Below are 288,358 nucleotides of genomic sequence, written 5' to 3'. Positions count from 1 at the left end.
CGCAAGAACTCCTGGACAGAGGAAATAAGAAAATGACTGTCATGTAAGAGTAGCCTGTAATTATGATTTCATGACCCAAAGTTAAACAGGTGAGAGTGGCTTGTACCTATGATAACATCCTTACTGCCCCCATGCCTGTGGAAGAACAAACGTACAGCTAACATATAGGAAATATCCTGGTATGGAAAGCAACCTAAGTGCAAAGGCATAAAGTATAAAGTACTACATGCATCAACCTTCTCCTACAAGAGCACGCAACTCTGGAACGCACTGCCACGCGGCAGTGGGATACAAATGCAAATAAATAAATAAATAAATAAACCTTTTCGAAAAATGCTATAACAAAAAAAACACAACTGTGAACTACCTTCCCACAGTCACATTGGAGCCGACTCTGTGGGTGCTGTGGGTGCTTGAGCACCCCCGATATTGAGAAAAACTCATGTATATGTCCAGGGAGGGGTCATTTTCATTGGACTTAGCACCCCCAATAATTTTGAAAAGTTGGCTCCTAGCCCACAGACAAACGCCACCCGAGATTATAAAGAAACAAACATCAAACAGGCTGGCCAAGTAATGTATATATAGTGGGACACAGACATACAGGAGTCCCAGAAAGAGAAATAAATTACTAAAACTGGGACCTGCACCCAGTTCTGTAGCCCACCTTTTGATGCTGCTTTTAACTCCTAACCCTTATTCACTCTGTTCAGGACCCTTATTTTAAACCTGCTCACTTTAAAATCTCCTTATCTCTTGTTTGTTCTGTCTGTCCTAATGAGATTGTAAGATCTGAGGAGCAGGGACTGTCTCTTCATATTCAAGTGTACAGCGCTGCGTTTTTTCTAGTAGCGCTTTAGAAATGATAAACAGTAGTAGTAGCAGCTTCAGAGACTGTAGTGCTGACTATTAGGCTACAGCAACCAGCTACTCAACATTAAAAACATAAAAAGCAAAGAAAATGACCCCCCTAAAGAACATAGGCGACTCCTGAGAAAGATCAGCCCCAAACGGCCCGAAGACGGCGAAAAAGAAAGTCCCGACGCACCCCCCAGCGGCGCACAATATTTACAGGAGCCGGAAGAGGAGATCCCCGACGCTGGCATACAGCGCGTCTCAGCTTCTCGGACATGACGGTAACGCGCGTGCGCGTGCACGCGCGTACCCGATTCGCGCCAAAATCTCTTTTTTTTTTTTTAAGCCCTGCTCCGCCGAACAAACCGCTAAGGGAAGAACACAAACGGCAGTGCTAAATAAAATACAGCTCAACTCAAAGAGGGCTGAAAACAAAATGCTGCCGCTTACCTCTTTTTTTTTTTTTTTTTTTTTACACAGCTGACTCACAGCATTCCCATGCAAAACAGAGCTGTCTGCTCATTCAGTCAGTGGGGACAAGTTGTCTTTCATTTTTTTTTTACACCTAAACTCCTCCAAATTACTGCTGCCCTCTTTTTTTTTTTTTTAACCAGCTAGATAATATAGACACCTAAAACAGCCACCAGAGCTGCCTGCTCGTTAAAGTAATGGGAAAACTCAGCTGAAGAGTAATAGAACAACACATAGCTGTCTGCTCGTTAGAAGCCGGGGGATGTAGCTTATCAGATTTAATTTTCTATAGTGGCTGCCTCTCCCAAAGACATACACCTTTCTAAACAAAGGGTAGTCCTTCCCAGCTATGTATGGGAGATGGGGAGGAAGGGGGGAGGGACCCGGAGACATCCGAGTTTGACACCCCCAGAGGCTGTAAAAGAAAGGAAAAGAAGTCCCTACCTGACCAGCGTCTAACAGAGAATTCCTAGGCACAGAAGAAGAGGTAGCAATGCTGTTCTTATTGTAAACCTCTAAAAGAGAAAGAGAGAGACTAATGGGCTCGCTTCCTACCTGCTGGGAGACTGAGAAAATACTGAGGCTAAGGTCACATGGCCAGGGCTCCTATTGGCTCTCTAGAGTCAGAGTTCTTCTCAGTCTCCACCTGCTGGTAGGCGAGCACAACCCATCAGTCCAATCCTGGTCCGGTCCGGAGGGACGCTAAGGAAAAAGTGTTTACCCTTCAGGGACTCACTAGTACCCTTCCTTTGATTTAGTCCATGTACAAATCTTTATATTGATTCAAGAAAAATTCACAGAGCACACACTCAGAGGGCGAAAAATATCAAAGGACAATTATGAATTGTAAATATTAAACTCAAATCACACAGCTTCACACCTGCTGTGTATTGCACTGGATACAGGACACGCTCTACCCTGCAATAGCAGTTCATTCGTTTTAAAGTGGAGAAAAACGGCTTCAGTTATGGCCACCCAGCCAGCCAGAATTTCACTGTCTTATAAGGCACGGCGCACCATCATTTCGCAAAAAAAAAAAAAAACTCCACTGTTGTCAATAAATGACAGACTTTTAATTCATGTTTACACTGAATATTGTAGAACGTCTCATGTATCCACGATTCACAGGATTAAATATCTAATATCCTTTACACTTTAATGACGCGTGACTGTTGCCAGTAACTTAACTTAGATCCACGTTCTGCAAATGGCACTAAGCTTCTTAGGACTGAAATGTCCATAGGAAGGAGAATATTGCTGAAAACCTGGGAAAAACCACCAGGCCTGTGTTTCTTACCCATCACCTTACGTACTTCCTGTCCTCACCTTTACACCAATGGCTTTGAAGAGTGCTGGATGTCTGAGCGGGAGCTCAACCATTTCTTTTATCTGAGCAAGCTGTTTCCGGCAGCCACCGATGTCATCATACCCCACCTCGTTAAGAGACTCCTCCTCATCCTGTGAGAGGAAAAAGACAGCAGCATCAGTATGAAAGCAGAGCCAGTACCAGTCTAAACTCTTAACCATTACAGAGAGGAATATCAAATGCATTTAGACCAGCACAAGTCTAGAAATGGTAACTCAAGTAACACAAAGCCAAGGAAATAAAAGTATCCATGCTTCTTAAAGGAAAGCAAACACACTTAACTAGCTTTTAGGTGCATTCGCTTCAGCAGATACCCAGTTTTGCCAACCTTTACTCACTTATTTGACTAATGCTTCTCAACCCTCTCATGGAGGCACACCTAATCAGTCAGGTTTTCAGGATTACCATAATGAATATGCATGAGTGGTGAAGGCAGGGCAGCAGCAGATTTGCAGGGCACCAGAGGCAGGAGGCAGCTCGAAACCTTGGGGTTATCTTTGACTTCTCTCTCCTTCTCTGCTCATATCCAGCAGATCGCCAAGACCTGACCTGTCCTTTCTTTCTTTCTTTACAACATCCGTAAAATCCGCCCCTTTCTTTCCGAGCACTCTACCAAAACCCTCATCCACACCCTGGTCACCTCTCGTTTAGACTACTGCAATCTGCTCCTTGCTGGCCTCCCACTTAGTCACCTCTCCCCTCTCCAATCGGTTCAAAACTCTGCTGCCCGTCTAGTCTTCCACCAGGGTCACTTTACTCATACTACCCCTCTCCTCAAGTCACTTCACTGGCTCCCTATCCATTTTTGCATTCTGTTCAAACTTCTTCTACTAACCTATAAATGTACTCACTCTGCTGCTCCCCAGTATCTCTCCACACTCATCCTTCCCTACACCCCTTCCTGTGCACTCCGCTCTATGGATAAATCCTTATCTGTTCCCTTCTCCACTACTGCCAATTCCAGACTTCGCACCTTCTGTCTCGCTGCACCCTACACCTGGAATAAACTTCCTGAGCCCCTACGTCATGCCCCATCCTTGGCCACCTTTAAATCTAGACTGAAAGCCCACCTATTTAACATTGCTTTTGACTCGTAACCATTTGCCTCCACCTACCCTCCTCTCCTCCTTCCTGAACACATTAATTGATTTGATTACTTTATTTTTTGTCTATTTAGATTGTAAGCTCTTTGAGCAGGGACTGTCTTTCTTCTATGTTTGTGCAGCGCTGCGTATGCCTTGTAGCGCTATAGAAATGCTAAATAGTAGTAGTAGTAGAATCTGAAGACCTCCAGACTCAAGCCACCTGCAATGCTCAACTGGGGACCAGTTAAATAACTGGATCAGGAGCAAACCACTCAGAACCAGGTGCTGAAAAGTGTGTCCATCCACCTGCTGGAGATAGAAAATATCAAGGAGCTGGACTGGAAGCCAGAGATGTGTTTTAGCTCAGTTCTATCTCTCTACCAACTGGTTGGCAGACAAAACTATCCCACAGCTTCTGGAATAGTGAAAATCAGACAATTACAATTTCTGAAATATTTGGGGGGAAGGGTACATATGTATATTCATATACACACCCAAAATATTTAAGAGTATGGAGGCAATTTTTTCAACTGTAAACTTTGGTGCAAAGTTGCAGGTTAATGAATCCCTGAAGCATGAGCCCTCAATAGCCGAGCAAGTCAGCATAGATGCATGTACAAGGCGCTTTGAAATTGTTCTTCCTTATGTTCGATTCTGTAAGGAATGGAAAGGTGACTTACTTTGGGGGGGGAGGAAGGGGGGTCTGCAAGGTACACCATATGTGTGCCTATAGGTCATGCAAGAGATGAAACAATGAAACTACCTCTCAGCCCCAAGTAATGGGAAAGTGCACTTGGGCCATCTCTTATGTGCTGCCTGAAAATGCTTAAGTCTCTCCCATTTCCAATGCCTGCCACTTAGACTTTGCCAATGAGAATGAGAAGGGGGGGGGGGGGGGAAGAAAAAGGCCATCTCTGAAGACCCCAGTGCAAAGGTCACTGCCTGTGATACACATTCCTATCTTGCTTTATTTTAGGACCTGCTTTTAATTGTGCTTTTGCACACACTCCATGCCTCATTAATCAGGACAGCAGCAGTGTTTGCCCACTCACCTCTCGTTTGATGGGTTCACCTTCACAATGGATCACTGTGTCTGGAGCCACAATGCAGTACGGGCTTGGGTCTGTCTCCACCACTTTAAATTCTACTGCACGCATTCCTCCACGAACCAAGAATATGTCCCCTAGGAGAGCCCACAAGGAAGAAAAAAAAAAAGGGGGGGGTGCAAGATTGTCAGTTTCATGACCCTGGATTCATCTGGAGTCCTAAGACAGAATGCAAGATACATTTTATGTATAATGATTGTGCTTATGCTCAAGACATCTGAGGCTGTGAAGACCAGAGCTGAGAATTGTTGGCCTACAGCTAAACACAGCTTGTTGTCAGTGAGATGACTACAGAGAAGAAACTAGTGTCAAATATGCAGGTCTTAATACAAGGACAAGAAGAGAAAAATATCTAAACCCGCTCCAGAAAGCAAAGGAAACACACTACAGAATCTGGTAAAGTAAATTCTGATTCAGAGAATTGCTCCAACACACAATGCAGTAAACTCTCAAAACCCTCTATCAAAAAAAAACAAAAACAAATTAGAAGCTTGGATGGCCTTTAGAAAAGCAGAGGGACCAAGCACATTATAAACATTTTATGTCAAGCTCCTTAGAAATCCTTGTTCACAATCCACCTTCTGGGACTACAGGTAACACCGAAGCTACAGGACAGCAATTACTGACCATAGTCCTACAGAAAACTGCTTCATTCTGAGTAGGCCATTAGGAGATCGTGAGCTCCAAGAACTGCAGCGTTTTATCTGCTCACCCTTCTTGTCCAGCCGCTGTATGATGGGAAAGAAGGAGAAGCACAGATCCTAAACCCTTTAAGACAACTCAGGCCCCCAGGATGATTTACACTATACTGGACTTGTGTTCTACCCCACCACCCTCCTCATCCAGGATCACAGAAGCTTGCTGGACCAGTGTGAGCAAGGTGTTGTTGAGCCCCAAAGACAAAATAGCACCCTTGAAACCTAAACCTGAATGTCACACAGAGGAGAAATGGGCTTGTTGCTGTGTGATTTAACCCAATGTAGGAGTCTGCTCCAGAGGAAATGCCCATGGCAGAATTAGCCCCTCTGACTGGCACCAGGTTTATGGAGATCTTTTACAAGAGCATTCCAATGCAGGTTTACTCCCTCTTAGCAGGAATTATGTAATTTCCAGAGAAGAGTTTCAGATGAAGGTTCATGGTTCAATTTTACTTTACATATTCAAAACAAAAAAAAAAAGGAGCAAGAAAAAGAAGACAATACAGGTGCAAGAGGAAACTACAATAGGCAAAATTACCACTACTCCACCTCCTGCCACAAAAGGAAGACTCGGTAAGTGAAAGCCCTAATGTAATACTAGACTAAAAGCTCTCTCAAAGGAATGTTTTAAAAAGTGGACTTTGCATTTCATTAATGAAGATTCAATGTACAAAGGTAATGAATTCCATAGTGTGGAGCCGTGACAAAATAGAACGTGATGTCAAAACAAATCTTGCAATGTGAAGGAATAGTAAATTGTTAAGAATGTAATAATATATTGAAGAAGCCAGCCACTGTCATCCTAGAGATGCCACACAAGGTCTGGACTCCTTTTTCTTATTACTGGCAAGTTTAAGCAAGATTTGCTGCATAAAGAATACTTGGGAGCTCACGCTGCATGGTTTCTGAGAGCAAAGCTTACAGCTTGCAGGTCTGTCTCCATCTGCTGGCTAAGGAGCATAACCCATGCATTTTGGACTGGTCTGGTGAACAAGTGGAATATCTGGAGAACCAGTTAATTTTTTTATTTGGATTTTGCTCACACCTTTTTCAGTAGTAGCTCAAGGCGAGTTACATTCAGGTACTCTGGATATTTCTCTGTCCCAGGAGGGCTCATGATCTAAGTTTGTACCTGAGGCAATGGAGGGTTAAGTGACTTTGCCCAAGATCACAAGGAGCAGCAGTGGGATTTGAACCGGCCACCTCTGGATTGCAAGACTGGTGCTCTAACCTCTAGGCCACTCCTCCACCCCAAAGAATCTTGTTACTCTTTGGGGTTCTACATGGAATGTTGCTACACTTTCATGGAATCTTGTTATTCTTTAGAATTCTAGAATCTTTATTTCTTTATTTGGATTTTGCTCACACCTTTTTCAGTAGTGGCTCAAGGTGAGTTACATTCAGGTACACTGGGTATTTATTTCTCTGTCCCAGGAGGGCTCACAATTTAAGTTTGTACCAAGATCACAAGGAGCAGCAGTGGGAGTTGATGAGTAATTTAAGATTTCTAAATTTTCCCAGATCCCCCTTGACATCACAGTTGATACAGTACAAAAATAACTGCAGGCGTTTTGGGGATTTCATTTGAAAAGTGGTGACAGCTCAATATTTGTCAATGCCATAGGATGAGTCTTCTTTAAAGAAAAGGGATTTAACCGGGTTTTTGAGTCACTGCTGGAGGCTGTTACTCAAAAGCAATACCCCAGAAGTGACACTTGCTCTTGAGCCAGACAGTAATACTATCCTATGTTTTGTTTTATTTTTTTTTAACCTATGGATAAGTTATGGGGTCTGTGATTCCTGCTTTCCTGATTCACCTAGTCTTCAACACAATTTGCCAGTCAGATTTTCAGGATACCCACAGTGAATATGAATGAAAAATCTGCATACGGTAGAGATAGGACATGTAAGTTTATTTCATGCACATTATTCACTATGGGTATCCTGAAAATCTGACTGGCAAAGTCTGTCACGAGGACATGGTTGAAAATCCTTGATCTAGGGCCAAACAAAAAGATTAAGGACCAGATGATCAAAAGCAAACGAAGGTGCTGGAGGCCATTAGCCCCGGACTAGCGCCATATGCATGCGCCCCATTATCAGAGCCGGCGAGCACATGTAATAACGTGCTCACCAGCTCTAAAAGCTAATACCATGCAAATGCATTCTAAACAGGGACATTTGTATTCCTCCCCAATGCAGGGCAGGCAGTGCGCCAAACAACAGCGCTGCTACTGCTGTAAACCCTATGCCATATTGGAGCTGGTGTTAGGGTTTACAAGGCATTGGGGAGAAACAGGGAGCCCTGTCCAGTATGCATCTGCATGGTAGCAGAGCTTCCCTCCCCCCCCCCCCCCCCCACCAAAAAAAAAAAAAAAAAAAAACAGAAGAGAGGTCTAGGGCCACCCCACCTGATGGTCTAGCGGCCCTGAATCCCCTCCGAGTACATTCAGATGACGGAGGAGGAAGTAGCACTCCCTCCCTTCCAGCGCCGCCTCCAAAATGCCCAGGCAAGCATGTCCCAGGATGCATTGGGCAGGGACCCACCATTTTGAAGGCAGCACTGGAATGTACCAGGAGTGGGGTGCTGGGGCTGCTAGACCTCTCTTCTTCGGGGGGGGGGGGGGGGGGGGGGGGGGGAGGTCTACTACACCTCCAGCCTTCACCAGTATATGTTTGACAGGTCCAGGGTTTGGGGGGGGGGGGGGGGGGTTTTACAGTCCCGGCACAATCGTCCTGCAGAAGTACCCCTATGATCAGAGCAAATGAATTTACATGCTATTTATTTTATTAACATATCACCTATAACTAGGTCATTTCCATACAAATTTAAATCAACCAGAATACAAAAAACATTACTCAGCATCGAACAGCATTCCTGTGCTTTGATCGTAGGGGTGTTATTGACCTGTGCTGTTCCAGCACTAATTTTAGAGCGCTGTTTGGAACAGTGGGAGGTTTTTGATCTGGGCCTCAGTGACTTCTTGACTTTGAGACCAAGGCTTTCTGTTCTGTGTGCTGACTTTAATCAAATTTCCTTACAATTGTGTCCTAAATCTTTTACACAACCTGCTACCATCAGGATTATTTCCCCTCTACATACCTCTCCTGTCAGCTCATACCACACACAGGACCTGTCACTTAAGGGAGTGATGTAGTGACAACTGTGCCATGATTCATAAATGTGTTTTTAAATAAATAGGGGGCACATATTTATTAGGATTTACCGCCTTTTTGAAGGAATTCACTCATTTGCAAAACAGCACTCATTTGCTTGTTTTCCCATGTAAAAATAAGCTACACAACTGTGCACAGATGCTATGTTTACACACATTTTACATGAAAAGTTTCACAAATGTCAAATATTTTGCAAAACGTTAATATACAGGGGAGTGTAGTTAATTTTTTTCTATAATGAAGTACACGATTTTATGTGAACTTTATAACTGAATATTTTTTCTTATGATATGGTGTTTGAATAGTGTTTATGCAAGAAAGGAAAGCAAAAAAATGGTCCATTTCCAAAAAGAAATACAAGAGTTTGCCTATTGGTATCTAACATGGAAAATGCTACTGGGCTCAAAAATATTTCAAAGAAACTAAAGCAAATTACAGGGAAAAAATTTCAACTATCCTTCTTAGCCCACAAAATTGAGAAGGATTATTGAAATAGTCCCCCCCCCCCCCCCCCCCCCCCTGTAATTTGCTTTAGTTTATTTGAAATATTTGTTCTATATTACCACCTTACCAAGTGTAAATGCTGTTTAAAATTGCTTAAATGATAAAAAAAAAAAAAAAATTTTAATCCCTCAAGTTTCCTCTCCCTCCCTTTTAATCCAATACAAGAGTGCAGTACCTTTCCTGATTGGTCTGTAAGCTTCCAGGAAGTAGGGCTTGAGGTACACCTCAAACAGATTGCCAGTGATCCCTTCAACTGTGTCATCCAGTGGTAGTACATGAATCCGTTTCCCATACTTCACATCTGGGCAAGGCTGGATACTACAATAAAGACACAGTAGGCATTAGGTAAAGGTAAAATTATGTATAATCATACCTGATAATTTTCTTTCCATTAATCATAGCTGATCAATCCATAGACTGGTGGGTTGTGTCCATCTACCAGCAGGTGGAGATAGAGAGCAAACTTTTGCCTCCCTATATGTGGTCATGTGCTGCCGGAAACTCCTCAGTATGTCGATATCAAAGCTCCATCCGCAGGACTCAGCACTTAGAGAATTACACCCACGAAGGGACACTCTGCCCAGCTCACCACCGCCGAAACGGGGGAGGGGAATTAACCCAGCTCATCCCCACACAAGTGGGGGAGGGGAATCCGTCCAGCTCATCCCCGTGGAGCAGGGGAGGGACACCACACCCGCCGATGCGGGGGGATCTGGCTTATCCTGCAACCGCAACCGCGGGAGGAGCTGACTGACCCTAACACCGCCGAAGCGGGAGGGGTACAAAGCTGCCCTACAGCCGCACGAAGCGGGAGGGAGTGCCGGCAGAATTTATGTCTCAATCCAGCCCCGTAAAACGGGGGGGAGAGGAATGCAGCAGCTCACTGTAACACAAACTCGTCTCAACTCTTGAAGAATCCAAGTGAAAAAACTTGAACACGAAGTCTTTCTGAAGTAACTGAAGACTAAACTTGAACCTGAAATGCAACCAGAATAAAAACAGTACAGATATCTGGGAGGAGCTATGGATTGATCAGCTATGATTAATGGAAAGAAAATTATCAGGTATGATTATACATAATTTTACCTTCCATATCATCAAGCTGATCAATCCATAGACTGGTGGGATGTACCGAAGCAGTACTCACCCAGGGCGGGACATTGAAATCCCTGACCTCAACACTGAAGCTCCAAACAGGGCCTCCGCCCGTGCGGCCACCGTCAAACGGTAATGCTTGGAGAATGTATGAGCCGAAGCCCAAGTTGCCGCCTTGCATATCTCTTCCAAGGAGACGGATCCGGCCTCTGCCATCGAGGCCGCCTGAGCTCTTGTGGAGTGAGCCTTCAGCTGGATAGGCGGCACCTTCCTTGCGGCCACATAAGCCGCTGCAATGGCTTCCTTGACCCATCTTGCCACTGTAGGCTTAGCAGCCTGCAGACCCTTACGAGGACCTGCAAACAGGACAAACAGATGATCCGATTTCCGGAAATCATTGGTCACTTCCAAGTATCTGATGATGACTCGCCTCACATCCAGATATTTAAGAGCAGAGTACTCCTCTGGGTAGTCCTCCCTACGAAAGGAAGGGAGACAGAGCTGCTGATTCACATGGAAGCGAGAAACAATCTTGGGCAGAAAGGAAGGCACTGTGCGAATAGTCACTCCTGCCTCAGTGAACTGCAGAAAAGGCTCTCGACATGAGAGCGCCTGGAGCTCGGAAACTCTTCTGGCTGAAGTGATAGCCACCAAAAAGACTGCTTTCCACGTCAGGTCTTTCAGAGATGCCCTTAACAAGGGTTCAAAAGGCGGCTTCTGCAATGCTCTTAGCACCAGGTTGAGATTCCACGCAGGCACCACTGAGTGCAGAGGAGGGCGCCGGTGATTAACTCCCTTGAGAAAGCGCACCACATCTGGCTGCGAAGCCAGGGAAGCACCCTTCAGGCGGCCCCTGAAGCAAGCCAGAGCCGCTACCTGGACTTTAAGGGAACTGAGCGACAGGCCTTTCTCCAGACCTTCTTGCAGGAACGCCAACACTGAAGAAATTGGAGCAGTGAAGGGGGAAAGTGAGCCTGCTTCACACCACGCTGCAAAGATACGCCAAACCCTGACGTAAGCAGTAGAAGTAGAGCGCTTCCTCGCTCTTAGCATAGTGGCGATGACCTTGTCTGAGAAGCCCTTCTTCCTCAGACGATGCCGCTCAATAGCCAGGCCGTAAGACCAAAGGGGGAGGGATCCTCCATCACCACGGGACCCTGATGTAACAGGCCCTGCTCCACTGACAGCCGCAGAGGATCGTCGACTGAGAGCCTGATCAAGTCCGCATACCAGGGACGTCTGGGCCAATCCGGACCCACCCAGGATTACCCTGCCGGGATGCTTTGCCACCCGGTCTAGCACCCTGCCCAACATGGGCCAGGGCGGGAACACATAGAGGAGCTCTTGTGTCGGCCACTGTTGGAGAAGAGCATCTACTCCCAGGGATCGAGGGTCCCGTCCTCTGCTGAAAAAGCGCGGCACTTGGCAATTGGCCGATGACGCCATCAGATCTAGGCTCGGCTGGCCCCAGCGCTTCGTGATGTCCAAGAACGCCTGAGCAGATAGCTGCCACTCTCCGGGCTCCAAGGTATGGCGACTGAGAAAGTCCGCCTTGACATTCATGACTCCGGCAATGTGGGCCGCTGAAAGCTGCTCCAGGTTCGCTTCCGCCCACTGGCAAAGATTCATAGCCTCCTTGGCTAGAGGGGCGCTCTTGGTACCTCCCTGGCGGTTGACATAGGCCACAGCCGTGGCATTGTCTGACAGGACCCGTACAGGCTTCAACACCAGTACCGGGATGAACTCCAAAAGCGCCAACCGAATGGCTCTGAGTTCCAGGAGGTTGATAGACCACTTTGCCTCTGCAGGAGACCAGAGCCCCTGCGCTGTCCTTCCCAAGCAGTGGGCTCCCTAGCCCGACAAAGAGGCGTCCGTCGTGACGACAATCCACTCTGGGGTCACCAGAGGCATTCCTGCAGACAACTTGTCTGTCTGCATCCACCAGCTCAGCGCCTTGCGCACTGCTGGGTCCAAGGGAAGGTGCACAGCATAATCCTCCGACATCGGAGTCCAGCGCTGCAGCAAAGAGTGTTGAAGTGATCTCATATGAGCCCTGGCCCAGGGCACTACTTCCATCGTGGCCATCATAGAGCCCAACAGCTGCACATAGTCCCAAGCCCGAAGAGGAGAGGCTACTAGGAACTGGTCCACCTGAGCCTGAAGTTTGACAATCCGATTGTCTGGCAGGAACACTCTGCCCACTTGGGTGTCGAATCGAACTCCCAGGTACTCCAGGGACTGAGTCGGGGCGCAGCTGGCTCTTCTCCCAGTTGATGATCCATCCCAGGGAGCTCAAAAGAGCAACTACCCGGTTCACAGCTTTGCCGCACTCTACATAAGAGAGGGCTCGGATCAACCAGTCGTCCAGATAAGGATGGACTTGTACCCCTTCCTTTCGAAGGAAGGCCGCGATGACCACCATTACTTTGGAAAAGGTCCGCGGAGCAGTAGCCAACCCGAATGGGAGGGCTCTGAACTGGAAGTGTCGTCCCAGGACTGCAAAACGCAGAAAGCGTTGATGAGGAGGCCAGATGGGAGTATGCAGGTACGCTTCCTTGATGTCCAAGGATGCCAGGAACTCTCCTGCCTTCACTGCCGCTATAACAGAGCGGAGAGTCTCCATGCGAAAGTGCCGCACTTTCAAGGCCCGATTGACCCCTTTGAGGTAGAGGATAGGCCGGACAGAACCTCCTTTCTTTGGTACCACAAAGTAAATGGAGTAACGTCCCATGCCAAGCTGACTTTCTGGCACCGGAACGACCGCGCCCAGGCGGATCAGATTGTCCAAGGTCTGCTGCACTGCCACAGCTTTGACCGGAGACTTGCAGGGAGAGAGTACGAACCCGTCTTTTAAGGGTCGGCAGAACTCTAGCTTGTAGCCGTCTCTGATGACTTCCAGCACCCACGCGTCCGAAGTTATTGTGGTCCACTCGCCCAGAAACGAGGACAGCCGTCCTCCAATCTGCACTGGGGCGTGGACCAAGGCCCCGTCATTGGGTACGAGACCCTGGGGGAGGACCGGAGGGAGCACCTCCTGGACGGCGGTCTCTGCGAAAGGAATGCTGCTTGGGGGAGAAATTCCTCTTGAAGGAAGAAGGGGCAGAGGAGCCCGACTTGCCCGGGCGGTACCGACGGGCTTCCTGCAACCGTCCTCTGAAGGTACCGGGACGAGTACTAGCCCGAGCCCTGACCTCTGGTAATTTCTTGCCCTTAGACGTGCCGAGATCGGTCACGATTTTGTCCAGCTCGACCCCAAAGAGCAGCTTGCCTTTAATAGGCAATCTAGCCAGGCGGGATTTAGAGGCGTGGTCAGCAGACCAATGTTTCAGCCAAAGCCACCGCCGCGCAGAGATTGTCTGAGCCATGCCTTTAGCTGAGGCCCTCAAGACATCATACAGCAAGTCTGCCAAATAGGCTAAGCCCGATTCCAGGGCCGGCCAATCAGCCCTCAAGGAATGATCCGAGGGGGAAGCCCGCTGCACCATAGTCAGGCACGCCCTGGCCACATAGGAGCCGCAAACTGAGGCCTGCAAACTGAAAGCAGCCGCCTCAAAGGACGACCTTAAGGCCGCCTCCAATCTTCTGTCTTGGGCGTCCTTCAGGGCCGTGCCACCTTCCACCGGCAAAGCCGTTTTCTTAGTCACCGCAGTGATTAAAGAATCCACGGTAGGCCACAGATAGGCCTCACGTTCACTCACAGCCAAAGGATAGAGGCGGGACATAGCCCTAGCCACTTTAAGGCTCGCTTCCGGGACATCCCATTGAGCCGAAATTAAGGTGTGCATGGCATCATGCACGTGGAAGGTTCTAGGCGGGCGCTTCGTCCCCAGCATAATGGCAGAGCCAACAGGGGCTGAGGGAGAGACGTCCTCCGGAGAGGAAATCTTCAAAGTGTCCATGGCCTGTATCAACAGGTTGGGCAAATCCTCTGGGCTAAAAAGCCGCGCTGCAGAGGGGTCATCCGCTCCATCCGAGCGGGGATCCGTCTCCTCCAAGGAATCCGTAAAGGACCGTTGGGAGACCTCAGACACGCTGCCCTCATCTACATCGGAGGAGACAAAGTCCTCCAAGGCCTGAATCAACCCGAGGGCGTTTACCTCTGGGAACCTCAACCTCTTTACCAGACGAGGGAGCAGGGGCAGCGTTTTGCATGAGGAAGGCCTGATGCAGCAGCAAAACAAACTCGGGGGAGAAACCCCCCAGACTGTGCACTTCCGCAGCCTGGGCCACAGCCCTAGACGCACCCTCAACCGGCGCTCGCAAGAGCGGGGGAGAGACATGCTGCGCATCCAAAATGGCGTCCGGCGCGACACTCCGCGAAGGAGCCGCGCGGGAAGAACGGCGCTTAACTTTAGCCGCTTTTGTGCCGTCGCCCAAATTAAGGGCGTTCATGGCATTAATGTCTCCAACCTCAAGGGCGGCCCACGAAGAAGCCGTCCGAGCCGCGTGGCCGGCCAAGATGGCGGAGGCGAGGAGCGGGGGATGGGCGTTTATGGCGGGAAAAACCGCCACGCCGGAGGAAGGACCGGGACATTCATCGGTCACGAAACTGTCACCCAACAAGGGCGAATCAGGCTTTAATACCCCCCGCATCCCCTCTAGAAGCGCTCAAGCGATCAGGGGAGCGACCCTTTGCGCCCTCGCCCTCCGACGCCATATGCCACGAGGAGAAGAATCGGGGAACCCCCTGCCCGCTATAAAAAGGTAAAAATTACCTGCTTGCCGCTCCGAGCTGTAACGACCTGGTGTCCCAGTGAGTAGCTGCAATGAACGTTTAAATAAACGTCGAAATAAACGCCTTTAAGGACGTTTAAATTTTTTTTTTTTTTTTTTTTTTTTTTTTTTTTTTTTTAACGGAGCCAGCGGGAGGGGGGAGAAAAGGAGGGACCTGGCACCACCAGGTTTGCACTTGCTCAAAAGAGCCCTCAACCCCAGGCCTCAACAAAACCTAAGGATTAGGCTTGGAGGCCTAGCCAGAGCTGCTGCTGTGTGTGACCACCACCTGCTGAGATAGAGAACATACTGAGGAGTTTCCGGCAGCACATGACCACATATAGGGAGGCAAAAGTTTGCTCTCTATCTCCACCTGCTGGTAGATGGACACAACCCACCAGTCTATGGATTGATCAGCTTGATGATATGGAAGAGTACAGTACCCTCAACACTGGAAACTTCCTTCCCAAAGGAGAGTTTTTACATGTCACCACTATAGGCTCTTCCAGAAACACTGTGTGAGACCCATTCAAATTTCTCACTGTAATTGAGTGGTGAAGGAACAGAGCAGAGTAAGTTCACTTGAAAGGTTCATATGAACCTATTTTCCCTCAGTCCAAACACATCAACATGGCAGTTGGCTGTACTACTACTTATTTCTAACACGCTACTAGACGTACGCAGCGCTGTACACTTGAACATGAAGAGACAGTCCCTGCTCGACAGAGCTTACAATCTAATGAGCTAATACAGCCAGAACTGAAGCATTTAGAAATAAGCTAGCTGCGTAAATTCTCAAATCCATTGTTTATCGCTGCCTTTCCCAGGCTATCACAATGTTAAAAATCAAACCAGTTAGCTAATGAGTTAGACTTATCAGATTTGGCATACCCCATTTACAAGAAAGCTCTATTTATACAGAAGCCACTATCACCCCAGCACTAAGCAGCATCCCTGGGAGCAGACAAATTACTTCACACAGAAAGAGCTCTGAAGTGCTGCACATATGACCAGCCAGATCCAATGACTCCCTCTTGCTAAAAAGGGCAGAAAAATACCCAGGGATCGGATTAACTCAAAAACAAGGATTTAGCAAATGAATTTCTGGGATAAGCAGCATAAAATGTATTGAGCTTTTTTTGGGATCTTGCCAGGTATTTATGACATGGATTGGCCACTGTTGGAAACAGGATGCTGGGCTTGATGGACCTTTGGTCTGTCCCAGTGTGGCAATACTTATGTACTGTACTTAAACATATGTGAAACACTGAAGCTCCACCACAACCACAGCAATATATAAATAAGGGGATCAGATCCATTTATTCCACGAATGAATGCCACACAACTAGCGGGGGACAGGGGTGGGAAACTACAGGCCAGAAAGCCTCATGTCAGTGGTAGGAAAAATAATGGAGTTGTTGCTGAAGGAAACCATGAACTTTCTAGAAACTAATGGGCTGCAGAATCTGAGGCAACATGGTTTTAACAAAGGAAAATCCTGACTGATTGGTTTGACTGGGTGACCAAAGAACTGGATCAAGTACATAAGCTAGATGTAATCTTGGATTTCAGCAGAGACTGATACGGTACCTGAGGGCCGAACTGGATTGGAAACTGGTTGACCGATAGGTGACAGAGGGTGGTGGTAAATGGCATCCGCTTGGAGGAAAGGAAGGCGAGTAGTATAGTGCCTCAGGGGTCAGTACTGGGGCCAACTCAGTTTAATATATGTTAGAGACATTGCTGAAGGATTAGAAGGAAAAGTTTGCCTTTTTGTGGAAGACACAAAGACAGCCAATAGAGTGAATACCCTGGAGTAGAAATCATGAGAAGAAACCTCCAAAAAAAACTAGAAGAATGGTCAAAGGTCTGGCAGGTGAAATTTAATAAACTTATCCACAACAGGATAGAAAACCAAAAAATAAAATAAACAAAAAAATGTTTAAATTATATATACTTAGTATGATCCATTATATTTTCACACAAGAGAATGCCACTAGTGGGAAACAAACTAAATGTCATACAAATCATTATTTTTTTTTATAAAATACAAAAGCACTGACACCCATTAATATTCTCACACATCCATATATACCCCCTCATTGGAAGCTAGATTACCCCCACTTGAATGTTTGTTGCAGCTATGCAGTTATTGTTTTCTTTCACCCTATAGTTCTCACCACAAGGGCACAAAATCCAACAACAACAAAAAAAAAGTCCAGACATATATGTAATCGTTTTCTCAATGAACTACAGATGACAAACTGGTAAATCCTGTTGCTCCTAGAACTATTTAGTAATCCTTTTAAATGACGAGCGCTATTGGCATCACAAAGTGGCTAAACCATCAAACCTGCACGGTCCATCCAGTCTGCCCAACAAGATAAACTCATATGTGCTACTTTGTATCTGCCATTTTCAGGGCACAGACAGTAGAAGTCTGCCCAGCACTAGCCCCGCCCCCCACCACTGGCTCTGCCACCCAATCTCCGCTAAGCTTCCGAGGATCCATTCCTTCTGAACAGGATTCCTTTATGTTTATCCCATGCATTTTTGAATTCAGTTACCGTTTTCATCTCCACCACCTCCCGCGGGAGGGCATTCCAAGTATCCACCACTCTCTCCGTGAAAAAAATACTTCCTGACTTTTTTCTTGAGTCTGCCCCCCTTCAATCTCATTTCATGTCCTCTAGTTCTAACGCCTTCCCATCTACGGAAAAGGTTCGTTGCGGATTAATACCTTTCAAATATTTGAATGTCTGTATCATAATCACCCCCGATTTCTCCTTTCCTCCAGGTTATACATGTTCAGGTCAGCAAGTCTTTCCTCATACGTCTTGTAACACAAATCCCATACCATTCTTGTAGCTTGTCTTTGCACCGCTTCAATTCTTTTTACATCCTTAGCAAGCTACGGCCTCCAAAACTGAACACAATACTCCAGGCGGGGCCTCACCAATGACTTATACAGGGGCATCAACACCTCCTTTCTTCTGCTGGTCACACCTCTCTCTATAAGGAGTTCGCTCGGAGGAGGGAAAGGTGAGTAGTGGAGTGCCTCAGGGATCAGTGCTGGGGCCGATTCTATTCAATATATTTGTGAGTGACATTGCCGAAGGCTTACAAGGTAAAGTTTGCCTTTTTGCGGATGACACCAAGATTTGCAACAGAGTGGACACCCCGGAGGGAGTGGAAAACATGAAAAAAGATCTGCGGAAGCTAGAAGAATGGTCTAAGGTTTGGCAATTAAAATTCAATGCGAAGAAATGCAAAGTGATGCACTTAGGGAGTAGAAATCCACGGGAGACATATGTGTTAGGCGGTGAGAGTCTGATAGGTACAGACGGGGAGAGGGATCTTGGGGTGATAGTATATGAGGACCTGAAGGCGACAAAACAGTGTGACAAGGCGGTGGCCATAGCTAGAAGATTGCTAGGCTGTATAGAGAGAGGTGTGACCAGCAAAAGAAAAGAGGTTTAATACCCCTGTATAAGACTGGTGAGGCCCCACCTGGAGTATTGTGTTCAACTTTGGAGGCCGTTGTTAAAAAAATGGAAGCAGTGCAAAGAAAAGCTACAAGAATGGTATGGGATTTGCGTTGCAAGACGTATGAGAGACTTGTTGACCTGAACATGTATACCCTGGAGGAAAGAAGAAACAGGGGTGATATGATACAGACGTTCAAATATTTGAAAGGTACTAATCCGCAAACGAACCTTTTCCGGTGATGGGAAGGCGGTAGAACTAGAGGACATGAAATGAGATTGAAGGGGGGCAGACTCAAGAAAAATGTCAGGAAGTATTTTTTCACAGAGAGAGAGAGTGGTGGATGCTTGGAATGCCCTCCCACGGGAGGTGGGGGAGAGGAAAACGGTAATGGAATTCAAACATGCGTGGGATAAACATAAAGGAATCCTGTTCAGAAGGAAGGGATCCCCAGAAGCTTAGCCGGTGGTGGGAGGCAGGGCTGGTGGTTGGGAGGTGGGGATAGTGCTGGGCAGACTTATACAGTCTGTGCCAGAGCCGGTGGTGGGAGGCTGGGCAGACTTATACAGTCTGTGCCCTGAGAAAGACAGGTACAAATCAAGGCAAGGTATACACAAAAAATGGCACATTTGAGTTTATCTTGTTGGGCAGACTGGATGGACTGTGCAGGTCTTTTTCTGCCGTCATCATCTACTACGTTACTATACAGCCTAGCAACCTTCTAGCTACGGCCACCGCCTTGTCACACTGTTTCGTCGCCTTCAGATCCTCAGATACTATCACCCCAAGATACCTCTCCCTGTCTGTACATATCAGACTCTCACCGCCTAACACATACGTCTCCCGTGGATTTCTACTCCTTAAGTGCATCACTTTGCATTTCTTCGCATTGAATTTAACTGCCAAACCTTAGACCCTTCTTGTAGCTTCTGCAGATCCTTTTTCATGTTTTCCACTCCCTCCTGGGTGTCCACTCTGTTACAAATCTTAGTATCATCCGCAAAAAGGCAAATTTTACCTTGTAACCCTTCGGCAATGTCACTCACAAATATATTGAATAGAATCAGCCCCAGCACTAATTCCTGAGGCACTCCACTACTCACCTTTCCCTCATCCAAGCAAATTCCATCACCACCCTCTGGCGTCTGTTCGTCAACCAGTTCCTAATCCAGTTCACCACGTCGGGTCCTATCTTCAGCCTGTCAAGTTTATTCAAGAGCCTACTGTGGGGAACCGTGTCAAAAGCTTGCTGAAATCGGGTGAATGAATGTTGGATCCAAGATGGCGGCGCCCTGTTAAGACGCTGTGCCTCGCGTTCCTCTGAAAACAAAATGCCTAAACGTAGAGGAAGAGTAGCGGTTAGAGCCTCCCCGCTTCCTTCCCCATTACCTGGTCCTATCGATCGTTTTTTGCGACCACAGGGAGTTGGTCAAAACGGCGGAATGCCTCCAGTAGGGAACGCCGGCGAAAGGGAGAATTCGGCTTCCCCTGGTTTTGACATCACTTTGAGCCCCGCCGCACGCACTCCTCCTCCCCAACCGATTGGCGCCAGTTCCTTCCTTTCAGAATCGACAGGGTCGCCCCAAGTGGGATTCACGGGCCCAGAAGAGCGTCGGCAGGAGGTTCTTGTTACAGCAGAGGAAGGAACGGAGGGCATTTTGCCCATAGAATCGCCACGGAATGAGGGTCGAGAAACTGAGGGAATGGGCGAGATTCGTGGGCATTCTTCTGAAAGGTATGAACTTCCAACAGCATTAGTGGTCAAACCAAGAGAAGTAACACTGGATGCATTATGGGACTTGGTTTCAACCCTGGGACAAACTTTTATAGCACAGATTAATGAAGTTAAACCGAGAGTAAATTCTTTGGAAAATGATTTACAAAAAAAAGAGGAAGAAATCAAGGCTATGAATGACAAAATTGAAAATATTGATCAAAGAATTGTGAACTGTGAAACAATGCAACCAATAATGATAAAAGATTTGACAAGCCTCAGGCAGAGAATGGAGATATTTGATAATTACACTAAAAATCACAACCTGAGATTTGTTAACTTTCCAAGAGTGTTAAATGTTGCTCCTCTTGAGATGTTGAAACGTTACCTACGTGATGTTTTGAATATACCTGACCAGAATCTGCCACCATTCTCACAAGCATATTATATACCAGGGAAGGACTTAAATCCAATAACTGAAAATCCAATAGATGTTTCTCTCATGCTTGAGACTTCTGATGCTGAGCTTGTTTGTTTGTTTTGTTACATTTGTACCCCGCGCTTTCCCACTCATGGCAGGCTCAATGCGGCTTACATGGGGCAATGGAGGGTTAAGTGACTTGCCCAGAGTCACAAGGAGCTGCCTGTGCCTGAAGTGGGAATCGAACTCAGTTCCTCAGGACCAAAGTCCACCGCCCTAACCACTAGGCCAATCCTCCACTCCTGGCAACTGCAGCCACTTTAGTGGTTACGGTTGCATTATTACCGGACAAAAATTGGATATTCCGTTTGTTTTTCCGGAACAAAGATAAACCATTTTTAGGTTTTAAGATATTGCTTTTTCCCGACGTCTCTAAAGAGACAAGACGACGGAGGAAACAATTTTTGATCCTTAAGCCTGAAGTTTTGCACTTGGGAGGTACCTTTTTTTTAAGATACCCCTGCAAGTGCATAATAAGACTTGGGGAAAAGAAATATATATTTACAGAACCTGCCCATGTGTCGGCGCTTATAGCCTCAGTGAAAAATGGAAAAGCGTCATAGATAAACAAGAAACTAACTTCACTTAACAGAGTTGTTCAATCCTGAATATTTTTCCTTTATATATTATTCTCCATATTTTCTGAATTCTTGGATCTCATTTTATGGACTTGAGTGTTAATTTTTCCTAAATGAATGTATTTCAATTCCTTTTTGTTTTATAAGTAATCTCCTAAGTAACAAACACTTTTCCATGCAAGATGTTTCTTGTATATTTCTAAATGAACAATTAATAAAAAAATAAAAAAAAAAAAGCTTGCTGAAATCTAAGTAGATTACGTCTATAGCACGTCCATGATTCAATTCTCCGGTCACCCAAAGAATTCAACTAGATTCGTTTGGCACGATTTACTTTTGGTAAAACCAAGTTGTGATCTTGCAACTTATTGGCTTCCAGGAAATTCACTATCCTTTTCCTTCACGCTCGCTCAAATCCAGCGTCCTTATTTTCCATCTCTTATGAACCTCAACATGAATCTCAGAAGTGTTTTCTTGCTTAAACAAGCATCATTCAATGCAAAGCATTGCCTTACCATAATTCAATGCAAAGCGCTGCCTTACCATAATTCAATGCAAAGCGTTGCCTTACCATAATTCAATTTAGAGGAGTGTGGTAGCCGTGTTAATCCACTCTTAAGGTTATCAATAGAAATCAAACAAAATAAAACATGGAAAAGAAAATAAGATGATACCTTTTTTATTGGACATAACTTAATACATTTCTTGATTAGCATTCGAAGGTTGCCCTTCTTCGTCAGATCGGAAATAAGCAAATGTGCTAGCTGACAGTGTATATAAGTGAAAACATTCAAGCATTACTATGACAGTCTGACAGGGTGGGAGGATGGGGGTGGGTCGGAGGTATGCATGGGGACATCAAAGCATATCACTGATATTCTAACAGGATGATATGCTTTGATGTCCCCATGCATACCTCCTACCCACCCACATCCTCCCACCCTGTCAGACTGTCATAGTAATGCTTGAATGTTTTCACTTATATACACTGTCAGCTAGCACATTTGCTTATTTCCGATCTGACGAAGAAGGGCAACCTTCGAAAGCTAATCAAGAAATGTATTAAGTTATGTCCAATAAAAAAAAGGTATCTTATTTTCTTTTCCATAATTCAATGCAAAGCATTGCCTTTCCATAATTCAATGCAAAGCGTTGCCTTGACTCTGGCTGAGTTTCGCTTCTAGCTTTATCAAAAGGAAAACTGAATATTCCTTGTATACAGCATACTTTTTTTACATTTGTAAAGCAGTTCTGGTGACTACAGACTCCGCATTGGAAACCAGTCCAGGATGCATTGAGCCTCATGCTGTATACAAAGAATAGTGTCAGCAGCAGATGAATCCAGATAACTTGTGGGATGTAGCAAAGCAGTCCTTAAGAAAGGTGGGAATCAAACTCTCGCAGAGAACCCCAATACTCCGAAAATGAATCAGACTAAGCGGAGACAGCCAAACAGGAAAGATTGGAGAAGGCATGCAAGAAAGACCAGGTTCCCTCCCGACATATGTCCTCCAGGGAGAACAGATGTGCCTCCACCCAGGAAGTTGCAAGGAAGTCAGAAAGAAAATGCCCATAAGCTGGCCAGAGCATGTGGACCTGATAGCCTCCTAGGCCCAGCCAGTACCCATGGGAGTGGAATCCGCAATACAGTGTTGAAAGCACGAACAAGGGGACAGACCAACGGAACTCAGTAGCCATTTCTAGAAAGTGTTGGAGTACACTGTGATCATCAAGTAAAATCGGGAAGAAAAAAAGATGGCCCAAGACAAAAGGTAGAAACCACCGTAGCAGGACAGAAGAGGACTGTGTGCACCTGCACTCCATCAGGAGAAAGCCAGAGAGTCAACAGGACAAAGCCTGGAGTTCCGAAAGCCTGCTTGGGCTGACCCTTGGGTCTCTAATGAAAAGTAGGCCACCCCGACCAATAGCCCAAGGTATCCAGAACACGAGGACAAACTGGATCCAATCGTAAGAATGGTTAGACCTATCCTGAGAAAGACATGGAGATGATCACCCAGAAATCTCACCAACCCCTCTAAGTCCTTACTAAACCACCACCTGCCCTGAACCAGGAGCTTAACTCTCAGCGGTGGAAGCAGCGGCACAGCCACAATGACAGGCTGTGACCACCAACGCATCTGTTTAGTTGATGCAAAAAACAAGTCGTATAAGGAACCCACCAAACATGCCAGTGCCAGCTCCACAGCCGGCAAATCAGAAGGAGGCTGACCGTCAGACTGATAAAATGAATCTGAAATACTTGGCATCCAAGGCACGTCCTAGCCACATACAATCTTAAGTTGAAACAGAAGACTGCACTGAATCCACCAGTGAAGGCAGAGGCTGGCGTGGCGTCTCCAAGAAAGAGATGAAACAGCAGAGAATGGACCACAGAAGCAGTTGGAGGACTGACCTGAAATCCCATCATAGGGAGAAGTATGAAGCCAAGAGCGTTTGTTTTGTTGTTTTTGTTTTTTTTTTTTTTTTGCATAAAGGCATCTTGACTTCAGTGAAGAGGAACCCTGTAAAAATAGATTTGCCCAGTCTTGAGCACTTGGCTGCATGAAACCTACGATGGGACAGAGGAGCTAAAAGGATCTTCAGGCCTGCCTGCCCTCTGGCAACTCATGGAACTTGTAGTTCCTGAGGTCTTTAACCAATGATTCCAGATCTTCTCCAGAAAAAGAGCTAAACGTAACTGTAAGTCATATCAGCTGTTCAAAGCCTAAGCCATCCTGCTGACAGTGGCAAGGGCAAGAATTGGCTGATGTGACTGAGCACTAGAACTGGCTGGCAGGCTGCGCGCATTGAAGTAACTAGAATGGCTGAAAGCCGGAGCTAGATGTAGCAAAAAAATAATGGTAATACCACTGTGCCTCATTGATGGAACGCTGCAGTGGGACTTGAACCAGTAACTACTGGATCTCTGTACCCCCACTCATCTCGTGGCAGAAACCAATAAGGTATTCTTCTACGAGGAAGAAGCTCCGCAACTTCGCTAGTTATCCAATACCAAAATAAAGAAAAAAGGTGCAAAGGAACAAAAAAATTAGAGACACTATGGCTTACAGCCAGTGGAGCCGCTGATACAGTGGTGGCTGGAGCTGGCCTGCAATAGATTAACCACTACCAGGGAACAATACTGAAAAGCAGAGCTGCCGTGGAAACGCAACACAGCTAAACCTCAGCACCGTAGCATAATGGTAGTTGTCTAATATGGAAAAGAAGTAAAATACACCCCATTTGACACAGAAGAGAGCTTCTAATATTAAGCGCCGGTCAGTCTAGAACCAGAGCTGGGGAGGGGGGGGTGCAGCTGGCATGCAAGAACTGGACTAGTGACAGCAGCTCAAAAGAGCCGCTGGGAAAAGGCAAGATAAACAGACGCCCCGTAGCAGAGGGGCTTCAGAAAAAAGCTCTGAGAACATGGAGCCCAGCTCCAAACTAGATGATAATCCAAACCTTAGAAGGAAAAAGGCCTACCAAAAAGACACCCCTGGACCAAAGATCAAAGAGACCTGTTAAAGTCCCCAAAAGGAAATGTCCAGATAGTAGTGTTTTTTTGGAACAGTAACTGAGGGAACTCAAAAGGCAAAGAAAATTATGGTCCATTAAAAAGCACATGAAGGGCCCCTGTAGAAAAATCGGAAGGCAGAGAGCAAACAGAAGATTCTCCCTGTGGTGAAGAACCAGCACTATCCAGAGCCTGACCCAATTTTTTTTTTGTCTCTGGGAGGAGAAAAAATGTTTAAAAAAGCAGGAGAGAAGGGAGCAGCTGCCCCTCTCCCCCTGGCACCCCTGTACCATATGATATGGGGAGAGAATTGAAGCAATTCAGAGAAAGCCATCGCCTGCAGAGCAACTCACAGCATGTCCAAAATGGCTGCTGAAACCCCAGCAATCCCAAGAGAAAAAAACGAACCCATGCTGCACTCAAGCGGAAAACGAGCAAGGTCTCCCTGATGCTGGAAAGCCTGTACAAACATCCGATGCTGAACTCTGTTGTCCCCCTGCAGGAGCAGCACTGAAGCATTTCTGTATGCAGTCCTGCCAGAAGGCAAGCCAAATGGCGGCCACAAAACACAGCACGCGAGAAAAGCAGCAGCACTCACCCTAGGAAGCCTACAGGTGTCCTTGCCTGCTGCCTCCATGTCACTGCTGGGCAAGAAGCCACCCTCTCTAACAGCCCCAATATTGGGAGCACCAGTATCCCTCCTAGAGCCAGTACTGGATTGAACCAGCAAGCCCAATGTCTCAGCTTAACAGATTTTTTTTCCCTCCCACAAAATCGGATTCCCAGTAGTGAGGAACGAGAATGGAGGACAGCAGAAGGGAGGGGAGGGACCTGGTGTGACCAGGTGTGCCCACTAAAGGTGACACCACTCAGCCAAACACCCCATGTCTCTACTGAACTGAGATACTCAGACCAGGAGCTCATGAGAGACCATCCATCTGCCTGCTGGACACAGAGAATACTGACTGGCCAAGGTGCATTCCATCCTATAAGACAGCTCAGTTCAGCACCATCTACCTCCACCTGCTGGTAGATGAACACAACCCAAAAGTTTCTGGATTCATCTGCTGCTGATGCTAAGGAATTGAGGTTGCAGGGGGGCCAACTCAGGAATAAGGTCAGGAGTCTTTCATGAGTTACTTTGTTAAATGCCATTTGAAAATCCAGACACACAATATTGACCGGCTCACCTCTATCCACACATTTGTTCATTCCATCAAAGAAATGCAGTAGATTTCTCTTCACTAAATCCATGTTGGTTTTGTCTCATTAATCCATGTTTATGTATATGTTCTGTAAAATAGTCTCTACCATTTTGCACGGCACCAATGTCAGGCTTACCAGTCTGTAATTTCCCGGATCACTTCTGGAAGTCGATGTTACTTAGGCCACCTTCCAATCTTCTGGTATCATACTTGATTTTAAAGATAAATTACATACTACAAACAATAGTTCTGCAAGTTCATTTTTCAATTCTATCAATACTCTGGGATGTATACCATCCAGTCTTGGTGATTTGCTACTCTTCAATTTGTCAAACTGTCCCATTACAACTTCTAGGTTTATAGAGATTTGATTCAGTTTCTCTAAGCCATCAGCATGGAATACCATTTCTGGCATCAGTATCTCTCCCATATCTTCCTCGGTGAAGACCAAAGCAAAGAATTCATTTAATCTCTCCACTATGGCTTTGTCTTCCCCGAGTGCCCCTTGGTCATCTAGTGATTCAACCAATTCTTTTGTTGGCATCTTGCTTTTAAATATATACGTAAAAATGTTTTTACTATGCATTTTTGCTTCCAACGCAATCTTCTTTTCAAAGTCTCTTTGCTTTCCTTATCAGTGCTTTGCATTTGACTTGCCATTCTTTATGCTGTTTCTATTATTTTCAGTTGGATCCTTCTTCCATATTCTGAAGGATTTTCTTTTAGCTCTAATAGCTTCCTTCACCTCACTTTTTAACCATGCCGTCTGTCGTTTGGTCTTCCTTCTTCCTTTTTTAATAGACTGAATATATTTGGCCTAGGCTTCCAGGATGGTATTTTTGAACAGTATCCACAGCAGATGTAAATTTTTGACCTTCACAGCTGCTCCTCTAAGTTTTTTTTTTTTTTTTTACCGTTCATCATAGTCTCCTTTTTGAAAGTTAAATGCTAATTTATTGGATTTCCTGTGTGTACTTACTCCAGACCTTATATCAAATCTGATCGTGTTATGATCACTTATCAAGAGGCCCCAGCACCAGATCATTTGCTCCACCAAGGACTAGGTCTAGAATTTTTCCTCCTCTTGTTGGCTCCTGAACCAGTTGCTCCATAAAGCACCAGGGCGGCAGGGGCCGGGACAAGACCGCCCCCCCCCCCACCCGAGGTCGCGTCACGCCCCGCCCCCCCCACCCGCTGACGGGCCCTCCGAACTAACCTGAAGCGCCTTCACGTTCGCATCGCAGCATCAGCAGGGCAGACCTCTCCTTCCTTCCGTGCCCCGCCCTCGCGGACGTTACATCAGGCGAGGGCGGGACACGGAAGGAAGGAGTGGCCTGGCCTGCTGCAATGCGAACGTGAAGGCGCTTCAGGTTAGTTCCGGGAGCTATGGAGGGCGGGCCGGACTGCGGCGGCGCCGCCCCACACCCCCCCCGGCCCCCCCCCCCCCCCCCGGAGGCCCGGGGACTTTTGTCCCCAGTCCCCCCCTCTCAGCGGCCCTGTAAAGCACTCCTTGATTCCATCAAGGAATTTCATCTCTAGCATGCACACTGATGTTACATTTATCCAGTCAATATTGGAGTAATTGAAATCACCCATTATTATCGTGTTCCCCAGTTTGTTAGCCTCCCTTAGTAGGCTGTGAACCATTGAAACCACATCAAATCCTACTGCCACTCCATGTGATCTTGTGCAAGTCACTTAATGCTCCATAACTTCAGGTACAGACTGAAAAGGAGTGAGCTAAATATACCTTCCTCCTCCCTCACTAGATCCCTCCCTAATCATGGCCTCTACTACTACTACTACTTGACATTTCTAAAGCGCTACTAGGGTTACGCAGCGCTGTACCTCTCAAATATAACATCTCCCCCCATCCTAAGCCAAATCTTCCCACCATCCCAAACAATACCAATCTTTATGCCATAATAAATCTCAGCTACTACCTAAAAAAAATCCCAGTCCTGCACTATTCAATACCCCTACTCCTGCATGCGCATGCCTAAATAGCTGAGTTTTCACAGCTTTCTGAACTACCAATTTCCTTTAGGAACTCATTTTAATAAGTAGGCACAGCTCAAAAAAAAAAAAAAAAGCTCCAATTTTCCTATAAAATCTGGGCATCCCTAGAAAAGCCAACAGGCCTTAGACTGCTTAACGAGGGACCCTGTCCTGCAATTATTTTGCTGCAAATTCATTTCAATTTAGAAAATGTGGGCATTAGGCAAAGCTTTTATACAAGCCAGGGAATGCATCTGATTTTTTCTTTTTAATTTTCTTCCTCTCTTTTACTTTTCTCCATCATCCCAACCCACAATCCCTCTTCCATTCAAGGACCCTTACTCCACTCCCTCCCCCAGCTTCCCTTTGACCTCAGCAAAAGGACCCCACTGCCAGCAGCTGTAACTCCCTGGTCTGGGCTCTACCAGCATAATTTTCAGCTTTTTCAGTCCACAGTATTACATTATGTATGTTTGTTCCTCACTGCACCAACCTAAAAGCAGGATTCAGCACAAATGCCAGGAGCACCTCAATCATTCAGAGGCCTACTGTTTAACATCACTCAGAGAGACTTTGGTCAAATAAAGACAAATAAAACCCCTTCACTGGACTTTTTCTTAAGCCTCTGGACATGAAAGGATTTCAGTTAGTCAGTCATCATCAGCTGTTTCAGTGGATGACAATTCCAGTCTTGAGTTCTACATCTATAACTTAATAGCTTCATGAAGCAATACATAAAGGTGATGAAAAAAAAACCCCCACACACTTACATTATTCTCTACACAAAATTCAGCTGGGCTACTGTATATAATTAGGTCTGCCTCTCCCGTTTGGTCAGCGGAAGCCAGGGGCTCTCTCTAGTAAATAATTTGCGTGTTCCCACCAATTACTCTGACCTCATACTCCCCCAGACTGCTCTTACACAGTCCAGGAATTAACGAACTCCATAATCAGAAGGACTCGCTGAGATATAAGGAGATAGTTTATTTCAATCTTACCAATAGCAGTACAGGCAAATCAGGCAGTCATATGATGGAGCAGCATTACATGACACGTCTGTCACCCACCTTCTCTTGTAGCCTTCCTTCTGTTGTCTGATCCAATACCCTTCTAACTCCCATTTTTATACTATTATCACCCTGTTCATTTCAATGGACCCCAGCTTTGTCACCAGGGTTCTTGGACCTTATCAGTTGATCAAAATGACTTCACATACTATCAAGCTCTAAGTATAAACAAGATATGCTCAGAGCGCATCTTATTAGATGACTTTGCATGTTCCTCAAACTTTCCCTAGCCCCCTCCTTTGGATGTTCTCACCCGGGGTGCAGCTGACCCAGTACTATCTCTACACAACCATAGCAACTCTTGCTCATGACGTCTTGTAGGTGCCAGTCTCCTCATTATCTACAGAGTAGATTCCCTCCACTCTCTGTCAGCTCTCTGAGCACTTACTTTAGCATTTGCTACAGTAAAATGTAACTGTCAAAGGTGATCTCTGATTTTTAGAAGCTAGCTCTCTTTTGTATCAGATGATTTTGATTTTAAGAAGCCTAGCTCTTATTATGAGCTATTGGCCTGTATTTTACTGAGAGCAAGGGCTAGCATATCTCTTCACTACACAACACTGAATGCAGTGTGGGAAAGTGCAACCACAGTTCCCAGGGCACTTGTTAGCGACATCCTCATTTAAAACAAATTTATACACCCCCATGCAAGCACAACTAAGCTAAACTCAACATGGTAGCATTAATAAAGCCACAAACCTTATCACATCACCCAAGCGAACTCGGAGGTTGTTGCGAACAACTCTATTCATGCGAATCTTTTCATCTGAACAAGTGTCATCAGACAGGACGATGCAAACTGCTTCTCTCCTCTTCTTCCCTTTCAGCAGCACTGTGTCCCCTCGGAACAGTTGCAATTCATCCATTTTGGCCTAGAAAAATATATAAAAGCCAGTCAATTTACAATAAAGAGTTCCAAGAGAAAACCAAAATGAACTTTAGCCAAGCACAATGGAAGGTAAACTTCTGCTAACTAGCTCACCTGGGACAAGGAAACCACGCTGTTGTCCTCGTTGATAGCTTCATCGACAATTAACCGATTCGGCCGATTCTTCTGCTTCAAAATTGCAGTAGATAAATCATCACCCTTAGAGCTGTTAAAAGAAAACAGAGGTTAAAAATAAATATCCTGTATGGTTGCACTTTCAAACACATTTTTAAAAATTAGTGTACACAAATACTTAGCACTTGCTGAGGCTTTCACTCTGGAAACCTTAGCACCTTTGGCTTTACTCCTCCCCCACCCCCCAAGCTGGTACAACCAGACAACACAGATCCCTCACTTGTCTAGGGCTGTAGAAGCCGCACTACTCATGTCAGCAAAAGTGTATTGTAGTTTGAAACCATGCTGCATCTCAGAACATGTTTCCTCCATGGCCCAGATGAATCTCACAAGAGAGGACTTGCTTTTAAATTGTGTGAGATACTGGCGTGGAGGAATGGCCTAGTGGTTAGACCACTGGTCTCGACATCCAGAGGTGCCCAGTTCAAAAACCAGTGCTGCTCCTTGTGATCTTGGGTAAGTCACTTAACTCTCAATTGGCTCAGGTACAAAATTAGATTGTGAGCCCTCCAGGGACAAAGGGAAGGGAAATGGGGCTTGATATTATGCAGTCAAGCATGATCTTATATGGACCCTTTAATATATGTCCACAAAATCCTGTATGGCGTAGTCCCAGGATACATGACAGACCTTATAGACTTACCAATAAGAAACAAAGTCAGATCGTCAAGATCCTACCTAAACCTACACTACCCAAATTGCAAAGGACTGAAATACAAAACAACTTGCGCAGCCGGCTTCTCCTACATAAGCACACAACTATGGAATGGGCTCCCAAAAGCTGTGAAAACAATCCACGCCCACTTGAACTTCAGGAAATCACTAAAAACCAACCTCTTCAAAAAGGCCTACCCCAACGACCCCACGTAACCCTCTCCACCTACCAACACAGCATGACTATGATCGAACTGGACATCACACAATCTTCATCCATTCCGACTCTCCACTTATACCTCATAAGATCACTATACAACTGGGCAAACGCCTTTAACAGTACTATGTAAGCCACATTGAGCCTACAAATAGGTGGGAAAATGTGGGGTACAAATGCAATAAATAAATAAAATAAATAAAATATACCGCCTTTCTGTGGTATTTTGCAACTACATTCAAAGCGGTTTACATATATACAGGTACTTATTTTGTATCTGGGCAATGGAGGGTTAAGTGACTTGCTGACAGTCACAAGGAGCTGCAGTGGGAATCGAACCCAGTTCCCCAGGATCAAAGTCTGCTGCACTAACCACTAGGCTACTCAGAGAAATGCCCAGTGTACCTGAATGTAGCTCACCTTGAGCTACTGCCCTGATCGTGAGAATAGATAGGGATGGGCTGGAGTGTAAATTTTAAGGGGCTTCGACGTTAGCTTCAGAACTTAGTACAAGAACAGTACTGGGAAGACTTCTACGGTCTGTGTCCTGAGAAAGGCAGGGACAAATCAAATTCGGGTATACATATAAAGTATCACATACCATGTAAATGAGTTTATCTTGTTGGGCAGACTGGATGGACCGTACAGGTCTTTGTCTATTGTCATTTACTATGTTACTGAAAAAGATGCGAGCAAAATCCAAATAAATAAAATTGCACAACATGGTGAGATATTGAACAACATGGCAAGATCACACCAATGTCCCATGCGCTAACAAGACAAGCTCTGTGGATCAGTGCAACTGCTCACAAGTTTCAAACTTGTGCTAATTCAACCCCTGAATGTGTCAACAGAAACAAAATCAATACAGGGTTCCATTACTGCAGTACATCCCAGTGACAGAGCTTTGGGCTACCATGCAGAAGCGCTGGCTTCAAACCCTATTCCCTCTCCCTGAGCTGGCTGGTACTGGGGATGCTATGAATAAGTTTCAGCCATCACTCACTGACCCCTAACAGCCAGGATCATGGACCATAACCATATGCACGACCCCTAACCAAGATCACAGCTGGCCTAAAGAGATAGAGAAGTATACTAAAAACAAAGGTAAAACCCCTGTACTGTAAGACATGCTTACCCAAGTTCAGTCCTCAAGGGCTGCAAGCAGACCAGGTTTTCAAGATATCCCTCGTAAATATTTGAAATCTAGGACCAATTGTGATTCATCTTATGTTATAAATGCCATTCAATGTCCTTGTGGACTATGGCATATAAGTCAAAGACTGTTTAAAAAATTAAATATTAATTGGCCTAACACCTGCGCATTAATTAAGTTACAGAAAATTGAAGCTCCTCTAGTGGAACACTGGGTTTCATCATGGCATGAGATATGCAATTTGAGGTTTGTAGCATTGATACAGTTTGATTTGCAGGATGTGGGCAATATCATGCAGAAGATGTTCCAAAGGGAATAAAAATTGATATTTGAGTGGAAAACAGAGTTCTTTAAATCTGAAGTGAGTGGTTAGGAAAGTAGTTGCGTGACAATCAACCAGTGTTTAAAAAGTTGGGAATTCAGTAATGCGCATGCACCAGCATTTTGAAGTGCAGTGCCAACATTGCTCCTGTTGCCAGATAGAGGCTTTGTGGTCGAAAATAAGGTTCAGAAATTTAAGGTATGTGATTGTTAAATAAACTTAGGTAGGGATTAGAGGGGATACAAGATATTTAGCCCTCCTTTTAATATTAATTTGTACATTGCAGTTAGACCCCTGAAGACGCCTAAAGTGAAACACAGAACTGTGTTGAGTTTGACAAAGTTAAGAAGCAGGGTGAATAACCATCAGGTGATTAAGGAGTGGGAAATTTTCAGAGGGAGACGAACAGTTTATAAATCTGGAGGACTGATACTCAGATCGTCTGTACGTGATTTGAGGACATACCTCCTTTGAGACACGAGTACAATCACTGAAAGTTTGCAAAAAATACAAGAGAAGAGCATTGAAGAAGGTTTTTTAAGATCATCAGTTTCACGTGTGACATTTTATATTGAAACCTGTAAATCATATGCGATGTAGTTTGTGGGATATCTTTTTTTGTAAACGGGATGCAACAGATCAGTGTTTCCCAAGTCCAGTCCTGGAGTACCCTTTGCCAGTCAGTTTTCAGGATATCCAAAATGAATATGCATGAACTTGATCTGCATACACTGCCTCCATTATATGCAAATTTCTTTCATGCATATTTCTTTCATGTATATTCATTGCGGATTTTACTCTTAGGTGCTGTTTTCACACAAAGATCCTACTACTCCTGGAATTATTTGACAGGACTCACTACCTGTTTTTATCGTACAGGTAAAACTTCCAGTTACAATCCATGTTCAATACTGCAAAAACATGAAGCCAGGCTAGACAACACAGAAGTTGTAAAGTACATGGAATAAAAATTAATTTGTATAACCCACCTAGCAAAACATCGCTCAAGGTGGCTCACAGACATCCAAACAAATAATTCTAACACATTCAACAGAAACAAAAGCCTAAAACAACCCTAAAACTACCAACGCTCCATTCTTATATATGGATCAAAGTTTATATAAAGTTCCAAAAACATTTGAAACCAGACTGCAGAGGTATTTCATGTAATGAATTGCATCTAACACTGATCCCCTCAACTGACCTCACTGTCACCCCCCCCAAAAAAAAATTTGCCACAAATAACCCACAAATAGGTTTGACCCATTTGAATTTCTAGGGGTATACCAGATCAGCATCCTTCTCAAATATCCTGGCTCCCCACTATGCATAACCTTAAATATCAAAGAACAAATCTTAAAATTTTACTCAATGCAAAATAAGGAACCAGTAACGCCAGTAACTCGGGGAGATCTAGCAACTTACATTGACGTTTTGAATCACTTGAAGCATCTGCAGATTTGTCCAAGGCTATCCAAAGGTACAATACATTAGAACCATCAAATCCAACAGCACTGATCTAAAGATTTTTATAGCAAAACAAACTTACATGGGTACCTATGAATCTAACAGTGGCAACATGGTTCAACAGATTCTTAAGAACTAGGTCATACTTAGTAAAAATGTCCACCCAACTCTCACCCTCTTGGATCTCTGATGGCAGGGTGCCACAAGGCTCCCCAATATCATGTTTAATATCATGTTGGCCCCACTAGGCAAGAAACTGGAAAATATGGGATTTAACCCATTTATATATGCCAATGAAGTGACCATTTACATACCGTTTAACAATCACCACAGAGATAGCGGATAAGGCTAAATCAGGATTGGACCTAATGAAAGATTTGGCCATGACTTTCAAACTTAAAATAAACAGAAAAAAACTAAATTCATAGTACTATCCAGCCAACGTAACACCACGAATGACCAAAATTTCACATGTGACCAAATGACATACCCAATCGAATCACAACTAAAAATATTAGGTATCATTATCGACAAACATATCTTGAAAATCAAGTCTCAGCAGTCACATCAAAGAGCTTTAGAACCCTATGGAAACTAAGAAGGATCAGAGACTACTTCCCAAAACAATCCTTCCACATAATAGTACAATTGATACTATCCCAACTAGAATACTGCACTGCAGCATATGTAGGATGCACAGAAAACATACTAAAATCGCTGCAAACACAGCAGCAAGACTGATATTCAAAAAAAAATATCAAAATATGAAAGTGCAACCCCCCAGCTTGCAAAGCTTCACTGGCTCCCAGTTAGAGCCAGACTGTTTTTCAAAACAAGTACTCATTTTCAAGATTCTGTTTGGCATGGCTCCTGACTACATGCTAGACTTGACTGTACTATCGCCAAGAAACGCAAGTCCAGAGACCAGAAATTATTCATTACTCCTATCTGCCCAACTGCAGAAACATAACCTACAAATCCATCTACATGGCTGGATTCAGCTATCTGCCTTCCAAACGGCAGAACTCGATTCCCAAGACAATAAGAGGCATCACCGAGTATCTTCAGTTTAGGAAAGGCCATATATAAAAAAAAAAAACCTTACCTCTTCAAGAAATGCTGTGGTTAACCACATACGATACAAATGTCTGACACAATGTACGATTGTAATGTAATGCAAAACACAACAGAACCTACCATCTATTAACAGAAAATTAAAAGCCACATTGAACCGAAACCTCTCTCTGATAATTACATATTAAAAATAAAAAGCACTCATATCTAAAGTGTTTGAAAGCAATCAAATTCAAGAATCGTATCGATTTTCTCAACTACCACAATTACCTTAAAAAAAAAAAAAAAAAACCACCACCAATGAGTGCTGCTTTAAAGCTATAAAATAGCAACCGGGAGGTGGTAGAGAAGAAATCGGTAAAGGAGTTCAAAAATGTGTGGGACAAAACACAAAGAAATAAGAACATAATCACCATACTGGGTCACGCCAATTATCCATCTAGCCTAGTATCCTGCTTCCAACAGTGGCTAATTCAGATATCAAGTACCTGGAAGAAACCCAATCAGTAGCAACATTCCATACCACCAATCCGGCAAACAGTTGATTCCCTGATGTCCATCTCAATAACAGGCTATGGACTTTCATCCAGGAACTTGTCCAAACTTTTTTTTAAACCCAGATAGCTAACCACTGTTACCACATCCTCTGGCAATGAGTAAAAAAACAAATATTTCTGACTATGTTTTAAAACAATTCCCATGTAATTTTGAGTATCCCCTGGTTTTTGTACTTTTTGAAAGAGTGAAAAATTGATTCACTTTTTACACATTCTACACCACTCAGAACTTTATAGACCTCAATCATGTCCCACCTCAGCTATCTCTTTTCCAAGCTGAAGAGCCCTAATCTCTTTAGCCTTTCCTGATATGAGAGGAGTTCCATCCCCTTTATCATTTTGGTCGCTCTTTTTTGAACCTTTTCTAATTCCTATATCTTTTTTGAGATGCGGCAACCAGACGTGAACAATACTCAAGGTGAGGCACCACACAGAGGCATATTCTTAGTCTTATTTTGCATTCCTTTCCTAACAATTTCTAGCATCCTGTGTGGTTTTTTGGCCACCACCGCACACTGGGCAGATTTCAGCATATTGTCTACAATGATACCTACATCTTTTTTTGAGTGCTGACTCCTAAGGGACAGCATCAAGCAGCTAGGATTTGGATTATTCTTCCCAATGTGTATCATTTTGCATTTGTCCACATTAAATTTCAACTGTCATTTGAATGCCCAGTCTTCCTGCAATTTTTCACAATCCACATGTGTTTTGACAACTTTCAATAGTTTTGTCATCTACAAATTTGCCTCACTCGTCATTCTGATTTCCAAATAGTTTATAAATGTTTAATAGCACCTGTCACAATACAGATCCCTGCGACACTCCACTATTAACCCTCCTCCATTGACAAAATGGGCCATTAACCCTACCCTCACTTTTCCATCCAATAACCAATTCCTAATCCACAGGACATTGCCTCCTATCCCATGACTTTTAGTTTTCTCAAGAGTCATGTGCTGACCTGAACCATAATACTGTTAAGTGTTTTATATTATTTCATTCTTCATTTCTCAACTTTCTGGCTATAGGTTTAGCTATCTGACCCAGACTTTATTGCTTAATCAATTTGCCCTGTGAATCTCCACTCATCTCTCCCTACATTCCTCCCCGGGAACTCCGTTCACTGAGTAAATCTCTCTTATCTGCACCCTTCTCCTCCACTGCTAACTCCAGACTCCGTTCCTTTTATCTTGCTGCACCATATGCCTGGAATAGACTTCCTGAGCCGGTATGTCAAGCTCCATCTCTGTCTTCAAATCTAAGCTAAAATCCCACCTTTTTGATACTGCTTTTAACTCCTAACCCTTATTCACTTGTTCAGAACCCTTATTTTATCATCCTCACTTTAATATTCCCTTATCTCTTGTTTGTCCTGTTTGTCTGTCCTAATTAGATTGTAAGCTCTGTCGAGCAGGGACTGTCTCTTCATGTTCAAGTGTACAGCGCAGTGTAAATCTAGTAGCGCTTTAGAAATGATAAGTAGTAGTAGTAGTGAATCTGTATTGTGGTGTATTTCTGTGTTCTAACCCAGACCCACCCCCCCAAAAAAAACCTCTTTCCTTTTCAGCCTAGCTCTGATAGTAGAGAGGATAGGCTTTTCACACTTACTTATCCTTCACCCAGGCCAAATATATTCCGTGTATTAAAAAATGAGGGAGGAAGACCAAACAACAGTCGGCATGGTTAAAAAGTGAGGTGAAGGAACCTATTAGAGCAAAAAGAAAACCTTTCAGAAAATGGAAGCAGGAACTGACTAAAAAATAAACAGAATAATGAATGTCAAGTCAAATGCAAAGCGCTGATAAGGATTGCATTGGAGGCAAAAACACATAGTAAAAAACCTTTTAAGCATATTAAAAATCGAAAAGCCAGCAAAAGAATTGGCTGGACTGCTAGATGGCCGAGGGGTAAAAGGGGAAATCAGGGAAGACAAAGCCATAGTGCAGAGATTAAATTAATTCTTTGCTTTGGTCTTCACTGAGGAAGATTTGGGAGAGATACCAGTGCCAGAAATGGTATTCAAAGCTGACGAGTTGGAGAAACTGAATGAAATCTCTATAAACCAAGAGGATATAATGGAGCAATCTGACAAACTGAAGAGTAGCAAATCTCCTGGACCAGATGGTATTCATTCCAGATTACTGATAGAATTGAAAAATTAATTGGTGGAACTATTGTTAGTAATATGTAATTTATCTTTAAAATCGAGCATGGTACCAGAAGATTAGAGGTTGGCCCATGTAACTGATATTTAAAAAAGGTTCCAGAGGGGATCCGGGAAATTATAGACCGGTGATTCTGAAGTCAGTGCTGGACGAAATGGTAGAGACTATTATAAAGAACAAAATTAGAGCATATTCAAAAGCATGGACTTTACGAGACAAAGTCAACATGGATTTAGTGAAGGGAAATCTTGCCTCACCAATCTATTACATTTCTTTGAAGAGGTGAACAAACATGACTAAAGGTGAGCCGGTTGAGATTGTGTATCTGGATTTTCAAAAGGCGTGACAAAGTACCTTATGAAAGGCTCCAGAAGAAATTGGAGAGTCATTGGATAGGAGGTAGTACATAAGTACATACGTATTGCCATACTGGGAAAGACCAAAGGTCCATCAAGCCCAGACCCTGTTTCCAACAGTGGCCAATCCAGATCACAAATACCTGGCAAGATTCCAAAAAAGTACAAAACATTTTATACTGCTTATCCCTGAAATAGTGGATTTTCCCCAAGTCCATTTAATAATGTGGTCTATGGACTTTTCCTTTAGGAAGCCATCCAAACCTTTTTTTAAACTCCGATAACTGCCTTTACCACATTCTCTGGCAATGAATTCCAGAGTTTAATTACACGTTGAGTGAAGCAAAATTTTCTCCGATTTGTTTTAAATTTACTACATTGTAGCTTCATCGCATGCCCCCTAGTCCTAGTATTTTTGGAAAGCGTAAACAGAGGTTTCACATCTACCCGTTCAACTCCACTCATTATTTTATAGACCTCTATCATATCTCCCCTCAGCCGCCTTTTCTCCAAGCTGAAGAGTCCCAGCCGCTTTAGCCTTTCCTCATAGGGAAGTTGTTCCATCCCCTTTATCATTTTCGTCACCCTTCTTTGCACCTTTTCTAATTCCACTATATCTTTTTTGAAATACAGCAACCAGAATATTCGAGGTGCAGTCACACCATGGAGCGATACAAAGGCATTATAACATCCTCATTTTTGTTTTCCATTCCTTTCCTAATAATACCCAACATTCTATTTGCTTTCTTAGCCGCAGCAAAACACTGAGCAGAAGGTTTCAATGTATCATCAACGACGACACCTAGATCCCTTTCTTGGTCCGTGACTCCTAACGTGGAACCTTGCATGACGTAGCTATAATTAGGGTTCCTCTTTTCCACATGCATCACTTTGCAACGTCATCTGCCATTTAGACACCCAGTCTCGTAAGTTCCTCTTGTAAATCCTCCAGCAATTTAACGACTTTGAATAACATTGTGTCATCAGCAAATTTAATTACCTCACTAGTTACTCCCATCTCTAGGTGGTTTATAAATATATTAAAGAGCAGCTGTCCCAGGACAGACTCCTGGGGAACCCCACTAACTACCCTTCTCCATTGAGAATACTGACCATTTAACCCTACTCTCGGTTTTCTATCTTTTAACCAGTTTTTAATCCACAATAGAACACTATGTCTTACCCCATGACTCTCCAATTTCCTCCGGAGTCTTTCATGAGGTACTTTGTCAAATGCCTTCTGAAAATCCAGATACACAATCTCAACCGGCTCACCTTTATCCACATGTTTGTTCACCCCTTCAAAGAAATGTAGTACATTGGTGAGGCAAGATTTCCTTTCACTAAATCCATGTTGACTGTCTCATTAATCCTATTATGGATCAAAAACTGGTTAAAGGATATAAAATAGTAGGGTTAAATGGTTAGTATTCTCAATGGAGTCTGTGCTGGGAACATTGCTTTTTAGCATATTTATAAATGATCAAGAGATGGGAGTAACTAGTGAGGTAATTATATCTGATGACACAAAGCTATTCAAAGTGGTTAAATCGAGAGAGGATTGTGAAAAATTACAAGAGGACCTTACGAGACTGGGAATCTAATTGGCAGATGTTTAAGGTGAGCAAGTGCAAAGTGATGATTGTGGGAAAGAGGAACCCGAACTAAAATCTACTACAGAATCTTTGATTAAAGATAAGATAACCCATCGAAAAAAATAAGAACAATCTGAGAATTACAATAGACGCTTGAATTTACGTATTTTAAATTTTCCGATAATTTCAGAAATAAGTGCTACAGAATTATTCAAGAAATGTTTGATTGATATCCTGAAATACTCTCCTAATTTTATTCCTCCATTAAATAAAATATACTACTTACCTACTATACCTCAGAAAAGAGGACAGCATGAAAAGGAATCAAAAGCACAATTTCTAACTCAACCATGAAAACCAGGTTTTCAAGATCTTACAGCATTTCTGGAACAGTCAACTATTGAGGCAACAAATCGTCAGACTATTGGTTTCCCTGGTTTTTGAACAGGACAAACTATCTTGAAATTACACTTTAAAAATTCATTAAAAACTTTTCATGGGGATAGAATTTGGATACACCCCGATGTAGTCAAAGCTACACAACAGAGAAGAGCCGCCTTTTTGTCATTAAGAAAAGGAACAAAAGCTTTGGGAGCGAGATTTCTACTTACATACCCATGTAAATGTGTAATACGTTATATGGATAACAAATATGTTTTTTTTTTTACCTGAACAACTTAGAGAACTTTTCTTGACTTAAAAAAAACTGACCAAATAGACAGACTATAAAGAAGATCTAATTAATCAATATATAGGAATAAACGTGGAATCACCAGGCCTTTTGCTTGTTTAATTTACCTACAATATTCTCCTTTATAATGTTCGTCCCCCAAGCAACGTAATATTGGTCTAAGAAAGAGCTGAAATGTTTGCTTAATTTAAAAATTTTTTCCTTTATTCCTTTTTTTTCATTGTTGGTCTCTGAATTTCTGTATACAAGATTTAAGCTTGTAAATGATTATAAAAATTTATAAATATATAAATAAATAAAAGGAATCACTGACCAAGAAAGGGATCTCGGCATCGTTGTTGATGATATGGTCAGTGTGCTGTGGCAGCTAAGAAAGTAAGCTGCATCTCAAAAAAGATATAGTGGAATTAGAAAAGGTGCAGAGAAGGGTGACGAAAATGATAAAGGGGATGGGACGACTTCCCTATGAGGAAAGGCTGAAGCGTCTAGGTCTCTTCAGCTTGGAGAAGAGACTGCTGAGGGGAGATATGATAGAGGTCTATAAAATAATCAGTGGAGTAGAACAGGTAGACGTGAATCGTTTACTCTTTCAAAAAATACTAGGACTAGGGGGAATGCGATGAAGCTACAAAGTAGTAAGTTTAATACGAATCGGAGAAACCTTTTCTTCACTGAACGTGTAATTAAACTCTGGAATTTGTTGCCAGAGAATGTGGTAAAGGCGGTTAGCTTAGCAGGGTTTTAAAAGGGTCTGGACGGCTTCCTAAAGGAAAAGTCCATAGATCATAATTAAATTGACTTGAGGAAAATCCACTGCTTATTTCTGGGATAAGCAGCATAAAATGTATTGAGTTTTCTGGGATCTTGCCAGGTATTTGTAACCTGGATTGGCCACTGTTGGAAACAGGATGCTGGGCTTGATGGACCTTTGGTCTGTCCCAGTGTGGCAATACTTATGTAAGAAATAATTTATACAGTTTACAGGCTTAAAAACCACTGTTTGTCAGTCGGCCTTTATGCAGCATTCCAACTGACCCATCCAATCTGCTTACCAGAGACTCTTCCTCTCTGGTCCTCTACCTGCTTTGTTAGAAGATCCAAAAGCAAAGAGTAGCTTTGGTACTGGCCAATTAAACAAAGAAATCTAACTGTTCAAATATATAAGTCAAATGCCCATGTTTTGGTGAAAGTCTGAAACTTACAAAAGCTGCTTACAATGTGTTCTTTTAAGAAGGTTTTGCCAGCATTTTAGGTATGTTTTGAAATTTGCTCCTGACAAGGTTGCTCTTTGCTTTTATTTATTGCATTTGTATCCCACATTTTCCCACCTATTTGCAGGCTCAATGTGGCTTACAGAGTTTTGTTATGACACAGTCATTACAGGATATCAGATACAATTCGTAATGTACAAAGATTAAGAAAGTAGTTTTGTAAGGTTATGGTTTCCTCTACACTGCAGCCAGATTTTTGCCTCTTATTTATAGCTGACTTGGGTATGGGACTGGTATGATTTTCTTACACCTGCTCTTTCTCCCACCTGACCACTAACCCAGCCCCCCCCCCCCCCAATCATATATATTGCTCCTAAACCAATAACAAAATAGTCAACCACCACTGTAAAATTGTTGTTCTCATCTAAACCATCATTGTTCCTATCAATTTCAACCCTAATATTCTATCCAAAAATAATCTCCTTGAACCCTTAAAAATCTTGCAGCATTGGGATAGGAAAGCCTCCAAATGTTGTGTGGAGTGGCGGCCTAGTGGTTAGGGTGGTGGACTTTGGTCCTGGGGAACTGAGGAACTGAGTTACCGACCCATCTCCCTCCTTCCTTTTCTCTCCAAATTACTTGAGCGTGCTGTTCACCGCCGCTGCCTTGATTTTCTCTCCTCACATGCTATTCTTGACCCATTACAATCTGGTTTTCGCCCTCTCCACTCAACCGAAACTGCGCTTACTAAAGTCTCCAATTACCTATTACTGGCTAAATCCAGAGGTCAATATTCCATCCTCATTCTTCTTGATCTTTCCGCTGCTTTTGACACTGTCGATCACAGCATACTTCTTGATACCCTGTCCTCACTTGGATTCCAGGGCTCTGTCCTTTCCTGGTTCTCTTCCTACCTCTCCCTCCGCACCTTTAGTGTTCACTCTGGTGGATCCTCTTCTACTTCTATCCCTCTGCCTGTCGGCGTACCTCAGGGTTCTGTTCTTGGTCCCCTCCTCTTTTCTATCTACACTTCTTCCCTTGGTTCATTAATCTCATCCCATGGCTTTTCCTACCATCTCTATGCTGATGACTCCCAAATCTACCTTTCTACCCCTGATATCTCACCTTGCATCCAAACCAAAGTTTCAGCGTGCTTGTCTGACATTGCTGCCTGGATGTCTCAACGCCACCTGAAATTAAATATGACCAAAACCGAGCTTCTCATTTTCCCCCCCAAACCCACCTCCCCGCTCCCCCCGTTTTCTATTTCTGTTGATGGCTCTCTCATTCTCCCTGTCTCCTCAGCTCAAAACCTTGGGGTCATCTTTGACTCTTCTCTCTCCTTCTCTGCTCATATCCAGCAGACCGCCAAGACCTGTCGTTTCTTTCTTTACAACATCCGTAAAATCCGCCCCTTTCTTTCCGAGCACTCTACCAAAACCCTCATCCACACCCTTGTCACCTCTCGTTTAGACTACTGCAATCTGCTTCTTGCTGGCCTCCCACTTAGTCACCTCTCCCCTCTCCAGTCGGTTCAAAACTCTGCTGCCCGTCTCATCTTCCGCCAGGGTCGCTTTACTCATACTACCCCTCTCCTCAAGACCCTTCACTGGCTCCCTATCCGTTTTCGCATCCTGTTCAAACTTCTTCTACTAACCTATAAATGTATTCACTCTGCTGCTCCCCAGTATCTCTCCACACTCGTCCTTCCCTACACCCCTTCCCATGCACTCCGCTCCATGGATAAATCCTTCTTATCTGTTCCCTTCTCCACTATTGCCAACCCCAGACTTCGCGCCTTCTGTCTCGCTGCACCCTACGCCTGGAATAAACTTCCTGAGCCCCTACGTCTTGCCCCATCCTTGGCCACCTTTAAATCTAGACTGAAAGCCCACCTCTTTAACATTGCCTTTGACTCGTAACCACTTGTAACCACTCGCCTCCACCTACCCTCCTCTCTTCCTTCCCGTTCACATTAATTGATTTGATTTGCTTATTTTTTATTTTTTGTCTATTAGATTGTAAGCTCTTTGAGCAGGGACTGTCTTTCTTCTATGTTTGTGCAGCGCTGCGTACGCCTTGTAGCGCTATAGAAATGCTAAATAGTAGTAGTAGATTCCCGGCACAGGCAGCTCCTTGTGACTCTGGGCAAGTCACTTAACCCTCCATTGCCTGCCGCACTGAGCCGGCCATGAGTGGGAAAGCGCGGGGTACAAATGTAACAAAAATAAAAAAATTAAAATAGGTAGCTTTAAACTTATTAGTTCTGCTTCCTTCCTTTCAATCACTGCTCAAATAAACAACTTGGTTTTTTTTAAACAAATTTAAAGACATGAAGGATATGGTATCAGCATAATTTTTATAAATGTAAACAAATTTTTAACTGTGTAATCACTTTTCAGATCTTAAGTAAACATTTCTTTCAAAAACTCTTATACTGATCTATACAGGCACTAATCTCAGGGCATCTTTACAGCTTCACTACAGTCTCAAAACAAAATCCAACATGGTCATCGTTTCATGGCTTGCCACTGCATCAGGGGACAACCATAGAAGCTTAACCACTACATATCACTTCTGATCAAATTCAGCTTGGTAATCTACACCAAAGGGGGACGACTCACTGGTTACATCCAGCTCATGGTAGCTATAGAATGGGAGAAGCAGAAGCCTCCAACGTACACCTTTCTCCCCTTCAGTAGCCAACTACCCAGGTAGGGCCACATATATGGACCCAAGAGTTTATGCATCCCTACACATTCTAAATAAATGAGCATGCATGATTCCAAACCCAGTAACCCAACCCCTTTTCCACATTCAACATCACAATCCTGTTTTTATCAATACCCTTTCTCCTCCAAGCATGTTCCAATTCTGGCATGATACTAATTTGTACCATCTCTGCTCTTTGGAGAATGGTGGATCCTGGAATAACCTAATATTTTCTCTTAATCTCCTTCTATCATCACCACAAAATATTTCAAGGAAATAATGGTAGGTAAATTGAATGGCAGCAGTAGAATGCCTAGATTAAGCACATAGGAGACCTAGATGGAAACCAGTGCATTTTGTTTGTATATGCTGTTAATTCTTCCTAGCATTGTTCTTCTCTTTGCAAGCAGTAACTTGCTCAGATCCTGTAAATGGGTATGTCATACATTCTATAAATAGAATAGGAAAGCCAGAGAAACATATTCAATGTGCCTTAAAGTCTTTATTTTCTGTCACATTTCTATCTTTCACTGGTGATTTTTATCTGAAAAAATAATTGCACCTTTTATTTTTTACTGACCTTGATAAATATGTTTCAGCTGAAAGTTTATGTTGTAGAGAGAAAAAAAAAAAGTCCCGTTTCATGGCTGGGCTTCCTGCCAGGCTCAAGGCTTTCTGCAACATCATCCAGGGAAAATGAAAGCAAAACAAAGCCTGGAGCTATTAGATTACAGTTTTTTTTTAAAGGCTTTGTTCATCAGGCTTCAGTTCTCAGTAGGCCTCAGAACTTACTAACTAGGGCTCATCATTCTCACCAAATTAGCACACAGATAGACTACTTTTTACTATATAATGCTTAAGAAAATTTCTGCTTCGGTTTAATATTAATGGCAATTGTACAAATTTTTATTGGATTTCAAAAACAAGTCTCTGAACTCCGTTTACCTTGACCAAATATATACATTAAAAAAAATGTGGGTATAAAAATAAGATGCAGAAGATTGTAGATAAGACCATAGGGTGCATCTTCAATGGTTCAGACAGAAGATTCAAAGAAAACAGATAAAAGTCTCTGAAACCACATTGGGAAATTTGGGATATGTTTTTTGTTCAATTCATTTCTTTATATTTTATTTGTTACATTTGTATCCCACATTTTCCCACCTATTTGTAGGCTCAATGTGGCTTACATAGTACCAGAGAGGCCTTTGCAGGCTCCTGTGTGAAAAAAAACACAGGGTGATGATGTGGTAAGATCAAGTTCATGTGGCACAGCCACATTAGGGAACCGGAGAACAGAAGAGTTGTGTTATGTCCATTACGTGCTTTAGTTTGGTTGTGTTGCAAAGATTAGGCATTTAAATTGGATCACCAAACTGACTTTATACCAGGCTTGTCCAACCTACCCCCCCCCCCCCCCCAGGGACAGAATCAGGCCAACCACATGCTTTTTTTCTGGCCCTCAGAAGCCTGGCAATTCTTGTGATGCTTCCCTGCCTGAACTCAGCTCTCTGTAAAAGCTTAAGCCCTTGTGGTTTCAACTCTCAAAAGAGACTGGGTGAAGGCTTTTGTGGGTGGGGGGGGGGGGTACATGAGAGCGAAACTGGATGAAGGCTGTGGGGCATGTGTGAAGGCTGGGGAGGGGACACTGTACCATCGTATTTTACCACTGTTTGAGAAAATGCATAGCAAATACATCACTAACAGGCTCATTTTCAAAGCACTTAGCCTCCCAAAGTTCCATAGAAACCTATGGAACTTAGCCTCCCAAAGTGCTTTGAAAATATGCCTCTAAGTGTTTTTGGCCCTCCAAATGTTATCAAATATAAAATGTGGTCCTCAATTGAAAAAGATAGAACAAGCAATGAAAACAATTAAGAAAAACAAATTCAAGTTAAAAATAAACAATTCTCTGAATACACCCCAAGAAGAAACATGTAAAACTCAGGACATCTTAGTAGGCAGTACCCTCAGGGAAATTAAAAAAAAAAAAAAGGAGAATATTTTTAAAACTATATAAAAGCAATATGCGTGTCTCTTGTAAGACCAAACATACCATGCTGACTCAGACCAAAGTCTATATACCATCTTCAACAGTGGCAAATCCCACTTGCTCACTCTCATATGCAGTGGTTGTTCCTGCCTAACAGAGGTAGAAGAACCTTACTACCAGGAAGGAACCTGAGTTAATCTGTCTTTACACTGAATTATGTCAAGAGCCCTAACCACATCATCTGGCAACAAACTTCACCGCTTACCTGTACGAGTTCAAAGATACTTTTACCAAACTTTATAAAAGTGTGTGTTTCTACTAGCTTGAAGTTGCATTCAAATTAGGAGCTATTCCATGAAGAGGTTCCCCATTTGTCCCACACCAATCAAGCTACCATAATGTCCACCTGTCATCTTTTCGCCAGACTAAAGAGCCCTATTTTCTATTCTTTTCCAAGTAATTCTCAATATTTTTTACCACCAGTGCAAACTGAGCTGAAGAGTTCAACTCAGCACCGTGTACAAATGATTATTTTTTTTTCCTCTGTGCATCTTTCATCTGCCATTTAAATGCCCTGCTCTCCACTTTGGCAAAACACTCCTACAACGCTGCTTTTAACTACTCTTCTCAGTGTACTAAACCTTTTACTCGAACCCCCCCATATAAGAATTATCCAAAGAACTGTGCTTGCTTGTTAGTCCTCTGGGGTCCGTGGAGTAAGAGTGGATAATTGCACCTGATGTTATTGTCAGCGAGGTTATTTTTTTTTTTATCGGTTAACTTCTTTGCCCCTGACTTCCACACATCTAGTAATAACCACAAAACCAGTAGTGCCCCCAATTTGATTGACTTCACCTTTTTTTTTTTTTGTCATTTTAGATTGTAAGCTCCTTTGAGCAGGGACCGTCCTTCTTTGTTAGATTGTACAGCGCTGCGTAACCCTAGTAGCGCTCTAGAAATGTTAAATAGTAGTAAATAGTTTAGTGATCATACGGTGGCCTGGTGTTGGGATTCTCCCTCCCTCCATCTCTCGGCCAGGCAGGCCAGGGCCTGCACTGACACAGCAGGAATTACTGAACCCAAGGCTTAGGCCCGGCAACCTCTAGCGGCCCCCACTTGCCCCACCTTAAAGGGCCAGGGAACTGCTGCGGCTCCAGGTCCCCAAAGTGGGAAAGGAGGAGCCCTAAGCTTCTTTTTTTTTTAACCACCTTCCCTCTCGGGGGACCAGGGCCGCGGCCTACCGGCGAAACCCAGCCCTGGGCCTAGGCGCCTCTCTTCCAGCGACGGCTGCCGGGGGGGTTTACCGGGAGAAGAGCGGAACTAAAGGAAAAAGGAAACCGGACCCAAGGCCGCAGCGAACCCCCAATTCTGCCCCCCCCCCCAACACTTACTCTGTGCCCGAAGCCATGTCGGCCCGTCAGTCAGAAGCACCGCGTAGCCAGACAGCTCCAACCCGTTCCTCCTCCCCCTCGGCGGCGGTGCCGTCACCAGCAAGGCCTCGCTCGCTCGCACGCTCTCCTCACCGACACAGTCTGTCACGGAAGGCCCCGCGCGCGCACGCTGGCTGCCTCGCTCACTGCCGACTCACTCACACACCGAGGCGCGACGCCGCAACCACAAGCGCACCGCCCCCCAGCGTCATCGGAAGCAGAGACGGCGCTGACCAATCAGAACAAAACAAAAGAAAGGAACGTGCCCGGACGGCCTCAGCCGGTGACCGCCGCTAATTGGTCCAAAACTCTCTGGGGGAGGTGGGAGATAAGGGAGAGGATCAGCCAGGCCAGCCAATGCGAGCGTGGAAGAAACTTCAACAGTCACGTCGCCTAGTAACTCCGCTTTGGTTGGTTAGAGAGCTCGGGTTTGGGGATGAGGGTGGTTTGGGGAGGATGATCGTGACGTCACGTAGAGTTCATTAAAGGGAAGTGGAACTAGGGGCGTGGGCTATGCAAATCACGTAGGCGGGCAGAGTGGGAGGGCTGGGAATCCCGGAGATAGTTGCACTTGGCTGCAGTCTATTGGTTTAAAGCGTTGGCACATCATTCTCCTCTAGGTTTGCATGAGTTTAAACTTCGTTCTACTACTACTACTACTACTTAGCATTTCTATAGCGCTGCCAGGGTTACTCTCGCGTTGCAATTGCACAGATCCCAAAGCTGGAGATTTGTCATTGCTGTGCTGGAGAACGAAGGTCCAGTAAGTGAGGTTTTTCTCGCGGGGTCCCAACTATCTCTAAAAAAAAAACAAAACAAAACACAGCTCTGGCAGATGTACAGTCATAGGAGCCAACTTTTCAAAATTATTGGAGGTGCTAAACCTAATGGAAATAACTGCTCAGAGTACATACAAGGAAGTTTCTCAATATTGGGGGTGCTCAAGCACCCACAGAACTGGCTCCTGTGTGTACAGTTCCAAACAATTACATGTTCTAATCAATAAATACAAAATAACATTCCTTGTTCTACCTTTGTCGGTCATTTAATTTTCCTTATCATGTTGGTCCCAGTCTGTGGTTTTTGCTTTCCTCTGTCTTCTCTTAACTCTCTTGCCAAGGTCTCATGGTGCATTTGGCTTTTTTTTTTTTAATTTGTACCCTGCGCTTTCCCACTCATGGCAGGCTCAATGCGGCTTAGGTACTTATTTGTACGTGGGGCAATGGAGGGTTGTGACTTGCCCAGAGTCACAACATAGTAACATAGTAGATGATGACAGAAAAAGACCTGCATGGTCCATCCAGTCTGCCCAAGAAATGTGCCACTTTTTTGTGTATACCTTACCTTGATTTGTACCTGTCTTTTTCAGGGCACAGACCGTACAAGTCTGCCCAGCACTATCCCCGCCTCCCAACCACCAGCCCCGCCTCCCACTACCAGCTCTGTTATCCAATCTCGCCTAAGCTCCTGAGGATCCATTTCTTCTGAACAGGATTCCTTTATGTTTATCCCACGCATGTTTGAATTCCGTTCCCATTTTCTTTTCTTTTTTTTTTTTTAATTTGTAAAATTTTTTATTAACATATCGGAATAACAACATCTGGAGACAAATACTTGTTGAAAATTTCAAAAACAGCAACATTCAAGCAATATCACATCCAAATCCCCCCCCCCCCCCCTTCCATTACCATTTTCATCTCACAAGGAGCTGCCTGTGCCTGCAGTGGGAATTGAACCCAGTTCCCCAGGACCAAAGTCCACCACTCTAACCGCTAAGCCACTCCTCCACTAGCCATCTACCCTCTATGTTGCTACCACCCTGTTTAGTATTTCCTGTGTCCCTGCTCCTATTCTCCCACCATGCTAAGTATCCCTGTTCTCTGTGTCTATATTCTTGCTCTAACAAGTATCACCCTTCTGTGTCCCCATTCCCCCCTCGTCATCATCCCTTTTGTGTCCCTATCCCCCACCCCCAGTCCAGCATCATCGATCTATCTCTATCCTTTCCCTTATCCAGCATCTCTCCTTCTCCCCCCTTCGTTATGCTTTCCTCCCAAGGAAGTTAGGAAATGGCCTTCTCTCTCTTCTGTCCCCCACTCCTTTCCTCACAGATCCCATCATCATTTCATTCTCACTCTCCCCCCCCCCCCCCCCCCCCGCCCATGTTTCCCTCCCTTTTGCTGCAGGCCCCACATCCTCTAGCTTTCCCCATCTGGTGGTATGGCATCTCTCATTCCCCCTTCCCCACCTCCTCACTTCAGCATCTGTGATTCCACCTCCCCGGCCTGATTTAGCAACACCTCTCTTGCTTTGCTCCTAGTTCAGCAGTTGTCACTTACTCGCTACCTCCCACATGCCAGGGGTCTTTTAAGCTTGCCTTCCATCCTGGCCAGCTGCAGCATTGAAAGCAGGCTGTCTGTAGGTGCTCCACGCGGCCTTCCTTCTGCCAGTCCCACCTCCTCTGATTCTACTACTTCTTTCCAGAAGAGGCAGGACTAGCAAAGGGAAGGCCCCGCATAACATCCACGGATAGCCTGCCAGGGCCACCGAGAGGGGAGGCAGGGGGGACAAAATTCCACGGGCCTGGGCCTCCAAGGGGGGCCTGGCACCGGGGTCAGGCCAGCAGCGCTGCAGTCCCCAGTCTCACCTGCCTGCCCTCTGCTCTGTCCACCACCGAGCCTCCTGCATTAAAATCGGCAGCGCCTCAGCTGAGCTCCGTTTGGAAAGGCAGATCGCCTCCCTTCCCTTTGGGCCCTCCCTGTGTCCTGCCCTCACAGAAACCGGAAATTACATCAGACAAGGGCGGGACCCAGTGAGGGAAGGCCCGAAGGGAGGTGATCTGTCTTTACAAATGGAGCTCAGCCGAGGGCAGGCAGGTGAGACTGAGGACTGCAGGGGGGGCCTTGCCCTGGGCCCGGCTTAGTCTCTCGGCGGCCCTGTAGCTTGCTTTCAAAACTGTAGCCAGCCAGGATGGAAGACAAGCTTAAAGGACACCGGGGTGTGGGAGAGGGCGAGTGAGTGACAACTGCTGAACCAGGAGGGAAACAGGAGAGCGGAGAGGAGCCAGTGCTGGAGAACAAAATACTTTAGTGTGTGAGCTGGAGAAGAGAGTCAAATGCATGTGACTTGCCATGTTCCGTGGAATCTTTGCGGAGATTGGGTGGTGGTGCTGGTAATTGAGAAACAAAACGGGAGCTGGGCAGACTTCTACGGTCTACGCCCTGATCGTGACTGAATAGATAGGGATGGGCTGGAGTGTAAATTTTAAGGGGCTTCGACATTAGCTTCAGAACTTAGTACAAGAACAGTGCTGGGCAGACTTCTGCGGTCTGTACCCTGAGAATGGCAAGGACAAATCAAACTCAGGTATAAAGTATCACATATCATGTAAAATTAGTTTATCTTGTTGCGTAGACTGGATGGACCAAACAGGTCTTTATCTGCTGCCATTTACTATGTTACCATGTTACTCTTTTGGATTCTACATAGAATGTTGGTACTAATTGGGATTCCGGAATCTTGTAACTCTTTATGATTCCAGAATCTTCAGAACTTTTAATAAAAGAACAGTTCTGGGCAGACTTCTACGGTCTATGCCCTGATCGTGACTGAATAGATAGGGATGGGCTGGTGTGTAAATTTTAAGGGGCTTCGACGTTAGCTTCAGAACTTAGTACAAGAACAGTGCTGGTCAGACTTCTACGGTCTGTGCCCTGAGAATGGCAAGGACAAATCAAGCTCGGATATACATATAAAGTATCACATACCATGTAAATGAGTTTATCTTGTTGGGCAGACTGGATGGACTGTACAGGTCTTTATCTTCCGTCATTTACTACGTCACTATGTCTGTAATTGCACGTCAGGCTTTAATCACTACTCCTTCCCTGTGTCTCAGCAGCCTTTGTGGATCTTTCAGGGACAGGGAAGATTAATATCAGAAATGTGTTACTGCACAAAGGCACCCTTTATTGCTGGGGGACTAGAAGCCATGATGTAAGGGTACAAGGAGGTATGATACTGTACACACAGAAGCAACAGAAGCAGCAGAATGGGGTGGGCTTTAGGGGGCTATGCACCCCCCACCCCAGTGTTTTGCCTAAATAGTATTAGTAATTAGAGAGCTCAGAGACAGTGTCGGTAATTAGTTTATTTGGCCCTTCCAATCAAAAAGGTGATTCACTGTCCCCTGACCTGGATTTTTATTTTACAGAAGTGATTGTGGAAGCCTGGAGTGCCCTCCCAGAAATGGTGAATAAAAGACACAACAATGCCATTCAGAAAGAAGTACCATATATCCAGAGGATCCCAAAACAGCAGAAGATGGAACAGCATTGGAAGGACTTTTTCTACCAGAGAAGTCAGGGTTCAAATCTTGTCAGTGCCACTCTTTGTGATATTGGGCAAGTCACTGTATTTCCCATTTATTTATTTATTTATGGCATTCATACCAATGTATGGGTATAGGTATCACATAGATAACACAATGTATGGGTACAAAGTATCACAAAGGTAATACAATGTATGGGTAAACAGTATCACAAAGATAATGCAGTTGTATAAGGAAGGACAAGAGGAAGAGATGTTGGGGGGAGGGTTGAGGCATGTTTAATGTTAGTGGTGTGGATTAGGGTCGCAAATTAAGTTGGGTCATTTGGATAGGCTAGAACCCAATGAGATTGTAAGCTACAGTTTGGGTAGCTTGCCAGGTGCCCTTGACCTGGATTGGCTGCTGTCGGGGACAGGATGCTGGGCTCGATGGACCTTTGGTATTTTCCCAGTATGGCATTACTTATGCACTTATGTAGGCTCCTTGGAGCAGGGACATAGTGTAGCTGAGAGTGCTGTGTAAGTCCAGTAGCAATATACAACTGATATTATTATTATGTGGGTAAGTAACCTGCTCAGAACAGCAACTACAAACAGGGCTGTGGAGTCGGTACATCAAACCTTTTAACACTGACTCCTCTATTTTTCTACTGTCCAATTCCAACTCCAGCTCCTACTGATTACTAGGCTTTACATTTTTTGTTCTGGATTTAAAGTACTGGTAGATATGGCTGATAAATAGATATAGATTAAGTATACAATTATAAATTTACCACATTATAATGTTGCAAGGTTTTTTTTTTTAGTCGGTTTATTTTTATTTTCAAATCTTTTTTTATTGAAATTGAATTACGTTACAAAAGAAACAGTACAATTCTGAAACCCCCAATGCCCGCCATCCCTCTGCCTCCGCCATGAAATGCCTAGCCACCTGTCTGGGACTAACCCTGCAGCCACTTAGAAGGTCTATCCCCAGCACAGCTCAGGTCCACCTGCAGCCGGGCATGTGCTCTACACTAGCACCATTCTTCCACCGACTAGGTCCCAACCGCCTCTGGGTGAGTCTCCCGCTCTCAAGTTATCCCCGGTGATGTCTATGTTACTGAGGCCACACTCCCAGTGGTCCCACAGTTTCTATAAAGCACTTACAGACCCAACATGTAAACCACCAGGATTCTTAGTCAGTCCAGACAAGCAGAGTCAATAAAATACAAAATTTATTGTCATAACAAAATATTGAACAGAACTATAAAAACAGATGGAAAATAACTGGCAAATAACAGGTAACTGAATAAGGATCCATTATAAAACTAAACATTTTATCACTACCTGGATAGTGCCTGGGAAGTACAGGAAATATAGCTGCTCACAAGTTATAGAATATAACTGCTCACAGAGTCTCAGTAAAGGGGTCTTTCTCCCTCTACTACTACTATCATTTCTATAGCACTACTAGACGTTTGCAGCGCTGTACACTTGAACATGAAGAGACAGTCCCTGCTCGACAGAGCTTACAATCTAATTAGGACAGACAAACAAGAGATAAGGGAATATTAAGGTGAGGATGATAAAATAAGGGTTCTGAACAAGTGAATAAGGGTTAGGAGTTAAAAGCAGCATCAAAAAGGTGGGCTTTTAGCTTAGATTTGAAGACGGCCAGAGATGGAGCTTGACGTACCGGCTCAGGAAGTTCCAGGCATATGGTGCAGCAAGATAAAAGGAACGGAGTCTAGAGTTAGCGGTGGAGGAAAGGGTGCAGATAAGAGAGATTTACCTAGTGAACGGAGTTCCCGGGGAGGCATGTAGGGAGAGATGAGAGTGGAGAGGTACTGAGGAGCTGCAGAGTGAATGCACTTATAGGTCAATAAGAGGAGTTTGAACTGTATGCGGAAACGGATAGGAAGCCAGTGAAGTGACTTGAGGAGAGGGCTAATATGAGCATAGCGACCCTGGCGGAATATTAGTTGTGCAGAAGAATTTTGAACAGATTGAAGAGGAGAGAGATGGCTAAGTGAGAGACCTGTGAGAAGCAAGTTGCAATAGTCTAAGCGAGAGGTGATAAGAGCGTGGATGAGGGTTCTGGTAGTGTGCTCAGAAAGGAAAGGGCGAATTTTGCTGATATTATAGAGAAAGAAACGACAGGTTTTAGCAGTCTGTTGAATATGTGCAGAGAAGGAGAGGGAGGAGTCGAAGATGACCCCAAGGTTACGAGCTGATGAGACAGGAAGGATGAGAGTGTTATCCACAAAAATAGAGAATGGGGGAGGAGGAGAGGTTGGTTTAGAGGGAAAGATAAGAAGCTCAGTCTTGGTCATGTTTAGTTTCAGATGGTGCTGAGACATCCAGGCAGCAATGTCAGTCAGGCAGGCTGATACTTTGGCCTGGGTTTCAGCTGAGATTTCTGGTGTGGAGAGGTAGATCTGGGAGTCATCAGTATAAAGATGATACTGAAAACCGTGGGATGAGATCAGAGTACCAAGGGAAGAAGTATAGATGGAGAACAGAAGAGGTCCCAGGACAGATCCCTGAGGTACACCAACTGACAGTGGGATAAAAGTAGAAGAGGATCCACTAGAGTATACACTAAAGGTACACTGGGAGAGATAAGAAGAAAACCAGGAAAGAACAGAGCCCTGAAATCCAAGTGAGGACAGCGTATCAAGGAGTAGGCTGTGATCAACAGTGCCAAAAGCAGCAGATAGATCGAGAAGGATGAGGATAGAATAGAGACCTTTGGATCTGGCTAGGAACAGATCATTGGAGACTTTAGCAAGCGTTGTTTCAGTTGAATGAAGGGGGCGAAAGCCAGATTGAAGTGGATCAAGAATAGCTTGAGATGAAAGAAAGTCAAGGCAACGGTGGTGAACAGCACGTTCAAGTATCTTGGATAGGAAAGGGAGAAGGTAGATGGGGCGATAGTTGGAAGGACAGGTAGGGTCCAATGAAGGTTTTTTAAGGAGTGGTGTGACTACGGCATGTTTGAAGGCATCAGGAACAGTCGCAGTGGACAGTGAAAGATTGAGGATATGACAGATAAACGGGATGACAGTAGGCGAGATAGTGTTAAGTAGATGGGTGGGCATAGGATCAGAGGAACAGGTAGTTAGTTTTTTGAGGAGGAAAGAAGATGTGCAGTTTCCTCTTCAGTGATTTCAGAAAAGGAAGAAAAGGAAGCAGGGGTTGGAGGGTTGAGAGAATGGACTAAGGGAAGGAGAGGTGGAGATGACCTGGTTGAGAATTCAAGTTTAATCTTGTGAACCTTATCATGAAAGAACTCAGCCAGAGTCTGGGGAGAAAGTGAAGGGGGGGGGGTTGGAGGTGAAGGCACTCTGAGGAGAGAGTTCAATGTGGCAAAGAGATGACGAGGGTTTGAGCCAAGATAATTAGTCAACTGGATGCAATAGTCCTGTTTGGCAAGTAAAAGAGCAGACTGGAAGGAGGTCAGCAAGAGTTTGAAGGTGTTCGGCAGAGCGGGCACAGGAATGTAGGTAGTGGATTCTACAGGTCAGCCAAGGTTGGAGTTTGGTACGTTTTACAGAACAGGGAATGAGAGGAGCGAGAGTATCCAGAGCAGAGGAGAGACTGGACCGGGACAAGCTGGCTCCCCTGGCCGCCTTTAACCAGCCCATGGACACCTTGCCGGGCTACCTGGCTGCCATACCAGTGGTCACCCCTCACCTGCAGGCTTACCAGCACCTCTTCGCTTGCCCGAGCCCCCGCACCTCCCGGAAGATCGAAGCTGAAGCTCCTTGGACGACTGTGAGGCCCCCCACGGCCTCTCAGCCAACCACAGCGCGTTTAGTTGACACTAGTGACAGCTAAACACGCTGTGATTGGCTGAGAGACCTGGAGGAGGGGCATAATCAAGCAGCAGCTGAGCAAGCCGCAGCTCGGGCAACTCACGGCGCTCCTCCTGCCCTGTAGTGGGGTTGGGGATGGGCACGAGGGGGCTCCGGTATCTCTCACTGTCCAGAGGAAAGACAGGTGCGCGCGGTGGTGGTGAGAGGACCATCCCAATGACGAACAAAAAGAGACTGCAGAAGAACCCGTGCCCGGGACGCGCATGCTCACACATCCTCTCTCCCTCCACACGCACACAAGGAGAGAAGAAGTGGCAAGAAACACTCAGCGAGTCAGGGACACGCTCTGCACCTGCTCTCCTCTGCCACAACCACCACTGCCGCTAACACCCCTTGTAATGAAGGACATCCATAAAAGACGTCCTTGGCATGCGCAGAGCAGCCAGCATAACGCTTGGCTGCTCTGCACATGTCCAGCTGGCTGACTGGCTTGGAAGGAAATCCCATGCAAATGAGCTAGCAGCGGCCAGCTCATTTGCGTGTGATTTCCTTGATGCATTCCTGTTGCTTACCGATTCGCTAAGGGAATCAGTAAGGGAAGGGCTTTAACGATTTTTTAGTGCATCTTGGCGTTGGTCTGGAAAAATGTTCGCTATCTGGCAACTCTGGAGAGCATCTAAGAGTACTATATCTTCTGGAATTCAGAATTACCAGCCCTTAACAAAGCTCTGCAACCAAAAGTAATAGGTTTTCCCTTCTAGAGGGCTGTCTCCCATCTCAGCCAGCACCATCAAACATTTTTTAGCACAAGGCAAATTCTCCCCACCAAGTGAATTCCCAACTATGCTACCAGTCCCCTCCCTTAAACTTGTGCTGAGCATTTTTTCTAATTCCCTTATTCTGATCTAGTTCTCTCCGTTTATTGTGTGCATCATTTATCCTACAAGCTTTATTTCCTTCATTGAATTAATCCCTTCAAAATGTGTAGAAGTGCTCCCACCAGCCTGCCTATCTGTTCCAAACCATGCTAGCGGTTCCTGGTGCGGCATTTGAATGGGCTCCGTCAGCATTGCTGCATGGCTTAACAAGAGAGGCCCTAGGTGAGCTAAACAACAATATCTAAAAAGATTTTTTTTTAAACGTTAAAAAAAAAAGGGTAAAAAAAATTATTTACTAAACTGAAGGTGAAAGACAAGTGTCAGCAATCCCGCCAAAAACTTTAACCAAAACAAAGGGTGTTAGTGGTAAATGTTAAAAGAAGTAGGAGCATACAAATGACATCACAATGTACATCTGAAAAAATAATGCATGGGCTTCTTGCGCATACCTCTTTCCATGTAGGAAAAAAGGATGCAAAAATACGTTAAAAGGCTAAAACAGCCATACTGTATGTAAAGAAAAAATTTAAAGGTGTAAAAAAATAAAGCAAACAGACTGTGCGCTAAGTTCTGTAAAAAAAAAAAAAAATATATATATCTAATATAATAAAACGCACCGTGAACGTTCTAATGAGGACAACGTTCTGAAGCCATCTGACGTGAGTCCCTGGCTGTAGGGTTCGTGGCGTTCGTGGTGTGAAGCCACCCAGCCGTCTCTGCCCCGCCCTCGCGTCTAAACAAACAAATCCGGAAGCGAAGCGTCAGGGAAGGAGGCGGCGCTCCCGACGTCTAGCCTTCCCTTCGCTGTGTTCCGCCTTCAAAAAAAGGCGGAACACAGCGAAGGGAAAGCTAGACGTCGGGAGCGCCGCCTCCTTCCCTGACGCTTCGCTGCCGGAAACGCCACGGAGGTAAAGTTAAAAAGAATAAAAAAAACAAAAAAGGGATGCATGGATGCGAAGGGGGGGGGGGGAGAAGAGGGCGGGCCAGGCTGGGACATGGGAGAGAGAGGAGCATGGATGCGAGGGGGGGCCATGGAAGGGAGAGAGGGGACTTGCTGGAAAAGGATGAATGGAGGCAGCAGGGGACAGAGGAGCATGGATTGGGAGGGCAGGGCTCAGGGAAAGAGGGAAATTGCTGAAAAGGGATGAATGGAGGGGGCAAGGGACAGAGGAGCATGGATGGGCATGGATTGGGAGGGCAGGACTCAGGGAGAGAGGGAAATTGCTGGATAGGGATGAATAGAGGGGACAGATGGGCATGGATGGATATGGATTGCAGGGCAGGCCTCAGGCAGAGAGGGCAATTGCTGGATAGGGATGAATGGAGGGGCCAGGTGACAGAGGAGCATGGATGGGCATGGATTGGAAGGGCAGGACTCAGGGAGAGGGGAATTGCTGGATAGGGATGAATGGAGGGGACAGATGGGCATGGATGGATATGGATTGCAGGGCAGGCCTCAGGCAGAGAGGGGAAATGCTGGATAGGGATGAATGGAGGGGGCAGTGCCCATGGAGAGAGGGGAATTGCTGGAAATGGATGAATGGAGGGGCAGAGGACAGAGGAGCATGGATGGGCATGGATTGGGAGGGCAGGACTTAGGGAGAGAGGGAAATTGCTGGATAGGGATGAATAGAGGGGACAGATGGGCATGGATGGATATGGATTGCAGGGCAGGCCTAAGGGAGAGAGGACAATTGCTGGATAGGGATGAATGGAGGGGCCAGGTGACAGAGGAGCATGGATGGGCATGGATTGGAAGGGCAGGACTCAGGGAGAGGGGAATTGCTGGATAGGGATGAATGGAGGGGACAGATGGGCATGGATGGATATGGATTGCAGGGCAGGCCTCAGGCAGAGAGGGGAAATGCAGGATAGGGATGAATGGAGGGGGCAGGTGACAGAGAAACATGGATGGCCATGGATTGGGAGGGCAGGGCTCAGGGAGAGACTCACTCTCTCTCTCACACACTCACACTTTCACTCTGACTCTCAAACAGTCACTCTCACATACACTCTCCCAAACATACACACTCCGAGGAAAACCTTGCTAGCGCCAGTTTCATTTGTGTCAGAAACGGGCCTTTTTTACTAGTATATATATATATATATATACAAAAAAGTCTGTGCCGAACGTAAACATAATTGATGGGCGTATGTAAATAAGTGCACACATCACAAAAGTACAAGAAAACAAAAATTACAGTAATAACAATGCGCATAGCTTAATGCAGATAGTAACTCAAATGCATTTGCAAACTAAAAACAATGTCTTGTGCAAAGTGGCACGTAGGCGCAGCGCACGTACGTTGGATTTCAGGAGAGAGAGGTAGGTGCTGACTGACTCTGAAGGTTTTACAAGTCAAAATAAAAAAATAAATATTTTGTTTCATGCACATCTCTTTTGTTTAAAGATAACTAAATGGGCTATAAGCCCCTAATGCTTTTGGTCTTTCCTATATTGTTTGTGATGACTTATACTCTGTGATCTCAACTTTTTGGATACAGGAATTTGTCCATTATTAACCCTCAGGACATTTCAAGTCCATTTTTGATATTAATTTTGGCCATTTAATAGTGTGGAGTTTTTGGGGGGGCTAGATGATGTTGCGCCGGGCCTACTACGCCTTATATAGTCCGATCATCTTGGGCTGGCTGGGTGGTGTTACTGAACCCCCCTTTTTTCTCCACTTTATATGAATGTAAGCCCCACCCAGCCCTGTCCCTAACCCCACCCCCTTTAGCCTCCCCAAACAGTTGGGCCACCGACTGCCTATGCATATACTTTGCACAATCTTTATGAGCACGCAGTTTATTACATCACATTCTCACAAAGTTCCTGTCTCTGAGGATATTTAACTATATCTGCATTGACTTGTGAGCCTAAACATGCCAGACTTGTTGAGAAGCCCTGGTTAAAATGGCTCTCTGAGTTGTCAGCTTGTGCTTGCAGTTCCTGGGACTGGAGGGTAAGCCAGGGGCGTAGCCAGACACCCAATTTTGGGTGGGCCTGGGCCCAAGATGGATGGGCAGAAATCTGCCCCATTCCACAGGTGATTTGGTCTCTCCTGCATGCACACTGCTCATGTTGTTCCCACAGCCTTCCCATTGATGCAACTTCCTGTTTCCGCATAGGCGGCACTACGTCAGAGGGAAGGCTGTGTGACCGGTGTAAGCAGTATGTATCAGTCACTGCTTGCTGCAGGCGAAGATCTGCTATTTACAAGGTATGCAGGAGGAACAGTTGTTGGGAGTTTTCAGCTGGTGTGACTTGGGAATCCCTGCCAGCCACATCATAAGTGTGCTGCTACTGGGTGGGCCTGGGCCCACCTAGGCCCACCCTTGGCTACGCCACTGGAGTAAGCTCCTGTAGGCTTAGGAGAGGGCTGTCAACTGCAAGCTCTGACCATCTCCACTGGGTCTCATTGGTTCACGACATTCACACAACCAAACTTTAGTTTTCAGCTTTGGTTTCAGCCAAAACCAGGTGATCAGTTTGGCTGAAACTGAACCATTTTGGTCAGCCTGTATTGGCATGCATGATAAGGAAGGGGAAATTTGGACTCAGCTGTTAATTTCCTGTCCTTGATTCCTGCCAGACCAGTCCAGAATCCACCCACAGCAGCCAAAGGTTATTGTTTTGTTGTTTAACCTCATTATTTAAGTGAACAAGTAAAACATTACAAACATGAAATGCACCTTCTACAAAATACAGAACAGCAAAGAAAATATGCAAGCCTGAGGAAGATAAATTTTCCATTATACACATGGAAATGCACATTTTTCAAGAAGTATAAACAGAAAAGACTATATTGAAGCTCTGACAGGGCAAAAACATTAGTATAGTTAAAAATTAGAATCATTTCACATAATATAGATTACATTGCCCACTTAACTGGCTACACTGCTCCCTGTTTTTCCAATATTTAGCCCAAACAATATCAAACATCAGCTTTCCCCCTTGGAGAACATGATAATGCCTCACCACCATTTGTGCAAACCAGAAGGTCAAAGAAGGAGACCCCTTCCAAAAAGACTCTATCGTGTAGCAACCAGTTCCAATCAGATGGCCAGCCAGATCTCGATCACCCCTTACCAAGCTGTATCGCCTTACTATCCCAAGAGACAAAGAAGGGGTGACAAAGTAAGTCATCTTCCCATGAACCTGCTACCAAAAAATAACCATGAATGGACAACCACATATGGAAAACTTATTGTCCCCACAGCCCGACCAACATCCGAGTCACTTCAGCATAGAGTATAAAACATAGGGAATGATGCCTAATTATAAGGTCCAACCTTTGACAACACTTGGAAACTGAGTGAGCTGAGGGCCAGATTACCTCCCAATCAGAATCATTCAGTGATTCATGAAGGCCCACGTTCCATTGGCGTGTTTGATAGCCTCTTCGGTGAATGTTTGCTTTTCTATATTTTATATGGGTGTTCCTTTTCCTTAATGAATTTTTGTTACACTGCTTTTGGTTTATGCTTTAAAAAAAGCAATTTTAGGAGAGGAAGTGACGTCACGCAGCCGAATGGACGCTTGATCCTCTAGCTCCGCGATCCCTCGCCGTTTACACAGCAACAACTGCGCTAAACCTCGACAAATCGGTCGAAAAAACGCCATCGGTGTGCCGGTGGATACTCCGCCATAACTATGAGTAAAAAAATCGCTGCCCTCCCGCGAGACAATGAGCGCCTTTCGACGAGGCAGGTGGCACGGGGCCTAACACAGCCAGCCTCTCCTAAACCACGAGGCTCACAGATGGCTGAATCTGAAGCTGCCGGTTCCCGCAATGGCGCCGGTGAATCTGCCCTGATACCGGCTGACCTGACAAAATGCCTGGAGGTAATTCGCGCCGAAATCCGCGCATCTAAGGAAGAAATCCTGGAGCATGTAGATGCACTGAACGCGGACTTGAAGGAGCTGGGGAGCAGGGTGGAGCTGCTGGAGGAGAAAGCAGATGAACAGGAGGGGAAAAACGTAGAGGTGGACAGGAGACTAAAGATGCTGGACGAGAGGGCGGAGGAGCTACAATACCAGATGGACGACCTTGAGAATAGAGGGCGCAGGCAGAATTTACGATTCAGGGGAGTCCCGGAAAGTGAGGACATGGAAGATGTCCAGAAGGTGGTGAGAACCATATGCGTGCAGCTGATGGGAGAGAGCTTCGACGCTGCAGCCATGGGCATTGACAGAGCCCATAGAGCGCTGGGTAAAAGCAGAGACAACAGGCCACGAGACATAGTGGTCCGATTCACTTCATTTGTCAGCAAAGACCAAATATGGCAGAGGGCGCGCCAAAACCCTTCCCTGGAATTTAATGGAGCATGAGTGGCGATTTACCAGGATTTATCTATATTTACCCTCACCCAGAGGAGAGCCATGAAACCGGTTATAGAGATCCTGGTGAAGGAAAAAATAGTCTACAGATAGGGTTTCCCATTCGCTCTTTGCTTTGCGTTAAAAGGAGAAAATGTCCGCTGCAGAAAGGTTGATGCTGCATGGAAGGCCCTGCGCGAAGCGGGACTGACCCCGACAGATACAGTGCCTGTGGGTATGGCGTCATCTACCAAGAATCGGATGCAGAAGTGGAAACGCGTGGAGAAAACAAGCAAAAGGACTGTGGACAAGACATGAGAGACTGGGCTCTGGTCTGGGTGAATTATCTAATTTACTACTTACCGGGAAGTATGGGGGAGGCATTTTGAAGTTGGAGGGATGATAATAAGGGTTGCATAAAAGTATGGGGAGAGGCTTGCAGTTGGATTAAGAAAAGGATTTATGAAGGGGGGTTGGGGGACGGGGGATTGAGTGTCATACTCTGGGGGTTCATAGGAACCATATTATTTTAAATTCGGCTGGGGGGGGTTTCTTTCTCCTGGTTCCCAAGTAGTGCTCTTAAGCGCTAGTTGGTGGGAAATGATAGAGGGGGGGGGGATTAGGGATGGGGGAGGGGTAGAGAGAGGGTGGGATAAGGTTAAGGGGATAGATTGGGAAGGGAATAGGAGGGAGGGAGAGGATCATAAGACCGTGGAATATGAAGTTCACTTAAATTCTTCATAAAAAAAAAAAGGCAATGTAATAGCAGAGGTCCATGGCTAATTTTAAATTACTAACTTATAATGTAAAAGGCTTGAACTCTCCATATAAGCGACATGCCTTGGGGAGGGAGTTGCGGGTGATGCATCCACATGTGGTGTTCCTACAAGAAACCCATTTCTTAAAACACACGAGGTGCTTGGCCTTTAAGCAATACCCGACAGTGTACTTTGCCTCTGATGCTAAGGGAGCCAAAAAGAGAGGGGTGGCTATTATGTTCCATAGGGATGTACAAGTTCAGATACTACATGTGAGAAGGGAAATGGAGGGACGATATCTCTTCCTACACGTCCTTTTAGAGCAGGAGGAGTACACTCTAGTTAATGTGTATGCTCCGAATGAGAGACAGGAGCGCTTTTTTGGGCAACTCCGTAGAGACCTGCAGAATTTTACCAGAGGGAAGTTGCTGGTGGCTGGAGATTTTAATGCCACCATGCAACCTGGACTAGACAGGTCAAAGTCTCCAGCTCCAACCGATTGGAAGATATCTCGAGCCCTGAAGATCTTTGTGGAGGAGATGGGTTTATATGATGTATGGAGAGTGGGACACCCTAGAGGGAGGGATTACACATATTATTCCCAGGTACACCAGTCTTATTCTAGATTGGATTATATATTTGTTGATAAGACTCTCTCGGAGGAGGGAGGGGATTCTCACATAGGTCATATTACTATTTCAGACCACGCGCCAATGTGGGTTGGCCTCCCCTCTTTGACAGAAGAGACGAGGGACAGGCGATGGACACTTAATAACTCTCTTTTGCAGGACCCAGCAGTGGTGGCTAAATGTATAGCAGTTTTGCAAGAGTACTTTCTGCATAATATGGACTCAGGGCCGGCCTTGGACATAGTGTGGGACGCCTTTAAGGCGGAAGCCAGGGGATTTTTTGTTAAGTGTGCTAGCCAGAAGAATAGAATACGTAAAGAACGGCTGGCCCAGTGCATGGAGAGATTGGGGGCCTTGGAGGCCAGATACAGGGCCTCTGGCTCGGTGTCTGATTACCGAGGGCTCCAAGCACTGAGAATGGAGATAGCAGATATCCATGAGGAAAGCTTGAAATTTGTACATGCACGGTTGAAACAGGTGTACTATGAGTCCACAAACAAACCTGGGAAGTTATTGGCTAATAAATTAAGAAAGCTGAGAGCAGATAGACACATCTTGAGAGTGAAGGACGATAAGGGAACTATGCTACATACCTCAACACAGATTAGGGAAAGATTTGCACAATATTATGAATCTCTGTACTCGGAGGATGCCGCTGTACAGACAGATGAAATTGAGGACTACCTGAAGGAGAGGGGACTAGGGGGACTGACAGAACAACAAAAGAGTGATTTAGATGCTCCGGTGCAGGTGGCTGAAGTCCTTCAGGTTATCAAAGATCTGCCAACCGGGAAGGTACCTGGTCTTGACGGATTCACCAATGAGTTTTTTAAAACATTTGGGGGAACGGTGGCCCCATACCTTGCATTGGTCATTAACTCTGTGAGAGAGGGCTTTCCCCTCCCTAAGACCATGATGGAGGCATGGGTGGCAGTCATTCCGAAGCCAGGCAAAGATAAAACTGACTGTGCAGCGTATAGACCAATTTCAATACTTAACGCAGATGTCAAAATATTAGCAAAGGTACTAGCGAATCGACTGGGAAGGGTGTTACCATGCTTGATCCACCCAGACCAAGTTGGCTTTGTAGCTAAAAGACAGGCAGGAGACAATATCCGTAGAACGCTGGACCTGGTGTTTCAAGCACAAAAGAAAGCTAGCCCGATGTTGCTGTTAGGATTAGACGCCGAAAAGGCATTCGATAGGGTCCACTGGGGCTATCTGGACAGGGTTCTGCAGAGAGTAGGGATTGGACAGTTTTACAGAACTTGGATTCGGGCGTTTTATACCTCCCCTGGGGCGTGTGTATGAATCAACGGGGGAAACTCAGGGGCTTTCAAGCTGGAACGTGGTTCACGGCAGGGATGTCCTTTGTCCCCTCTCCTATTTGCACTGGCGATGGAGCCTCTGGCCGAGGCCATAAGGGAGAATGTAGATATAGCGGGGGTTAGCGTGGGAGGACGGGAATACAAAATTGCATTATTCGCAGACGACGTACTATTGTCACTAACCAAACCCCTGATATCCCTTCCCAACGTTATGTGAGAGATAGAGAGATATACTCGAGTGTCAGGCTATAAACTTAATGCGAGTAAGTCAATTGGGCTAGCTGTGGGAGTGCCAGAGGCCATGCTAACATCACTGAAAACATCTTTTACTTTTAAATGGGAGGAACGGGAACTAAGATACCTGGGGGTGCAGATTCCGCATAACTTGTCGGCGTTGTTCAATGCCAATTATCCGGGCCTTCAGAAAGAAATACAGCGGGATTTGGAGAGATGGACGCCAATGAGCTTATCTTGGATTGGGAGAATAGCGGCCCTTAAAATGAATATTTTACCTCGGCTGTTGTACTTGTTCCAGGTGATACCACTTAGACTCCCAAGAACCTTTCTCTCAAGGTTACAGGATAGTCTGGTCAGATTTATCTGGAACAACAAAAGACCGCGTTTGCCACGAGCTTTCTTATACAAAAATAAAAGGGATGGAGGCCTGGGGGTGCCCAACTTATATGGGTACTACTGTGCTGCACAGTCGAGAGCAGCGGTGGAGTGGTTCCGAAAGGAAGATCACAAAATATGGGTGAAAATTGAACAAGCATTGGTTGGGACGCGAACATTGGGACATGTAATGTGGCTCCCGAGTAAACACAGAGGACAGGTTGACAAGTTCCCACCGACAGTTCAAGCCACATTCCACTATTGGGATCGTATGTTTGAGGGCCGCCAGCCCGTGGTGTCTGGGTTGGCACCTATAGTAGATAACCCAAGCTTTAGCCCGGGAGTGGGTAACACTACGTTTTGCAGGTGGGCAGAATTGGGATTAGATATGTGTGGGCAGTTACATATGGGTGCAGATATGATACCATTTGACAGACTAGTAGAAGACTACGGCCTCAGGACAGATATGCATACATACAAATACAGCATTTTTTGCAGGGACCAAGCTATTTAGAATGCATGAAAAGAGAGGTACATCCACTGAAGGAGGTGTGTGTAAATCCAAGGCCCATGAGGGGTATGATTACTCACCTATATGAATTAGTGGGCACACAGATTAAGCCATATACATTACATAGGCGGAGGTGGGAACAGGAATTAAATTTCACATTACCAGACGTGGACTGGCTTAGGCTTGAGAGGACGATTTTGCGCTCCTCCCGGGCCGTAGCAGTAAAGGAGAATGCCATTAAAATATTTTATAGATGGTATCTTACCCCGCTAAGGCTGCACCGTATGTATAACCATGTTTCAAAGGACTGTTGGAGACAGTGTGGAGGAGTAGGAACTATGGGCCACATCTGGTGGACATGCCCTAAAGCGCAGGCATATTGGAAAAGTGTGTGGGCGCGCATTCAGGTCTGGACGGGAAGGGCTGTGCAGTGGCATCCTTTGACTTTCGTCTTGGGCCGGAGGCCAGCAGGGCTTACAGCTGATCAGTGGGTTCTGGTGAGAGGGTCTTTGCACGCTGCCCGCTTGAATTTGGCTCAGCAGTGGAAAGTGGTGCGGGTCCCCTCATTGGTGTCCTGGATTACGAAAGTGAAATATATTTGTGAAATGGAGAGATTGATAGCGATTAAACATAAAATCTTGCCAAAGTGGGAAAAAGCCTGGAAACCTTTTGTGAATGCAAATGTTTGATGAAGGTAACAAGGCTCGGGAGGGGGTAGGTCAAGGGGGGGGGGGGGGGGGGGGGGGGCGGATAAGGTTAATAATAAAATCAAAAATGTTTTGAAGTGTAATTTGACCTAAATTTAAGTGGACACAGAATTTCACTATCTATTTCAGATTGTCATTGATGAAACACTTATTGTAGATTGTATTGATATGAGCTGAGTTGAATTGAAGTGTTGTTTCTTTTTGTTCTGTATTCTATACTTCAATAAAGACTTCAAAAATTAAAAAAAAAAAAAAAAAGCAATTTTAGCAAATGTCATTAAACATAAACTAACTACATCAGAGGCACAGTGGAGGTAGTCATCTGGCATTGTGCAATAAAATCTAGAAATCCACCTCCCAGGTGTGCCTGGGAACACCTTTGTATAGGTGTGAGTCTTCATTCTTGCCAGCCACGCCTGCGTAAACAAGCCAATACTGCACAAAATTGCCAACAGACATTCATTCAGAGGGGTTATAACAAAAACTCCTGGGCCAGGGACCTAAAATCTTTAAGGTCACCTCCTTTTTCAGTTGCCAGAGAAATTGCAACCCTGTAATTCCCATTCTCCCATTTTAGGAGAGAAAGTGCAAATAAGATATATGTGGATTATTCCATAAGGGAGACATCAGAGAAATTACATCACCACATATTTTGAGTGCCCCACACACCTGCTGCCACACCTACTGTGTCAGCCATCATGGGAGAGCAACCCAGAATTCACCACACTGCCTGCAAATGTCGTGGCACAGTGAAAAGCAGTGAAAGTGAATAGCCTTCTACCCGAGCTTCTACAAGTTGTAGCCAACTTGCGGTCCCCCCCCCCAAACCCATTGACCAGCCCCAATCAACTAGGAAACCCAGTAGTATAGGTCTTACCCCCCCCCCCCCACACACTTATGAACAGTGACACGGGGGGGGGGGGGGCTGAAAGTCCAGCAGATGCCCCCCCCCCCCCCGACACAACGGCTATGCTGCTCCCGGCTGGGATTGGGGCTGGTCATTAAAGAAAAAGGAACTCCCATATAAAATATAGAAAAGCAAACAGTTAAACAACTTATTAGTGTCCAATGCCACTACAGTCCCACTCAAGTAGCCCTATTCTGGCAACTGCAGATTACTACTACTACTACTAAACATTTCTATAGCGCTACTAGACTTACGCAGCGCTGTACAAATTAACATGAAAAGACAGTCCCTGCTCAACAGAGCTTACAATCTAAATTGGACAGACGAACAGACAGCTAGGGGTGGGGAAATTGCAGTGGTAGGGGCAGGGGCGTAGCCACGGGTGGGCCTGGACGGGCCCAGGCCCACCCAACATCCCTCGCATGTGGCGCACTGCAACAAAAATGGTTGTCCTCCCTGCCGGCGCTGCCTCGGCCCCTGCACGCTACCCTGTCTCTGTCCCTGCCTGCATTCTTTTCTTCGATCGTCGCATCGCCGGCAGCGTTGCCATTCACTCAGGCAGCTCCGCTCCCCTCTGCCGCGTCCATCTGGCCCTACGTAAACAGGAAGTGCGTCAGAAAGAGCTGGATGGACGCGGCAGAGGGGAGCGGAGCTGCCTGAGTGAATGGCAGCGCTGCCGGCGAAGCGACGATCGAAGAAAAGAATGCAGGCAGGGACAGAGGCAGGATAGCGTGCAGGGGCCGAGGCAGCGCCGGCAGGGAGGACAACCATTTTCGTTGCAGGCGCGGTGGGACGTAGGGGTGGAGAGAGGCAGGGAAGGGCATGAAAGCTGCCTTACAGCAATTCCTCAAGGCCGCCACACTACAGCAGTGGCCAGGAGAAACTAGTGGTTGGGCATCAGTGTCCTTGCCCTGGGCCTGCCCCGTGAGAGGGGGTGGGGTGGAGAGAGCGAGTGAGTGAAACGGTGGGGTGGAGAAATAATTGTTTGACATGGGGGAGGGAGAGATGCAGGAGGAAAAGAGAGGGAGAATTGTTTGATATGGCTATGGTGGGGAGAGGAAGGGAAAGGCTGCAGAGGAGTGGCAAAGGACGATAGAGGAAAAAAGTGTTGGACATGACAGTGGAGGGAAGGGAGTGAGAGATGAGAGAGGGAAATATTGAACATGGCTGGAGGGGTGAGAAAAAGATGTTAGACCAGGGGCTCAAGGCAGGGAGAGAGAGAGAGAAAGAGAAAGAAAGAAAGAGATAGTGAACAATATGGGAGAGATGTTGGACATAGAGGTAGAGCAAAGGGAAGGAGAGATGCTGCACAAGAGAGGGGGAAGAGGGAGATATTGGATCCAGGGGCAGAAGGGAGATATGCTGGACAATGGGTAAGAGAGAGACATGCAGGACAATGGAGGGAGGGGGTAAAAGGGAGATGTCAGGCTATGAGAGTGAAGAGAGAGTGAAGAGAGGGGAGATGGTAATGAAATGAATGAGAGGATAGTGATTACAGGTGGTAGAAATATGGTAATGGTGCATAGATTGAAGATGGAAGGGAATGGAAGGCTGGGAAGGAATGAGTTTGGATATGGGTGAGCTAGTGGGTGAAAGGAGATGAAAATTTGATAGATATCTGAAAAGTAAAAAGGAGGAAAAAGTTTAGAAAGAGGGTTAAATTTGAGTGGAGAGAGGCAGAAAAAAACAAAAAACAAAGGAAAGAGCTAAAATGGAAAGATCAATATTTCAGAAGCAGTTGTAGTGAGGAAATGGAACGAGAGGAGAGAAAAGACAAATGGACAACAGTTGCTTGAAGAATTAGCAGAAGACGACGGGAAAGTGGGAAGGAGAAACTGAAACCAACGTGATAGAAAAATAAAATGTCCAGACAACAAAAGGTAGAAAAATAATTTTATTTTGAATGTTTTAAATGGAATATGTTCAGTTTTATTTTGTTCAGTAGAAAAGGAAATGCATTTTTGTTTTTATTTCTCGTGTTGCACTTAATGTAGAGGTTCTCAGTTCAATTTTTGTCTACATATTTTTATTTCTAATTTGTAATCCCTTGTTCTGTATTTGGTGATGGTCTGTCAGTGTGAGACTGTAATGGCAGATGGGGAGATTAAAGAGGAGAGGGCTTCTTTATTTTCTGCCCTGGGCCCCAGCATGGCTAACAGCAGCCCTGACCCTTGCTGTAGCTGACCCTTGCTGTGAGGGTGTTGAGTATTATTAAAATAATCTATGGACAATTTTCTTAGTGGCAGAAGTTGACTCATAGAGGGCCACAGGGATCTGTAGTAAGACAGGTGCCTTTGTGTTGGGGGGGGGGGCATTCACTGGAGAACCAAATTTTTATTTGTATTTATAAAAAAAAAAAACTTGTATATTCCACTTGTAGTTCTTACCAGATTATAAGATCACATTTTGCTCTGAGTTCAGATGAGCAGTTGACTGGCTACATTATTGGAGAGGAACCCCCCCTCCTCTCAAACCTTCATCTGAATTTGTCCAAGCACTGTGGTTGATCCATCCGGCATTTGAGCAATTAATGCTGTCTTCATGGATCTGCTGACCACATCCTCCTCATTCCATTTTCCTCTGCTTCCTATCTTCCACCCCCACCCTTCTGTGTTTGTGTAATTATTTGAAACTGTGCTTATGTCTTTGATGCCATTATATGAAGCACTTGTAATAAAATAAATGCAATTTATTTATCATCATTCACTTTATCCACCACTGATCCTGGCTCTCACACTGAAGTTGCTTTGCCAATATGATCCCAACATGATGCTTCAAAAATAGTGAAGATCACTGCTCCAACACATTCCCCCCCCCCCCACCATATCACCATTGTAAAGTAATCTGTAATTCACATAACATTATCCTAAATTTGGTTAAAAAAAGAAAATCATCATGCTTAACCCCCTCCCGGTTCCAATTTGCATCAACCCATGGACTAGTTTTCTACAACTTCCAGGGCAAATGTCTGGAGTTTTGCAGTTAGAAGAATGTTCTTGCTCTCACATCTGTAATAGTAGACTGGAGTCTGGGGCAGAGTGTACTCCCTGCTCATATCATGCAGTCATAAATGGGAATTAAATGACATCACTAGGACTAAGATTCTCTCAGCTATTACTAGGTGGAAAGAGAACAGAGTCCTTCTGTGGGGTGAGGCTGCCCTTTATCCTCACTGGAAGAAGCTGCATAATAAACCACATGTGTGAAGAAATATCATTTACTGATGAACTAGAATGGCAGACCCAATGCACAAAAAAGGGAAACATTTTAATTCCTTTTGGTTTTAAGATGAATTGTATATAAATTACACAGTACTGTACATTATAGAAACGTCTCGAACATGTAGAAGAATTCTGTCCAGCGGAGTTTGTCCTCTTTGCAGAACAAAGATCTATCTATATAAATTTAACATATTTAGATCCAGAATAATACATTTACCTTACAGTCCCTGCTTCCAAAGTCTGAATTCCTTCCCCTGACTCACCCCCTTTCCTTTGCAAGAGTACATTTTCCTGTCCTGTCTCTCATCTGCTTCCCCACTCTCCCTCCCTTGCAAGTAGCAAACCTCTCATCCTCGACTCCCATTTTACTCTTATATGTTACAAAAAAAGCAGCAAAGTACAATTACCATTATTTGCTATAATTTGTACAGTTCTAGGCTACCCACCCAGGTGTTTGACTTTCCAAAATTACTGTCCAGTTCTTCACTGATAAAACAGGTCCCTGATATTTATAGCTGAACAGGTGAGAATCAGTGGAGTTAGGAGAGACCTGCACAGAGGTAAGGAAGCTACTGTGGTCTTTGGCATTTGGTGAGCACCTGGAACTTCTGGTTCTAACTGGAATCTAGCTTACCCTAGTACACAGCAGCGTCTCTTCCCAAGCTGGTCTCCATACTACCTGCCAGACCCACCAGCTCTGCGACAGCACCTCGTGGCAAGTAGAGAACTACTAGTTTCTGGTCATTTTTGCTTTTCCTCCTTAAGCCTCTGTATCGAGGTGAAAGTTAAGCACCATACAAAGCCCCAAGGAATGAGGTTGAAGCACTAATTATGGAGACACATCTTTGTCCAAGGAGATCAGAGTCTTCTATGTGCTGTTCTAACTGGCCTTGTGAGGCAGCTGAGTGGTGTTATATATTGTACCAGATTCTTCCTCTTATTCCAGAGAGGGCCACGCGTTTGGGAGGAGCTCGTAAATATGAGAAAAGGAGAGAAAGTTTAAGGCCACGGCACATCCTCAGTGATGGCAGAGATATAATCTTGTATTTTGCCAGTTAAAGCTTCATCCAGTGGAAAACTCTTTTTCGACTGTGAAAGCAAGTACAAGGGGAGAGCTCTGGAAGACAGAAAGAAAGAAAGAATGTGTTTTATTTAAGATTATTATTATATATGAATACTGGTTGGGATGCTCATTTTACTTTAAATCTTTTTTTTTTAATTGAAAATGATATTCACACACAACAAATGGTACATTATCATTCACAAGTACGGTAAACCAATTATACAAACTCCCCCCAGTAAACTCCCACCCTCCCCAAGAAACTCCACCCATCAAAGCCAAGGTTAACATACTTCTAAAATACAAGCAATGGTAATTACAGGATCTTGGCTCTTATGACCCCACACCAACTATCTATAGCTACCCAGCACTGACTGTACAGTACCCACCCTCACACTACCCTCCCATTAAAAAAAACCAACCCTCTAACAAGTGCCTTGATGAGCATTTTGAAATCTATTTAGCACAAAGCTATGTGCTTTGGGAGATATGGACTGAAGAAATGCCAAAAAGGTATTTTGCCTTGTAAGATGACAGCCTGCCTCAAAATAATTCTCATATCATTAAGAATATACAAAATCCACTCAAACACAAGAAGAAACGGATAAAGGATAAGCACCCAAAATTAGTGAAATTATGGGCGATAATGGAAGTTATTCAGTAAGGACTAAACCACAATCCCAGAGCCATGAATCTGAAACTGCCTGCAATCAATAGCTATTCAAAACGCTCTCCTCACATCATAAAACCTTTCAAAGGGTGATTATTTAAATCCTGTATAGTTTTCAATAAAATAGTGAAACAAATAACTGGGATCTTGCTAAACAGTGGTGCCACTGTCAGGGGCTTTTTTTTTTTTTCCTTTTTTGATTTTTGTGAAAGGTTCAGTGAAACATGGAGAAAACTGAAGGACCCCTAAAACACAACGTCTGCAGAAAGGTTGGCTTTCTCCAGTACGTTGGAGATATAGAAGGCTGCGAGATCAGCAAGATGTGTTTTGCACTGTATATACAGAGAATGAATAGGTTTAGTGTGTAAAAGATTAGGAATAGTATTTTTCAAAATTTATAAAATACAGCAGTCACAGAGGGGGAGGGGTGTGTGTGTGTGTTTTTCAGAACAGTATTTTCTCCCGAGGTGGAGTTTTGTTTGTTTTGTTGTTGTTTTTTTTTTTTCTTTTTATAAAAGCTACTGATGATAGTACCCAGAACTACCTAAACTTTAGGAAATCATTGCAATCAGTATTGTTTAAGAAGGCCTATTCCCCAGGTTCAACATAATTAGAATTATCCCTTACTATTATATGATCCAATGGACACTAATTACACGTTACTACTTTCTTCCTTTATTATTGATTAATTATTAATTCTATCTTATTCTCAATACCAATTGCTGTTCAATTGTTATTTCTATCTTGCTCTTAATTGCAAAATTGTACTTCACTACATTGTAACTTTATTACAATATTATTGTAAGCCACTTTGAGCCCACAATCAGTGGGAAAATGTGGGATACAAATGTGATAAATAAATAGTAAAAAGGACTCCTAAAACAGCAACACTATTAAGTACTATATGTGATCGGGTGTTGTGTGGAGCTTTGAGGTTTTGTTTTTGTTCTATATAAAAGTCATTAACACTTCTGTGCCTTTTCTCCTCTATTAGCAAACTTTAAAGTAGGCGAGTGTCAAATTATTGAGTTTGCTCTTCGTGTAAAATATAAATTTACACGTGCAACCTGTGTTTAAATTCAGGCACGTTTATAGAATGAAGGGGACGGTGCTTTCCTGCTAAAACTGAGACTAAGAATTACTGTTGCAAGACTGGCAGTTCCCATTCTCTGGTCAGAAAAGTCCCTTCCTCTGATTAGAAAACTCCTAAGTATAACCAAATAGGGAAAAAGAATTTGAACCATCCTGTAGTAAGATGGAACTTATATTACTGGAACAAAACAGAGCTAAGGCATTCCAACATTAAAAAAAAAAAGCAAACCCAAGCATATCTTAACAGGAAGAAAACAAAGGAGCTGGTACTGCCAAATCTGCTGGAGGACCATAATTTAATCATTTAGTGTTTTACAAACATATAAAGAACTCCATTTACTAAGACGCACCTCCTCTCCTGCTGCGCAGCTGCTGGCACCGATGCACTCTGAAATTTCTGCCAATACATTGCAGCCTCCTGCTTCCTGCCCAGCCTCCACAAAACTTCCAGCAGATTCTGAATGGCTTCCGAGTGGCCTGCACAGCAGAAACGAGCAAAGAGATGCTCAGCTTTAAGAGTATGGGGGAAGTAAAAACAACAGTGTATGGAGAAGGAGCAGGGAGACAAAAAGAGCAACAAAACCACTCTTATGAAGGGCAGAGCAATTTTCAAAGCCAATTACTTGGATAAATTGCCCTGTCTGAAAATGTCCCTCCCTTATCCAGCTAGAAGTACACACACACACTTCCACAGAGCATATGCCTTTAGCTGGGTTAAAAAGACACTCCCCTTGGGTTATGTTTAGGTCAGATGTGTAAACAGCAAATATACAAAGAATTTTCAAAAATATGCACAATACTTTACCCTTCTCCTCAGCTGGTCACAAAAATAACAGAGCCGGTGGTGGGAGGCGGGGCTGGTGGTTGGGAGGCGGGGATAGTGCTGGGCAGACTTACACGGTCTGTACCAGAGCTGGTGGTGGGAGGTGGGGCTGGTGGTTGGGAGGCGGGGCTAGTGCTGGGCAGACTTATACAGTCTGTGCCCTGAAAAGGACAGGTACAAATCAAGGTAGGGTATACACAAAAAGTAGTACATATGAGTTTATCTTATTGGGCAGACTGGATGGACTGTGCAGGTCTTTTTCTGCCGTCATCTACTATGTTATAGCAGGTGCAAATTATGTAGGTCCTTTCAGCATAAGCACTTTCCACATGCTAATTTTCCCTTTGGAAGTTAGTTATAAACAATGCATGGTAAAAGTTGCCTGTCCTTTTCAAATATATGGGCTATTTGAAAATTGTCCCCAAACTGCACAGACTAATACACTAAATTAATTTGGGGTCCAGTAGATATATGATGGGGGAATACAGTGGACCAGACTTACTGATCTGCTAGCTCAGGATAAGCTATCACACTGCTATAACAGGCCCCACTGTCATATGACAGATCACATCACATAACACTGCCCACCTGCCAAGCGGTGAGTAGCCACAAGCATGGTCAGTTAAGATTAAAGATCCTCCAGCCAGTACCACTGAAGTGATTGTGGTTTTCCATGCAGCATCAGAATGGCTGGCAGCACACTTTGAGCACCACTGAAAAAAAATCCTGTGCTCAGATGCGACCCTCAATGGCTATATGGTTGTGTCATGGATACACATCATCCTCAAGGGCCACAAGTAACAGAGCCATTCAGCAAACCCCAAGCAGGTAATTAAGTAGGTTTGGATAGGGAGTAAGCAGTGTTTTGGGGGTAACAATTGGCAAGTATTGATGCAATCAGAAGATTCTCGAAATCTGCAAGGACGCACTTATAAAGTGTGAAAATAGCAGGATCAGGTGGACCTGGAGGAATCCACTTGGACAGCGTTTGACATAGAGACTGCATCCTAGCAATTTTTGGTTTGAGTGACAGATTTGGCTGTAATCCAACTGTTCTAGGAATATATACTGTCTTACAGATTCCTAGACCCCTGATGCAGGCCGGTAGGGCCGAAACATGACTCGTGTCAGGTCGCTCATTTTACTGATTTGAATAAAGACTTCATTGTGGACACCATCTGAGACAGGTTTTTTCTCTACTATCCTTTGCTTGGCATGTTGCCTTCAAAGACCAGAACTGGGCATGTCATGTAACTCCTCAGGGCCACATCTAGTTTCTTCTCCTCAGGCCTCGTTTGAACTTGGCAATGTGCCCCATACACTGGCTAACACTCACTCACCAACTGCATTCTCCTTTGCCTCTGAATGAGTCCTCTGCCATAAAAAGTTATTCCCCAATAGCTTCTAGAGATACAGAGGCCTCACAACCCCCCCCCCAAAAAAAAAACAAAAAAAAACTCAGGATATCAAACAGTTCATAGAAATGCACCTACTGACAAAATACAAAAACATAGATAGTTAATAAACTTATTCTCCACTCCCCATACTATTCAGTCCCTACAGACACCCTCACTATAAATGACTATGTTCTCCCTCTATCTAGCAGCCTAAAGCTCCTTGGGGTGATCTTGGATAAACATTTGCATCTGGACGACCAGGTACGTGCTATCACTAAGAGAATGTTCAATGCGATGTGGCGGCTTCGGCAGGTCAGATATTGCCTAACCAGAGATCTGTTTCACACCCTTGTTCATTGGTTGGTGCTATCTCACCTGGGCTACTGCAGCGGGATTTATGCAGGTTGCCCTGGATATCTTTTGCGAAAATTCCAGACTGCACAAAACACAGCGGCGAGACTGATCCTAGGAAAATCGCATTTCGAGCACGCGCAACCTCTGCGTTTCCTTCTCCACTGGTTGCCTGTGAGGGATCGTATCTCTTTCAAAATTTGCTCCTTAACCCATAAAATCATATACGGACAGGCTCCGGAATATACGCTTCACTTTATTGACCTACCGCCCAGAAATGCAGTTGCCACCTCAAGGTTGTATCTCAATCTGCACTTCCCAAATTGCAGAGGCGTCAAGTACAAGAAGATCTTCTTCCAATACTCCTGTGCCAAGAATTGGAATGTTTTGCTGAAATGCTTAAAACTGCAAAATGATCATCACCTGTTCAAGGGGCTGCTGAAAACCCATCTATTTGGACTGGTCTATTCCCCTCACACTCTTCTCGACCAATAGTCTCCCTTCCTCACCCCTATATCTGTTTTGCACCTTTCCCCTTTCTGCTCTATTCTTGTCTCTTACCATTTTCTCTTATTGTACTGTCATTTTTCCTTTTCCCATGTTAGCCACATTGTGCCTGCGTGTGTGGGAAAATGTGGGGTAGAAATGTACTATAAATAAATAAATAAAGTTTATTAACATTTGGAAACAATGAACAAGAACAATAAGATTTAATTCTGCAAACAGCCAACTGGTAAAATAGTCAGGATTATACAGATATCACTCTATATAGCCAGTGCATGGGAAAGTTCAGGATATCCAGTCCTCACAGAGGTGTAGAGGCTGGTACGGGGTGTTAGCACATGTCCATTTCCTCCAAATTCCCAGCCAAAATGCAACACTTCTAGCAAATTTGAGACTAGTTCTGTATGAGCTGGACCAATTAGGGCACAAAGTCATAGCTTTCTGTTGAATGACACTGCAGAATAATAAAATCTTATAGCTCTTTAGGGTACTTGAAAAACATATTATCCAAGTCTATTCCGAGTTACAGTTTTGCAAGCGTCTCACCACAATCTGCAGGGTAGCCTAAGGAAAAACAGTTATGCTGCCCCCTGTCAGTTCAAGAATTGCAAAGGAAAGAAAGTTTTAGGGGAAAACCACCAATTCCTGCACTGGGCACTCCTGGTTTGACAAGGTCTTGATAACAGTTATATTACTTTTAACATTCAGATTTGATTTTACACCCTTATAAAAAGGGTAAGGTTACAATTATGTTACAGGAAACATATTCAATATGTAATATTAGATACAACTCAAAGTGTTTTTTAAGTTAGCACCATCAGTAAGCATCTACTTTATGTGAGTAGCAGTAATGTTAAAATTTTTTTTATTCAGTCTACTCCCTTCACTGTACCTGGATTCGCCTGCAGGCTGAGCTGTAAATCCCTCAGTGCATCCTTGTCCTTCCCCAACTGCAAGAACTGGCAACCTCTTCCCAGGAGAGCAAGTGATTTCAAAGCCTGCAGCACCTGCTCCTGTCTGTAGAGACCCTCTTGTGCCATTTCATCACTAGCTGTACCTAGAAAATAGCCAGAGGGGGAGCGCAGCTGAAATAAACCTTCGCTCTGTTCTCATTCATGAGATCCATGGAAAGTTATAAACACCTTGTCTCTCCTTTCCAACCCAACTCCCACCACAAGCAAACTATCTTCCTCATAAAGAATGCAAACATTGTTCCAAAAATGTGGTCAGAGAGGTGTTGAGAAGTCTAAATCTTTTCAACAAACACTCTTGTGTACTAGTTTGACACTGCCAAAGTCAGGCAGAAAGACAGACAGCTTTGAAACTAAGATTTTTTTTTATTTTTGTTACATTTGTACCCCGCGCTTTCCCACTCATAGCAGGTTCAATGCGGCTTACAAATAAGTACCTGTGTATAATATGTACCTGGGGCAATGGAGGGTTAAGTGACTTGCCCAGAGTCACAAGGAGCTGCCTGTGCCTGCAGTGGGAATCGAACCCAGTTCCCCAGGACCAAAGTCCAGCCCTCTAACCACTAGGCTACTCCACTGCATTCTGAGCTGGAAGTTACTAAAAAAGAAACAGAGCTATTTGGAGGAGCAAGGACCAAAAGCTATTTATACACATATTCATAATATGGCCATCCAATTAAAAAACAAAAAAAACAAAACACACACACACAAATGCACTAAAACAATAAAAAAAACATGAGATTAAAAAAACATAAGATCAGGTGGTCTTGTTCTGCATTGCAACAATTTTAGATGAATATTTTGAAGCATTTGGAAGATGTTGGAGGGATAAGTATCCAAAGAACAACAAAACATAGTTTATTAGGTCTGGGTAATTGTCAAGGAAATAAATGGCTGAAAAGAAGGGATTGGCTGCAGCAAAATGTGTTATTGCAACTTTCTGAAAAGCACAAGAAGGCCCTTCACTTCATGACTGGACTTTAAAAATTGAGGTTAATTGGGGAAATGGTAAAATTAATAGACAAAAAAACGGTAACTTAACAGACAAATAGAGTACATTTGACAAAGATAATGAAGAATGGTCGAAGTTGGACAGATTAGTGAGGGTGGGGGGGTGAGTATCTTATATCTGGCTTTGTATTTGATAGCTTCACACAACTGCTTCGTGTTTGATATTGAAAATTTATTGGAAAAAAAACATCAAGATCAAATAATATCATAAAATAAAGTGCAACACGATAGAGGATCAATGACAGAGGAAGAGGAAACTTTTCTACCTCTAGAGAAAGTTTCAGTTTAAAACATATTGAGCCTGCAAAGAGGTGGGATAATGTGGGATACAAATGCAATAAAATAATACATACATAAATAAATAAATATGGGAAAAGGGTTGTACGCTATGAAAACTAGTTAATAATGCTTACTTCTCTCCCCCTCCCCCCCAGACTGAACTAGGCCATGCTGTGCCTGTTTAAATGAATAGTTGGGACAAATGGAGTGGAGGAGTGGCCTAGTGGTTAAGGTGGTGGACTTTGGTCCTGGGGAACTGAGGAACTGAGTTTGATTCCCACTTCAGGCACAGGCAGCTCCTTGTGACTCTGGGCAAGTCACTTAACCCTCCATTGCCACATGTAAGCCGCATTGAGCCTGCCATGAGTGGGAAAGCGCGGGGTACAAATGTAACAAAAATAAAAATGCGGCAGAGGAGCAGAGGAGGAGGAAGTGGCTCGTTGTATAGCCGTGCACCTCCTTCTCGATTGTGGCACGGAGGGAGGGAGGGAAGCCAGCCATGCTGCACCAGTGCATTTGCCTGCAGAGAACTCTGCACAGGTGGGGAATTCTGTATAAATTCTTCATTGCACAATTGTGGGTCAGTACAGTGGTCAGACCAGCCTAGGGAATGGGTGGGGATATTCTGCAAGGAATCATAAAAGCAATTCTATAAGAGGGTGCCCATGTTTACATGCCACTTAAGCAGGTAAATGTGCAGAATACTGTCACATGCATTAAGTGTGCATTTATCCACAAAAGTGATAGCAGGGCAACCGAATGTTATTGTATAATGGCTTGCCTAAGTGGAGGGGCACATACATGGTTAGAGCATGGATAGGATATGGGAGGGGCTGTCAGTTGTGTAACTGTGGGCACGTAATGTTAGGCATGCTGATTCTGGGTTATTGGGTTGCCCAGAAGCCACTAAAGAATAGGCTCTCATTGCGCAGCATCAGGGCACCTAAATGGAGGCATCCTTATAAAATTGCCCCCCCACCCCAGGTCTGTAGATGGGCGATTGTTTTTTTTCAAATTTCTATTTAGTACACGTGGAGGGGCATAATCGAACGTCGCCGACCAAATAGATCGCCGGCGACCTATGTTGGCGGCAGCGCTACAGCTGGCCGGAACCGTATTATCGAAAAAGATGGCCGCTCATCTTTTTTTCTGATAATACGGTTTAGCCCGGCCAAATGCCGTGGAGTTCGCCGGGTTTGAGATGGCCGGGTTTGTTTTTCAGCGATAATGGAAAGTTAAGTCGGCCATCTCAAACTCCGGCCAAATTCAAGGCATTTCGCCGTGGGAGGAGCCAGCATTTTTAGTGCACTGGCCCCCCTGACATGCCAGGACACCAACCAGCCACCTTAGGTGTCACTGCAGTGGACTTCAGAAAAGCTCCCACCACGTGCATAGCTCCCTTACTTTGGGAGCTGAGCCCCCCAAACCCACTACCCACAAATGTACTGCACCCACTAAAATTGCTCCAGGGACCTGCATACAGCCTCTAGGACTTATTGCTGCTGTATAACTTTGGCACACCAATTCACACCTGAAGACTAATCTCTCTGAAAAAGGTCCTTTCTTGAAATAACCACGTTTACTCACAGTTAACTGCAGATCAGAGGTTGTGCCCCACTGGCAAAGAGTCCCCTGGTACTAAGATTAGCAGTAGGTCAGAGCTGGCACAATGGTGTACAATGCCCTCTTTCAGCACCATTCAAGGTAAGAACTACGTTCTCTAACGTGGGTAACACAGGAAAGGGAACTAAAACTGGCTTACAAAAATGGCCACTACCGCATGGACTACAACAGGAAACAAAACAGGGCACACTCTGACCCAGTTAGCAGGGGGGAAAAGCACCATGGGAGTAGAGCCCAGTACCCTACACCCACCACAATGCATTGGTAATATGACTCTCTGCAGGGCACCTAACAGAAAAGGTGTCACACTCACCCCAGAGCCACATCGCAACCAGGGAAAGCCTGTCGGAGGATAACACACATTCTGCTGTCATGGAGGTGGGTACGGCATTTGAGTCTGGCATACAGGCTGGAAAAAAGGTTTTTAGTTTTATTTTTTTAGTTTGGAAGGGGATTGGTGACCACTGGGGGAGTATGGGGAGGTCATCCCCCATTCCCTCCAGTGCTCATCTGGTTAGTTGGGGCACCTTTTTGAGGCTTGGTCGTGAAAATAAAAGGACCAAGTAAAGCCGGCAAAATACTGCTTAACGCCGCTTTTTTTTTTTCCCATTACCGGCGAAAGCCGGCCATCTGGTAGCCACGCCCATGCCTGCCCATGTTCCGCCTTCGCTAATCTACCGACACGCCCCCTTGAACTTTCGCCGGCGAAGCGACGGGAAAGCGGCGATGCTGTCAAAAATGCCGCTTTCGATTATACCGATTTCGCCGCTTTTAAGAAATCGCTGGCCATCTCCCAATTTATGTCGGAAGATGGCCGGCGATCACTTTTGATTATAAGCTGGATAGTATTAAATGAACATAAGAATCCACTTCAGGGGTTGGGAAATGAAAGTACAACTGTATGCTATTTTTTACCACACATAGCTGCACTGGAATTCCATATTCAACTCGTTTGCATGCATTTGCAAGAAAAATGCGCTAAAATTAGCTCATCCTTTTATTTCCCACTTGGGGCAGATTTTTGTGCATGCTAAATCCTTTATGCATTGGACATAAGTTTAGCACAGAGAAAGCAAATCATCATTTAAGTGCTGTTTATTACATTGATGCCAAAGTGCCTTTGCTCCTCTTTCTATGCTATTTTGCTCTTATATCACCTTTCCTTGCTCACTGCCCAAAATCCATGAGCAACCTGGCCCTGAGCAGACTAGGGCTTAACAGTAGATATTTTTGAATTATACTGGGGTAAATGGTGTTGCCCTACATAGCTTGACTAACTTACAGGTTTCCAGGTGTTGAAAGCCTCTTGATGTGAATCAGTAGATGATAGCAGAACAGGAGAAAGACTTTGGGGTCGATATTCAACACTGGTTGTCCAGGCAGGAAAGACTCTTACCTAGCTAACTAGAACCGATTGAGTCTGCACATGAAACTGAGAGACATATAACCAACCAGATAAGATAGTCAGCTGCACTTTCTGACCACCGTGGCACTATCCAGTTACTGCCAGCATGGTCCGAGTGTGGAGTCAGGGCAGAGCTGGGATATTTGGCAGTGGTACCTGGATAATTTAGAACAGTTAACTGGAAAGCTATCTGGGTACTGCCTCCCAAGTACCTGGATAGGGACCTGCACTGAATATTCAGGTCTGATTCAGCCAGCAACAGCCAGCATTTAAAGAAAAACTGACCACAGTCTGAATATTGCCCCTTGAAACATTTACCAGCTTTAAAAGGCCAGTGAACCATCTCTGCCTAGCCTCACGGTCCCCTGTGTTCTGGTGGTGGTGGGGACCCCTGTATCCATGTGCAATCTTTTTGACATTAGGTAGAAAGACAATGAGGCATATTTTCAAAGCACTTAGCCTTCCAAAGTTCTATAGAAACCTATGGAACTTTGGAAGGCTAAGTGCTTTGAAAATATGCCTGATAGTGGTTTTCACAGAATGCTCGTTCTGTTATTCCTAATTTGGAATCCTGCATAATTGGTAGACTGTTCAAAGAAGACCACTATACTGACCCATTCAGCCTGCTAGAGGTACCATGGTGTACTGCTGATAAAGCAATCAGCTCAGATTTTACCAAATTCAGAAAAATCACTCTGCCCAAAAGAACCCTGGGGGAGAGTGTGTACGTGAGAAACCACAGGGAATGAATGGGCTCACATCCTAGTTGTGTTTCACAAGAACAAATCTTACCTGTTCTTATAAACTGCACTTTGAAAAGTAAATTTATACACCTAGAGGGAGAGGAAGATAAAAGTGTTAGTGGTCTGATATTCACTACTACTACTACTATTTAGCATTTCTATAGCGCTACAAGGCATACGCAGCGCTGTACAAACATAGAAGAAAGACAGTCCCTGCTCAAAGAGCTTACAATCTAATAGACAAAAAATAAATAAAGTAAGCAAATCAAATCAATTAATGTGAACGGGAAGGGAGAGAGGAGGGTAGGTGGAGGCGAGTGGTTACAAGTGGTTACGAGTCAAAAGCAATGTTAAAGAGGTGGGTTTTCAGTCTAGATTTAAAGGTGGCCAAGGATGGGGCAAGACGTAGGGGCTCAGGAAGTTTATTCCAGGCGTAGGGTGCAGCGAGACAGAAGGCGCGAAGTCTGGAGTTGGCAGTAGTGGAGAAGGGAACAGATAAGAAGGATTTATCCATGGAGCGGAGTGCACGGGAAGGGGTGTAGGGAAGGACGAGTGTGGAGAGATACTGGGGAGCAGCAGAGTGAATACATTTATAGGTTAGTAGAAGAAGTTTGAACAGGATGCGAAAACGGATAGGGAGCCAGTGAAGAGTCTTGAGGAGAGGGGTAGTATGAGTAAAGCGACCCTGGTGGAAGATGAGACGGGCAGCAGAGTTTTGAACCGACTGGAGAGGGGAGAGGTGACTAAGTGGGAGGCCAGCAAGAAGCAGATTGCAGTAGTCCAAACGAGAGGTGACAAGGGTGTGGATGAGGGTTTTGGTAGAGTGCTCGGAAAGAAAGGGGCGGATTTTACGGATGTTGTAAAGAAAGAAACGACAGGTCTTGGCGGTCTGCTGGATATGAGCAGAGAAGGAGAGAGAAGAGTCAAAGATGACCCCAAGGTTTCGAGCTGAGGAGACAGGGAGAATGAGAGAGCCATCAACAGAAATAGAAAATGGGGGGAGCGGGGAGGTGGGTTTGGGGGGGAAAATGAGAAGCTCGGTTTTGGTCATATTTAATTTCAGGTGGCGTTGAGACATCCAGGCAGCAATGTCAGACAAGCACGCTGAAACTTTGGTTTGGATGCAAGGTGAGATATCAGGGGTAGAAAGGTAGATTTGGGAGTCATCAGCATAGAGGTGGTAGGAAAAGCCATGGGATGAGATTAATGAACCAAGGGAAGAAGTGTAGATAGAAAAGAGGAGGGGACCAAGAACAGAACCCTGAGGTACGCCGACAGGCAGAGGGATAGAAGTAGAAGAGGATCCACCAGAGTGAACACTAAAGGTGCGGAGGGAGAGGTAGGAAGAGAACCAGGAAAGGACAGAGCCCTGGAATCCAAGTGAGGACAGGGTATCGAGAAGTATGCTGTGATCGACAGTGTCAAAAGCAGCGGAAAGATCAAGAAGAATGAGGATGGAATATTGACCTCTGGATTTAGCCAGTAATAGGTCATTGGAGACTTTAGTAAGCGCAGTTTCGGTTGAGTGGAGAGGGCGAAAACCAGATTGTAATGGGTCAAGAATAGCATGTGAGGAGAGAAAATCAAGGCAGCGGCGGTGAACAGCACGCTCAAGTAATTTGGAGAGAAAAGGAAGGAGGGAGATGGGTCGGTAATTAGAGGGACAAGTAGGGTCAAGTGAAGGCTTCTTAAGGAGAGGTGTGACCACAGCATGTTTAAAGGCAGCAGGGACAGTCGCAGTGGAAAGTGAGAGGTTGAGAATGTGACAGATAAAAGGAATAAGAGCAGGAGAGATGGCATTAAGAAGGTGGGTGGGAATGGGATCAGAGGAACAGGTGGTACATTTTGAGGAAGACAGGAGAAGTGTAGTTTCCTCAATAGTAACTTCAGGAAAGGAGGAAAGGGAATGAGGGGAAGGAGAGAGAGGGGAACGGACTAGTGGAGGGAGAGGTGGTGAGGTAGAGAAAGCAAGGTTTATCTTTTGAACCTTGTTGTGAAAGAATTCAGCAAGGGTCTGAGGAGATAATGAAGGGGGAGTTGGGGGAGGGGGCACCTTGAGGAGAGAGTTCAATGTGGTGAAGAGAAGTCGAGGATTAGAGCCAAGAGAGTTGGTCAGTTGGATATAATAATCCTGTTTGGCACGTAAAAGAGCAGATTGGAAGGAGGTCAGCATGAACTTAAAGTGTAAGAAATCAGCAAGGGCCCGAGATTTCCGCCAGAGGCGTTCGGCGGAGCGGGTACAGGAACGTAGGTAGCGGATATTAGAAGTCAGCCAAGGTTGGGGTTTTGTACGCCTTACAGGGCGGGTCATCAAAGGTGCAAGAGTGTCTAAGGCAGAGGATAGAGTATTGTTGTAAGAAGAAACAGCCTCGTTGACAGACGTGGATGGTGCCACAGTAGAGAGGAGGTTTGAAACATGGGAGGATAGAGATGAAGGGTCAATGTCGTGAAGATTCCTAGATAAATTAGATAGGATAGGACGGGACTGGGAGGGAGGAGATTTAAGTGTGAAAGTTATAAGATGGTGATCAGAGAGGGGAAGATCGGAGGCAAGGAAACTAGAGGGTGAACAGCTGGAGGAGAAGATGAGATCAAGACAGTGACCATTTTGATGAGTGGGGGAGGTGGAGCATAGTTGGAGATTAAAGGACGACGTTAAAGCGAGTAACTTGGAAATATAAGAGTTGGAAGGATCATTAGCAGGAATATTAAAGTCACCAAGGATGAGAGAGGGGGAGGAAGGATCATGGAAGAAGGCAAGCCAGGCATCAAAGTCACTGAGAAAGGATGAAAGGGACTTATCAGGGGGACGATAAATGACCGCTATTCGAAGAGGCAGAGGAGAGAAAAGGCGGATAGAGTGGACTTCAAAGGAGGAAAAACAGTGAGATTGAGGTGGAAGAAGGGGTTGAAATCTGGAGGAGGGAGAGAGAAGTAGTCCAACACCGCCCCCACGGCCAGCAGGGCGAGGAGTATGTGAAAATAGATAACCGCCATGGCACAGGGCTGCGACTGAAGCAGAGTTATCAGGGTAAAGCCAGGTTTCTGTTATGGCGAGCAGATGGAGGTGACGCGAGATAGAGAGGTCCTGGATATAGGGGAGTTTGTTACAGATAGAGCGGGCATTCCATAGGGCGCAAGAGAAGGGCAGAGAAGAGGAGGGGAGTAGAGGAATAGAGATGAGGTTAGAGAGGTCACGGTGAGATCTGTAGTATATGTTTTTAATAAAACACTATTATCAAACACCTATATGACCGCAAACCCATACAAATATACAAAACTTGGAATAAACAGTGCTATGGCCACGGTTACTTTATAGTTCAGGTTTTCAGTAACCACTTCATTCTGCCTCAGGGGTGGGCAACCTTCATACACGGGGGGGGGGGCTGCATAAATGCCAGTACTATTCAGTGGTGTGCTGGAGCTGGCTCACACCGGCTTGCAAGAGCCGGTTGTTAACTTTGCTCGGCTCTTGCGAGCCGGTTGTTGAAACGCGCGAGCTGGCTCTCCTCCCTCCGGATCCGGTCCCTCACGTCACCGACCTGACTCTTCAAATTCTTCGGGGAAGGCAGTCTTGCCTGCCCGCTGCCAGCACTGACTCTCCCCCACTGGCGCTGCCGGTTTGCACTTTAAAAATGACCGCCGAGACTTCCAGAGGCGGCCTCGCAAGACTTCTGCTGAAGTCTTGGCGGCCATTTTGAAGCGCGAATCGGCAGCACCAGCGGGGGAGAGTCAGTGCTGGCAGCGGGCAGGCAAGACTGCCTGCCCCGAAGAATTCAGAGAGTCAGGTCGGGTCGGTGACGTGAGGGACCGGATCCGGAGGGAGGAGAATTCACCGAACAACTCGGGAGGGGGTGGCAGGGGAGAGAAGGGAGTCGCTGGGCATTTGTGGATGGAGGGGAGAGAAAGGTCGCTGGGTATGGGTGCATGCAGGGCAGGGGACAGGAGGGTCACTGCTGGACATGGGTGGATGGAGGGCAGGGGAAAGGAGGGTCGCTGGGTATGGGTGCATGCAGGGCAGGGGAGAGAAGGGTCGCTGCTGGACATGGGTGGATGGAGGGCAGGGGAGAGAAGGGTCGCTGCTGGACATGGGTGGATGGAGGGCAGGGGAAAGGAGGGTCGCTGGACATGGGTGGATGGAGGGCAGGGGGAGAGGAGGGGAGAGAGAAGAAATGCTGGACATGAATGGAGGGGAGGGAAGAGTGAGGAAGGAGATGAGATGAGGGAAAAGGAAGAGAAAAACTGCACATGGATGAAGAAAATAGGCAGAAGCTGAGGACCAGAAATGAAGAAGAAAGGAGGAAAGGAAAGAAATAAATGGAAAGGAAGCCCTGGAAATGGAGTTAAGAGGACAGATAGCAGCAGAATCGGATACTGGGCCAGCATGATCAGAAAAACAGTCACCAGACAAAGGTAGAAAAAAAATCATTTTATTTTCATTATAGTGTTTGGAATATGTTTGAGAATCAGGTGCTCAACATTAAAAGTTTATATTTATTTACTTATGGCATTTTATCGCACATTAAACATAAATTAGATTGGAACCTGGGATCATTTGATTTTTTTTCCTGGAGTAATGCATTGCCACCCCCCCCCCCCCCAAGGCTCTCTCCCCGGCTATAGCCAGCTCTGCAATTTGTGGGGGGGGGGGGGGGGCGCAGAGGGGGACCGGAGAGACAGCCTGTTGTTAAACATTTACCAGCACACCACTGGTACTATTCCTAGTGGGCTGTAACATTATGTAACATCAGAACTGGAAATGCACAGATCTCCAGTCCACCTGTGATAAATAAGTAAAAAAAATGTAACCAAAAACAATGGAAACAAATTGCAGGAGTGGTTATTTTGAAAATATTTGTAAAATGCAGTATTTAAAATTCTCAAAAGTCTGCTTAAGGACAAATTGGGCCTTAAATTGCTAATTTTCTTTCCTTTAGGCCCTCCAGACCAGTCCAGACAAGACACTGATGCTTGGGTTATGCATGCCTACCAGCAGATGGAGACTGAGAACACCTGGGAGCTTAAGACTTGTATAATAGCTCTGTATAGCTTTGGACCAGTCTGGAAGGCCTAAAGGAAAGACAATCAGCAGTTAAGACCTAAATTTCTCTTTCCTTGTCAGCCCTCCAGACCGGTCCAGATGCTGACTCCTGGGAAATACCAAATCAGTAATAATCAAGAGCGGGATCCCTGGAGTCTGGAAGTCACTCTTGCACTAAAGGCCGTATCCTGCTTTGCATGTACATCTGATAATGCCTTGTGAAAGTATGCATAGACAACCAGACCACTGCTCTCTACAGATATCCTGTGGTGGAACTGGACCTCTTTCAGCCCACGAGGTTGCCATGCCCTTGTGGAATTTGCTGGAGGCACTGGCTGCCTTTTAAAAAGAAAAGAGAGCTATTACACTGTGGTTGCTTTAGAAACTGCAGCTCCCTTTTCTGACCTCTGAACAGGACAAACGATATGAATGGCAAAACTCTTCCGTTTTCTTCAGGTAAGTTAACAAAATCCTCCTGACAGACATCAAGGCCCTTTGGCATTACCTGGAACTGGCAAGGAAATAGATTGATTCACATGAAAAGATGACACCACCTTGGGAAGAAAGACATCATCTGCGAGACCACTTTTTCAGAGGAAAACAGCAAGAATAGTTCCTTACACGATAATGCCTGCAATTCCAAGATTCTCCAAGCCAAAGTAACAGCGACTATGAAGATTGACTTCAGGGTAATATCCTTCAGTGTACAATTAGCCAACAGTTCAAAGGCAGCAGAAATTAGCACCAACAGAACCAGGTTCAGCTCCTGCTGAGGAATGACTGGGAAACGAGGAGACCCAATGAGTGTGATTCCCCTAAGGAAATGCAACGCATTCGGAGAAGTGGACAAAGCCTTACCTCAAACTGAACTTCGAAAACAAGCCAAAGCTGCACCAACCTTTCAAGGCGGCCAGAACCAGGTCCTTGTCCAAGCCGTCCTGTAGAAAACTTAAGATTTCAATCAGGAGCATATCCCTCTTTCTTGACATCAGCCTTCAAAGACATGCCAGACCTGCAGACGTCTTCCGCGACTGCAACATGGTAGCTATCAATGCCAGAGAATAATCTCTCTTCCACAGTCACACCTTCACAAGAGCCAAGCTGTAAGAGAACAGAGACAGGTCCGGCATGTTGACTGGACCCTGTACTAACAGTTCCTGCATCTCCTACAACAACAGGGAGCATTCACCTTCAGACTGATCAGGTCTCTGTACCATGGCCTGCGGGGCCACTAAGACTACCAGGTTGGCATGATTTTCTATGTGTTGAATGGCTCATCTCACTAATGGTCAAGGTGGAAAAAAAACACACAGAAGGCCTTTGGACAGCCAGAGCTGAACCAAGGCGTTGATGCTCTTTGACTTCGTTTCTTGCCACCAACTGAAGAACCGGGGAACTTGCACACTTGCCGCCATCGCTATTAGGCCCATCTTTGGGAGAATCCAAGAATGAACAATCTTTCGAAGGCTTTCCAAGAGACTTCACTCCGTGGGGTCCAATGTGTTTCTGCTTAGGAAATCCTCTTGAACATTTTACATGCCTGCTACATACATTGCTGAGAGAGATGCAAGAGATGAGCCTCAGCCTAGGCCAGAAGCGGCCTCCACAGCTACTTGCACACTCTTCATGCTGCCCTGCTGATTCACGTAAGCCATTGCTATCAAATTGTCTGAAACAATCCTCACTGACTTGCCTATGAGAATTCGTTGAAATGACTCCAAGGTGAGGTGAATCGCCCAAGTCTCCAGTCTGTTTTTTTTTGTTTTATATATATATATATATATATATATATATATATATATATATATATATATATAAAATCACCACAGGCATCTACTTAATAGTAAAATTGAAAAGGAACAATTCAGATAACCTTAACTAAGAAACATTACAAAAACAAAAGTAATAACCCTTACATTTTCACATTAGACCACAAACTGAATAGAGGGGAGAGAAGATGAGGAAACTATGTGGAAATATCTAATAGGAAAAAAAATTACAAAGAAAAGCCTTAATGGAATTTAAACTTCCCATATAATTATATCTCACTAATTACATATTATGTCGCAAAGTAGTTCATTTGGACACCTTCTTGACATCCGAAAAAAAGAAGGTAATTGTTCTGGGGTATTTCACTGGGCATTTACAAGGATAACTATGAAAAATATTGCACCCAAGGAAATAGGTTTCTTGACACATGGCTAAAAATAATTTATGTCTCTCCTGTGTAGCACAAGTTATGTTTGAATATATCCATATTCTGTGACCCAAGAACAAAGGGGCCGATATTCAGACTGTGGGAGGCAGCTCGGCTAACTCCACGGTCGGCGGTGAGCCTGGATATTCAATGCCAGGCCGTTTACAGTGACCGGCATTGAATATCCGGATTATTTTTAGCCGGTATAAACAAATAGCCAAGCCAATATTTAGAGCTGGCCGGTTAAGTTTGGGCGGCCTGATTTGGCCGCCAAACGTAGCCAGAAATGCTCTGAATATTTGCAGATGGTTATATTACACGATATAACTGGTTAGCCGCTATGCGCTGAGCGCAAATATTCAGCGGGAGATAAATCGGTCATCTCCCGCTGAATATTCACGAATAGCCGGTGAAGTGCTATTTAATCTGCCAGGAGCTGTTCCTGACTGGTTAAATAGTATTGAATATCGTAAAATCTCAAAATAGCATTTGAGTCTTATTCAAAGACAAAACTCACTAACAAGTAGATATATCAGCAATTTTGGAGAATTCAACTGAAGAGAGGTGCAAAATAGATCTAGATTTTATTGAATATTTCCTTCTTTATTTTTCTTCACAGGTAGGAAATACACTTTATTAAAACAGTAGTAGAGATTAAATCTCCATCCCCAATATTTCTTCCATGTATTTCTTCCAAATGGCTAATGGTGTTTGTCCATAAACTCGAGGAAAGTAAGAATTTTCAAACTTAAGTCTCTCAAATGGTTTTCAATCTGTTCCAACTTTCTCCGTATTAAAGCTTTATCCTTAATTAGTGCAGCTACAGTCGTTTTCCTCAATATTCTTTTCAGCAACTAAAAATTTTGGTGAAATTCCTAATTAGTGCTGTCACGGAACACCTAGCACCCACCTGGGGTCAACCCTGTGAACACCTAGAAGGTATGTCCCCAGCACAGCTTAGGCTCGCCTGCACCTGGGCACGTGCTCTACACTAGCACCCTCCTCCCTCCGACTGGATCCCGCTTGCCTCGGGGCGAGTCTCCCACTCTCAAGTTATTCCCCGATGAATTTGACACTGGGGCCACACTCCCAGGGGTCCCACAGTTCCTAAAAAGCACTCACAGACCTAAAATACAAATCACCAGGATTCTTAATCAGTCCAGGACAACAGAGCTAATAAACTAATCGGTTTATTATCACAGAAATAGAAAAGTGGACAATATAAAACAGGTAGAAAAACAGCAAATAACAACACATAACTGAATAAGGATCAATATTAATGCTATCTAAACACTTTGTTACTATCTGGGTAGCACCTGAGGAGTTTCAGGAAAATACTGTACTCTTTTGGGATCTTGACAGGTATTTGTGACTTGGATTGGCCACTGTTGGAAACAGGATGCTTGGCTTGATGGACCTTTGGTCTGTCTCAGTATGGCAACACTTATGTACTTATGTAGGTCTTGAACAGGGTCTCAGGACAGAGAGGTTTACCTTCTGCACTCCATAGCTGAGACTGGAGAAAATCCAGTACCTCCTGGCTGGATTTTGAATTCCAGGGCCAAACAGAGCCTAGAGCATTAACTTCTGAAAGAATCTGGCATAGCAGGGCAGGATACTTTTTCCTAAGGGCTTAAGCTAGAAAGAAGCAGTCTTCTCTGCAACAGCCTTAAAACACAGAACACCGCCTGCTGGCCAAACAAGAGAAATACACTGCATGAAAATATTACAATTCACAGGCTTGAAAATCCACTCTTTCGCCATCTCTTCTTTTTCAGACAATTGACTCGTATTCACTAATGCTGTCATTTAGAAAGAGAAGAGTCCATCTTAACTAACAAATGCCATATTGTCCGCAATGAAACCTCCATACCAGACATCACACCTGGAACCATGCTTCCTGTAGCCTCTCCAGCATAACGGGCTACCTCCTCCAAATGAAGACTATTTGGTTCCCATGCCAACCTCCTTCAGGATGGCTGGGTCTCCTCCCAATACCATTTGTTGATCATTTCCTCCTGGAGTTGTTCCTGTGTCTGCAGCACTAGCCTGCTGCATCGATGCCATCATTTCCAAGGTCCTTGGGGAGGGCATAGCATATGGAAAGGGAAATGGGACTTGATATACTGCCTTTCTGAGGTTTTTGCAACTACATTCAAAGCAGTTTACATATATTCAGGTACATATTTTGTACCAGGGGAAATGGAGGGTTAAGTGACTTGCCCAGAGTCACAAGGAGGTGCAGTAGGAATCAAACTCAGTTCCCCAGGATCAAAGTCCACTGCACTAACCACTAGGCTACTCCTCCATAGGAGTGACCACTTGGGTTGGAGAGCTCCACCGCTGGATATCACAGCAGAGGATTGACCCAAATGTCCTTTGCTCAACTGCTTACCATATCAAAAAATGTTAACTTGAGAAACTGTTGGACCAGGATCTGAAGATGGGTAAATCCGAACTTTACCCCTATACTTGGGAATCATAAGGTAACAAGATAGAAAACAAAACAAAACAGTGTCTTAGGGTGCCTCAGCAACCTACCAACATCTTGACTACACCTCCCCCCACCCTAGTCTCTAATCTGTTCATCGACCATAAGACCCTGCACTACCTGATCCAAACAACCAGCCCTCCAGACTGGCGTTCACAATCACCAACATGCACTGAGCAGGCTCTACGCTCCTGCCCTGCTGCAGGTTGACTGAGGTGGGCCACCACCAGAGACTTTGCTTTGCCTCCTCCCCTCTCAGGGGTAGATGCATCTCCAGATCCTGATGCTGCTACTGAAGAATGATTAGATGGGCAGAACAGGGTCCAACAATAAGCTGGGTTTTCCATTAGCAACAAACCTTCCTAGTGACCCATGGATCCCATGGAATGTTTGGCAGCGACATCTGCACATATAAATCCTAATAACTAAATAAAAAAAATATGTATCGTGACCAGACTGTTGCTCTTAATACACATGTCAACGTGCAACTCAAAACAAAAATAAACCACTTTTTAGGGCGAAGATAAGTTTGAAAGAAATAAAATTAAACCTTCACTAAGGCTACCACAAAGGGAGGATTGGAACAATCTGCTACACACCATTTGTATATAAAATTCAGCTGAGGGTCTCCTGGCAAAGAACCACACTGATGTTTTCATAGACTTTTGAATTTGACTAATTGGCTGAGCACAAAGAAAATTACATTTCAGGTACAGGAGATGTTCTCTGCATCTTACGTCCCATCATCACTCACCCTTCTGTGAGCTAAGCACTCTGTGCATGTTTTACCTGCTGAACTGAGTGACAGCGTCCTTGTGCTTCGAGAGATGAGCCAGCGCCTGTCCCTGATGTAGATAAGCAGTTGATGCCCACAAGATCCAATTTAAGCTTTCCTTCTTTTCATGGGAGAGAGCAGGGGATGATGTAAGCTGGGGTGGAGAGGATTTTACACCTGGGCTCTGCTCTGGCTGCTCTTCTTCACCCCGGTCATCAGAGCGCAACAAAATAGTCAGTCTATTGGGGATCAAGTCGATAATCCTGCTGACAATCTTTTCGCTCACTGTCAAAGCATCCTGGTGCTGCTCCCGTTGCAGAAGGGCCGAGGTAGCCTCCAGGAACACCTCTGGGACTCTGGGGAGACCGTGCAGGAACTCCTGTCAGCAGAGAGACAATGTTAATGGGTCTGCATACAAACCATTCAGGTGCAAAGTTCTTGAAGCACGATCCTGCTATTCATACAGGGATCTCTAGATTCTGGACTCATGCAGTATAGAAGCCAAGAAGGAAAGGAAGACATGCAGCTAGCACATCATTTCCCTCACAAATATCTCAGTACGATTGCTGTGAAGCATCTCTGCACTCCTGAAAGCCACTCAGGCTAAGGTTGGCGCAAAAGCCAGCATTCTCCAAATGAAAACGAGTTCCTGGGCCAATCAGAGTCCAGAACAAAAACATTTCAAAAATGTACTGCTTCTTGCTTCCTGTTTGTGTGCTAAAACCAAAGTAAGAACATTGATCTCTCTGTAACAGCTTTACAGCAAAGAAACACCACCTGCTGGCCAAATAGGAAAAATACATGTCAAGACATAATTAAGGAAAATATTCAATAGGCTTAAAACACACCTCCCCCCTTACGAGAGAGACCCTACAGACTGATGATCGGGTCTCGACAGTGTCAGGGTGGTTCTGGCTCTTCCTTTTTGGAGAGGCCATCAGCTTTGCCATGTTCATTGACCTTCCGGTGCTTATAACAGAAGTTTTTACAACACTCAGTACATGCTAACAGTTTTAATCCTGTATGCTGCATTTTGTGAATAGTGAGGAGTATCATCTGACAGAAGCTTTTACCACACTCAGCACATGTGAATGGTTTTACTCCTGTGTGTATTCTCTGGTGAAAAGCAGCTCGTTTGTTTCTGTGCATTTCCTGGCTCTGTCACATTTTTACTTTCATTTTACTGCTCTGTGTCAACGGATTGTTCAGACCAGGCTCTGTTCATGATATCATTAGATATCTGATCAGCTACTTATCTGTTAACAGACAATACAACCACCAGACTGAGCTATCCCTCTTCTCAGAGCATTAACCTATTCTCCAGGATATTTTCTTACAGGAAAATGGAGTAGATGCTATACATCAAGAACACACAGAATGCATTTCATTCTTACACAGTGATACATACTTTATAATACAAGAAATAAGCTGGTTATAGAAATTTCAGAATGAAAAGCCCCATGTGAAGATCAAAATTAGTCAAGTTTCATCTCCTTAGAATTTGAAATCGGGCTGTAGCTGCTTTGCTCAGGAAACAGAAATGCAATGAATTTTCTGTGTAATTTGTAAATAAAAATAAAAGAAATTTTGTGTAGTATATTTAAGTCATCAGAGAGAATGACCTATCCAAGCTTCCCCTGCCCACTACCACCTCCAAACTACTGCAGTCACATGGCTTGAAGAGCCCACCTCGACACCTGTCTGGAAGTTCTCAGGTGGAGTGGGAGTTGATTGGTTCATACAGTGTATGATGTCACTGTGACATGGCCAATACAGAGTCAATCAAATTCAATGAGTGAAGGCTTATTTGTAAATTAACATGGCTCATCCTGGAGGTTCCAGGGAGATGTTATAAAATGCCAAAATGAGATGTGCAACTGAACTGGGGGTAAGTATTGCTTTTTCTGAAAATATGATGTGTATTGCGCTCAACCATATAGAATTTGATAGGGTACCTGCTGGTGCAGGAAGCTCAGTTAAGTATCACTTATAGTGCTCTGAGTTTTCTGTGGCCACCCAAGTTTTGTGGAATACCCTACCAACTGCATTGAGAGAGGATGACGATTATACGTGATTTTGTAAGCAGCTTAAGGCTTTGCTGCTTACACAGGCCTTTGGATGAAGTAGCAGTGGAGGTGGGATAGAGTGGAGTGCTTTCTGTTTCTGATTGGGTTGGATGGCTGGTTGTTTTATGAGGGTGTTATGATTTATAAAAAACAGAACTGCAGTTTATAAAATATATAAAAACAGTCTATAGGAACATACTGGATCAGACCAATGGTCCATCTAACCCAGTATCCTCCTTCCAACAGTGGTCAATCCAGGTTACAAGTACCTGGCAGAAACCTTAAGAAGGGCAGCTTTCTTTGAACACTACTTCTTGCATACAAAAAACTATCCCAGACAAGCTTCTGGAACTAGCCCAATTATTTGTGTGGTATTTCCTCCCCCACCACTGCACCACGCTTACCTGTGGTTGCCATCCCTCTTCCTGCAATACAGCCATCAGGTCGAGATAATGTTCTACTGCCTCCTCGATTCTTCAACCGAAACAGACAGTCCATTAAATGCATATTATTACTAGGCATGTTCCTCTTTAAATCTATGTATATGCAGGGCCCAGTTCACACCTAACTGTTCAGCTACATACCAGCTTCCAAAGCCCAGAGCCCTCTGCAGAATGGAAGCCAAGCCAGCTTGGGACCTCTAGCTATGAGGAACACCATATATGACTGATGCATGGCTGAGGTTTGAATAAGACCCACTTATCGCTCACTGCAGAAGATTCTGGTGTCATAAGCAAGGCAATTACAAGAAGCAGGAGAGCAGGGCACAACCACCCTAGGAGAAACCATAATGCACTACCATGACATGCTAGGCTGAAGTGTAACATCATGGTTTAATGGCACATAGCTAAGAAATCTGGAAGCTCCATTTCCTTCCCATCCTCAAACATGAACAAAAGGACCCTTGAAGAGTTCTTTGATCTGCTTTGGCTGAAATCAGGTTTTACAGACTCTTAAGGCCACAGACTATACCGAAACAAAACCTAGAAAAATCTTCACAATACAGTCCTAGTCATAGTTGTCTGTGGCACTTTAAGATACAGAGCAAGCTGAATGCCTGACAATCTATCTTCCCTGATATTCAGTTCTGCAACCACATATCCCCGACCCCCACTCCATACTAGCACGTTTGTCCTGGGGAGAATAAGGGAAAAGCTACGGCTGGACTGGGGGGAGACAGAGGGGTGAAGCTCCTGCTGGACTAGGGGAGAAGGAAAGAGGGCAGGAGACATGCAGGCTGCCACGTACCCCCCTTCTAATGGTTCACGCACCCCTAGGGGTACGCATATCACGTTTTGGAAACCTCTGTGATATAGGTCTATAAACGCTAAGTGGAGTGGAACGGGTAGAGGTGAATTGCTTGTTTACTCTTTCCAAAAATACTATTACTAGGGGGCAAGCAATGAAGATAAGCAGTAGCAAATTTAAAACAAACAGGAGAAAATATTTCTTCACTCACATGTAATTAAACTCTGGAATTCGTTGCCAGAGAATGTAGTAAAATATGTTAGCTTATCAGGGTTTAAAAAAGGTTTGGATAATTTCCTAAAAGAAAAATTCCATAAACTATTAAGATGGACTTGGGAAAATCCACTGCTTATTTCTAGGATAAACAGCATAAAGTCTGTTTTACTGTTCTGAGATTTAGGCAGGTACTTGTGACCTGGATTGGCCACTGTTGGAAAACAGGATACTGGGCTTGATTGACCTTTGGTTTGTCCCAGTATGGCAACTCTTATGTTCTTATGCCTATTGTTATCAGTGCAAAAAAATCCCCGTGCCTGCTCAGAGTAGAGAGCTGAATGGGAATGGGGACTGCGGGAATTCCGCAGGATTCCCACAGGTATGGAAGAAGTTGCCACAGAATTCCCACAGGGATGGAAGAAGTTATCATGGGTTCCTGCAAGAGTGTAGTCAAGATCTCTGGTGACTCCAGAATGAGGCTTGAAATGCACTGCGAGAGGCAACTGCAGCACCAGAATGAGGTTTGGAACGTATACAGAGGCAGCTGGAATGCCAGACTGAGGCTTGGAACACTCATTGCTTAAATAGTGAATATCAACCAATAAAACACACAGAAGGCTGTTGGAGTTGGGAGGAAACAAGGGCTGCGAGCAAGTAAATAATAGCATCAACTCCTGCAAGTATGGGGTGGGGATGGAATGGATATCTCCTCCAAACCCACCTCATACTTGCAGGAGTTGAAGCTATTATTTACTTGCTCGCAGCCCTGGTTTCCTCCCAACCTCAACAGCCTTCTGGTATGGATGGTAGTGGGTATGGGTTAGATTTCAGCCCTTGTTTCCCCTGAACCCCAACAGACTTCTGATATGGATGGTAGTGGGTATGGGTGAATATGGATTAGATTTCACTGAGGATGGGGAAGGATGGGTGAAATTTCTGTCCCTATGCAACTCTCTAGCACACAGTGAAAAAACACAGAGACAAATATGGAAGACACAGCATTCTACCTGCCCGTCTGTAGGCATCTGCGTGCCAACAGGTACTTCACTTCCGATCCATTTGGAACAGCGAGCACAGAGGTCAGAGAAGGGACTTGGACCAAGAGCTCCACTCCAACAAGGAGATGACTAGTGGAAGATGCCCCCTGACTGGAACCTTCCAAAGCCTGGGGGATGAGAGACAGAATTCACAGTCACTTCCTCAGGGCACCGAGTTGCTCCTTCCTGTGTTACTAGAATTTCACATCAAAGCACTGAAGCATTTCATATTCACAACAGACACATTCATGTGAAAAAAAGGAAAGTGAAGGCAATACTGAAAAGCCCGCTGTTTAAGTTAGGATAACGCGTACATTTACCTGCTTATCTTTACCCTGATTTTCAGCTGTCTGAACATGCAGTTGAATATCTAGCTAAACCTACTCACACAGGTAGCACTAAATATTCATACTTCCCAACTTGGCTTCACAAAAATGCAGCTCCTTTCCTACCCAGCTAAATCTACTAGGGTCGTGATTTTATCTGCACAAATTTAGAGAACTGAAGGGGAAAAAGCCAGAACAAGTAAAATTTTGCTAAAACTGAGGTCTAGCTGGGCATAGCTTTTCAATCTCAACCTCAGAATTTCTATTACTGAGCTCCTTTTGCAAATTATACAAAGTGTCTCCACCTCTGGGGTACAAATATTTATATTCCAAAAGGCTGCACCCCAGCAACACTGAGAAAGAATTATTTTTTTTAACCTAAGTTTATTTTATACTGTTGTAAACCACTTAGTTGCCTGTATAGGCTCAATTTGCAGTATATCAAATGCTTGGAAATATCAATCTATATAAATAAGACGTGACCGGCTCACCCGCAAATGTGCAGTAGAACCTGAATGTTGAGACAGCAAAAGTCCAAGCCCCGCCTCCACCAGCTCCAGAACTAGAAGGGAGGAGGAGTCAGAGGCGGGGCGAGGGGCGGAGAGTACACAAAACAGCCCGAACGTACGTGGAGAGAAGGACGGGGCATGGGAATCGGAGGGGGCGCGGAAATCAGAGGGGGAAGGAGGAACGATTGAAGTAACCCCTCCCCGATGTTGCCGTCACCACCGCTCCTGCCCACCTGTCACACAGTAACACCTATAGAACAGACACGGCCGGGACCACAATCAAGTGCGACCAGATAAGAATTACTACGCTGCGCGCGACACAACTGCGAGAGCTTCACCAACCCACGTGACTCTTCCCATTCATACTTCCACACCCGGCTGGCGCCCCGCCTTCCTCGCCTCTGATTAGCGGAGCCCTGAGGGGAGGAGCCGTGGCAGCGGTGACGTTTCACCCCGAGAGGCGTGGCCCCGGACGCGGAAATCGAGTGCCACAGTTTCGGGAGAAGGACATGGGGGAGAGGAGGGTTGCTGGACATGGGGGGAGGGCAGGGGAGACAGGAGGGTTGGTGGACGGGGGTGGGGGGAGGGCAGGGGAGAGAGGGCTGCTAGACATGGGGGGAGGCAAAATAAATAAACAGTGATGCAAAACCAGACTACTGCAGAATCTGCACACAATTCCCCACCAGCACACAATTCTGTGCTCGACACACAAAATTTTGTGCAGGCTGAAGAGTAACTCCCCTGGATCCCCTCCCTCCCAGTGCCTGCACAGCAAGAGGAAGCGATGAACACCTGAACATCAGGCCACATCTTCTCATTCTTGGCCCAAATATCAATTTGAACCATGTGGCTGTACAGAGTCCCATACTTTTCAAACCTTCAGTAAGGCCCAGGATAACAGAGGAGGACGATGTAGCCCAGTAGGCAGCTATGTGCTTCCTCTTCTTGCCACAAGATTGAAGGGGGAAGGAGGGAAAAACAAAACAAGCTGGGAGATATGCCATAGGTGTGGGGAGGGAACAAGAAGAGGACATATACCATGGGGATGGTGGCCTGAGCAAGCTGATGTGTGCAGAGTGTAAGGGGTATGGAGAATATGTTGTGATATGCCGTTTTGATTTGGAAATGGGGGGTGGTGGGGGGGGGGAACAGCCAGAACTGGAGGGTTTTACTGGGAGAAAGAACCAGGGGGAGGGGAGGGCAAAGAAGGTTGACTGAGAGATGTGGAGAAAGAACAGAGAAGCAGTGTGTGGGGGGGGGGGGGGGGGGGAAGCAGGGAAACAAATAACTGGGGGACAGAGATAATGGGAGGTATCCACTTTAGAAATGGGCCAGATAATGTGGGGGGGTTGAAGTGAGGAAAAGATGTTCAGTCTAAGTTAGGAGTGTGGAACCTGGAGAGTGATATTGCTGGGAAAGATCATGCCTGAGCAAGGAAAAAACTGCTGAGGTGGGGGGAGGGGGGGGAAGAGATTTCAGGCTTGAGGAGGATTCAAATCTTATAACAGGGAAATTCTCCATAAAAATTAAAAACAAAACAACACAGTATGGAGAATTTTCAAATGTTTTGCACAAATTTGTTCCTCAGTAAACTTTGTTTAAACAGATGGGAAGGTAGGCTAGACCACTCTAGCTGCCAAGGAAGCAGAGTGATGTATAAACTACAATCAAGGCAGAACCAGGAAAGGAATGCCAGTGTTTGATAGGAAAGCCAAACACTCATGCCAGAAAGCAAAAGGGCAGGGAAGGGCAAGAGGAGCAAAAAGGAAAGAATCTCAAGCTGGAAAGACCCATCAAGTCAGCCCCCATATGCCTGTCTAAAAAGCCAAGCTTTCAGATTGGCCTTAAAAGTCTTAAGGGAAAGTTCACTGTGGAAAGAAAGTGAGAGAGTATTCCAGATATATGATGAGAGGAAGAAAAAGGAACTGTGTCTAGTAGATTCATAGTGGGCAAGCTCCCCAGTATCTCTCCACACTCGTCCTTCCCTACACCCCTTCCTGTGCACTCCGCTCCATGGATAAATCCTTCTTATCTGTTCCCTTCTCCACTACTGCCAACTCCAGACTTCGTGCCTTCTGTCTCGCTGCACCCTACGCCTGGAATAAACTTCCTGAGCCCCTACGTCTTGCCCCATCCTTGGCCACCTTTAAATCTAGACTGAAAGCCCACCTCTTTAACATTGCTTTTGACTCGTAACCACTTGTAACAACTCGCCTCCACCTACCCTCCTCTCTTCCTTCCCGTTCACATTAATTGATTTGATTTGCTTACTTTATTTATTTTTTGTCTAATAGATTGTAAGCTCTTTGAGCAGGGACTGTCTTTCTTCTATGTTTGTGCAGCGCTGCGTATGCCTTGTAGCGCTATAGAAATGCTAAATAGTAGTAGTAGTAGTAGTAGTAGTAGTAGGACAAGGCAGTGATCATTAACAGAGTGGACAACCCTCGCAGGGGAGTAAGGGATGGTGAGGCAGGTGAGATAATCTGATACTGTTAGGTTTTAAGATACTGTACATCAATTGCAAATTGTCTCTTAATTTGAAGCAATCGATAAGTCACGTAAATAAAATAACTTTGCTGCTTCACAATTCAGATGAAGACAGGACAACAGTAAAGTCACCAAGAGAAGGAAGGGGCCAAGAATTGAATTCGGAAGGGATACGGATCCTGAAACTGCTAACGGTGACAAAGCACACATTTACTGAAGTGCTGCCTGAAAGGACACACCGATTCTTACCTTATGCAGCAGGCTGAGAGCCTCCAGCTCAGCATCTGTTTTCTCCAGGTGACGGAAGAGCACCAAAGACTGATATAGGGCTGAGAGACACTGGAAATCCACCTGCAGAGCTTGTTTCCAATACTGAAGTGCCATCTGAGGCTTACCCTGCCAGTGAAGCAAAGACAAGAAAAGAAACAGGTATACTTCACAGTATTTATGTATAGGCTCACCTCCACTTTGACACGCAGGTAAATCCCACACCAAAAGTACAGAAATACGCCAAGCAGAGAAGCATACAGTAAGTGGCAAACCATTTTAATAAACTGTGAATTAAAATGGAGCCAACATGGCTGTGTTTTCACTGTTGCCAGTGTCAAGAGTCTTAAAACCTCATATAATCCACAGTACTAATATATTTGATATGTAAATCAACTTATTAAATTATACAAAAATATAAAATACAAAAGAAAACAACCATTCCATCATATAAAATTAATTCCAGTGAAGTCGAGATATCTGTTGTGAGGGGCTGACCAGTCAAAAATTCTAGAAGGAAAGGAAGCTATGTGGCAAGGGTAACTTGCGCTGACAAGCGAGTTCACTGCCCAAGGTAGCCTCAAACAAGCCCTCTAAAAGAACACGGAACTGGACTCACCCAATGGACCAGAGAAATCTAATTAGGTCAAAACACAGGAAAAACACACACTGCACCTGGTGAGAAAGGGTCTTACACCCTCTAGCATACCTAGGAGCAGGGTGGTGGGGGTGGTTCACCCTGGGTGCAGACAGCGAGGGGGTGCGGGGTGCAGGCTGTCAGCTCTGCTAGTGCCCTGCCCCAGAACAGGTCAGAAGGGGCAGGGGACCGGCAAAGCCGACAGCTGCGCGCCTGCTTCGCACACTCCCTTGTTTGGAGGAGGGGGTACGCGGTCCATCCCGGGTGCCATATAAAAGGTAGGTACACCACTGGTCTTACCTGCTAATTTTCTTTCCGTAAGTCCAATCCACATCTCATGGCCTAACAGCTTTAAGCTCTGCCCTATAAAGAAGCGCTGTGCAGCATTAGCCAGATTCTCGTAACAAAGCAAATGGTGACCACACACACAAAACAAAAAAAAAAACAAAGAAAATAACCCCCCAAAAGCCTTTTTTTCTTTTCCAGGAGGAGGAAATCTAGTCTTAACCAGAAAATATGTCCACTGAAAGAACCCTGAAGATCTCATGGTGTCTCACCACCTTATAAAATAAACCAAAGATCATCAAGTAAACTAAAATACCAAAAACAAGTAACATGGAGGGATTCTGGACTGGGCTGGCAGGACTCAAGGAAAGAAAATTAGCAGGCAAGACTAAATTGTTTTCTTCCCTTTCATCCACCAGAAGTAGCAGAACAACAATCTTTCAACTGAGTAGGCAGAAACCCTGCTGCAAAAACACCAAAGGCAGCATCTTCACTGGCATGAACGATCAACCTATAGTGTTTGGAAAAGAAGTGCACAGAAGACCAGGTAGTGGCCTGGCAAATCTCAACAAGAGAAATGGACTGTGATTCCAACCAGGATGCCACCATACCCCCTGGTCGAATGTGCTCAGTTACTTGCTATTTTGTTTTCCAGAGCTACAGAAGAGCTGCACGCTTGAAGACAAAGAAAATACTGAGCATTCTAGACTGCGTGATACCCTTAAGGGGCGAATCATAAGAACTACTTTTCCCTGTCTCCATCTGCTGGTTCATGGTCATAACCCATTAGTCTGGACGGGTCTGGTATGACAAGGAAAAGGATGGATGGATGATGCCGATAATCTGCCTGAACATAGGAGGGATCTGGACTATTCTTGGTATCCCCAAAAAGGGGCACCTTATAGCAGGACCTGGGACTTCGGTCTGTCAAATGCGGCTCAACTAAGTGACCAGTTCTCCAACTGGACCTAGCAGCTCTCACCAGTCCAGACCGAAGTTGCACGGAATGCCCACCACCATATGTTCTAGGGACCAATTCTGCATGGTGCCTCTTACAGGGCAAAGCTCACAGCTCTTACATCTGTCTCCATCTGCTGGATGAGAGGCACAAACCATGGGTTCTGGACTGATCTAGCAGATGAAAAAACGAAAACCTCTCCTCTCCGTGTAAAAACTGTTACTCTTACAAAAAAAAAAAAAAAAATCAGGAGACATACACCACCACCTTATATTTCCCAATTTTACCTTTGGTTAATCTGGATAAGTAATTAGAATAGCCTGAGATACATTAATAATATCCTAACAATCTTTTTATTTTGTGAATAATGGTTGCAGCTATTCAATGTGCTCCTTATGTCCTGTTAGTGCTGTAAGAAAACTGTGGAATTGAAGTCATTCCTCTAACTCTTCCAATCATCTACTTCAAGGCACCTCCGTCCAGTTTGGGATTTACACAATCACCATCTGACTGACCTTTAGAGCTTAGTCTAGACACGGACAAAGGGAGAACAAGGCTGCAACTTATCCTCTACTGGAGTACTGTTATCCCATGCAATCTGTAATACTAGTCTGTTTCTCTCCACCATCATTACTAACAAAGACAGAGAAGCCCATCACTGCAAGGGAGCATCATAAGATTCACTCTTCCCAGGCTCAGGATCAATATTTCTACGACATCCATCCTCTGGCTCCAGGCATAGGATCTGAACTTTCTGCAGTATTGCTTTCCCTATAACTTACAACAGTGCTTCCAAATTTTTTTTTAGTGACTATGACTCCATGATTGTGGGCAAATAACATTGTGTGACCCCCTGAAAATGCAGAATAATGATTTTATTTATTTGTAGCATTTGTCTCCCACATTTTCACACCAATTTGCAGGCTCAATGTGGCTTACATTTGCCGTAATGGCGGTTGCCATTTCCGGGTAACAGAATTACAAATGGTATTGCGTTAAGGTGTATACATACACGGTAACATACATGGAACATGGCATATATGGAACAGATCATGGTGTATATATATATATATATATATATATATATCATGTGCATACATACGTGTTAAAGAAAAATAAATTATGGTATTGCATGAAGGTTTCTGAGAATAAGTTGGATTGTAACATACATTAGGTCATCGATTATAGAGAGTCCCTATTCAGCATAAGGTTGAAGTGGTAGTGCTTGATCATAAATATCAAAGAGGTTAATCTTTGATGTACTTATGGTGAGCCCACCTAGGTCACGACCCCCAAAATAGGTGAAGCTCTGGCCAGGGCCGGTTTTAGACATGATGGGGCCCAGGGCAGAAATTAAAGGAGCGAGCCCCTGATCCCCTCTCCTCCCACCTCCCCATGGAGTTGTGGGACCCAGGGTAGCTGCCCTGTTCCCCCCCCCCCCCAAATGCCATGCCTGGCTTACAAACTGTTCCCTGTTTTGAGTTGCTCCCCTTTCAGCCATTCTCCAGGGCTTCACTCAGCTTATGAATTGGTAATCTACATTAAGACACATCTAGCTGCTCCCGCCATACTCCACAGAACGACCATACCATTCTCTGACAGCAGCATCCAATGGAAGTGTAGATCTCTGCTAGGACTCTCCGGGAGCATAGCCCTGCCACTGCTTCCTGCAAAATACCAGCAGCTGCTCTGGAATCCCCTTCCTCCATAAGCTGCAATCCTGAGGAAAAGAGATAGAGCGCCCCACATTGTCAGAAGTGAAGACTGCACTGTAACACTCAGTAAGGAATCAAACAATTATTTACAATTATTGGAAAACTTATTATTCTGCAAAGCTCTGAACCTGACAGGGGCTCCAACTTACCAGCAACAAGATCTAGGATACAAGATTGTTTTAAGATCTCATCTGAAAGACACAGTTCAGTCTGCTCAATGGGTAAATATCCCAGGCTACTCTTTGCAAGGATAGGGCTGAAATCACAATGCCATAATAGTACTAACAGAAGATTGTCCAAAATGTCCTTTTTGGTGGTATTCAATTTTACAGATTCATAAATTTGAAACCTCTGTTGCAGACAAAATGGGCGAGATGTTCTACTGCTAAAATTTGGCCTCATGTGGATAATTATCTGAAATGTTATAATTTTAGGTAACTTGTTTAAGATTTATTATTTTTTTTTATTTCATTTGTACCCCGCACTTTCCCACTCATGGCAGGCTCAATGCGGCTTACATATTATATACAGGTACTTACTTGTACCTACTACTACTACTTAACATTTCTAGAGCGCTACTAGGGTTACGCAGCGCTGTACAATTTAACAAAGAGAGACAGTCCCTGCTCAAAGAGCTTACAATCTAATAGATAAGAGTGAGACAAATATAGGACAATCAAGCCATTGTGACATCACTGATGAGGTTGGCTCTTAGGCATTGGTGGAATGAGGCATTATGACATCACAATCTCAGCTCTGGATACCAGAGACTGAAACTCTTCACACTAAGGGGGGAAGTGGGCCAAGTATAGGACAGTCAAGCCATTGTGACATCACTGATGAGGTTGGCTCTTAGGCATTGGTGGAATGAGGCATTATGACATCACAATCTCAGCTCTGGTTAAATCACTGCTATATGTAATACTACTACTACTACTTAACATTTCTAGGGTTACGCAGCGCTGTACAATTTAACAAAGAGAGACAGTCCCTGCTCAAAGAGCTTACAATCTAATAGACAAGTGAACGGTCGGTCCGATAGGGGCAGTCAAATTGGGGCAGTCTGGATTCACTGAACGGTAAGGGTTAGGTGCCGAACGCAGCATTGAAGAGGTGGGCTTTAAGCAAAGACATCCATTCTCTCTTCCAATTCCACCCTCCCAACATTTCTAACTCTTCTAATCCCCCCCCCACAACCATTCCCTCTTCCAATTCCCCCCTCCCAACATTACTAACTCTTCTAATTCCACCCACATCCATTCTGGGGCAATAGAGGGTTAAGTGACTTGCCCAGAGTCACAAGGAGCTGCCTGTGCCTGCAGTGGGAATTGAACCCAGTTCCCCAGGACCAAAGTCCACCACTCTAACCACTAGGCCACTCCTCCACTCCTGATTTGCAGGTTTTTTTTTTGTTTGGATTCTGTGATACAGTTGATGTTATTACTTGAAAAATTGTTTATCTTTTTCTAAAACCAATAAAATTCTTGGACATAAAACAAAACGTCCTGCAGAAATTCTTCTGTAAAATAAGCTCATTTACAGTGCCCTGCAAAAAGACGTCAAACCCTTCTACATTTTTCACATTCTGCTTTCTAAAAACTGCAATTCATAATGCATTAAAGCAAGAGTTTGGTTCACAGATCTATACAACATACTCCTCACTTTCAACGTGAAAGAACAATTAGAGAAATATTCAAAAAGTAATTAAGAAGCCAACAAAGTGGTAATTGTATACATTTTCACACCCCATCACTCAGCACTTGGTGGAAGACCTTTTGCAGCAAAAACAGCCAAGAGTCATTTAGAAAAAGTGAGGAAGCAAATCTTCATTCAGGAGATTTCAAATTATTATGGGCCACATTAAAGTGATTTTTAGAAACAGAATGGAGCGGAGGAGTGGCCTAGTGGTTAGGGTGGTGGACTTTGGTCCTGGGGAACTGAGGAACTGAGTTTGATTCCCACTTCAGGCACAGGCAGCTCCTTGTGACTCTGGGCAAGTCACTTAACCCTCCATTGCCCCATGTAAGCCACATTGAGCCTGCCATGAGTGGGAAAGCGCGGGGTACAAATGTAACAAAAAATAAAAAATTAGTTAGGGTTTGCTATACAAGATTTTTTTTTTTTGTTTTTCTTAAATTGTTTTTGAATACATCTACATTTTTTTCACACTGAAAGTGTAGAGTATATTGGGTAGATCAGTGAAACAAACTCCTGCTTTGACCGGCATGGAGGGGGTGAGTGAAAGTGATTGAAGGTGCTATGATAGCCAAACTCCTGTTTTATGTTTAAATCTTTTTATTCAAAACAACATCACTTAATACAGATACTGCTTGTAACTAATAACCATAAATTGAACATGTCATCAGTGCAGCTCTATCCAACCTCTTATGTCAGGGCAGTATAAATTTTCACATTTTCCCCTCCCCTCCTTCCCCTTCCCTCTGTTCTTCTTCTTCCCCCCCTTTATGGAAGCTATTGGTTACAAAACGTTTCTAGGTTAAGTCAGCCAATTCCATTTCTTCTCTTCTCTTTGCTCTACCCTCCCATCCTCCCCCCGGAACTGTCCATAAATTTAGGAGATTTAGGCCAAGACCTCGCAATGTTGCCTTCCTCATATTGGAATGTGGGGATCTCCCAACCGGTTAAGTACAGCACTACGAGCCCGAGGAGCAAGCACATGTATGTAACTTTTCCAAGTCAAATATAGTTCTCTTTGTCTTTTAAATTTCAAGTAGGTGTCTTGTAATTCCATCAACAACAAGGTGTGGAATCTATTGCACCATTGCCAATATGTGGGAGGTTCTCGTTTAACCCAATTGACCATTATGCATTTCTTACCGATTAAACATGCTTTATATAGCAATAAATTATGGTGAACAGCACTGGCCCCCACCACAGCGTCCAGACCCAGTAGAGCATATTCCGGGCGCAATAGAATATGTTTATTCAACACATAGCCCATAAATCTAAATATTTTAGCCCAGAATCGTCGGATCTCCCGGCATTCCCATAGAGCATGATAAAAAGTGCATGGATCTTTTCTACACCGCTCGCATATAGGTGAATCCACTCCCCCCATTTTATGTAGTCTCATTTTAGACGTATAGGCACGAAAGATCACCCGTCCTTGGCATTCTCGTAGTTATCCATTCCTGGCATAAAGTCTTTATTCCCCATTATAGGTAGTAGCCCACTCTGGTGTGCGTTAAATGCCCATGCTCGTCCTAATTCTCTCCACACCATCCGAAGCGGTCGAACCAACAGGCTAGACCTAATATGTTTTGAAGGGAAGATTGCTTAGCCTGCAACACATATGGCAAGCGTAATGGATGAGCCCACTTTTCCTCGGCTTCCCTCGGTGAATGGTAAGAGGTTCCTAATAGCCAATCTCCCACGTGCCTCATTAAACAGGCTCTATTGTAACGTAACAAATCTAGGACCCCCATTCCTCCTCTATCCCATGTATCCAACATATTTGTCCAACTTATTTGCGGCCTCTTCTTGGCCCAGAAGAAGTGAGACAATAAACCCATCAATTTCTTCCTATCCCTTTTCAAAAAGTATATAGGTAATATCTGGAAGCAGTAAAGCCATTTTGGGAATAACACCATATTAAATAAGGCTATCCGCCCCGACAGAGACAGTGGCAGATTAGACCATCTGTCCAGGAGACGCCTCGTATACTCAAACAAGGTAGTTATATTTTTCTGATATAGTTGGGATGGATCCCCTGGCAGCTGTATTCCTAAATAAAGGAGTGATCTTTGCGTCTAAGTGGGCAAGCTAATCGAGACCATTCCTCATCTGACATGTATAGAGGTTGAATCTCAGATTTGTCCAGATTAAGGCCAAATCCGGAGAAATCCCCGAATTCTTTAAAAAGTTCCAGAATCGCTGGTAGGGATACGCTCGGCTGTCTAAGGACGACCAGTAAGTCGTCCGCGAAAGCAGAGATCTTAAAATGCTCCTCCCCCACTTTTACCCCCTGTATTTCTGGTGAGCCCACGGTGTCTCGAATTAGGGGGTCTATCACCATCACGAATAAAAGAGGGGACAGGGGGCATCCCTGTCGGGTGCCTCTTGCTATCTCAAACTGTCTAGATGTCAGGCCATTCACCGCCACCTCTGCCATTGGGCCATGATACAGTGTCTTAATGGCCTCAGCAAAAAATCCCGTAATCCCATAAGCTTCTAATACCGCAAACATAAAGTCCCATCGCACTCTATCAAATGCTTTATGAGCATCAAAGCTTATCAATACTGATGGGATGTTACCATTTTTTATCTGTTCTAATGCCAGTAAAATCCTCAAGTTTTTTGCAACCGATCTGTCTCTCACAAATCCTACTTGTGGGTCTAGCACTAAGTGAGGTAAGAACCTAGCCAATCTATTTGACAGAATTTTAGCAAATAATTTGGCTTCATATGATATTAGAGAAATTGGACGGTAAGATTCCGCTAAATCCGGGTCCTTTCCTGGTTTCAGTAATACAATTATCTGTGCTGCCCGCAGTGAGTTTGGGAGTTCTCCCTTGGTAATATGACTATTAAAGACGCTAGTAATACAGGTTCCTATATCCTCCACCAGGATTTTATATACCTCTGAAGTGAACCCATCTATCCCTGGAGATTTATATAGCGGACTGTCTCGTATACACCACTTAACTTCTTCTTCAGTGATATTTGCATTCAAGATTTCCTGTTGGTGTCCCTTAAGCCGGGGGAGAGTTAGTCCCTCCAAATATAATTTTGCCTCTAGACCTTCCTCCTCTGGCGGTGAGTATAAACGGGCATAAAAATTTTCAAACACTTTATTAATATCTTCATTTGTGTGATGTCTAAGGAGAAATTAGATCTTACCTGCTAATTTGCTTTCCTTTAGTCCCTCTGTGGGTGCTGTGGGTGCTTGAGCACCCCCAATATTGAGAAAAACTCATGTACATGTCCAAGGAGGGGTCATTTCCATTGGACTTAGCACCCCCAATAATTTTGAAAAGTTGGCTCCTAGCCCACAGACAAACGCCACCCGAGATTATAAAGAAACAAACATCAAACAGGCTGGCCAAGTGATGAATATATAGTGGGACATAGACATACAGGAGTCCAAGATAGAGAAATAAATTGCTAAAACTTGGACCTGCACCCAGTTCTGTAGCCCACCTTTTGATGCTGCTTTTAACTTCTAACCCTTATTCACTCTGTTCAGGACCCTTATTTTAAACCTGCTCACTTTAAAATCTCCTTATCTCTTGTTTGTTCTGTCTGACCTAATGAGATTGTAAGATCTGAGGAGCAGGGACTGTCTCTTCATATTCAAGTGTACAGCGCTGCGTTTTTTTAGCAGCGCTTTAGAAATGATAAATAGTAGTAGTTGCAGCTTCAGAGACTGTAGTGCTATTAGGCTACAGCAACCAGCTACTCAACATTAAAAACATAAAAAGCAAAGAAATGACCCCCCTAAAGAACATAGGCGACTCCTGAGAAAGATCAGCCCCAAACGGCCCGAAGACGGCGAAAGAGAAAGTCCCGACGCACCCCCCAGTGGCGCACAATATTTACAGGAGCCGGAAGAGGAGATCCCCGACGCTGGCATACAGCGCGTCTCAGCTTCTCGGACATGACGGTAACGCGCGTGCATGCACGTACCCGATTCGCGCCAAAATCTCTTTTTTTTTTAAGCCCTGCTCTGCCGAACAAACCGCTAAGGGAAGAACACAAACGGCAGTGCTAAATAAAATACAGCTCAACTCAAAGAGGGCTGAAAACAAAATGCTGCCGCTTACTCTCTTTTTTTTTTTTTTTTTTTTTTTACACAGCTGACTCACAGCATTCCCATGCAATCAAACGGAGCTGTCTGCTCATTCAGTCAGTGGGGACAAGTTGTCTTTAATTTTTTTTTTTTTTTACACCTAAACTCCTCCAAATTACTGCTGCCTCTTTTTTTTTTTTTTTTTTAACCAGCTAGATAATATAGACACCTAAAAACAGCAACCAGAGCTGCCTGCTCGTTAAAGTAATGGGGAAAACTCCGCTGAAGAGTAATAGAACAACACATAGCTGTCTGCTCGTTAGAAGCCGGGGGATGTAGCTTGCTCCTTAAAATGCTTATAAGATTTAACTTTCTATAGTGGCTGCCTCTCCCAAAGACATACACCTTTCTAAACAAAGGGTAGTCCTTCCCAGATATGTATGGGAGATGGGGAGGAAGGGGGGAGGGACCCGGAGACATCCGAGTTTGACACCCCCAGAGGCTGTAAAAGAAAGGAAAAGAAGTCCCTACCTGACCAGCGTCTAACAGAGAATTCCTAGGCACAGAAGAAGAGGTAGCAATGTTGTTCTTATTGTAAACCTCTAAAAGAGAAAGAGAGAGACTAATGGGCTCGCTTCCTACCTGCTGGGAGACTGAGAAAATACTGAGGCTAAGGTCACATGGCCAGGGCTCCTATTGGCTCTCTAGAGTCAGAGTTTTTCTCAGTCTCCACCTGCTGGTAGGCGAGCACAACCCATCAGTCCAATCCTGGTCCGGTCCGGAGGGACGCTAAGGAATACCGTGTTCGTCTCTTATATGTGTCACCCATCTCCTTCCCCCCACCTGATTAACTAGCCGCGCTAGCAACTTTCCATGTTTATTTGCATATTTAAACATTTGATACTTATAATATGCTAAAGATTTTTGCGTGCGGGAATGAATTAACTGATTGAGTTCTACCTGCGTTGTCATCAGTAATTTCTTATGAGCAATAGAGTGTGTTCTCCCATACAGCTGGCGGAGCATTCGTACTCTCGCCTCCAATCGTAACAGCTCAGCTTCCCTTTTTTTCTTTTTATGGGCTGAGTAGGATATTATATGTCCGCGCAATACAGCTTTAGCAGCTTCCTAAAAAAGTATTGGGTCTGAATGAAAGCTTTCTCTATTAAATTCCCCATATTCTTTCCACCTATCTTTCATAAAGCTATGAAATTGGGGATCATAATATAAGGCTCTTGGGAATCTCCACTTGAAAGATCTCTTAGATTCACCCCCCCATTGTATACTTACCCAGATCATTGCATGATCGGATATTTGTGTAGGACCTATCTCCGCTGTTACTAAGTGAGTGGTAATATATTGTGATATTAGCAGATAATCTATGCGCGACTGCGACCCATAGGCTCTAGAGATGTGAGTGTAATCTCGTTCCCCGGGATGTAATAAACGCCAGGAGTCCAACAGCTCTAATTCTGAGCACACCCAGGGCACCCCTTTCGAATAGTCCACCGGTCCAACTCGGGAGGAGCCAGTGCTGTCCACCATTGGATCAAAAACCTGATTAAAATCCCCTCCCATTATCACCGGCATTTGCTCAAAGCTTTGTACATGCCTGACAAGAGTCTGGAAGAATTTTTTATCGTATTGATTTGGGGCATAAACATTGATCAGTAACATTGGTCTATTATATAGGGTGATATGTTGAATAATATACCTCCCTTGTGGGTCTATTATTTTCTGGTGCAGCACATATTGTAGTCCTTTACGAAATAAAATGGTCACCCCCGCTTTTTTATTTGAGGTTGGGCTATCTACCATGTCACCAACCCACCACCTACTCAGTTTCCTGTTTTCCGTTGCATTCAAATGCGTCTCCTGAAGCATAGCTATGTGTGCCTTATGTCTGTTCAGTGCTTGTAAAATCTTAGATCTCTTAATAGGGGATGTAATTCCCCCCACATTCCACGATATTATCTTGAGTTTATCTATATCTAGGTAATCCCATTAGCTTGAATTCTATAGATATATGAATCCTCGTCAAGGAAGGGGTATCCCAGCTTACCCCTCCTTTGATTAGTGCTCTGTGATCTGTCATCTCCTTTAGTCATGTATGGTTCAACCAAAATTACTTCTTCTGTCAGTTCCATCCACCCTCCCCCCTCTCTGCTGTACCCTTGCAAAGCCCCTCCCTCCTCCCCCTTATCTCCCTGCCCCCTAAACCCCCCATCTCCAATTCCCCCATGTAGTTCTAAAGAGAACCAGTCACGATTGGGTACCCCACTTCCCCCTTTTTTATTCTATTACAGACACCCTTATGTTCTAAATGCCCATTTTTACATCTCTCTCATGTATTTCCCATAGTCCCCATACAAACAATATATACCCTAGACAAGTTTTCAAGGATGTCAACTATCTTACAGTATGTCTTATCTCCAGAGTTCATAAACAAAGTCTATCATCTGCCATCTCCATGTATACTATTTGAGACCATCTGCTCATCGCGGCTGTTGTTTTACTGCAAGGTCTATTTCTTACCACTCCATACTGCTCCATCATTTTTATGCAGCTTGTCTCAAATCTTTCTCCTCATATAGAAGTGCTTCAACTATTTTATCTCTGGCAAAAACAACAAGCTCCGCGTTTGTAAGATTAGTTATTGGTATTTATCCAGTATGCCGCTCAAAATTTCTGCAGACATTCAGCTTCCGTCTTTGGATCGCCATGGAAAAATGTCCGTGTTTGCAGCAAATATGTCCTCCCGCCATTTTATCAGTGGCCATGTGCTGCCTCACTCCATTGCTCTAGCTGGAAGCGTTTTCAAGAAGTCTTTAGCGGCCTCCGCCGTCTCATAACTTTTTTCTCCGCCATCATGATAAATCCTCAGTTTAGCAGGGTAAAGCAAAAAGAACTTTATTTTACGTTCATATAGTTCAGCACATACTTGTGCAAAGGCACGCCTCGCCATCGCCACGCTATTTGAATAATCCTGAAAGCACAAGATTTTCCGGCTCTCATAATGCAATATCTGTCCCGCCCGAATTGCCCTCAGAATCGCTTTCTTCTGACCATATTGTAGGAGTTTCAAAATGACCACTCTAGGTTTCTCATTTGGCTGGCGACGAGGCCCAATTCTATGGGCATGCTCAATTCGCAGAGGGTCTGGTAAGTTGTTCAATTGTAATGTCTCTGTGAGCCAACGCTCCAAGAAGCTTACTAGTTCCGCATCTTTCAGGCTCTCAGGCAGTCCGACGAGTCTCAGGTTATTTCTCCTCGCTCGATTTTCTAAGTCGTCTAACTTTTGCTCTAGTTCTTTCAGTTTCTTCTGCGTTGTTGCTCTAGGCTCCACCATCTCCTGCATACGATCCTCGACATCACTGACTCGTTGTTGCAGATGATCTAAATCTAGGTGGAAGCCATCTAGTCTTTCGTGTGCCGCTTCGGCTCTGTCATACAGAGCCTGCAATTTTTTATCTAGCGCAGCTTCCACCGCTGCCGTCACTTCGGCTGTAATCTCAGCGGTCCAAGCAGCACAAATTGGTGAGCCTTGCATTGGCGGGCTGTCCGCCATCTTAGAGTCTGTGGCCTTGTTTTTGTCCTTTTCTTTTTTCTGGAGGCCATTCCGCTACAGACAAACGATTAAGAGATCGTGTTTTCCTCGCTCTCCTTTCCGGTTTGCCCCAAGGTGGGTATATTTGCAAAGCGTTTAGCAGGTGTCGTAATTTGCAGATAAATAAATCTGAAAGTGTGGGAGCTCCGCTTTTCAGCGACCGCTCTCTTCCATAGTACCACGTGACCTTCCAAACTCCTGTTTTAATGCATTATCAAATACAGTTTTCAGACCGCCGAGTGTGAAAAAAATTATTTTTCAAAATTTCTATTCCATACCCTCTAAAATTCTAGGCGGATTACAACTCAGCATCCATAATTTATGACATATAAAAACAATACAAACTATAAAATACAATTTAAAAATGTACAAAGATCTGAAGACGTTTGCAAGGTACTGTAACTGCAGGAAAAGGTCTACTCCATTCTGCTGTATGCATCCCTTATTTTATTAACTGAGTAGTGTTCTAAATAAAAGAACTGTGGACACTCATAATGAAAATAACCTTGTAGGAAGGCAGCAGCCGTATACAGGATGGCTTTCAAGTCCTGGGAAGTCTGTGCCAGGAGTAGAGAGTTGGTTTCATCATGCGGCACATTCCACGTGCTGAGCAGCATCAGAATGTCACGATCCGGCTCACAGGAGGAAGGTGCTGTGTGTCTCTGAAAACATACATCAGGAAGGAAGACAGACTGATTAGAAACAGGTTACAGAGAAACATGATAAATGTCAGCAAATAAGAACCACTTTATACAGCCAGTCAACCATGTCACTGAAAAGAAACGCAAAGGTAGGAATGTGGAGTTGTATAACCCTGCTCTCCACCTACTTTTACCAGCTAGTCAGCAAAAGTAACATAGCTGCAAGTCCATTCACTCCTTTCTCCTATTGCAGAAGAGCTCTCCGCTCCTCTGCACTTTCGCATCCCCAGTTCCTCTTCTATTCTATTCCCCCCCCCCCCCTTTCACCTTCAACTCCTTCCATCAACTCCTGGGACCTTACATTATGTCAAACAGAGAGAATGGAGTGAATTCACCTTTTTATGACTTTGCGACAGACACTATTGGAGGAGTAGCCTAGTGGTTAGTGCAGTGGACTTTGATCCTGGGGAACTGAGTTCGATTCCCACTGCAGCTCCTTGTGACTCTGGGCAAGTCACTTAACCCTCCATTGCCCCTGGTACAAAATAAGTACCTGAATATATGTAAACCACTTTGAATGTAGTTGCAAAAAACCTCAGAAAGGCAGTATATCAAGTCCCATTTCCCTTTCCCTATTTGAGAAGCTACATGGAATGTTGCTACTATTGGAGATTCTAGATGGAATGTTGCTTCTATTGGAGATTCTACATAGAATGTTGCTAGCAGAGGAATGGCCTAGTGGTTAGTGCAGTGGACTTTGATCTTGGGGAACTGAGTTCAATTCCCACCACAGCTCCTTGTGACTCTGGGCAAGTCACTTAACCCTCCATTGCCCCTGGTACAAAACAAGTACCTGAATATATGTAAACCACTTTGAATGTAGTTGCAAAAAACCTCAGAAAGGCGGTATATCAAGTCCCATTTCCCTTTCCCTAAAAACCCAATGATTAAAATTTTCTGGTTACTTATTAAACACAGTCCCAGAAAATAAAAATCAGATGGAGGAAAACAGACTTAATAAAAGCACTGCCAGTTTTTCCACTGATGTTTCTAATTTGAGACTGGGTGATAAAATAGCTTTAAAAAGTGAAGTCACTTACCTGTAATGGAGATTCTTCATGGAAAGGAGGATAAAACAGTCACACACATTGGTGACATCTCTTGACACCACCAGGTCAGATCCACTCTCCCAGAGCCCCTAAGAGTCTAGAAAAACTGGACACGAGCAACAAACACATAGGATGAACACGTGCACCCTCTCCTTCAGTCTATTATTGCTCAGGCAATTTCAACTGGAAGGGGAAGTAGGAAGGAGTGTGGCTGATTTATCCTGCTGTCCACAGGAAAACTCCATGGACAAGCAGAATATAATTAGCCACATACATGAGTGACTCCCAAGCTGAGGGTGCAAGGGTATTTGGTTTCTGAATGCAGGCAGTTGGCTGCGGTATGTTGAAGTCAATAGAGAAAAAAAAACTGTGAAACAAAGGTTCAGCTAAAGCCCAACTGGAGACTTTGAGAATATATGCTAAAATATCCTTCAAGATACAAGTTTTCCAAAACCAACGGAGTTGTGAATTAGTTTGTGAGTGCCTCAGATGTGGAATTTCAAGAAATAAATTGCCTTGGTCTTTTTAAGGCAGCTTTTCAAGTTTATCATATACACTAAACCTAAACGACGGATAGCTCTGAAGTGTGGAACCCTCATGCATCAGATCTTTACTATCCTAACCAGGTGTACCTGTGCTCAGATTCCACTGTAAAATCGTCAATGGAAAAACAATGGCCTTAGTTTTTGTATGGTGATCAGGGCCCGTAAAAAGTCTCTCTAATGCTGGGGGATAGATGCGGATGTGGATTTTGTTCCCAAGTATCAGAACATGACAACATCTAGAGATGAGATACCAGCTGTCTAAATACAGACAACCCTGGTGTAATGTTTACAGTACATATGAGCTGAGTGAATGGTTGAAGCATGATGGGTCCTATGAGCCTCAGCCCACCTCATCATAGGGCAGGGGATCTCAACCCAGTCCTCAGGGCACACCTAGACAATCAGGTTTTCAGGATATCCACAATGAATGTGCATGACAAATTTGCGTGCACTACCTCCATTCTATGCAAATCTATTTCAGATATCTCAAAAACCTGACTAGATAGGTGTGTCTCGATGACTGGGTTGAAATCTCCTGGCATAGAGTAATTTACCAATTGTCATGTTTTGTTTTTTACTTATTGTCGCGGAACACCTAGCACCCGCCTGGGGCTAACCCTGCAGCCACCTGGAGGGTCTCTCCCCAGCACTGCTCAGGTCCGTCTGCACCTGCTACTTGTGCTTACCCTCCTCCCCGCTGACTGGGTCTCACTTGTCTCTGGGTGAAGTCTCCCACTCTAAGTTACTCCCTGGTGATTTCTATGTTACTGAGGCCACACACTCAGGGGTCCCACAGTTCCTAGAAAACACGCACAGACCTAAACCACAAATCACCAGGATTCTTAGTCAGTCCTGGACAACAGAGCCAATAAACCAACAAGGTTTAACTGCCACAAAATTAGAACAATGAAACATATAGATGGAAAAGTAACAGGCAATAACAGGTAACTGAATAAGGATCAATATTAAAACTGTCTAAACACTTTGTCACTACCTGGGTAATGCATGGGAAGCTCCAGGAAATTAACTACTTACAAGCCTTGAACAGGGTCTCAGGACAGAATGTTTACCTCTGTGCTCCCATATTGAGACTAAAGATTACCTCACAGCTCAGGCTGGAAAAAAATGGTCACTCCTGTAAAAAGCTTTAGTAATAATAATAAAAAAAACAGACAGTCACCATCTGCTGGCCAAATAAGGGAAATGCACCAGGGAACAAATATGTCATACATTGACATAAGAAGTCACAGACATAAGTCCCCTGTTTTGTCACACTTCATTTTCTCCTTTTTGGTGACACGGTCATAGCTGATGTTATCCTGGTAGAGGAATTTGGACAATGAAGCCTTGTTGCCTAAATAGTGCAAAATATTTCTGTCTTTGTGCGGTTTGCTTAGGGATGGCAGAACCATGACCTTCCCGAAAGCAATCGATCTGTAACAGCAGGCTCGGTAGTATAATTTCCGCTTGAGTGTGATGTAGGCAAGTATAGCATGAAAACTGTCAATCTGTGTGGGGTGCTGCCATTTTCTCCCCCCCCCCCCCCCCCCCACACATATACCATCATTAGTGGAAGGGAACTGTGGGAGCCAATGAAGCCAGGGCCTGTTGATGACAGAGGTTTAAACTGTCATTTCAGGTATGTTCAGTATTGATAAAGTTTTTGCTCAGAATCTTAGAAACTGTTTTTTGTTTTTTTTTTTTGGGGGGGGGGGGCGGGAGGGTGGCAACGCTTTATCAAACCATGCCGCCTCTAGATCTGATGTTATCTACTTGTTGAAGGTATGTTTATTTAGAAAATGAGGATGGTTCTTTCTAGCTACCAAGAAAGAGGCAGGAATCTAGATGAGAATTGGTGCTTAAATAGTGCTGAGTAGACATTTGAGGGCTGAGAAAGAGAGAGCTTTGAAATGGAAAAACCCTTACCAGTCTGCGGGTGAGACCCTGCGACCCCATCCGTACTCTAACGGTCAGCACTGAAGCACTTCCTGGTTTCAAGCATCAAGGTTCCTGGATGTTGTTCTGAGCCTTATGGGTGTTAACCTAAGCAGACTGAATATGGCCTCCAACAGGTCGAAACGATCGAAAACCAGCAGGTACTGTGGGGCAATGGAGGGTTAAGTGACTTGCCCAGAGTCATAAGGAGCTGCCTGTGCCTGAAGTGGGAATCGAACTCAGTTCCTCAGGACCAAAGTCCACCACCCTAACCACTAGGCCACTCCTCCACTCCTGGAATTGGGCATCTGTATTCTGTCTAACCCCTGATTTTTATATTTTGTTATCCATGAATAGAATGGATACATTACATCATCTGTGGATTAGGCTATAAAATATAACCATTTTGGATTTTTAGTTAGGAAAAATCTACAGGGCGAGCAATGTCCCTGATGGTTGTTCCTCCCTGTAAACAGGCTATTTTATGCAATTCTAAATTAAAAGACTGGTTTAACAGACCTTTAGTAGATTTGGATTTATTATAGGAGTTACAATTCAACAGTACGTCAGGGTTGAGAGGGTACTGTCCTGTTGCTCAAGAAGTGTGTCAGTATATGCAGAGTTGCAGTCTTCTTAATGTGAGACAGAAACAAAGCCCCACAGGTGCTCCTACTGAGCCATTTGATATGAAATGCCATTAAAAGTCAGGGGGGGGGGGGGAAGGGATTTCTAGGCTCTATGGGCATCTTAGAGGACAAGACCTTGTCAAATTACCTTACATGTTGGCCTGGGAAGAAGATCTTCAAAATGAACTTAGTGTCTCCGAATGGAAGAGAGTGTGCCTAGAGGTGAAAAAAGCCTCAGTATGTGTACTAATTAAAGAAAATGCTTATAAGGTACTAAGCAGATGGTATCCGCCAGACAGGGTAAAGGCAATGTATCCAGACTCTACAGATAGATGCTGGAGATGTGAACAGGATAGGGGTACATATTATCACATATGATGGGAATGCCCAATATTGCAGTTGTATTGGGGGGGAAGTAACAGGTTTATTAACCAAGGCTTTGGGTTCCCTGTTTCCATGTGATCCCAAGTGGTGCTTATTGGGGTGGGGAAATAAAAGGGGAAAAAAGTGGCAATGTAGACTCAAAAGAGTAGGTCTAGCAGCCGCAAAAACTCTCATAGCTTCAAACTGGAAGCTAAAAATGGGTCCCACTATACACAATTGGATAGCGAAACTTAAAAGTGTTGTCAGCAATGGAAAAGATGACAGATCGTCGCAGGGGGAAATTTAATCTGGAGGATATTTTGAATGAAAAGACAGGGGTAAGGGTTGAATGAACTAATGACGAAGGGAGGGATAATAGAAGTTAAAGGGTATGAGGGGGAAAATTTTGGGTATGGAAACTTTTGGACTAAGTGCACTATTGAATGTTGGAAAAAGTTTGAGGAGTCTGAGGCTCCTGATTGTTAAGTTGATTATTCAATAAAATTTACAAATTGAAAAAAAAAAAAAAAAAAAAGAAATGCCATTAAAAGGAAGAATTTGTCTTCCCGGCTTTGAGATCTGCAGGCATTGCGTCCACTTGGTCTATGGGCAGAGTTGCAGTTTGCGCCACTTAGACAGAAATAAAGACCCCGCCCTTGGATGTAAATGCTGTTATGTAAAGCTCATTCATCTTCTACACACCGAAACCCACAGGTACTGCAAGTACTACTACTTAACATTTCTAGAGCGCTACTAGGGTTACGCAGTGCTGTACAGTTTAACAAATAAGAACAGTCCCTGCTCAAAAGAGCTTACAATCTAAAGGACGAAATGTCAAGTTGGGGCAGTCTAGATTTCCTGAGTAGAGGTATAGTGCTTAGGTGCCAAAGGCGACATTGAAGAGGTGGGCTTTGAGTAAGGATTTGAAGATGGGCAGGGAGGGGGCCTGGTGTATGGGCTCAGGGAGTTTATTCCAAGCATGGGGTGAGGCGAGGCAGAAAGGGCAGAGCCTGGAGTTGGCAGTGGTAGAGAAGGGTAGTGAAAGGAGGAATTTGTCTTGAGAGCGGAGGTTACGGGTAGGAACATAAGGGGAGATGAGGGTAGAGAGGTAAGGTCCATTTAGATGTAAATAAAGACTCACAGGAGTTTTTACTGAGCCCTTTGGATATAAATGTCACTGTGTGAAGCACATTCATCTACCACGACACTGAAACCCTAGATGAGATTGAAACGTATGTCTGAGCCTCTTGGGTATACTGGCTACACAATGGACGAATTTGGAAGTGCTCCACTGGTTCCAATTTTTGTCCTTTGGCGAGTGTCTGTTTTCTTTTTCAGAAATGACTACCTGTTTATTCCTCTTTTTTTTGGTTTGTTTTTGTTTTAAATTGGCGAAGAAAGAGAATCCATGCTGTTTTCCCCAGACAAAGTAGACTGACAGGGAAGAACAATGGTCACACAGTAAGGAACTTACACATGCTCAGGGTTTTCTAGAGACTCTTCTGGGCTCTGGAAGAGTGGATCCAACCTGGCACCATCAGGGATGATGTCACCCATGTGTGTGGGCTAATTATATCCTGCTGTCTATGGAGAAAAAATTCATTACAAAAATGACATAGGGCAAAGACCAATAAGGAAAGGGGGGAAAAGGGGAAATGGGACTTGATATACCGCCTTTCTGTGGTTTTTGCAACTACATTCAAAGCTGTTTACATAGTATATACAGGACAGAGGTTTTTGGAATGAAATCTTTTAAACATAAAGGCAGAATTCTCTGTTCATACTGGTGCTTTTTTTTCAGGTCTTCCTCCTTCAGTCACTCTCTAATAATAGTCTGAGGACTGAGGCACATGGCACTGTGTTTGCTTCCCTGCTGAATGTGACTCTACAGTTCTGCTGTGCTGGATTATGTTTTGCAGCTAAACTAAAAAAAAACCCTGGCTACATCTGGAAAAACCGGAATGGAAAAAGAGGAAAATTAGAGCTGTTTCCCCCATTGTATTCTAAGACTGAATTATCCAGGATCAGTGAAACATCCAGGATACATCAGCACATACCTCCTGACCATAGTGCTACTTTCTCATCTCACCTCAGTACCGCTGAGGGCTTCAAACAGGAATTTAAGCTTTTCTAGCTGGTTTGCTGCCAGCCACAGCGCCCCCTGCAGGCCAGCTAGTCGATGAACAACCGGGGCAAGTTGCTGCATATTTGTATTTAGGAGAATTTTCTGCCAAAGCTCCTCGATACTCATCTCTCCTCTGACCAGGCCTCTGGCATCCAAAACTGCCAAGACATTGAAAGAAAAAAAAAATTGCAGCCAAACCAGTTACAGATAAAAACCAGTGGCCAAATTAGTTTTATGATGCCAAATTCTTTTAAAGCTTGGCAGTCACAGGCCCTACTTTTCCGCAGGTCTTTTACAAAAAAAAAAAAAAAATCACATTTATTTATAAGACAATTTTCATCAGCATGCCTCTAACACTAGAGGGCTGCTCATAACAGAAACCATCTGGGTTTTGTTCATATGGAGTATAGCAGATATGCAGGAAAAAGACAGTGACAGAGGAAATCCAATTAACAATTTCTGGTACAAAACAGTAGTATTGAAATTCCCCATCAATTTGCTTTTCCCACCAGCCTGCTATCCTATATAATAATTTGCACCTCCAACATTCCATTGCTGTCTGGCTGCCTGGGTTCGTAACATCAAATGATGTCAGCCAGCCTCCAGCGTTCCGTTCCCCCTCACTGTCCCACCCTCGCGTCAAAACGTAATGAAGTCAGAGGGCGGAACAGTGAGAGGGAAGGGAACGCTGGAGGCAAGCTGAACTGACATTAGGGGATGTTACGAAAACAGAGAGGCAGACAGCGATGGAACCCCGAGGTACAATTTAGGCAGTAGGGTGGGGGGAAGAGGGCGAATGCAGTAAGCAATGGCGCGAGACTGAGAGGAGAAGGACAGCAGCCTACAACGCTACATTTCCCCTCACTGTCCAGCTCTCGCAAAAAGACGTTATGACGTCAGAGGGCGGAACAGTGAGAGGGAAGGGAAAGCTGGAGGCAAGCTGAGCTGACGTTAGGCAGACACGGAACCGCCAGGTACCCAGCGGACGACACAGCACATAAATTTATATATAACAGAAAAAACAGGATAATATCTAAAAAAGAAAAGGATACAAAACACACAGACAGTGCAATCACTGTCACATACTCTCTCTCTCACACACACATACACACTCTCACACTTGCAGTTCATTTTTCAGCGGACCCTGAGCATTACTGTTTAAGGCTAATTCTACTACACAAACCAGGGGCTAAGTCCTTTGAAGACTTAAACAGTTGTATGTGTTCTTTATAATACATTTCAAGATGCAGTCAAGAAAATGGGGCTCATTGATAATGAAGCTCTGTGGGAGAACACCTTAGACGATGCACTCACATGCAGCATGCCACAGCAAATCAGACACCTTTTTGCATACATTTGTGTTTTTGCCGTACCATCAAATGCTTTCCAAATTCTCCAAAAATACAAACTTAATATGATACAAGATTTTCAACACATCATGGTTGCAAAGGTGATTGCAAGCTTCCAGCACATATGAAAGTCCCAATTACAAGTCTCCAGCCCATATGCAGCACCTATGATTGGTCCAGGGTAGAGGAGAGGTGGATGCTCACCACAGCCTATAAAACCACGCTGCAGACAAAGAAACTCTGAAAAACCAGGCATGCTTGGAGAGAGTTTCAGATCCGTTCAATGGCCCATGGTTCTCCCGAAGGGGTTTTAATTTCCCCCCCTTTGTAGAATCTAATTCTCTATATCTAAGAGTCTTTCTTTCTTTCTTTCCCTGCCTTCTCTCTGTTCTGTGACCTTTGTATGAGGAACAAACTTTTCTTTCTTCTTCATATAATTAGTCTAATTACGGTAAAATTATGTATAATCATACCTGATAATTTTCTTTCCATTAATCATAGCTGATCAATCCATAGACTGGTGGGTTGTGTCCATCTACCAGCAGGTGGAGATAGAGAGCAAACTTTTGCCTCCCTATATGTGGTCATGTGCTGCCGGAAACTCCTCAGTATGTCGATATCAAAGCTCCATCCGCAGGACTCAGCACTTAGAGAATTACACCCACGAAGGGACACTCTGCCCAGCTCACCACCGCCGAAACGGGGGGGGGAATTAACCCAGCTCATCCCCACACAAGTGGGGGAGGGGAATCCGTCCAGCTCATCCCCGCGGAGCGGGGGAGGGACACCACACCCGCCGATGCGGGGGGGATCTGGCTTATCCTGCAACCGCAACCGCGGGAGGAGCTGACTGACCCTAACACCGCCGAAGCGGGAGGGGTACAAAGCTGCCCTACAGCCGCACGAAGCGGGAGGGAGTGCCGGCAGAATTTGTGTCTCAATCCAGCCCCGTAAAACGGAGGGGAGAGGAATGCAGCAGCTCACTGTAACACAAACTCGTCTCAACTCTTGAAGAATCCAAGTGAAAGAAGAACTTGAACACGAAGTCCTCCTGAAGTAACTGAAGGCTAAACTTGAACCTAAAATTCAACCAGAATATAAACAGTACAGATATCTGGGAGGGGCTATGGATTGATCAGCTATGATTAATGGAAAGAAAATTATCAGGTATGATTATACATAATTTTACCTTCCATATCATCAAGCTGATCAATCCATAGACTGGTGGGATGTACCGAAGCAGTACTCACCCAGGGCGGGACATAGAAATCCCTGACCTCAACACTGAAGCTCCAAACCGGGCCTCCGCCCGTGCAGCCACAGTCAAACGGTAATGCTTGGAGAATGTATGAGCCGAAGCCCACGTTGCCGCCTTGCATATCTCTTCCAAGGAGACGGATCCGGCCTCTGCCATCGAGGCCGCCTGAGCTCTCGTGGAGTGAGCCTTCAGCTGGATAGGCGGCACCTTCCCCGCGGCCACATAAGCCGCTGCAATGGCTTCCTTGACCCATCTTGCCACTGTAGGCTTAGCAGCCTGCAGACCCTTACGAGGACCTGCAAACAGGACAAACAGATGATCCGATTTCCGGAAATCATTGGTCACTTCCAAGTATCTGATGATGACTCGTCTCACATCCAGATATTCAAGAGCGGAGTACTCCTCTGGGTAGTCCTCCCTACGAAAGGAAGGGAGACAGAGCTGCTGATTCACATGGAAGCGAGAACCAATCTTGGGCAGGAAGGAAGGCACTGTGCGAATAGTCACTCCTGCCTCAGTGAACTGCAGAAAAGGCTCTCGACATGAGAGCGCCTGGAGCTCGGAAATTCTTCTGGCTGAAGTGATAGCCACCAAAAAGACTGCTTTCAACGCCAGGTCTTTCAGAGATGCCCTCGACAAGGGTTCCAAAGGCGGTTTCTGCAATGCTCTTAGCACCAGGCTGAGATTCCACGCAGGCACCACTGAGTGCAGAGGAGGGCGCAGGTGATTAACTCCGTTGAGAAAGCGCACCACATCTGGCTGCGAAGCCAGGGAAGCACCCTTCAGGCGGCCCCTGAAGCAAGCCAGAGCCGCTACCTGGACTTTAAGGGAACTGAGCGACAGGCCTTTCTCCAGACCTTCTTGCAGGAACGCCAACACTGAAGAAATTGGAGCAGTGAAGGGAGAAAGTGAGCCTGCTTCACACCATGCTGCAAAGATACGCCAAACCCTGGCGTAAGCAGTAGAAGTAGAGCGCTTCCTCGCTCTCAACATAGTGGCGATGACCCTGTCTGAGAAGCCCTTCTTCCTCAGACGCTGCCGCTCAATAGCCAGGCCGTAAGACCAAAGGGAGAGGGATACTCCATCACCACGGGACCCTGAGGTAACAGGCCCTGCTCCACTGACAGCCGCAGAGGATCGTCGACTGAGAGCCTGAACAAGTCCGCATACCAGGGACGTCTGGGCCAATCCGGACCCACCAGGATTACCCTGCCGGGATGCTTTGCCACCCGGTCTAGCACCCTGCCCAACATGGGCCAGGGCGGGAACACATAGAGGAGCTCTTGTGTCGGCCACTGTTGGAGAAGAGCATCTACTCCCAGGGATCGAGGGTCCCGTCCTCTGCTGAAAAAGCGCGGCACTTGGCCATTGGCCGATGACGCCATCAGATCTAGGCTCGGCTGGCCCCAGCGCTTCGTGATGTCCAAGAACGCCTGAGCAGATAGTTGCCACTCTCCGGGCTCCAAGGTATGGCGACTGATAAAGTCCGCCTTGACATTCATGACTCCGGCAATGTGGGCCGCTGAAAGCTGCTCCAGGTTCGCTTCCGCCCACTGGCAAAGACTCATAGCCTCCTGGCTAGAGGGGCGCTCTTGGTACCTCCCTGGCGGTTTGATATAGGCCACAGCCGTGGCATTGTCCGACAGGACCCGTACAGGCTTCAACACCAGTACCGGGATGAACTCCAATAACACCAACCGAATGGCTCTGAGTTCCAGGAGGTTGATAGACCACTTGCCTCTGCAGGAGACTAGAGCCCCTGCGCTGTCCTTCCCAAGCAGTGGGCTCCCCAGCCCATCCAAGAGGCGTCTGTCGTGACGACAATCCACTCCGGGGTCACCAGAGGCAATCCTGCAGACAACTTGTCTGTCTGCGTCCACCAGCTCAGCGCCTTGCGCACTGCTGGGTCCACGGGAAGGCGCACAGCATAATCCTCCGACATCGGAGTCCAGCGCAGCAGCAGAGATAGCTGTAGTGGTCTCATATGAGCCCTGGCCCAGGGCACTACTTCCATCGTGGCCGTCATAGAGCCCAACAGCTGCACGTAGTCCCAAGCCCGAATAGGAGAGGCTACTAGGAACTAGTCCACCTGAGCCTGAAGCTTGACAATCCGATTGTCTGGCAGGAACACTCTGCCCACTTGGGTGTCGAATCGAACTCCCAGATACACCAGGGACTGAGTCGGGCGCAGCTGGCTCTTCTTCCAGTTGATGATCCATCCCAGGGAGCTCAAAAGAGCAACTACCCGGTCCATAGCTTTGCCGCACTCTGCATAAGAGGGGGCTCGGATCAACCAGTCGTCCAGATAAGGATGGACTTGTACTCCTTCCTTAGCAGGAAGGCCGCTATGACCCCCATTACTTTGGAAAAGGTCCGCGGAGCAGTAGCCAACCCGAAAGGGAGGGCTCTGAACTGGAAGTGTCGTCTCAGGACTGTAAAACGCAGAAAGCGTTGGAGAGGAGGCCAGATGGGAATATGCAGGTACGCTTCCTTGATGTCCAAGGAAGCCAAGAACTCTCCTGCCTTCACTGCCGCTATAACAGAGCGGAGAGTCTCCATGCGAAAGTGCCTCACTTTCCAGGCCCGATTGACCCCTTTGAGGTCGAGGATAGGCCGGACAGAACCTCCTTTCTTTGGAACCACAAAGTAAATGGAGTAACGTCCCTTGCCAATCTGATTTTTTGGCACCGGAACGACCGCACCCAGGCGGATCAGGTTGTCCAAGGTCTGCTGCACTACCACAGCTTGACCGGAGACTTGCAGGGAGAGAGTACAAACCCGTCTCTTAAGGGTTGGCAGAACTCTAGCTTGTAGCCGTCTCTGATGACTTCCAGCACCCACGCGTCTGAAGTTATAGTGGTCCACTCGCCCAGAAACGAGGACAGCCGTCCTCCAATCTGCACTGGGGCGTGGACCAAGGCCCCGTCATTGGGTACGAGACCCTGGGGGAGGACCGGAGGGAGCACCTCCGGGACGGCGGTCTCTGCGAAAGGAATGCTGCTTGGGGGAGAAATTCCTCTTGAAGGAAGAGGGGGCAGAGGAACCCGACTTGCCCGGGCGGTACCGATGGGCTTCCTGCAACCGTCCTCTGGAGGTATCGGGACGAGTACTAACCCGAGCCCTGACCTCTGGTAATTTCTTGCCCTTAGACGTGCCGAGATCGGTCACGATTTTGTCCAGCTCGACCCCAAAGAGCAGCTTGCCTTTAAAAGGCAATCTAGCCAGGCGGGATTTAGAGGCGTGGTCAGCAGACCAATGTTTCAGCCAAAGCCACCGCCGCGCAGAGACTGTCTGAGCCATGCCTTTAGCTGAGGCTCTCCAGACATCATACAGCAAGTCTGCCAAATAGGCTAAGCCCGATTCCAGGGCCGGCCAATCAGCCCTCAAGGAATGAACCGAGGGGGAAGCCCGCTGCACCATAGTCCGGCACGCCCTGGCCACATAGGAGCCGCAAACTGAGGCCTGCAAACTTAAAGCAGCTGCCTCAAAGGACGACCTTAAGGCCGCCTCCAATCTTCTGTCTTGGGCGTCCTTTAGGGCCGTGCCACCTTCCACCGGCAACGCCGTTTTCTTAGTCACCGCAGTGATTAAAGAATCCACGGTAGGCCACAGATAGGCCTCACGTTCACTCACAGCCAAAGGATAGAGGCGGGACATAGCCCTAGCCACTTTAAGGCTCGTTTCCGGGACATCCATTGAGCCGCAATTAAGGTGTGCATGGCATCATGCACGTGGAAGGTTCTAGGCGGGCGCTTCGTCCCCAGCATAATGGCAGAGCCAACAGGGGCTGAGGGAGAGACGTCCTCCGGAGAGGAAATCTTCAAAGTGTCCATGGCCTGTAACAACAGGTTGGGCAAATCCTCTGGGCTAAAAAGCCGCGCTGCAGAGGGGTCATCCGCTCCATCCGAGCGGGGATCTATCTCCTCCAAGGAATCCGCAAAGGATCGTTGGGAGACCTCAGACACGCTGCCCTCATCTACATCGGAGGAGACAAAAGTCCTCCAAGGCCTGGAAATCAACCCGAGGGCGTTTACCTCTGGGAACCTCAACCTCTTTATCCGAAGAGGGAGCAGGGGCAGCGTTTTGCATGAGGAAAGCCTGATGCAGCAGCAAAACAAACTCGGGGGAGAAACCCCCCAGACTGTGCACTTCCGCAGCCTGGGCAACAGCCCTAGACGCACTCTCAACCGGCGCTCGCAATAGCGGGGGAGAGACATGCTGCGCATCCAAAATGGCGTCCGGCGCGAAACTCCGTGAAGGAGCCGCGCGGGAAGAACGGCGCTTAACTTTAGCCGCTTTTGTGCCGTCGCCCAAATTAAGGGCGTTCATGGCAATATGTCTCCAACCTCAAGGGCGGCCCCGAAGAAGCCGTCCGAGCCGCGTGGCCGGCCAAGATGGCGGAGGCGAGGAGCGGGGGATGGGCGTTTATGGCGGGAAAAAACCGCCACGCCGGAGGAACGACCGGGACATTCATCGGTCACTAAACTATCACCCATCAAGGGCGAATCAGGTTGTAAAACCCCCGCATCCCCTCTAGAAGCGCTCCAGCGATCCGGGGAGCGACCCTTTGCGCCCTCGCCCTCCGACGCCATTGCCACGAGGAGAAGAATCGGGGAACCCCCTGCCCGCTATAAAAGGTAAAATTACCTGCTTGCCGCTCCGAGCTGTAACGAACTGGTGTCCCAGTGAGTAGCTGCAATGAACGTTTAAAGAAACGTCGAATTAAACGCCTTTAAAGACGTTTAAAAATTTTTTTTTTTTTTTTTTTTTTTTTTAAACGGAGCCAGCGGGAGGGGGGAGAAAAGGAGGGACCTGGCACCACCAGGTTTGCACTTGCTCAAAAGAGCCCTAAACCCCAGGCCTCAACAAAACCTAAGGATTAGGCTTGGAGGCCTAGCCAGAGCTGCTGCTGTGTGTGACCACCACCTGCTGAGATAGAGAACATACTGAGGAGTTTCCGGCAGCACATGACCACATATAGGGAGGCAAAAGTTTGCTCTCTATCTCCACCTGCTGGTAGATGGACACAACCCACCAGTCTATGGATTGATCAGCTTGATGATATGGAATTATAATTACCACAGGTACTGATGTTAGATATTGTAAGTTTTGTTATAACTTTACAGCTGATGTCTGATGCTGTGCTGGTGGGTGAGTGATTAAAAAGACAATTCTAATTCCTGTAAGTTATTTCTATAATATTTTATAAAATTTCATGTTGCTTTAGCGAATAGCAAACCAAACGCAGCCTAGTACACTACCAAGGATTTTAAAAAAAGCGGAAAAAAAAATGTTTCCTCAATAGGAATTATAGCAAATGGAAGCAAAACAATGTTTTGAACAACGCTCTCAAGGAAAACAAGTCCGATATCCTAGGCCAGTGATGACGAACCTTTCAGAGACCGAGTGCCCAAACAGCAACCCAAAATCTAATTATTTATCACGAAGTGCCGGTACTCATTATGGGCGGGGTCACCACATATGACTCCACCCCTATGATAGCCACACCCCCTTACATCAGCCATGGCGCATCTAAACAGACGTGTGACAAAGATGGACGGAAGCTATCCAGAAGGACCAGACTAAAGCCTCAAATATAAAAGCCAAGAAGAGTTTATTACGACCCAACACGGTCCGTGTTTCGGCCAAAAAGGCCTTCCTCAGGGGTCTAAAACAAAAATACAACATGTATAATAATGACATGATAAAAATACAATAAAAACAAGTAGAGGCAACTTTAAAACAGCATTTTTTCTCTAAAGATGTACATTTAAAGTGCATATATATATAATTACTAGTAAATTTTACCAATAAATTATATTAAAAGTCTATTTAATTTATTTATATTTTAATTAATGTTTGAGCAAAATGTGTGTGATGATAATGTTTAGACAAAATAAATAATATATATATAATATAATACATGCAGAAAAGGTACAAAAGTTTAATATATAAAATATATTATGTTAGACAATAGAATATTTTTAAAACTATGTATGAAATATATCATGACTAACTAGAAACGACCACGTAATATATGTATAATACATGCAGAAAATGTACTAAAGTGTAATGGTATATGATATATCAACCTGTATAATGAATGACTAAAAAAGGGCCATATAGAGATACAGACAACAGGATACTAGAATGAATGTGAACGTATGTGAAAATAATTATCTATACAGACACCGACTTTTCCATAAATATTAGTTGATGATCATACCTTCAAACTGGCTTATACTAGTGTTTCTCCAAAAAGGATCTCACGAAAAGAGTGAGATAATCTGGACGAAAGTGTAAAAATATAAATAAAACAAAGTGTTAATCATATGTTACAAACTTCATACAGAGTATTTTTTGATAAAATATAGAAGCATTATAAATATTATTGGGAATGATAATAATAATAATACTGATAATGCTAACACTGGTGCTATTTGGGTGACGGTTAACAAAACGTGTTGAAAAGTCCCGTTATTTTAACAATTTGCACGGTAATATTAGCTTTGGTGTTCGGCAGTGATGTTAAATAATTTCTTAAAATTTAAGTACCAATTTTAATTAAAATAAACGCTGTATTTAAAGGGTAGTACTTATGGGGAAAATACAGTAAAAATGGAATAAAAATTAAAAATTAACCACTAATGCTATGAAAATGGGTTTATAGATGCTATCTACATAAACCCGCTAATGCACTGAAAGCCGGCAGTGGGGAGTACAAATAAAACATAGTAACATAGTAACATAGTAGATGACGGCAGAAAAAGACCTGCACGGTCCATCTAGTCTGCCCACGATAAACTCATGTGTATACCTTACCTTGATATGTACCTGTCTTTTTCAGGGCACAGACCATATAAGTCTGTGCAGCAGTATTTCCCGCCTCCCAACCACCAGTCCCGCCTCCCATCACCGGCTCCGGCACAGACCCCGTATAAGTCTGCCCTCCCCCATCCTAGCCTCTCAACCACCAACCCCTCTTCCCCCCGCCACCCAATTTCAGCTAAGCTTCTGTGGATCCATTCCTTCTGCACAGGATTCCTTTATGCCTGTCCCACGCATGCTTGAATTCCGTTACCGTTTTCATCTCCACCACCTCCCGCGGGAGGGCATTCCAAGCGTTCACCACCCTCTCCGTGAAGAAATACTTCCTGACATCTTTCCTGAGTCTGCCCCCCTTCAATCTCATTTCATGTCCTCTCGTACTACCGCCTTCCCCTCTCCGGAAAAGATTTGTTTGCGGATTAATACCTTTCAAATATTTGAACGTCTGTATCATATCACCCCTGTTCCTCCTTTCCTCCAGAGTATACATGTTCAGGTCAGCAAGTCTCTCTTCATACGTCTTGGAACGCAACTCCCATACCATCCTTGTAGCTTTTCTTTGTACTGCTTCCATTTTTTTAACATCCTTCGCAAGGTATGGCCTCCAAAACTGAACACAATACTCCAGGTGGGGCCTCACCAACGTCTTATACAGGGGCATTAAAACCTCCTTTTTTCTGCTGGTCACACCTCTCTCTATACAGCCTAGCAACCTTCTCGCTACGGCCACCGCCTTGTTGCACTGTTTCATAAAGTAGACTATGTGTTTAAAAAACAGAATCTATGGACAAAAGTTTGTCTATGAAGAGGACAACGAGATTGAAAGCTTACCGCTGATGCTGTCAAAAGCGAGTTCGTAAGTGCGATCTGCATAGACGTTGAAAGCCGATAATGGCGAATCAGCTGTTATTTATAGTGATTGTATTGACATCACTAGTGATGTGGATCGCACATAGTAGCCTATAATGGCTTAGATTTTCAATATTTGAAAGAAAATACGGTGACGCTTCCATGTATTATACATATATTACGTGGTCGTTTCTAGTTAGTCATGATATATTTCATACATAGTTTTAAAAATATTCTATTGTCTAACATAATATATTTTATATATTAAACTTTTGTACCTTTTCTGCATGTATTATATTATATATATATTATTTATTTTGTCTAAACATTATCATCACACACATTTTGCTCAAACATTAATTAAAATATAAATAAATTAAATAGACTTTTAATATAATTTATTGGTAAAATTTACTAGTGATTATATATATATGCACTTTAAATGTACATCTTTAGAGAAAAAATGCTGTTTTAAAGTTGCCTCTACTTGTTTTTATTGTATTTTTATCATGTCATTATTATACATGTTGTATTTTTGTTTTAGACCCCTGAGGAAGGCCTTTTTGGCCGAAACATGGACCGTGTTGGGTCGTAATAAACTCTTCTTGGCTTTTATATTTGAGGCTTTAGTCTGGTCCTTCTGGATAGCTTCCGTCCATCTTTGTCACACTTTTGTTTTTTTGCGGGAGACTTTTGGACTCTCTTTTGTGGCATCTAAACAGACATCATTGAAAATATTATACTAGAAAATAACATGATTTTCTTTCATTATAAATCATTTCTGTAAGTTGTTACAGCTCCATTATACCCAGTGCAAAATAAGACAGCAGATGTAAATTCTCCAATTGGACATATTCCAAACACTAAAATGAAAATAAAATGATTTTTTCTACCTTTGTTGTCTGGTGATTTTGTTTTTCTATCCATATTAGTCCTAGTCGCTGATTCTGCTGCTCTCTATCTGTTCTCTTAACTCCGTTTCCAGGGCTTCCTTTCCATTTATTTCTTTACTTTCCTCCTTTCTTCTTCATTTCTTGCCCTCCATCCATGTCCATTAACCCTCCTCTCCCCTCCAGCCGCCCATGTCCAGCCACCCTCCTCTCCCCTCCAGCCACCCATGTCCAGCCACCCTCCTCTCTCCCCTGCCCTCCCCTCCAGCCACCCATGTCCAGCCACCCTCCTCTCTCCCCTGCCCTCCCCTCCAGCCACCCATGTCCAGCCACCCTCCTCTCCCCCCTGCCCTCCCACCCAGGCCTCCCACCCAGGCCACATAGCACCAGGCCTGCCACCCAGGCAACCCACCAGACCTCCCACCTAGCACCAGGCCAGCACCAGGCCATCCACCCACCCAGCACTCTCACCCAAGCACCAGGCCTGCCGCACTCCCACCCAGCACCAGGCCACCTGGCACCAGGCCACCCACCCACCAGACCTCCTACCCAGCACCAGGCCGACCTCCCTCCCACCCACCCACCCGGCAGCACGCACCAGACCACCCTCCCTCCCACCCACCCAGCGTCAAGCATTTTTTCGTCCCTCCGTCCCACCCGGCACCAGCCTGCCCAGCCTCCCTCCCTCCGAGCAGAAAATTTAAAGTCTTCCCTTGTCGCTGTTAAAGCCGTGTCAGCAGTAGCAGTGAAAGCGTGCTGCTGGTTCGGCGCGCCTTCACCCTTCCGTCTCTCAAACTCTGGTCCCGCCCTAACAGGAAATGAGCCTGCCATGAGTGGGAAAGCGCGGGGTACAAATGTAACAAAAATAAATGCAGCATCAACCACATCGCCATCTTCCAAATATCCGCTGGAGACAGTAAGGTAGTCTCCACCCAGGATGTTGCTGTATGCCTCAGAGCCTGCAATGCCTGAGGAGCCTGCTTCCCCACAAGCAAATGAGCTGACGCGATTGTCTCCTTCAGCCATCTAGCAATGTGGGCTTGGAAGCAATGAGACCGAGCCTCTGTTCACCAAAAAGCACAAACGGTCTGTCCAATTTGCGAAACTCACTCGTGACTTCCAGATATCTAATGAGGACTCTACACACATTTACAAACTTCAAAGAAGAATACTGAGCATCCTCTCTGCAAAAGTTAGGAAGGTCCACAGTCAAGATGAAATGCTGATACCACTTTTGGAAAAAAGGAAGGAACCGTACTCCAAAAAGTGAAGAAAGGGATCCCGCAAAGAGAGAGTCTGAAGCTCCAAAACCCTATGTGCTGACAACTATCGGTGTCACAGGAAGCCTGTAATTGAACCTGGTCACCGTTTCAAATTCCATGTCGGGAATCCTGCAGCTTGATCCCGAGCACGATCACGTCGGAAGTCACCAATGAATTAATTCAGTGTAAATGCTTAGGTCTTTTTACCACCTCTCCAAATCTTCATATACCAGTTACCCACAATTTGTAGAGATAAAAGACCGAGGCTGCTGCTTATGAGAAAAGTAATTTATTTACTCACCAAGTATAGATACAATTAATATTTTTTCATGGAAGGATAGAACTACTGCATACACATGCTCTCTGTATCTATCACTCCAACATACTGAACTGAAACAGCTATTTTTATACACTTGTATTTAACAATGATTTACAAGGCTTCAGCAAGCTATCTTACTCGGGATCATCTGGTGTTTTTTTCAAAACTATCTGGTTTCCCTCACCTGCTAGACCACATTCTCATGTTTGTTTATGCTTCCTCCTTTCCCAGGCCTGTTTGCCCATAAGGATATCATATCAGATCATAAGTTCCTGGGCCTCACGATTTATGGCCTTTGCCCTTTGACTCTACTCCAGGGTACATAACTGTGTTTATTATCTACAGACTATAAATAGAAATGCCAGGGGATCACAGGAGGAAGAATGGGGGAGGGACCCGGTTACCCCCCAGGTGTAGCACCCCAAGGCTGACTGAAGTGTGCACTGCACCCAGTCACCAGAAGCCTAATCCACGGGGCACAGAGAAAGAAACACAGCCTCTGCCATGCTATTATTAATTTTTTTTCTTTTTTAAATAGAAAGCCAAATAACAGAGATAAAGAGAGGAGACTAAAGGGCTCACCTCCTTCTACCTGCTGGAGACTGAGATTACTGAATCTGAGGCTTGTTGGCCAGGGCTCCTATTGGCTCTCTGGAGTCAGAATTCTCAGTCTTCACCTGCTGGAAGGAGTGCACAACCCACCAGTCAGTTCCTGGACCGGTCTGGAGGGACACTAAGGAATATGAAATTATATTATTGATGTGTATACTTCCAAATATAGTGCGGTCATTTACATCAGCTGTAGATAAGCACATAAGTATTGCCACACTGGGAAAGACCAAAGGTCCATCAAGCCCAGCATACTGTTTACAACAGTGGCCAATCCAGATCACAAATACCTGGCAAGATCCTGAAAAAGTTCAATACATTTTATGCTGCTTTTTCCAGAAACAAGCAGTGGATTTTCCCCAAGTCAATTTAATAATGGTCTATGGACTTTTCCTTTAGGAAACCATCCAGACCTTTTTTTAAACCCCGCTAAGCTAACTGCCTTTACCACATTCTCTGGCAACAAATTCCAGAGTTTAATTACACATTGAGTGAAGAAAACGTTTCTTCGATTCGTTTTAAATTTACTACTTTGTAGCTTCATTGCATGCCCCCTAGTCCTAGTAGATGAACAATAGGAGACTTATGATAGTATTTTATGAAGGAAAGCAGGCACCTAGGTTTCCTTATAAAATAGCACCTACCTAGGCTCCTCTGTACGTGCCTACCCATGACATCTTTTTATAAAATTACTCTCCACATATGTCACAATTAAGTAGTGCGTGAAATTCCCTGCCCACACCAGGACTTTGAACACTGACTCTGGGTCATCCCCAGGCTGTGAGCAGAAGCCTGAAATTCAGGAAGCAAAGCAGATTGTTTGCACAGCACTACTTAGAAACTGATCCAGTCCTACAAAACCCACTGATCAATGGTTTCATCTTAAGGTTTGTATGTTCCAGAAGAATGGGGCAGGGGTCTCTTCTGAGAGATGGCTTGGGGTGAGAAGTGAAAAAGAAAGGTTTTCATACCCCTGAAAAGAGCGTGCTCTATTTCTCGAGAATCTTCATCTGTAAAGCCATCCGCTACATTGATCTGGAAAACAAGGGTGTTGTAAAGGACAGTCAGCTCCAGGGAAAGGCTGGGGACAGCTGCTGGCAGCCCTGAAAAAAGAGCAGCAAACACACAGAACAGTGAGCTCACATAGGACCTTCATTCAGACTTTGTTTGAGACACATCCTAGGTATGCCTTTTAATAAGTGGGTTTTTTTTAGTCATTTTTGCATGTGTATTTATTCAGCTACAGCTGTGATATATTTTTTCATATTTTCAAAAGCACTTCAAAATTGAGCAACTATGTTGCCGTTATCTCAAACATTTCGTCGACTCCCTGTGTATAGTTTTTTTGTATTGTCATCATTTCTGATGTGTTGTTTAATTTACAATGCGATGAATCAAAATAAAACAGTCCAACATAGAATTACCATAGTGGGGCAATTAAGGCTCATTGAATAACAGCCCAGCGCTTGAATATCACTTCCAAAACTCCTAAAAGTGAGCGGATAACATCAACACAGAGCCTCAGCAGCAACTTGTTTCACACAGGAATATATCCTGTGACTTGCCTGCATCGTCATCGGCTCCAATTACTCAATATTATTTTTTCATAATGCCTCAGTGGGATTATGTGGGATATAAGTGTTCACAATAAATAAATATCCACTCCAGATGTTGCCTTTCTGGGTTGCGCAGAGAGAGGAGGGGCTACATCGGAGTACTGTTAGTTCTTTTATTTGGCACTCAGAGTACCCTCACATTGCCTTTACTAAGTTAACTCATGCTAGGACCAAGGGGGGCTTGCGGCTCCCGGATCTACGGCTTTATAACGTAGCCTCTCCTTGGAGCAGGGACTGCCCTTTATGTCAATTTATGTCAATCTGTACAGCACTGCGTAACCCTAGTAGCGCTCTAGAAATGTTAAGTAGTAGTAGTAGTTATGGTGGGTTCATGAATGTTATACTATCCAGCTTATTTTCGAAAGTGATAGCCGGCCATCTTCCGACACAAATCGGGAGATGGCCGGCCATCTCCTAAAACCGGCCAAATCGGTATAATCGAAAGCCGATTTTTGGACACACTCGCCGGCATTCCATCGCGGAGGCGGCTAAACTTCAAGGGGGCATGTCGCAGGGTAGTGAAGGCGGGATGTGGGCGTGCTTACAAGATGGCCGGCTTCAGCTGATAATGGAAAAAAGAAAACCGGCGATGACGAGCATTTGGCCGGTTTTACTTGGTCTATTTATTTTCACGATCAAGTCTCAAAAAGATGCCCAAACTGACCAGATGAACACCGGAAGGAATCGGGGATGACCTCCCCATACTCCTCCAGTGGTCACCAACCCCCTCCCACCCAAAAAAAAAAACTTTAAAACATTTCCTTCCTAGGAGGGAAGCCAGTCGGCCAGCTCGTTAAAAAAAAAAAAAAAAGGATCTTGCTGATCAGTTATGTTATGACTTACTTGTTCTGGAGTGCTGTATTTTGTGATACAGTTTTGAGAAATGTTCAAGAAAGACTTCATACAAATTTAAAAAGTCCCTGCCTTTCATTTTCCCTTGATGGCTGTCCCTGACGTGCACTTCCCTTAATAGCCGTCTTTCTCTTGATGGCCGTCTTTCTCTCCGAAAGTGCACTTCTCTTAATGGCCGGCTTTCTCTCCAAACAGGGAAATCAAAACAGTTTTTTTTAGTAGTAATAGTGAGATTTGGACCAGCCACCTCTGCATTACAAGAGCCATGATGTAACCACTTGGCCACAGCTCCACTTACTTGGCTGTCCCTCCCTTTTGATTATACCCCTTCAGGTCTCTCTCAACCAATCACAGTGCGTTAAGCTGTCTGTGAGTGGCTGAGAGAGACCTGGATGGGTATAATCAAAAGGGAGGGACACCCAAGTCAGTGGAGCTGTGGCCAAGTGGTTACATCACTGGTCTTGTAATGCAGAGGTGGCTGGTTCAAATCCCACTGTTACTACAAAAAAAAGTGTGTGCAAGAACTTTTGATTTCCCTGTTCAGGGAGAAAGACGGCCATTAAGAGAAGTGCACTTTCGGAGAGAAAGACGGCTATTAAGGGAAGTGCACGTCAGGGACAGCCATCAAGGGAAAATGAAAGGCAGGGACTTTTTAAATTTGTATGAAGTCTTTCTTGAACATTTCTCAAAACAGTATCACAAAATACAGCACTCCTGAACAAGTAAGTCATAACATAACTGATCAGCAAGATCTAAACATCCAGAAGTACCAGTGCACTACGAATGCTGGCCCCTCCCACGGCCAAATGCCTTGGATTTGGCCAGGTTTGAGATGGCCGGTTCCAGTTTCCATTATCGCTGAAAAACAAAGTCGGCCATATCAAACCCAGCGATCTGTGGCATTTGGCCGGCCCCAACCGTATTATCGAAACAAAAGTTGGCCGGCCATCTTTTTCGATAATACGGTTCCGGCCAGCTGTTGTGGCGCCGCCAAAATAGATCGCTGGAGATCGATTTCGCCGGCGCTGTTTGATTATGCCCCTCTATGTCAGCCAGATATGCCCTGCCAGATTTCTGGCAGAGTTGGTGCACCCCTATCGATATATTTTCAGCCTTGGTGGGGGGGGGGGGGTCGGCGAGGTGGAGGGAACAGGGTGGGCAGGAACCACTTTGTGAAAGCATTGGGAAAAGCGTGGAGATGGTGGAGAGGTGTACTTGAAGGGGCTAAAGGGGCAGACCCTTTTCTATTATTAATAACCCGGATTTTCTATCCAAGAAGGAGCATTGGCTCCTTCAGGCTTTGGCAGCAAGGGGGGTGCCAATATTTGGGACAATTGTCGGAATTAGGGGGGATCTTATTTCCCTACTTTTGATGTGATCAGGCGAGCATGTCATCTCCTGAACACACAATTTTTTCGCTTTTTACAGGTAAGGGACTATTATATTTATTTATTATATTTGTATCCCGCACTTTCCCACTAAAAGCAGGTTCAATGCGGCTTACATAGTAATAGGTAACACAGAATTTTGTTATGTAAAGTAGGAAATTAAGTATAACATAGTAATAGGGTGGATGGGTAGGTAGAGACAGGTGATAGAGAGGAGGGTAAGGTGGGAGATAGAGTCTGGGTCAATATTGTTTTCTCTTCGGTATGTGTAAGGTAGATGGGTTCATAAGATTAATCTGGGTCCTTGGGGTAGGCTTGCTTGAATAAATGGGTTTTTATAACTCAGTAACAAGGTCAGTAGACTCCCCAATCTGCTTCACCACGCTGGACAAAATCTTTCTGGCTATGCCGGCTTCCTTTAATCGTCTTTCACAGTGGCACCAGTTGATAGTAGATAAATCGGCCCGCCCCTCATATGGAGGGGCTGGCTTCGATTTCGAGCAAGGAAATTGATGAGACAGTTTCTCGGGAAGTTTTAGGAGGGATCTTCAAGACTATTCCCAAGGTCTCGGTGAATTCCGCCTTTCAAGACATCCAGTACCGCATCCTCCATAGAGTGCATATCAGTCAACAAAGGGGGAAGGAGATGGGCTTGTGGAGCGATGATAGATGTATAAAATGCCACACAGCCCTGGCCACTATTTTGCATTCCTTTCTGGATTGCCCGTCTCTCTTGCAATTATGGACCCAGCCACTGGCAACTAAAGAGCGCATTTTAAATAAGCCTTTTGAGTGGTCCTATACTGTATTACTTTTATGTGATGAGACACAGCTACATGGGGAGGGATTAAACGAGGCCCGATGTCATTTTGTTTTATTAGCTACGTTGTTGGTCAAAAAGTGTATATTACAGTCATGGGCAGAATGGGTAGCCTTACAATATGCTTCAGCTACATCTAGCAGGCAAAGGCTGGTTAGAGACAAATGGAACATTTATGTACGACTAGCTCTGGAAGAGGGCAGCAGTGAGCCCCAGACTGTATGAAAGAGATACCCATTATTAGTGCTGTTGCTCGGTGTGTGTGTGTGAGTAAGGGAGACCTGGGAGGGAGGGAAGAGAGAAGAGGAGGGGGCAGGATTAGCTGGGTAGGGGGATAAGAATTAAAATTAAAATGAGGAGGGGAGCAGAGGTTAACTATGCACTCTTGATTGTCTGGAGTTCTTTTGTTTCACATGGTTTTTGTTTGTATCCATTTCTTGTATGTACCTATGTGGGTTACCGTTCCTGTATAATGGAAACAGGTGTTCCTTGTAGTTGATTCAGTGGATTGACATTATTGTTGTAATTATGTGACTTTGTTCGTCTCTTCAACTCAATAAAAAAATATTAAAAAAAAAAAAAGAACTTAACTTTTAAAGTTCTCAGACCCGTGCCAACATAGGTCATGTTTTGCCACACTGCATCAGGGTGATAGGTCATATAATGGCGTTGTAGTAGTTGATGCAAGAGGTGCCTAAACGTAACAGCGTCTTTGTGAAGGACCTATTGCCCTGATGCAGGGTGGCGAAACATGGCCCATATTTTTTTTTTTGTTACATTTGTACCCCGCGCTTTCCCACTCATGGCAGGCTCAATGCGGCTTACATGGGGCAAGGAGAAATTAGATCTTACCTGCTAATTTGCTTTCCTTTAGTCCCTCCGGACCGGACCAGGATTGGACTGTTGGGTTGTGCCCGCCTACCAGCAGGTGGAGACTGAGAAAAACCTCTGACTCTAGAGAGCCAATAGGAGCCCTGGCCATGTGACCTTAGCCTCAGTATTTGAATAACAAAGCAGGAAAGAAAGAAAGAACTTCTGTGCCGTATGGAATCCTAGCAGCCACAAATTCCTCGGCAAAACCGAGTACTAGAGCTCACCAGCAACTCTCACCAGAGAAGTGGTATGGCCCATTTGTATTAGAGCTCGCCAGCAACTCTCACCAGAGAAGTGGCATGGCCCATTTGTATTAGAGCTCGCCAGCAACTCTCACCACAGAAGTGGCATGGCCCATTCATATTAGAGCTCGCCAGCAACTCTCACCACAGAAGTGGCATGGCCCATTCATATTAGAGCTCACCAGCAACTCTCACCAGAGAAGTGGTATGACTCACTTAAGGTTTCATATATATTCCATCAACTGAGCTCACCAGCAACTCTCGGCAGAGAAGTGGTATGACATATTTAAGGCTTTATATATATTCCAGCAACTGAACTCACCAGCAACTCTCACCAGAGAAGTGGTATGACATATTTAAGGCTTTATATATATTCCAGCAACTGAACTCACCAGCAACTCTCACCAGAGAAGTGGTATGACATATTTAAGGCTTTATATATATTCCAGCAACTGAACTCACCAGCAACTCTCACCAGAGAAGTGGTATGACCCATTAAGGTTTTATATATATATTCCAGCAACTGAGCTCACCAGCACCTCTCGGCAGAGAAGTGGTATGACATATTTAAGGCTTTATATATATTCCAGCAACTGAACTCACCAGCAACTCTCACCAGAGAAATGGTATGACCCATTAAGGTTTATATATATTCCAGCAACCGAGCTCACCAGCAATCACCAGAGAAGTGGTATGGACCACGTAAAGTCTTTTTTTTTTTTTTTTTTTTTTTTAAACATTCCACGTGTGCTAAAGGAACGAATACACTTCCAAACTTAATAAAAGAATCTAAAGAGTTGACAGAACATGGGAGGGGCCTGGTCCGGTCCGGAGGGACTAAAGGAAAGCAAATTAGCAGGTAAGATCTAATTTCTCCTTCCTTAGCATCCCTCCGGACCGGACCAGGATTGGACTGTTGGGAAGTACCAAAGCAGTAATCTTACGGGAGGGACAGACATTGAGAATGTGGTAGAGTCCCTGAAGACACCCAAACTAGGATGAATACGAAGCCAAAGCTTGACGATCCAAGAACCGCCAATAAACTAAATAGAATGACTACAAGCAAAAAAGCTGAAGCTGAAAAGTCCAAGCGACGCTGAACATTGTCCCCTACCGCATCAGTGCAGCGCAAAGGACAGAGAGACTCGAGAAAAAACAACTGAAAGAAGGATGACAAAGGTAGAAGCAGAGCCGCCTGGCAACAAAAAACTGCAATGAATCTACCTCAGCTGAGAAAGTGGAAACCGAAATCCTGAAGTACAATACTCCAGATATTGTAGACTATTGCTGACCTAGCAAACAGATTGGAAGTATGTAAAGCCTGTCAGTGAGAAAGTACCTGATCACTAGAAGCTAAATAGGTAAAAACAAGAATGCAGTTTAAAATACTATGCAGAAGAAGAAGGTACCTAAATCCTTGCTGCAAACTAGACTGAAGGTCCAAATAAACTGACAGCCCGCTGGCTGCAGTACCCAACATGAAAAAAAAACATATCTCAGAGCGCCAATTCAACTGAGAGAGAAAGAATCATCTGTTGCCTCTGCAAGCCATTCACCTGAGACTCTTGTTGTAGGACCCCAATTAGTGAAAACGGGAATAAATCAACCGTAGGACACTTGTTAGTACCTTTCATCTGTTAGAAACATATAGAAGTCCATTAAACACTACACAGTTCCAGGAACAACATGTATAGAATGTTTGTACGTTTAGGAATCTAGCCAGGTGCTCATGGTCCGGATTGGCCGTGGACAGAAAGGTGGGCTCAATAGGACCTTTGAGCTTTTCCCAGTGTGGAATTACATATGTACTTATGTAGTAGAACTATAAATATACATATATATTTTCACAGATGCAGCCATCAAAACTGGTCACTGTGTATATGCTCCCGGCATACCTGCAGGAAGAATGCTCAATCTCAACCACCAGACCACTAGTGAGAATACAGAGGCCAACTGAGCGGAGGGATTCCATCAGAGATAAATATCTGGATACGAGAGTGCATCTATCTCTGGCCGCTGACAAGTCTTTTTAGCAAGACAGTAAGCGAGGCACATGGAAGGTCAGAGCGAAAAGAAATAGTTGTAGAACTGGGACCTCCCCTTAAGGTACTATCCACTGAGAACTCTTTTTTTTTTTTTTTTTTTTCTTTTTTCTTCAATGGTCACGAAATTGACAGAGTGAAAAGCTGCCCAAAAAAGATTACCGAGACTCCAAAGCGAATGAAGAAAAAATTCCTTCTTGGGAGCTAGAAAAGTAAAATTTTACTGTGCAAATAGAGCAAGGTAATGGCCGAAGGCCCAAGAACATCCAAAGAAAACAGAAGTGGGACGCTTGTAGAGAAGACAAAAACAGTCTGCGCCAACTTGACCTAAACAATGAGAGAAAAAATAGAAACATGCTATGAAATCTAATGAGATCACACGAGAGCTCAAAAGAGATCTCAATGAGAGACCTGGCTACATGCACTCCATAACCTAGGGTGTGCCCGACAATTGCACCCCACCCGTTGCTTGACCTGACAACTCTGCCAATAAGACTGTCTGTAATGAACCAGACATCTATGGAAAGGATGAAACGACGAGACGTAGTTTCATCAGCGCCGCTGCTACTACGACCATAACTTAAGAAAAAAAGTGTGCGGAGCCGACGCAAGACCGAAGAGCAGGGCAAGAAACTGGTAATGAGGACCTTATCATCCTCGTATCACGGACATTACTCCTCCTATACTGAGATGTACTAAGATGTACCGACCCACATCCATAAGAATGAATGTGGTACTTGCAACCTGTATTGACCACAACTGAGAACAGGATGCTGGGCTTAATGGACTCTTAGACTTTCCCGTATGACCATACTCATATACTAATAGCAAAAATGCACAGGAAGTGAAAGAATCCCCTTCCAAATGAAAGGAAGGTCTGGAATGAGGACATATAGAATGAAAATGAAAGGATCACCATATGTTGAGCGTGGACTGAGACACACTGGCCTTTAATTTTACCGGATCTCCCAAACCTCGTCTCATGTCATGCCTCCTTCCTCACTGAGATGTACAGAGATGAACAGACGCACACTCACGAGATATGAATGTGGTATTTGCAATCTGGATTGACCCCATCTGAAAACAGGATGGGGACTCTTGGCTTTTCCATTATGGCAACACTTATGCCCTTATGGCAAAAAATGCACAGAAAATGAGTGAATCTCCTTCCAAGAGATAAAAACTCTGGAGAGAGGAAGAATAAAATGAAAAGGAATAGACTTGGAAAATACCCTATTACGGAAAAGGTGGTGAATTTGTGCCACAGGAGACAAGACTGTACCTGACGTCAAGAAAGCTTGAAACAAGACCCTAAAATCTGTAAGGAAGAGAAAGGGATAGCAGATGTTATGGATGGTCATACTGGACAAAACCAGAATGTTTACCATGTGCCCAGGCTGAATAGAGGAAACAAAAATACAAGTAGATGGCGTGAGGACCTCCAATATCCTTAAGTGGGAGAAAATGCAAATTGACCTGATAACTTTACTCCCTAAGTGGACATATATCTTGTAAGTCCTAGAAGAAAACTAAGATAACACATGAGAAACTCCAAGACAGTTGGAAAGTAGAGAAGATGTGAATAAAACATGCCTTCTAAAGCATCTGAGAAAACTGGGGTGCTCGGTAGACAGGACTGAGTCTCCTAGAATATGAGAACCATCTGAACCATGTAGCATATGCAGCTGTCATCTGCTAAGCCAAGAGAACGCATAGCCATGAAAGAAAATTGCTGAAAGGAAGTAAGACCTTATGTCCAGAATTGCAAAGTACGCAACAATTGAGTATCAGACAATGTATTTCATTGCACATGGCATCTGAACCATATAGCCTACGCTCTAGAGAACGTTGTTAAGATCTTAAAACACTGTATAACATCATAGCCATGAAGGGAAATGCTTGAAAGGAGCTAAGATATTATGGCCAGATTTGTAAAGTACTAATCAATTGACTATTAGACAATGTAGTCCTATTTACCAGGAAATGAGAAAGACACAGAGTGACACACACTGGACCTCCATAAAACTGCGCTAGACAATAGCAAAGACCTTTCCTCCAAACATCACACACAAGGGAAAGGAATAGGAAATTGGTTATTTTGGAGCTGAGATATAATTTAATTCGCCCCATTGTCTAAAACAGAGAATTCCCGACTGCGCTGCACTTTGAATCAGAGTCTTGCCAAGAACAAAGAAATTGCCAACTGCGCTGCACTTTAATTCACAACATTGCTAGCAACCAAAAAGTCCCCGACGGAGAAAAAACAGAGGGAAAAACAAAATGAGCGCCATTCGCATCGTAACATTTTTTTTTTTTTTTAATAGCTTGAAAATACATGTAAAATTAATTGCGGGGAAAATATACTACCAATCGCCCCCAACTACCGGAGAAACAATATCTCCTTTCCATTGCACAAACAGCCAAACACAGTAAAAGCAGGAAAAACGCTGCCGCATCAAGGGAAATTGCAGCTGCAGGCAAAACAATGGTGGCCAAGCGCGCCAAAATGAGAAGAATAAAGTTCGGGGGAGGAAAACCACTGACCACACCGATGAAAAAGCAGGAAATCCGTGCCGCTGGATGAAAAACAGATAACCTCCGATGCCGCACAAAACATGGTTTAGCCTCTGGCCCGACAGGAACCGTCAATACAGCTCCCAAGCTATACAGAGCCTGTCCAAGAGCGAGCACGGCGCTTAACATTCGCACCTCTCCTTTTTTTTTTTTTTTTTTACAACTACCGCCGCTAACAACGCCGGATAGCAGAGGAAAATAATGAGATAACAAAAACCACCGATTAAAGTCACAGACCGCTGACTTTTCACCTTTTTTTTTTTTTTTAAATAGCTCCGCCAGAAAAGAAAATAAAGACTCTTCAACAGAATAAGAAAGAAGAGCTACCTGCCGTTATAATACTGGGGACAGCAAAAAACTACTTCCTTTAAATTCCTTCATTTTGAATTAATTTTTTTAATTTTCTTTTACTTGATTTAATTCTTTAAAACAGCTGCCTATTATAAAGTGGCTGCCTCTCCCAAAGACGGTACAGCCTTTCCAGAGAAAGGGACGGCCTTCCTGCTAAGCCAGGGAGATGGGGAGGAAGGGGGGTGGACTCGAGACACCCGAGTTTAACCACCACAGAGGCTGTCAACGAAAGAAAAGCAACCCTGTCAAGCCTCTAATTACGATTCCAGGCACAGAACGAAGTATTATAAATCTATCTGTAATATCTTATAGAGAAAAAGAGAGAGAGAGACTAATGGGCTCACTTCCTACCTGCTGAGAGACTGAGAAAATACTGAGGCTAAGGTCACATGGCCAGGGCTCCTATTGGCTCTCTAGAGTCAGAGGTTTTTCTCAGGTCTCCACCTGCTGGTAGGCGGCAACACCCAACAGCTCCAATCCTGGTCGGGTCCGGAGGGATGCTAAGGAATGGAGGATTAAGTGACTTGCCCAGAGTCACAAGGAGCTGCCTGTGCCTGAAGTGGGAATCAAACTCAGTTCCTCAGTTCCCCAGGACCAAAGTCCACCACCCTAACCACTGGGCCACTCCTCCGAGACCTTTAAAAGATAAGTTCTAATAATTGGTCTTAGAATTTGTACAAGACATTTAAAAGTATTTTGTAAAACATTAACTCTTTGCTTCATGTTCAATTTCTCATTCATAATAGATTTTCTAAATGTTAAACATCCATAGCTATCCCAGTATGGTTATGATACTGTATTGTAAAATTGGATTCTCCCAACAAATTGCTTTCCTATGCATTATTCTTTGTTATGTATCCTATACTGTTTATTGTAAGCCACGTTGAACTCAAACTTGGTTTGGGATAATGTGAGATCTAAATGTCACAAATGAAATAAATAAATAGTTCATCCCATTGCCACAGTTCAGAAGAAAACCTTTAGCAACCAGAATATAAGAATGAAGATACAACAGCTTGTAAAAGTGTTTTGTAGTGGACATTGTCAGAAGAGTAATGCAGTGAACTAGCTTGGATTAAGGGGAAGGGCAGAAATGCAAGCTCAAAGATAAATCTTATGGCAACGTGTTTGTAATTAGTGCAAAGAATCTCTGGCAGGGTAGGGCCCCAAACACATCGTGTTGCAGCCGAACCTGGACCCTTTTCACAATGTAAAGAAACGTTTATATGAAAGCACATGTAAAGGAAGAGAAATACAATACCCTGGATTTTCCTAAGCAGTTGGCTTAACGCACGATGGCACTGCCGCAACGTCGGCTTTAGCATGCTGTCATTTCTGGACGCTATCACAGCCTGGAAAACCAAAAGAAGCACAAAGTTACAAGCTGAAAGCTTCACTGTTAAGGAAGAAACCATGGTCTACAAGATTAGAGTAGAAATCTAGAGATGAGGGTGGAAGATACAGTGGCATGCAACCTGCAAACTTATGGCAGTCACGTTTCAGTGTGAAGACACAGAGGAACAGAATTCTTGCTGGTTTAGTAAGGACTGTTATAGAAGATGAACATGCTAGAAAAAAAAAAGAGAGAGAAAAGACTGAATTTATATATAAAAAGTTATGCATATATGAGATATCCTATCAAGCAAGGCAGTTCAACCCAACATTTATTTGTGACATTTATATACCATATTATCCCAAACAAGTTTGAGTTCAATGTGGCTTACAATAAACAGTATAGGATACATAACAAAGAACATAATAATATCATAAATATAATAATAACAACATAAACCACTCAATATTCAGACAGTGGCAGCATTTTTTTTTAAGCACCGACTGTGGCCAGCTAAATTAGCCCTGGATATTCAATACTGGGCCACATCCAGGTACAAGCATTGGATACCCAGCTCTCACTGGACTGCTGCTGGCCACCCAGACTTATGCAGGTCTCAGCCAACAGTCAGCTGGGACCCGCATAAGATACTTAATTTGGGTTCCAGCTGAACATCGGGCTGGGATTTGCCTAATTTGAGTTATTTCCCCTCACCTGCCACCGCCAACAAGCTTCCAACCCTCCCCACCCGTGCCTAACCACCTCACTCAGTAGGCTTTCTCCCCACCATCCCCATGCGCTAAAAACAGGCACGCGCTAAACGCTAGAGACCCGAATGTATTCCTATGGGCATCTCTAGCATTTAGCACGCGCCTATTTTTAGTGAGCACTAAAAACGCTAACGCGTCTTAGTAAAAGACCCCCTGAAATTGACAGGGAATGTGTTTTATATTCTATTTGGAGTGGAGGAGTAGCCTAATGGTTAGTGCACTGGGCTGAACCTGGGGAACTGGGCTCAATTCCCACTGCAGTTCCTTGTGACTCTGGGCAAGTCACTGAATTCTCCGTTAAGCCAGGTACAAAAACGTAAATTGTGATCCCACTACGGACAGAGAAAGTACCTGCATATAATAAATGTAAACCACTTTGATAGTACCGAGGAAGATTTGGGAGAGATACCGGTGCTAGAAATGGTATTCAAAGCTGACGAGTCAGAGAAACTGAATGAAGTCTCTATAAACCTAGAGGATGTAATGGGGCAATTTGACAAATTGAAGAGTAGCAAATCTCCTGGACCGGATGGTATTCATCCCAGAGTACTGATAGAATTGAAAAATGAACTTGCAGAACTATTGTTAGTAATATGTAATTTATCTTTAAAATTGAGCATGGTACCGGAAGATTGGAGTGTGACCAATGTAAGGCCGATATTTAAAAAAGGTTCCAGAGGGGATCCGGGAAATTATAGACCGGTGACGGTGAGCCTGACGTCGGTACCAGGCAAAATGGTAGAGACTATTATAAAGAACAAAATTATACAGCATATTCAAAAGAATGGACTAATGGGACAAAGTCAACATGGATTTAGTGAAGGGAAATCTTGCCTCACCAATCTATTACATTTCTTTGAAGGGGTGAACAAACATGTGGATAAAGGTGAGCCGGTTGATATTGTGTATCTGGATTTTCAAAAGGTGTTTGACAAAGTACCTCATGAAAGGCTCCAGAAGAAATTGGAGAGTCATGAGATAGGAGGTAGTGTCCTATTGTGGATTAAATAGAGAGGTGTGGTAGCCGTGTTAGTCCACTCTTAAATGTTATCAATAGAAATCAAACAAAATAAAACATGGAAAGAAAATTAAGATGATACCTTTTTTATTGGACATAACTTAATACATTTCTTGATTAGCTTTCGAAGGTTGCCCTTCTTCGTCAGATCGGAAATTTGCTTATTTCCGATCTGACGAAGGGCAACCTTCGAAAGCTAATCAAGAAATGTATTAAGTTATGTCCAATAAAAAAGGTATCATCTTATTTTCTTTTCCATGTTTTATTTTGTTTGATTTCTATTGATAACTATTGTGGATTAAAAACTGGTTAAATGATAGAAAACAGAGAGTAGGGTTAAATGGTCAGTATTATCAATGGAGAAGGGAAGATAGTGGGGTTCCTCAGGGGACTGTGCTGGGACCGCTGCTTTTTAACATATTTATAAATGATCTATAGATGGGAATAAATAGTGAGGTAATTAAATTTGCTGCCGACACAAAGTTATTCAAAGTATTTAAACAAAACTTAGCTCAAGGGTAAGTTTTGTTTAAATACTCTGTAGCCAATTTAAAGTCTGTATATAGAGGTTTTTGGGCTGATGATGAGGAAGTCCAACCCCAGTTTCTTTTTTAGCTGTCAAGGGGTTTCTCGAGGCCTTTTCCTCTTTAAGATAAAGAGTACTTGCTTGAAGCAATATATATATTTTTTGAGTAGCTTAACAATTCTTGACTTTCAACCGACTGATTTAGGTAACTCACCCCTATTTTCATTCAGTTAGTTTAGGCTTCTTTAATGGAGGCTCATTTGTGCTTTTTTTGATGTTTGGTTTGTGTACTTTTGGACCCTCTCTTTTGCTATTTATAATTGGTATAATTGCATTATAGTTATAGAGGTCATGCAATAGGATTGAGGCCATTAGTAAAATACTACTACTACTACTATTTAGCATTTCTATAGCGCTACAAGGCATACGCAGCGCTGCACAAACATAGAAGAAAGACAGTCCCTGCTCAAAGAGCTTACAATCTGATAAAATACCAAATTGAAAGTTTCTTCTATTGAAAGGATATGTCCATCTAGTGGAAGGTTTCTGAACAATTATGTCACGGATGGGTTATGGAACAGCAACAGCAGAAGCTGCTCAACTTCCAGGCTGTAAGAGCAAGAGACGAAATCTGGATGAAGGTGGCTTCTTGTTATCAATGATGGGAATTGGAGTTCTACTTCCTTGCAAGGTACTGCAGCACCCTATGAAGGGGGGGGGCAACAGGAACTAACTGCAGCACCCTACGAAGGAGGGAGGGGGCAACTAAGTGCAGCAGCACCCTATAAGGGGGGGGGGGGCAACAGGAACTAACTGCAGCACCCTACGAAGGAGGGGGGGCAACTAAGTGCAGCAGCACCCTATAAGGGGGGGGGGGAAGGCAGCAGTTAATTGCAGGTCCATATAAGAGAGCAGCAACTAACTACAGCCCTGTGGAGGGTCATAGAAAATAAATGCAGCACCCTGCAAAGCAGACAGAGACACTGAGTGTGAAGCAACGAGGAAGCCGTTACCCTCCACCGGCTGATAATACTGTTATTCTCCTCCGTCCACAAGTTCAGGCAGCTGCTGTCATGGAGACTGGCTGAGCCGGGGGCCTCCATGTCTCCTCCACCACATCCGTGTGTCCCAATCCTGAGTGGCGTAGCTGGCCTAGGGGGAGCGCTCGCGCCTCGCTCTCACAAACAGATTTTTAGAAGAAATGGCGCCAAATGCCTGCACTGCCAATGGCCTTCTCTGCCTCCTCCCGCCCCCCTCGCGCCCGCTCTCTGTCCCATCCGCGTGCTCGCTCCGACACACCTTCTGCCAGCGTCGGGGGCGGGGCCTCTCCCTCGGACACCTCCCACCTGCAGAAGACAGGAAGGAAGTTGCAGTAGAGGAGGAGGCGGGACGCGCTCTGTGAGGAGACTCTGTTCCGAGTCGCTGTGGTAATGTGAACCGCCGGTGTCGGAGGCAGAACGCCTCAGGGCTTTAAAAACCAGCGAGCACGCGGATGGGAGAGAGAGAGAGCGGGCGCGAGGGAGGGAGGTAGGAGGAGGCAGAGAAGGCCATTGGCACTTTCAGGCATTTGGCGCTTAGGCGCCATCTCTCTTCTGATAATCTGTTTGGGGGAGCGAGCGCGCGCGCGCCCCCAGCTACGCCAAGGTCTGTAATGAGCAGGAGCTGGAAATAACTGTGGGCTGACATTCGCCATGTAAGTAGTGTGTGGAGGAGAGTGAGATCTTGTTGCTCAGTGCAGGGTAATGATCCCTGATTAGGCCTTTTCTGTTTTCTAGATCAGCAGGTCTCCTGGAGTTACTGTCTCAACTGCTGATTTTCAATGCTTCTGGATCGTTCATATTACATAAGTATTGCCATACTGGGAAAGACCAATGGTCCATCGAGCCCAGCATCCTGTCTCCAACAGTGGCCACTCCAGGTCACAAATACCCGACAAGATCCCCAAAAAAGTACAAAACGTTTTATACTGACTATCCCAGAAATAGTGGATTTTTCCCCAAGTCCAATTTAATAATGGTCTATGGACTTTAACTTTAGGAAGCCGGCCAAACCTTTTTTAAACTCTGCTAAGCTAACCGCCTTTACCACATTCTCTGGCAATGCATAAGTACATAAGTATTGCCATACTGGGAAAGACCAAAGGTCCATCGAGCCCAGCATCCTGTTTCCAACAGTGGCCAATCCAGGTCACAAATACCCGACAAGATCCCCAAAAAAGTACAAAACGTTTTATACTGATTATCCCAGAAATAGTGGATTTTTCCCCAAGTCCAATTTAATAATGGTCTATGGACTTTTCCTTTAGGAAGCCGGGCAGACTTTTTTTAAAACTCTGCTAAGCTAACCGCCTTTACCACATTCTCTGGCAACGAATTCCAGAGTTTAATTACACATTGAGTGAAGAAAACATTTCTCTGATTCGTTTTAAATTTACTGTTTTGTAGATTCATTGCTTGCCCCCTATTCCTAGTATTTTTGGAAAGAGTAAACAGACGCTTCACGTCTACCCTTTCCACTCCACTCCACTCATTATTTTATAGACCTCTATCATATCTCCCTTCAGCCAAGTTTTCTCCAAGCTGAAGAGCCCTAGCTGCTTTAGCCTTTCCTCATAGGGAAGTTTTACAAGGAGATTTCAGGTGATCTGGCCCAACAAACTATTCAAGGTTGAGCTGTGTGCTGCTGTTCATTTTGTATTAATGTCTACAAGTATGAGGTTATTAGCAGGAACAGCTCCCAAACTCTGAAATGCTCTACCATCTGCCTTAAGATCAGAATATGATTATCTGAAAATTTTGTAAGTTTTAAAAACATGGTTCAGCTTTCTTCTATCAATATTGTATTTACTTTTATTGTAACCTGCCCTGAGCTAATAATGGTTGAGGCGGTATATGAATATTGACTGTTATGTTATTGTGGCACCTGCACTGGAAACATTCTGTGATTTATAAAGTCACATTTGAAGACCTGGTTTACGGTATTAAGCTTAGTAATGCTGAGCCTTTTGGAAGAGATTAAACGGAATGCCCTGTTTTTGTACTGTACCCTTAAGGGCTATGGTAAAGAGGTCTTAAAAGTCTTCATCTTAAAACATAGTAAAAGGTGTGATGTCTCGCCAGTCAAGTTCCTTGTTTTTCTTTGAATAGTTTGTTGGGCCGGATCACTTGAATTCTCCTTGTAAAACTTCTGAGGTCACCTTCAAGAGCAGACAGCTGCCAAGATGGAGATCTAATTATGCTGTTCTCCCTTTGCTAGAAACAATACCCAGTCTCTCTTCTCTTGTAACTGGCCAAAAATTGCAGATGGGTTTGTATCCTGCGATGGTTGCTCTTCTCTCAGCTGAAGGATTGATCTGGGTACAAACCTGCTTTTTACTGTCATTTGTGCCTTGTGCTTCGGTGCTTCAGTCACATTGATTCAGAAGCAGCTCTGGAGTAGCCCCTGTATGTCAGCCATAATTACAGAGTATGTGTACTTATTGTCTTTGCAGTAAAGACAGGTTTATGGAAGAGTCTCACATGTTCTTTTATAACCTTTGAGTGTACCTGGATGGCTGCTATTTTTATTGTTATTATTGCATTTGTATCCCACATTATCCCACCTATTTGCAGGCTCAATGTGGCTTACAGAGTTTTGTTATGACATAGACATTACAAGGTATCAGATATAATTGGTAATGTACAAAGCTTTAATAAGGGAAGAGGGAAGGAAGGTATATTGCAGGATAATATAGAAGGTGGACTATAGTAACTGGGTGGTTTGGAGAGGTAGTTATGTGAGGTTATGGGTTCTCTTTACATAGTAACATAGTAGATGACGGCAAAAAAAGACCTGCATGGTCCATCCAGTCTGCCCAAGACAAACTCATATGTGTATACCTTAGCTTGAATTTGTACCTGTCCTTTTCAGGGCACAGACCATATAAGTCTGCCCGGCAGTATTTCCCGCCTCCCATCACCGGCTCTGGTACAGACCGTATAAGTCTGCCCTCCCCTATCCTCGCCTCCCAACCACCAACCCCTCTTCCCCCCACCTGCTCCGCCTTTTCTTTGTAGGCCTTGTTGAAGAGATGTGTCTTCAGAGATTTGCGAAAGTTAGTTAATTCGTCAATATTTTTCAAGGCTGTATTATTTATGTGCCTCTTTTCTCAGATTCTCCTAACTTTAGTTCTTTATTTCCTGCACTTTGACTTTTTTCTCTCTGATCACGCCTTGGTCTCTTCTTCTAGCAGTTCTTCTTTCCCTTTTTCCTTGTGCCCATTATCCCAGCACACTTTTTTGCTCCATTTTCAGATATAGCTTTTTATTGCATTTGCTGTTTTTACTTCTACGGGAAGGCGGTAGAACTAGAGGACATGAATTGAGGTTGAAGGGGGTCAGACTCATAGTAACATAGTAGATGACGGCACATAAAGACCTGTACGGTCCATCCAGTCTGCCCAACAAGATAAACTCATATGTGCTACTTTATATGTATACCTGACCTTGATTTATCCTTGCCATCTTCGGGGCATAGACCGTCGACGTCTGCCCAGCCCCGAAAATGGCAAGGATAAATCAAGGTCAGGTATATACATATAAAGTAGCACATATGAGTTTATCTTGTTGGGCAGACTGGATGGAGTAATGTCAGGAAGTATTTTTTCACAGAGAGGGCGGTGGATGTGTGGAATGCCCTCCCGCGGGAGGTGGTGGAGATGAAAACGGTAATGGAATTCAAACATGCGTGGGATAAACAAAAGAATCCTGTTTAGAAGGAATGGTTCCGTGGAATCTTAGCGGAGATTAGGTGGCAGCACCGGTAATTGGGAAGCAAAACCAGTGCTGGGAAGACTTCTACGTTCTATGCCCTGATTGTAACTGAATAGATATGGATGAGCTTGAGTATAAATTTTAAGGGGTTTTGACATTAGCTTCAGAACTGTTTGTACAAGAACAGTGCTGGGTAGACTTCTACGGTCTGTGCCCTGAGAAAGGCAAGGACAAATCAAACTCGGGTATACGTATAAAGTATCACATACCATGTAAAATGAGTTTATCTTGTTGGGCAAACTGGATGGACCGTTCAGGTCTTTATCTGCTGTCATTTACTATGTTACTATGTTCTAGAAATCCAAGTTTTAAAAAAAAGAACCTGTGTTAGTGTTGTGAAGATAAGAAGGGGCTGTGTCTTGATTGTTTCTTTTTTCTTCCAGCTGTCTCTGAGGATGAGGAGGGTGCCTGTGCTGCTCTTTCTGGCATGGATCTGCCTTTTGTTCTATGCTGGCATTGGCATCTTCATGAGTGGATTCCTCCTCATGAGGATTGAACTCAGCCAACAAAGCTCCTGCCTGGATGAGCTCGTGCCACGTACCCGTGCTGGCGGGGAGACGTCAGACTCCTGCTGGATGGATCGCAGATTTCGCAGAGTAGTGATCGTCGTCATCGACGCACTGCGGTATGAATTTGCGCGCTTTGACCCCAAGAACCTCAACCCCAAACCTTATGAGAACCGGTTGCAGGTTATCCATCAGCTAATCAGTAGTCAGCCCCACCATGCTCGGCTGTACCCGTTCAAGGCCGACCCACCCACCACCACTATGCAGAGGATTAAGGGCATTACCACAGGCTCTCTGCCAACTTTCATTGATGTGAGCAGCAATTTTGCCAGCTATGCCATCCAGGAGGACAACCTCATTGATCAGCTTGTGCAGAATGGTGAGTGTGGCTGCAGGATTAGATATTCTGTATTGTGGGTTATATCACAGCTGTTAATTTTACGCATGTAGAGCAGACCCGTGTCAGTCTGCCTCACCAAAGTCTCCCAGTCTGGGCAGGCAGAGAGCCTGAAAAAAACAGAAGTCCAGGCAGTGGCGTTCCTAGGGTGGAACGAGCACCCCCCAGCTGAAAGGACACACCTCCCCCCCCCCCCCCCCGGTGCATTTTTACCTGCTGGGGGGTGCTCGTTCCATGCTCCCTCTGCCCCAGAACAGGAAGTAACCTTTTCTGGGTCAGAGGGAGCACGGAACGAGGGGAGCAGACAAGCGCGTGGCACCCCCCCCAGCAGCGTGCACCCGGGGCGGACCGCCACCCCCTTGGTACGCCACTGTCCAGGAAAAAAGATCTGACCCACAGCTGATTGCACCTACCCGTCCTTCCAGTTTGAGCAGTGATACTTGAGGAATGAGGCAGGTGCAGAGGGATGGCAGTCTGAAGGCTTATCCCTTACTTGTAAAGCGGTGGGGGAGGGGGGAGGTTCAATATTCAGCCGGCTGCAGTGAGTGTTCTGCTGACCGCTGCTGGCGTTATTCCCAGATATTCCATGCTGAACCATGTCTGGGCTTTAACGTTGAATATCCAGTTTATGTGGAGCAGGCTAACCCATCATCGGTTAAATCGAACTCCAGGCTCCGCCCTTTCTGCCTCGCCTCACCCCACGCGTGGAACAAACTCCCCGAGCCCATACGCCAGGCCCCCTCCCTGCCCATCTTCAAATCTCTGCTTAAAGCCCACCTCTTCAATGTCGCCTTCGGCACCTAACCTCTACACCTCTACCCAGGAAATCTAGACTTCCCCAACTTGACATTTCGTTCTTTAGATTGTAAGCTCCTTTGAGCAGGGACCATCATTCTTTGTTTAATTTGTACAGTGCTGAGTAACCCTAGTAGCGCTCTAGAAATGTTAAGTAGTAGTAGTAAATCGATATTCAGAACTTGAGCGGCTATGGGTTACTGCGTAAAAATAGGACTTGTTTTATGCAGTCCCGTTTATGCGGTTACCCTAGCCCAGTGGTTCCCAAACCCAGCCAGTCAGATTTTCAGGATATCCATAATGAATATTCGCGAGAGAGATTTGCATGCAGTGGAGGCAGTGCATGCAAATCTCTCTCATGAATATTCATTGTTCTAATTCTCCCCTAAGTAGTCACATTTATATTTATATATATATATATATATATGCTTGTAACTTTATTATAAACTTATATCAAATCTTTTGTATACAATAATTTCCCAATGGACTTTCCATGTCTGTCTTTTCCTCCACCAATCATTCAATCCACTCACTCTTTTCAATCATACCTCTTATATTCTAATGACATATATTCCTCTATGATAGAAGACATTATAGGATTCAAAGAGTAAAAAAAATCCAACAAATTTAGACTTTTTCTCTAACAATTTTTCAAACTCAATTTTTTATCAATTTTCTAACTGAAGGTATCATTTTTTTTTTTTTTGGTTACATTTGTACCCCGTGCTTTCCCACTCATGGCAGACTATCATACAGCGTTCATTAGTTCTTTTAACAAAACCTTCAATTTACTGAAGTATATTCCAATTATATGTTCACAAGTCCTCACACTGGTCCATAATTCAAAATTATAGAGCCAGCAATCCAAACGGCTTCATGTTCTTCCTTAATACATCCCCTTCTTTATGCCTCTTTCATCTTTGTGTTAACCTTCAGTTAATATAAATATCCACGGGACAGTTCTTTGTTCCTTCCCATGGCACTTCAGTCCTGTCACGTGTCTGTATCCAGAATGAAAAACCTCTTCTTACCAACTTTCAATCACACACACACAAGTCCTCAGTTGGTAGATTCAATAAACAGCTTCCAACACCGTCAAACCGTCAACAGCAGCGCCTTTATTCTGTGACTCCTGAGGGGGATCAAACCTGTGGGAGCAGCCGAAGCGATTTCGAAGTTAAACCCCTGAAGACGCCTCCGGGTGGAACGCATCGATTGCGTCGGGTTTTGACGGTGTTGGAAGCTGTTTATTGAATCTACCAACTGAAGACTTGTTGCCCAGTTCCTAACAAATCTAAAACCCTCCTTCCTGCACCATCGTCTCATCCACGCATTGAGACTCCAGAGCTCTGCCTGTCTGTTAGGCCCTGCGCGTGGAACAGGTAGCATTTCAGAAAATGCTACCCTAGAGGATCTGGATTTGAGCTTTCTACCTAAGAGTCTAAATTTGGCTTCCAGAACTTCTCTCCCACATTTTCCTATGTCATTGGTACCCACATGTACCAAGACAGCCGACTCCTCCCCAGCACTGTCTAAAATACTAGGTGACACGTGTGATCCGCCACCTTCGCACCAGGCAGGCAAGTCACCAGGTGATCCTCACGTCCACCAGCCACCCAGCTATCTATATGTCTAATGATGGAATCACTAAGTTCAGCAGCTGTCCTAACCCTTCCCTCCCGGGCAACGCTTGGAGACATATCCTCGGTGCAAGAGGATAGTACATGTCCTGGCTACAGGAGTACTTCCTACTGCACCAGGGTGATGGTCTCCTTCTAGGAGACCTCCCTCCTCCAAGGTAGCACAGGGGCTGCCAGACTGGAGGTGGGACTTCTCACATATGACATCTCACCAACTGGGAGATAATCATACATGTGACACTCAATGCAAAAGACTGGATAGCACCCCTCTCGTTGCTGGACTGCTGACTCCATCTTAGTGTTTTGAGTTTTTCAGTAATTTAAAACTTGCTACAATTCTGGGGGGGGGGGGGGGGGGGGGGGGGATTCTACGTTCAATGGACCAACTATGTGGCTGTACTCTGGTGTATGACCCCTTGCTTCTCTTCTATAAATATAGTTATACAGCAGTTCCACCACTGGGTTTCAAACGATTTGCGCAGCTGGCTATCTTCTTTGGGCTCTCTACTATTTTAAGATTTGGATGTCAGACCAGGGACCCCCTCTGGTCCTTTGGAGAGCACAATTAATCCAACAAATGAGATTGGACAGGTGTAGCATTCGCTCTCTAGATAGTGTCCCGGCAGCAAGATTTCGTGCGCAATGGGAACCTCTATGGTTGATGTTGCCCTCTAGAGGGAGAAGTCATATTCTTAATTTGTGATGCAGCTCACTTGGGGAGGGGGGATTTATGGTTGGGGGGGAGACAGGGGTGGCAGGGTGTTGTGGACTTTGAGATGGGTTCTTTCAGATCTTTGTTCTTTTCTTTACTTTAAGCATACTAAGCCGACAGGTTGATACGCTATGACGTCTTTCCTGTAGAATTCATCCCAGGAGACTATGGGAATAGGTTGTGGACTTTTGTTGGGGATGCGACTGCACATCCAGTCTGTTTCAGGGCGGTAGTGGAGGGAAGTGGTTCATGTATTGTTGGTTGACAAATATGCTATTAACATTGCTTTTCTATGGATTTATATCATTGTATTGTCCTTGTAGTGTATCAAGTAATGTCAGTAAAAATGATTGAACATAAAACTTGCTACAGTATTAAGGATATTAGCCTAATATAAAAGTGTCTTTTAGTTTATATAGTATATTGTATGATTGATTTATTGTTTCCTTCTTAGATGGTAATGAAATGTATGTAAAACTCTGTAAGAGCACTCCTTGCTTGTTACCCTAATTACAATAACTGACTATAAATGAAGAGTTGTCCTAGGGGTGGGAAGACTAAACTAGATCCTGCAGTGCCTGCTAGAGTCTATCTGTTAATGCCGTGGGACAAAGTATTTAAAACTAAGGGGAAAAGTCTATGGAGATTAGTTGATAAAATTTGCTTTTTTATGTTTTTATTTTGCCTATCACTAACCTACAATTTCTCCTTTAAACCCCAATCTTTTAAGTTCCCAAAGCAGGAAGCAAAATAGTGTTCACTTACCAGAGAAATGTCCTCTTCTCTCAGAACTTCTCAGAAAGAAAGTTCAGTGGGACCTTTTCCTCTTTATATAGTTTTGAATACAAGTAGTGTTGTTAACGTTAATGCTTTTCTTCTTTCAAAATAGATTAAATTCACACCCTGACTTTTACTTATCAATCAGCGGTGTCCTGGAATAAGCTACCATTAGAGTTAAAATACCAAACTAATAACTTAGGGGTCAATATCAAAGTGATTTAATAGGCCAGAAACAGTTTTTTCAGGGCTCTCTGTTGATTTTCATCGGCACTCAACTGGTCAGCGACACTGAATGTTTAAAGCCGGCTATTTTGTGGGTGATCTGGGGGGCAGAGTCAGCACTTATGCAGTTAATCACCACTTAACCACATAAGCAACGCCGCATATAGGACTGACTTTTAGGCGGATCAATTTAACCGCTAAACCTAGGTGGTTAAGTGCTGAGTATCGCACTTAATTGCATAAGAGATAGCCGGCCGCTTGATCCAGGATATTCAGTGCCAGTGGCTGGACGTGGCCCGGCATTGAGTATCCGGGAATAACGCCACCAGCATCTTAAACAAATTCTTTACCGTCACCAGCTGAATATCGACCCCTAAATGTTTAGGAAGCGACTCCACATTTTTATTTAGTCTATTCTGTAAATGTAATTGAAAGAGGTAGATGATGCTTGCAATAAAGCAATTTTTTTGTTGTATATTTTCCTAGCAATGCCTAGTTAACAATCTTTTTTGTTATCTGCCTAGTACTTACAAGGTTAAGATGGAACATAAATATATGTATTTGCATTCTTTCTGATACCTGTCTGGTTATCTTTTCATTCTTTCTTCTCGCACTAGTTTTGTGTTTCTTATTCTTTTACTATAATTACTCCTTCCCTTCCTCCACCCCTCCTCCTCCGTTTTCATTACTAGTCTACATCATTTATTTATTTGTGTATTTATTGTACATTTATACCCCACGTTTTTCCCACAGTTTTGCAGGCTCAAAGTGGCTTACAATGCACTGATAGGCTATTGCCAGATCAGAGGTGGCACGATTACAATTAATTAGATAGAATAGAAGGAACAGGGAAAGAAGAAAATAGGGAAAGGATAAGAGAGTCTAAAATGGTCCATAGATATATGTATATATATCATTTAGTGCATTCTAAATCCACTAGCGTACCTTAGTAAAAGGACCTCAATGTGTGTTATACGTTTTAATACATGCTAATGTGACAGAACATACTAGTAACTAGGTTTAAAAGGAGTTTGGACAAATTCCTACTGAAGTCCATAATTATTAGCCAAGTAGGCCTCAGAAAGCTACCCATCATCTCTGGAAGGGAAAGGTAGGAAATTGACCTAAACTTTGGGATGTGCCAGGTACTTCTTTGGATCTGACCCAGCATGCTGTTTCTTACGCTCGTATTAGCCCATATTCAAAGACTCTCTCTAGTTTCCACAGTAGGGAAGGCTTGTTCATCCAAATTTACTCTATCCGTCACTAATACAAAAGCAAATGGAACAAAAAGGTTCTATGTTTATATCAGTTAAAAGGTGAGCTCACATGCCTTAATTATTTATATACAAATGTTATAGATGTATTGTAAACTATTTATTTTTTAAATATTATATATATAGTAACCAGCACTCTGCCATCTCCTGTCCTTTAATTTTTCCTTTGTTCTGGTTCCAGGGAAGAGAGTGGTTTTCATGGGTGACGACACCTGGGATGGACTTTTTCCCCAAAAGTTCTTTAAGTCCTATTTCTTCCCTTCTTTCAATGTGAAGGACCTTCATACTGTGGACAATGGCATCCTGCGGCATCTCCTCCCCACAGGTGAGCTCCGGGAGGTTTATATATCACGAGGGCTGCAGATATGGCCGAGAGGAGTTCCCAGGTAGCAAGCAGTTAGATTCTGCAGCAGACTGTGGACATCAAAAGATTTTCATGCATTTTATGAGAATCCCTTAATTTGAGCATGGCTGTGAGGGTTACGTGTGAAAAGGTCATAAAATTTATCTGATGCAGGGTTTTCTCTGGATATACTGCCAGCAAGACTGTGATCAGTGGGAAATATTAGTGAAGTGTATTAGAAAAAAAAAATGGAAAAAGTTGGTCGGCAGCTGTAGTGCTCCTCACAGCTCTCAGGTACCAGAAGCCCTCAGTGGAAGAGTGAGGCGTTTGTCCTTTCACTGTCTTCCTCTGCCCCAGCTGTCATTCAGCCTGTGAATGAGAGAAGAGTTTATTAAAATACAAGTGTAACTCTGATTTACCCCTCAGGGCTTCCAGCTAAGCTCCCTGGGTCAGGTACACGGGACCAGGGCTCGCAAAACAGATTGTATTTCAATTGAGTTGGATGCAGGCAGGGGCCAGCCTAAGTCCCGGTAGGCCGAAGGGTATTCCCTCCCCAGGGGATGGAAAAGTCCACTTTTCTCAAATAACAGCCAGCAGTCTCAGTAAGCTTCAAACTTTCTTTTGCTGGATCAACAACAAACCATCAACAGTTCATAAATCAACACTCATTTCTTCAGTTTAAGTGCATCAGAGACAAAGTCATATCCAATCAATGTCCATGATATATCTGTCCTATCCCATATTAGGGATCCACTGGCTGGCAAGTCATCTTGGGAGAGGGACTCCTCTGCACCCACACCTGGGGTGTATTTTTCCTGCAGGCTTGCCTTCTTTTAGTTCCCCTTGACAGGACCCTGCTCAAAACTCCCTCTGCCCTACCTTCAGATGTTTCCAGCAACCAGCCACTCCCAAGTCCTTCTGTTCAGCTCCAGGATTCCCCCTTGGTACTAAAGGTCTCGGTGGGGGTAAGGCAATCAAAGACCTAGATCCACTTTTCACAATCTCATGTATCACTTCTCTGCCTGCCTCTGGAGGCTGGGTCCCTCCATATCCACCCACCAGGCCAGATTTACCAGCCCCCATTACCATAGCATCCCCCAGAAAATTCTCCCACCTTCTGCCTGGAGCAAAGGCATTTTCCAGGGGGTTCACACAAGTGAATACCAAGGAACCGTTCCCTCAGTGACAGCATGGAGAAATGAAATGAATCAGTTATTGAAAATAGAAAGGTTGGATGCAAAAAAGGCTCCCGTAAAGCCTGGAGGATGTTCCAACAAGCCTGGTCACCTGTATGGGAAAGACTCCTACATAGGGTTCACAATTATTTATTGAATTTGTAAAATAGATCACATGAGGTTAACCCTCCATTGCCTCAGGTACAAAATTAGACTGTGAGACCCCAGGGACAGAGAAAAACCCAGTGTATCTGAATGTAACTCACCTTGAGCTACCACTGAAAAAGGTGCGAGCAAATGCCAAATAAATAATAATAATAATTATAAACAAAAATACAAGTGAATACAGTAATACCCCAATTGTTGGATTCCTGAGTCCTCTTTTTCTTCCCTGAAAGAAGGGGGAGATAGACAGGAGGAGAAACACTGTTGGTACTACAGGTTAATAGAGGCACAAAACGATGTGGGGAATGGAAACTGTCTTCTGATTTGTTCCTGCAGTTTTGCTTTTCCCATGCACTTCCTTCTCTCATTCTCTGCTTCTCCTGCAGTGGATGGTGGTGAGTGGGATGTGTTGATCGCACACTTCCTTGGCGTGGATCACTGTGGTCACAAGCATGGGCCAGACCATCCAGAGACGGCAAAGAAACTCTCCCAGATGAACGAGATGATGCGGTGAGCGGCAGGGGGAGAACCTAGAACTCTGACCTTGCGTTTAAAGAGCAGGCGTTTGCGAAGTTAGGGATCTTCACTTTTGGAAGTAATCCGTAAAACTTTAGAGATTAAGTGATCGAGTAACTTAATCCAAGCAGTTCTAGGCTTTTTTTTTTTCCCCCTTGAGAGTTACCCCATCCTTTTTGCAGCAGTTTTAAAGGACTGTTTCTTTTTACCATATTATCATATGCTTGAAACGCGCAGTAATCAACTTTCTAGTAGCAAGATGTGGAAAGAAAGTTAAGACAAGTCCGTGAAGAACAAATTAGACTAAACTTCCTTCTCGTACTCTCAAATCTTTCAAATATGGGGGAAACGCTAGATTTAATTTTAATTTTTTAATTAAAAAAAATTTTTTTTAGAAACCATTTTATTTAGTTATAGCAAATATAAAAAAAGTACAGCCATATCATGTGCAACCAATAAGTCAGGAAGAATTGGAACAATATAATGAATACCAGGTAGTTTCCATTATCCTTTTCCACATGTTCCTATTAACAGTTGCGTAAGTTTCAAAATATGCCCAATAGTCCACAGAATCATCTACGAACTCGCACCAGATTACATGACGGAACTTATCGATCTGCCAATAAGAAACATGACTAGAACAGCAAGAACCTACCTAACTCTTCACTACCCCAATTGCAAAGGTATAAAATACAAATCTTCACATGCCACCAGCCTCTCGTGTATAGGCACACGACTTTGGAACTCACTACCCAAAGACCTGAAACTCGCAGAAAACTACCTACAGGTTAGGGTGAGAGACAGGGTACAGGGAGATAAGAGGGTGACTACTACTATTTCTATAGCGCTACGAGGCATACACAGCGCGGTACACAAAAAGAGACAGTCCCTGCTCAAAGAGCTTACAATCTAGATAAGGTAGGAAAACAGAACAATTAAGGGTAAGGGAACAAAGAGGTGAGGATAAAAGGACAGGGCAAGTGAGTAGTGGTTAGGAGTCAAAAGCAGTGAAAAGACCTCAAAACACCCACTCCCTATCTTCAGGGTCTTCAGCTGGTGACAAGGCAGTAGAATTTCTATGGTTTATAGTGGGCTAGAAAACCCAGATCTTTAAGTCCTATCTGGTGGGTGTCCTGTCTCTCACCTAACCTACCCCACCCTCCCCCTGTTAGACCGATGTTTTGCTTCTATGTACCGTCATCTATCGACATTTGCTTATTTCTGATCTGACGAAGAAAGGCTACCTTCGAAAGCTAATCAAAAAATGTATTAAGTTAGTCCAATAAAAAAGGTATCATCTTATTTTCTTTTCTATGTTTTATTTTATTCTATTTCTATTGATTACTTTTCGAAGTGGACTAACACGGCTACCACATCTCTCTACTCAAGAGGGATTCTGTACTAAAGTAAAAGGGAAGACAAAAATGATATATGTACAAGAATTGGGGAGAAAAGTAATGTGTAGTAGACTCCCAAATCAAATGCACCAAACTTTGTAATGAACGTACAGAGAAGGCAAGTTGGCATCAGACAAGTAGAAACAAACTATAAGACCTCTCAGCTATTTCAGGGCACAGCTTATATGGAATCGTCAATCATTTGCCAACATGGCTCTCTCATTAATTTTTTTACTTTTTATTAGATACAAAACAATTATGATAATATAAAAAATATATCCAAAAGTATGTGTCTCTAAACTGGAAGCCAGAGCGTTTTTTTTTTCCACCGGTTATCGCTGTTTTGCGATTTTGGAACTTCTTGCGACTGCTTGTGATTAACCCTGTATGCAGATCTTTGCTTGACCGAAACGCCATTACTTCAAGAAAGCATCGGGTGATTTATGCTCAGTTGCTAGCACACAGTGCGGTGGACACTATTGAAAATAAGTGGTCGCTATTTTGAGCTCTGATCCAGTCCCCAGATTGAGTCTTCCATTTCTCAAGTCAGCTGGGATTGGACAGGGAGTTGTGATCATGACTTGCTGGTGACACCTAGTGACTGTAGGTCTTAACGATTGCAGGGGTCCAGAAGGCAGCCATGAACTGTTGTTGCAGTGACTGCTCTAGGTATGTTAAAAGAGCAATATAAAATAGTAAAAAAATCTTGTAGTACGAATAGAGGCCTGTGGCGCTAGATTGCAGCCCTGGTTCCAACTGGGCTGAAAATACGAAGAGGTGGGAGGAGATGGCCAGGTCAAACATTTTTTCTAAAAATTAAGTTTCATAAAGTTTGCAGCTTTTTGGATTTCAAATAACATGAAAACAGTTTGCTCTTAAAATGAGGTACAGGCTGGGAAGGGCACGGTTTACTATGAAGGTACAGAAAAAAAGTGCTTCACCAACCAGTAATCAGTCAGTGTAGTCCTTCGCACGAGGAAGAGATTTGAATGTTCACTGATGTGGGAACTCTCTTGAACTGTTAAGCAGATGATCGAGAGTGGTTTTCTTGAGAACAGTACAAAGAAACAGCAGGTTTGTGGGCTGTCTGTAATCCATCTTTACATCTCCTTGCTGGACAGATCACTGATTGAGCACCTGCACAATGACACGCTACTGGTGGTGATCGGGGACCATGGGATGACGGACACTGGAGATCATGGAGGAGACACTGAGAAAGAAGTGACAGCTGCCCTCTTTATCTATAGCAAAACAGCACTGTTCAGAGACAGGCTACTGGAGGTAAGAAGAAAATGTGGGGAAAATGAGAAACTGACTGCTTCCCTCTGTAGCTATAATAAGACAGCGCTGTTCAGAGACTGTATGCACAGATCTTGGGATTGACCGTTGGGTCCATGCATGGGCATAGTTGGGGGGGGGGTGAGGGGGGACAGTGCCCCCCCCCAAACGAGCTGTCACCCCATCCTCCAATCCCCTGAGCCGCCGGCAGCCTCTGCGAGAAAGCAGCACGCACACTGCTTTAGACCTTCCCCCAGAAGCCTTTCTTGCTCCTTCAACTTCCTGTTCCCCTGCAGGCGGGAAGCTGTAGGAGAGAGAAGGGCTTTCAGGGCAGGTCTAAAGCAGCTTGCGTGCTGCTTTTGCTGAGGCTGCCAGCGGCTTGGGGCATTGTAAGACGGGGCCACTGGAAGACTCCAGTGCTGTGGTGGTAGTGGTGGCAGCAGGGGGGGGGGGCGCAGTGGGAAAGAGACACGCCCCACCCTTTGCTCCTCCAAATGAAACTGTCAATCTACGCCCATGGGTCCATGCCAAATCCTTAGACCTGAGCATAGCTGGGTAGTTATGCACATGGAATAATTCTTAAGGGACTTTTTACTAAAGTGCGTTAAGCACTTAACTTGTGAATTAGCACATGCTGTGACACTTAAGAATGTACTAATTCAGATATTAAAGAGATAGTGAACACACTTCAGGCAACCTTTCGAGAACTAAGGGGTAGATGCACTAAAAATATCGTTAAAGCCCTTCCCGTACCGATTCTGTAGCGAATCGGTAAACGGGCATACATCAAGGAAATCGCATGCAATGAGCTGGTCGCTGCTAGCTCATTTGCATGGGATTTCCTTCCAAGCCAGTCGGCCAGCTGAGCATGCGCAGAGCAGCCAAGCATTATGCTGGCTGCTCTGTGCATGCCAAGGACGTCCTTTATGGACATCCTTCACTCAAAAAAAAAAAAAAAAGGAGGGGATCCGGGAATCCCAAAGTGAGCTGAGAGAGAGATCTCCCTGCCATTCTGTCCATGCCAAACACAAACGCCCCTGAGCCATTGCTAGTCACCATCGCCTGTGAACGAGCACTTCTGTTGGCTGAGGACAAAAAGAGGCGGGCTCCACTGGTCTCCAGAAGTTCATCGTCACTAAAAGAAAAGTTGGAACCAATCTCCGTGGCAGGTTGAACCCATTGTTGCTCTTCTGAAGGGGACTGGCTTTGGGCACAAAGCTGAGAGAAATGCAGTCAGTTCTCGGCCCGTGAGATTAGTGCTTTTCCTTTGTTTCTTCTGAACGGTGAGCAAATAAAAACCAGGGTTCGTTCTGATGTTGCTCCGTTGTTGCAGCCACTGCCAGGTGCTGATGGTGCTGTAGAAGCTATGGAGGTCTTTCTTTCCTTTTGTCTAAGGTAGATTTTTGTGTGCCTTTTTCTCTCATCACTCCTTGCGAACTTTCGACCGCAGTAATCGCAGGCGAAAGGTTTCTCGCCCGTATGGGTGCGGATGTGGGTGGTGAGGTGATCGCTGCGACTGAAATTCCTCATACAGATCTGGCATTGAAGGGTTTATGGCCCGTGTGAATCCTGATGTGCTGGGTTAATTCATCTGAATGGGAGAAGCGGCGGTCACATCCTTCTGCGGGACAGGGATAGGGTCTCTCGTGGACTGGGTCTTACTGGGGCGGTTAGGATATTTCCTTGGTCGCAGGATAGGTCGTAGAGGTAAATTCTGTGGGCTGCATCACTGGGGAGTCAAGATCCTTCTTCTGATTCCCTCACAGCAGCCCCAACGAGAGGTGCAGACCTCCCGTTAGGTTTTCCACGGTAAGGGGATCAGAAAACGATAGTGCATCTCATTGTAATACGAATTATACACATTTTAATACTAATTTGCTCATCTGCATTCCGTTTTCGTTAGCTGCTACCGTGACAGGACAATGCCCTTTTGTGCATGTCCTGGTTTATTACTTGCACGTTAAACTGGCTAGAACCAGTTTAAAACCCACTTTGCTGGCTCGTTAAGTTTAGTGCATCTACCCTAAGTGCAAATTCTGTAATGGCAATCTTGTTATAAACTGCTAACTTGAGTTTGTTTAATTAAGATTTGATGTACTTCTGTTACTGAGCACAGGTCGCAGCGTTTTACATCAATAAAAACAACAATTGAAAAGAGTACCATTAAAACTGTAAAGTAACCACTTGTACCAAGGCTAGTATAGTCACACACCCACTCGGATGCTGTCTCAGCGGTCCAGGCCGCATCACCCGCAGTTGACTTCAGAGGGATTAACCCCAAAAGCCAGTCTGAAAAAATCAGTTTTGAGTTGGGATTTGACCTTCAAAAAAGACAGTTCAGTTCATATTAACGGGGAAAGGGCGTTCCAGTGTTTAGGGGCAAGGAAGAAAAAAAAATCCTGAAAGTCTAGTAAGACCCATTGGGCCCTGCTTCAGTGAGGGACATACTAAGCAGTGTGCATGACAGGCACAAAACGTACGGTTGGGAGTATAAGGGATTATTACAGAAGAGGGATAGGAAGGAGAACCCAAGTGAAGAGCTTTGTGAGTGAGACAGAGTCAAAGTATCTTAAACTATATATGAAAATTTACAAGGGGGGTGGGGGGTTCAATGTAATTTGATCAGTACAGGAGAAGCTGAATCTCATTTACACACCTAACTTTAGACGTGAACGCTTGTTAGCTTAGAGGCATATTTTCAAAGCACTTAGCCTTCCAAAGTTCCATAGGTTTGTATGGAACTTTGGAAGGCTAAGTGCTTTGAAAATATGCCTCTTAGTGGCATGTGTAACTGCAGGGCGTTTTAAAAGCTTAGGCGGTCTTTTACTAAGATGCGTGCTCACATTTTTAGTGTGCGCTAAACATTAGAGGCACCAATGCATTCCTATGGGTGTCTCTAACGTTTAGCACGCCCACAATTTTAGCGTGTGCTAAAAACGTGTGTGCGCCTTAGTAAAAGATGCCCTTAGTGTGCAAGTGCTTGGCACACCCCTCTCACTTGCAAACTATAGAATTTAGGTGCTAACATTAGAGAACAACACCAAACTGCAGTTAAGAACATAAGCATTGCCGTATTGGGACAGACTGAAGGTCCATCAAGCCCAGTATCCTGTTTCCAAAAGTGACCAATCCAGGTCACAAGTACCTGACAAGATCCCAGAACAGTAAAACAGATTTTAATACTGCTTATTCTAGAATATGCAGTGGATTTTCCCAAATCCAACTTAATAATGGCTTATGGACTTTTCTTTTAGGAAATTATGCAGACGTTTTTTAAACCCTGCTAAGCTAACTGCTTTTGCCATATTCTCTGGCAACGATTTCCAGAGTTTAGTTTCAGCACTTTTTATTGACAATCAAAATAAAAAACATTTGCACAAAGATGAACACCATATAAAGTAACATCTGTCATCAAAGTTTTAACCTTTTAACCCTCCCTTCCCCCCCCTCACCCCTTACTAGTAACATATACCAGGTCCCGAAAAAGAAATAGTACTACTTATCTACATACAATCCTCAACCAGAAACATGCTCAAAGCCATGCCCCGAGGACCGCACTTCATACAAAAGAGCCAAATTCCATCCGACTATTATCATCTCCTTCTCTTCTCTCCTCGCCTTCCACCCCATCCCAAATCCCAAGACAAAACCATGGTGCTTCTCACAGGCATCTAATGTGAAAGCGTCCCTTACACACAGACAAAAAAAAAGGGGGGGGGGACACAACCCAGTACAAGCCGTGAGTTAGCACCTACTAAAATTGAACAAGACTCCTCAATAAATCCCTCCCCCTTTTCCTTAACCCTATAAATCCTGTTTAGAGGTACCTCCTATAGCTTCCATCTCCAGAGGACACACAAGCACCAATTCCCAGGAATCGAAGAGAATTAACTACCAGACTTCTGCCCCGAGTATGTAAAGATTGTATATATGGCCCCTAAATGTCAAGAAATTGCTTCCTTCTCTTGGGAGATCCCCGCACCCCCCGACATTCAAAAAGCATGAACTCATGTAATTTATTCCTCCAATGCCAGAAGTTTACCTTGTGAGCTGGGAGCTGCGCTGGGCACTATCAGACTTGGTTTGATTGGTAACTGAGGTTACCTGTGTCCTGCTCTTAATATCTCTTAATATCTTCCTGATAAACTGTTGACTCCTTTATTCTATTTCACCCAATTTTTATTCTATCCTATTAACACAAAAAAAAAAACCTGTCCTTTCACTTGCAGAGGGTCTGACCTCTATAAGTTCCTTATCTGTCTCTATTCTATTGCCTATATTGCACTGTGATTTTATATTTTTATGCTGGTATTGTCTTAAAGGGATTTTAGAGAATTGTGTTTTGAATATCTGTGCTAGTGATTTCATCTTTTTATGCTGGAATTGTCTTAAAGGTGTTTTCATTGGAACTGTGTTTTAAACCTGTGAGTTAATCTGGTGTCTGTTTTCATTGGAATTGTGTGTTGAATCTACACTGCCAGAGACTTAATTCAATCAATTTTGGTTACATAGCATCTGGTGACTCATAGCTCTGGAGGAGGGGCAATTTTGTTTTGAGCAGGGTAGTAGAACCTAAGTTTACCTTGTGAGCTGGGAGCTGCGCTGGGCATTTTCAGGCTTGGTTTGATTGGTAACTGAGGTTACCTGTGTCCATAGTAACATAGTAAATGACGGCAGATAAAAGACCTGTACGGTCCATCCAGTCTGCCCAACAAGATAAACTCATTTTACATGGTATGTGATACTTTATATGTACACCCGAGTTTGATTTGTCCTTGCCGTTCTCAGGGCACAGACCGTAGAAGTCTGCCCAGTACTGTTCTTGTACTAAGTTCTGAAGCTAACATCGAAGCCCCTTAAAATTTACACTCCAGCCCATCCCTATCTATTCAGTCACGATCAGGGTGTAGACCGTAGAAGTCTGCCCAGCTCCCGTTTGGGTGGCGACGCTGGTAATTGGAAACAAAACGGGAGCTGGGCAGACTTCTACGGTCTACACCCTGATCGTGACTGAATAGCCGGACCCGGTGTTTTATGAGAGGCACTCTGCTGCAGAGCTAACATAAGAACTCCCTCCGTAAATGGCTTATTCAACAAGTTCAACTGTCGGGGAGAAACTCTAGGAAACACCAAATTTATCCAAATACAAGTCACTATCTAACCCATCCTCATCTGGAGTGGCAAACAAGGTCTCATAAAACTGGCCAAAAAAAATCTGTGCTCTCTCTCTATCCAAACGTAACATCTTACCATCTAAAGCCGTCATCTGAAAAATTCGAGAAAATTCCCCCTTTTTCCGAATCATATGAGCCATCAACTGCCCAGCCTTATTACCATAGCGAAACAATTGATACTTATAATATAACTGGGACTTACCTGCCCTCTGATGTAACAATTCATTCAACTCCTTTTGCCCCACCAACAAAGCCTCTCTTCGTGCGTCAATAGGAGAACTCCCATACTTCATTCTATGCCTCCTAACCAGTTTCTCCAGACGAAGAATTTCTTTGTCTCTGAACTTCCGGACTCTCGCACGTTAAAGAGGTGATATCTCCCCGCAACATAGCTTTCGCCGTCTTCAAAAAAAGAGCTGGCTGGTGTTTATGAAAACCGTTATGAAATTCATAATCATCCCATCTTTCAGACATATAAGCCTGGAAGCCCTGATCTCCTACCAGGTCTAGGGGGTACCTCCAGAGACGACCTCCCTCTCTATCTATCTGGGGGATGTTGTTTAACATCGGCTTTTGAGAGATGAGTAAAGTCTATTTCCGAACAGTACAAAACATGCCACACATCTACCAGGTTCAAAGCATTGCAGAGCATCGATAGGGCACCAGGGCCCGACCTATCTATTGAAGGGTCGAACACCAAATTGAACCCCCCCCCCCAAGGATGATATTCCCACCGATATAGGGGGCCAACTTAGCTATCAACCCCTGAAAGAAAGTTTTATCAAAAACATTTGGGGCATATACATTGCAAAGCACTAGATGGCGACCCGCTACATCTACCGAGGTTTAAAATATATCTACCCTCTGGGTCTACTACTGTGGACTTAGTCTGGATCTGCAACCCTTTCCGAAAGAGAATCATTGCTCCCGCTTTCCGACCAACTGCTGGGGCTTCCACCAAAGATCCAACCCATCTTCTTTTAAATTTAGCATGTTCCCCTGAAGATAAATGTGTTTCCTGTATAAATGCAATATCTGCTTTATGTCTCTGCAAAGCCTGTAACACCTTGGTTCTTTTTATAGGGGAGGGAACCCCCCCGCCTACATTCCAAGACACTATCTTAAGTGATCCCAGAGACCCAGAAGTCACACACTATCAGAAGAAAACATTTCTGTTCAAAAAGTGAGGAAGAATGCCCCCTGGGCTCCTTCCCTTTATCCACCCAATCAACTTCCCTTTCACACAATTAACCCTCAGGTACCTCACACAACCCCTCCCCTTCCCTCTTACCCCATCCCCATAGGAATCCCCACATATCTTCTGTGAAGTAAGATCACGCAAGCTCCCTCCCCCGCACCCACATGCCCAGAAAAAAAAAATTCATACATACTTAATTCCCATATCTCCCAGGTAGCCCCCTGTAGTAATACCTTAAAACATTGTAAAAATGCAAAGAGTTACTTCATGGAGAGCACACAAACCTCCCACAACCCAGTCCATAGTAAGAAAAAACTGTCACTACTGGAAGAAAAGAACATCTTCTTCTGCTGAATCAAATTTCACCAAGAATCGGCCTCATGAAGAAACAATTCACACAGAAGGTTCACGTCATGAGGAATCTCAGATGTCTAAATCTTATAAGCTCCTCCAAACAAGGCCGAATGTCATAGTCTACTACTACTACTATTTAGCATTTCTATAGCGCTACAAGGCATACGCAGCGCTGCACAAACATAGAAGAAAGACAGTCCCTGCTCAAAGAGCTTACAATCTAATAGACAAAAAATAAATAAAGTAATCAAATCAATTAATGTGAACGGGAAGGAAGAGAGGAGGGTAGGTGGAGGCGAGTGGTTACGAGTCAAAAGCAATGTTAAAGAGGTGGGCTTTCAGTCTAGATTTAAAGGTGGCCAAGGATGGGGCAAGACGTAGGGGCTCAGGAAGTTTATTCCAGGCGTAGGGTGCAGCGAGACAGAAGGCGCGAAGTCGAATGTCATAGTCAAACACAAACAGTCTCATTGACTTTGTGGCATCTTCCTCTGCACATACGCGCTTTCTTCCTTTCTCTCCCTCCTCTTCCCTAAAAAAAAAAAAAAAAATACACCATATGTCTCCAGCTTACCACATAATATCAGAGTATCAAGAGGTATCCCATAGAAAGTTTAGGATATGAACAAAAACTGATCTGCATATTGCTGTCCTCCACACAGCAGGTCACGTCTGCTCCAAAGTGCCCACTTCATGTTGCGTGAATTTCAAGGCCTCTTCCGCTGAAGTAAAACTTTTCTGTGCCCCTTTATACCAAATCTTTAATCGAGCAGGGTACAGCAGAGCAAATTGGACCTTTCTGGAGAACAATAAATTGCAAGCTTCTCTGAATGCCCTCCGCCACCACCGCGTGGACACCCCAGCAGAAAAATCTTGAAAGCAGCGAATCGTAGAATTTTCATATTGTAATGGCCCTGTCTGTTGAATAGCACAAAAAATGTCCTGTGTATGATTTAGTACCTTAAAGATCACCACCCGAGGACGTGGGTCATTAGTTTTCCAAGGCCCCAAACGATGGGTGCGCTCCATCCGCAGAGGGCCCGCCGAGAGTTGTAACTTCAGCACTTTAGGAAGCCAGCCTTCCAAAAACTCTTGCAGTTCTGAGTCCTTTACCGTCTCAGGGAGTCCCACTATCCTTATGTTTCTCCTCCATGCCTGGTTCTCGAGGTCTTCCAGCTTGGCCTCAAAGTGTTCCACGCGCTGTAAGGACTGTTGTGACATTTCCTGGTGCTGCACCGTGTCTTCCACATCCGACAAACGCTGATAATTAAAGGGAGAATTCCGACTGAATAGTGCCCAGCTTCTCATCAATCCCCACTAGCTGGTCTGTAATCCTCTGCAATTTTAAATCCACTGAAGCCTCATCGAGGAGACTTCCGCAGCCACCTCCGCGGCCCACGCAGAGCCCACAGATTTCGGGCTCGTGCTTTCTCCATCCGCCATCTTGGATTCCGCTATTCGACTCTGGGTCCCTTCTTTCTTCGTCTGTTTAGACGCCATCCCCAGCCAGCAAATAGATCCAATCTGCTTAGGCACTTTCCCAGTAGGTAAGCAATTCAAAACTACTCATTATCCCGAAAATAAAAAAAGGACGTCTGGGTGAATATTCAATCGAGGGAGGCAGGAGCTCAGCCTGGCGACAATTAAATTTTGCTACTTTGTAGCTTCATTGCGTGCCTCCTAGTCCTAGTATTATTGGAAAGAGTAAACAAGTGATTCACATCTACCTGTTCCACTCCACTCAGCTTTTTATAGACCTCTATCATATCTCCCCTCAGCCGTCTCTTCTCCAAGCTGAAGAGCCCTAGCTGCTTTAGCCTTTCCTCGTAGGGAAGTCGTCCCATCTCCTTTATCATTTTCATCGCCCTTTTCTGTACATGTACGTGAGTAAATACAAATTAGTTCTGGTTAGTCACAACTCCAGTTATGGCCCATTATTGGTTGTTAATACCAATTAGAGCCTAATTTAACAATTAATTTGTGTGTAACTGCCAGTATTCTATAACATGTGCGCACAATTTTGTGTGTGCAAGATTGTAGAATTAGGGGGGAGTAGCAGTCAACGTACAGTAACCTACTGCAGATAACACAGATCACTTTGCATTCTCTCTATAGGTGATAAGTGCATTACAGAGAATCTGCATACACTTAACACTGTCTGTTAACTGTGTGGGCAAATGCTGGGAACGACCCCAAAAGCTGATTTGGCAGCTTTGCCTTTACTGTGCAATTACTGCAAAATTTTATGGCACTTAGAGTTTATAGACCATATATTTATTTATTTTTGTTTCATTTGTATCCCACATTTTCCCACCTATTTGCAGGCTCAATGTGGCTTACTTGGTACCGTAACAGCATTCGCCAGTTACGGTGTGAACAAATATAGGTGTTATTGATGGTAAGAAGGATCGTGTTTGGTAGATACATAGGGGGAAGTTAGGGAGAGGGGATGAGGGTTAAGGTGTGTCCATTAGTCTTTGGTTTTGCAGAGTCGCAGGAACTTGGATTTTTATGTTGGGTTGGTGGGGTATGCTTTTTTGAACAGGTTTGTTTTTAGTTCTTTCCGGAAACTTAGGTGGTCGTACGTTGTTTTTACTATTTTTGGCAGTGCGTTCCATAGTTGTGTGCTTAAGTAAGAAAAGCTGGATGCATGAGTTGATTTGTATTTCAGTCCTTTAGTACTTGGGTAGTGGAGATTTAGGTAAGTTCATGCTGATCTTGTAGTGTTTCTGATTGGCAGGTCTATGAGATCTATCATGTATCTCGGGACTTCTCCGTAGATAATTTTATGAACCATGGCGCAGACCTTGAAGGCAATGGGTTCTTTGATTGGGAGCCAGTGCAGTTTTTCTCGGAGTGGTTTGGCGCTATCATAGCGTGTTTTTCCAAATATAAGCCTGGCTGCTGTGTTCTGGGCGGTCTGAAATTTCTTTATAATTTGTTCTTTGCATCCTGCGTAAATTCCATTGCGGTAATCTGCATGGTTTAGTACCATTGATTGTATCAGGTTGCGAAATATAGCTCTCGGGAAGAATGGTTTCACACGTTTGAGTTTCCACATTGAGTGAAACATTTTCTTTATGGTAGTGTTTGCTTGGTTCTCTAGGGTGAGGTTTTGGTCGATTATTACTCTGAGGATTTTTAGGTTGTCCGAGATGGGGAGGGTGTGTGTGACCTGGGATACTTAGGTTTTTGGGTTTGTATGTGTTGTATTGGGAGGAGATGATGAGACAATGTGTTTTTTCTGTGTTGAGTTTTAGTTGGAATGCATTTGCCCATGAGTCCATGATGTTCAAACTGAGCTTGATTTCATTGTTGATTTCTGACAGATCTTGTTTGTATGGGATATATATTGTGATGTCGTCAGCATATATGAATGGGTTAAGGCCTTGAGTGGATAGGGCCTTGGCTAGTGGGGTCATCATGAGGTTGAAAAGGATCGGTGATAATGGTGATCCTTGTGGTACTCTATAGTTTGGTATCCACGGTAATGACAAGTGTGTGCTAGATTTCACATGATATGTTCTGGTGGTTAGGAAGCCCTTGATCCATTTGAGTGTGTTTCCACCAATTCCGAAGTAGTCTAGGAGTCTGAGTAATATATTATGGTTGACCATGTCGAACGCACTGGACATGTTGAACTGGAGGAGAAGTATACTTTTACCTGTTGCTATTTCCTGCTTGAATTTGGTTAGGAGGGTAAGTAGTACTGTTCGGTACTATGTAAGGGGCGGAAACCTGATTGAGATTCATGTAGAATTGTGAATTTGTTTATGTAATCGTATAATTGTTTGACTACCAGTGGGATAGATGCTACTGATTGATAGTTAGTAATGTCATTTGGTTTTTTTTCTTGGTGTCTTTTGGTATTGGGGTGAGTAGAATATTGCCTTTTTCTTTTGGGAAAATACCTTGCTGAAGCATGAAATTTAAGTGGGATGAGAGGTCTGTTATGAAGCGGTGGGGGGCGGATTTTTTTATATGAGCAGTTAATCCCTCCTCAGGTGCTAGAATGCTCCTCAGCAGTCGCAGAGCCACCAGCTCAGAAGGAAGACTTCTGATCCTGACTGCCCTTTATTGCAGCTCAGTATGCTATCATCTGTATCATGTAGGTGAAACGGACCAGGTCCACTTGCATCCTGGGCTTCCATTGCCTCTCCAGTCACGTGATTTCTCTCATTGCCTGATGAAGCAGAGCTGCTGGTGTTGTAGTAGCTGATTTTCCCTGGTGCTTATTTGACAGACACAGAGGATCTCTATGGAAGAGAAAGGGATTGTAGAGCTTCGTGGTTAGTATGGAAGGGCAGACTATGTAGGCCGTCTGGTCTTTATCTGACACAATTTTCTTTGTTTCCTGGAAATGAGCTATGACAAATCAATCTACTTTAAGGATGTGCCAGGTACTTGTGACCTAGTCTTGCCTATGTTGGAGACAGGATGCTGAGCTTGGCTTGGCATGGATTTATCTTATCTTCCTATGTTTTAATTTAATTAATTTATTTATTTGTGGTACATTTATACCCCACATTTCCCACTAGAGCGAGCTCAATGTGGCTTACAATGTTACAGAAAGTTACAAAGCAATGAGGGTTAATGACGTGACAGGTCAGAAGACGGGAAAGAACAGGAGGATTATACAGGGATGTTTGAATAGGAGTAGTAAACGAGTATAGACAATTAGAGATAGTCGAGGATTAAGCGTTAATTGGTAGGATAAGCTTTCTCGAATAAAAATGTTTTAAATGATTTCTTGAATAGCTGGTGATCTTCAATCTCCTTTAGATGCCTTGGTAGAACATTCCAGGACTTTGGGCTGACGTAGGAGAAAGATGAAGAAAAAAGCAGTTTATATTTAACTGACTTGCAGCTTGGATAGTAGTTGTTTCTTCTAATGTAATGTGCAAGATTGGGCAGTCTGAGCCCTGTGTAACTAAAGATTTTGTACTTGGCCTTCTGTTTTGCCAGAGAAAACAATTGAGGCAGAAACCCCACCTGTATTTCTTTCCTTTCTTTCAGGAGCCAGAAGTCGTTCCTCAGGTGAATCTGGTCCCTACCTTGGCCCTCCTGCTTGGCATACCCATCCCCTACAGCAACATCGGAGAAGTGATGGCGGACGTGTTTTCTTGGGATGACACACATAGGGACTCCTCTGGCTCTCAAGCATTGGCATATCAAATCAATGCAAGACAGGTAGGGTTTGCTGTGAATCTGTCTCGCCAACCAGACTTGCAGAGGACAGAGCTCAGGCTCACTAACTAATTGGACCAGCCAGGGGTCCAGCCTGATCGCCGTCAACTGAGACTAGTCAAACCTCAGCTAACTGAAGCTGGATCAGTTTTTCAGTGGAAAAGAATTTCACTTTTAATTGTGAGTAAAATGGTGTGGTAGCCATGTTAGTCCGCTTTTAAAGGTAATAAATAGAAACAAAACATAGAAAAGAAAATAAGGTGATACCTTTTTTTATTGGACTAACGTAATATATATTTTTTTCATTTTAAATGTTTTTTTAGATTTTTGTTATTCAAATACAAAATACATGACCAATAAAAGTAACAAATATCAAAGGAAAGCACCAAGGGCCTTCAAAATCGGAACACAGTTTCTTTATTCGTACACCTTGAACATCAGTTCCTTCCTAAATGACCCGCCTGCGTCAGGGATCTATCAGTGAAGTGGTGGTTTCTAGGGAGAAGCTAGGGTTTTCTTCTGTGATGCTGACAAATTAGATGATTGCCCCGCTTCTTACAAAACTAGTGTGCTGGGTTGTCCGGTAAGACTGAAGTCAGAGCCGTCCCGTTGAGCTCAATTCACAGATGTTAAAGAGGAGGGTAGATTCAAAAAAGAAGGCTAAATTAAACCAATGCATATCGCCCATCCCATGCCTCTCAAGATGCACCCATGCTTTAGGGAGTGGGCTATACCAGTCAAAGACTGAGCTGTGAAAAAATATTTCTCAAAAGATGGGACCCCCATCCCTCCATTCATCAATCTTGTACACATAACTCGCCGGGATACCCTAGGTGGGTGCTTCTGTCAGGTGTAAGAAAACAATCTCTGCATTGGGTAGGGCTGGGCACCGCCCTTTTCAAGGCAGTGCTGCTGGAAGAGTGTACCTCCCTCCTCCAACAAAGGAAAGAGGGGCCTCTAGACCACCAGGTTTTTTTTTTTGGGGGGGGGGGGGGTTGATTTGCAGCCCACTGGTCTACCAGGACTTTGGGGGGGAGATGCGAGGAGGGGTTGGGGGGGGCTAGAGATCCACTGGATCTCCAACTCCCCCTGAACTTGGGTTGGGGGCCCATGTTGCAGGGTGGGGGTTCTGCTTCTGCAGAGGGGTTTGTATTGGGGGGAATGCGGGGCCTGCTAGCAGCAAATGCATGCTGGACAGGGCTCATTCCTTCCCAATGGTCTGCAAACCCTAACGCCAGCTCTGAGCTGGTGTGCGTGCCAATGTTTGGTGCACTGATCATTGGGGAGCCCTGTTTAGCATGCATTTGCATGCTAGTTGCGTTCAGAGCCCGCAAGTGCGTTCTTTCACGCACTCAGGGGCTCTGATCATGGGGCAGTAACAAGTATGATGCTATTAGCCTCTAGCACCCGCGTTTGCTTCTGATCTGCCCAACAGCGCCTATTCTGAGGCTGATGACCATGGGCCATGGCCCTCTCCCAGCACTCCCCACCTCCCTTGGTACGCCACTGTGGAACACTTCTTCAGATGCTTAATCTATTGTGTGGAGGAGTAGCCTAATGGTTAGTGCAGTGGACTTTGATCCTGGGGAACTGAGTTCAATTCCCACTGCAGCTCCTTGTGACTCTGGGCAAGTCACTTAACTCTCCATTGCCCCTTGTACAAAATAAGTACCTGAATATATGTAAACCGCTTTGAATGTAGTTGCAAAAACCTCAGAAAGGCGGTATATCAAGTCCCATTTCCACTGAGCAATAACTGAATGCACAAGAAGTACTATGTATCTGGATGCTCCAGATCATCCTGGAATAGCCTGCTGGTTAGAGCAGCAGGCTGTGACCTAGAGAGAGTAGGGTTGAAATCCCACCAGCTCTCCTTGTGCCCTCAGGTAAGCCACCTAACCCTCCATTGCCTCAATCTACAGGCTTACCCCCCCCCCCCCCCCCGTTTACTAAGCCGCGCGACAATTCCGACACAGCCCGTTCAAAGCACTGCTTAGTAAACAGGAGGATTAGATTGTGAGCCCTCTGGGACAGAGAAATACCTCCTGAATGAAACTCACCTTGAACTAGCACTGGAAAGGCATGAATTAAAAAAAAACAACACACACTAATCAACCTTAAATTAAATGTCCTGTTCCAGCCAGCCCCAGTAAAAAGAGATCATGAATTTCATTGTGTTTTCATGTCCAACCCAAGACTTTAAATCGAGCTACCTGTGAGATGTGGTACCATTGGACACCTTGGAGAGCAGTCAAGGCACAGGGAGCTATTTAAAAACAGTTCGTGAATAAGCATTCCATCTCATGGTTACTTCCATCCTGCCTATATTTAAGGTACTTTTAAATTACTGAATAGAGTGGATGTTACACCTTGTGATATATTCTCGTTGATGTTGTCTCTTTGCTGTTCTGTTGGAAGCTTCTAGTACAGGCGCTCTCAACCCAGTCCTCGGGACCAGCCTAGCCAGTCAGGTTTTCAGGATATACACTATTTTATTTATTTATGCCATTTATACCCCACATTTGCCTGAAATAAGACTCAAATTCAATGTGGCTTACAAACAAACAATAAAGTAAATAAAACATAACAATATACAGAATATAACACAAATTACAATAACTTCAGGAAGCAAATTTATACATGTGCAGTAAATAACAAGGGGTTTAGACTATTATTTATTGCATTTGTATCCCACATTTTCCTACCTATTTGCAGGCTCAATGTGGCTTACAGAGTTTGGTTATGACATAATCATTCCATGATATCAGATACAATTAGTAATGTACAAAGATTAGGTGAGGAAAGAGAGAAGGAAGGTGTTAGGCAGGGTAGAAGGTGGACTGTAATAATTGGGTGAGTTGGTGAGGTAGTTTTGTAAGGCTATGGGTTCTCTTTGTAGGCCTTGTTGAATAGATATCTCAAGGACAAACAAATTAATGGTGGATAGGTGAGAGAATAATTAGGCAGGACTAGATGGGAAACGAGATTAAGAAAAGGATGTTCTTTGTATTCAGAAAGGCCAGACTGAAGAAATGTGTTTTTAGAAGACTTCTGAAAGTTGGGTAATCATCTGTAAACTTGATTGATTTAGGAAGAGAATTCCAAATCTTGGTGCCTTGATAGGAGAAATTAGCAGAGTGATTTGTTTTATATATCACATTCTTACAGTTGGGGAAATGTAAGACAAGATAATCTCTAGATGATGATAACAGCATTATGAGGGAATAATTCAATAAGATTATTCGTATATGATGGGACTTGACCAAACTGGATTTGGTGAATGAAAACGCATAATTTGAAAGATATTCCCTCTCTTATTGGTAACCAATGTAGCTCATATAAAAGAGGAGTGGCTTTGGCGAAGCGAGGAGATCCACATATAAGGCAAGCGGCAGTATTTTGAGCTGTTTTGTAATTTTTTGAGAAGACCACCTTTAAGTCCAGCATAGATGGAATCGCAGTAGTCCAATATTAATATTACAATTAATATTAATGAGAGAGGTTTACACACAATGGAGAACAATTTATCTCATATATATATATGTATGAGATAAATTGTTCTCCAGTAATATATATATTACTAGTAAAAAAGGCCCGTTTCTTAACGCAATGAAACGGGCGCTAGCAATGTAATGAGTTCCTGCCATTAATGTTTCCACGGTTGTATTCTGAATATAATTGTTGTTTACATGTGTAAGATTTCTTTATATACAATATTTTTTGTGTAAATTGTGTTACAATGTGGTAACAGTTTTCCTTGTTCAGGCCCTTCAATCAGAAGAGCTCCTTCCATATCATCAAGCTGATCAATCCATAGACTGGTGGGTTGTGTCCATCTACCAGCAGGTGGAGATAGAGAGCAACCTTTTGCCTCCCTATATGTGGTCATGTGCTGCCGGAAACTCCTCAGTATGTTCTCTATCTCAGCAGGTGGTGGTCACACACAGCAGCAGCTCTGGCTAGGCCTCCAAGCCTAATCCTTAGGTTTTGTTGAGGCCTGGGGTTGAGGGCTCTTTTGAGCAAGTGCAAACCTGGTGGTGCCAGGTCCCTCCTTTTCTCCCCCCTCCCGCTGGCTCCGTTAAAAAAAAAAAAAAAAAAATTTTAAACGTCTTTAAAGGCGTTTAATTCGACGTTTCTTTAAACGTTCATTGCAGCTACTCACTGGGACACCAGTTCGTTACAGCTCGGAGCGGCAAGCAGGTAATTTTACCTTTTTATAGCGGGCAGGGGGTTCCCCGATTCTTCTCCTCGTGGCAATGGCGTCGGAGGGCGAGGGCGCAAAGGGTCGCTCCCCGGATCGCTGGAGCGCTTCTAGAGGGGATGCGGGGGTTTTACAACCTGATTCGCCCTTGATGGGTGATAGTTTAGTGACCGATGAATGTCCCGGTCGTTCCTCCGGCGTGGCGGTTTTTTCCCGCCATAAACGCCCATCCCCCGCTCCTCGCCTCCGCCATCTTGGCCGGCCACGCGGCTCGGACGGCTTCTTCGGGGCCGCCCTTGAGGTTGGAGACATTAATGCCATGAACGCCCTTAATTTGGGCGACGGCACAAAAGCGGCTAAAGTTAAGCGCCGTTCTTCCCGCACGGCTCCTTCACGGAGTTTCGCGCCGGACGCCATTTTGGATGCGCAGCATGTCTCTCCCCCGCTATTGCGAGCCGGTTGAGAGTGCGTCTAGGGCTGTTGCCCAGGCTGCGGAAGTGCACAGTCTGGGGGGTTTCTCCCCCGAGTTTGTTTTGCTGCTGCATCAGGCTTTCCTCATGCAAAACGCTGCCCCTGCTCCCTCTTCTGATAAAGAGGTTGAGGTTCCCAGAGGTAAACGCCCTCGGGTTGATTTCCAGGCCTTGGAGGACTTTTGTCTCCTCCGATGTAGATGAGGGCAGCGTGTCTGAGGTCTCCCAACGATCCTTTGCGGATTCCTTGGAGGAGATAGATCCCCGCTCGGATGGAGCGGATGACCCCTCTGCAGCGCGGCTTTTTAGCCCAGAGGATTTGCCCAACCTGTTGTTACAGGCCATGGACACTTTGAAGATTTCCTCTCCGGAGGACGTCTCTCCCTCAGCCCCTGTTGGCTCTGCCATTATGCTGGGGACGAAGCGCCCGCCTAGAACCTTCCACGTGCATGATGCCATGCACACCTTAATTGCGGCTCAATGGGATGTCCCGGAAACGAGCCTTAAAGTGGCTAGGGCTATGTCCCGCCTCTATCCTTTGGCTGTGAGTGAACGTGAGGCCTATCTGTGGCCTACCGTGGATTCTTTAATCACTGCGGTGACTAAGAAAACGGCGTTGCCGGTGGAAGGTGGCACGGCCCTAAAGGACGCCCAAGTCAGAAGATTGGAGGCGGCCTTAAGGTCGTCCTTTGAGGCAGCTGCTTTAAGTTTGCAGGCCTCAGTTTGCGGCTCCTATGTGGCCAGGGCGTGCCGGACTATGGTGCAGCGGGCTTCCCCCTCGGATCATTCCTTGAGGGCTGATTGGCCGGCCCTGGAATCGGGCTTAGCCTATTTGGCAGACTTGCTGTATGATGTCTGGAGAGCCTCAGCTAAAGGCATGGCTCAGACAGTCTCTGCGCGGCGGTGGCTTTGGCTGAAACATTGGTCTGCTGACCACGCCTCTAAATCCCGCCTGGCTAGATTGCCTTTTAAAGGCAAGCGGCTCTTTGGGGTCGAGCTGGACAAAATCGTGACCGATCTCGGCACGTCTAAGGGCAAGAAATTACCAGAGGTCAGGGCTCGGGTTAGTACTCGTCCCGATACCTCCAGAGGACGGTTGCAGGAAGCCCATCGGTACCGCCCGGGCAAGTCGGGTTCCTCTGCCCCCTCTTCCTTCAAGAGGAATTTCTCCCCCAAGCAGCATTCCTTTCGCAGAGACCGCCGTCCCGGAGGTGCTCCCTCCGGTCCTCCCCCAGGGTCTCGTACCCAATGACGGGGCCTTGGTCCACGCCCCAGTGCAGATTGGAGGACGGCTGTCCTCGTTTCTGGGCGAGTGGACCACTATAACTTCAGACGCGTGGGTGCTGGAAGTCATCAGAGACGGCTACAAGCTAGAGTTCTGCCAACCCTTAAGAGACGGGTTTGTACTCTCTCCCTGCAAGTCTCCGGTCAAGCTGTGGTAGTGCAGCAGACCTTGGACAACCTGATCCGCCTGGGTGCGGTCGTTCCGGTGCCAAAAAATCAGATTGGCAAGGGACGTTACTCCATTTACTTTGTGGTTCCAAAGAAAGGAGGTTCTGTCCGGCCTATCCTCGACCTCAAGGGGTCAATCTGGCCTGGAAAGTGAGGCACTTTCACATGGAGACTCTCCGCTCTGTTATAGCGGCAGTGAAGGCAGGAGAGTTCTTGGCTTCCTTGGACATCAAGGAAGCGTACCTGCATATTCCCATCTGGCCTCCTCTCCAACGCTTTCTGCGTTTTACAGTCCTGAGACGACACTTCCAGTTCAGAGCCCTCCCTTTCGGGTTGGCTACTGCTCCGCGGACCTTTTCCAAAGTAATGGGGGTCATAGCGGCCTTCCTGCTAAAGGAAGGAGTACAAGTCCATCCTTATCTGGACGACTGGTTGATCCGAGCCCCCTCTTATGCAGAGTGCGGCAAAGCTATGGACCGGGTAGTTGCTCTTTTGAGCTCCCTGGGATGGATCATCAACTGGAAGAAGAGCCAGCTGCGCCCGACTCAGTCCCTGGTGTATCTGGGAGTTCGATTCGACACCCAAGTGGGCAGAGTGTTCCTGCCAGACAATCGGATTGTCAAGCTTCAGGCTCAGGTGGACTAGTTCCTAGTAGCCTCTCCTTTTGGGCTTGGGACTACGTGCAGCTGTTGGGCTCTATGACGGCCACGATGGAAGTAGTGCCCTGGGCCAGGGCTCATATGAGACCACTACAGCTATCTCTGCTGCTGCGCTGGACTCCGATGTCGGAGGATTATGCTGTGCGCCTTCCCGAGGACCCAGCAGTGCGCAAGGCGCTGAGCTGGTGGACGCAGACAGACGAGTTGTCTGCAGGATTGCCTCTGGTGACCCCGGAGTGGATTGTCGTCACGACAGACGCCTCTTTGATGGGCTGGGGAGCCCACTGCTTGGGAAGGACAGCGCAGGGGCTCTAGTCTCCTGCAGAGGCAAGTGGTCTATCAACCTCCTGGAACTCAGAGCCATTCGGTTGGTGTTATTGGAGTTCATCCCGGTACTGGTGTTGAAGCCTGTACGGGTCCTGTCGGACAATGCCACGGCTGTGGCCTATATCAACCGCCAGGGAGGTACCAAGAGCGCCCCTCTAGCCAGGAGGCTATGAGTCTTTGCCAGTGGGCGGAAGCGAACCTGGAGCAGCTTTCAGCGGCCCACATTGCCGGAGTCATGAATGTCAAGGCGGACTTTCTCAGTCGCCATACCTTGGAGCCCGGAGAGTGGCAACTATCTGCTCAGGCGTTCTTGGACATCACGAAGCGCTGGGGCCAGCCGAGCCTAGATCTGATGGCGTCATCGGCCAATGGCCAAGTGCCGCGCTTTTTCAGCAGAGGACGGGACCCTCGATCCCTGGGAGTAGATGCTCTTCTCCAACAGTGGCCGACACAAGAGCTCCTCTATGTGTTCCCGCCCTGGCCCATGTTGGGCAGGGTGCTAGACCGGGTGGCAAAGCATCCCGGCAGGGTAATCCTGGTGGGTCCGGATTGGCCCAGACGTCCCTGGTATGCGGACTTGTTCAGGCTCTCAGTCGACGATCCTCTGCGGCTGTCAGTGGAGCAGGGCCTGTTACATCAGGGTCCCGTGGTGATGGAGGATCCCTCTCCCTTTGGTCTTACGGCCTGGCTATTGAGCGGCAGCGTCTGAGGAAGAAGGGCTTCTCGGACAAGGTCATCGCCACTATGCTGAGAGCGAGGAAGCGCTCTACTTCTACTGCTTACGCCAGGGTTTGGCGTATCTTTGCAGCATGGTGTGAAGCAGGCTCACTTTCTCCCTTCACTGCTCCAATTTCTTCAGTGTTGGCGTTCCTGCAAGAAGGTCTGGAGAAAGGCCTGTCGCTCAGTTCCCTTAAAGTCCAGGTAGCGGCTCTGGCTTGCTTCAGGGGCCGCCTGAAGGGTACTTCCCTGGCTTCGCAGCCAGATGTGGTGCGCTTTCTCAAGGGAGTTAATCACCTGCGCCCTCCTCTGCACTCAGTGGTGCCTGCGTGGAATCTCAACCTGGTGCTAAGAGCATTGCAGAAGCCGCCTTTGGAACCCTTGTCGAGGGCATCTCTGAAAGACCTGACGTTGAAAGCAGTCTTTTTGGTGGCTATCACTTCAGCCAGAAGAGTTTCCGAGCTCCAGGCGCTCTCATGTCGAGAGCCTTTTCTGCAGTTCACTGAGGCAGGAGTGACTATTCGCACAGTGCCTGCCTTCCTGCCCAAGTTTGGTTCTCGCTTCTATGTGAATCAGCAGCTCTGTCTCCCTTCCTTTCGTAGGGAGGACTACCCAGAGGAGTACTCCGCTCTTGAATATCTGGATGTGAGACGAGTCATCATCAGATACTTGGAAGTGACCAATGATTTCCGGAAATCGGATCATCTGTTTGTCCTGTTTGCAGGTCCTCGTAAGGGTCTGCAGGCTGCTAAGCCTACAGTGGCAAGGTGGGTCAAGGAAGCCATTGCAGCGGCTTATGTGGCCGCGGGGAAGGTGCCGCCTATCCAGCTGAAGGCTCACTCCACGAGAGCTCAGGCGGCCTCGATGGCAGAGGCCGGATCCGTCTCCTTGGAAGAGATATGCAAGGCGGCAACGTGGGCTTCGGCTCATACATTCTCCAAGCATTACCGTTTGACTGTGGCTGCACGGGCGGAGGCCCGGTTTGGAGCTTCAGTGTTGAGGTCAGGGATTTCTATGTCCCGCCCTGGGTGAGTACTGCTTCGGTACATCCCACCAGTCTATGGATTGATCAGCTTGATGATATGGAAGGTAAAATTATGTATAATCATACCTGATAATTTTCTTTCCATTAATCATAGCTGATCAATCCATAGCCCCTCCCAGATATCTGTACTGTTTATATTCTGGTTGCATTTTAGGTTCAAGTTTAGCCTTCAGTTACTTCAGGAGGACTTCGTGTTCAAGTTCTTCTTTCACTTGGATTCTTCAAGAGTTGAGACGAGTTTGTGTTACAGTGAGCTGCTGCATTCCTCTCCCCTCCGTTTTACGGGGCTGGATTGAGACATAAATTCTGCCGGCACTCCCTCCCGCTTCGTGCGGCTGTAGGGCAGCTTTGTACCCCTCCCGCTTCGGCGGTGTTAGGGTCAGTCAGCTCCTCCCGCGGTTGCGGTTGCAGGATAAACCAGATCCCCCCGCATCGGCGGGTGTGGTGTCCCTCCCCCGCTCCGCGGGGATGAGCTGGACGGATTCCCCTCCCCCACTTGTGTGGGGATGAGCTGGGTTAATTCCCCTCCCCCGTTTCGGCGGTGGTGAGCTGGGCAGAGTGTCCCTTCGTGGGTGTAATTCTCTAAGTGCTGAGTCCTGCGGATGGAGCTTTGATATCGACATACTGAGGAGTTTCCGGCAGCACATGACCACATATAGGGAGGCAAAAGTTTGCTCTCTATCTCCACCTGCTGGTAGATGGACACAACCCACCAGTCTATGGATTGATCAGCTATGATTAATGGAAAGAAAATTATCAGGTATGATTATACATAATTTTACCTTACTCGTGAGAATGCAACATTCAGTTGCCCATGTGAGAGACTGAGAGTGACAGTGTAATAGAGAGATACACAGAGTGAGTGTGTGTGTGTGTTTGATGTCTCTGTGTATGTGTTTGAGTGACAAAGTGATTAAATGTTTGTCTTCTCTTCCGTTCTGTGCACTTGCCTCCACTGATGTTCGTACCTCCCTGTATATGATTGTTTGTTAGAGATTCAATCCACTCCACTTCCCTCCTCCAAGTTCCGTTCTGTCTGATTGGTTCTTCATTCCTGTGATGTCACGTTTATTTGCTTGACAACTATGCAGCGTTCCATTTCCTCGATGTGAGGGCGGGAACAATGAGAGCCAATGAAACGCTGAACTACAGACTTAGGAACCCCACAGTGCCACAGAGTCAGCTTCAGAATGTTGGAGGTGCTTTTTATTATATAGGATATGCATTGTGGGCATCCTGAAAACCTGATTAGCTAAGTGTGTCCTGAGGACGGGTTTGAGAGTCTCTGTTCTAGTAAAACAAGGCATGATATCAGCAGGCCTTCCTATAGGGATATGTTTTTATAATGCAGCATTCCTCTCCAGAGAGAGAGAGATCCATTGCTGACATGTTCTCTCCACTCTGGGTTTGCAGGTGAATCGTTTCTTGCACTCATATTCCCAGGCTGCAGAGGACTTGCCAGTCGAGAAGCTGAGACATCTGGAGGGGTTGTTTTCCTCTGCTGCGGACAGTTACAACCAGCTGATGTCTGAGATGCAAGAGAAGCCTGGCAGTATTCTGAATTTAGAGGCCCTACTCCAACAGCAGACACGGGATCTGCAGCATTACCTGCGGGAAGCCAGGGCAGTGTGCACAGCGTCCTGGGCACGATTCCACCCCCTCCGCATGGTTGCCGGTATTGCCATCATTGCCGCCACCTGTCTGCTTTGTTGTGTTATTTCTGAGGTTCCCATGGAGCTGGAGATCCTCTACAGGAGCCTGTTGCTCTCTCTTGTTGTCTGGGGAATGTCAGTGGCAGCGTTTCTAAGTTTCTGGCAGTGGGCAACCTCAAAGGAAACGGAGCTGGTTCTGATCTGTTCCTGGGCTGCTGCGATATCCCAGCTGAGCTTTCTGTGGCAGGTTTGGAAGATGAGATCCAAGAGAGACTCTGTCTCAGGATCCCGATGGCTTCGACGGAGCTTAAGCATGAAACAGAGGCTGCTGATGGTTGTGAAGTGGGTCTTACCTATGACCATTCTGTTCTTCCGCTGCTGTGCCATGTTCTCTGACAGCTTCTTAGTGGCCGAGGCACGGGTGGTGCCATTTCTGCTCCAGTCCCTGTCCATTCTGGTGCTGGCAAAGCTTCATTGGAGTGGAAAGTTGATAATGCCAGGCTGGGCCACATCCGGGTTACCGGTGGAATCTCATAAGCCATCCCCTATCCCCACTTACAGGAGGGAGAGTCTGCACCTGCTCGGTCTCCTCATGTCTTTCCAGTTCTGTGTGCTTTTCTCCGCTGTCTTTCACAGTTGCCGTGATGAAATCCCCGGCTGTGAGTCCTCACCATTCCTGACGCCCTTGTCCAGCCTGCAGAATGTACAGACGAAGAACCTCTCTTACGGCCTGTGTGTGGCATCCCTGGTCGCCATCATCTATCTTATCAGAAGCTGGTTGAGACATTATGGCAACCTGAACAGCTCCAGTCCGCTGGTTCTGTTTGTGCGCTGGGGCTTCCCTCTCATTGCAGTCTGGATCAGCTGCTACTGGGCCATCAGCTCTGGCATAGAGGACAACATGGCCAAACTCCAGGAGATTATCCAGGTAGCACTGGTGGCATGTCCTCGAGCTGTCTGTGGACTGGTGGCCCTAGGCCTCTTTGTAGCCCTTTGGAATCCCATGACTGTGTTCGTGCAGGACAGCCGGGAATCTACAGAGCACATCGTGACAGCGTACCAAGGGATCCCTAACTCTGAGGCGGACCTGCGCCACGTCATCCCGCAAATTTACCGCAAGATGCAGAAGTCGCTGAAGAGCCGTCTGAGTGGGGCCGATGAGGACGACAAGGCAACGGTGGCAGCTTACGGACTGGGTAGCGTGTACTCAGCCGCTCTGGTGATTGTCCTCTCGCTCCTGATCTTTTTCCTCCTGATGCTGCACAGTGAGGGGATGTCGCTTGCCTTCTTGCTCCTGCTGGTGGAGGGTTTCATCCTGCTGCAGCTCCACGGCTGTGCTGTGAAACTTTCTGCAGCCTCAGATGGATCAGGTAAGCCATAGGCACCAGTAATCTCAAGTCTATTTCATTAAACAATCCAACACCTTTAAAGTCAAGGTAAAAAAAAAAAACAGTTAATCAGTGTTTCCATTCTCACCTGAACTTTACCAGGGTTCAGGCCTTTAGGAAGCACTGCTGTTAGTGGTAGGCACTACCAAAGGGTGAAAAAAGCATGGTGAACAGTTGGTGGGAAGATCATTAGTCGACTATGAAATCTTTGTAAGCATGATATGATTACAGTCTGTCTCAGGGACATTCTGTTTGCAGTAATTCAGAAATGTCCAAGAAAGCACGTAGGCAGGTGACTCAAAATCCAGCACAAGATGAAGAAAGCAGCAAATTGCCAAAAAGAAGCGTTCATAAAAAGATGAATTTATTCAGCACAAAAATTCAAAACTGTCATGAGCCCAACATGACTGCGTCTCGCCCTCCTAAAGGGCTGCATCAGGGGCTTGATATACCAACTGTAAAAGATATATATATATATATATATATATATATGTATGTACAAATCATAAGATCAAAATACTATGAGGGGCATAATCGAACGGGGGTGCCCCGTTCTCTAAGGACGTCCCGGCGAAGGGGCGGGAAAACCCGTATTATCGAAACAAGATGGGTGTCCATCTTTCGTTTCGATAATACGGTCGGGGACACCCAAATCTCAACATTTAGGTCGACCTTAGAGATGGTCGACCTAAATATTGAGATGGTCGACCTTAGAGGTGGTCATCCCATGTTTTTGGCCTTAATGGAAACCGAGGATGCCCATCTCAAAAACAACCAAATCCAAGCCTTTGTTTGTGGGAGGAGCCAGAATTTGTAGTGCACTAGTCCCCCTGACATGCCAGGACACCTATCGGGCACCCTAGGGGGCACTGCAGTGGACTTCACAAATTGCTCCCAGGTGCATAGCTCCCTTACCTTGGGTGCTGAGCCCCCCAACCCCCCCCCCCCCCCCAAACCCACTCCCCACAAATGTACACCACTACCATAGCCCTAAGGGGTGAAGGGGGGCACCTACATGTGGGTACAGTGGGTTTCGGGTGGGTTTTCGAGGGTTCACATTTACCACCACAAGTGTAACAGGTAGGGGGGGGATGGGCTTGGGTCCTCCTGGCTGAAGTGCACTGCACCAACTAAAACTGCTCCATGGACCTGCATACTGCTGTCAGGGAGCTGGGTATGACATTTCAGGCTGGCATAAAGGCTGGCAAAAAAATTTTTTTAAGTTTTTTTTAGGGTGGGAGGGGGCTGGTGACCACTGGAGGAGTAAGGGGAGGTCATCCCCGATTCCCTCTGGTGGTCATCTGGTCAGTTCGGGCACCTTTTCACGGCTTGGTCGCAAGAAAAAATGGACCAAGTAAAGTCGGACAAGTTCTCGCCCTTCTTTTTTCCATTATCGGCCGAGGACGCCCATCTCCTAATCATGCCCCAGTCCCGCCTTCGCTACGGTGCCGACATGCCCCCGGGAACTTTGGTCGTCCCTGCAACGGGAAGCATTTAAGGATGCCAAAATCTGCTTTCGATTATCCTGATTTGGGCGACCCTGAGAGATGGGTGCCCATCTCCTGATTTGTGTCTGAAGATGGGCGCCCTTCTTTTTCGAAAATAAGCCTGTATGTAAACCATATGATTAAAACACGTATAGCTAAAAACCATCCATATGAAACATTGATATAAAACATATATAGCAAATATAGAGGTAAAAAAAACATTAATAAATACCCCAGTGGTGCATTATAAACAATTCAACTTACTGTAATTAAAACATTGAAACCAAAAAGCATAATTATTGAATATGTGTCACAGCATAATACATAATAAGCTCACACCAACTATTGTCTAACAATTGTGTGAACTTCGCTGTATCAGCAGTGCATAGGGAGAGCAGACGGCCAAAACCAATTGTGCTTTTTAAAAGCAGCATCATTGATTCTTATTAAATACGTAGAAACCTTGCCTTACTACAGCATCATATAGGGAGTAAATTGCAGCCAGATACATAACTCCTCTCTTGAGAAACAGCAACGACAATTCTTGGTGAATCAGGCAGAGTGACTGGAAAAGCCCATGTGATATAGAGACTACAGAGGTCAACCTTTGACACATGCTCAGTAATTACGTTTTTTGGTTTCAGATGTTTTAAGTCCCGTAGGTGGAATTGTTTACACTGCACCACTGGAGTATGTATTAATGTTTTTTTAACCTCTGTTTATATTTTATATTCATTTATGTTTTATATCAATGTTTCATATTGATGGTTTTTATCATATGATTTACATATCCTATATAATAATTCTCACCACCAACGTTCTAATGCGGGACTGCCTGTGTCTGTGGCTCCTGGAGTTACTGAGCTAGGCTCCGTAGCCAGGATGACGTCACTCACAGCTGATTCCAAGGCAAGGGGAGGAGTAGGCCTACTCCTTCCCCTGCCTGGAAATCAGCTGTCAGTGCGCCGCTCCCTGCCACTTCGAAGCAAGTAGCAGGGAGCGGCACATCAAAAAACTACAAGCAGGGAAACACAGAACCCCCCCCCCCCCCCCTTGGCGCATCACCCAAGCTCCCCCCCCAAGCACATCAAACTCTCCCCCTTCCCCTGCCCCCTTCAGCCACCCATGTCCACCGACCCTCCCCTGCCCCTCTCCAGCCACACATGTCCTGCGACCCTCCTCTCCCCCTGCCCCCTTGCAGCCACCCATGTCCAGTGACCCTGCTGTCTCACCTGCCCCTCCTTCATCCATCCAGGTTGTGTTTAATGAAATCTTCGGGGCAGGCAGGAAAGATCCACATTCCTGCCTGCCTGCTGCTGGCGCTGACGCTACCCCGATGCCGGATTGCTGTTCAAAATGGCCGCCAGTACTTACAAGGGCGGCCTCCAAGACTTCAGCAGAAGTCTCGCGAGACCACCATTGGCAGCGGGGGAGCATCAGCACCGGGCAGGCAGGGTCGCTGGGTATGGGTGGCTGCAGGGGGAGAGGAGGGTCACGACCTTGGGGGGCAGGGGGAGGGTCAGTGGACAGGGGGGGCTGCAAGGGGGGCAGGGGGGAGGGGAGGGTCAGTGGACAGGGGTGGCTGGAGGGAGGGGGTGAGGGGGGTCCTAAGACCAGAAAGGTGGGGGTGGAAGGGGGGGCCTCAGACCATAAAGGGAGGAGGTGCACTCTCACTCACTCTCTGTCTATCACATACACTGTCTCTGACACACTGTCTGTCTATCACACTCTACATCTCTCACACACACTCTCTCAAACATACACTCCGAGGAAAACCTTGCTAGCGCCCGTTTCATTTCTGACAGAAACGGGCCTTTTTTTACTAGTTATTTATATAGTACTAGTAAAAAAGGCCCGTTTCTGACACAAATGAAATGGGCGCTAACAAGGTTTTCCTTGGAGTGTGTATGTTTGGGAGAGTGTATGTGAGAGTGACTGTGTGAGAGACAGAGTGAAAGTGTGAGTGTGTGTGTGTGAGAGAGAGAGTGAGTCTGGGTGTGAGTGTGTTTGTGAGAGTGTGTGTGTGTGAGATTGAGAGTGTGTGCAAGTGTGTATGTGAGACACAGTGTGACAGAGAGTGTGTGTGTGTGTGCGAGAGAGAGAGTGTGTGTGAGACACAGATTCTCTGTGAGAGTGAGTGTATGAGACCAAGCGAGTGTGTGAGTGACTGTGTGGCACATAGAGAGTGAATGTGATACAGTGTGAGACAGAGTGTGTGAGAGTGTGAGTCAGAAAGACATTGTATATGAGAGAGAGTGTGAGCCCTGCCCTCCCAATCCATGGCCATCTGTCCCCTGCCCCCTCCATTCATCCTTTTCCAGCAATTCCCCTCTCTCCCTGAGCCCTGCCCTCCCAATCCATGCCCATCCATGCTACTCTGTCACCTGCCCCCTCCATTCATCCCTATCCAGCAATTCCCCTCTCTCCCTGAGCCCTGCCCTCCCAATCCATGCCCATCCATGCTACTCTGTCACCTGCCCCCTCCATTCATCCCTATCCAGCAATTCCCCTCTCTCCCTGAGCCCTGCCCTGCAATCCATATCCATCCATGCCCATTTGTCCCCTCCATTCATCCCTATCCAGCAATTCCCCTCTCTCCCTGAGCCCTGCCCTCCCAATCCATGCCCCTCTGTCCCCTGCCCCCTCCATTCATCCCTTTCCAGCAATTGCCCTCTCTCCCTGAGCCCTGCCCTCCCAATCCATGCCCATCCATGCTCCTCTGTCCCCTGCCCCCTCCATTCATCCTTTTCCAGCAATTCCCCTCTCTCCCTTCCATGTCCCCCCCCTCGCATCCATGCTCCTCTCTCTCCCATGTCCCAGCCTGGCCCGGCCTCTTCTCCCCCCCCTTCGCATCCATGCCCCCCCTTCGCATCCATGCTGTCGTTTCTCCCCTGCCCTCCCGCTCCCATTGTTCAACTTTACTGCCCACCCTCTTCTCTCCCCCCAACATCTCTTTTTGTTTTCTTTTTAAATTTACCTCCGTGGCGGTTCCGGCAGCGCAGCGTCAGGGAAGGAGGCGGCGCTCCCGACGTCTAGCCTTCCCTTCACTGTGTTCCGCCTTCTTCTGACGTCATCCTTGACGTCAGAAGAAGGCGGAACACAGCGAAGGGAAGGGTAGAGACGTCAGGAGCGCCGCCTCCTTCCCTGACGCTCCGCCCTCGACGTCAAGTTTGACGCGTGGGCGGGGCAGACACAAAGCGATCTCACCCCCTTCACTTTTGGAACGTTGGGTAAGTGAGGCTTCATTCGAACGTTGGAGGTGCGTTTTATATAGAGAGATTTTGATCTTATGATTTGCACTTTTCTACTATATAATTTGTACTTCAACGTTCTATGGCTGGCTGGCTATCTGGGTTCATAACATCCTGACGTCAGTAAGCCTCCAGCATTCCCTTCCCTCTCACTGTCCCGCCCTAACGTAAAGACGAAATGACGCCAGAGGAGGGCGGAACAGTGAGAGGGAAGGGAGCGCTGGAGGCGAGCTGACGTCAGGATGTTACGAACGGATGGGAGGCCAGGGCTGGCAGGGCACAGGACAATTGCTGGACATGGAGGGGAGGACAGAATCACGGGACATCGAGGGGAGGGCAGGGCAGAGGAGAATAGTGGGACACGGATGGGAGGGCAGGGAAGGGGAGAATCGCTGGACATGGAGGGGATGGGAGGCGAGGGGAGAATCTTGGGACATGGAAGGAAGGGCAGGGCAGAGGATAAGCACTGGACATGGAGGGGAGGCCAGAATCACGGGACACGGAGGGGAGGCCAGGGCAGAGGACAATCGCTGGACATGGAGGGGAGGGCAGGGCAGGGGAGAATCGTGGCACACGGAGGGGAGGTCAGAATCGCAGGATACTGAGGGGATGGGAGGGGCGGGAAGAATCGCGGGACATGGAGGGGAGGGCAGGGGAGAGAGGAGAAATTGCTTAGATGAGAGCCTTCCTAGGGCCCATTTCATTTTTGACGAAACAGGCTTGGTTGCACTGGTATCTATATATATCTTTTACGGTTAGTATATCAAGCCCCTGATGCAGCACTTTAGGAGGGTAAATCATGTCTGGCTCATGATTGTCTTGAATTTTTGTGGTGAATAAATTCATCTTTTTATGAAAGGTTTTTGGGTTTTTTTGCGATTTGCTTCTTTTTTTCATCCCATAATTCAGAAATGACCAACATGCACAGTGAAATATATTTTTCCACTACTGTGTACAGGGGAAATCTTCTCACACTGCTATGGATGGTAGAGGCCGACCGAATTTCGGTTTCAGCTTTGGCACCAAAAGCAGCTCAAAATTCAGGTTTGGTCATGCTTCGATTTTGGCAAACCGAAGCTAACCCCCTCTCCCCCACGACCACTTCCTGCCGGCTTCCAACATCAACACAGCCAGAGTGAGTCCTCCCGGGCCAGCCGCCACCCCCAACCTTCCTCGGTTTTGCTGGACCAGCTAGCTGGCCACCTACACCCCCTCTCCCAACCACAACCTCCAGCGGCCTCTTCTGGGCAAGAGTGATCTTCAGTCGCTCTTGCCACTGCCAGTTCCTCAGTCAAAATGGTTGCTGGGATGTCCTGTGGGAGGTTCCAGCAGCTGTTTTGAGATTGGAACTGGCATAAACAAGAGCGACTGGGGATTGCTCTTGCTTGGAGAGGGCCTCTAGGTGTTGGGAGGGTGGAGGGGCTGTGGTTGGGTGGGGCAGGTGGCTGGCCAGCCAGGAGGACAGTCCTCTTCTGAGGGAGGGAGGGGTGGCAGCCCAGGAGAACCCACTTTGTTGGAGGATGGGGAGCCAGCGAGGGCCCAGTCTCTGCCGGGGAGGCGCTGTTTTCATTTTCAGCCAAAACTGAATAGTACATTTTGGCAGCCAATTCAGTTTTAGTTGAAACCAACAACCACGGTTTTGGTCGCCCTCTAATGGAAGGGGCCTTATGCGCATGTAGTGGGGAAACCTTCTCACACTGCTATGCTGGTTTACTGGGGAAATGTCTTCACACTGCTTTTGAAGGGGTCTTATGCTTGTTTACTGGAGATACCTTGTACTTCTGTTGGAAGGACCTTATAGCAGGGTAGTTCTAAGGTTGATGTTTGTTTGCTGTTTTAGAGCACTTCTTGGTGCCTTGGGATTCGGTCACAGCTTGGGCCTTTGCTTCTACACAGTTCTTCTATTCCACGGGTCACCAGCCCATCCTACCGGCCATCCACTGGAACGCAGCATTTGTGGGCTTCGTAGACGGCCACGGTTCGAACCTGCTCCCTGCCTTCCTTGTGGGAGCTAACACTTTTGCCTCCCACATCCTCTTTGCAGGTAAATTGATTTTTTCATTTCATTTCCAAGCAAATTTCCGTTATGTGACTGAACCTTAGATTGAGATTTCAGCATGTTAGTGCTTCCTGTCAGTACACCGCTCTTAAGGCTTGTCTATGATCATAATATCTCATGTTCTTAAGCAGCTGTGCCTGGAAGACCAGCCACCCTTCTGTAGTAAGCTTGACCTTTTTATTGGGAAAACCTCTGTGATTAATTTTTGTGGTCTATGAGCAGATCTGCTGGGTGGCCAAATATACAAGTAAATGATTGATTGATTGCATTTGTATCCCACATTTTCCCACCTATTTGACGATGTTAGGATGTATTATTGTAAGCCACATTGAGTCTGCAATCAAGAGTAGATAAAACAATTGGTTACATAAAGAACAAGTGTAACACAATGGATGTAATCAGTTCAATAAATCAGAAAACAGAGTGATTAAACAATTCGATAAATCAAAAACCAGACAGATTCTCTAGTAAGTAGTGATGTGTTAGAGGCCCTGTTATTAATTATTATGGTAAGTCTTGGTAAAAAGTTGGGTCTTTAGTGATTTTCGAAAGTTGGTAAGGTCATGAATATTTTTTACGTTAAGTGGTAGTGTATTCCACAGTTGCCAATGTAAGAAAAGCAGGATGTATGAACTAATTTGTACTTTAAACCTTTACAACTAGGGAAGTGGAGTCCCAAGAATGTACGTGCTGATTTTTTTTAGCGTTCCTGGGAGGTAAATCAATAAGGTCTGACGTGTGCCGGAGCATTTCCATGAATGATTTTATGGACCAATGTGCAAACTTTGAACACAGAACGATGATGATGATGATAGGTTATGTTACAATATTGCAGGTGGTCTCACTCTCACTAGCAGCTGGGATGGACAGGATAACGGGACAGATCAAATGAGCCAGATGGTCTTTTTCTACCCTGATTTACTCTGTTGCTCTGTTTACAAAGCTAAAAAGTGCTGTAAAGGAAAAGAGTGGGAATGAGGGGTTCGTATGTCTGTGAGTGTTTTCTCTGATTCTTTTTTTTTTTTTTTTTTTTGTTACATTTGTACCCTGCGCTTTCCCACTCATGGCAAGCTCAATGCGGTTTACATGGGGCAATGGAGGGTTAAGTAACTTACCCAGGGTCACAAGGAGCTGCCTGTGCCTGAACTGGGAATCAAACTCAGTTCCTCAGTTCCCCAGGACCAAAGTCCACCACCCTAACCACTAGGCCATTCCTCCACTGTTGCTACTATTTGAGATTCTACATGGAATGTTGCTATTCCACTAGCAACATTCCATGTAGAAGTCGGCCCTTGCAGATCACCAATGTGGCTGCGCAGGCTTCTGCTTCTGTGAGTCTGACGTCCTGCACGTACGTCCAGGACGTCAGACTCACAAACAGAAGCCTGCACAGCCTTCTACATGGAATGTTGCTAGTGGAATAGCAACATTCCATGTAGAATCTCCAATAGTAGCAACATTCCATGTAGAAGTCGGCCCTTGCAGATCACCAATGTGGCTGCGCAGGCTTCTGCTTCTGTGAGTCTGACGTCCTGCACTTACGTGCAGGACATCAGACTCACAGAAACAGAAGCCTTCACAGCCTTCTACATGGAATGTTGCTAGTGGAATAGCAACATTCCATGTAGAATCTCCAATAGTAGCAACGTTCCTTGTAGAATCTCCAATAGTATCTATTTTATTTTTGTTACATTTGTACCCTGTGCTTTCCCACTCATGGCAGGCTCAATGCGGCTTACATAGGGCAAAGGAGGGTTAAGTGACTTGCCCAGAGTCACAAGGAGCTGCCTGTGCCTGAAGTGGGAATGGAACTCAGTTCCTCAGGACCAAAGTCCACCACCCTAACCACTAGGCCACTCCTCCACTGTTGCTACTATTGGAGATTCTACATGGAATGTTGCTATTCCACTAGCAACATTCCATGTAGAAGTCGGCCCTTGCAGATCACCAATGTGGCCGCGCAGGCTTCTACATGGAATGTTGCTAGTGGATTAGCAACATTCCATGTAGAATCTCCAATAGTAGCAACATTCCATGTAGAATCTCCAATAGTAGCAACATTCCATGTAGAATCTCCAATAGTATCTATTTTATTTTTGTTACATTTGTACCCTGCACTTTCCCACTCATGGCAGGCTCAATGTGGCTTACATGGGGCAAAGGAGGGTTAAGTGACTTGCCCAGAGTCACAAGAAGCTTGATGTATCAACCAACTTTCCATTTTCTAGATTGTGTAGTTCTGTTCTGAACTCATGAAAGAAGTGTTAGCTCCTGAAAGCAAGTAAAGAAATATTTTAAGTTAATCTAATTAAAAGGTATTACCTAGGGCAGTGGTCTTCACTCCCAGTCCCTGAGGGCCGCCAATGGGTCAGGCTTTTTGGATATCCCTAAAGAATATATATTTATATCCCTAAAGAATATATATTTATATCCCTATTGAGTTACTTAATTTCAGTCTGATTACAAATATATCAACCTACCAAAGTAATCGCTTAAATTTTTTTTTGCTGCATCAATCTTTTATTAAGCCTTTATATTTAGATTACAAATCCAATCATTTTAAAACTTCCTATATCCTAGCCTCATTCATACTTACATTCACTCCTATAATTCTAATCATACTTGGTTATTGCACAAAAAAGAGTACACATTGCAAACTTCTAAGGAATAATGCCTGTTCAGCATAGACAGGCTGTCCCGTTGATTGGTGCGACAACAACCCCTCGAGAAAGCCGAGTGTGCGAAACAGGCACCTGTCGGGGAGAGTTCCGCACTTCAAATCAAATGCTAAGTCATATTATATTTGCTCACAGCCTTGTCCTGGCATTAGATTGTTTCACTGTGTAGCTCCTAGTGCGTATGCTATATTAAGCATTACGATACATCAAGCATTGATAAAAGTTAAAGATAAAAACTATAAAAATTACCAATTAAAAAAAAAACAGCGAAGGAGGTTGGTAGGGTGAGCCGATGATTACAACTGTCGCAAACAAGGTTGTAAAAAGTAAAATTAACCTCAGCGACTTATGAGACTCCCCTGCTAAAACAACACCATGCTGATTGCATACGCTGTATAAATTCTACTAGTTTGGAGGTTTATCACCATAATTTAGTAGAACTTTGCCACCTGTTATTAGATATTCTTCATGTACAGCATCATCCTGACTCTTCAATTAAATGCATTTTTTACATCCACTGCCAGCGATAAAAGTCCAGTATTATCTACATCACTTTCCTCACTGCTGTTCTTTTGCCCTTGGTGTTCGGCGGAGTGTGTCTTTTCTTGAGAACTGTTGTCTGTGTTTAGTCGCTGACATTCCTTATATGGAGAGCTGCTAATTCAGTTTTCTTTAGTGACCTGGGATATAGGTGACAGTATATAGTGGCCAGCCCAGTACAGGGTATCGAGAGTTTGCAAGTTATCAGAGTTCATGTTCAGGCTGTCCTCAGTTCGGCAGTGACTCTGTTTATCTCCGCTCTCGAGGTAGTTGGCTGCCCTCTGCTGCTGCTCTGGCCGTTCCTGGGTGAATCTTCAAGCTCCAGGAAGAGAAAGGCGAAAAAGGACTGGCGAGACGGGGAAGTGGAGGAGGAACTGCCTGTGATGGAGATGAGGCTGAGAGAATGCCCAGAAAAGTTCTCGGCCGCATTGCTTCAGCTGGCACTCAAGTACCTCTTTGTCCTGGGTGTGCAGGTACAGTAGTGTGGGGCACGGCTGGTGTAGCGCAGAGCTATACAAATACTGTCCTTGGCATTTGAATGTCAAAAGTAAAGGAAACGATACCAACAAGCCCAGCTCCAATATATATTTCTCAAAAGTTCACTTTAGAAGTTAATTATAAAGGTACTGTTGGATATGTTATATATAACCTAGTCCACAGCTGAAAACCTTGATCTTATCTCTGCTCTCTACTTGAAAAAAATCTCATTTGCTGGGAAGGAGGAAAAGACCTGAAAAGTCCTCACTCGGCGGCAAGCGTGAAAAACTTCATTCCGGCTCATTATGGACTGGGATCATATCATAGGTCAAAAACCTCCCATCTCCTCCCTAGCAATGTGCTTTTTAATTATGATATTTTTTATGTTTATTTAATTTTTTAGTTTTATGATTTTTAATTGCTTTGTCTCTGCTCTATATTTCTGATGTTACTGAGTCTACATCTTAACTTGACATTATTATTATAAGTACATAAGTATTGCCATACCGGAAAAGACCAGAGGTCCATCAAGCCCAGCATCCTGTTTCCAACCGTGGCCAATCCAGGTCACAAATATCTGACAATATCCCAAAAAAGTACAAAACATTTTATGCTGCTTATCCCAGAAATAGTGAATTTTCCCCAAGTCCAATTTAATAATGGTCTATGGACTTTTCCTTTAGGAAACCGTCCAAACCTTTTTTTTAAACTCCACTAAGCTAACCGCCTTTACCACCTTCTCTGACAACGAATCCCAGAGTTTAATTACACATTGAGTGAAGAAAAATTTTCTCCGATTCGTTTTAAATTTACTACATTGTAGCTTCATCGCATGCCCCCTAGTCCTATAATTTATGGAAAGTGTAAACAGACGCTTCACATCTACCCATTCAACTCCACTCATTATTTTATAGACCTTTATCGTATCTCCCCTCAGCTGTCTTCTCCAAGCTGAAGAGCCCTAGCCCCTTTAGCCTTTCCTCATAGGGAAGTCGTCCCATCCCCTTTATCTCATCGCCCTTCTCTGCACCTTTTCTAATTCCACTATATCTTTTTTGAGATGCAGCGACCAGAATTGAACACAGTATTCAAGGTGTGGTCGCCCCATGGAACGATACAAAGGCATTATAACATCCTCATTTTTGTTTTCCATTCCTTTCCTAATAATACCTAACATTCTGTTTGCTTTCTTAGCCGCAGCAGCACACTGAGCAGAAGGTTTCAACGTATCAACAACGACGACACCTAGATCCCTTTCTTGGTCTGTGACTCCTAACATGGAACCTTGCATGACGTAGCTATAATTTGGGTTCCTCTTTCTCACATTCATAACTTTACACTTGCTCACATTAAACGTCATCTGCCATTTAGTCTCCCAGTCTCGCGAGGTCCTCTTGTAATTTTTCACAATCCTCCCGCGATTTAACGACTTTCAATAACTTTGTGTCATCAGCAAATTTAATTACCTCACCAGTTACTCCCATCTCTAGGTCATTTATAAATATGTTAAGTAGAGGAGTGTGGTAGCCATGTTAGTCCACTCTTAAGGTTATCAATAGAAATCAAACAAAATAAAACATGGAAAAGGAACAGAAGGGCACACTTCCCTGTAATATATCCAGTTGCAAACTATGCCAAAATATTTCACAGGACCCCACAGTCATCCACAAAGGAAAGATATTCAACATAAAGGAATCTTTCACTTGCTCATCTTCCAATGTGGTATATATCATTCAGTGTAAAAAATGTAACGAAGGATGCTATATTGGAGAAACAGGCCAGATGCTTAAGACAAGATTCAATTTACATAGACATCACATGAACAATATTGGTGCCAGTAGGGCTCCCACACCTGTTGGTCAACATTTTACAGGACCAGGACACTGTACCAGTGACAGTGAGAATCCTGAAAGGTAACTTTAAAACCATACAAGAACGTAAGACCTTTGAAGTCAGAATGATTGAATATTTTAACACCCAACAGAAAGGACTTAACAAGGATCTGGGGGGGTTCCTAGCCCATTATAAACCATAAAGCTGTATTTCTCTGTTGATCACCCCACCCCTCACCTATCCACACCCATCCTGTTAGAATATCAATGATATGCTTTGATGTCCCCATGCATACCTCCTACCCACCCCCATCCTCCCACCCTGTCAGACTGTCATAGTAATGCTTGAATGTTTTCACTTATATACACTGTCAGCTAGCACATTTGCTTATTTCCGATCTGACGAAGAAGGGCAACCTTCGAAAGCTAATCAAGAAATGTATTAAGTTATGTCCAATAAAAAAGGTATCATCTTATTTTCTTTTCCATGTTTTATTTTGTTTGATTTCTATTGATAAATATGTTAAAAAGCAGCGGTCCCAGCACAGACCCCTGGAGAACCCCACTAACTACCTTTCTCCATTGAGAATACTGACCATTTAACCCTACTCTCTGTTTTCTATCTTTTAACCAGTTTTTAATCCACAGTAGAACACTACCTCCTATCCCATGACTCTCCAATTTCCCTCTGGAGTCTTTCATGAGATACTTTCTCAAATGCCTTCTGAAAATCCAGATACACAATATCAACCGGCTCCCCTTTATCCACATGTTTGTTCACCCCTTCAAAGAAATGTAGTAGATTGGTGAGGCAAGATTTCCCTTCACTAAATCCATGTTGACTTTCTCATTAATCCATGCTTTTGAATATGCTCTGTAATTTTGTTCTTAATAATAGTCTCTACCATTTTGCCCGGCACCGATGTCAGACTAACCAGTCTATAATTTCCCGGATCTCCTCTGGAACCTTCTTTAAAAATCGGCGTTACATTGGCCACCCTACAATCTTTCGGTACCACGCTCGATTTTAAGGATAAATTACATATTACTGACAATAGCGCCACAAGCTCATTTTTCAGTTCTATCAGTACTCTGGGATGAATTCCATCCGGTCCAGGAGATTTGCTACTCTTCAGTTTGTAGAACTGCCCCATTACATCCTCCAGGTTTGCAGAGAATTCATTAAGTTTCTCCAACTCGTCAGCTTCGAATACCATTTCTGGCACCGGTATCCCACCCAAATCTTCCTCGGTGAAGACTGAAGCAAAGAATTCATTTAACCTCTCCACTATGGCTTTGTCTTCCCTGATCACCCCTTTTACTCGGTCATCTAGCGGTCCAACCGATTCTTTTGCCAGCTTCCTGCTTTTAATATAGCTACAAAAATTTTACTATGTGTTTTTGCCTCCATCGCAATCTTTTTTTCGAAGTCCCTCTTTGCCTTCCTTATCAGCGCTTTGCATTTGACTTGACATTCCTTATGCTGTTTCTTATTATTTTCAGTTGGTTCCTTCTTCCATTTTGTGAAGGATTTTCTTTTAGTTCTAATAGCTTCCTTCATCTCACCTTTTAACTATGCTGGCTGTCGTTTGGTCTTCCGTCCTCCTTTTTTAATACGTGGAATATATTTGGCCTGGGCTTCCAGGATGGTGTTTTTGAACAGCATCCACGCCTGATGTAAATTTTTGAGCCTCGCAGCCACTCCTCTAAGTTTTTTTTTTTTTTTTTTTTTTTTTCACTGTTCTTCTCAATTTATCATAGTCTCCTTTTTTAAAGTTAAACGCTAACGTATTTAATTTCCTATGTGTACTTCAAGGCTAATATCAAATCCGATCATATTATGATCACTGTTATCAAGCAGCCCCAGCACCATTACCTCCCGCACCAGATCATGTGCTCCTCTAAGGACTAGGTCTAGAATTTTTCCTTCTCTCCTCGGCTCCTATACCAGCTGCTCCATAAAGCTGTCCTTTTATGAGACACATAATGAGGATGAAGGATTTAAGAAGAAATAAAGAGAAGTACTTGGTGTATACTACATTTTGAGAAGAAAATGATAGAAAATATATAAAAGGATCGATGAGGATTACATGCTTATGCTATATTCACGCTTGGCTCAAATAACTTAGCCTAATGGATGAAGCATGCGTATCTGACAGATCCAACAGTACCTTTTATAATTGACTTCTAAAGTGAACTTTTGAGAAATACATATTTGAGCTGGGCTTGTTGCTATTATGGACTTTTTGCTTCCTCCTTCACTATAGAGCTGATTGGGTGCTTATTTGGTAGAAATAAAGGAAAGACAGGATACAGGATTCAAAGGCAACAAACCTGTCTGATCCATCTCTTCGACTGCAGAATCAGGCACTGGATATGCTGTACTTAGATTTCAATCACTGTCCTACACCGGGAGGCTTACATAAATCCAAGAATCAAAGGGTAGGCTCCGGGTACTTTACAAGATTAGAGTTGAGGGGCCCATTACAGGGGTAGCAGTAAATGGCATTCGTTCCAAGGCACTAGAGGCTCTTGGTAGAATGCCTCAAAGTTTGGTCCAATATCTTCACAGGTGGTATTGCAGGAAGGGTTTGTGTCATTGCAGATGGCAGCAACCTCTGTGACGGATTAAACACCCCCAAGGGAGTGTCCTAAGAAAACTCGAGGACTAAGTTTCACTATACTAAAAGTACATAGTCATGTATTTGCAACATAGAAATCCAAGGGAGCAGTGCACCACAGGGGTTGGAGTTTCGATTTAATTACTGGCTGTTTGTAAATCTGAGCTGAAGGTACAGTACACATTTCCATAAGGGTGGAGGGCTTACAATCTAAGGCCTTTATTTACTAAGCATTTTTCTCATAGACAAAACATGGAGAAAATCCTTTACTAAATTTTACTTGAGTGAATTGACTTGTCCAAAAGTCAAGGAGTGCCAGTGGGAGGGGCGGGGGAGAGGATTTGAACCCCAGCTTCCTTGGCTCCTAGCTGAAATCGAACCCTGCGCTGCTGCTGCACAGAGGACATGTGTCCTGCTAACATCAATCTCCTCTTCTTCCTCCCAGCTCTTGGCCTGTGTCTGTGCTGCTCTCATCTTGAGGAGGCATCTTATGGTCTGGAAAGTCTTCGCACCAAAGTAAGTTGCAGCGACGTACTGAGGGTGGGGCAGTCCGCCCTGGGTGCATGCTACAAGGTGGGTGCAGGGAGCAGCCACATGGCTGTCAGTCCCGCCGGTTCCCTGCTCTCTCTGATGTTACTTCCTGTTCCGGCAGAGGGAGCAGGGAACCGGCAGAACCGACAACCATGTGGCTGCTTCAGCAGCCCAGGAGGTAAGAGCAGGGTGTTTGGAGGTGATGTGGTGGGTGGGGGAGGGGGGTGCACAGCGGCGATCTGCCCCAGGTGGCACCTGACCAAGGAACACCACTAGTAAGTTGATATTATGGTTGCCTCCATGGGGGATGTCTAGGGGGCCTAATGCCCTTAACCAGTCCTGCTAATCTGGTCAATAAGATAGAACAATATTTTACAGAGTCAAGTAGATGCTTGACTAATTTTATGTACTGCTTAATACAGCCAAGTGGTTTTTAAAATTGACCCAGTGCATACATACACAAAGGTGTGCACTCAGAAAACATCACCCCCCCAATTTTTAAAAACAGTTAACTGGCCAGGAACAGCACTTAACTGGCTGTCTCCTGCTGAATATTGCCAGTTAGCGCTTAGTGGATAATCAGCCATATCGCAAATATTCAGCGTGTTGCTGGCTAAGTTTTGCGGTCAAATCAGGCCACCAAAATAATAGACTTAACCGGCCAGCGCTGAATATTGACTTGGCCGGTTATGTTTAAACCAGCCAAAAATAAACTGGATGTTCAGTGCTGGTCACCAGAAGCAGCCCAGCTAAACCCCGCAGACTGAATATCAGCTCCAGTATCTTTTATATGATATATACCTAGCTGTTCCTGAGGCATAGAAAAGAAGTGGCAGGGCAGAATTAGCATGTCCCTTGTACTCATGTATTTTACAAAACAAAAAACATATGTGTGCACTCATTTTTACCGGCTCTACGTCAGAGCAGGTGTAACTTCATGTAGGACCTTCCATGTGGGTTGTTCTATGAAGTCACTGTATGGTGTACAGCGCTGCGTATGCCTTGTAGCGCTATAGAAATGATGATTAGTAAGTCACTGAAGTACATATTCTGCCTTTATTAGGTACAACATATGGGCCTTGCGTTATCTAGGTACCCCAGATACAGAATTACCCTCCCTGTGGGTAAAGACTGAGGGGCCCTTTACTAAGGCACTAAAATAATGGCCTGCGGTGGTGTAGGCACGTGTTTTGGACGCACGCAGGCCCATTTTTCAGTACGCTTAGAAAAAAGGCACTTTTTTTGTGGCCAAAATTGACGTGCAGCAAAATTAAAACCAGCGCACATCCATTTTCGGCCTGAGACCTTACCGCCACCCATTGACTTGGCAGTAAGGTCTCCACGTGCTAACCATCAGCACGTGTAAACTGCCGATTTTCTACCGCGTGGTGCTTACCCGGTGGTAATGTAAAATATTTTCTACTGTGTGTTATGGACGCGCATCAAAAATGGAATTCCCGCCCGGGGCAGTAGTTCCAATTTGACACGCGTAGACGCCTAAGCGCCTTAGTCATATTCTGTCAGGGGCCATTTTACTGTTTCGACCTATTGAAAAAGTCTCCATAGCTGTCTTTCCTCCTCTAGGAAGTAGCCTTAGCAGTTGTAGCAAAGCTGTTAAGGTGGAGATATGGATCAGTGGGAAGCGGAAGGAGTAAGGTGATAGGCCTTTCAGGGCGAGGGTAAGCAGGGCAGACTCGTTGAGGTCCTGTGTTCCTGACCTTCTCATTTGATCTGTCTGGATCGCTGCAGGTTCCTTTTTGAGGCTCTTGGTTTTGTGGTGAGCAGCAGTTCCCTCCTGATCGGAATTGCCTTAGTGATGCGTGTGGACTGTGCGGTCAGTACCTGGTTCAAGAAGCTCATCCTTGCACAACCCAGGTAGCAGCAGCAGAAGCCCCTGGATGCTGAAAATGGGTTCTTCAGAGTGCACAGCAGCTGAAGCAAGTCTATGCAATTTCTCATCCTTCAGGAGGACCAAAAGAGACCATGGGAGTGGGTGGAAACAGCAACCACCGTCTTTGAGCCAAAGAGTCTTACCTACTGTATATATGGAATAATTAATCTTCCATTACCTAGACTTACTTCTTTCTCCCCATCACCCTATACCATAACCACTCCCAGTAAAACACTCTTATTTCTAAGACCAACTGGACAAGTGTTTCCAAAAATAGAAGGAATTGGCAGCTGTAGCAGGAAATAGGACGAGTTACTTCAACAATCCTGACCATGGACTGACTGGTTAAGAGAAATGAACGTGAATGTAAGCCTAAAGCTGAGAGAGTGATGATTGCAGAAGATGAATCAATAGGATGGGTCAAAGCAAAGCCATGGTAAAACAGACAGATGCAGATTCTGCAAGTCAGAACTGGAAATGATCACCCAGCCCATGCCTAGAAAAGAAAAAAAAAACAGGACTGCGAGTCTGAGCAAAGGCGGGGGTGAGGGTGGCATTGGTGCCTGTTTTCCTGTGCTTTTGTGTGATCCTCTTAGGACATTTAACCTGCAAAAATGATGGTGGGGGACTTATATTTCATGGCGCAGGGGAAAGCTACCAACCACTGTACTCTTTCACTTCCTGTTTTGCCTGACATATGCGCACAGTTGTACTAAGCACAGCTCTTGTGCAGATGCGTCAGTCACGATGCTCCCTGTTGCTTTCACTGTACTAGTGTGCATAAAATTTACATCCCATTGGCTTTGGGCAGTGTGGGAGGGGGGGTGACAATTTTCGGTGCTCTAGCGCCAGAGTTTTCAGCATTGGGTCCTTAGAAAGTAGAGCTGCATTATCCACATTTTGAGACTGTAATATCCAGTTTACCCCAAACTGCCCAAAGGGTGGCCATTGTCACTATTACAGACTTGCTCACCACACTACCAAGAATTTCTGTCACCTCGTTGCATTCTGGGCAACAGCTGAACAGTGGAAATGTGGGTAGGAAAGGAGCAGTGCCAGAGGTAGAAAGGAGCCGGGACTGTTAGAGCTTGTGACACAAGCTTCTCCTCCTCTGACACTGTTACTTTCAGTGAACTGGACCCCTCCTGCCATACCTCTGAGCTGACACCATTGCCAAGAGCAGCCTGCTCCGCATCGAGGACAAGCTCTGGGCTTGGTGGTGGAGAGTAGACTAAGGGAGAGAGAGACACTGGGTCTGATTAGAGCAGGAGGTGTTCCCTCAGCCTGGTTGACTTGTTTTGTTTGATTTGTTACATTTGTACCCCACACTTTTTCCCACTCATGGCAGGCTCAATGCGGCAGGCAATGGAGGGTTAAGTGACTTGCCCAGAGTCACAAGGAGCTGCCTGTGCCGGGAATTGAACTCAGTTCCTCAGGACCAAAGTCCACCACCCTAACCACTAGGCCACTCCTCCACTTCAGATATTACCCCCCCCCCCCCCCCCCCCCCCCCAATACTTGCTGAAAGTCAGGTAGGAAGAGATGAAGGAGTTAATTTCTTGGTGGTGACCATTAATGGATATAGAAGAGGAGGAAGGCCTTCACCTTCTCTTTACATTTCGGAGGTAAAATAGATGAAAACGAGACTCAGAAAAAAAGTGACACATCCAGATGCTACGTGAGTTTTCCAAACACACCATAATCTTGACTTTGCTTCCTTTCTGCTGCTGTTATTAAATGGAGCATAGGTTAGCAGGATATAGACTGGCTGCTGCTAGTACAGAATGTTTGTGGGTTTACATCCTGCTCTTTCACCTTGAATGTAGCAATGTAGCTTGAAATCTGTGGTAGAATAAGCCTGGATTTGAGGGCCTGTATATCAGCTGTTCAGAACACTAATAAAAAGAAAAGATTAGCAGGTTTTGTAAGTTAGCTGTGGCTGTTTTACCTCAGAATATCAGCAGTGTGCAGTCCTCTTTCCTTCAATAAATGGATATTTTCTCAGGGTGTATAAAAATGGATTGTTTTCTAATAAGCAATCAAACCAACAAGCAAAATAGCAAGGAAATGCTGGTTATCAGTATATTAGAATGTTCGCAAACTATATGCCTGTCTTGGAGGGGGAGGGGGGGGGGACTTGTTGCAAACACATTCCATTCTTATTGTCTTGATAACCAAGAAAAATATGCTGTAAAAGAGGAGAGACCTTGGCTGTTAATGTTTCTCTCTCTCTCTATATCTATATATATATGACTGTATTTAGTAATGGGAGTAGTTTATTTTTCACATTACATGACATCATTTATTTATATTCCATGTATACCTGCTAAGTTCAATGTGGATTACATAATAAAGAAAATTGGGAATAGCCTAGAGAATTACAAAAATAGTATAGACTTCTAGACTAACAGCAATGGAGACACTGAAAAAATTGGACAAAATTATGTAACCCTAATAGATTGCACTGATATATTTTCCTGTATAACAATGCTAAAGCACCAAAACCATAACTACTTGAATAGCTGAGTTTTCAAAATCTTCCTAAAAGCCAAGTAATTATTCAAATATCTGTTAGCTATCAAAAACGCAAAGGAAGATTTAAAAATCTTTAAATACTGAACACCTTTAAGTGATGGAAAGTGTGATATCATAGAATATCTCAACTTTGTCAGTATCTCAACAGCAAGATGTGATATGAATGAAAATATAGGGCCAGAGCCATATAGAATTTTAAATACCTCTATAAAGGTCTTAAACAGTATCCTAGCATGTATGGGGCAACCAGGGAGCTCTTATCAACAAACAGGTTGTTCTTTCATATTTCCCTGCTGAATAAATCAGCCTGACTGGGTTGCAGCGTTAGCAATTTTTTTTTTAGAGGTGATTTAGTGCATCCTACATAAAGCAGATTGCAGTAATCCAACTGATTTATAATTAAAGATTGAACTAATACTTTGAATTGAAAATATTCAAAACAATTTCAAATTCTTCTTAAATGTCTTAGATATAAGAAAATGTTTTTTGAGAGCTGGGCAACATGCCTAAAGTTATATCTAGAACCGTCATCTCGGAAACCAGTGGAAAATTGGTTGCATTAATACCTTGACTTTGATAAAGGGCAGTTTGACACAATGAATGTGAAATACAAAATTTAGTTTTCCCAAGATTCAGCTTTACCCAGTGTGTAGTTACCATTTTTCTACTATGCTAACACAATATTCTGCTCTAGATATATCAAATGTAGGTTCTGGAATGGGAAGTAACAAGGTAACATCATCAGCGTAAATAAAATGTTTGATATCATGTTTTTCGAACACACTGCTGAGTGAAGAAAGAACTAGATTTAAAAAAAAAAAAAAAAAAGTGATAATAGGGAGCCTTGAGGAACTCCACAACCAGTTGACCAAGGCACCAAAACCAAGTTATTCATCTTTACCGTGTAAGTTCTGGCAACCACAAAGCCATTAAATCATTTCAACCAGTGCCTGTAATACCAATCTCTTCCAACAAATACAATAGGACCTGATAGTCTACAACATCAAATGCAGCTGCCAACTCAAACTGAATTACTTGGCAGCTTTTGCTCAACCAAACTTATTTGGCCTTAATGCCAAAACCATACCATCAGATTGTGGATGATGTTCCTCATCTACCCATGCACCAAGAACAGTTTAAATTTAAAGTGCGCAAATGTTCAACACGTCATATTTCATAGAACACTGCCATTTATATAGGTAAGTGTACACTTACATGGCACGCTATTCTGTAATTGTGCACTAAAATGGCTTAGTGCACATTGCAAGGGAGGCATTCACAGAGGGGAGGTATGTATGTGACCTAGGTGTGGCCAACATTTACATGAGCAGCTTGTAGAATACTGTAGATGCTGCATTTAGGCATGTCCATAGTCCTGATATTTATTTATAACATTTATACCCCACATTTTCCCACCCATTGGCAGGCTCAATGTGGCTAACATCAGTCCGTATAGGCAATCACCAATTCGCTAAACAAACAAAGTGAGTAAGATGAATAGGAAGGATAGTAATTACAAGGGATGAGGGGAAGGATAATAGAGTCAATGGGGTCCATAAATTAGTTATATTCCAAATAAGTTGGTCTTAAGAGATTTCCTGAAGTTCAGATGATCATGGATGATTTCCACAGATCTGACAAAGAAGGGCAACCTTCGAAAGCTAATCAAGAAATGTATTATGTCCAATAAAAAAGGTATCTTCTTATTTTCTTTTCCATGTTTTATTTTGTTTGATTTCTATTGATAACCTTAAGAGTGGACTAACACGGCTACCATACCTCTCTACCACAGATCTAGGTAATGCATTCCATAGTTGAGTGCTAATAAAGGAAAAGGTTGAAGCGTAAGTGGATTTATATTTGAGACCATTACAGGTAGGATGATGTAGGTTTAAATATGAACGAGATGATCTGCAGGAATTCCTAGATGGCAGATTGATAAGGGTATCCATGTAACCTGGGGCTTCACTATAAAAAATTTATGGACCAGGGTGCAAATTTTAAAAGTAATTCGTTCCTTTACTGGAAGCCAGTGTAGTTTCTCACGAAGGGGTCTAGAACTGTCAAATTTTGATTTTCCATAAATTAATCTGGCTGCTGTATTCTGGGCGGTTTGGAATTTCTTTAGAAGTTGTTCTTTGCATCCTGCATATATTCCATTACAGTAGTCTAGGTGGCTTAATACCAGTGATTGAACTAGGTTACGAAATATTACTCTGGGGAAATAAGGTTCTATCCGTTTTAGTTTCGGTAGAGAGAATATTTTCTTGGTGGTGAAGATTGTTTGATTCACGAATGATGGTGTAATTGTTGATCATAACCTAAGTATTTTTAGACTATCAGAGACCGGAAGGGTAAGATCAGGAGTGATTAAGGTTGAGGGTTTAAACTTATTATAGGGAGAAGAGATGATAAAGCAATGAGTTTTCTCCGTATTAAGTTTTAGTTTAAATGAATTTGCCCAAGTGACCATGGTGTGTAATCCAAGCTTCCTTAGCATCCCTCCGGACCGGCCCAGAATTGGACTGATGGGTTGTGCACGCCTACCAGCAGGTTGGAGACTGAGAAAAAAACTCTGACTCTAGCGAGCCAATAGGAGCCCTGGTCATGTGACCCTAGCCTCAGTATTTTCTCAGTCTCCCAGCAGGTAGGAGTGAGCCCATTAGTCTCTCTTTATTGTCTTTCAGCTTTTTCTTTATTGTTGGCTTTAGTCTGCCTTTATTCTGTGCCACAGGAATTCTTTGAGGCTTCTTAGGTGTTCTGTTCAGTTTGGTTGACTTTCAGCCTCAGGGGTGAAAACTCGGGTGTCCCGGGTCCCTCCCCCCTTGTTCCTCCCCACCTCCCTTATTATTTAATTCAGTGTCGAAGGGAAGGGGTTGCCCTTTGATTAGCAAGGGGATTTTACCTTTGGGAGAGGCAGCCAGATGTAAAAAGAAGCTAAATTTGTTTTACTGCCACGGATCTCTTCAGTCCCCATTGATTAAACGAGCAGGCAGCTCTGTTACTGTCAAGTGTGTGTGGTGTGGCTGGTTAGCGTTTCCACAGCAGGGGAACATAAAGAGTACAGATTTCTTTGCCTGGTCTGGCTCTCATCACTGTTTGTTTTCGGGGGATTTGTGTGGTTAATTTGAGCGCTATTTAAAAAAAAAAAAAAAAAGTACAGTTTCGGCGCGAATTGGGTACGCACGCACGTGTCAGCGATGTCGGAAAAACTTAAGCGCTGCTCCGTTTGTCAGCGTCGGGGTGTTTCATCTTCAGGCGCTTGTAAGTATTGTACAGCGCTAGCGGGAGCGTCGGGTCCGGTTTTGCCTGCAGCGGTTCAGTCAGCTGGTTCGGTCTCTTCACCGGCGCGCTCTGATCCCGTGGTTGCTGAAGGGTCAGGCGCGCCCCCGGACTCCGGTTTTGGCACGAACGGCGGCCATTTTGAATTCGTCCTCCCCTTCTCCCTCGCAGCCTGCAGGGCTTTCGGTACCTCCGTTGGATGTTTTTTCTGCAGGAGTGCTGATGCAGGCTGGGCCTACTCAGGCAGGGGGTTTTCCTCCTGAGTTTGTGCTCCAGATGTATCAGGCTTTTTTGCTGCAGAAGGGGGGATTCTTCAGCTGAGCCAGGGCCTTTGAGTATGTCTGCTCCCCCTCCCTCTAAGAGATCTAGGGAGGGAGATTGGCGGGAGCATTTGGAGTCAGTGCATGATCAGGAAATGCCCTTCTTAGAAGAAGAGGAAGATCTGGCGGAACATATCTGGGAGGAATCTTCTTCTCCAGATCCTGAGGCTAGCAAGGAGAAGATCCTTCTGTAGCCATAGTTTTCCATAAGGATGATTTGCAGGAGCTAATTTCTATGGTGTCTTCTACTTTGAACTTTGAAGATTTACAGCCAGCTTCGGAAGTCCGTAAGGTCGATTTCTTGATTAAAGGCTCTAGGTCTGCTTCCAAGACTTTTCCTATGCACCAGGATATTTGGGATGTTATTAAAGCGCAATGGGAGTCCCCAGATGCGGTTTTTCCGGCAGTCCAGATCTATGTCTCGTCTCTATCCGGTTCCTGAAGCGGATAAGTCTTTGCTTAAGGTGCCGGTCGTGGATGCCGTGGTGTCGGCGGTGACTAAGCGGAATACAGTCCCCGTAGATGGCGGAACAGCTCTTCGGGATGTTCAGGACAGACGTCTGGATTCTCTGCTCAAGAATAGTTTTGATGTTTCTTCCTTGGCAGTACAGGCTGCCATTTGTGGTTCCTTAGTGGCTAGGGCCTGTTTTAGGTGGGCAGAGAGAGTTCTGGACAGGACTTCGGATGATCTTCAAGCTATTGATCTAGAGGTGGCTAGGATTGAAACGGGAGCAGCGTTTCTGGCGGATGCCTTGTATGATTTGTTGCGAGCATCTTCTAAGTCTTTGGCTTTGGGAGTCGCTGCTCGCCGATCGCTGTGGTTGAAAGGTTGGTCGGCGGATGCGGCCTCCAAATCCAAATTGAGCAAGTTTCCATTTAAAGGTTCCTTTTTGTTTGGGGAAGAATTGGATAAGTTGGTTAATTCCTTAGGAGATGCTAAAGTTCCTCGATTGCCGCAAGATAGACCCCGCCTGTCCGGTCGAGGTTCCTTCTCTGGTAGAGGTTCAGGTAGAGGTTTACGTAGATTTCAGACTGGTCGGGGTTTTCAACCTCACAAATCTCAGTTCTACAATAGGACACAGTCGTTTCGGGGTACTCGCAGAGGAGCGAGTTTCTCCTCTCCAGGTTTTAGATCACAGACCCGTCCTTCCCAATGAAGGGGCGAGGGCCTCTCCTCTGGTGCCTGTCGGAGCTCGTCTTTCTCAGTTCTATCAGAGGTGGGCCCACATAACTTCAGATCAGTGGGTCTTGGAAGTTATACGAGACGGTTATGCCTTAGAGTTCGCAAGGCCTATTGCAGACGCCTTTCTGGAGTCTCCCTGTCGTTCTCCTCTCAAGGTGAGGGCGGTTCGGGAGACTCTACAGAGGCTGTTAGATCTTCACGCTATCTGTCCAGTCCCTCCTTCCGAGTACAGGCAAGGCCGGTATTCCATTTATTTGTAGTTCCCAAGAAGGAAGACTCTTTTCGCCCTATATTGGACCTCAAGCCGGTCAATCGCGCTCTCAGAGTCACAAGTTTTCGTATGGAGACCCTGCGATCAGTCATAGTCGCAGTGCGCCAGGGAGAGTATTTGACAGCCTTGGATCTCACAGAGGCTTATTTGCATATTCCCATTCGTCCGGCTCACCACAAGTTCTTGCGCTTTGCAATTCTAGGGCAGCATTACCAGTTTCGCGCTCTGCCCTTCGGTCTGGCGACGGCTCCCCGCACTTTCACCAAAGTTATGGTCGTGGTGGCTGCGGCCCTCAGGAAGGAAGGGATTCTTGTTCATCCATATCTAGACGACTGGTTAATCAGAGCAAAGTCTTATCAAGAGAGTTGTCGTGTCACAGAACGAGTGATGCAGTTCTTGCAGTCTCTAGGTTGGGTAGTAAATGTGTCAAAGAGTCGGTTGGTTCCTTCTCAATCTCTGGAGTATTTGGGCGTCACGTTCGACACGACACAAGGCCGAGTGTTTCTACCGCAGGCCAGGATTCTAAAACTCCAGTCTCAGATTCGGGCCTTTCTTCAACAGCAGCGTCCGTGTGCTCGAGATTATCTTCAGATTCTCGGATCCATGGCAGCCACCATAGAAGTAGTAGCCTGGGCCAGACTCCATATGAGGCCTCTTCAGTGGTCTCTTCTATCGCGTTGGTCCGCTCAGAGGGAGTCACTATGGAGGCGTCTGCCTCTCCACAACAGAGAGCGCAGCTCGCTGTTTTGGTGGCTGCGGATGAAGAATCTCACAGTAGGCATGCCTTTGGAATCTCCTCGCTGGATACCGTTAACAACAGATGCCAGTCTCCGAGGCTGGGGAGCGCATTGCCTGGGGCAGTGGGCCCAGGGTCTTTGGTCTCAAATGGAGGCAGTTCAATCAATCAATTTGTTGGAGACCAGAGCGATCCGGTTGGCTCTGCAGCACTTCAGGGCTCTACTAATAGGCAAAGCAGTCAGAGTTCTTTCGGACAATGTCTCGGCAGTGGCCTATGTCAACCGTCAGGGGGGAACGAAATGTCGTCTCTTGTGTCGGGAGGCGGAGAGTCTCCTCGCCTGGGCGGAGATTCACCTCTCGGCCATTTCAGCATCGCATGTAGCCGGAGTGGAAAACGTTCAAGCCAACTTTCTCAGTCGCCACACTCTCGATCCCGGGGAGTGGTTTCTCAGCGATCAGGCGTTTCGGTTGATAGTGGAGCGCTGGGGCACTCCAGTTCTAGATCTGTTTGCATCCAATCTCAACACGAAAGTCCCTCGTTTCTTCAGTCGTCGAAAGGATGTAAGAGCGGCAGGGGTAGACGCTCTCTTGCAACAGTGGCCCTCCGACCTTCTTTACGCGTTCCCTCCGTGGCCGCTAATAGGCCGTCTCCTACAGATGATCGAGGATCACGGAAGACCGGTAATTTTGGTAGCACCGGATTGGCCGCGGCGTCCTTGGTACGCGGATCTACAGCGTCTATTGGTGGCGCCTCCTCTTCGGCTACCAGTTCACAGGACTTTGCTGGTTCAAGGGCCAGTTCCACATCCAGATCCGGGTCGATTTTGTCTTACGGCTTGGCTCTTGAACGAGCCCGTTTAGCTAAACGGGGTTTTTCAGGACCGGTGATTTCCACCATGCTTAGGTCTCGTCGGCGTTCCACTTCGCTAAACTATATTCATACTTGGAGAATTTTTGAGGCCTGGTGTGCAGAGGCTGACATCCTTCCGTTTCGAGCATCTGTGCCTCAGATGTTGGATTTTCTACAGCGAGGGTTGGATAAAGGGCTGTCTCTTTCTTCTCTTAAGGTGCAAGCGGCAGCTCTTTCCTGCTTTAGAGGTCGGATTCGGGGTAAATCTTTCTCCAGTCTTCCGGAGGTGGCTCATTTTTTAAAGGGAATCAGCCTTCTTCGTCCTCCGGTAAGATCAGTCTTTCCATCTTGGGATCTTAATCTGGTTCTTTCGACTCTCACGAAACCACCTTTTGAGCCTTTGCAAGCATGTTCTTTGAAGGATCTGACGCTTAAGACAGTGTTTTTGGTGGCTATTGCATCGGCTCGGAGAGTCTCAGAGTTGCAAGCTTTTTCATGCAGATCTCCTTTTCTGCAGTTTTCCAAGGAGCGAGTGGTTATTCGTCCGGTTCCCTCCTTTTTGCCTAAAGTGGTATCCCATTTTCATCTGTCCCAGTCAGTGTTTCTTCCTGTTCTGGGATCGGCCTCAGGGACGCAGGAACAGCGACAGTTACATACTCTGGATGTTAAAAGAGTGCTTAAGCGGTATCTCGCAGTTACTGAAGATTTTCGACGCACGGACCGTCTTTTTCTACTGTTGGCCGGTCACTGTAAGGGGTTGGCGGCTTCTAAGCCCACATTGTCTAGGTGGATCAAGGAGATGATAGGGTCAGCCTACCTTTTGGCAGGTAAAGCTGTCCCGAACTCTGTTAAAGCTCATTCAACTAGAAGGCAAGCGGCGTCCTGGGCCGAGTGTTCATTGGTTCTACCAGCGGAGATTTGTAAGGCAGCGACTTGGTCCTCTCTCCATTCGTTTTCTAAGCATTACAGGCTTGATGTGCAGTGTTGGCAGGAGGCGATTTTTGCGTCGCGAGTGATTTCAGCGGGTCTGCTGGGGTCCCTCCCGTAGGACTACTGCTTTGTTACGTCCCATCAGTCCAATCCTGGGCCGGTCCGGAGGGATGCTAAGGAAGGAGAAATTAGACCTTACCTGCTAATTTGCTTTCCTTTAATCCCTCCGGACCGGCCCAGGCCCTCCCGTGTTCTATCTTTCTGTCTAAGTTTCTATGTTCAATTGTTGGTTGCAGAGCTGTTTTGTTTGCAAGTTAAAAAAAAAAAAAGATGATGGATTTTCTATGCAGGCCATACCGCTGCTCTGGTTAGAGTACGTGGTGAGCCACAATGATTGGGCCATACCGATGCTCTGGTTAGGGTATTCGGTGAGCCACTGTGATAAGGCCATACCGATTGTCTGGTTAGGGTTTTCGGTGAGCCATTGTGATAAGGCCATACTGCTGCTCTGGTTAGAGTACGTGGTGAGCCAGGATAGTCTGGCCATACCGATGCTCTGGTTAGGGTACTCGGTGAGCCATTATAATAAGGCCATTCCGTTTCTCTGGGAAGAGTTGTCGGTGAGCCTTTGTTAGAGCACGTACTTACTAGTGCTCTCTGGATGCTTGAATTCCTTGAGGCACAGACTGTCTGTTCTTTCTGCTTTGTTATTAAAATACTGAGGCTAGGGTCACATGACCAGGGCTCCTATTGGCTCGCTAGAGTCAGAGTTTTTTTCTCAGTCTCCAACCTGCTGGTAGGCGTGCACAACCCATCAGTCCAATCCTGGGCCGGTCCGGAGGGATTAAAGGAAAGCAAATTAGCAGGTAAGGTCTAATTTCTCCTTAATTTCATGGGCGATTTCAGATAAATCATTTCTGAAAGGAATGTAGATAGTGACATCATCGGCATAGATGAACGGGTTAAGGCCAAGCTTGGATAGGGACTTGGTCAAAGGAATCAGTATTATGTTGAAGAGTGTAGGGGAAAGAGGCGAGCGACACTACAGTCAGCTTTCCATGGCGGTGATAGGATTGAATTGGATTTAACTTGATAAGTTCTAGAAGTTAAAAAGCCCTTCACCCATATTAATACATTACTGCTAGTCCCGAAGCAATCAAGAAGTTTTAGAAGGATTTTATGGTTCACCATAGCAAAAGCATTCGACATGTCAAATTGTAGAAGAAGAATACATATAAATGTGTGCACCAACAGTTGGGTGTGTCAATACCATTTTATGCTAATATTGCATAAGAACACTTATGTATGCAAAATACCCTCCAGAAAAAAATGCATGTGGCCAGAAGTCTAAATACAGGTGAAAAAGCCTCAGACATTACACTCTGCACTACTTTATGTTTGGCTGTCACAATCATCGGCATAAAAACCTCCTGTGTAGAAAATTTTAACATTTCATAATTACTTTCTTCTAACTTTCTTGATTCATCAAATAATATTTTAGAAATGTTCCACAACTAGTGTTCAACCAACAGTGTCTAACACAGAGATATGAAAAATCTCTGGTTGTGAATAGCAAACATCTGTAACCATAACCCACCAAGGCCACTCATAGTTAAAACTGGATACACAGAGGAAGATGGGTAACCCCCCCCCCCCCCCCCTCCTTAAAAAAGTACTATCTCGCTTTCCCTTCAAATTCTGATTATTCCACCTGGTCTTTGAGCTTTTCATAATATGGAAACCATTCCTCCTGGTACTTTAATGAAGTTTACCTGACATTAGGAGGAACCGTGCACCAGATCATGTGGGAGGAGGAAGACGAACACAAAGGCCCAAGTCAATAAAATCTTCTATAGCTGAACATTTCTCACAGTGTAAAATGCAAAGACAATTTTTTCACTGTTTAGCCAACAAATGCTTGTTTCTTTTTATCCCACCCCTGTGAGGACTAGTTATTAAGCCCTAAAAGCAGAAGTGTTACTGATGGTGCAAAGCACCGACTTCCTGAGCCATTACGTCAAGCTCCATCCCTGGCCGCCTTCAAATCCCGGCTAAAGGCCTACCTGTTTGATGCTGCTTTTAATTCCTAACTTGTCACCTGCTCGTAACCTTTATCTTGTCTTCCTCTCTTCAACAGTCCCCTTTCCTTATGTGTCCTGTCTGTCTGTCCTGATTTAGATTGTAAGCTCTTTTGAGCAGGGACTGTCTTTTCTTCATGTTCAATTGTGAAGCGCTGCGTACAACTGGTAGCGCTGTAGAAATGATTTGTACTAGTAGTTGTAGTAGACTTCATGGCCTGCTTTGCACTACTTTCACCTGCTAATTGGAGCCTTGACTCTACAGTGAGAGGGTAACAGCCAGCAGCAGCTCCTTGCTGTGCTCCAATATCAAACAGAAGGTGTCTGACTACAGCAAGGAATTTACAAAGGGATATCAAACATATTCCCATATTTTATTACATAATTAAGTTCAAATTTAAAAAAACAAAAGAGGAAGCAAAGCTGAAAAGTCCATACAGCAAAGGAGAGGTGGTGTAACTCCTTCAGAAAAGGACACGTGAGATATTCGCTCATTCTCCCAAGCTTCGGGCACGGCCGTAGGTAGAGTCAGTTTCTTCTGGATCTAAAGGCTTCGAGTTCTGTAATCGTATTCTGTCACTGTCAGGCAAGGTGGGGCTATGGATCTTCTGAGGAGAAGGCTTGGTCAGTGTCCCATAAATGCTCATGGCCTTGTTATAGAGAGAACAGAAAAAAAAGAAAAGTTCAGTTCAGCGAGGACACACCGACCAAGGGTAAGTTATTCTGTAGGGCAAAACCCCTGCCTATATAACTATTACTCCGGCCAAAAATCCTGCACCAAAAAAAAAAATCAAAATTCTCTGCATAAAATTTGCAAATTCTGCAAGTTTGTCATAATTTAACCAATATTACAGCCCCCCCCCCCCCCATACACAGAAACCATCTATATTTTCCCAGCACCCATAGCATCTATATTTATTTCAAGCCCCCTCCCTGCATCCACACATAGCATGCATCTTTACAGCCCCCTCCCTCCCATATAGGGTTACCATTTTGTGTCCTCTCAAAAAGAGGACACGTCACGCCCACTACCCCGCCCCGTCATGCCCCCTTCGGGTCCTCGTTCCACCCTCTATTCTCCTCCCCCGTCACATAGTCCCCTCCCCCTGTCACATACCCCCCCCCATCACATACCCCCCCTCACTATCTAGCTCTGGTGGTCTAGTGGCGTCTTCTCTTCGGGGCAGGAAAGCGTCCCCTCTTTCCTGCCCGGAGTGCTGCCTGCCCTTGCCTGCTGCTTCCTCCTCGGTCTCGGCTGGGGATTCAAAATGGTCGCCGAGAGTTGAAGCGGCCTCGCGAGACTGCAACTCTCGGCGGCCATTTTGAATCCCCAGCCAGACCAAGAAGGATGATGGACAAGGGAGGCAGCACTCCGGGCAGGAAAGAGGGGGCTCTTTCCTGCCCAGAAGACGTCACTAGACCACCAGGGAACATGGTAAGGAAGGGGAGGGGAGGGGAGGGAGACCAGACCCACGGCACCGATCGCCTGCCCGTTTATCCAGAAATCTGGACAAACGTGCGTGCGGGCAAAATCCGCCGGATGCCCCGGACATGCCCTCAAAAAGAGGACATGTCCGGAGAAATCCGGACGAATGGTAACCCTACTCCCATACATCCACACCCACCCACACATATAGCATCCACCTTTTGTTTCAGCCCCCTCCCTCCACATCCACTTTTTGTTTTTTTTTTTAAACAGCTCCCTCCCTGCACCCACAGGCCATCAATATTCTTTTTCAGCCTGCCGCTCACACAGGAGGCAGGAGCCACAGGGGAGTACTTCTTTGAGGCAGAAAAGAACCCCACTCTTTCCTGCCCGCTGCTGCTGGTCTGGGCTGGTGCTTTTTCCAAACGGCCGCTGTGACTCCCTGTGACATTCTCACGAGATTACTGCTTGAAGTCTCAGCAACCATTTCGAAAAAGAGGCGGCATGAGCCAGAGCGTGGCAGAAACAGGCAGGAAAGAGTAGGGCTGTTTCCTGCCCATGAAGAGACCACTAGACCACCAGGGTATATTCAGGTAGGCCTGGGAGGGCAGCAGGGGAGCCAGCCAGCTTTTGCCACAGGCTGGGGAGGGCCCACAGAGGCGAGCCATCCAGCCTTGGAGCGCAGATTCTGCGCTCTGCAATTGCACAGAATTCTGGCAGGAGTAAACTATATGAGAGCTTGGTAACAACCACAATATCAGATACTACAAGCCATGCATAAACAGCATTAACTGTGCTCTGATTCTTCCCTAGGTCCACCATCAAACAAAAACAGGATGGCCTGTGGACAGATTGCCCAATGCAATCACCTGACAAACATCCTTAGACTGTGACATGCACCCTGAGTCACGGTGACTCAGCTACTTCAAAGCCTGGGCCTAGGGACTGAACCAAGGCCATATCACTGGATCACGTGAAGCCTGAGACCCCCCCCCCTCCCCCACTGGAGTGGCAATTTACTGATCCAACATGACTTTGCAATAATTTCCAAGGTCAGAAAATCTGGAACATGGGGAAGAGCTTGCCAGTTTCAAGGACTTCTGCCTCCACCAGAACTGTATAAAGAGGTACTGAAAACCAAGGAAGGAGAGCTGGTTTTTCCACCTAACCTGACTTACCATCAATTCAGGTTTCTGCCAGCACTGCTGTGCCCTGTCGGGGATCTTCTGCACCCAGCTGTTCACCTGCTACCCTCAATCTACATTTAGGTTGTATACCAGCACTGTTATTACTAAATGGTAAGGATAGGAGGCCGGATTCCAGGCCTGACCTAGGCTTTAATGTGCATTCACTCTGACAAGAACACGTCTCTTTCATTTCCCAGAGTTATCCTGCATTTGCCTTGAACTGCATATAATTTCCAGTTACTTTCCCTCACTTGTAAATAAACAGCCTTTATTTTTTTATAATAATTGTCAGTTCCCAGAGCAAAAAAATTAGTATAATATATGGGGATGGATTTTAGAGTTGCAAATAAAAATGCTGTTACCTTCCCCTTCTTATAGTGCACATCAGGCACTATACTGTAACTAGCTCTGCCTATAGTTCCACCTTTTGGACGGAGATGTCCAAAGCACCTGCTTAGTCTCTGGTCTGGGAACATGTCAAATCTGGTAAAGAGAGGTAGGATGAAAGTGCAGAAGGGAAACCGTGGGGGCAATTCTAGAACAAGGCAATTACATTTATGCAACACATTATCCCTGGGATTCTATACAGTGCAGTGAACAAGCCAATCAGCGCCACTAACTGCCACTTAACAAGCAATGATTGACACTAATTGGAATTAGAATTTACACGCAGAACTGTCTTAAGCGTATTCTATAATGTGACGCATGTAAATTCTAAGTCGCACAGTTGAAAAGAGAGCTGTGGGCATGGAATGGGTGGATCGTGGGAGTTTCTAAAATCTACACGCGTTGTTATACAATCGTAATTTAGGCATCATCATTTTTTTTTTTAATTTGTAGAAGTTTATTGAGAAGTCAGTACATCACTGTTCGACAAAAACATCAAACGTATGGTTAGCACAAGCAGAACGTACTGTTTGACCACTCCATTTACACCAAGTTTTACTTGCTGCAAGTACCCGCGACTAAATTTAGTCGCGCGGACGGGCGCTCGGCATATTCTATAAACCACACAGAAATTTAGGCCTAGGTGTATTTCGTTTCGGCGCCAATTTTTAGGCGCGATATATAGAATATCTAGTCCTATGTGTCTAAAGTGCAGAATACCCAACACATACCCAGGAAACAATGACCTAGACTACATCTCCCACCAAATTTCCCTTTGCTTATCCCGTGTCCCATCCCCCTCCCGCCTCCTCCAATGCTCACCTACCCTTGCTCTTACCCCTCCTACTCCCTTCACCCTTGCCCATCTCTACCTGCCTATCTCTCTTACTATTCTGCTATACTTAGCTTATATTCTCTGTATCAATACTTTGTAATCCCTATTACTATGTAAGCCACATTGAACCTGCTTTGAGTGGGAAAGCGCGGGGAACAAATGCAATAATTAATAAATAAATAAATACAGATGAATTTGCACAAACGCATATAAATGTCAATATTCCCCCTAAGCACTATTCTTAAGGATGCCTAAATGCGGGTCTTAAGGACGCCTAAATGCACCGGGGGCGTAAACAGAGGCCTGCCACTTGTGCAACCCTTTCAGAATACTGTGTTGCTGCACCCTTTCCACATCTGGGTGCCCAGTTACACCAGGTCTACGGCTGCTACAACTGAGGCAACCCGATAGCGGGTTACATTAGTGTTCTGTAACAGAAACTGTGCAGCCAGATGCCAGACTATCACCAGGGTTCCTAAACCGAGACACTCACAGAACGACCTCCTATTTTGCTCACCTGCGTGACCATGCTGGTGATATCTCCGGTGTTGGATGGCAGAAGGATGGTGTTGGACTCCTGCGCAAGCTTAGCGAAAGCAGACACGTACTGCTCTGCTATTGTCAGGGATGCTGCAGCGTTGCCATTCTGTAAAGAAGAGACAAGACAACAGTGTCATTTGAAATCATTTGTATGCTGGGACTCTTCTCGCTGTCACATATGCACATGAAACTAAAGGCAGAAGACACTCGTTTCCTGTGGACAGGTCTGTCTTGGAAAACATGGAGCAGCCAGGTAACCAAGCTCTCTAGCTGTGTGATAACACTCAGACCCCCAGCAGCAGTCGTAGGCCAGGGCCTGCTCTTCATTCCTATCCCAAGTGCCTGTGAACAGAGCCAGATTAGCACTATGTTCAAGCTCTTGGCAAATATCAAGACACCCCTCCACAGAGTCACATTAACTCTCTACTTTTGGAAAGGCGAAGGCCATGAAGAAGATCCAGGGGGGAGAGGAAGAAGTGTAGGGAAAACTGCAGGACACAGCTATGGATCAGGTTCTGAGTGAACATGAGGATTGTGCAAGCACCTAACCTTTCGAGAAACATAGTATGCCCTATCAGATTGTCTCTATACTTGTCTTTTAGATTGTACACTTGTCTCTAGATTGTTCACCTGTCTTTTAGATTGTAAGCTCCTTGAGCAGGGACTGTCCTTCCATGTTAAATTGTACAGCGCTGCGTAACCCTAGTAGCGCTTTAGAAATGTTAAGTAGTAGTAGGAAAGGTGAAGGCCATGAAGAAGATCCAGGGGGAGAGGAAGAAGTGTGGGGAAAACTGCAGGACACAGCTATGGATCAGGTTTGTACAGCGCTGCGTACGCCTTGTAGCGCTATAGAAATGCTAAATAGTAGTAGTAGTAGTAGTCTCTTGTAACCAGAGCTAATATTGTGATGTCATAATGCCTCAGGCCACCAATAAGAGCCAACCTCATCAGTGATGTCACAATGGCTTGATTGTCCTATACTTGGCTCACTTTTATTACATAGCTCTTTGAGCAGGGACTGTCTTTCTTCTATGTTTGTGCAGCGCTGCGTACGCCTTGTAGCGCTATAGAAATGCTAAACAGTAGTAGTAGTAGTAGTCTCTTGTAATCAGAGGTGATATTGTGATGTCATAATGCCTCAGGCCACCAATAAGAGCCAACCTCATCAGTGATGTCACAATGGCTTGATTGTCCTATACTTGGCTCACTTTTATTACATAGCTCTTTGAGCAGGGACTGTCTTTCTTCTATGTTTGTGCAGCGCTGCGTACGCCTTGTAGCGCTATAGAAATGCTAAATAGTAGTAGTAGTAGTAGTCTCTTGTAATCAGAGGTGATATTGTGATGTCATAATGCCTCAGGCCACCAATAAGAGCCAACCTCATCAGTGATGTCACAATGGCTTGATTGTCCTATACTTGGCTCACTTTTATTACATAGCTCTTTGAGCAGGGACTGTCTTTCTTCTATGTTTGTGCAGCGCTGCGTACGCCTTGTAGCGCTATAGAAATGCTAAATAGTAGTAGTAGTAGTCTCTTGTAATCAGAGGTGATATTGTGATGTCATAATGCCTCAGGCCACCAATAAGAGCCAACCTCATCAGTGATGTCACAATGGCTTGATTGTCCTATACTTGGCTCACTTTATTACATAGCTCTTTGAGCAGGGACTGTCTTTCTTCTATGTTTGTGCAGCGCTGCGTATGCCTTGTAGCGCTATAGAAATGCTAAATAGTAGTAGTAGTAGTAGTCTCTTGTAACCAGAGCTAATATTGTGATGTCATAATGCCTCAGGCCACCAATAAGAGCCAACCTCATCAGTGATGTCACAATGGCTTGATTGTCCTATACTTGGCTCACTTTTATTACATAGCTCTTTGAGCAGGGACTGTCTTTCTTCTATGTTTGTGCAGCGCTGCGTACGCCTTGTAGCGCTATAGAAATGCTAAATAGTAGTAGTAGTAGTCTCTTGTAACCAGAGCTAATATTGTGATGTCATAATGCCTCAGGCCACCAATAAGAGCCAACCTCATCAGTGATGTCACAATGGCTTGATTGTCCTATACTTGGCTCACTTTTATTACATAGCTCTTTGAGCAGGGACTGTCTTTCTTCTATGTTTGTGCAGCGCTGCGTACGCCTTGTAGCGCTATAGAAATGCTAAATAGTAGTAGTAGTAGTAGTAGTCTCTTGTAATCAGAGGTGATATTGTGATGTCATAATGCCTCAGGCCACCAATAAGAGCCAACCTCATCAGTGATGTCACAATGGCTTGATTGTCCTATACTTGGCTCACTTTTATTACATAGCTCTTTGAGCAGGGACTGTCTTTCTTCTATGTTTGTGCAGCGCTGCGTATGCCTTGTAGCGCTATAGAAATGCTAAATAGTAGTAGTAGTAGTAGTCTCTTGTAACCAGAGCTAATATTGTGATGTCATAATGCCTCAGGCCACCAATAAGAGCCAACCTCATCAGTGATGTCACAATGGCTTGATTGTCCTATACTTGGCTCACTTTTATTACATAGCTCTTTGAGCAGGGACTGTCTTTCTTCTATGTTTGTGCAGCGCTGCGTATGCCTTGTAGCGCTATAGAAATGCTAAATAGTAGTAGTAGTAGTAGTAGAGTGAACATGAGGATTGTGCAAGCACTCACGAGTTCCAGAGCTTAACTATTCTTTGAGTGGAAAAACACTTCCTCCTATTTCTTTTAAAAGAATTTCCATGTAATTTCATCGTAATGTCCATGTAATGTCCCCTGGTCTTTGTGCTTTTTGAAAGAGTGAAAAAATCGAATGAAGAGCCCTAACCTCTTTAGCCTTTCCTCATATGGAAGGAGTTCCATCCCCTTTATCATTCTGGTTGCTCTTCTTTGAACCTTTTCTAATTCCGCTATATCTTTTTTGAGCTACGGCAACCAGAATTGAATGCCAATTTATAAAGTAGAAAAAAAACAAAACCAAACAACAATCTTTATTCTAAACATACAAAATTTTTAAAACCTATGAGGTCTCACATCACTCACGACTCCCCTTATCCACAGAAATAGTCGTATACATGCAACCTTTCTCATCCTAAACACAGCATCAATCCTTTCCCTCATATTACAGTCCAAATTTCCAACAGTACAAATGTTGAAAAAGATAAACACAACCCCCATGGTCAATGGTACTGTATAGTCACTTTTATAAATCGGAGAGACGAGACAGACTCCACTGGACATCTTCAGGGTACTACACTCATCCATTTAAAACTCCTCCGACAGTCCTCTATACAAACTGTATTTTGCTTCTTCAGGAGGACTGAACCCCACTGGAGTACAAACCGCCCAAGCCAAGCTTGCTGAAGGAACCCCTCTCACCCAATTTCCTATACCCTTGGTGCTCTCAAGTGTCACAGACACCATGCGTTCCAAATAGATCTGCTTTTCTTAGTAGTGAACAAGGGCAGACTCCAGCTTACCTGCTCCATCAGTGCTTCAGACAGTACTCGAAGGGCTTCTCCTCTTGCCTTGGCTCTGGCTAAGATAGCATTGGCTTCACCTGCAAGGAGATGCATGGGAAGGGTTATAGTTATCACCCCTGTGGATTTTTATAGATCTGACAGCAGAAACAGCACAACAGGGACTTTTGGATTTCAATACAATGTTTGGTAAAGCAATGATGAAATGATATATTAGTGGTAGATCTATGTTGAGCTCAATTTTATTTTTGCAGTAAATGTACAATATTGAAATTGTTATTAAAATGAAACTATGAGCCACAGGTATTCGGTAGATATTTTGTTTTGGGGATGATATATAAAGTTCCAGTAGAAAAGAAAGGAAAATGGGAAAAAAAAAAGTACAAACAAAATTTATGATACACTTCAGTTACCCTGTTGTTGGGTCCCCCCCTCCCCCCACGGTAGGCGAGTTCTGTAACACTTTTCGAGAGTATTGTTTTACCCAAGACATCTCTACCCTCACTGTTCTGATCTCTTGACCAAAATGGACAAAGAATTATATACCTCTATGAAGAAAGGAACTGACTGGCACCTCTGGGCAGAGGGTTTTGGACTTCAGTTTGTTCTGTTTAATGTAATGCCTTTCATATAAACAGCAGAGTTTACAACTAAGATTAACATAAAAGCCATCCGGCAAATTCAACACAAAATCCAGTTCAGAGTGACAATAAATCAAATTAAAGCAAACAAAATAAATACATTTCTCTACACACTTAGAAAGAAGCAATGAACAGAAGAAAAAAAATCCACAACAAGCTGTATTAATCACAACATAAAAAAAATATATATATAAAAAACAGCATAGTCAAACAATAACACCACATACCAAAATATAACAGCATAACAAATTTACAGAAAGTTTAGTTTATTCAAGGCTTACTATACTGCCATTTGTTAACATCACAGCTGTTTACAGTTCCATCAATCAGTAAAAAAAACATATAGTTTATTGAGAATTACTATACCGCCATAACTGATTAGCTGTATTCGGCGGTTTACAATTAATTAAAAACAAATTGGAAAAGGAAAACTAACCACAAAATATGACAGGAAAATGAAATGTCATTTGTACAGAGAAAACAACAGGAAGAACAGGAGGAGAAAACACAACATAAGGGGGAGAGGGGAAAAAAATAAAAGGATATAAGGAAGAGACTAAACTGAGAAGGGGAAAGAGACAGTAGTTGCCACCCAAGGTAAGTTCAATTTAGGGAAAAAGGGAAAGAACTGTAAGTAGGTTTGGGAAGCAATACACAATGGGGTGATATGAAAGAGAAGATTTTACTTCAAAGCTGCCCTATCCAGCACCTCTCAAATCCTCTGCCAAATCTAACCACCATCTATTCCAAGTAAACAGAACAGAGTAAGATTAGGATTGAGAAGACAAAATGTTAAAGATGCCCCAGAAGGCCTACCTGCAGCTCTGTTGATCTGTTCAGCTTTCTCAGCCTCAGATGCCAAGATCTGAGCCTGCTTCTGTCCCTCAGCCACATTAATGGCAGACTCCCTGGTGCCCTCCGACTCCAGCACCATGGCTCTCTTCTTCCGTTCAGCCTCCACCTGTGGTACAACACTGATGATGAACTGCTGGGCCCTGTTATCCCACATCCAGTCCCCGATAAACTGCTGGCTCCATTAAACCCAAAGAGCAGAGGAACCAAAAGTGGGAAATGGATCAGGCACTCAATATACAGTTTAATCTTCAAAAAAATCTTTTATTGGTGACTCTTGGAGATGACTCGACACAGTACCATGTTTGGTACAAACGTGCCTGCCTCAGGAGTCTTATCGTTTGTATGGTATTTGTATGGTATGGGATTTGTGTTACAAGACGCATGAGGACAGACTTGCTGACCTGAACATGTATACCCTGGAGGAAAGGAGAAACAGGGGTGATATGATACAGACTTCAAATATTTGAAAGGTATTAATTCGCAAATGAACCTTTTCCAGAGATGGGAAGGCGGTAGAACTAGAGGGCATGAAATGAGATTGAAGGGGGGCAGACAAGAAAAATGTCAGGAAGTATTTCTTCACGGAGAGAGTGGTGGATGCTTGGAATGCCCTCCCGTGGGAGGTGGTGGAGATGCAAATGGTAACAGAATTCAAACATGCGTGGGATAAACATAAAGGAATCCTGTTCAGAAGGAATGGATCCTCAGAAGCTTAGCCGAGATTAGGTGGCGGAACCAGTGGTGGGAGGCGGGGCTGGTGGTTGGGAGGTGGGGATAGTGCTGGGCAGACTTATAAGGTCTGTGCCCTGAAAATGACAGGTACAAATCAAGGTAGGGTATACACAAAAAGTAGCACATATGAGTTTATCTTGTTGGGCAGACTGGGTGGACCGTGCAGGTCTTTTCATGCTGTCATCTACTATGTTACTATGTATAAGTTCATATGACTGATAATAGCAACTGGAATGAGCCTATCATGGTGGTAGGCACGTGTGGTTCCCTGTACCAAGACTGGACAGCTAATAGGGGTCTTGAAAAAGACTGTAGTGTTGGTGGACAGAAATACTTGTGCTCCCAGCAAGTGCTGGTAGGACACTTGGAAAACATTTTGAAGATTAGACTGTATATTGAGTGTTCCTTCGTCTCTGTTTGGAGTGCCTGATCCATTTCCCACTTTTGGTTCCTCTGCTGTTTCTCCCCGTGGGATTTTGGTGGTTTCTCCACTTCTGTGGTTTCCATTAGCCCAAGCCCAGAAGGTAATAATGAATTGAGCACCTCGACCTCTCCCAGGTGCTATATCCTCTTTCCTAGTGGCTAGGCTGGGATTCTAGCATTCTGTACTATTTTCACTATTGATGTTCTTCCTGACCTCAAAAAAGAGCTGGCAATGTGAGCTTAGCTGCTTACAGACTTTTAAGGTGATAGCGAGTGGTGGTGTGATCTGAACCCGGGGAGCCAGCTTTTCAAAATTATTGGGGGTGCTAAACCCAATGGATATAACCCCTTGTCTGGACAGATACAAGGAATTTTCTCAATATTGGGGACAAAGCCGGCTCCTATGATCTGAACCCGCATCTTCAGATGCATTTCTGTATAATTGTCGGCACTGCCAGTACCAAGGCACAGAAATTACCATAAGGGCTGAGTCACTGCCCTGGACTGCAGAGGTTTCTGTGTTCTTCGACATACAGGCAAAACTTTACAGCATTATTCTACATAAACCGGGGACTGTGTGCCATTGCACTGTTCTCTAAATACAGTACCGGTTATGTATGTTCCGATTAAGAGAAGGGGAAAGAGGAAACCAGCATGCAGATCTCATATGGGGCTAGTTTAAATAGCCAATTTGGTCTGGACTGGGTCTCCTCGCTGTATCCTCACTTCCAGGGGATAGGGATTAGAGGCTGAAGAGTCCTGAACCCTTTCTCTGCTGTCAAGTCATTCTTTGCATCAGCTGCCCTAGCAGAAAAAAAGTTTCATAGTCTCAGGAAGAGAAAAAGGATTCAATGTTGTTATATCTGGGTGTGTGGCAGGCTGGGCTTTGCTGGGCGTATGGACAGCATGAGAACACTGTCGGCTTCACCTCCCCATTAACCAGATCTTTTATTTTATTTGCCAGCGCAAGGCTGGCATTCCAGGACCCTCGTACCTGCATCTGCATGGATTCCTTCACTCGTGGGGGAACATGGATATCTTTGATCTCGTAGCGCAGGCAGCGGATCCCCCAAAAATCAGAGGCCTGATTGATAGCATCCACAATGTTGGCGTTCAGAGATTCCCGCTCCTAAAGTGGAAAAGCAGAGGACAGGGGGGATCAGCGCCAGTCAGAAGCTGTAGCATCGCCGAAAAAAAGATTACCAGACTGCAATTAAATATCAATTGGTGAATATCACTTCCCATGCTTCCTGAAATATGCTTGGATCAGGATATGATAAAATCCAACACAATACTGCCCATCTGAAGTGTTATCAGAAGAGGACCAATCTATGGGACTTCGGTTTCTACTGTCATAAGTACATAAGTAATGCCACACTGGGAAAAGACCAAGGGTCCATCGAGCCCAGCATCCTGTCCACGACAGCGGCCAATCCAGGCCAAGGGCACCTGGCAAGCTTCCCACACGTACAAACATTCTATACATGTTATTCCTGGAATTGTGGATTTTTCCCAAGTCCATTTAATAGTGGTTTATGGACTTGTCCTTTAGGAAACCGTCTAGCCCCTTTTTAAACTCTGCTAAGCTAACCGCCTTCACCACGTTCTCCGGCAACGAATTCCAGAGTTTAATTATGCGTTGGGTGAAGAAACATTTTTTCCGATGTGTTTTAAATTTACTACACTGTAGTTTCATTGCATGGCCCCTAGTCCTAGTATTTTTGGAAAGCGTGAACAGACGCTTCACATCCACCTGTTCCACTCCACTCATTATTTTATATACCTCTATCGTGTCTCCCCTCAGCCGTCTCTTCTCCAAGCTGAAAAGCCCTAGCCTCCTTAGTCTTTCTTCATAGGCAAGTCGTCAGAGTCACAATATTGGACCTCTCTCTACTGAGACTCCAAAAGTCTAGATTACTCCAACCAGCCAGGTGCATCACCTACTGTTACAGCCCCTTTCCTCTCTTCCCCCAACCCCATCTTCCTGTTCCTTCTCTCTCCGTCCCCTCCCTTTCCCAATCCCTTTTCTTTTTCATGCTCCTCTTTACCTCTCTCAATCATCCTCTTTCCTTGTTTCCTCTCCCCACTCTCTGGTCTTCTACCTAAGCAACTAAGACAGTGTTACCCAATCCTTCCATCAAAAACACACCTAGCCAGTCAGGTTTTCAAGACTGCCACAATGAATGTGCATGAGAAATTAGCATACATCTCTCCTCCAGTATATGTAAATCTATCCCATGCATGTTTATTGTGGCAACCCTGAAAATCTGACTGGCCTTCAGGGGAGGGTTAGGAAATAATGACAGAAGGAACATCTGGCATGAAAAGGAAGGGTAAAGATTAAAAAAAAAAAAAAAAGCCTCAACACCAACCATTTCAGGAAGTTCTTCCCCTCTGCGTCAGCCTAATTTTCGAGACCACCGAAAACCACCCAAAATACCCACACAGACGACGCAACCCTCAATTTCGCCAATTCAGCCCATTCCGCCCCAAACATATTGTAAATGCAGACTATGCAATTGCCGATCTATTGTATTAGGTGCTGTACATCAAACTAAAATCGGAAACATGTAACCTTCTCTATTGATAGATGTAAGTCACACTGAACCTACCAACAGGTGAGAAAATGTGGGATACAAATGCAATAAATAAATAATAAAACTGCCTAAGAGCTTCCTCTACAGGGCAATCCAAGAAAACGCATGTAAGCAGTGCATTTCCTGTGAAATATATTCTCTCCCACTCCTAAACCCAGAGATTAACATAGTCCCTCAATATTACATCCATGATCAGTGTTTTCCAATATAACCTCTTCAGTGTTTCAAAGCAAGGTCAAGCAGACTCTGTAATACGTCCGCAGGGAGACTCACCCGAAAGACCTTGTCTAGCGTGAGTTTCCCCAGTTCAGATCTCATCGTGGTCTGTGCCAATTGTGTGACCGCGTATTCAGGATCCTCTACACCATAACTTGCCTGGGAGGGAAAGACGAAGGTAGAGGAAATCAAGACGCTCATATTATATAACTCAGGGATAAAAAGTTCCAATACAAAAGGATTTTATATTTAAATCATGTTTATTGTATGGCTCGAACACAACATATAACAAAAGTCAAATACCTGCACCCACACATTCAGATTAACAATTCAACCTCTCCCCCCCCCCTCGCTCTTGTCTATCCCCCCTGTTATCCCCTATCCCCATCCCCCCTCCCTTCCCCTCCCAACTCCCCATAGCTTATTGTACTAAGGAGCTGTTTCAACGAGGTCTGAGCAGAGTTCAAGAGCAGCAGCAGATCATCTGCGTACGCAAGTACCTTTACCAGGTGACCCCACAGGTCCTTGATGTCCTCATTTAATCAGATGCTACATAGCAACGGTTCCAAAGAAAGCGTGAACAGAAACGGGGATAACGGGCATCCCTGCCTAACAAAAGGATTTTAATGATTAGCTGTGCACTCTGAAACTAAGAAAGAACATGTGCATATGTTTTCTTTCTAAAATATCAGAGAAAACCTTCACACTGGTTTAGCACACTAAGGGGCTCATTTTCGAAACACGAAATGCATTCAAAAAGCAGCACAAAATGGCATTTGGACATTTTGCTTGCCAGAACATCCAAATCGCTATTTTCGAAACTCATTTTTAAATGGTTTTGCTATGCAGTTTGTATACAATGCATTCAAATCACAAGGGGGCATGTTGGGGGCAGGATTCAGGTGTTCCCAAAACCTGGACATTTTTTCTGCCATAATGGAACAAAACAAAAACATCCAGGGCTACAATTTAGATGTTTAGGTCTATGTCGAAAATGACGGCTCTGCGGAGAGGCTCCATGTTGGGCTCCATGTTGACCTTCACTAAAGTATGGACGTTATATGAACAATTTCAAGAGCAAGAAGAGACACCACTGGAACAGGGGGGGGGGGGGAAGGGAGGGAGGGAGGGTTCAGTAGGGAAATATGGGGATTACTATTGCAGGAGCTGTATGTAACTGTCTGGATCTGAATGTACCTTGATTTGTTATCAATAAAAACCTCTGTTAAAAAAAAAAAAAAATTTAGATGTTTGGTCTAGACCTGTTTTTATCATGACTAAGTCATAAAAAGGTGCCCTAAATGGCCACTGTAGGGATTAAGGCATGACTACCCCTTTAGTCCCCTAGTGGTCACTCACCCCCTCCCATCCCCAAACATTACATATCAACCTCTATGACAGCTTCAGATGTTATGGCCACTCCTATTGAGAGCAGCAAGCAGGTCCCTGGAGTAGCTTAGTGGTCAGTGAAATGCACTGTGGAGAAGGAGACCCAGGCCCATATCCCACTCTGTTATACTTGTGGTAAAAAGTGTAACTCAAAAACCTACTGCACCCACATATAGTGGTGTACAGTTGGGAACAGTAGGTTATTGGTGGTTTTGGAGAGCTTACAAGGTTAAAGGCCAACAGTGAGATGTGTACCTGGGACCTTTTATGTAAAAAGTCCATTTAAAGCCACCTAGGGTGCCCCACTGCTTTGCTGGGATGTTTGTGGCCAGTCTACTATGAATGCTGCCCCCCCCCCCCCCCGCCATACATCCCAATGGCTTGATTTTGTGCGTTTTTCACTTACACTTTTTTTTTTTCTAAAATGGTCCAAAAAGATAGACGCACAGAGTACAGCAATGTCTAACAAATGGCCATTTTCAAAACAAAAAGAAAAATGTTTTTCTGTTTCGAGAATCGCTATGCTCACCACTTGAATATTGGATTTTTTGAGCAAAGATGCCCTTAAAGAGCTGGTTTTCAAACCAGAGAGGTGTAGAATGCACTCAGGACAAGACAAGGAGTGGGAAGTGGGCCATGCAAACCAGAGATATGCAAGGAAAATTCGGATAGTTTAAACAACCTTTATTAACTATTTCTGGGATAAGCAGTATAAAATGTTTTGTACATTTTTGGGATCTTGCCGGGTATTTGTGACCTGGATTGGCCACTGTTGGAAACAGGATGCTGGGCTCGATGGACCTTTGGTCTTTCCCAGTATGGCAATACTTATGTAAGATGCAGATGGATGATGCTGAGAGAGTTTGGATGGTGTCTGTATGTTTTTTTTTTTTAATGGGGTCAGCGACCTCCTCCACCTTTTCTCCAAACATACTGTCCCCTTGGCATGGCACATCCGCTAACCTTCCTTGAATGCTGGGTCGAGGTCAGAGACACACAGCCATGAGAGTCTGTGCATCCCCACATCTATGCCAGAGAGTCTGGACATGTCATAGGCACTCCTGCCCAGATAATGCCTGCACTCCATCTGCTTGTTGGCCAGTGGGAGAGAATCTGCCAGTCTAAGCGTACTGTTAACCAAAGACTCCAAGTAAAGGCTCGTACAGAGCTGTCAGAATTGGATCCAGGCGACGAGCATCGAGACCGAGGCCTGAAAAGTCTTCCTCCCAAATGAATCCAAGGTCCTGGCCTCTTGTCCCAGGGGCGCCAAGGCATGAGACCTAGAACTCTTGGCCTGCTTGAGAGTGGATTTGACCACCATGGAGTGGTGTGGCACCTGTGCCCTCTCAAATCCAGGAGCCATATGAAACTGTGCATCCACCTTCTTAGGTGCGACCCGCACAGTGAGGGGGGGTTTCCCACTTCAACAATGTGTCCTTGATAGGGTCCAATGGCACAGTGACCCCTTCCTTAGGAGGAGAGATAGCCCAGAACAAATATCTCCACCCTGGCCTCCTCCTCCATCTCTAACTTAAATGGGACAGCCGCAGCCATCTCCCTCACAAAACTAGTGAAAGAGAGCACTTCAGATGGAAATTTCCGTCTCTCCTGAGGAGGGAAGGGATCAGATCCATATGAATCCTCCACTGAGAAATAATGTGGATCCTCATCTGACTCCCATGAGTGGTCCAAATCAGAGACTCTTCAGCATTCTCAGATGCAACTGAATGAGTCTGTGCCGACCTTGGCCTAGTGGAACAAAGTCCACATCCCAAACAGCACTGAGGTACAGCCCTACCCTCTGACTCCGGGGAAGCTTCCTCCCCTGACGTCAAGAATGGAACTGCATGCATTGATTCTGATACCCTTCGGGGCGCCGGCATCGAAGATCTCTGCACCCGCATTGATGAAGGCTCAGAGGGGGCATGAGGATGTTCCGCTGGTGGCGCGAGCGCCCTCGATGCCTGAGCAGTAATTGTGCCAGCTCCTCTCTTAGCATGTTCCAGAACTGCACATTGAAGGCGGGCATCGGCAAAGGCTTGAGAACCGGGGGAGAGGCAGGCTGAGAAGATGTCGGTGCCAAGCCAGTTGCAGGAACATGGCCATTTGGCGATTTGCGCACCATCACCTTTTCCAAGAAGATGGAGCGCTCCTGTCGGTGCAGGCACTTCTCGGGTATGGGAGGATCCAATGCCCTGGTGCTCCTAGCACCATGTGTCGAGCAAGACCGGTGCTTATGCTTCTTGGTCTTCGCTGATGGATAGAGTCCCGGTCTGCGTGTGCCGACGAGGATTGCCACCGAACCCTTGCGCACCCTCTTTGTTGGGTCTGATGCTGACTGGTCCCAGGTCTACTATCAGTGCTCGATGACGAGGAAGGTGGAAACTTCCTCGATGCTGGTGTGCTACCAGCGTGTGTAGAAGACTGAGCAGCCATGGAGGTCAATGCTATCGGTGCCGAAGTTGATGTATCAACCTTCGAGCCAAAAAGCTGCTCCCGTTGAACCTTCTGCGCCTGCTGAGTTCTCACTTGCATTTGCAAAAAAAGAAAAGAAGCAGAGGGGTCATGGTCAAGTCCAAGGCACTCGATGCACCAAGAGTGCAGGCCCATGACAGAAATCACCCGATTATACTGGGCGCACTTCTTGAAGTCACTAAGAGGTCTTCAGAGACATCAAAAAAAGAATCTCAGCTCACACGTCAGGCGGGAAGGCACCAGCTCAAGTGCGGTGGGATGCTGCTAGAAACTTCTACAACACTCACTAGTCAGCATCCTCACCAGGCTCTGTCGGATGATGTCACCCACATGTGAGAATATGAAGGCCTGCTTGTGCTCAAAGAAGAGATAATATTAGCAGAAGCTGACAAAGCATAGATACCAGCTCTATGGGTGCAGTGGATACTGAGCACCCCCAATACTGAGCAAGCTCCTTCACTATAAGGACATAAGAGTAGACATATTGGGTCAGACCAATGGTCCATCTAGCCCAGTATCCTGCTTCCAACAGTGGCCAATCCGGATCACAAGCACCTGGCAGAAACTCAATTAATAGCAACATTCTGTGCTACCAATCCAGGCGCAAGCAGTGGCTTTCCCCTCCTCCCCCCATGTCCATCTCAATAACATATGGACTTTTCCTCCAAGAACTTGTCCAAACCTTTTTTTTAAACCCAGATACACTAATTGCTGTTACCACATCCTCTGGCAGAGAGTTCCAGAGCTTCACTAATCTTTGAGTGAAAAAAGTATTTCCTTCTATTTGTTTTAAATGTATTTCCATGTAATTTCATTGAGTGTCCAGAGAAGGGTAATCAGCTCACAGAGCAAGCAAGAAACATGTTGAGGTTCACAGTGAATGTTAACTTTATCTAAAAATCTTCGAGGCTTTCTAGTCCTTGAGACAAGCCATACCATTGGCCTGATCTCTTCAAAGCATGAAAATACTAGGAGACTGCGGTTGCTGGTTAGACTGTAGGTAAGATCTCCAGTGAACTTGAGCATTTAAGAGCCGTCCTTTAAAATTATTGGGAATGCTACATGCAATTCAAAAATTGTTCGTAATCTTGCTACCCTGTTGGATGCAAGGTGCTAAAAGAAAAAAATTATACCCAAATCATTATGACTGAAGAGGAAACTATTATTAAAACCTTCCAAACCATTAGCAGAACCTCTCCCACACCTGGAGGGGGCACCAGGATGCTAATTCATGAAGAAGGGGCCTGTGCCCTCTTCACTACAATGCACATCATCTCCTCCAGCTGGACGGGGGCATCAGGATCCTCAGCCATGAAGAAAGGGGCTTCTCCCCATTCAGTGCAAGATACTGCCTCTCCCCCATCTGGAAGGGGCAACCAGGATCCTCAGCAGAAAGCTTCTGCTCCCCATTCACTGTCAGACCTGGGGAGCTTTTCACACACTACGCTGAGGAGCCAAGAAAGCTCAAATATGCTGCAGCCAAGGTGGTGGCAGGTGTGTCCAGTGCCCTCAGGTACCTTATAAGGGTCCATGATCCGAAGGTAGAGCACGCCATCAATCTGCAATGTAACATTATCTGCAAAACATGAAGAGGAAATTTGGAATTATTATGGAACTGACAATATTAGAACTAAGAGAGTGTGTTATACGTATGAGTTATGGAAATGTTGAAACCCCTGGCTAGGTCTTTGGCTGCAGCAGTGTAAAATAATCATCACAATGCTTTCTATCGCAGTACTATAAAAGGCACACACCAACAATGAATCCTCCATGTCAGTCACAACTGGAATAGTTGCTCGAAGTTCAGGCCTGGAGACCAGGCGCCAGTTCTGAGTCAAATCAAGTCACAGAATTATACAATACTGGAACAGCAGAGGTAACCACAGGACAGGAAAAGAGGTGCACTGGCAGAAATTGTGTGTGTGTGTGTGTGGAAATCCTGAAAATCTGACTGGCTAGGTAGGGGGCGATCTCAGTACTTGAAAAGGGAAAATTAGGTTCTTACCTTGGTAATTTTCTTTCCTTTAGTCATAGCAGATGAAGCCATTATGTATGGGTTGTGTCCATCAACCAGCAGGGGGAGATATTGAGCACTCAACTTTTCACAGTGCCTCATGGCCAGCCAGCATCACTGCCTCTTCAGTATTTGAAGCTTCCAAAGCAGTATGGCAAACTGCAATGGGAATAACATGAACTTTCCTCACAGCGAACGATGGCCCCTTAACAAGGGCATGAACTCAAAAGGAGGGAATGAACACATCCTCCTGGAGGGAATAAACTCGTCCTCCTCATTGTATAACTGGAGGGGATACACTCAACCTCCTGGAGGGAATAAACTCATCCTCCAAAACATAAACTGCAGGGAATGGACTCATCCTCCTATAAGTGAACATGAATCCTGAAGACTGTTTTCCAACTTTCTCCCAAGGAAGGAACTTCAGGAAACAGAACAGAACCTGAAACAGATTCACAGCATACAGACATCATACAGGGATGGCTCATGGCTTCATCTGCCTGTGACTAAAGGAAAGAAAATTACCAAGGTAAGAACCTAATTTTCCCTTCCTTGTCATCAAGCAGATGAAGCCATTACGTATGGATGTAACAAAGCAATCCCTATATAGGGTGGGAACAGGTCACACCACGCGCTAGCACTGTGCTCCAAAACGCGCATCCCTCCTAGCAGCCACATCCAGCCTGTAATGTCGGGCAAAAGAGAGCTTAGAAGCCCATGTTGCTGCACTGCATATCTCTTGACGAGAGAGTGCTCCAGTTTCAGCCCAAGAGGAAGAAATCGCTCTGGTAGAATGTGCCTTAAAGGCTACAGGCGGAGACCGGCCGGCAAGCAGAGAGGCTGAAAAGATAGTTTCTTTGAGCCAGCGGGCAATAGTGGCTTTAGACGCTGGAGACCCTCTGCGAGGACCTGATAGCAAAACAAACAGATGATCATAGATCCTGAAAGAGATAGTAACTCGCAGATACTGCAGCAGAGTCCTGCGCACATCCAACAGGTGCAACTGCCCAAAAGATTCTGGAAACTCCTCCTTATCAAAGGAGTGCAAGAAAATAGGCTGGTTTAGGTGAAACGCTGAAACCACCTTAGGCATGAAGGAAGGCACGGTCCGAACCGTGACCCCGGACTCTAAGAATTGCAGAAATGGGTCTCTACAGGACAGCGCCTGGAGCTCTGACACCCGTCTCGCCAAAGTAATGGCCACAAGAAAAACGGCCTTTAGTGTCAAATCTTTCTCCGATGCTCGCCGAAGCGGCACAAAAGGAGAAGCCTGCAGGGCCTTCAAAACTAGCTCCAGGTTCCAAGCTGGACAGGGTGCTCGCACGGAAGGCCGGAGCACCCCACTAAGAAACCGTGCCACATCTGGATGAGCAGCTAAAGACACGCCTTCAACCTTACCACGAAGGGAGGCCAACGCTGCCACTTGCACCCGCAGGGAATTATAGGCCAAGCCTATTTGTACACAATCCTGCAAAAAGTCCAGAATCGGCGAGACAGGAGCCCGCATGGGTGTGATCGCTTTTGAAGCACACCAAGACTCAAACTGGCGTCAAATCCTGGCATAAGCCACGGAAGTGGAATGCTTGCAGGCCTGCAGGAGAGTGGAAATGACTGTGTTTGAATAGCCTTTGTCCCTCAATTGCGCCCTCTCAATCGCCATGCCATACCTGTGACAACAGGTTCGGTACCAGAGGTAAAGGAAGGGGAGCATCTGTCGGAGGTCCGCATACCAAGGCCTCCTGGGCCAATCCGGGGTGATGAGGACCACTTCTCTTGGGTGCAGCCGAATCCGCAGGAGCACGCACCCTATCAAGGGCCATGGAGGGAACACATATAGTAGGCCCGGAGGGCAGGGCTGAGTCAAGGCATCCAACCCTGCCGAGCGAGGATCTCTCCGTCTGCTGAAGAAGCACGGGACTTTGGCATTTGAACTTGTCGCCATAAGATCCATCACGGGCTTGCCCCATTTGGCACATATCTGCAGGAATACTTCGTCTGCTAGTTCCCATTCTGCTGGATCGATCTGATGCCTGCTTAGATAATCGGCTTGCACGTTGCTCTGACCTGCAATGTGAGCTGCCGACAGAAACTGAAGATGCAGCTCGGCCCAGTGGCAAATCTGTTCGGCCTGCGCAGCCAGTGCTCTGCACTGAGTGCCGCCATGTCGATTTATGTAGGCCACTGCTGTCGTGTTGTCCGACATCACTCTGACAGCCAATCCTTCCAGGGTCACTTGAAAGGCCAGAAGCGCCTGAAACACCGCTTTCAACTCCAGTCGGTTGATGGACCACTCCGACTCCTCGGGTGTCCATAGACCCTGGGCATGCTTCCCCTTGCAATGTGCGCCCCAGCCCTTCAGGCTGGCATCTGTCACTACTAGACACCAATCGGGGAGCGCCAGCGGCATTCCTCGCCGCAGCATGCTGTCTGAGAGCCACCACTCCATGCTGAGTCGGGCCGCAGGGAGCCAAAAAAGTCTGCATTGATAATCCTGAGAAACTGGAGACTATCTTTGAAGTAGGGAATACTGTAGCGGTCTCAGGTGCGCTCTCGCCCAGGGCACCACTTCCAATGTGGCTGTCATTGATCCCAGCAGCTGGACAATGTCCCAAGCTCACAGGCGGGGCATCCTCAGGAGCAGACGGACCTGATTCTGAAGCTTGCACCGCCTTAGCTCGGGTAGGTATACATAGCCCAAGTCTGTGTCGAACCTGGCCCCCAAATATTCTAGAAATTGCGAGGGGGTCAGGTGACTTTTGGCTATATTGACGACTCAGCCTAGAGATTGAAGTACTGGCTGTAGCTTGATAGCTCTCTGTTACAGAGTCCGCTCTGATGAGCCAGTCGTCTAGGTACGGGTGAACCCTGACACCTTTTCGCCTGAGCAAAGCAGCTACTACCACCATTACCTTCAAAAGGTTCGGGGAGCTGTGGCGAGGCCAAAAGGCAAGGCCCGGAACTGGAAATGTTTTCTCAACGCTGCAAACCTCAGAAACTTCTGGTGCGGGGGCCAAATTGGTATGTGCAAGTAAGCTTCTTTCAGGTCTAGAGACGTGAGAAACTCTCCTGGCTGTACCGCAGCAATGACGGAGCGCAGGGTTTCCATGTGGAAATGCCGCACTCAGGGACTTGTTTAATTCTTTTAAGTCCAGAATAGGACGAAAAGACCCACCTTTTCGCGGCACCACAAAGTAGATGGAGTATCGGCCGTAGCCGTGTTCGGCGGGAGGTACCGGGGACACGGCCCCTAACTGAATCAGACCTTGCAAAGTCTCCTCTACCGCCACCCGTTTGGCGGCAGAACCGCATCGGGACTCCACAAACACGTCTCTTACTGGGGCGTTGAATTCTAGTCTGTAGCCATCTCTGATCAGGTCCAGAGCCCACTGATCTGAGGAAATATTGGCCCACTCCTCAGCAAAGAGGGAAAGACATCCTCCGATAACAGGAAGTGAGGAGGGGGCCGGCGCACCATCACTGAGAGGGTCGCCCCTGAACTCCAGGCCTAGAGCCGGTGGCTGCGGAACGCTTGTCCGAGCGAAAGGAGTTCCTCTGCTGAAAAACGGGCACGAGAAGTGAACCCAGCAGAACACCCCGGGCGGTACCTTCTAGCTTCACGGAAGCGAGGTCTATAAGAGGAGTGGACCGCCTGGCCCTTGGAGGAAGGCCTCGGCCTATCTTCGGGCAAGCGCTGGGGTTTAGGATCTCCCAGGCCTTTAACAATTTTTTTTTTCCAACTCCTCACCAAACAGGAGAAGGCCTTGAAAGGGCAACTTCACCAACCTTTGCTTAGAGGCCATATCCGCTGCCCAATGTCGTAGCCAAATAAGACAGCGAGCCGCCACTGCTACTGCCATTTATTTAGTCGAAGCTCTTACAATATCATAAAGGGCATCAGCCAAAAAGGACAAGGCCGACTCCAGCCGCGGAGCCACATCCTAGAAGGGCTCCGCTCCATCTCTGGGCTGTTCCACTGCCTGTTGCAACCAGGCCAGGCAGGCTCTAGCAGCATAACAACTGCATGCAGACGCCCGTATAGTGAGACCTGCAATGTCAAATGACCGTTTAAGTGCTGATTCCAGTCTACGGTCTTGAATATCCTTCAGGGCAACACCTCCTTCAACAGGGAGGGTAGTTCTCTTTGTCACAGCTGTGACGAGGGCATCTACTTTAGGCACTGCAAAGCGAGTCAAATGCTCCTCACACAGAGGGTATAATTGCCCCATAGCCCTGGAAACTTTCAAAGGTCCCTCAGGGTCAGCCCACTGAGCGGAAATAAGCTCTTGGATGGAGTCATGCAAAGGAAAGGCTCGAGCAGGCTTTTTGGTACTAGCCATCCTAGGATTCACAGAGGAGGCCGTGCCACTGTCAGGCTCTTCAATAGAAAGGACCTGTATGGCATCTGAAATAAGCGCTGGCAGCTCATCACGGTGGAAAATCCTCACCGCGGAGGGATCATCCAGATCCTGTGGTAATTCTGCACCTGACTCTGGCTCCTCAGACCACGAAGGCCTGCCACAACTCTCCGAATCCTCACAGCCCGACCACGGGGGTGGGGGGGGGGGGGGGGGGAGAAAGGAGGTGCACCACAATCTGAACGGGAATTAGCCCTTCTACGCTTTTCTTTATGCCAATTATCAGGGAAAATAGCCTCAGCGGGCAGTCCCAGGCCAGAATCCACCGGGGGGGACAATAGAAGGGGCCTCAGACGACCCTTGAGGGAGAGCTCTTTCAGCATGTATGCTTTATGCAATAATAACACAAATCAGGGGAGAAAAACTCGCCCTGGGCACCCAGATCCCGTCCAGGGCTAGCCGCTCCCTGAATAGCCTCAATTCGAGGTCCCCCGCCGGGCTCAGGGCCTCTCCGTCTCTACGGAGGCCGCGCCATGTGGAGAATTCAAAATGGCGTCCGCTGCCAGCTCTGAGTGGGAAGAATCATCGCTCGCCATGCTCGGGCCGGCTCTTACACCTGTACAGCACGATTTACAGAGCCCCGCTGCTGATTTGCGCTTCCCACACCGGGAACAGCGCTTTACATTCTCTGCAGCCATCGCCGAAAACGGCGGGAAAATTCAAAATGGTGGTTTCACGCCAAAAACGCCCCGATCGCGGGCCCACCCCGGAGGAGTAAGAAAACACTCTTACCTCACCGGACCGAGTATCACAGCTCCGGTCCCATAGAAGAATCAAAGGAAAACCTCTGTTCCATTTTTTTTTTTTTTAACGCTGTGAGGAAAGCAGAGGTAATAAGAACTCCGGAGGCTCAGATGAGTGGGAAAGGCAGGGAAAGGCGAACCAATGTGCCTACATCCACTGAGTGGGAAAGGACAGGGAAAAGCAAGCTAATATGTCCACATCCACGGGGGCATGGGTAAGGCAAGGAAAGGGCTAACCTATGTGCCTTCAAAGTGAAGCTGCTATAGCCTCTAACACCCCGGCTAACAACTGGCAAGCCAGGAGCCACCCCCAGGCAGATTTTTGATGGAGCTCGAAGAAGCTGCAGCCACCCTGCTTGGGGAGATAGAGAATACTGAAGAGGCAGTGGAGCTGGCTGGCCATGAGGCACTGTGAACAGTTGTGTGCTCTCTATCTCCCCCTGCTGGTTGATGGACACAACCCATACGTAATGGTTTCATCTGCTTGATGACAAGGAAACATACAATATCACTAGAATTTTCAAGTTTCTGCCTCAATCTGTTGACAGGGGGAAGATATCCCTTGGTCTGGACCGGTCTAGCTGGATGATAAGGAACCAACAATGAAATGGCACGAAAGCTGATCCCCCTTTTCCAATGTGTGGCAGCCCAAAGAGAAAGTAAGAAAGGGATGTGGAGAAAACCTGAAAACACATCTTTTCAAGAAGTCCCCCTGGATCTGCCTAATCCCACACCACCATACATCACGAAAAGTTCAGAAATGGAAAACAATAATATTAACCTCTCTCACAATATGCTAATATATCAACCTAAGCGTTTATTGTACTTCTGTATTATGTACTAGACTTGTACAAATCTAAATTTTGTAACCGCATTTTTAGCAATATGTAAGCCACATTGAACCTACCATATGGCGGGAAAATGTGGGATACAAATGCGATAAATAAACAAAAAGCAAACAAGGCCTAAAAGGGCTTGAGAGGAATCAAGACAGAAAAAGCAACATGCTCATACCCAGTGAAACGGCAGACTGCTCAGGAACGTTGATCACAATCTCCTTCAGGCTTTGTACGTATCTGATCCGATCCAAGAAAGGAATCAGGACATTTAAACCCTGGAATGAAAAAAGTGACCAAGAAGAAAGTCACGGATTAGAAACGGCTGGAGAACCGATAACTTACAGCCTGTGTCCACTGTCTTTCGAAATTCAACAGCCTGGATCAGCTATGCCGGCCAGCAATAACACAAAAGAACCTTTACATGCAACATGTGAATATTAAGTGCTTGAGGGAATTTCTCCTTGCTACAACAAATAATATATATCTATCTTCTAAGATCTCCATAAAAATAAAGGCAAAAGAAAGCACTCGTAACCATACTAGCTTTGCAGTTTCCCTTACATTCTGCACAGAACACTACATTTTAATGGATAGATGCAAAACTTATTATACCAACACTATGCTGCGCTGCAGGTTTCATACTAGAGGAATAGCAGAATTACAAGCAGAAAGATATGTACCCCAAATGCCCCCCTTCCCCAACTAGATGGTGTGGCACTACAGGTGATGAGGTAAACAAGACACTCACAACTACTCACAGGCACTTCTCCTGCCCACTGGATAATCAGCCACTGACTACAAGGGGAGACGCCCACAAAATGTGTAGCCAAATCCAAAAATTTCCTTTAGTTAGTATGCACAGTATTGGGAACATGGAATTTTCTTTCAAAACTGTACTGTGCCAGAAACTTGTAAGTCAGGCCTACGTGCTAACATTTGCAATTCTCTGAGAAAAACAAACGGGGACATTTCCAAAAAGCATAAATCCCTATGAAAAGGCCGTTTACCCCAAAGCTGTTCATCCTGTATGCGGTTAGGAATATACATAATGGACCAGAACGCACAGATAAGGTGAAATTAGATCTTACCTGCTAATTTTCTTTCCTCTAGACCCTCCAGACCGGTCAAGACGCATGGGTTATGTCCTCCTACCAGCAGAGGGAGACTGAGAAACACTGAGCTTTTGAATACTGTATATATAACCTGTGCAGTACATCCACTAGCCAGTATAACCATGACAAAGCAGAGAAAACCAAAACACCAACTAGAACTAACAACCCCGTACGTGGTCACTGTCAACTGGACACTTTCTTCATATCTTTCATTGTGCCCTTTGAATTGTGTGTGCTTCCACAGGTGGACTAACAAACATGGTCACACCTGACCAGACTTATACAAACAAAGTCTGAAACCATAGAAACCACACTCAACAGCTGCCAAGATAGAACAACAGACAAACCGACCTCCTGGCCTACAGTACAGACAGGGCGGGCCTTGACCGGTCTGGAGGGTCTAGAGGAAAAAAAATTAGCAGGTAAGATCTAATTTCACCTTCCTCCACGACCCTCCAGACCGGTCAAGACGCATGGGACGTACCCAAGCAGTAAGATCCTAAGGGCGGGATCCGCGTAGGCCAGAGGTCAACACTGCAGCCCCAAAACCTGCCTCATCCTTGGCATGCACATCAATCCTGTAATGTTTAACAAAGGAATGCAATGACGACCAAACCGCCGCTCGACAAATATCTAACGGAGGAATCATACTACTCTCCGCCCAGGAGGTTGCCATTCCCCTGGTAGAATGAGCCGAAAATTCCTTAGGGACCACGCGGCCCTTCAGCAAATACGCCGAAGCAATGGACTCCTTCAACCATCTAGCTATCGTAGCTTTGGAAGCTGCCGCGCCCTTCCTTGCACCACCATGGAGAACGAACAAACGATCAGAAAGCCTATAGTGTTGAGTTCTGGAGACGTAACAGCGCAAGACTCTACGCACATCCAACTTGGCCAGTCGACGCTGCTCCGCATCCCCCGCCAAGTCACCCAACACTGGCAAAGAAATCACTTGATTCACATGAAACTCTGAAACCACCTTGGGCACAAAGGACGGCACCGGGCGCAACGAAACCTTCTCCTTAGAAAAAACCAAAAAGGGCTCTCTACACGACAAAGCCTGAAGTTCTGACACTCGACGAGCTGAAGTAATAGCCACCAAGAACACCGTCTTTAGGGACAGATCCTTATCTGAAACAGAAACCAAGGGCTCAAACGGTGGCCTCACCAAAGCCTCCAAAACGAGATTCAAATCCCACGGAGGCACCATCCGCCGCCGGGGCGGGCGCAGTAACTTAACACCCTTCAAAAATCGAACCACATCAGGACTAGAAGCTAACGACCTTCCCTGGAGCTTCCCACGGAAACACGACAAAGCCGCTACCTGCACCTTCAAAGAAGACAAGGCCAAACCCCTGTCCATACCATCCTGTAAAAACTCCAAGACATCTGTCACCGACGCCCGAAAGGGAAGAACCTGCCTACCTGTACACCAATGCTCAAAGACTCTCCAGACCCGGATATACGCCAGTGAAGTGGACTGCCTACGCGAACTCAACATTGTATCAATCACTCTGTACGAAAAACCTTTCTTCCTTAACCTGTGCCTCTCAAGAGCCAGGCCGTAAGCGAGAACCGATCCGGATCTGGCATAACTATCGGTCCCTGACACAACACCCCTGAATCTGACAACGGCAGAGGATCCGCTATCGCCAACCGCACCAGATCTCCGTACCACGGCCGACGTGGCCAATTCAGAGCTAACAAGATCACTTGTCCGGGGTGCCGAGCGATGCGCTGAATCACCCGACCGACCAACGGCCACGGGGGAAACACATACAGTAACTCCTGCGGCCACGGCATTAGAAGCGCATCTATGCCTTCCGCTCGAGGATCCCTCCGACGACTGAAAAACCTCTGAACCTGAGTATTGCGGGCCGTTGCCATCAGATCCATCACGGGAAGTCCCCAGACCGCTACAATGCGACTGAACACCGACCGATGAAGCGACCACTCTCCGGGGTCTAGAGCATGCCTGCTTAGGTAATCTGCCTCCACGTTGTCTACTCCAGCCACATGCGCCGCGGAGAGCGCCAGCAGATGGACCTCCGCCCATTGACACAACAGCACCGCCTCCTCCGCGACCGCCTGACTCTTTGTGCCCCCCTGACGGTTGACATAAGCCACGGCGGTGGCGTTGTCGCAAAACACCCTGACTGCTTTCTGCATCAGCACACTCTGAACGCCTGAAGCGCTAGTCGAATAGCCCGGGTTTCCAGACGATTGATGGACCACTGAGCTTCTACCTGAGACCAGCGTCCTTGAGCTACCTGACCGAGACAATGAGCTCCCCAGCCCTGAAGACTGGCGTCTGTGACAAGAACCACCCACTGCGGAGCCTCCAACGGCATTCCCTTTTCCAGATTGCCTGGATCTAGCCACCACTGGAGACTGAGGCGTGGGGCTACCGGCAGCTGAAGGCGGACATCCAACTCCTGCGACAGGGGCGCCCATCGACGAAGAAGAGCTGACTGCAACTGCCGCATATGCGCCCGAGCCCACGGAACTACCTCTATGGTGGCCGCCATCAACCCCAGGACTTGCAGATACTCCCGGGCCGTCGGAGCCGCCTCCGACAGAAATAGACGAATCTGACCCTGCAACTTGCGAATCCGGGGGCCTGGCAGGAAGACCCGACCGTTCCTGGTATCGAATAGAACCCCCAGGTACTCCAGCGACTGCGACGGCACCAGCTGACTCTTGCCAAAGTTCACTACCCAGCCCAGAGACTGAAGAAACTGCACCACTCGAGCCGTAGACACCTCGCTCTCCGACTGGGACTTGGCCCGAATCAACCAATCGTCCAGGTACGGGTGCACCAGAATCCCCTGCTTCCGCAAGGCTGCCGCCACTACCACCATGATCTTGGAAAATGTTCGAGGAGCCGTTGCTAACCCGAAAGGCAGAGCACAAAACTGAAAATGCTTTCCCAAAACCGCAAAGCGCAGAAATCGCTGATGAGCGGCCCGAATGGGGATGTGTAGATAAGCCTCCGTCAGATCCAAGGACGTGAGAAACTCCCCCTCCTGCACCGCGACAATGACCGACCTCAATGTCTCCATGCGAAAAGAGGGGACTCTGAGAGCCGCATTGACTGCCTTCAGATCTAAGATAGGCCGAAAGGCGTCCTCCTTCTTTGGGACTACAAAATAAATTGAATAGCAGCCCAAGCGGCGTTGAGCGGCGGGAACAGGTACCACCGCCCCCAGACTGATCAGACGAGCCAGAGTGTCTCGCACTGCTGCCCGCTTGAGCCTTGAATGACAAGGGGACTCCAGAAACCTTTCGGGAGGCGAGCCGTCGAACTCCAGAGCGTACCCGTCTCGCACCACTTCGAGGACCCACTGATCCGATGTGATTTGGGCCCAGTCCTGGTAAAACAGACTCAGCCGAGCCCCTACCCGAACCAGAGCCTGGGCCCGCACACCTTCATTGCGAATTACGCCCCGAAACCTGTCCTCCCGCGGAAAAATCGCGCCCTCCGCGCCGATTCCCCCGAAAGGACTGAGTTCGCTGGAAGAACCGACCTCTGAAGGGCCCACTAGACCTCCCGGGCCTATACCGGCGAGCCTCCTTAAACCTGCCTCGGGAGGAAGTACCCCTGGACGCCCCTTTTGGACGAAAATCCGGAAGCCGAGGGGCCTTGGCATCGCTGAGTCCACGCACCAACTTATCCAAATCCTCCCCAAAAAGCATGGACCCCTTAAAAGGAAGCGAACAAAGCTTAGCTTTGGAGGCCGCGTCAGCGACCCAACCTCGCAACCACAGTGCCCTAGGTGCCCCCACCAGCATAGCCATATTCTTGGCCGAAGCACGGAGCAAATCATAAAGCGCATCCGACAAAAAGGACGATCCCATTTCCAATTTGGCTAATTCCTGTACCCCGGAGGTCCCAACCTCCACCGAATCATCCAGCAGTTTCTCGGCCCATCGGAAACACGCCCGCGCAACTAGCCCCCCACAAATCGAGGCTTGCAGGGCCAGGGCCGACAGATCAAAACTCCGCTTGAGGAAGGACTCAAGCCTCCTATCCTGGGGATCCCGGAGAGCAGTCCCCCCGTCCACCGGTATAGCCGTGGCTTTTGTAACTGCTGTCACCACTGCATCCACTGTGGGAGCCTTAAAGGCATCTCTATCTTCCTGTGGGAGCGGGTACAGTCTCGACATAGCTTTAGACACTTTACAGGGAGAATCCGGCGAATGCCACTCTTGAAACACCATATCCCGGATGTCCTTATTCATGGGAAAGGACCTAGCCTGCCGCTGAATCCCCTTAACCAAGGGATCCACCTGTCTAGCCTCCCCCAAAACCGCCTCTGGCTGATCAAACTTGAGGGTGGAAGAAATCTGCTCAATGAGCTCCGCAAGCTCCTCCCTGTGAAAAATCCGCACTACAGAGGGATCCTCCCCCGGGACCACCAACTCCGGATCCTGAGGCCCCTCAAGCCCCTCAGGGTCCCCAATATCACTGAAAACACCTTCGGATCCTACAGGGGAGAACCCCTCCTCGTCATCCCACTCAAACCGAGGCCTCTTCGCCAGCGCCGCACTAGCCCCCTCCCCTAAAGATGGGGGACCAGCCTTCCAGGCTTGAAAAAGGGTCCAAACAAAATCCGGAGGAAAACCAACGCCTCCTGTACCCTCAGGCACCCCCTTCGGCGCCGACCCGGGAGCAGCAGGGCCAAAAACCGCTGATTCCGCGGGACGCGCGGAATCCAAAATGGCGGCCGTTCCTGCCAAAACTAAATTTGTTGAAACCGTCCCTGCCGGTGCTCCTGCTGTCCCCGATGCCCCCGAACTAGCTGGGGCCTCCGCCACCAACACCGGGGGTGCCGCCACCGGCGAGGCCTGCTTTGGTTCGCCGCACAAACGGCACTGGCCTCCCGGCGCTTCTATGCCTCAGCGCGAGCACGCGCGACAGCGGAGAAGTTTGCCTGCCATGCCCTCGAAGCACACCACCCGCTGTGCTGAGCGGCGCACACGCTGTCTCTCACAGCTTCCCCCCAACAAAGAATCGCTCTGCTCTCTTTCGCTAGCGATAGGAAACGAACCTGCCGTCCGTTCCTATCTACATAAAGCCTCAGACGGCTCTTAAAGAGATATCACCCAATTTCTCTTTCTTTCTTTCTTTCTGTCTGGCAGCTGACAAGTGGGGGGCTCTCAAGGCTACAATCATAGAAAGCAGCCGAGGCACAACGCTGCCAGCATCTCCAAGGAGAGCAGCACAGGGGGAGGGACCTGAACACAGGTGTAACACCCCAGGGGGAAAAACTGGGCCCCACCGGACCCAGGGCCCCGAAGCACTTTTTTTTTTTTTTTTTTTTTTTTACCACGTACAGGGAGTAGTCCAAACTAATAACTTAGGCAATAAGAGAGGAAACTCCTCAACTGAATAATCAAACTACCTCACCAGACTATTGAAGACTGCACAGGCTGTCCATCTACCTCTGCTGAGACTGAGAAAATACTGGCTAGTGGATGTACTGCACAGGTTATATATACAGTATTCAAAAGCTCAGTGTTTCTCAGTCTCCCTCTGCTGGTAGGAGGACATAACCCATGCGTCTTGACCGGTCTGGAGGGTCGTGGAGGAAGAGGTGTTTTCCCAGGGAGGGGGAGGCTATGACATGTCTAGTCTTGCATTTTCAAAACTAGGCACGTTGTTATGGTCAGAAACAAAAGCCTCAGAAACAGCAGGTGCAAATCTCTGTAGGTAACGTTTCCTTTCTTAGACAATATTCACAGCGAGAGCATGGGCTTATTTTCTCTCTGAAGACTACAAATCAAAAGAAGCCACCCAGAGGCTGTTTCTGGCAGCTCAAGCTGAGAAATGGGGAAAGCGCAAGTATACGCCAACTCTTCGCCCACATGAGAACCCCGTCCTGAAAGTGAGAACGTGACCTCCTCCTGAGCCAGGAGCCCTGCTGTGTGTGAACTACTCACCTCTCTCCCTAAAGCAAGCACTACGCCCCCACACTAGCACCAACTGCCCCTGCGACGTGCCCTAACCCACCCCTACTCTCCACAAACTCGAGCACCATCAACAGCAAGTGTTATTCTCCCCTCCAACAGGAGAGTCCCGCCCCCCCCCCCCCAAAACAAATTGTGTGTTCTTGTCCCCTAACTTCCCATTCCAAAGCTAGCATTTCTCTCTCTCCCCCTTAACCCCCCTCCCCCCAAGGTTTTTACAACTCTTCTCCAACCACCCTGCTTAAAACTGAACAACTCCCGGGGGGGGGGGGGGGGAAGGTAGGTGGAGGGAAGGTTTAAGTGGACGGAGGGGAAATGTGAGGGGAAGGATGGGGGAGGGAGGGAGAAAAAGTAAAACTTTTGGTGACAAGCTGTACCGTATTATAATCTGAGGAACTATTTTGTGACTTTATGTTACTGTTTGTTAAGGTTTGTCATTCGATAAAAAAGGTGAAAATTAAAACTGAACAACTCCCGAGGTCTGCCACTGTCTCCAGAAGAGAAGCCTGTAATGGACGGTGCAGAGTATTAAAAGTTGTGCTTTACCGGTTCCAGTATCCTATGGAACCTGCCCATCCGCTCCACTACCCAGGCCTCCTGCTGAGGCACAAAGAGCACGACGGTGTTCATAGGCAGGCTGGAGGAGCATCGCTGCTGGGCTGTGGTTGTCCATTGCACTGGAAACCGACGTCTGCGACTCTGGGAAGGAAAAAAAAAAAAAAACAGCGTAAAACAAGAGAATCCTCTATTCACAGGGCTCTCCCTCTCCCACTGCCCCTCACTCCCTTGGGGATGAAAAGGAAATTCTCCATCTGGGGGCAAGAAGTGCTCGTCCCCTCTCACGCCAATCAGTATATCCCTAGGGCAGTGATGGCGAACCTTTCAGAGACCGAGTGCCCAAACAGCAACCCAAAATCTAATTATTTATCACAAAGTGCCAACAGGTCAATTTAACAGGTGGTTCATTCCCCCCCCCCCCCATCCCCCCTCCCTCGTCCCCCCTCCACCTGCCTCTGAGTTCCAGGCCCCCCTCTCTCCCTCCCTCCTAGTTCCAGGGTCCCCCCTCCCTCCAAATTTTTAAAGTCATCTATCTTACCTCGTCGGGGTTAGGGCGGCAGCAGCGGTAAAAAGCATACAGGCTCGGTACTTAGCTCTGTTTTCCCTTCTCTCTCTCTCTCAGGTCTGGCCCCGCCCTTGCGGAAACAGGAAACGCGGGCGGGACCGGAGCTGAGAGAGAGAGAGAAGGGAAAACGAAACTAAGTACCGAGTCGAGCCTGTATGCTTTTTACCGCTGCTGCCGCCCTAACCCTGACGAGGTAAGATAGATGACTTTTAAAATTCGGAGGGAGGGGGCCTAGAACTCAAAGGGAGGAGGGAACGAACTTACGGTGGGTGAGGCAACGGCGTGCGTGCCATAGGTTCGCCATCACTGCCCTAGGGGAACCACATCTTCACACCCCAGTAGACAACATGCATCCTCACACCCTGCTCCACAGAACACTCCCCCCACCAGGACAGCATTTGCTCTCTTCCTCGCATTCTGCTCTACAGACACAAGCCCTCCCCCAAAGATAGCATGCGCTCTCTCCCTCACATGCTACTCCACAAGAATCTCCCCAAAGACAGCACTCGCTCTCACCCTCACATTCTGCTCCACAGGAACATTCCCCCACCCCCCCCCCCCCCCCCCAAGAGACAAAATCCATTCTCCCTCACACTCTGCTGCATAGGACAACACAAGCTTCCCCCGTACTCTGTTCCACAGGATACATCCAAGACACTGCAGACAGCAACTGTCCCGGCAAGATATTTCACAAGAAGTGTGGTAGAATTCAGACCAAATGTACTGCGGCCTAGTCCGTTTCTAAAATTTCTCCTGCTCTGACACATCTACCTCTTCTCTGAATTCTCCTTCTCCAGCTCCTCCGTTCTTACTCTTTGCTTTGCTCTGTTCATCCCTTTTCAGAATCCTCCATCTTTCAGCGCTGCCTTAGAACTGGGCAACCTTTTTCTGACCGTGATCAATTCAGACTGTATGAATCCGTTCATTCCCTGTTGTTCACTCCTAGCAGGAAAAGGAGATGCTCCTATGCCTCCCTATCTAATACATGGCTTATGGACCCATCTTATAAACGTTGTACAAACTATTTTTTAATCCATTTATACTAGTAGCCTTGACCACATCCTTCAGAAACATATTCCACAGCTTAAACTGTGTGCTGATTGGTAGCAGAATTAGAACAATGTTCAGTTTTGTTCTTTTTTAATTATTATTATTTCCCCAATTGGTTTCATGGAGCGAGCCTTACACCTAATATATTAAACACTTATTCCATACCACCCAATTTTATCGGATCTCTCCCTCAGTTGCGTTTTCTCCCTTTCAATCCCATCTAGATCCTTTACTTTTGTCACTCTTCATTTTAATGCCACTCCTTTTTGACATGGGGCAATCAGAATATCCACTGCACCTGAATGTACACGGCTTTGACAGCTTTCAGGCTCGTAGGCAATACATAAGAAATAAACAGAAATAGAACTGCACACAGTACTGAAGATGTGACTGCACTTTGGATTCATATTTGGAAAAACGAAATTCGAAAGCGCCAAACCCTTACGAGAAAAACTGCATTGGCTCCCAATCAAAGAACGAATTGCATTCAAAATCTGTACCCTGGTTCATAAAAATATTCACGGTGAGGCCCTGGTATACGTGGCAGACCTCTTGGACTTACCAATCAGAAACACAAAAAGGTCAACACGCACGTACCTAAATCTCCACTTCCCAAGCTGCAAAAGACTAAAATATAAATCAACCTATGCATCCAGCTTCTGCTATATAAGCACGCAACTATGGAATGCACTACCAAACGTCATGAAAACAATGCATGACCTAACAAACTTCCAGAAATCATTAAAAACCAATTTGTTCAAAAAGGCATACCATAACGATCCAACTTAAAACACCTGAACACTGCAACACAACGAAACTTATACCAGAACTGGACAAAACTTAACTCTTCCTCCTTGATCACCTATCAACTCTGTCACTCATGAACTCTAACGCAATACCACACTATTTCTCATACCGGAATTGGCGATCGCCATCACGGTACTATGTAAGCCACTTTGAGCCTGCAAATGGGTGGGGAAATGTGGGATACAAATGCAACAAATAAATAAATAAATAAATATAGAGGCATGCTCCTATGTATATATACCATGGCTATATAGGAATTGCTTTCTGTACTTCATAACGCTCCTTCATTTGCTCAAGCTCCACATCCTTGTTACCATGGTACTGCATTCTTATGAATCCTATATTTAAGGACCATAGCTACAGGCATTTTCTGCGCTGGTTGACACTTCTTATCTGTTAAGGCTCCACTGCTCTGTCACCATCGCATTGCACTACGTATTAATTCAAGATACAGTTCCCCTGCTGAGGATATTATACTGTACATTGGCTGCCCCTCTCCTCTGTAGCTTATCGAACCTTCCATATTATACATCCAATGTTCAATCTACATCACAAGATATGTGTTTATACAGGCCAACTGAGGTAATCGCAAACAGAGGTCGACAAGGACCCCTCGCTAACTTACATAAATTTCAAAGAAAACCTGCCGGGGGGTTACGACAGGTCTGAAAAACGTGCACATTCACACAGATGAAACCTCCAACCTGAAAGTAGGCTTACTAAATGCAAGATCTGTCCATAATAAGATTCTGCTCAGTGTGCTGCTGCGGCTAAGAAAGCAAATAGAACGTTAGGTATTATTAGGAAAAGAATGGAAAACAAAACTGAGGACATTATAATGCCTTTGTATCGCTCCATGGTGCGACCACACCTCGAATATTGTGTTCAATTCTGGTCGCCGCATCTCAAAAAAGATATAGTGGAATTAGAAAAGGTGCAGAGAAGGGCGACGAAAATAATAAAGGGGATGGGACGACTTCCCTATGAGGAAAGGCTAAAGCGGCTAGGTCTCTTCAGCTTGGAGAAAAGGCGGCTGAGGGGAGATATGATAGAGGTCTATAAAATAATGAGTGGAGTTGAACGGGTAGATGTGAAGCTTCTGTTCACGCTTTCCAAAAATACTAGGACTAGGGGGAATGCGATTAAGCTACAATGTAGTAAATTTAAAACGAATCAGAGAAAATATTTCTTCACTCAACGTGTAATTAAACTCTGGAATTCACTGCCAGAGAATGTGGTAAAGGCGGTTAGCTTAGCGGAGTTTAAAAAAGGTTTGGACAGCTAAAGGAAAAGTCCATAGACCGTTATTAAATGGACTTGGGGAAAATCCACTATTTCTGGGATAAACAGTATAAAATGTTTTGTACATTTTTTGGGATCTTGCCGGGTATTTGTGACCTGGATTGGCCACTGCTGGAAACAGGATGCTGGGCTCGATGGACCTTTGGTCTGTCCCAGTAGGGCAACACTTATGTACTTATGTATATGACCTAATTGTTCAGCATAATTTTGGTGTATTTTGTGTTACAGAATCATGGCTTTTAAAGTCAATGTTGCCCTACGGAATATAAATATTAAAGTGAGGGGTTCTTGTCGACCTCTGTTTGTGATTACCTCAGTTGGTCATGCAGATCGTATAAACGAGGAGGGGAAGTAGTAGTATTTTATTTTAAAAGACGCTGTCACTCAAAATGCTGTGTGCAGAATCATCCGAATTTGTAGAATTCCTAGTCACAGAATGCACACTTATAGCCTTTTGCTTATTCTATTGTCCAACAGGAAAAATAAACACCGACTGTTCACCGTTCTCAGAATTTCTATCTACATTACCACTTGATCTCCAGAAAGTATGCATTTTGGGCAACTTTAACGTACCAGGTGAATTATCTGCAAATAAGTAGTCGCCAACAACAAAGGTCATCGAAACTAATATTAGAACAATTTCAATTTAGACAAATTGTAAAAGATCCTACACACACAGCAGGACATACGTGTTGGACCTAGTATATGTATCGCCAGCATTATTTCAGTCCATGATCGTATCACCAGTCGTGCAAGAAATTGCATGGTCTGACCACGCTTTAGTAATGTTTGAAAGACTTCAAGGGAACAAAAAAAAAACAGAAGTCAACACGCTGCAAACAAGGCCCAAATTTGAACTGACAGACCTCAAAGCTTGACTTTCAGAAAAATTATCAGTCAATATAGATAAGACTCAAAACGGTATAGTCAATCAATGGACAAAATCATTAATAGATGCCTTAGATCAGATAGTACCAAAAAAAGATGATTAACGTTAAAAGCTCAGGAGAGACCTGCTGTTGGTTTCCACCGGCACTGAAACTAGTAAGGAAAGACCTAAGAACTACAGAAAGAGTATGGAAGCAAACAAAAAAAATCAACGATAACGTGGAAAAATATAGAATTAAAATGGTGGAATACAAACGATTGTGGGAAGAAAAAAGGAATACATACTTCAAAGACAAGATCAAAACCTCACTAAATAAACCCAGGGAATTATTTCGTACAGTGAACTACTTCATCGAGGGAAGGAAGGAAGGATGAGTTAAAACAGAACATTGACCTTCAGGATTATGCAACTTGGCTACACGAGAGACTGGATACCAAAGTATCAAAATCTGACAACTTAGTTATGCCCACATCAAGAGACGAAATAAGGGATCAATCTTAGAATTCCTTCCGCATGGTGGATGAGAACATGATAGAGAAAAAAAATGGTGATGAGCTTAACACCCACCAGAGCTCTGGCAGATCCCTACCCCTCGAAAATATTCAGATCAATGCCAGAGATAATTGTTCCATTTTTAAAGAATCTAGTGAATCTCTACAAGAAGGTATATGTTAGTGGACTCACTTAAAGAAGCAACTAAAAAAAATCAACACAACCCAAAAATAATTAATAACTATAGACCAATTTCCATTCTTAACAAAATCATTGAGAAAGCAGTGTTGTACCAACTAATGGAGTTTGTTAAGAATAATCGCTTGTTAAATGATTTTCAATATGGCTTCAGACCCAACCATACTGTTGAATTTCTACTGCTATCAATGCTAGATGAACTAAGGATGGAATGGATCAGAACATTAACTTCTGCATTATCACATTGAGACCATTGACCATCAGCTCCTAATTGGTCAGATCTCAGCATAAGGGGTCAAGTGTTATCCTGGTCTCTTTCGTACCCCTGCAGAGAAGAAAATTTCATGTCAAAGTGCAGGACTCTGTCTCCACAAGCTTTCCAATAACGCATGGCGTAACGCATGATTCGGCCCTATCGGCAGTACTATTTAACTTATTCATGGTGTCTTCCAAGATTTACACGTCTCTTATAGAATATATGCAGATGATGTACAATTTATTATCCCTATTAAAAACCATGATCAGGATTTATTTGTACAAATAAAAAAATATTTTTGACAGAATTGCTGATTGGATGAAACAGGCAAAAATGTCTCTAAATGTTGCAAAGACCAAAACAATGTATGCAGGTAGAACCATTAACTCATCTCTAACAAAAACGTTTGAACATCAAGGTGAAAAAGTGATCAGGAAGCCCTTTGTCTACAGTCTAGGATATTTCCTAGACACCAATTTAACAAAACACACAGACCGTATGATTTTAACTGCTTTCAACTTCGCATGTTGAGCTAGTTGAAAGGTATGGTCACACCATATGACTTTCAGGCGACTGTACAAAGCTTGGTACTGACAAAAATCGATTACTGTAACTCCCTATTTCAGGCCATACCATCATCCCGAATCCAAGCTCTACACAGCTGCGTGATTGATCACTGAAATATCAAAGTCCGAACACATCACTCCAACATTAAAAAAATCTACACTGGCTTACTGTAACGTACGTACCGAGTTCAATTCAAGACTTGTACCGACACATCAATGTATATTTAGGATAGTCCCAGCCTATTTTCGAAATACCCTGCAATTATATAAACCAAATCGAGCACTGAGATCTGAAACATCTCGTCAGCTCTTGTCTTACCTCCTGCAAAGTCATAAATATGTAGAGACAAAACTACAGGCCTTCTCTAGCGCTGTCCCATTCTTATGGAACACTCTACCTGGATACCTGAGATCATGTGAAGATACTCAACAATTCAAGTGGTTGCTAAAAACACATCTGATTGTAAAGGCTTTTTCAGCCAAATGAGTCATCTGTATGACTCTTCAATTTCTTCTTTTTTTCTCTCTTTGTTATAGTTCTAACCAGTTTACTGACCATGTTTCTTCATCATATGATTGCAAATGCTACCAATCAAAGTCTATGTATACGACTGTTGTTTAAGACTATGTATGCAAAATATAAATGTAGTAAATAAATAACATTTTTCAGTTTTATTTTCAAATAATTGCTAATGTTTCGTTCACTTTTTTTGCCACTCCTGCACCCTTGGCTGAGGACAATGACATAGCATCTCTACAGTGACTCCATGGTCCTTTTGCTGAGTAGGAGTAGTAGGGGTGGCCACTAAAATTGAAATCTGAATACTGTCTGTACAACTCCCCCAAAATGTGCATCACTGTGCACTTGTCCACATTAAATTTCATCTGCAATTTAAATACCCAATATCCCAATGTTCCAAGGTTCACCTGTGGTTTCTCACTGTCAATCTATGTTTCAAGACTAAAAACGACAAACAGGCATTGATATTATTAAGAAGTAAAACTGAAATGTTAGCCAGTTTTATGGGCAAGGTCTACAACTTTTCTACTCCACTGCTAAATTTACAGTCATAGTCTCCCTAATGTCAATTCCCATCAAAATGTATCACCAGCCACCACATAACTCACCACATCGTGCCTGCAACTACCCTAAGTGGAAAGACTAAATGGACACAGTTCACTTTAAGTATCTATTGTAAACCAATTATCAAATCTGCTACGATTTCAACTTCCTACACAAGCATATTCAATAATCCATACAGTTCCATAAAAAAGGTGCCAGCCCAGAACTAATAAACCCTCAGCGTAGGATGCATTCTCTTAGCGAAAGATGCCCAAAGCTCTTTCCTCAGGTTGCATCAGGTCAGACTAGATAAACCCTCTTCTCCTCTTCCCCCACTGTCCGTCTCTGTTGACAACGCCCTCATCCTCCCTGTCTCTTCAGCCCGCAATCTCAGAGTCATCTTCGACTCCACCCTCTCCTTCTCTGCCCATATCCAGCAGACAGCTAAGACCTGTCGCTTCTTCCTCTATAATATTAGCAAAATTCGCCCATTCCTCTCTGAACAGACCACCCGAACCCTCGTCCACTCGCTCGTTACCTCTCGTCTTGACTATTGCAACCTTCTTCTCGCTGGCCTCCCGCTCAGCCATCTATCCCCCCTTCAATCTGTCCAAAATTACGCCGCACATCTTATCTACTGCGTGAACCGATACTCCCATATCACCCCTCTCCTCAAGTCGCTTCACTGGCTCCCGATCCGCTACCGTATACAGTTCAAGCTTCTTCTATTGACTTTCAAGTGCACTCAATCTGCAGCCCCCCCCCCCCCCCCATTACCCTCCTCTCCCCATATGTTCCCACCCGTAACCTCCGCTCTCAGGACAAATCACTCCTATCTGTACCCTTCTCTACCACCGCTAACTCCAGACTCCGCCCCTTCTGCCTCGCATCACCTTATGCCTGGAACAGACTCCCCGAGCCCATACGCCATGCGCCCTCCCTGCCCATCTTCAAGTCCTTACTCAAAGCCCATCTCTTCTCCCTTGCTTTTGAAGCCTAACCACCTTCCCCATTCATGCTACCTACACTGACTACATAGTTTGTAACCTTTAGATTGTAAGCTCTCTTGAGCAGGGACTGTCCTTCCCCATGTTTTAACTTGTACAGCGCTGCGTAACCCTGGCAGCGCTATAGAAATACTAAGTAGTAGTAGTAAGAAGCCAACAATGATCTGCTGGGGAAAAAAAACCATAGAAAAGAGAGAGACGGAGGTGGGCGCTGGAGCCCCAGGTAACTGAAGGGTCCCTAACACTTCTGCGAGAAAGGAAGCTATGGGAGAGGGAGTGCAGGCGGGGCAGGGGGTCCAGCTGCCCCCATTCAGGCAGACTGTGCAGCAAAGCGAGGGGGGGCGGTGGCTGACCTGTGGCCGCAACAAGCCTCGCGCCAGGCTCACGGAACGCAGCATCTGCAGACGCACTACACCCGGCTCTCGCGCCGCTTCCGCTTCTGGGTCTCCTCTCGTCCAGTCCCGACTTGCGCTGCGCTCGCTCGTGACCCCCCCCCCAGGAAGTGACGTCAGAAACCATCCGGGTCAAGGAAGGCGAGCGAAGAAATGACGTCAAACCCTTGAAGCCACTTAGGTTAAGCTAGGTTTCCTCTGCACACTTCACGCAGCCGTCATCCAGTACACTCAAAACAAAACCAACACAAAGCTCTGAGCTGCTGCGTCCTCTTCGGCCTTCTTTATTGTTGGGAGCATTTTTCTTTCATCATCTTCACTTATATTTTCAAACATGCTGGCTTTGTGCAGCATACGATGTACAAAGAGAGTGATGGTGGCATCGGTTAGAGTAGTCATTTGTTAGTATTTGGAGGGGGCTGGCTATAGGGATTTGTGCAGAGATGTTTTCACCTGGTAAAGGGCCACCAAAGCAGGGGCGTAGCCAGACAACAGATTTTGGGTGGGCCTAGGCAAGAATTGGGTTGGCACCAAGTGTTCTTCTTCCCCCCCCCAAAAAAAAAAATCTCAGCTGGTGGGAAAACGCTTCTTTCCACCTTGGCAGCAGGAATGCACTGAAAACTGAGCGTGCGCAGGTGCCGGTGTTGTAGAGAGTAGCGTTTTCGTTACCATCAGGGGGAAATCTTCAGCTGGCGGAGCTTGGGATTCCCACTAGTTACCACTAAACATGTGCTACTGTTGGGTGGGCCTGAGCCATAAATGTGGCCCCCCGTGGCTACGCCACTGCATCATGTTATGAGAGAGTCAGGCACTTAACAATCAAGACTTACTATTTACAAGTACAATTTAACAAAAAAAATCATTAATTAGGTTGAAACTGGGAGCATTTAAAATCTTTTTTTCCTGTACATACATCAAAAGAAAAAGATGGCATGTGGGAACTTGCTCCTTTTTGTTTTGTGGAATGCAGTGGTATATTATAAAAATGCACTTGCTTTTATTATTATTATTATTACTAGTAAAAAAGCCCCGTTTCTGATGCAAATGAAACGGGGGGGGGGGGGGGGGGGCTAGCAAGGTTTTCTTCAGAGTGTGCATGTGGGACTGTGTGTCCCTGCCCTCTCTCCCTCCCCCCCCCCCCCCCCCCTTGGAGTCCAGTCCTTCAGTGTTAAGTTTCCTGCTGTTCTGTGTTACAGAGAGAGTGAGGGCATCTCTCTCCCCTCCCCCATCTGAGTCCTTCACTGTTACAGAGAGAGAGATTTCCTGCTGTGCTGTTTTCCTTCACTCATGGGGAAACCGGATATCTCGGGCGCTTCACACTTCCGGCTGGAGGCTTCATAGAACGTTGGTCTTGCCTTTTATATATAGATATTATTACTACTACTATTTAACAGATATGTAATGAGGTAGGGGCTGCCTTCTTGCAGAAGTTCTGTCTACAGGCAGTCTAAATGTGCCAACATTGTCCAGCTCAGCACACTTATTATTATTATTTATTGCATTTGTATCCCACATTTTCCCACCCATTTGCAGGCTCAATGTGGCTTACAGAGTCTTGTTATGGTTTTGCCATTCCAGGATATTAGATATGATTAGTGATGTAAAAGTGTTAAATAGGGAAAGAAGAAAAGGTTTAGGTGGATAGATAAAGAGATTAAAGAAATTAGACTGTCGTAGCTGGGCGAGGTGATTTAGTAGGTTATGGGTTTTCTTTGTAAGCCTTGTTGAAGTGATGTGTCTTCAGAGATTTTCAAAAGTTGATTATTTCTTTGATGGTTTTCAAGGTAGTAGGTAATGCATTCCACAACTGCGTGCTCATGTAAGAGAAGGTAGTTGCATGCATCAGCTTGTATTTTAGTACTTTGCAGCTGGGGAAGTGTAGATTCAGAAATTTGCATGATGATCTTTTGGCATTTCTGGGCGGCAAGTCCACGAGGTTTAGCATATAGGTTGGGGCGTCTGCGTGGATGATTTTGTGAACAATCGTGCAGACCTTGAACGTGATGCGTTCCTTAAGTGGGAACCAATGAAGTTTCTCTTAGGGGTTTTGCACTTTCATATTTAGTTTTTCCAAATATGAGTGGCGGCGGTATTTTGGGCTGTTTGAAATTTTTTGATGTTCTGTTCTTTGCATCCAGCGTACAGTGCATTGCAGTAGTCCAGGTGACTCAGTACCATTGATTGTACCAGGGAACGGAAGACGTATCTCGGGAAGAAAGGTTTTACTCTTTTGAGTTTCCACCAAGTTCATACAAAGTTAATTATGTTCAATGGAAAATAAAATCTGTTAGCTCAGACTGCTTGCTATGTGAATATTCCATCACTGTTTCATTATTGATACCAAGTATTACATATTATGGACATTTGCTTTCAACTTTGATTGTTTTAATTTGTTTATCCAGACCCTACATGCTTTTTAAACCCAAAGGTGAATCCTAAGGGTGGTTGAACTATTAGGTATAAACCGTGTTATTTCTGACTACTTGTTTTGGAGTGCTTTGGATCCTGCTGACCTGTACATCTGGTGTCTGGAATTTTGTAAGATGTGTGAGAAATATGTAAATATATTGCTTTTTCATTTAACATAATTGCAAAAATAACTTATGCCCTGGTAGAAAGGAACTCTTTAGGGACGGGCTATACTTCTGTAGGCCCTTCCTAACAAACCACCAAATTATTGCTTTTTTAAATCATTAACAAAAGAAACTTTGTTAGGTTAAAGTAACATGTGCAAAGTGATAAAAGTGCTGAGAGAGAGAGAGAAGAAAGGAGGGGTAAGAAGCCCAAAGAGTTGAAACAACAATGTATCTAAGCATGAGACCATGAAGCTGTAAGACTGTGGACAAAGGGGAAGATGGAATATGCCATGTGCTGAACTATGTAAAGCTCTCACATAAAGATACAAAAAAGGCAGACCAAGCAGAACTAACAATGGATAGGGGCTCAGCTATGTAGCGTTATAGAAATGATAAGTAGTAGTAGTAGTGATGGAAAAATTTTAGAGGACAATGATGTATTAGGGGTTGGTAAATGTGATCAATATCCAATGAAAAACTTAGGGGCAGATACTTAATGTAACTAAAAAGAAAGGGTATAAAACCTGTAAACGTTAAGAAGGGGTGTGCCTCTTGCTTCTAGAGACAACCATCTCTGCAAAGGTGTATTTTGAAATAATAAATTAATTAAGATCTGTTTCACCAAATCTGGTTTTATAAGTTTTTTTTTATAAGTTCTCAGGTTACCTGCGGGCTGTTTATAACAAGACTAGCCGTTAAGCCCGTTAAAACGGGCGCGTATTGGAATGGGTTTTTTTCCCCAAGGCCCCCCTCCCGTTGCAGCTGCAAGGCCCCCTGCCATCCTCCTTCCCTGCCAGCTCCAAGGCCCCCTCTGTCCCTCCCTCCCAGCTCCAAGGCTCCAGTCCTCCCCCCTTCCCAGCTGCAAGGCCCCCTGCCTGCCCTCCCTCCCTGTTCCAAGGCCCCAGGCCCTCCCCCCAGCTCCCAAGGCCCCCTTCCCTCCCTCCCAGTTCCAAGGCCCCCTGCTCTCCCTCACAACTGTAAGGGGCCCCATTTCCTCACAACTGTAAGGGCCCCCCTGCCCTCCCTCCCAGTTCCAAGGCCCCCTCCCCCCCCCCCCCGTGCCTTCTTCCCAGCCAGCTGGAAGGCCCCCTTCAGTCCAGCCCTCCCAGCTCCAAGGCCCCCCCTCCTTCTAAGACCTCCCATGTCCCCTCCCCCCCCAAGGTAGCCGCTACCGCCCCCCCACCCCGGAGTCGCCCCCGCACCCCCTTCACCCGGCCCGGACCCTCTCTTCGTTATTGAACTTACAGCAGCGCCAAAACAGCAGCAAGCAGCAGCTCCCGTTGGCCTTCCTTCACTGCCTGTGCCTCGCCCTCGTGTGACGTCACGTCGGCGAGGGCGGGGCACAGGCAGGGAAGGAAGGCCGACGGGAGCTGAAGCTGAGCTGCTTGCTGCTGTTTCAGCGCTGCTGTAAGTTGAATAACGAAGAGACGGCCCGGGCCGGGTGAAGGGGGGGTGGTGGCGACTCCGGGGGTGGGGGGCGGTAGCGGCTACCTTGGGGGGGGAGCGGTAGCGACGTCAGCGGTTCCCTCCCTCCCCTTCCGCGCAGTTTCCCTCTCTGTCCCGCCCCCCTCCTCCCGTCATCACGTCTTGACGCGGGGGCGGGACAGAGAGGGAAGTCTCTACTGCGCATTTGCAGGTGAGTTGGTCACTTGCCATTTATAGGTTTGATGGAAATAAGAAAATAAAAATTAAATTTTGGATGTACGCTATAGAAGTTGTTACTTACTTTTGCAATATGATGGATGCCTTTTTTGGAGTGTGCATGTGATAATCTTTGAATAACTGCCTATACTTATGGCTATGAGTTCTGAACATGTGGCATCATTAAAGGACAAACTTTTAAATGCCCAGTTGGGTGTATATGCTAATCTCAACTTTGTTAAATGTTTCAGACATATCCATCTATTTGCTCCCATGATGTAACTGAATTCTATTATTCTGTCTCACTGTATTTTCAAATGTAAACTTTGGATGTATGACTAGGGACACAAACATACACTTATTAATTCAATATCACAGTTCTTCATGTACAACCAGAAAACACCCTTTTAGGATGAATAGTGTTCACAATGAGCTCTTTTTATTATCAACCAGATAGAAGCGATAAAAAGTTTTCACTTTTAGCACAGTATAAGTCATCACAAAAACAAAATATAAGAAAACCAATGGACTGCATTGGGGACTTATAGCCCATTTAGTTATCTTTAAACAAAAGAGATCTGCATGAAACAAAATATTTATTTTTATTTTTACTTATCAATAGAAATCAAACAAAATAAAACATGGAAAAGAAAATAAGATGATACCTTTTTTATTGGACATAACTTAATACATTTCTTGATTAGCTTTCGAAGGTTGCCCTTCTTCGTCTGATCGGAAATAAGCAAATGTGCTAGCTGACAGTGTATATAAGTGAAAATATTCAAGCATTACTATGACAGTCTGACAGGGTGGGAGGAGGGGGGTGGGTCAGAGGTATGCATGGGGACATCAAAGCATATCATTGATATTCTAACAGGATGGGTGTGGATAGGTGAGGGGTGGGGTGATCAACAGAGAAATACAGCTTTATGGTTTATAATGGGCTAGGAACCCCAGATCCTTGTTAAGTCCTTTCTGTTGGGTGTTAAAATATTCAATCATTCTGACTTCAAAGGTCTTACGTTCTTGTATGGTTTTAAAGTTACCTTTCAGGATTCTCACTGTGAAATCACTGGTACAGTGTCCTGGTTCTGTGAAGTGCTGTCCCACCGGGGTGGGGGCCCTACTGGCTGTATTGTTCATGTGATGTCTAAAACCACTTACCCCTGAAACATGTTCAAAAACAGAATAATCCATTTGTATATCTAAAATATAAACTTGTACAAAACAGATGAAGATGTGATTCCATGTGCCGCAATGAAAGGAGAGTTGAATTCTACTTCCATTTAATTTCAATATATTCCATCATCTTGATAACACCAGACTTCCCAAGGTAGATTACAACAACAGTTAAGATGAACCCATCAGGAAACAGGATATCCTCACTGAAATTTGGCTATCTGTATTATATAGAACAGTGTAGAAAAATTAGCACAAAATACAGAGTTTATAATTGCTGTTTCTACCAGCTATAATAATTTTTAAGCAGTTTTAGTGATATACAATTATTATTTCATGATATTTATATCTACATATGGGAAGCTTTCAAATAAATTAAAAAGTTTATTTTTGTTACATTTGTACCTTGCGCTTTCCCACTCATGGCAGGCTCAATGCGGCTTACATGGGGCAATGGAGGGTTAAGTGACTTGCCCAGAGTCACAAGGAGCTGCCTGTGCCTGAAGTGGGAATCGAACTCAGTTCCCCAGGACCAAAGTCCACCACCCTAACCACTAGGCCACTCCTCCACTGTTGCTACTATTTGAGATTCTACATGGAATGTTGCTATTCCACTAGCAACATTCCATGTAGATGTCGGCCCTTGCAGATCACCAATGTGGCCGCGCAGGCTTCTGCTTCTGTGAGTCTGACGTCCTGCACGTCAGACTCACAGAAACAGAAGCCTGCGCAGCCTTCTACATGGAATGTTGCTAGTGGAATAGCAACATTCCATGTAGAATCTCCAATAGTATCTATTTTATTTTTGTTACATTTGTACCCCGAGCTTTCCCACTCATGGCAGGCTCAATGCGGCTTACATGGGGCAATGGAGGGTTAAGTGACTTGCCCAGAGTCACAAGGAGCTGCCTGTGCCTGAAGTGGGAATTGAACTCAGTTCCTCAAGACCAAGGTCCACCACCCTAACCACTAGGCCACCTTTTGTGGCACTGCCTATCCAACTGAAACAGCTTTAGACTTGTTACAGATGGATTATGCATAGGCAGTCAGTTATTCTAATAATCTTTTTTTTGCTATTGTTTTGGGTGTACTAAAACTGCTGTAAACTCCGCCTACTGGCTTCAGCTCATATAATAGACTAGACAGGCTCACTTCGGTTTGATTGAGCACAGGAGGCGGCACGATGTAAAAATGTTGAAGCCACTTAGGTTAATCTGTTTCCCTTTCCCCATGCAGCAGTCATTCTGTGTATATTCAAAACAAAGCAAACAAACCTATGAGGTGCTGCATCCACATTGCTGTTCTTTATTGCTGGTAGCATTTTTATGTAACATAGTAGATGACAGCAGAAAAAGACCTGCACGGTCCATCCAGTCTGCCCAACAAGATAAACTCACATGTGCCATTTTTTGTGTATACCTTACCTTGATTTGTACCTGTCCTCTTCAGGGCACAGACTGTATAAGTCTGCCCAGCACTATCCCCGCCTCCCAACCACCAGCCCCGCCTCCCACCACCGGCTCTGGCACAGACTGTATAAGTCTGCCCAGCACTATCCCCGCCTCCCAACCACCAGCCCTGCCTCCCACCACCGGCTAAGTGTATGCAGAGACTATGCATACCTTGGGCATTCTCGGCCATGTACTACTACTACTAATCATTTCTATAGCGCTAGTAGACATATGCAGCACTGTACACATTATATACAGGTACTTTCTCTGTTCCTAGGGGGCTCACAATCTCAGTTTTTTGTACCTGGGGCAATGGAGACGTGCCCAAGGTCACAAGGAGCTGCAGTGGGAATCAAACCCAGGTTGCCAGGATCAAAGTCCGCTGCACTAACCACCAGGCTACTCCTCCACTCCATGTCTTGACAACACAAGCAGCACACACACAGGCGACATTGACCGGTACTGGCTGCTCAGCATCCCTATACCTTTTGTCGTTCACCTACAACAAAATAATCTCACTTATATTTTCAAACATGCAAGCTTGTGCAGCGTACGGATGTACACAGAAGTATAATAACGGAATATTTATGGTAGTTATAACCCATATTAAACATGAATTAGGTTGAAACCTGTGAGCATTTAAAATCTTGTGTTTTTATTCTTGTGCCTAGATCAAAAGAGAACGATGGTTTGTGGGAGCTTGCTTTGTTTTGTGGAATGCAGTGGTATATTATAAAAATGCACTTAATATTGTTTATTAATACTATTTAAAAGAAAGATATTAAATAATGAGGGCAGAGCTACCTTCATGCAGAAGTCCAGAGTCAGTCTAAATGTGCAATTATCCAGTTCTGTGATACTTATTTCTTCTTCAAATCATTTTTCAACAGAATTTTCTCAGTTATTACCCAAATATGAACACAATTATAATGTTAATTAATATGGATGTTACTGAATTCTATTATTCTGTCTCACTGTGGGGCCTTTTACAGCGGGCACCAAATTGGCATTTCTGCCCGGCTACTGTGTGCCCTGGGCAGTAATTCTGAATGTGACATGCTCCAAAAATAGGGTTACCATATGGCTCCAGAAAAAAAAGAGGACAGATTGAACCAGTCCGGATTTTACTTCCATTTAAAGCAATGGAAGTAAAATCTGGACTGGCTCAATCTGTGTCATTTCGAGGGGCTGGTTATAGGGACATCCTAGCACGCATTGTACTGGTGCTGCTGAAATGGTTTCACCTAATAAAGGGCCACCAAAACAAGCATCATGTTCTGAGAATCAGGTGCTCAACATTCACAGTTTTTATTTTTAACTACAAATGTTGTTTTAAATCTTACTTAGGTTGGAACCTGGGAGCATTTAAAATCTTTTTATTTTTTTGTCCTGTGCCTAGATCAAAAGAGAAAGTTGGTATCTGGGAACCTGCCCCTTTTGTTTTGCGGAATGCAGTGGTATATTATTTAAAAAAAAGCACTTGATTTTTTTTATGACTACTATTTATCCACTCCTACCCTAGATGAAATATTTAATCACCTCGCTGACCTCATGTGCTTTAAATTAGTCCCCTTATTTTCTAACTCCTCTTACTCTCTTACCTATCTATATGTGCCATCTTTGTTATACCATATGCTATTGTTTTATTACGTATTGTGTTGACATTGTAAGTAGTATTCTATGCCATACTTTGTATTGTTATATTAATATTTTTACAGCTGTAATTGTCTATTGCTTATGTTTGATTTATTCTTACGGTTACTAACAATGTTTTCTGATTCTGTCAGGTCAATTACCAGCCGGTAGCCCTCAGTCTAGTGGTTAGGGTGGTGGACTTTGGTCCTGAGGAACTGAGTTCAATTCCCAGCACAGGCTGCTCCTTGTGACTCTGGGCAAGTCACTTAACCCTCCATTGCCCGCCACATAGAGCCTGCCATGAGTGGGAAAGCACGGGGTACAAATGTAACAAAAAAGATAAAAACTGAGGTTTCACCCTCTCTTTAACAACAAGGTTGTTTACCCCTTCTGGTCCTCTGTATATTAGGGGTTTCGTAAGACACCATGTTTAGCTGATGTGTCTTTCTGATCCCCTGATAGATGGAAAGTATTTAAAATGGTGGTAACACCTTTTTTTTTTTTTATATATCTGACGGTCACATATTGTTCTCACACAGGGAACAGCAAATTTCCTGGAAAAAGAAAACAGCTCAGAGCTGGGGTTCCGTGTGTTTAGTCGAAAAAAGCTGTGATTTTCCCTGTAAGTTTTGTTGCTAGGGAGGAGAGAGGGGGAAGGCACAAAGCAGCGGCGCTCTGCCTTTCGAAGTGGCTTCAGAGGAAATCAGCTTGGCTCTTACAAAAGCAAAACCCCTGGTATTTTTTCTGTCTCACTTCAGCCATTTAAGGGCATGATTTCTCTGGAAAACAGGAGTAGGCCCAGCTCTTGCATTCTTATGTAAGTTAAAAGCAAAGAGGAGAATGGTCGGTCTATTCTTTTTGTTTTAAAACCTAAAACGGTAAGCACAAGGTATCCTTTTAAAGGAAAAAAAATTATAAGAAAAAGAAAACAAAAATGACTATTTTCTTTCCTGTAAGAAAAAAAAGGTTAAGGTGCACATGTGTGACTAAATTCCGCTGAGGCTATAGGGGGGCAGTGTCAGGGGTTTTTTGATGTCACTTCCCATCACATGACCCCATCCAAGATGGCAGCTAGTAATGGAAACAGGAAGTGACATGAACACAGTGGTGTCTGCCATCTTGAAAAAGGGGTGTGGCCATGACATTTTTCTGTGACATCACCAAAGGGGGCAGGGCAATGCAAAAGTAGTGGGTTTTGGGGTGGGGATATGCAAATAAGGCAAGGGTCTGGGCTTAGGCAGGGTCAAGACATACAGTGACACCATCCAAGGGGCGGGGAGTGGGTATGGCTTGGGCAGTGACATTATCAGAAGGGATAACCCTCCATTGCCCGCCACATAGAGCCTGCCATGAGTGGGAAAGCACGGGGTACAAATGTAACAAAAAAGATAAAAACTGAGGTTTCACCCTCTCTTTAACAACAAGGTTGTTTACCCCTTCTGGTCCTCTGTATATTAGGGGTTTCGTAAGACACCATGTTTAGCTGATGTGTCTTTCTGATCCCCTGATAGATGGAAAGTATTTAGAATGGTGGTAACACCTTTTTTTTTTTTTTTATATCTGACGGTCACATATTGTTCTTATTAGGGGCCATACATTTTGTCTGCAGACTTGTCCAGACATCCCTAGCTTTGCCATGTGTTATTACATTTTTAAATTGCAATAACATGGTAGTGGGGTTCACTCAATAAATATATTACTGTTATTATCACCACTATCGAGTAAGAATTAGTATATAATTAAATATAGACAGTTTTTTGATTAACGAAGGAAAACAGCCTCAAAGTACCAGGGTTTATACTAGTCCCTTTCGGTGTTAAATCAATCCCATTTGTCGACTACTCGATCTTAACTGGGATTTATTAATTATCATAGGCTGAAAAACCTCCTTAGTTGTGAGTAAGGTCATCACTTGGATCACTATACTAGCAATCTTATTAGCATATAGTCCATCTCTCGTGCTGATTTGTCAATATCACAATAAATATAGCTTATAACTTAGCTTATATTGTGCTCCCAAGTGGGGTCCATGGTTGCCTCATGCAGATATCCCCTGACCAACGGTGGCCAGCGTTTCGCTGTGCTGTAGATCAGATTAATAGCTGCTTCAGGGTCCTAAATGGGGAATAGATCTGTGAAAGCTGCTCCAGCTCAGCAAACATGGGAGCACAATATAAGCTAAGTTATAAGCTATATTTATTGTGATATTGACAAATCAGCACGAGAGATGGACTATATGCTAATAAGATTGCTAGTATAGTGATCCAAGTGATGACCTTACTCACAACGAAGGAGGTTTTTCAGCCTATGATAATTAATAAGTCCCAGTTAAGATCGAGTAGTCGAGAAACAGGATTGATTTAATACCGAAAGGGATTAGTATAAACCTTGGTACTTTGAGGCTGTTTTAACATAGTAACATAACATAGTAGATGACGGCAGAAAAAGACCTGCACGGTCCATCCAGTCTGCCCAACAAGATAACTCATATGTGCTACTTTTTGTGTATACCTTACCTTGATTTGTATCTGTCATTTTCAGGGCACAGACCGTATAAAGTCTACCCAGCACTAGCCCCGCCTCCCAACCACCAGCCCCTTGATTTGTATCTGTCATTTTCAGGGCACAGACCGTATAAGTCTGCCCAGCACTAACCCCGCCTCCCAACCACCAGCCCCGCCTCTGCTGTTTTCCTCCGTTAATCAAAAAACTGCCTATATTTAATATATACTCTTTCTTACTCGATAGCGGTGATTATTGCATTTTTATACATGTGACTGTATGATAAATGTGTTTGCTAACAGAGAAAAAGGAGGAGGGTGTAGGGGAAGGGAAGTAGTGGGGAGGCTATTGCTCTCACACAGGGAACAGCAAATTTCCTGGAAAAAGAAAACAGCTCAGAGCTGGGGTTCCGTGTGTTTAGTTTGCGTTTGTCGAAAAAAGCTGTGATTCTCCCTGTAAGTTTTGTTGCTAGGGAGGAGAGAGGGGGAAGGCACAAAGCAGCGGCGCTCTGCCTTTCGAAGTGGCTTCAGAGGAAATCAGCTTGGCTCTTACAAAAGCAAAACCCCTGGTATTTTTTCTGTCTCACTTCAGCCATTTAAGGGCATGATCTCTCTGGAAAACAGGAGTAGGCCCAGCTCTTGCATTCTTATGTAAGTTAAAAGCAAAGAGGAGAATGGTCGGTCTATTCTTTTTGTTTTAAAACCTAAAACGGTAAGCACAAGGTATCCTTTTAAAGGAAAAAAAATTATAAGAAAAAGAAAACAAAAATGACTATTTTCTTTCCTGTAAGAAAAAAAAGGTTAAGGTGCACATGTGTGACTAAATTCCGCTGAGGCTATAGGGGGGCAGTGTCAGGGTTTTTTTTATGTCACTTCCCATCACATGACCCCATCCAAGATGGCAGCTAGTAATGGAAACAGGAAGTGACATGAACACAGTGGTGTCTGCCATCTTGAAAAAGGGGTGTGGCCATGACATTTTTCTGTGACATCACCAAAGGGGGCAGGGCAATGCAAAAGTAGTGGGTTTTGGGGTGGGGATATGCAAATAAGGCAAGGGTCTGGGCTTAGGCAGGGTCAAGACATACAGTGACACCATCCAAGGGGCGGGGAGTGGGTATGGCTTGGGCAGTGACATTATCAGAAGGGATGGGGAGTGGGCATGGTTTGGCTGTCCACCTGTCAAAAAATATGCAAATTAGCCTTAACTAAAGTTATGCAGGCACACTACAAGTGCATTTAAAATGTAAACTTCTACAAATGAGATGAGATGAAGATGTGATTCCCATATGCTCCAATTAAAAAAAAAAAAAGTTTAATTTTACTTCCTTCTAATTTCAATATATTTCATCTTTATAACACCAGGCTTCCCAAGCCAGATTGCAACAGTAGTTAAGATGAACCCACCAGGAAACAGGATACCCTCACTGAAATTTGGCCATATATTACTATACTGTATAGAACAGTGTAGAAAAATGAGCACAAAATACAGAGTTTATTAGAGCTGTTTCTACCAGCTACAATAATTTATAAGCTGTTTTAGTGATATAAATATTGTGAAATAAAAATTAAATATCTAGATAGGGGAAGCTTTCAAATACATTAAAAATCTTTCAAAAAAGTTAAAATAAATAAATGTTGTTGTTTTTTTGTCCTTTTAAGGCACTGCCTATCCAACTGGAACAGCTTTAGACTTTTTACAGATGGACCATGCTTAGGCAGTCCCTTATTTTTAATAATCTTTTTGCTATTATTTTCAATAGCTTGCTATTCTTTTGGGTGAACCAGTGTATCAGGGGAGAGGGGCAGCAACCACTGGGGGATTAAGGAGGTGTCATGTCTTAATCCCTCCAGTGATCAGCTGCTCAATCACGGCACCTTTTTGTATTCTGGATGTGCCTGAAACAGAACATTCTTCATTTTAGACATGGATTCTTCTTCTCCTTCGGTATTCGCTGTTGGACATCCATAGTTCAAGCCTTCCCTAGTCCTGTCCAAACCATGGCCCCTCGCTCTTTGGACATACTGCAGTGTTGGATGTTCTTCTTCTGACTTTGCAAAATCCTACACAATTTCTCATAATCTTAAGAGACACATTCCCTATTCATGCTTGTCGGATAAATAAGCCCTGATACTATTGTATGTTAAACAGTCATCATTACATAGTTCACTTCACATACAATTAGTTTGTTACAGGCAGAATTTTGATTTGTTTTTCAACTAACAAATCCTGTAAAGAATCATTACATTTTTGAGTAGACAAAAATAAGGCTCTGGCCGCCTTATTGGGCAACCTAGATGGACTATGTGGGTCTTTATTTGCCATCATACACTATGTTACTGACAAAACAGTGTTAAAAATGCACCTGTACTGTGACCAATCTTTTGCATGTCACTACCCTAATACAAACTCACCTAGACCAAAATAAAACCAGTGGTGTAACCACTTTGGGCTCAGTACCCCCCCCCCCCCCCCAATTAGCCATCTCCCTTGCTTTGGCTGGCAGGGATATACATACTGTATATTTCACATTTTAGAAGCGTTCTCTCTCCCCTTCAATCTGTTCAAAATTCTGCTGCACGACTTATATCCGCCAGTGTCGCTATACTCACATTAGCCCTCTCCTCAAGTCACTTCATTGGCTCCGTTTCCGCATACAGTTCAAACTCCTCTTACTGACTTACAAGTGCATTCACCCTGCAGCTCCTCAGTACCTCTCCACTCTCATCTCTCCCTACACTCCTCCCCGGGAACTCTGTTCACTGGGTAAATCTCTCTTATCTGTACCCTTCTATTCCACAGCTAATTCCAGACTCTGTTCCTTTTCTCTTGCTGCACCGTATGCCTGGGATAGACTTCCTGAGCTGATACGTCAAGCTCCATCTCTAGCTGTCTTCAAATCTAGGCTAAAAGTCCACCTTTTTGATGCTTTTAATTCCTACCCTTACTCACTTGTTCAGTAATCATTCCCACCTTAGTAATTTCTTTATCCCTTATTTGTCCTGTTTGTCTTTTGATTAAATTGTAAGCTCTATCGAGCAGAGACGGTCTCTTCATGTACAAGTGTAGAGCACTGCATACATCGAGAAGTGCTATATAAATGACTAGTAAAAAAGGCCCGTTTCTGACACAAATGACACAGGCGCTAGCAAGGTTTTATTCGGCTCCCCTGCAGCCACCCATGTCCAGTGAACCTCCTCTCTCCCCTGCCCCCCCTCCTGCCACCCATGTCCAGCAACCCTCCTCTCTCTCCTGCCCCCCCTGCAGCCACCCATGTCCAGCAACCCCCTGCTGCCACCCATGTCCAGCGACCCTCCTCTCTCACCTGCCCCCCCCTCCAGCCACCCATGTCCAGCGACCCTCCTCTGGACATGGATCAGCTGTGAGGCATGTTTTTTTTTCCCGGGTTCTGAAGTTGACATCATAATGGCTACGGTTATGTCAGCCTGATCTACGGAGCCTAGCAGACCAACTCGGAAGGAGCCATGGTCCCAGGCAGCAAGACAGAATGTTGGAGGTGAGAATCTAATATAATAATTTGCTCCTCCAACATTCCATTGTGTCTCACTGGGATCGTAACCACCTGCTGACATCACTCCTCCAACGTTCTCCTCCAACGTTCCAATGTGTTTCACTGGGATTGTAACCACCTGCTGACGTCCCCCCTCCCTGGGACCCTGGAACTGGGACGGAGGGATGGGGGACCCTGGAAATGGGAGGGAGGGGGGCCTGGAACTCGGAGGGAGGTGGAGGGGGCAGGGGAGAGATGCTGCACATGGATGGATGGAGGGAGCAGGGCACAGAGGACATTGCCTGCATATGGATGAATGCAGGGGAGAGAGCATAATGCAGGGAAGGGAGGGGACCCTGAAACTCAGAGGGAGGCAGGGAGGGGATGACCCTGGAACTGGGAGGGAGGGGGGCCCCTGGCACGCGCACACACGCACACACACACACACACACTCTCTCGCACCCAGTCTCACTCTCTGTCACACACACAGTCACTCTCTCTGTCATACACAGTCACTCTCACACACACTCTCTCAAACATACCCACGCCGAGGAAAACCTTGCTAGCGCCTGTTTCATTTGTGTCAGAAATGGGCCTTTTTTTTTACTAGTTATTATATAGGATAAGTAGTAGTAGTAGTTCATCTTCTCGTGCTGTTTATATGGTTTCTTATATATCACAAAAACTATCCAATGAAGACCAAATTAAACAAAAAGAAAATGCAACATTACTCATAGACTTGTCAGTACCAGGAGAAGATCCTGCACACACTTCCACATCACTGCTGCCACACCTCTATTGCTCAGAGTCTGGCTCTTAGTGATTCAGAGGTATATTTATGTCTTGGACATCCTGCTGTGAAACGCAGTGAGCTTTCTTCCTATGTACCTATGTCCCGCTGCTCAGAAGCAAACCCGGGCACTACAGGCCATTAGCACTGGACTAGTGCCTGGCATTAATCAGTTCACAATGCTCAGAGGCCCTTAGCTTGGGAAACAACAAGCTCAGCAAAGATCAGCACAAGGAGCATGCTAATGTAGTCAAAAGGATGCAAAGAAGGTTATTTCCTATTCCTTCCCATGCTCAGAGAACTGAACAAGGGCACCCTTACCGCCAAAACCCTTACACCATCTCAGAGCAGGCATTAAGGTGGTTGAAGTGAGATGTCTCGGCAGTGGTGATGATGGGGGGGCTAAGGAGCACAAGAGCACACATGGAGGAGGAGTGGCCTAGTGGTAGTGGTGGACTTTGGTCCTGGGGAACTGGGTTCAAGTCCCACTTCAGGCACAGACAGCTCCTTGTGACTCTGGGCAAGTCACTTAACCCTCCATTGCCCCATGTAAGCCGCATTGAGCCTGCCTTGAGTGGGAAAGCACGGGGTACAAATGTAATAAAAATAAATCCATAATGACAGAAGAGCCAGGAAGGGGAAACTCGGGGGTGGGGGGTGCTAAGGGAGCCTAAGGAGCACACATCCACAATGAGAGAGGAGACAGGAAGAGGAGCTTAAGAGTTTAATGTTTGTGCTGTACATGACAGAACTCGGAGGAAATCAGGCTGCACTAAGGTGGATCTGAAAAGTATTTCCCACGCTAGAACCCACTGAAAAATCCTGCCACCTCATGTATTTGCTCTCCTCCCTGCTGGCCTCCATTCCTCATCTCAAGCTCCTGCTCCCCATTTTGATTAGGCCTATTCATAAGAGGTTGCTCAACGCACAACTCTTGTGCACATACGCCAGGCACAATCCTCCCCCTTCCTAATACTCAACACTAACAAAGCACAGATGATTTGCGTACTATTAGCGTTGAGCATTAGGAAATATTTTACAGAGCTGTTCTGAGCAGCGGGCTACTAGTAAATAAACCAGGTAGGCAGCTACCATTGAAGCCAGTGCTGTGGGTGCTTGAGCACCCCCAATACTGAGCAAACTCCTTGACTATGTCCAGGGACAGATAATTTCTGTTGAAGTGAGCACCCTCAATGGTTCCTATGGCTGCTACAGATTGCTATGTGTACTGCCAATTAGTGGAACACATTGGACTTATTTAGTAGTATGGAGAGCAGTACCTGTGGTTAAACTGTAAAATCCTCTTCCTCACCCCCTCCCTGCCCTCCCACTCAAATCCTAATCTCACTTAACCGGAGTGCGAGCTTCTTAGCCTCCTTCACCTCTTGTTAAAACAACCCAAGATGAGTTTACAAATTATTAACAATAAAACTCCTACCTCTCGGCCTCATTATTTGTAAATAAGAATCCCAAATGGACAAAAACTGTTACTTACGTTTTAAAGTGCCTTTCGCATATCGAGCTTCAAGGGGAATTGACGTTTAGAAGGCAAGGGGAATTGGGCTGGAAGGGGAGGGGGGGGGGAACATGGGGAGAAAAATAAGTTTTGAGGACAATTTTTTTTATTTTTGTTATTTGATGGAGTTTGTTGTCCCATCTGTTGAATATGGTGTTGCATTTGTGGATGTTATGAGACTTGTTGAGTTCCATACAAATTGTTCATTATTAGTGTTAAAGCTACTTGAGACCACAGGAAGAATGGCAGCTACATATGTAATAGCACGGAATGTTTGACATTATACTTGGATTCCTCTTAATAAAAAATTATTTAAACAAACTGTAAAATCCATCCCTTGAAGTCTTGCCAATATCATCGAATAACTAGATCAGCACTTAATCAAACTTTCTGTGACACAACCACAGTTCGATATGGTTTTTAATACATTCTCAAACTCTGCTTTCCCCTTATGTGTACTGCCAACCAGTGTTTTTAACAATACATATTGTGCAATTGACTATCCCTGCCCCTTGTTTCACTGGTCCAACAGTTTCAGCAGGCAACCTACAGTAGAGATACATGACCTCACTGATTCATCAGGAGTGCTTTTGCCATTTTGTTCTGTTGATTCAGGCACTGGAATGATAGGTTACTCCGCAATGCGGAAAATATTACTGCGCTCTGTTAACACACAGGGCTTGCTTGGGTTTTGCTACATTTTGGAAGAACATGTCAGTGCTGGAATAATTTTGATAAGAGAACTCACACAAAAAAGCTTATATGGAAACCTGAGCCCCTAGTGGCAGTACCAAAGGACTACCATTTGGAGACATGGACACCAGTACTGGCAAAGGCAGGAGCAACTTGGGATCACCCCTGTCCAACTACACTAAGGACTTTGAAAGGTAGGCCCTTGGGGAGCAGGGTCTTCCAGTGGGGTGTGAAAATTCTAGAGAGGTGCACTAGATTTGAAGGGATCCTTCAGGTTAGGGATGATTGTATCGGGGGGGGGGGGGGTACTTGAGGGAAGAGGGAGTCACCTTACGGTAACAATGTCTGGCCCCTTGAAGATGTAGCCCGATATTGCCACCAGGGTGGGATAATGATGCTTGCAAGATGGATCACAATTAACATTATTCATATAACATACAACACAGGAGTCAGGAACTTCTTCCCCCCCCCCCCCCCCCCCAAAAAAAAAAATCATGTTTAAAAATACCATCGTGGAAGCCCAGACCAGATTTGTTCCACATATCAAAAAAAGGTGTTAGAAAGGCCAAACATCAATAAAAGGGGAGGTGAAAGTGAAAGAGGTTATCAGATTCAAAATAACTTAAAAAAAATGGAAAAAGGATCCAATAAAGAAAACAGGGTGCAGTATAAGTACTGGCAAGATACAAAGAAGTGATAAAAGGCTAAAAGATCATTTGAAAAGAAGCTGGCCTTTGAGGTAAAATCTCATAGCAAAATCTTTTTCAATTATATTAGAAACAGAAAGCCTTTTCCAGAATCAATTGGACAGTTAGATCATCAAGGAACAAAACGCGCATTCAGAAAAGACAAGACCATAATAGACAGACTAAATTAATTCTGTGTGTTTGGTCTTAAATGAGGTAGCTACCTAAGGGTTCTAAAACAAATCTCATTGAACCTGGAAGATAAGCCAAATCAATAAAGAGCAGCAAATCACCTGGACTGGATGGTATTTACCCCAGCATACTGTCGAAGAATTTAAAAAATGAAGTTGCAGATTTTACTATTGGTAATCTGTACACTGACATTAAAATCGTACCTGAAGATTGGAAGGTGGCCAATGTCATGCCAGTTTTTATTGAAAATACCATGGCTTAGCCAAGTCAAATATTTATTTGTAAAGATATCTCTGCATCTGAAGATCTCCTCTAGGTCCTTCATAGCTGTTCTGCCAAGAGCACGTCATTGGATTTCTTGTCTGATTGTAATTTATGTTCTCCGAGGACAAGCAGGCTGCTTGTTCTCACGACTGGGTGACGTCCGCGGCAGCCCCCACCAACCGGAAAAAAGCTTCGCGGGACGGTCAGCACGCAGGGCACGCCCACCGCGCATGCGCGGCCGTCTTCCCGCCCGTGCGCGACCGCTCCCGCCAGTTCCTTTTTTTCCGCGCCTGGAGAGAGTCGTGCCTTGCCGCTCTCTCTACTTCAGCCGCCGGATTCTTGCGATCGCGTATACGCGGATCGCGCTTCGTTAATTTAATTTAATTTCCTTTTATTATCTTTTCTTTTTACAAAAAAAAAAAAAAAAAAAAAGACTGCGCGTGTGGAGCACGCGCTCCCCTTTTCCCTCGCTTCCAGCGGGGACGCTACATTGCGGCCTAGTGGTCGCTCGGTCGTTTTTTTCGTGGTGTGATTTTAGCCACCATTGACGACTTTGACTTCGCCGACGCGATTTTTCCGTCGATGTCCTCGAAGGTCCCGAGTGGATTTAAAAAGTGTGGTCGCTGCGGCCGGCCGATCTCGCAGACCGACACCCACGCTTGGTGCCTCCAGTGCCTCGGGCCGGAGCACAATCTCAAGTCGTGTGCTTTGTGTCTCGGTCTCCGGAAACGGACTCAGGTTGCGAGGCAAGTTCTGCGGGACCGTCTTTTTGGAACTTGCGCCGGCCCCTCGACGTCGACCTCGACGGCATCGGTATCGAAGGCCGGTTCTTCGGTACCGGTATCGATGCCCGAGACATCGGCACCGATGGCAGCGACCCCAGGAGAACAGGTCCCGTCGGCCCGCCGGTGAGAGTGGGGTTGAGAGGCCGCGTGGGCAGTCGGCCCCGGTCACTCCCTCAGCTCGTGAGCCACGGGACCGAACCCTGTCTGACCCGGTGCCTCAAGACCGAGGGGGATCGACCTCCTCCTCCTCCATGCCCTCCGGCGCCGGTGACGTGCATCGAAAGCAGGACAAAAAGCGTCGTCACCGGACGCCCTCGGTGCATCCTGAAGAGGAGTCGACGCCGAAGCGTCATCGTCGAGAGGAGAGGTCCCCGTCGGTTGTGGAGGTACCGACGCGTCGGGGTTCCGGCACCTCGGTGCCGTCTCCTGGCTCCCAGCAGCTTCCGGCACCGACACCCTTACCGGCCCCACCGCCTTTCCCGGCAGCGGGCCTGGACGAGTGCCTCAGAGCCATCCTTCCGGGGATCCTGGAAGGGCTGATGCGCCAGGCTGTGCCGGCGCCGGGGGTGCTTGCGCCCTCGGCGCCGATGACTGTGGCGCCGGCGAGCTCTAGCCCGGCGCCGGAGCTGTCGACACCGCCGCCGCTTGCGGTGCCGGTCTCGACTGCTACGCAGGTGGAGTCCCCGTCGACGTCGATGGAGGGAGCTCCGTCCCCGCCGGCGCGGGAGTCCACCGCTCGACGACACCGAGACCTCGGTGCCTCGACGTCGAGCCGGGCCCGGTACAGGACTCAGCTACATGAGCTAATGTCCGATACCGAGGATGAGGACTCGTGGGGGGAAGAGGAGGACCCTAGATATTTCTCCTCAGAGGAGTCTATGGGCCTTCCCTCGGACCCCACGCCTTCACCGGAGAGGAAGCTCTCACCTCCTGAGAGCCTCTCCTTTGCCTCCTTTGTGCGGGATATGTCGATCACCATTCCCTTCCCCGTGGTCTCTGTGGAAGAGCCGAGGGCCGAGATGCTCGAGGTCCTCGACTATCCATCACCACCTAGAGAGTCCTCCACGGTGCCGCTGCACAATGTCCTGAAGGAGACGCTGCTCCGGAACTGGGTGAGACCGTTAACTAACCCCACCATTCCCAAGAAAGCAGAGTCCCAGTACAGGATCCACTCCGACCCAGAGCTCATGCGGCCCCAATTGCCCCATGACTCAGCGGTCGTGGATTCTGCTCTCAAGAGGGCACGGAGTTCGAGGGATACCGCCTCGGCGCCCCCGGGGCGGGAGTCTCGCACTCTGGACTCGTTTGGGAGGAAGGCCTACCAATCCTCCATGCTCGTGACCCGCATCCAGTCATACCTGCTCTATATGAGCATCCACATGCGGACCAATGTGCAACAGCTGGCGGACCTGGTCGAGAAGCTCCCGCCGGAGCAGTCCAGGCCTTATCAGGAGGTGGTCAGGCAGCTGAAGGCATGCAGAAAGTTCCTGTCCAGGGGTATTTTTGACACCTGTGACGTGGCATCTCGTGCTGCGGCCCAAGGTATAGTGATGCGCAGGCTCTCATGGCTGCGCGCCTCTGACCTGGACAACCGCACCCAGCAGAGACTGGCCGACGTCCCTTGCCGGGGGGATAACATTTTCGGTGAGAAGGTCGAGCAGATGGTGGACCAACTGCATCAGCGGGAAACCGCTCTCGACAAGCTCTCCCACCGGGCGCCTTCAGCATCCGCCCCCACTGGTGGGCGTTTTTCCCGGGCACGGCAGGCTGCACCCTATTCTTTTGCAAAGCGTAGGTACAACCAGCCGGCCCGAAGGCCTCGTCAGGCACAGGGACAGCCCCAGCGCGCTCGTTCTCGTCAACAGCGTGCGCCTAAGCAGCCCCCTGCGCCTCCACAGCAAAAGCCGGGGACGGGCTTTTGACTGGATCCACGGGAACATAGCCGCCCTACAAGTGTCCGTACCGGACGATCTGCCGGTCGGAGGGAGGTTAAAATTTTTTCACCAAAGGTGGCCTCTCATAACCTCCGACCAGTGGGTTCTCCAAATAGTGCGGTGCGGATACGCCCTGAATTTGGCCTCCCTGCCTCCAAATTGTCCTCCGGGAGCTCAGTCTTTCAGCTCCCATCACAAGCAGGTACTTGCAGAGGAACTCTCCGCCCTTCTCAGCGCCAATGCGGTTGAGCCCGTACCACCCGGGCAGGAAGGGCAGGGATTCTATTCCAGGTACTTCCTTGTGGAAAAGAAAACAGGGGGGATGCGTCCCATCCTAGACCTGAGAGGCCTGAACAAATTCCTGGTCAAAGAAAAGTTCAGGATGCTTTCCTTGGGCACCCTTCTGCCAATGATTCAGAAAAACGATTGGCTATGTTCCCTGGATTTAAAGGACGCATATACTCACATACCGATACTGCCAGCTCACAGACAGTATCTCAGATTCCGCCTGGGCGCACGCCACTTTCAGTATTGTGTGCTGCCATTTGGGCTCGCCTCTGCCCCACGAGTGTTTACCAAGTGCCTCGTGGTGGTAGCGGCCTACCTACGCAAGCTGGGAGTGCACGTGTTCCCATATCTCGACGATTGGCTGGTCAAGAACACCTCGGAGGCAGGAGCCCTCCGGTCCATGCAGTGCACTATTCAACTTCTGGAGCTGCTGGGGTTTGTGATAAATTACCCAAAGTCCCATCTCCAACCGTCCCAGTCTCTGGAATTCATAGGAGCGCTGCTGAATACCCAGACGGCTCAGGCCTATCTTCCCGAAGCGAGGGCCGCCAATCTCCTGGCCCTGGCTTCGCAGACCAGAGCGTCCCAGCAGATCACAGCTCGGCAGACGTTGAGACTTCTGGGTCATATGGCCTCCACAGTTCATGTGACTCCCATGGCTCGTCTTCACATGAGATCTGCTCAATGGACCCTAGCTTCCCAGTGGTTCCAAGCCACCGGGAATCTAGAAGATGTCATCCGCCTCTCCACCAGCTGCCGCACTTCACTGCTCTGGTGGACCATTCGGACCAATTTGACACTGGGACGTCCATTTCAAATTCCACAGCCCACGAAAGTGCTGACGACGGATGCCTCTCGCCTGGGGTGGGGAGCTCATGTCGATGGGCTGCACACCCAGGGTATGTGGTCCCTCCAGGAAAAGGATCTGCAGATCAACCTCCTGGAGCTCCGAGCGATCTGGAACGCACTGAAGGCTTTCAGAGGTCGGCTGTCCTACCAAATTATCCAAATTCGGACAGACAATCAGGTTGCAATGTTTTATGTCAACAAGCAGGGGGGCACCGGATCTCGCCCCCTGTGTCAGGAAGCCGTCGGGATGTGGCGCTGGGCATGCCAGCACAGCATGCTTCTCCAAGCCACATACCTGGCAGGCGTAAACAACAGTCTGGCCGACAGACTGAGCAGAGTCATGCAACCGCACGAGTGGTCGCTCCATTCCAGAGTGGTACGCAAGATCTTCCGAGAGTGGGGCACCCCCTCGGTGGATCTTTTCGCCTCTCAGACCAACCACAAGCTGCCTCTGTTCTGTTCCAGACTTCAGACACACGGCAGGCTAGCGTCAGATGCCTTTCTCCTTCATTGGGGGACCGGCCTCCTGTATGCTTATCCTCCCATACCTTTGGTGGGGAAGACCTTACTGAAGCTCAAGCAAGACCGCGGCACCATGATTCTGATAGCGCCCTTTTGGCCCCGTCAGATCTGGTTCCCTCTTCTTCTGGAGTTGTCCTCCGAAGAACCGTGGAGATTGGAGTGTTTTCCGACTCTCATTTCGCAGAACGACGGAGCGTTGCTGCACCCCAACCTTCAATCCCTGGCTCTCACGGCCTGGATGTTGAGGGCGTAGACTTCGCTGCGTTGGGTCTGTCTGAGGGTGTCTCCCGGGTCTTGCTTGCCTCTAGGAAGGATTCCACTAAGAAGAGTTACTTTTTCAAGTGGAGGAGGTTTGTCGTTTGGTGTGAGAGCAAGGCCCTAGAACCTCGTTCTTGTCCTGCACAAAACCTGCTTGAATACCTTCTGCACTTATCGGAGTCTGGCCTCAAGACCAACTCAGTAAGGAATCACCTTAGTGCGATTAGTGCTTACCATTATTGTGTGGAAGGTAAAGCCATCTCTGGAGAGCCTTTAGTCGTTCGATTCATGAGAGGTTTGCTTTTGTCAAAGCCCCCTATCAAGCCTCCTACTGTGTCGTGGGATCTCAACGTCGTCCTCACCCAGCTGATGAAACCTCCTTTTGAGCCACTGAATACCTGCCATCTGAAGTACTTGACCTGGAAGGTCATTTTCTTGGTGGCAGTTACTTCAGCTCGTAGGGTCAGTGAGCTTCAAGCCCTAGTAGCTCATGCTCCATATACCAAATTTCATCACAACAGAGTAGTGCTCCGCACTCACCCAAAGTTCCTGCCGAAGGTGGTGTCGGAGTTCCATCTTAACCAGTCAATTGTCTTGCCAACATTCTTCCCCAGGCCGCATACCCGCCCTGCTGAACGTCAGTTGCACACATTGGACTGCAAGAGAGCATTGGCCTTCTACTTGGAGCGGACACAGCCCCACAGACAGTCCGCCCAATTGTTTATTTCTTTCGACCCTAACAGGCTAGGGGTCGCTGTCGGGAAACGCACCATCTCCAATTGGCTAGCAGATTGCATTTCCTTCACTTACGCCCAGGCTGGGCTGGCTCTTGAGGGTCATGTCACGGCTCATAGTGTTAGAGCCATGGCAGCGTCAGTGGCCCACTTGAAGTCAGCCACTATTGAAGAGATTTGCAAGGCTGCGACGTGGTCATCTGTCCACACATTCACATCACATTACTGCCTCCAGCAGGATACCTGACGCGACAGTCGGTTCGGGCAGTCGGTGCTGCAGAATCTGTTTGGGGTGTAAATCCAACTCCACCCTCCAGGACCCGAATTTATTCTGGTCAGGCTGCACTCTCAGTTAGTTGTTCTTCGTAGGTCAATTTCTGTTGTACCCTCGCCGTTGCGAGCTTCAATTGACCTGGGTTCTTGTTTTGAGTGAGCCTGAGAGCTAGGGATACCCCAGTCGTGAGAACAAGCAGCCTGCTTGTCCTCGGAGAAAGGGTATGATACATACCTGTAGCAGTTGTTCTCCGAGGACAGCAGGCTGATTGTTCTCACCTACCCTCCCTCCTCCCCTTTGGAGTTGTGTGTTTCATCTTTTGCTAGTTATTCAACTGGCGGGAGCGGTCGCGCACGGGCGGGAAGACGGCCGCGCATGCGCGGTGGGCGTGCCCTGCGTGCTGACCGTCCCGCGAAGCTTTTTTCCGGTTGGTGGGGGCTGCCGCGGACGTCACCCAGTCGTGAGAACAATCAGCCTGCTGTCCTCGGAGAACAACTGCTACAGGTATGTATCATACCCTTTGTTTTACTGTGTATCTTTTATCAGGATCTGCTTTGTTGTAGGCAGAATAGAAATTTGTACATAAATAAAAATAAATTGATCCATGCAGGTTGAAATTATTAACTCACCCCAAGAGGCTGATCCCATCCTAATTTCACGCTGTTGCAGGTGTTGAGAATATCTGGCCCACAGAAAAAAAATTTCTTAGTTGCTCCTCCCTGGCCACATCTGATCATGGCAGGCACTCCTCCTCGACCCATCTCACCACCTCTTGCTGTTGGCTACTTCCTGCCTCTACCTTCACTGCCAGGGGCAGACTACCCATTGGGACAAAAGGGCAGTGACCAAGGGCCCACAGTGGTAGGTGGCCTACTTGCCTCTGGCCTCCATTTAGTCTAGTCACCAGCCTCATTCCCTCTTGAAAATATCTGAGCACTGTTACCCAGTGTTGCCCAAGTCAGTCCTGGAGTACCCTCTTACTAGTCCGTTTTTCAGGATATCAAAAATAAATATGCATAAAAGAAACCTGCATATAATTGAGGCAGTGTATGCAAATCAATTTCATGCATATTCACTGTGGATATCCTGAAAACCTGACTGGCAAGGGAGTACTGCAGGACTGACTTGGGAAAGACTGGCTTCTGCCACATACAGAGCATCCCAAACCTGTCTTTGGGACCCCCCCCCCCCCTTACAGCCAGTTGGGTTTTCAGGATATGAAATGGATGCAGATTTCTGTCATTCATGGCTGGCTGGGAGTCCCCAAGACAGATCTGGGAAGTCCTGGCTTAGCGGGATGGCTCTCAGTTGGTGCAAGCTCTGCTTGAGCTGTACCAGAGATGGCTGTCTCATGAGCAGGCAACAGGAGGCACACAGGAACTGCTGCCACCCTAGCCTCTGCTGTCCCGACAGCTTTTTGGGTTGCTGACAACCCGGGACATTACATCATTGGGGGGGGGGGGGGGGGGGGGGGGGGGGGAGACAAACAAAGAGGGACAAAAGGAGAAACAAGCAAAAAAAAAAAAGCCTTTCCCTTTTTAAAGCTTTTTTAAATTAACTTTTTTTCTTGCCCTGGAATACAGTATGTTAAGAGAAATAATTACCAATAAAACCTTCAATTGTACAAGGCAACCATCACTGGCCCTGCACTACCACAGACTGTAGATAGACATGCTCAGCTCAGACAAGGAGGAAGCAGCAGGCACAGGTCATGGGGTGCTGAGACTGGCTCGATGGGAGAATTGTCTTGCTGGATGGGTGGGGGAGAATTTACTGGCCAATTTGGTTCCAACCCGGTATTTAGATTTAGACATTTACCAATCAATCATTTGCTGTTTTTTTCCAAACATTATGCACTGCTGGCTAATCTGGACCCAGATCTTCAGTGCTGGGCATATCCAGGTCTTTGGAGTTATGCAGATGTGATTAAGATTCAGTGCTGGACCCAGATAGCAAACTGGGCAAAGTTCGGCCTGCCTTTTGTGTGGTCCTATATACCCAGTTACATATGAATACTGCTGGTGTCCACATAACTGCCTGCTCCTCCTCGACTCTGCCCTAGGCCCTTCCCGGCACTATCGGGCAAGTGCCACAGTGGTCACACCAAATTGTCAGTGGCACAATGCAGTTAAATTCCACTGAAAATCCAGGGATAGCCTACCCACCACAACAGAGTTGTGCAGGAAACTCTCCTAAGTTCTTTTTCTTCCCCTTTACACTACAGGCCCTAGCTATGGGGTTGAAGGGGACTTCAAGTGTCTCATTGTATATGCAGCCCTTCACCCACATAAGTTCCCTGTGCTTGCCCTATCGCACACATGGGCTTATAGGAGTGGGTAGTAGTGGCCCTCTGGTTACAGCAATGGGCTAAGACAGCAGAGGAAAATGGAATGAACAGGAACTCATTACACAAATGTGTGGCAAAAACAGGGAATTTTCCTGCTTGTAAATTATATAGCTATTATTTATATGCATTTCCTTTGTTTGGCCAGCAGGTGGTGACTGTCTGTTGTTTGTAAAGTTGTTACAGAACTGTCAGTTTCTTCTTCCCACCAAAAGCTGTTAGCTTAAGCTCTGAGGTATTTTTTCAGTCACAGGTAATGGAGTGGAAAGAGAAGGTTCTCTTTTCCTGATACCCTGTGAACAGTTAAACTTCATAACCTGTGAGCAGCTATATCTTGTTCCTGAACTCCCCAGGTACTATTTAGATAGTAGATAAATGTTTAGATAGTTTTATATTTGATGCATACTCCATTATCTGTTATTGCCTGTCCTTGTCCACCCATTTATATGGTCCACTGTTCTACTCTGACAATAAACCTGATTAGTTTATTGACTCTGCTTGTCTGGACCAACTAAGAATCCTGGTGGTTTGTGTGTTGGGTCTGCGAATGCCTTCTGGGAACTGTGGGACCACTGGGAGTGTGACCCCCAGTAAGCTAGAAATCACCAGGGATAACTTCAGAGCGGGAGACTCACCCAGAGGTGGTTGGAACCCACTTGGTGGGAGGATGGTGCTAGTGTAGAGCACAAGTGACAGGCGCAAATAGACCTGAGCTGTGCTGCGGATAGACCCTCTAAGTGGCTGCAGGGTTTGCCCCAGGCAGGTGGCTAGGCATTTCATTACAAAATGCATAAGTGTTGAGAAGCGATTTCTGTAATAATTATAACAAACTGTTTTATGATTAAGATGTTTCATAGCACCTGCTACTCACTCTTTTCCCCAGGATCCAGTTGAAAACCAGGTTTTTGTCCACATTTAGCTTCCTGCTCAAACTTAAAAGAACAAGGCTAGCTTGTGAAAAAACTCCCCAGAAAAACTTTCAGAATCTTAGACCAACATTTTATAGTTACAATTCCTGGCCAAGGCCATGTATGGTCCCCCTCTGGGTAACTCTATAAGGAAGGTGCCAACATTTATGATACACACATAAATGCCAATATTCAGGCAATGCCCTGTCTGTAAAACAGCACACAGAATGAAGATGAGCAGGGCACACCTATGAATATAAATGATGGATTATTATTTATACACTTCTTTTTTTTTTTTTTAGCAATGTGGCATGTGCATTTACACCTGCTCTATTTTCCCTGTGATGCTGTATTTGAGAAAGGAAAGCATGTGCCTACCAAGCTCCAAACAGGCACCCCCCTTTACAGAATTACCCTGGCCATGTTGTGTTTGGATCCAGGCATTGCTGCTGCTGAATGTCCGGCCATCAGCTCCGTGCTTACTAAAACCTTAAAACTACAGCCCCCCCCCCCACATAGAAGACAGCCTGGTAGGGCTTGTTTCCAGTTGTGAGGCAGCTGCTTAGATAGGAAAATTAAAGCAATAAGATCAGTCCATTGTG

The 288,358-nt window shown here is 45.4% G+C and overlaps 4 protein-coding genes across 5 annotated transcripts in view; 1 reads left to right on the top strand and 3 right to left on the bottom strand.

The window, feature by feature from the left end:
• The window catches only part of VCP (valosin containing protein), a 115,118-nt gene extending 67,106 nt beyond the window's left edge, over window positions 1–48,012 (bottom strand). The window contains exons 1-6 of the mRNA XM_030192827.1: window positions 47,741–48,012; window positions 30,096–30,207; window positions 29,813–29,985; window positions 9,438–9,580; window positions 4,830–4,960; window positions 2,653–2,784 (exon numbers count right to left, since the gene is read on the bottom strand). Coding sequence (XP_030048687.1) covers window positions 2,653–2,784; window positions 4,830–4,960; window positions 9,438–9,580; window positions 29,813–29,985; window positions 30,096–30,207; window positions 47,741–47,757 — 708 coding nt within the window. The 5' untranslated portion in view covers window positions 47,758–48,012. The remainder of the gene's footprint in view (window positions 1–2,652; window positions 2,785–4,829; window positions 4,961–9,437; window positions 9,581–29,812; window positions 29,986–30,095; window positions 30,208–47,740) is intronic.
• A 22,391-nt stretch (window positions 48,013–70,403) lies between these two features.
• Window positions 70,404–150,722, bottom strand: FANCG (FA complementation group G). Its single transcript, XM_030192826.1, has 14 exons — window positions 150,449–150,722; window positions 147,050–147,140; window positions 136,002–136,133; window positions 121,631–121,824; window positions 114,828–114,984; window positions 104,841–104,971; window positions 101,354–101,500; window positions 97,753–97,910; window positions 95,686–95,755; window positions 93,230–93,594; window positions 82,761–82,801; window positions 77,572–77,736; window positions 73,955–74,081; window positions 70,404–71,899 (listed from the first exon to the last, which is right to left on the bottom strand). Exons 1-14 carry the CDS (start codon window positions 150,536–150,538, stop codon window positions 71,782–71,784), a joined length of 1,986 nt encoding a protein of 661 aa, XP_030048686.1. The 5' UTR covers window positions 150,539–150,722; the 3' UTR covers window positions 70,404–71,781.
• A 103-nt stretch (window positions 150,723–150,825) lies between these two features.
• PIGO (phosphatidylinositol glycan anchor biosynthesis class O) lies at window positions 150,826–207,141 on the top strand. 2 transcript variants are annotated; one of them, XM_030192824.1, is made up of 11 exons: window positions 150,826–151,128; window positions 154,630–155,131; window positions 160,757–160,900; window positions 162,645–162,768; window positions 165,293–165,452; window positions 177,189–177,362; window positions 187,644–189,252; window positions 195,849–196,052; window positions 199,556–199,758; window positions 204,661–204,731; window positions 206,496–207,141. In XM_030192824.1, exons 2-11 carry the CDS (start codon window positions 154,642–154,644, stop codon window positions 206,623–206,625), a joined length of 3,309 nt encoding a protein of 1,102 aa, XP_030048684.1. In that variant the 5' UTR covers window positions 150,826–151,128; window positions 154,630–154,641; the 3' UTR covers window positions 206,626–207,141. The 2 variants fall into 2 exon arrangements, with proteins under 2 accessions (XP_030048684.1, XP_030048685.1); XM_030192825.1 differs by lacking the exons at window positions 204,661–204,731; window positions 206,496–207,141 and having other exon boundaries at window positions 199,552–199,692.
• Window positions 207,142–219,162: 12,021 nt separating this feature from the next.
• STOML2 (stomatin like 2) lies at window positions 219,163–260,317 on the bottom strand. The gene is made up of 10 exons (XM_030192823.1): window positions 260,186–260,317; window positions 251,626–251,778; window positions 244,173–244,272; window positions 237,504–237,562; window positions 232,180–232,281; window positions 230,304–230,438; window positions 228,116–228,260; window positions 226,659–226,738; window positions 223,177–223,305; window positions 219,163–219,474 (listed from the first exon to the last, which is right to left on the bottom strand). Exons 1-10 carry the CDS (start codon window positions 260,228–260,230, stop codon window positions 219,316–219,318), a joined length of 1,107 nt encoding a protein of 368 aa, XP_030048683.1. The 5' UTR covers window positions 260,231–260,317; the 3' UTR covers window positions 219,163–219,315.
• Window positions 260,318–288,358: the final 28,041 nt, after the last annotated feature.

The sequence above is a fragment of the Microcaecilia unicolor genome, chromosome 2 (assembly GCF_901765095.1).
Source record: "Microcaecilia unicolor chromosome 2, aMicUni1.1, whole genome shotgun sequence".
NCBI classification, from domain to species: Eukaryota; Metazoa; Chordata; class Amphibia; order Gymnophiona; family Siphonopidae; genus Microcaecilia; species Microcaecilia unicolor.
Note: the sequence above shows the minus strand (reverse complement) of the source record. Positions and strands in the feature narration are given on the sequence as shown.

Excerpts from the sequence above, each read along its gene's own strand:
- FANCG (XM_030192826.1), bottom strand. The coding sequence starts at position 150,538 with ATGGAGGCCCCCGGCTCAGCCAGTCTCCATGACAGCAGCTGCCTGAAC. Across the intron at positions 101,501-104,840 it reads GATGCTGCTGTCAGAGAATG|GGTAAGCCTCAGATGGCACT; the intron begins GTATGGTCGTTC and ends CTTCACTGGCAG. Across the intron at positions 77,737-82,760 it reads AGTGCAGTTTATAAGAACAG|GTACAGCTAGTGATGAAATG; the intron begins GTAAGATTTGTT and ends GCTATTTTCTAG.
- PIGO (XM_030192824.1), top strand. The coding sequence starts at position 154,642 with ATGAGGAGGGTGCCTGTGCTGCTCTTTCTGGCATGGATCTGCCTTTTG. Across the intron at positions 155,132-160,756 it reads TGATCAGCTTGTGCAGAATG|GGAAGAGAGTGGTTTTCATG; the intron begins GTGAGTGTGGCT and ends TTCTGGTTCCAG. Across the intron at positions 162,769-165,292 it reads CAGATGAACGAGATGATGCG|ATCACTGATTGAGCACCTGC; the intron begins GTGAGCGGCAGG and ends CTTGCTGGACAG.
- STOML2 (XM_030192823.1), bottom strand. The coding sequence starts at position 260,230 with ATGCTGCGTTCCGTGAGCCTGGCGCGAGGCTTGTTGCGGCCACAG. Across the intron at positions 251,779-260,185 it reads GAGGCTTGTTGCGGCCACAG|AGTCGCAGACGTCGGTTTCC; the intron begins GTCAGCCACCGC and ends TTTCCTTCCCAG. Across the intron at positions 230,439-232,179 it reads CGCTAGACAAGGTCTTTCGG|GAGCGGGAATCTCTGAACGC; the intron begins GTGAGTCTCCCT and ends TTTCCACTTTAG.